General features: G+C 38.5%; 2 protein-coding genes across 2 annotated transcripts; both read right to left on the bottom strand.

Annotated features, from left to right (window-relative positions):
- Positions 1-36,141: 36,141 nt before the first annotated feature.
- On the bottom strand, positions 36,142-131,179 carry OTOGL (otogelin like). Its single transcript, XM_059816155.1, has 59 exons — positions 131,101-131,179; positions 130,086-130,125; positions 128,965-129,013; positions 126,719-126,779; positions 125,281-125,379; positions 124,432-124,586; positions 121,088-121,209; positions 119,249-119,454; positions 116,301-116,428; positions 115,588-115,694; positions 113,187-113,293; positions 112,617-112,742; positions 111,791-111,899; positions 111,477-111,523; positions 109,910-110,055; positions 108,225-108,348; positions 106,379-106,556; positions 105,315-105,439; positions 103,285-103,494; positions 102,329-102,494; positions 101,133-101,207; positions 99,933-99,985; positions 99,069-99,231; positions 95,620-95,727; positions 94,210-94,348; positions 82,251-82,385; positions 82,082-82,102; positions 81,612-81,740; positions 79,781-79,900; positions 77,649-77,765; positions 74,645-74,801; positions 74,066-74,092; positions 70,025-70,192; positions 68,146-68,424; positions 67,625-67,742; positions 66,325-66,404; positions 64,588-65,217; positions 62,345-63,252; positions 61,455-61,632; positions 60,437-60,579; positions 59,035-59,058; positions 58,812-58,904; positions 57,963-58,152; positions 55,469-55,683; positions 53,459-53,600; positions 52,934-53,119; positions 52,223-52,435; positions 51,232-51,336; positions 50,830-50,937; positions 50,196-50,297; positions 48,828-48,932; positions 48,697-48,737; positions 47,642-47,705; positions 46,500-46,678; positions 46,086-46,190; positions 45,137-45,256; positions 43,116-43,161; positions 38,910-38,989; positions 36,142-36,367 (listed from the first exon to the last, which is right to left on the bottom strand). The coding sequence occupies exons 1-59, from the start codon at positions 131,177-131,179 to the stop codon at positions 36,167-36,169; spliced, it is 8,451 nt and encodes a 2,816-aa protein (XP_059672138.1). The 3' UTR covers positions 36,142-36,166.
- A 5,496-nt stretch (positions 131,180-136,675) lies between these two features.
- On the bottom strand, positions 136,676-140,091 carry RPS16 (ribosomal protein S16). Its single transcript, XM_059816512.1, has 6 exons — positions 140,036-140,091; positions 139,893-139,948; positions 139,030-139,131; positions 138,166-138,262; positions 137,010-137,057; positions 136,676-136,878 (listed from the first exon to the last, which is right to left on the bottom strand). Exons 2-6 carry the CDS (start codon positions 139,938-139,940, stop codon positions 136,733-136,735), a joined length of 441 nt encoding a protein of 146 aa, XP_059672495.1. The 5' UTR covers positions 139,941-139,948; positions 140,036-140,091; the 3' UTR covers positions 136,676-136,732.
- Positions 140,092-213,318: the final 73,227 nt, after the last annotated feature.

The following is a 213,318-nucleotide window of genomic DNA, read 5'->3' as shown; positions in this document are numbered from 1 at the left end:
ATGAAGTCTAGTGAGTGAAGTCCCCCAAATTTGCACGTTTTACTCCTTTCACCCTACCCCTGTCAAACCATCTCACTTTCTTCTGCCCTTAAACACACCTTTAAATCTGTATCATCTACACAAAGCCTAATAATGAACCAAATTTTAGCTTCTTCAATAGCTTATTAAAACATTATCTACCTTTAATATTGTATAATTTATACACCTGTGCAATCCATAGCCACGTGCATCTGCCTCCTTTCTACTTTGGAAAGTACGCACAGCTAACAACTGTCCCTATGCTTACCTCTCAGAGCAAGCCCAGTCAGTGTTGCTATTCGTCACATTCGAGATTTGCCACTACCCTTGCACTGAGTCCTCTGTCTGCCTTACTAACATGGTTCTTGAGAATTCAGACTAAATCTTCTAGTACTGTTTATACACTAATATCATACTGTGCAGCCTGAATATCATATCACTTCTATCCTGAAAGAGTTCCACTCCTTTCTTGTTTACTCTAAATCTGCTTAGATTATATACCTTTCATGAACTCTTTATACTGACTATCCAAAGTTGCAGAATCATTTCAAACAGATTACTCTGGTTTTGCCATCAAATAATCTGAAATATTAATATATCCAAATATTATTTTTAGATTTTATATTCAGTCTGTATTTGTCTTATATGTATGATTTTAAACTTGTTGCTTTATTTTAATACTAACAGAACAACAACAACAAAAAATCTTTGTGGAGGTGTCCAAGTGTAACTGAGAGCATAATTTCTTCCTTTTAGTATACTTTTATAAATTTTAAGTCCTATTGTTATCCTCAGTACTATTATTTCGATGGATCTCAACTTCCTTTAAAGCTGGATTCTATGCTTATAGAGGTCTTTTTATACAGACCCATGATTAATCTCTGAATGTACAATTATCACAATACTTAACATCATTTGACCTCAGTTAAATTACAGTAGTAGAAGAGAGCATAAAAATGTCCTCATGGAAAGAGAAATTTAGTCCCATGAATCATAGAATGGTTTGAGTTGGAAGGGACCTTAAAGATCATCTAGTTCCAACCTCCTTGCCATGGGCAGGGACACCTTCCACTAGACCAGGTTGCTCAAAGCCCTGTCCAACCTGGCCTTGAACACTTCCAGGGATGGAGCATCCACAACTTCTCCGGGCAACCTGTTCCAGCGCCTCACCACCCTCATGCTGAAGAATTTCTTCCTAATATCTAATCTAAATCTACCCTTTTGCAGCTTAAAGCCATTACCCCTTGTCCTGTCACTACATGCCCTTGTAAAAAGTCCCTCTCCAGCTTTCTTGTAGGCCTCCTTCAGGTACTGGAAGGCTGCTAATAAGGTCTCCCCGAAGCCTTCTCTTTTCCAGGCTGAAGCTAATGCTTTTCCTTCTGTTACCCCGTGACTGTGAATTACCTTTCCCACTGACGCTGAAAAAGAGCCTCAGTTTTACCTTTCTGCAGGCTCAGCACTGCAGTGTAATCTCAATACATTTAAGTAAAAGGAAGCACAATTAGGTCAACCAAACTGACTTAAATCTTCCCTGCATTAGAAAAAAATATTAATTGCAATTAAGGTATCATAGTATTGCGGTCCTAGTTTAAACTTGAAAGGACATACAAGATTTTTTTCTTATTAATTTTACCCTCAAGACATTACCTCAAAACAAATGTAAGGATTTTCACCCCTACATCACTTTAAAAGAAAGGCTAGCTTTGACCTCTTGCTTCAGTCCCCCTGACTAAGGCAGAAGCACCAATGGTTTGTCAAGCACTGATCCCAAAAGCAGACATACAAATGTCGTGACATTTGGTCAAAGTAGTCAATCAATGACAACTTCCAACACTTCTCAGGTCTCTCTCATACCACCATGTCATTGCCACAAAACACCCTATAAAAAGTAGTATAAGAAAGTAGTAAGATAAATTGGCTGAGGTAGTTCTGGTGCATCTTTCTGCTCTTTAAATTTCATCTGTATTTTGCATTATTACATTACAGTAAACTGCAGACACGTGTCAAGATTGAGATTTTACCCCACTGAGTTTTAATCATAAATCTAATAAGAAACAGTCCTTGAATGGAGTAGTTTACAAGCAAAAGCCTTAACTCTACAAGCATTTGTAAACCTGTTTAATTTCACTCACTGCAAAACGCCTACTGAAATCAGATAAGGTAAAACAGCTCGTGCATAACTCTTCACAGTGTAAGACTTGAAAAATAATGAAAATACTAAAAATGGCCAAAAAAAATGTAGAATTGTAGCACAGCTAAAGAAAATATGTTTCTGGTAGCGTATCACTAGATGCAGGTTGAATAGGGTATAAGTAATGTATGTCCACAACCACAGCAAACTATTACATGCAAGGTCTCTTGACATTCCAATGTTACCCTACAAAGTGAGATGTACAAACCTAAATGTGCACTGTTATTGACAGCTACCATTCACTGGCAAGGAGAGAAAGCAAGCAACCGTACAGACCTGTTACAATTTCAATGAAAGCAGAAGCTCCTTCAATATTTCCTCTTAGTCTTCGCAGTGTGAAATTATAAATGCCCCCAGGAGTCAGGTCTGTAACACTGAAGTCAGTCAGTGCTCCTGGAATCCTGAACTTGTTTATAAAGGTGTTGTTTGATAAAGTCGCTTTATAAGAAGTGAAGTTAGTCTTGGTTGGATTCCACATTAAAGTTGCAGAGGAAGTGTTTACCATTTTTAATGCCAGACCGCATATCCCAGCTGGTTCTACAGTAAAAATTGTTCAGATTAATAAAGAAAAATTTAATGCATAGTCCTTAAAATATAAGAAAAGTACCATCTTTTAAAAATACATTGGTTTTATTTAAATTATTTGAGGGTTCACAGCATCATGAAATATTCATACAAATTTTAGAAGTATGTTTCTATGGGTATATAGTAAACAGTGCCATTATGCTGCACAGAGTAAAACCTGGGAATGTACCTCATGTATACACTATGTATTTATGGAAGAAAGTTCCAGACTTAACAGATCTTCTGTAAGAACAGTAACATTGCTCACTGGTGAAACAGAATGAGAATGGAACACTTTGTAAACAGAAGTAGAGATTTTATTAACTTAGAAGTTTTCTAAAATACATCATAGGCCATATAATTCTAGAAAACTCTTCATCTGTTCACTTAGGGATACAGTATATCACATAGTCTCAGTGATTATCCCTTTTTTCCTTTTTAAACATTCTTTTTGATTATATTAAGAATCCTAAAATCACAGACAATCATTTACAAATAACACCTCCATTAATCTGTGCAGCACAGCTACGGTTAGAAAAGAAAAATGTTTCCTTTCCTCCTAAAAAATGAATCTTCCAGATTATTGATTTATCTTGCTTGAAGCTTTCTGAAAAATACTGATTAGCATAATCCCATTAAGGGCTGGATTATTCAGCATGAAAAAAATCCTAAAGGTTTGCCATTAAAATGACAGAGTAAACTGTCCATAATCTAGCCATTTACTGGACTCATCCACAATACTCTTAAAAATATTTGCTTGAGGATAAAAAGCACCTTCAGGACCATGATGATGATTATTCTGATGCACTTTTCATTAACAAGAATCTGCAGGACTAGATCTGGGATTTTTTTCAGAGATTCACTGATCTTTGAATAACTAAGTGCAGAGCCTCCTTGACTATTACCTGTGTTAAGGAGTTATAGTCCAAACAAACCACAGAAAATCCATCAAAGAAAGGAGGAGGTCTATGACATGCATGTGTATAAAACTGGGAGATGATTTATTTTCTGATTACACTTAGCTGCTCTTTATCTGCTTTGGCAATCTAGAATCCAATATAAATCTATTCCTTCAACTCTCTGCCACAAACAAACTCTCCTCTTTTTATGCTGTATCACAGGAGCATTGGAAAATCCATGTTTGCTCGGAGACAGAAAATGAGTGCAAGATACAGGTTAATTTTCTGGACCTTGTTAAGCTATCTGAAGCACAGTTCCTCTTACTCTTTTAAGCATTCCGTGGCCTTCTACAGGAGCAATCCTCCAATCTTAGACTTGCAAGAATGGGCTTGCAAGAATTTAAGAGACGCAGAAACAACTGTAAACAAAATGCAAGGTCATTCTTAAAGTATAGGATGCTATTCTGGCAAGATCTTATTCTGCTAGAGCTGGAATAATTTTGTGAGTCCACCTCCTTTTTCAAACAAGTATCTGCAACTATGTCTAGACTCCTCAACTTCAATCCAGCGAGTTACATAGAAGGCTCCTGTTTAAATAACTATCACAAGAGGAAGCGGAACTTGCCCCCCAGAGTTAAAGTTTCGTTTTGGACTGTTGAGTCACTTACATACAATGATATAAATATCTCTGCACATTTACTGTTTTTTAAAAAGAAAAAAAAGACAAGTTATAAGGTATTTCCTTACTTGTGATGACTTTTTTCTCCACAGCCACAGAGGAATCCAAGCCTTTAACTGTCCTTAACTGAAAAAAGTATTCTGTCCCAGGGGCCAGGTTTTTCACTACAGCTCTGCTGTCATAAACAGTTCTGGTAAGCAGCTTTTCATTATTCATCAGACAATATGAAAGCTGTGGAAGAAAAATAATTTCTTAGAGTATTTCACTTCATAAAAGTAACGTGCAGAGATTCCATCTGTTTACATAAAAGTATTTACAATACTTTTCACATTTTAAAGATTAAAAAAAATCAAGAATATGGCCTAAGCTTTGTATTATGTTCCACAAGGTTGATCCACTACTTAGTCTAAGATTCCTTAATAGCCCCATGGTGAAAGCAGTGACTTTAATCTTTAAAAGTAGATAGAGGAAGTGAAGTTAAGTCATGGCGTACAGGTGATATGTTTTTGCTCTTGGAGGAAGGATAATAAAGTGTACTCTGACTGCTCAGTCACACAGCTGTACTGATGAACTGTACAATTAACTACAACATAGAGAGAATGAGAATAGCCAAGGGGTAGAAGAGCAGCCTAAGGATTAATCAACATGATGAGATAAACATTTTTTTATTCTAAAATGGAGACACTTCAGAAATCTCAGAACCTTTCTGGCAAAAAAACCCCCAAATAAAATCAAACAAAACCAACCAACCAACCAAAGAACACTCATGCACTGTTCAGAGCTGAGATTCTGAAAAAAGTCCCAAGGAATCAGCCACTCAACTCTGCTCACTGGTATACCTCGAAAACTCACTTGTTTAGAGCCATGGCAGAGAATAAAAGTGCTGTAATTGAAAAGTGCCAAGTAATTGAAATTTGGGCACTGAACTCCTAAAGGCTGTGAGGATTACTTCTGATTTCCCAGACAACTCTAAGGTGAGAAAAAAAATTCCTGTGATAGTCCATTCTGTGGACGTAGAAAACTGTTATTGCAGACTGTTTCATATCTGTCCTAGGGAAAGGCAAGATGCACACTGTGTCTGCCCTGCAGAAGTGGGCTCTAGACAAACATCTCCAGTACGCACACATGGGTTTCTCAGGCGTGGCAGTTAGTACTCAGAGATCAAGAAGGTCTGCAACTGCCTACATTAGTGTCTTCTGTCCTGCCACCCATTATTTCCTCCAACTGTAGAGGGGTATTCTACACATGGCAGTGATCTGAAAGCACTTTGGTTCAGCTGCTATTCATTCGGGGAGGAACGATCCAATTCCCCTCTGTATACTTTACCAGCACAGTACCTGTTAATACACACTAAATCTTGGAGACTGTCATCACCTTATTAGAATTACAGCGCTGCAAAGTGCTAGAAGCAAAGCTATAGATTAAAGATTTACATCTAGTATAAACAAGTTAGGAAGGTACCTTTTGTGCACTCTTTGCTCTACAAACTACAATAAATTGCATAGAAAGTTGGTGAGCTGGGATAATTAATTTTAAATGATTAGTAAAATGATCCCTTTTATGCAGGTGCACCTTACTAAGCAACCAGTCTACTGAAGCCTTTCTCATTAAAGATTTAAAGATAAGCTCATTTATTCAGACAAAGCTCTGTCTAATGTAGCTGCTTGCTCTATGAGATGCTGAACAATAATACTGTGCCATAAAGATCAATGTTACAGATGACAATTACTTTCCACAGGATGGTAAAAATAACCTGACCACATACAAAAGTATATCTGAACTGATTCAAAACATGAATGAGAGAATTGAATTTAATTTTAAAATTTGTAAGTATACTCCAGGCTACATCAGCAAATCGTGCTGTGGTAGGTTAACTGACTACTCTTATTCATTCAGATCAATGCAGCTTTACACTAATGAAGAGAGAAGAAATGTCAAGAAACTATACTAAGAATACTCAGATTTCAAGTTTTAGGTGAGGACATAATCGAAGTCATGGGGAAGGGGAAGAAAAAGAACTGGACACTGTAATAATGGGGTATAGACTGTGTAAGACCATTAAAGTAAAATAGTCTCATGGTAGTGCTACATATTAAAGAATATCCTAGTCAAGTAAGTTAACTGTACAAGACTATACCTTGAAATTGTTATTGATTCAAATGACATGTTTAAAGAACAGTTTACTATTGCAACGTTTTATTGGCCGCATGAACATGTTCACACAGTGACTGCAAAATGCAAAGGATAATACAAGACAGACTGCAAAAGACAAGATACAAAAGAGAGACCAGTTGAATGTCGTAGTGAAACATGATCCACAGATGAAGTATTTAGCTGTCATAGTGAATTTTTTCTGAGCAGAGAACTGAAAGAACAGAAATAACGCTAGATTTTCTGCTAAGCATTGCAAAGGATGTGGTTCAAACTACAAATGCTGAAAAGCTACTCTGTAATACCAACCATGAAATATTAGTACTCAGCTTCTTTGTAAGAATAAAAATAAAAAGTCCAGCATAGTGACATTTAATTAGAAAAGGAGAAATACTGAAAAATGATCAAGCAAATTACAACAAAATTATGAGGAGCACCCAAAAGTGTCATGGTATGAAAAACATTGAAATGCAACTTTAATACATAATACATCACTCAAAATGTTTGTAGAGGGAATGTAGAAATAGCAAAAGCATTTGAACTGTAAGGAGGATTATTACTTTAAGAAAAGATATCAGTACAGACAAGCCCATATGAGAAATATTAATTGATTATTTGTTTAAATGGTCAAGGATGTTCCCACACCAGAATCATTATTAATGAACTATGAATTTTGAGTCAAATTGAGTTGTGTCAAATTGAAATGTCCACAGAAGAGGTTTTTTTAAAAAGTCTGACAGTAGTCAGAAAGGTAGACAGCATGTCCTAGGAAAGGAAGAGGAAGCAAACCAGAAAACTCTATTAACCTTTTTATAACTCCATATGTACCCACATCCTAGGTGAACACCCAATCTCAAGAATGGTATCAAAGGCTTAGAAAAATTAAAGAAAAACATAATAAGAGATGTAGAACAGCTTCCACTTATGAATGCTGCTCAAAAGACAACTGAGAAATTGAAGCTTATAAAATCATGAAAGGTATGGGTATGGTGAATAGAGAAGTACTAGCTATTTCTAAGAACCTAAAGAATACCAGGTTTAAAATTTAAAAAAGTGTACTTTTTCAAACAGGGCATAACGAAATCGTGAACTATAAAGGATTAAACAAATTCAGGAAAAACAGCCACTGTTTTTCTTATGTATGTCCAGTTTCAACCTATCACTCAGGAAATCCCTAAACTACTTAGTGCCCAAGGCCAGGAGGGTATGAGAAGTATCAAATATTTGCAGTTTTGTCTTGTAAACTGCTACTTTAAAAAAAAAAAAAAGAAATCTGTATTCTGCAACTTTATCAACAAAACATTTAGATCCTTCTGTAGAGAATGAATTTTTTATTTTGCAGTTTAATTAAATTAATATGTATGACAAATTTGGAAAGCTAAGAAAAAATATTACATTGCAATTGCATTCAACCCTTGACCTGTAATCTTTTTTTTTATTGCACACTAGCTGAAAAATCAGTTTTTTGAAAGCTTTTAAAAGCATAATTTTATAATCTTTTAAAAAATTGTTATGTCATATGAAATATGTATTTAGCTGATCTTCTCCGATAGCAGTATTTCCCTCCCATACTTATGTGGGTTATAAAGACAAATATTTATAGTTGGGTTTGCAGCATATACAGGATGATAATTTCATTGAGAAATTAAAAAAAAAAATATGTAAAGGATTGCATTGGTTTCTTCCCATTCTTATCTCACCTGAAACATATCAAATCCTCCTCTTGGTAGTTTCCAAGAAAAATAGACGGCATTTTCTTCTTGCCCAAGCACCTGTAAATCTGATGGTGGGTCAGGATCTGAGGCAAAGACAGGATTCAAAATTTAATATAAAATAATCTATATTAATTTGAAGGAAACTAACATCTACAGAAGACACTGCTGTATTTCATTATTTTTTAGTTCAGAGTAGAAACAGATTTCATTTTGTACTTAAGTAGAATATAAAACAAATTAAATTCACCTCTATATATTATCAAATAGAATAAAATCAATGTTTGTAAATTTTTATGGAAAAGTTGTATCATCCTAATATTACTGCTGATTCAGTTACTGGCAGAATCCCATTAACTACAGAAGAAACTTGTTTGCGTTTTAAAAGCTTTTATTTACTTAGTAACTTTCAAGGATGTTTAGATTGAAAGGAAAGATATATATGCATTAATCCAGCCATTGTTAAGATGCACTGATTTAATAAGGAATAGCTTTTCTTAGACAATACCTTAAAATGTAACAACCCTAATTATCCAAAATCATGAAAAGTTATTAATAAACAGTGAACCTACAGGTACTAATCTTAAGGATGGTGAGGTGACTTCTTTTTAATCCATTGGTTGTCACAACACTGATTAAGAAATCAGTGCCTGGCAGAAGACTCTCAAATTTGTACATTCTGCAAAGATTAAAAAAAGAGATTGTGTTCTTTAGGATTTTAAAAATGCATGTATCTTCATATGTTAATTCTCTATAGTATTATGGATATTATTTACCCATGATGTGTATATACATGTGTATATGCTGTCAGTCAAAAACTATTTTAGTATGATAAAATCTTAAATAGGATGCATCACACTATGGTTCACAGCAAGTTCAAGCACTAGAAAGTCTTAAAAGATTAAAATAAACATCCAGAATGACACACAGGTTCTACTGGTGCTCACTCCAGTGCAGTATTTTGTTTGCTTTTCTTTGCACAAACACATCATATGAGATTTGTAATTTGTTAAAAAATGCAATTCTTAAAATGATCTTTTTTCACATGGGTATAGTAATGTATATCAAATAAAATATCAAATATATATACACATATAAGTAACACTGCAGGCTACCTATGTTAAATATACAGTGAGACATCTGGTTTGAGTTCATATCAGCTATTTTTTAAATGTAATCCTCATACCTTACACCAGAAGGTAACATTTTCTCCTTGTTGAAGACCTTACTGTTTATTGAAATAACATATCCATCAAACATATTTTGGGCTGGTGGCCAGGTAACAGTTATTGATTCAGAGTCTCGGCTATAGTTCAGATATTTGACTGCACTTGGTACTGTGCGATAATAAAAAAAAATGCATTAATTTAAAATACATTTTAAATACATTACTTTATGACAGGACTCATGTCATCAGAATGCAATGAAAAGTCCAGAAAAGTTATGTCATGTCCTTGCTTATCTCAAGGACACACAGACTAATACTGCTGCGGTAATGTTATAGGGACTTCCATTATCCATGAGATCGAGAGCCAAACTGCTTGCTGCTCTGTAATGCTACTTAGTGCAGTTCTGACATCACTGATGTGGAGTTCCTCAAAAATGGACAATTCCTCGAGAAAAGAAATGTCAGTATAAGAGGTAACATACTGGGCTGAGACCAAAGTCCTCACTAGTGCTGTATCTTGTATTCAACCAAAAGTTTATGTCTACAGAAAAGCAAGACTTGCATAGAGTGATAATTCCCTTCAGTAATCTCCCAGACTGCAGTTTGCAGCCCAAGGATTTCCTGAGCCAAAGGTGATTTCTGTGAATTTAGTAAACCTCAGCAGATTTCTCTTTTATGAATGTCTTCAGTCTCCACTTGAACCTATGACAATCATCACACAAAATATCATGTGGCCAGAAGTTACCTACAAATTTAATAAACAACCATTTCCTTTTGCTTGTTTTCCACTTGCTCTCTTCTAGTTTCAAGTCCCTAGTTCTTGTAAAGGAAATGTCAGTGAATTACCATTTCTTACTCACTCCATAATTACCTCTCCATGACTTACCCTCTCACAAATGATTTCACATTACATCATTGTTCCTATATCAGTTTTAGCTCAGTGGTTCCTTAAATGCAAAACATTACATATCTTAGATAACACTTGCTGCCCTCCTATGAACCTTTTTGATCACATTTACTGTACTTTAGTTTTTCACATTAGGGACCTGTTAGAGGAAAATATAACATGCCAGATCTGACAGTCTGAGAGAGGCAACGCTGCTGCCACTCCACGTCCCCAGGTCCAACCAGCAGCAAGGCTGAAGCTGTATTCCCAGCAGGCACACACACACAGAGCACACATACACACCTCATACATACACATATACATGGCTGGCCACACAGATCACAGACAGACACTCAGAGCACTCCCATGAACACAGACAGCACCAACGGCCTCACCCTGCTCCCCATTCTGGCTGAGAGAGTGGAGGTCCACTAGTAAGAATACTTATATACATATGTACAAGGTGGATCTCCCCAGCAGTTGGGCTGAGACACTCAGTCTGCCCAGTAGATGCCCCTGAATCCCAGTCTCCCCAGTTGCTGGCACTCGGACACACAAGCCTCTGAGGTCACATCCCCACTCCAGTTGCTGGACCATACCACACAAGCATAGAGTTGGCCAGGACTTCCCAGGTCCCAACAGGAAACCCCACTGTGCTCTCACCCGCAGAGACACACAGATGCTCTCACACCCAGAGCTGGCTCGCCCACCCACCCCCTTTCTCCCAGGCGACTTCACCTACCCACCAGCTCATCTGGCTGGATCTCACTAGCGGTCACACACTCACTTGCACACCTGCACTCGCTCTAGATGCTGCACCACAGACACATGGGCCTCTGACTCATGGTCTGACTCCAGTTGGTGCACTCATGCTTCAGTACACACACACGCACACAGAATAGGAAAGAGTTAGAAACTGATTTAATAAGATAGGACAGACCGTGCTGATCACGTGCAGGGCACAGCCAGACAAGCAAATCATTTACATGTGATGACTCATTTTTATTCCCTTTGCCCTCTATTTTCCCACACTTGTTCTTCCCCAAATCACCTAAAGCCCTCTCTTTTCCTGCCTTTGGTTCCTCCCTTAAGCATCCCATAATAAGTCCTGTGCAATCCCAAACTGCTTTTCCCTGGGATCCTGTTAACGTGTCCTACATCCCGAGGCAGCAACCCCTCCTAGTCTGAAAGGTGATCCAGAGACCTCCTCCTGATGACCTGTCTTGATGTGCTCCACACCTGGACACAGGGGCTGAGGCTCTTCTGAGAGCCCTGGGAAGGACCTGGACAGGGTGTTCATTCCTCAGGAGTCTGTAATTTGGGTTTCTGCCTGCCACTGTGTTCCTCTGGGCTTGTGGTGATTGGCCTTTGATGGGCTGATGGCTCCTGTGACGGGCCTGGGAGTAGCCTGGCAGGGTATCATTTGGGGTCCCCTTCCTGCCATTGCCTCCCTGGGCTCCTCTGTGGATGTGCAGGTGAACTGTTATCACACAATCTACAGGGCCAGAACTGCATGCTGTATTCAAGAGGCAAGAGTAGCTGCATTTCTATAGACAGACAATGCAGCGATGTTTTCTGTTTTGTCCTATAAACTCTCTTAACATCCCAGATGCTTTTTACTCTGCTGCTGAGCTATGTGCTGATTTTTTCAAGGAACTACCCATCATATTGTCAAGATACCGCTCCAGAGATGTAACAGTCAGCTTAGAGCTGACCATATATGTGTGAGGTTTGGGTTATTTTTGCCTTGTCTATCACTTTAGGCTTATCTACACTGAATTGCATCTGACATTTTAACATCCAACCACTGCAGCACATATGGTCTTTCCACAGTTACTCTTTGCTAGTTCTTAGCCTTACTGTCCTGAGTAACTTTACATCAGCAAACTCTGTCACCTCTGTCTTTGTTGACTTTTCTAGATCATTTATGAATGTGTTGGACAGAACAGGTCCCAGAAGTCATATGACAACTTCTCTCCATTGTGAAAACTACTTTTATCTTCTATTCCTTGTTGTTAGGTCAGTTTAAAAGACTGGCTGCTTTTTTAAAAGCCATGGTGACAGAATCTCACTGACAAGTTTTTTTGAAATCCACACAGCATCTATCAGTTGCATCTCCCTTAGCACGTGTTTGATGACTCCCTGAAAGAATCCAAAGATGTTTTGAGGCATACTTTCCCTATACTAGCAAGATCCTTCCTTGTTCTACCTCTACACTGTAAGTTACTATGTAGTTTATTATTAACTATAACTTTTCAATCAAAAAGCAATGCAATAGCGGATGTACCCCTAGAGTGAAGACAGCATCAGAACCACTGCTGAGTTACTCTGCTAGCCAAGAACAGTGACACTGTTAGTCTGGTCCAGGTTTTATCTAGAGCTAATGACCAAAACTGTTTTCTCGCTGTACCATGAATCCCTACACCCAAGATGAAGGTACATTTTCCCACTGGAGCAGGATATCTCAGTATCTATGGCACTGTACATTCCTGTAGACAGAGAGCAGCTAAGACACTCTGAACTCTCTTTTAATGTGGTTTCACTGGAATAAGAACATCATGCTTATTGAAAAAAGAAGCAACAGTGAACTGATACGACTCTGAAATTATTATCTCAAGACAGTATGTGAAGGTTACTGGCCAGAGTGCTCATTTTTTGGTGATATCTGAATAGACTTATTCACAGTGCTATCAAAAAGAAGCAACAAAATTGTGTTACAAGTGAAAGCCTGGTATGGAAAGAAAGGAGAAACATCATTCAAAAAATGAGAGAACCCTTCAGAATGAACATACTTGCTGCAGTGAGAAAAAGAAGCAGAAAAATCTGACTTCAAGGGATCTTTATTTAGAAAGGAAAAAAGTGACAATGAAAGAATGTTTTTTAAATGTATAATGTAAAGAAGCTACTAGCAGCTAGGAGAAGAACTAGAATAGAACAGAACTAGGCTGCTGAGAATAAAATGGCCTAACCCCAAATTTAGTCCTGATGTAAGGAGAGGTCAATGAGAGAACATCATAAAACTAATTTAGTTCTTAACAACAAAGCATGTTCAAACTCAGCACTTTAGTCAGAAATCAAACATTAAAGAGACGTCTAAGAAAAAAGATTTTGTCTTCTGTAAAGTTGGTAGCCAGACAGTGTGCAAGTGTCGCTTGACTGGAATGTACACCTGTTTGAGTCATTATGAACTTAACATTGGTAGTTCATTGTACACTGTAATAATATTCAAAGTCACACTTTTAAAGGACACAAGCAGTCAAAGAATAAGGAAAAGAACAATGAAAGAGAATAAGGAGAAAATTATGATGATTGAATTACTTTTTTCTATTTGAGACAAAAATAAAATTCAAGAAACAGTAGAAGAAAGCAAGACATATAGATGGAGCAAAACAAATGCTGAATTTGACATTTAGTCTCACCTGTCTCTATTTCCTTCGTCACAAAAATGCTGTCTCTGAAACCTTCCTTTTCTGTTCGAATTGTAAAGTTGTACAGCTTACCAGGAGTAAGGTTAGAAAATGTTGCTGTTTCTTGCTTGACCTTCTGGACCTAGAAACCCAAATCCAGCTTTCACAGAACTGCTTGCAAAATTTACTTATATTATGTAAATGGTACCTCCATCTAGTCTAATAGGAGACATAGCTTTTAATTTAACCTGTGATTACTGAATAGAAGACTTCAAAAAATAACTGCATTACCTATACACAAGTGGCCTTCTAAAAAACATACCCTGAAAGCACTTGCACAATTTATACATGTGACTTCGTATTGATGAAAATCTCCATCAGCACGGTCCCAAACAATCTGTATTGAAGTGTCTGTAATGTTACCTTCTCGTACATTGAGTGGAGCTGCCAGACCTACAGAAGAACATAAAACACATTACTGTTCAATCCAAGACTTTGTTCAATCCAACACTTTTTATATCTCCTGTGGAGACATGAAAGTGAAGACAATCAGTCACAGATTCAAACAAATAGAGGGCAAAATCTCATCTCAGGCATGCAAACACAGGGACATTCCAAAATAGGAAAATGGAGAAAGAACAAATAGATAATATTGCCACTATTCAAAGAAAATTGCTTGCTTGCTTGCTTATCTTAAAATCACATGGGGCTGAACATACATTTTTCCCTGAGGATCGAGCTGGCACTCCTAGGAAGAAAAGTCCTCCAGAATGAAGTTAATCCCTCCAATACCACCACCACAGTGCTCAGAATGTACCTAAATTTTGTCAAACAGCTCAGCAAAACTGGGTAGACCAGGCAAGACAAATACACTTTATCCCTAATTAGTATAGCCTTGTATGATACAATTCAGATCACATTACAAAGGACCTTCCATTCTTCTCTGCATCTCTTTCATCCCCACTACAGCTGTTTCTGGCTGGAATGTACCAAGATCTACACTTTTTCTAAGAAAAATTGTATACATGTGAGGGGTCAGTATTTATTTTTTTCCCCTCAAGTTTTTGGGGCCCCAGGAGAGACAGACTAAAACAAAGTTGTCTAAGGCAGTTTCATGCTAAATTTAGAAAATGCTTTCATAAGATCGATCAAAACCCAAGTTTTTATTAAAACTATATTTTAAGAAAAATCAGCTTTCAAGGTTTTCACTATTTGGGGAAGAATTTTTCTGTCTTGCCCTCATGCTCTTCTTTCTTCCTTGCTTCTTTTTATTCTTTCTTAATTTTTCCTTTTATAACATTTCTACTCTGAAGGAAACAAAGTAGAAAAGAATTTCAAAGGGAAATGATAAAACAGGAAAATAAAAATTTCTGGAAGTATAATTATCATAAAAAATAGGAAAGTGAAAACATTGAATTTCAGCAGGTATTTTTAAACAGTTTTTAAGTTCTTGCTAAAATTCCTTTTTTAAAGGCCTTGCTAGAAGGAGTCCCCCTCCTGTACTACTTTTTTTAACGTCTTTGTTATTGAATTTATTATCTTGAAAAATGGGAACCTCAAGGCTTTTATTATTTGCTTAAAGATACACGGTGAGGAATAAACTTACTAATTTCAAGACACAGAAATAATTCCATTGATACTCATTTTCTTGACTAAAATAAATGGTAAAGATATGTTTTGTTTCCCACAAGGACAAAAATTTAATACAGCCTAAATTCATGAAATACTTGCTAGACTTTTTTATAGGCTTCATATAAAAAACCCACAGTTTACAAAGTTTAGAAATTATAAGGGATAGTTATACTCTTGTTTAAAAACCAGCTAGTGTTAGTATAATTATTAATTGCTTACACAGATATATCAAGGTGATTTTTAAATAGCCTGTCTTTTCTACTGCACTGAAATAAAAACAAAGTTAAAAGATTTTACAAACCAAAATTTAATATGGTGCAATTTTATAGGAATAAACTTAAACTACTCACATGTTTTTACACCAGATAAATGGTAAAAGGAGCTCAAAATTTTTCCACTTTTTGTGGAGATGCAGAAATCATATTCTGTTCCTGCAGTAAGGTTTTCAATTGTTATTTTACCATCACTTTTTAATATGAATGTTGCATTAGGACCTCCTTTACTTGCAACATATATGCCATCAAATACTCCAATATCGGGCACGCGAACAAATAATACCACAGCATTGCTATAAAGCATATAAGGAACTACAATTTGAACAGGCTTGGGTTCTAAAAGAAGAAAAAAAAAAATGCCACATGTGAAATCAGTTGAAAATAAATTCAGTGAAAACCACACAATAAAGCTGAAGAAACTGCCCTGAGAAATATGCTTGCTAACATAACAAAACATATCATTGCTCAGAAACAAGAAACAACCTGATCTTTTTAGGTGTTTAGTACTGGAATCCTAAAAGCATTTGACAAATGATTTAGGAATCAAAGCAAGTTAGCCTTCCAAAGGTATCAGTGAATTACCTTTTCAACCACAACTGCACCAAGAAGGTAAGTCAGGATAGCTGTAAAAATATACAGAAAGGTACATGTGGACAGGGAGATGAGCAGGAGAATGAGATACATTTGATGGATGCACTATTGATTTGTTTCGTTTTCTTCCCTTACAGCTGGCTCTGACAGCTGTGAAAAATCCCATCTAAAACTTTCTGTCATCTGTGTCTTGAATAAGGTATAAAATCTAATCCTATACAAAAAATTCTGAAAAAGACTAAGCATGCTACCCTCTAAAATAGTGTAATAATTCAGAAAAAAATGACAATGCAGTATTTCATGTATCTATAACCTGACAGCTGCAGCCTATATATAACCACATGTATAAGTGAATCATGCCCATTCCTTTCACATATGCAAAAAATGTATGTTGTGCCAAAAGCATTTCAACATCTTGGTAAACTATGACTAACAGGAAAGACCCTTCGATAAACAATGTAAAGCTTTTACCTTTCAGCTACTACTACTTCTAACTCTTAAAATCTTTTCCCAGCACCCTCTCACCAATAGCAGGGTAATTTCTCTCTCATGGTTCACAGAACACCTAATGCATCTCCAGAAATAAAGTCTCTTTCAACCATTCCAATATTTTGTTATTTCACTGAAAATCAATGATTCACTCGATTTCTTCTGTCAGTGGGAACAGGATTCCCTGTTATGGTCCTCATCACAGTTAAACAACATTCAGTGCTACCAATGTGTTACCCAAGGCTGCACCTCTTTGAAAGTTAACAGCATCTGCTTTGCTGTTAACAATTAGGATTGGATCATTACATTTCACATTCTAGTTTTGATCCTTGGCTATGAAGCAACTCAGCTTGATCTATCAAATGTTAGGTGATAGTAATGATAATGAGACTGATGTTGTGTGTATTATATAATATGTAGTTTCCACTGTTAAAAGATATCTTACTTAAAGTGCATTGAATGGTCTTCAGTTCACTCATATTTCCATTATTCACACTTGCCACTGCTATTTCATAAGCCATTCCAGGAATTAGGAGATCAATCTTAAATTCTTCTGTATTGTTTACTAAAAACTTCATAGTGTCACCTATGTCTGCATTAGGTTTCACTTGAATGTAGGATTCCTGACCCTCTTGTGGCAGCTTCCAGTGAAGGATTACACTCTCTTCTTGCACATCCTCTGGGTGAATATAAACAGCTGTAGGTGGACTGACAGCTTGATCAAAGAAAAAGATGTCAGTATAAAACCACAGATCAAACTTACTATCAATTTACAATCACTTCCCAATGATGCCTTTTGGTTTATTTTTTCTTCTGAAAATTTCATGATTTTAAAACTACTGATTCATTTAATTATTTCTTAAAATAGTTTGTAGACAACTATCTGTTACAGGCAGTTTCTGCTTTCTGTTTTCTCATAACAAATAGGGAGTTATTTTACAAGCATACTCCGTTCCATTGGATATATACAGAGTAACAAAGATGACACAATCTGAGTATCTGTGATTAGAAAAATAAATTAATCTGTCTTCACCTACATAATTTGAGACATCATGGTACTGTTTCTACTTTGCTAAAATTAAATATACAAACCATAAATATTTATGATTATGAATATTTATTCCCTTCTTTAGCACGTATTAATGTGCTGTAAGTAAGTGAATAAATAAATAATGGGATAGGTACATTCACTCTTTCAGAAGGTTCTGAAAGTTAGAATTAGTAAACAGAGAATATAGAAAAGAATTCCCCGACTTTCCCCCAATATATCCCAACAAACCGCAACTGTACATAGCCTTAAAAATACTTTTGTGCCTTGTATTTTCAATTTAAACTCTGTCTAGTGAAATAAAATCTCCAGAAAATGGATACATCACCTGTTGTGACTAATACAGGCTTCTCATGGCAGCTTAGAGTTCCTTTTTCTGCTACATTCTGTAAATATACCTGATACTGATGATAAGGTTTTATATTTCCTATTACTATTGAAGCCTTGCTTTTTTCAACTAGTAACTGTTCCCAGATGTTGGTTTCAGTATCCAAAATATTGACGAGGTAGTAATGAAAAGCAGTGCTAGATGAATGCTGTGGAGGCTTCCACTTTAAATGTATTTCTGCAGATGAAACATATGTAGCTTCTAACTTCTGGGAGTGCAGTGGTCCTATTGAATAAGATTAGGAATAGAAATAAGATAATAGCTTCTGATAGCTTTTACCAATAACTAATTTTTTTTCAAATACAGCCTGAAAAGCTAACACTACACACTTACTTACATAAATGCTAAATAGTATTAAAGCAAATCAAACAAAGCAACTTTGACTGTATATCTAATATTGATAACGCAGGGGAATATTCTCACTAATTGAGGTTTTCTGAATCACCCAGCTCTTTACGTAGAACTCAGTCTCCTCACTTAGGTCCTCTCCCTTAAGTCAGATCAGAAACATCATCTAAGACAAATGGTATGAATTACCCATGTTGGTTAAAACCTGGTCCTAATGAATTAAATGGCAAAATCTACAGAATTTCAGAAAATGTAAGTGTTCAATGCACGCTGTTTTTATCAGTAATTTTAAAACAGTTCTTCATTATGTCTCCTACACCTCTTCCAACAATTCAGTCACCAGTCTAATAATTAGTAAATCGTCCTATTTTTCCTTGCCTAGACAATCATGTTTCTGTAGATAGCAATGTTGCAGCGGAAAAGCTGATTCCTGAGGAAAAACACATATATACTTCTCATAGGAGAAAGCAGGAATATCTTTCCTCCATTATAGAGGTAACTTGCATTACAAGGTCTTACATGTGGAAAACAAACCATCAGATTAGGGAGCAGAGAAGCTGGTAAGCGCAGGAGATGGGAGGACTTTCAAGTGCACTGAAGCAGCACAGGGGAAAAAGTGAACTGTACAAAACCTACTTGCTGGGGAAAAGGAACAGTTCTTTCCCCTAAAGAAAACTCTGTATTTTGTTCTGACTTTAAGAACATGGATCTCTGTCTCATATTTGGACTGCCTTGCCAGAATTGGTAAAAATGTTAGGGCAGTATGTTTTCTTTAACTTTTGCAAATCTGAATATTTTCCCAGTACCACAGAAACAGTAACCTGAAGAAAATCTGTACCTAAAATTGTGTCCATCAAGTAATTTTTCCTTGAGGACATGTCCATTTGATTACCTTTAGATGCAAAGGTATTTTTCATCTCTAGCAACTGGTAGGATTCATTTGGCTTCATTCAGCTAGATTTTACTAGAACACAAGTTAGTAGTTTCATGAATTTTTCTTATGCCATACTGCATCATGAAGTGGGTGAAAACACAATGTATTTTTAAACCATGAAGATTGTCTTAATTTTTACTGCAGATATATAGGGATATCTCTGTTAATTCCAACAAAATCTTTTACTTCAGATTGGAATGTATGCTTTTGCATTTCATCAGCATGGCCAAAAAATCCTACTGCTACTCTGACATCCGGCTTTCCCTTTGGACATCAGTAGGAATTCTGTGAGTAAAATTATGGTAAGAATAAGCTTTTAAAATATACTTCACAGAAACAGAATTTATAGCTGGCTTTCTGTTTGTGGCTACTGAAAACTCCTGAGTTTTTCCTCATCAATCTCAATAAAGCATTTTAGCAGAAAAGCAAAATGAAGACGTTGGAATCCACTATACCAACCGGTCAATGCTGGATTCAGAATTCATGTTCAGAGTTATTTATATTTTCAGACAAAATATCAACAAAAGGAATAGCTTAATTAAAGGAAAAAAAAAAGTGTATGATTATCTGGTTATTACTGCTATTTATTTTTGTAACTTACTTGTTTCTACCTTCAGAATTGGACTTAAGATAGCCTGTGCCCCTTCTGGGTTCCTTGCTGCTAATAAAAAACTATAGCAAAGGCCAGGAGACAAGTGCGTAATTTTTGTTTGAGTTGTATTCACAGGCAAGCTCAGAATGTATGGTTTCCACTGATCAAAATAGTACTTAATTATAAGTACAAAGCCTGACTTAAGCCATATGTCCATATCACTCCACATGAATACGGCTTCAGTTGTCTTGACATCAAGCACACTAAATGTGAAGTTTTCTGGTACCAGGGGTACTGAAAAAGAATACCAAAAATGAAAAAATCATTGAAAATCGTGAACATTTTTTTCTTCTTATATATGTATCTTCAAAGATAAACATAATCGGGGGAAGGCTTTTAAAAATAAATACAAAAGGTTGGAAGAAATATAGTTACATTCATATTCACAAATATATGGGAGCTGTATATAGCAGAAAAATCCTGTGAGGAAATAGTCTGGACCAGTGGGATCTCTCTGAAGGGCATAGCAGTCAGTTTCATTTTCTGGTATCATTGACAAAGTTGAGATACCAGCCTTTAGAAGATAAGGAGATCCATCTGTCCACGAGAGCTGACCTTCTTCCTACATTGAAAAAAATAAAACAAAAACTCCATGTATTTTTACATTATATTGAGGAATTATTAAGGCTCTTGTCATTGCAAGCATATCTCCTAAACATCCCAAATTTACATACTTCATTTATACAAATTCATTATATAGGAATGTTTTGAATGAAATCAATATTTCAGTGTAAAATTCTATCTCTCTACTACAATAGGTTACAAGATAATAATATAATATAATAAAAGCCACGTAAGACTAATGTAGAGTGTTTGTTCATTACGAACAAGCCTTTAAATATCACTATTAATCAAATAATCTAATAATCATGGATGGATAATTTCCTAAAAATGTTATTCACTTAAAAAAAAATCATTCAGTCAAAAATATTCATAAATTCAGTCTGAAACCAAAAATAGTTTAGCTGAAAAAAATCCAGGGCCAGATTCACAATTAGATGAGGAAATGCTATCTTTTCCCCTTCCTCCTATTTGCCAGTAGCTCAGCAGTTAGGACACTCACTCACACCTGCTTCTCGAACCACAAACCTAGACAGGTTTGTGTTTCCTCAGTTTGCATGTTATCTCACTCTGACTTGTTTATGTAGCCCCATTAAGTTATTTAACAGCATCTGCAAAAAAGAAATTTTCTGTCTATGACATGTTTACCACTTACCTCCTGCCCTTACGAATAAAATTAAATTTCAGAGTGTAGATTTTCCAAACTGAAAAACAGTGGCTTCCTCCCAACCTTCTGATACCACAAAAGAAGTTTTCATTAAGCCTAATCACAGGAAAACTGGATCCCACATTTCTGGCAGAGTGCCTCCATCTTTCTGAAAGCTTTCCCAATATTTTTATTTATCTCCGTAGCTGTTCCCGAATCACATACCACACCACAGTGAGTCATTTAATAACAGCAGAGCTGGCATTAAGAACACTCATATCCCAAATATGAAGAAGAGGAAACTTTTTACAGGAAATAGCTTGCTCCAATCCCTTCTTCCACTGGCCTATGCAGCATTCATCCATACTGGACAGACCTTGCTAAGCTCAACACTCAACATTCCAGACCTGCATCAAAACCGAGAAAGCCAACCCCAGACTTTGATATCCATAGAAAATAACACACACATAGAATGAGATTTAAAATCTGGTAATGCAGCACCACCTACAGGCGAAACAATATCCCTGTGAAGTACACACAAAAAAAGAAAAATAGATTATGTATAAATTAGCCTTTCTTTCCCTGCTATGGTCTGCTAAATATTTTCAGTATTTCTAAATAGGAAGAAATAATGATTCCTCTTATAACTACTAATAACTATACAACCAACCAATTTACTGTGTAGCATATTTTTATTCCAAAGAATTGGGATCTATATATCAAAATTTTCCTGCTTCCATATACGTAATAGCAAAGAAAATAAAGTAGACTGACCTTTAGATCATTAAGACCTGTCCACAACATGATTATTTGACTAATTGTCTGGAGATAAGACAAAAGAAAACCATGTTCTTCTTCACTCCCTATGTCAAGAAGATGCGCTCCTCGTGAAGATGTTTCACAGATTCGTTGTGCCACCTTCCATGGCTTGCTCTCCTTACCCATTCGATAGCAGCTGCTTTGGAATGCCACCCACCCTCGGGAACAGGTGCCTATAGGTGAACAAGGACAGGATTTTAAAGATATTCTGTACCATTTATGGCAGTGGTACACTTTAAGATTTTTTATGATTACACAGACATTTTGATGATGATAGCATTTAATTCATGATTGCAAACCCCCTAAAATTCAGTATTTATGAATCAACCCTCCTTCAAAATCCTGAGTGTCTTAAAAAATCTGATTGACTGAATTAAAAGAGTACCAACTACAACCCACTGAAGCAAAAAAAAGATATCCATTAATTTTTATCCTACTCAAGGAAAAAAATAATTCTTTAAGCTTAGTTTCTGATGGTTCCTTTTTTAAATTTTAAATTTGAAGTTAACAGATGGTTTGTTTTTAATAGTTTCCTGAGTTTAGGAGAATTATTATTTCATTAAATTTGAGCTTATATCAACCCTTCTTTTGTGTTCGTAATTTTAAAGATTTTAAGTTGCATTATCAGAGTAGCACATTTAAAGGAATGAAGTTACACAATCAAGACATAACTTTCTCAGAATCCGGCCTCCTTCAAAGCACTTCTAACAAAACAGCATAGCTAGGTTAGCCACTCAGCAGTACAAAACCATCACTTTAAACACTCGCAAAAAGTGTTCCAAATCCTTACCAAATTCAGGATTTTCCCTGCCTTTTCATTGAAACTATATAGCAAATTCAATCCATATACTCAAATAATTACAATGCCAAACCTCAATGTTCACTTGACTCTATTTTAGACTGCAAAAAATGTAGTTAGCTTAAAATATTTGCACATACAAATCTGAATCCTTGCTCCCCACAATATTAAGAAATATTAATTAGGAATTAATTAATTAGAAACCTTCCTATGTCATTAACATTCCATTTCTTTCAGCTTTCTAGAAATGAAACAATCCACATTTTTTAAGAACTGTAAAATGGAATACAGGCTTTTTATAATTTACTCTTAACTCTTCTAGAAAATATGCAGTGCTTCCTCGCATTCACTGTGACTACAACAAACTCTAATATATACCTGTTTCAGCTTGAACATCCAGTGATTGAGACACATTTATAAAATCCAGATGTAATTGTTTAAATATAAACTTAAATGTATATAAGGTGGCAGGTGTCAAATTACTCCATACAAAGAATCCACTGGGTCTTTTTACAATCTGAGAAGTATCATTCAGTGAAACGGAAACTGAAAATTCTTTGGTCATTGTACTCCAATTAAAAGACACAGTAGTAGCTGTCACAAATGTTTTGATGTCATTTTCTGAAATTCCACCTAGTAGACCAAAAAAAAAAAAAAAAACCACAACTGTCTTTACCACAACAGAATAATTAGCTCATCATTTTATTGCATTAATTTTTTTTTTTTTTCTTTTAAAAGTGATGAGGGACACACACAGCAGGGAAAGAAAGGTAGTGTGAAAACAGAAAATATCTTACTGAGCAATTAAGAAAGTCATGCTCTTTTTTATCGTCATGGTATATAAACTTACGTCTAAAGCAACCAGAAATAAAAGTTAAGTGCACAGTTTAAGGAGTGTTTAACTGTAAAAGCACACACTTTGCTAGAATATCAGTTAAGTAATAGATGTCAAGTACAGTAACACATTAGTAGCATAACCATGAATTATTTCCTGTAGCTTGCTAAATGTACTAACTTTCAGCAGAGTCAATGGCTGCTGCAATATTTTCAACTTACTACATATTTTTCCCAATTACGTTGTTTGTGTTCAGATCCTAGACTGTATTCCAAAGCAAGTATGAGCTTGTAATGTGCACAATGGTAATGCTACACACTATTTTAAAGCAATTAGCAAAAATAAGATTAGAAAGCCCTTTCATTCTAGTAATCGGTGGGACTTGTGATCCTGAACAAATTTACAGCTATAAATGACATTTTTGTAAGTTCAGTGGCTAGACTCACAAATTCTTATACTAAAAGTCTGCCCCATTTACTCACAATCTTCAAGCTACTCATTAACCCTTTTTAAAGTGTTGTCATGAAGCGGTAACAAAAATATTTAACTAATATATTTAATTTATAGAAGACAAACAATCACAACCCCACGTTGATATGAAATTGCCAGGCTTTAAGTAACTTTCTCAGTGGTCCTCTTCTCCTAGAATTACTGTAGTACAGCAAAGCCTGTAACATTTAAAAATCTCCCAAACTTTTACATCAGTCCCATACTGCAGAATTGTTACACTAACCAAACCAGTTATATAAAATTATTCCTTCTACTCTTCATGGTTGAAAACATACATTGATGCAAAGTTTCTAAATACATGAGTAAGCTCAGGATTTCAACCCCTACTTCTTTAATCTTCAGTATTAGACTAACTGTAATAATACCAAAATATTTTTGTGCTACACTACTTACGTGTCTTAAATGATTTTACACTCATGATTCGGCCATTTTTTAGGGATTCTATTGTAATATCATACTTCTTATTTTCCTCAAGCAGAACTGTAGTACTGACAGGTTTCTGGTCAACTTTAGAAATGTTTCTTACATTCTGCAAGTTAAAAGAATTTCTGGATATAGTGAAAGTAATAAAAATACAATTCATAGATGACCTATGAAGTTTTTAAAAGTGTAACTTGTATTGCAGCATGCCAAACTTAAGGCTGCACTTAAACTGCAAAATACCCAATGCATTTTAAACAAAACCTTTTAGAAATCAAACTATTAACAAACACCTTCATATTAAAATCCCCATATTGTCTTTAAGTTCTAGAATATCCTGTGCTAAAAACAAGAACAATGCCCTCCCACAAAGATCTGGAGGTAGTGTCTGTGCCTCTCCTGGAGAAGTTAGACGACTCCTTCAAACCACAGCACTTTGAAGAACTTGCAGTCTTAACTTTGAACATATGCCTATCTATCCTTATTCAAGCAGGATACCCAAGGGTCTTTCAAGTCCCAGTGCACTCTGTAAGACTGCACAGAAATGACACGAATTACAGAATTCAGTATAATTTTCCCAAACTTTCCCTTTATTTGCTATTTTACATTATTGGGTTTTTTAAACAAACAAACACACAATGTTATTAACTACTGGTATGTACAGCTTAAATACGTTTGGAATTACTTATCGCTTAGATTGATGAAATTTACTTTTTGACTGAAAGCATCTGCACACTGGTATGTTACAAGATAATAGTCTGGATCCTCTCCTTTGGGCAGTTCAGTCCACTCCATCAAAACTACTCTAGCAGGCTTTTTCACTTGGTCACAGTCTAGACTCTCCGAACCCTGTAACAGAAACATACATGAATGCAACTTAGTAGGAAATGCAGAAAATGTACCTCTAACTAAGTAATTAAATTCTGTCAATTTTAACTACTTTTACCTAGAACTTGTCAGCTAGCAACAGTTTTTATATGGACCAGTGTTACCAGCCCTACTGCATGACACACAGAGGCATCATAATGTTTTTACAAGTTCTGCAGGTACAGGATCTATTTTTCTTTCTTTCTCCAGAGGTGACCAAACCATGTCAGCTGACCCAAACATGCCCGACTAGGAAAAGAGAAATCTGCCATCATTTTAGAAACGAGGTCAGAGATTTCACTTGCAAGGTACATATTGCGATCACAGTTAGCAGTCAGTCAGGAATTGGAGATCTCAGTCCTATTCTCACATTACTTGGTAAAGCCTTTAGTGGCATCGGTTTTACAACTTCCGAATATCTCAGAATAAGAAACAGCAATGTTCAAGAGGTAAAGAAATACTTTATTAAACACCTCCCTACCAATCCAATTTAGACATGGCAGTACAAACTTCGTTCAGTGTTTCAACTTCTTACAAAGGTTAACTTATTCTAGACACAAGTCTTCTGTATTTTTGACACTACCTTTTTAATAACTGTACCTGCTTTTGAGGCACTTCGGCTTAGCTGTTTAGAGAAGCAGGTTCTCTCTATGTTTGAATTTCATTTGGAACCAGACACTTACGGGTTGCTTCTGTTTAACAAGATATAAACCTGAATCACACCTCTAAAATTCAGAGAAATTTGGGCATGTGATGCCAATCCCTATCACATAACATTTATTAAAAGATTGCAGTTCTGGCTTTTAAGTTCCATTTTTATTTTCTTTATTAATTGGGATGACAAATAAATGTCATCACGTAGCAACGAACTCAAAATGTAGTTCAAAAAACAAACCAAAACAAAAATGAAGGCAGGAATAGAAACCCTAGTACACTAAAATAAAAGTTAGAATTTTTATTATTGTATTACATTGCGTTGTCCTGTAGAGCAATCTATTGCACACACACACTCAAAAAAAGAGAAAACACTCAGCTCTTTCCTATTTGTTAACACAACATACTCTTGGACTCAGTTTGGTTTAAGGTAAACTAATGACAAACTAACATAACTATAAATCTATCAAGATCTTAATGTTCAGAGTTTAGATCACACTTTCTAAAGTATAAACTTTATGAAGTTTATAAAGCCTTTAATCTATATAAACATTTTATAAGATGGTACATACCCCCTCTTGGAAGATCCTGAATTGACCTACTAGACTAAAATTGATGGCATACACAAAAGTGTTTAAGGGTATTAGAAGTTTCCAGTAAAAGTAGCAGGCTTTTAATTGATGGGTGCATAGCTGGCTTGTGTTCCCTGAAAACAACCTAGTCGAAACAATACAAAGGGTAGGGAAATTTGCTTTTAAAGATAATAAAAAATGTGTATATGCCAATAATAGAATTTAAAAATTTTAATAATTTTCTACTGTCAGCAATATCGTATGCCATTTTACTGTACATACATACTCCTAGACCTAAAAAAAGACCAAAATGCAAGCATACACAGAAATTTTACCATACTTATATCTAATGAGAGGGATTTAGAATCTCCCTTTTTGTTGTCAGCGCCTTGCCACTACTTTTTAGGCCCTTACCCAAAAACTGCAGAAATTTAAAAAAAAAAAAAAAATTAATTGACCACAAAGAGCTATGGTTCAAAGCTATCTTCAGGCTAGCTGCACACCAGCCAGGAGACCTAAACAACAAACAATTATTGACTTCTGCTATCGACTACTTTTCAACATATGACTCAAGCAAGCTTCTCAATCTGAAAAAGAGGCACTTGAGGGGAAGAACAACAGAGATCTATAAAATCTTAAGTAGCTAGAAGAAGTGAGCAGAGATTGATTTTTCGTTTTCTCTTCAAGTGCAAGAATTCTGAAGGATGTAACGTAGCTGGTATGCTCCAGATTCAAAGCAAACAAAAAGAGGCCGTTCTTCACAAAATAAATAGTTTCTGACAAAGCTTAAAATGAGTACTAAAAATTTCTATGGGCTTCGGGGGAGGCCAGACAAGTTCATAGAAGAGAATTACACTGAAGCTCACAAAATGAACTGCAACTACACCTGTCTCAAGAAGTCCTTAAGCTGCAAATGCTGCTAAACTAACATAGTATAAGTAATTCTCATATTATGCTATTCTTACACTCCTCCCCAAGGATCTGCTTTTTGCCACGGCTTGCGGTATGCCACTGAACTCACTGAAGTTTTTATTTCACCCCATACCACCACCCTTAAGAGCCAGGCAGTCTCAGCTACTCTGCAACTGCCAGGAAACTTCCCTGACTGGGGTGGCTCACAGACTGCTGCATGATGGCTTCCACAAAAAACATTTGTTCTGAAGCTCAAAGCTGGCCAATGCAACCAGACACTATCTGAATATCCTCAAGGAATATACCAGGAGGCTGGGTACCACAGCAGCATTTCATCACCCCAAATACACAGCTCTCTTCTCCAAAGAAATGGAGTGATATTTCTACCGGTATTTGACAGAGCTTTGAAATCACCTTTGCTGCAAAGCACATTAAGCTAAATGTAAAATAAAGACTACATATACAAAAATTAAAGATCGATAAATATGGACAAGGCTACTGCAAAGTGTACTAGAAAAGTAAGCAGAAAAGATACATGTGGTTCTTTCAGTAACAGTCAAATTAAACACAAAGGGCTAACCCACAAATGGCGGTTTTGGATCAGAAAGTAAAATACTTCTTGCAGAAGTACAATTCCTAAAGGTGTAGCCAGAGTATACCTCTGGGTCCCAGAATAACCTTGAATTTCCAGCATCACCATGCATGTCTCTGCAGTGTCCGAAATGTGACAATTTACACAGCAATACAAGCTAGCTTAGGACTTAAAGATGCTGGGGTCTGTTACTTCTTCTGGGGAACAACATTAAAGCAGAAGCAGCAGGCAATAAAACAGATTAAGGATCTCAAAAGAGCTTCCAACAATTTAAATAGAAGGACGACTGGGAATGCCCAGTAGCAATAACCGAGAGCTCCCTGTAACTGCTAGAATGACGAAAAAGCAGTCCAAATCACGAAACAACAATTTGCAACATTCAATTAGAATATCTATCCACCTTCAAAAAAGGGAATATTTTTCTTACCTTAAATAAATATTTTAATAAAATCAGGAGAAGAATTGCTTGATCCATAGAGAAAGAAACGTTATAGTCCCAGTGTCTCTTACGCGTTTGAATCACAACAGCTTCAAAACATAATTAGGTTTAAAATTTTAAGACATAAGAAAAACTAATACATGTATTTATGCTTCACAAAGATACAGCAGCAGCCAATGGTGCACCCAAGATCTGCGTCTTTGCCCTGGCCCTGCCTCTTCCCAGGCCTGATACAAAGTTTCCTGACATCAGCAAAAGGCTGTCCTTTAACTTCACCGAACTAGGGATGTGCCTGTTGTTCATTAGTCAGTTAAAACCCCCTCAGTGTAAAAAATGTCATGTTTTTTTAAGTTTTACTAGCGATTACTGGATGGAAATCCATTGAAATCTGTGTATCCCCTCGCCCTTTCCTCAAGAGACTCAGGCTGTGTTCCGCAGTACACATTTCTAGCAAGCAGCCCCTTTGTCAGTGTTCAAAAAACCAGTTTTCTGTGGTTTCTAAGCACACTCGCAGAACCCATTGATATGTCTTGCTAGGCTATCCAAGAGGCATAAATAAAACAGTGCAAGTTTGTGATGATTTCTGTTAAAATTGCTCATCAAAAGACAGGTGCACACCAGTGTAGCACAGGAACTGCGTGAGCAAGTCTAAAACTGCTTACGGAAAATACAAAATCCCCCTTCTCAATACAAAAGCAGAGCCTATAAATTTCCTAACTCGCACACAATCTACTTATGGGAGGAGTTCTTAGTAATTACAACACGCAATTCCCGGGAGAAATCCTTACAGCACCAGGACGACCCGGGCACGAACAACAGAATGAAGAACCGCCGCCGCTTTCTCCACAGCGCCCCACCGCGGCAGACCCAGACCCTGACGGCCGCCGCAGACACTTTAAAGCACCCCCCCCCGGCGATGGCCGGCCAGCCGGGCGGCGCTGGGGAGGCGCGGGGGACAAGGCTCGCCGCGGGGCCCAGAGCCGGGCAGGCGGCCGCGGGGCAGCCGCCACTTGCTCCCGCCCCACGGGCCCTCCCCGTGAGCGGAGACGACGCCCCCTTCCCCGTAGGAGGGTGGGGGCGAGGCGGCTGCCGCCGCACAGACACTGAGCTGCGGTCGGGCACGCCCTCAGCTCCGGCCGCCTTCCTCTCCCTCTCCTCGCTTTCCCTGTCTCCGCCCTGCACCAGCCGTTTGTTCTGGGCTTTCCCGCCCTTTCCCCTGCTGCCGGGCGGCGGAGGGAGGGGCGGGGAGCGAGGTCCGCTGGGCTGCGGGCAGCGTTGTGTGGCGGGGCTGGAGATGCTGGCTCTCGGGTCCCCTCCGGCCCAGCGGAGCCGTCGCGGGGTTTCAAGCCCGAAGCTTCTCACTTATTTCCCGCTCCCTGAGGAGAAGCAGCTCCGCTCCCGGGGGTCGCCAGGCCGGCGTGAGGGGAAGGGTCGGCGGTGCAGCGCGGCCTGGCCGCCCGCCCGCCCGCTGCCCGCAGTGAGGCCGCGCAGCGGAGCCGCCGAGAGCCCAGCACCGCAAAGACTTCCTTAAAATTAAAAATTGCTGGAATGCTGAGGTAGATGTATATGTATATAGGAAGTCACAGTCAAACTATTCCTGGAAAACTGCCGGGCTGAAAGGAAACACTGGAAGGCAAATGGGGCGTTGAGGGGCTCGGTGCTTTAGGCCGAGTGTGTGAAGAGCTGTTGTGCTTTGTAATGCACAGCTGATCAGCTCCGTTACCCGATTAAAGTGATTTGTTATCCAGCTGGACTGGAATATGGACCCGTCTCAAATTCACTACAGGCAGATGTTCCTGGACTCTTTTTACATGTAATAGCTATGTCTTTGGGGCTTTGTAAATAAGTGCGTGCAAAGCATTAAAGTTGCTCCCAGGGGTAATGGCTTTAATTTGCTGTGAGAAAATGCTTTCCAGCTGGGCATTACAGCGTTTCAGAGTATGTTTGTGGGACGTATTAGTAACAAATACAATCAAATCAACTAGCATGAGGTACTGTGTTGTATCCTTTTAACAGGCATTTTTGCGTTCAAGATTTTACATGAAAAGGATTAAATCAGACTGCTTAGGAATAAAGCTGGTCTCAGAAATAAAGTTGGTCTCAGAACCCATACAGTTGTAGCTCAGTGTGACACCAGTTTCCTCACCCGTGAGTATCCCTACTGTAAAACATGGAGATTAGCCCCAGAGGAGAAATAGACACTGACATTGCCTCACTGTGGAATCACTGTAAAGATCTTCATTTATTTCCTTGGGGCAGCATTCCTCCTTGAGGCAGAATTGCTGATTCTCCTTAGCAAGCTGTTGGCCTCTGTACAGAGGTCACACACAAAGTTACTAGTGCAAGCATCTACAAACAAAGAATACACAAGAATACGTAGCAGTAGGACCACCGATTTTTTTTCCCAAAGGCTACTGAACAAGAATTCGGCTCAGACAAAAACTTTGGGTGACATCCGCCTTTGGCCAGATTTGAAGCAGTGAATTCAGAGGTAAACTTACCTCACTGTAATTCCCAGTGTCTTAACATTCCCCAAATTAACCTTTTAATAGAAAACTAGTTTTCCACCATGCGCTGTGAAATGAAATCAGCTGATAAAAATTGTTTACAATTATTTCCAAAGTAATGATAGAATAAATAAAAATTAGTGCCACTGTAGATACGTACCATAAAAATGAGCAACACCCATTATTTACTGTGTATTTTCTTGGGTGCTATCATCACATATTATTTCTGTCTTGAGATAGTTTCCTGTTCTTCAGTGGGTTGTTCCTCATTTTTCCTAAAACCTGTATCCAGCTGAACTTTGAATTGTGAAATAAGGAATACAGTTTTTAATTAGAGCTTTATTAAGAACTTCTAGTAAACAAGGCAGGCTTAGTTTCACCAGAAAAATACCATTTCAGAGTTTTTATGCTACCCAGGCTCAAAGACAGCTGTAGTAAATCAAAAGCTGCTGCAACCCCTGATCCCAAAACACTGAATCGGTCTCTCTCTGAGAAACACACACACATACAGAGCATACATGGGTGTATCACCTGAATGCTATTTTAGCTATAAATGCCACAAGTTAGCTGCTGCCTATTCAGCTGTTTTACAAAGCAGACGTACTCATTTTGTTTCCAGAGCTCTTTGTAATCACCGAGCACAAAGGGAGGCTTCATTAATGGGGCAATTTTCAAGACAACAGCAGGAGCCCTCTCTTTCTTAACCTTATTAGGCACATTCCACCTTCATTAAACAAACACTCCCCAAAACATAACCACTTTCCTTTTGTTCAGCATTTCTAGTGATTAAGTTTTAACATCACTCGCTATTGGTTTTCTCCAGAATGCAGCATTGGTACAGAAGATCTGTAAGTTCCACCATTCTTCATACAAAAACTACTTGTAAAAGTAGAAACTTTATGTGGAATTATTTTTCAAAATAGGCAAAAAAGGCAGTTCTAAAATGGTCAGTATGTGGCTGCCAAGAACTAGTCAATGAATTGTATTTGCAATTTCTCAAGTTCATTGTTCTTCATCTCTGAATGTGCCCTTCTCCCCTAAACTGTGAGGACTTGTTAATGATAATGGATAGATAATTTTTCAAGTTTCCTTGTTCTATAGGCAGCTTGCATATTCCACTTGATATTTAAAGAATGGTTAGAGAAACAGAAAATTTAGTACACAATGTTACATATAGACCCTCTACATAACCTTTCCTCAATAAAAGCCTTTTTTTCATTTGCATGAATGTTAAGTGCAGAAGTCTATCCTTGAAAGATTATTTACATTCACCTCATGAATGTTATTTGAAAATATATTCCCCAGAATGCTTGGGAGTGTAAAATCCAACCTAATCTAGAGAATACAGTACCCTTATCCCACTGTAACTATAAAAACTTTCTGTTCGTGTTCTGGCCTTCCTGCTGCCCCTCTACAATCACTGTATTGCTATGGTTATGTGTTAGAATTCATTTATGTTTTGTCTCCTGTTCCAGAAGACACATCTGTGGGATTTTTCCGTAGGACATACACCTTTTGGACTCGATGCAACCTAAATGATTCTATGATTACATACATTATTACACCAGCAGCATAACATTAAGGTAACCTGTGGAACAGGATTTGATGGGGCAGAACTTGAAAAAATTAGTTCAAGTCAGTATTTTCCACTGCCACAGTATTCCTGATGGGTACCTACACATTTATTTGGCAGTAAGTTTTTGCACAAAGGTGAACCTCTGTAGTATTTGGAAATTGGATTTGTCCTTTAAATTCTTATAAAAGGAGAGATGGAAGAAGAAGAGATGGAAAGAGCTATGCAGAACCAATGCATAATGAAAAAAAAAAAAATTCCAGGCTCTGTTAGCTGAGTTTATCAGCAGTGCAGAAGGTCAAGAGAAGAAAATTTAATTTCTGTTGGGAAAACAGTGCGAAAGTAAGGTGTGCACTCGGCCCTGCACGCAGATTCTCCCTGGTTCCTCACATTTGCCAGTGGCAGCGTGGGAGTTTGAGAGAGGCATGCATTCCCAGCCTTTCCTTTAGGGGAGTAGAAATTATTTGAGTCTTAGTTGCAGAGGGGGTAGAAAGGAGGGAACTCTGTGGGTATTAAAGCTCCTTTAGTCAATAATGAACAAACTAATTAATTTTGGTATTTAACTAGGTTAGGTTTGAGTTGGAGCAGCTTTCCAAACCAGCTCACAAGATGCCTGTGCAAACAGGGTTCCGCACAATTCGAGGCAGGGGGTTGAGGCAGGAATGAGGAGTTGAAGAGATGAGGAAACCGAGACAGAACCATGAACTGCATCTGCGTTTATATTACAGATGGAGGAAATATTTGGAGCAGAACAGTCCTGCCACTCTGCAGGCTCATTGAAACCTTCTATCCATTGCAAGGCCTGCGGGGTCTAGTTCACATTATGTAAAGCGTACCACATTATGCCACTGTCACCTTCATGGAGGTAATGGGGGTGGGATGGCTGTCCAGAAAATGGTTCACAAGTTTTAATAGATGTTCACTTCTGACCAGGCCAAAGCAGCCTGAATTTGAAGTTTAATTGTAGAATGAAAGGCAATCTTAGGCCATAGCCAGCTCCACTGACGATGTAAGATTTTGCTGTAGGCTTCAGGGAGGATCCTGACACAGTTCCTGTTGATTGTTGCACTTAAAAAACACAAATGGGTAAGTGGGAAAAAGATCTTTTAATACCATTTTTTCTATTACAGGTTATCATTAAGTTAATTTTAACCATAACTGCTTTTAATTTCCAGGTTTGTCTAAGATTTTGCATTATCATTTATCTTTAGTGGCACAGGTAAATTAATTGCATCAATGCTGATTCATTAGCATTCTGCAAAACAATGTTTATTAATTTCTCTTTAATTACAAATACAGTTCTAAATCTTACAAAAGCACATTGCTTATAAAAAGCACAGCTGTTCAATCAAAACACATGAAGTGTTTGGTCATTATATGGAAAAATGCTATCTTGTAGGAGCTTCCTTAAGTAATTTATCAAATGCTAAATTCATTAAGAAGTTTTGGGCCAAACTCTCTTCATGCAAATATAGTACTCCTGTCTCTATGTTAATAAATCAAAAGGCCCTAAGGATGTATTTTTCTTTCAAAAGTTGTCCTTTTAATTTGCTGTATGAGTACACGAACTTTACGGCTATGACTATGATTTAATTTCCATTACTGGCCTGCATGAAAAGTTTCTGTATGCAAATTTCAACAGCTATATCAGGGAATATTTTGGTACTAGGCCCTAGTATTTAACACAAGTTGAAATATCTGCCATACAAATCATAAAAATGTGCAAACAAAGCATATGCTTTCTCAGAACAGCACTGTATTTTGTTCACTAAATGATCACTATTTCTTTATAATGGTTAAATATTTTACTGATGATACAATGGATTGTTCTTTAATTTTCAAACCAATTTACTATTTTTAAGGAGACGGATGAGTAGATGACGTTGTTGTTAGTAAAGACAGATTTCACTGTATATGCTATTTTTCTTTATAAGCCATCAAACTGAATACAGCAAAAGTTTAAAGACTTGTCACACAAAGTAAGTAGCAAAATAGCCTTGGATTTTAAGTTTTTTGAATTTTATATTGCCTATTTTTCATTGTATAAGCCAATGTGATAATCCAGCCTTTTTGTAATTAAATTATGATAGCTTGAAATAAAAACCGTTTGTCAAAAAGTTTTCAGACTTTTAGACAAGATTTTTAATTCTGAAATAATTTCCATGATAAGGAAAATACTGGCCACACTGAGGTCAATGGGAAAACTCCCACTGTCATAATTTAAACCAGTTTCATTCAGCAAGTTTATAAAGCAAAGTAATCTTCTAAAAACAAGCCTAAAATTGTATCCTTAGTTTTTAAGATAAGATTGTGTAGTATGTTTAATAAAAGAGAGAACATATTCAGCTTAAGGTGCTGAATCACGGACATTCACAGCCTGATTGAACATGAATAGCTCACCTAAGCCCTTTGAAACATGTATTTTATCTGGGTGGTTTTTATCCTGGACTCAAAAATTATTAGTCCTAAATTCAGTCAAGAGTCCAAATCTCAATATTTTTTAAAAAAACCAACAATTTTTATGTCATTTATAAAAATATACTGAACACAAATCTTCAATCTGGAAAACAAAGGAAAAAACCCATTATGAATAGTTAAAATGCACAGTATTCTGTTTTTTTAATAAAAATATATATACATATAGAATCTTATTCTACAGCCAGTAGACAGCCAATTTCTTATTTGTGAAAACTAAAAAATGCATATAAAATAGAATCCTTCATATCACAAACAGCTTTTAGATATGTTTAATAAAGGCGCAGAAGCTACAAAAATCAAAAGTACAAAAGCAGATTTACTACAGGTAGTTGCAGAGCACAGTCATGGTGTTTCTCAGTGACTTACAGCGTAAGCAGAGTCCAGTCATTGACAACAGCTTAATCGACAAAAGATAGACCTTTTAGCAAGATAAAAAATGTTTCAGTTGAACCCACTGGTTTTTTAATAAATTAATTCAGTCATTCTCAAAACCCTAATATGCTTCTTTCCCATTTAAACGTGGGGCCAGTGGTGGTTCTTAACTGCAAGTTTCTAAGTAAAAGGAAAAGAACCACTGAGAAATTCTGAACTTTGATAGGTAGCCACAATCCAAAATTTTAAAACACTGGAAACACAGACGTTAACCAGCTTTCAACAGCTCATTGGAAAGCCACTGGGTAGAAATAAATTATGGCTAAATTATACCTTGTTCAAAAGCATTTATATTTTTTTTTCTATACATGCCAATATTTAAAAAGAAAATTTGAAGAACAATGAACAACATAATATTTACTAAATTCGTGAAAAGTTACATTATAAAGCATAATTCAGGACATTTTATTGTTTTTTTTTCCCTGCAGAGTACTATAGCCATCCAAGGTCAAAAAAGAGAGTCTGGTGAAAGGAAACTCATTTTTATTCTTCAGATTAAATTGTATCCACAGTAATGTTCAGTTCCATTGGCATGAGCAGTCTATAGGTTCTTGAATGACATACATAATTTCAGTGCCATTTCCTGAGCAGTGTAGTGGCACAGTCAGATTACGTGTTCCATTTTCTCGACAACATTTACAGAATCTTAAATGGCTGTCAATATTGACATTGAAAATTGTTGCAGATGGGCATTTTCCATCACAAGAAGCCACATTTATCTGTGAGTAAAAGAAGTACTGAAGTTAGATGTCTTAGATTTTGTTATAAAGATACTACATTTCAAATGTCTTTGTGATTAAAACCCATTTTTACATTTGAAAAGGTCTCTGGTCTTAAAAATTATTTTATCTTTGGAAATTATTTCATTCTAAGTATAGACACATTTTTAATAATTTTTTAAATTAAATTTTATTTTTGGTTGTTTAATCATGTATTGTGTCTTAACCTTGAGCAAAACGTTGTGCCGTGGATACCAAAATCGAATCCCTAGTTTACAAATTAGTAACTTCAAAACAGCATAGATAAATTCATGTTCTTTTCATGTTCACTGCTGAAAAGTTAAATTCTTCTAAGCAAAATGAAGGAAAGTCTATCCTTCTGCTTGCAGGTTCAAGAGGAAAAGCATATCAGTGCAAAAGCTTTTCCCTTATTCATACTGCTTGTGACTGAGGGCACACCAATATTAGCTGTGTTATCACTGTAACAAATATATCCAAAAAGTAAATGCAGTAACAAACCAGCAAGGGCAGAGACTGGCTATAAAATTATTTGTGCTCTAGACTTCAGCAGAGCAAAGTTTTCTCTCAGTGTTACATTATGTTAAGAGTCTTCTTAGCTGATACTCTGACAGAAAAGAAATTGATCCTTTTTAATTAAAACTTAAGCAAAGCTGATATGCTGGGAAATTGAGAATGGCCATACTAGATCTAGTTCTTTTTCTGGTAGTTTTAAATCTGATTTCTTATGCAAGTGAGGCATATGAAAGATGCTTTGATCCACTTGCTTGCAAACAGCCTGTGAACAAATGGGCCATATCCAAACAAATTAGACCAAAAGGTTACTCTTACAGCTTTCCTGAAATTTGACAGGGGAAAAAAAAGACCTTGTCCTAAGCACTAATAATCTCAGTTATTAATTAATTAAATGTAGTCATACTCAGCCCTATCCAAAGTCTGACAGCATTAATGTGGCCAAAGAATATTTATGTAGTTCCAAACCAGCCAGAGCAGATACCGCCATTTGACGGGCCAAAATTACGTGATTGAAATAGAGTGCCACGGGTTTTGCAGCGCGGGAGCTGGAGAGGAAAGGAAGTGGAGCTAAGGATATGAATATCTGGAGGTACTTCTGGGTGAAGGGTAAGGGAATCTGGACTGTGGGAAGGGTGGGCAACCATCAAAGAAATGGGGAACAAGAAGATACTGGGGAAGATAAGTAATACGGATGGAGGTGGGATGGGGGTAGGTCTTTTTGGAAGCTGGGTAGAAGGGGAAGGAAAGATAAAGAATCTACAATAGAAAGTCATAAAAAGGAAGGCTTCATTTGTTGTGCCATTTGTGGAATGACCTGGCCAACATTCTCATTGCTGTTCTCTGAACTCTCCCTAGTTCTGCAGCAATGTGGAGGGACCATAACTCCACAGAGCACCCTCGATAGTACTACACCATTGCCTCGTAAGAGACACTAGAATGAGGGTTTTTTTCCACTCCCTATCCTATTCCCTGAATGTCATAACTCTTAGTTAACCTTTCTGTCTGCAGGAGAGCATTTAACAGAGGTTTTCACAGAGCTGGATGCAAGAACAAGGTCCTTTTCAGCTAGCTTAAAAACCTATGAGGTTTGACTAAATCTTTCTTTTTAATAGTCAGTACCATGTCTTTATTTTGTCATATTGCTGTCCCTTAACCTAGGTTGTTGAAGTAACTGTGAAACTCTCCACAGTCTTCTCTCAACTATGGCAAATAACTGTAATTTCATCTACATATTTATACTCCCTTATTACCAACCCTTCTTCTAAAAATAAATAAATACACCACACACTCTTAGTTCTACTATTAAACTTTGGGCATGTCACTGTTGACCTTCTATCAGGGTGGAAATTAACCTGCTCAGCTTTCAATCTGTGATGATATTTTCATTCTTCCCTTATGACTGTTTAGGTTCTTCAACAGAATCCTACCAGAGGCCTTTTGGAAGTCTCGAGATACTGCGTCGTTTGCTTGTCCTTTAAGTGCTACATGAAAAGCACATTTGCTGCTCAGACATGTCCTGGGTTTTGCAGATGAGGCTACACCAAAGCTGAGAAATAAGTTGTCTTAAGCAGACCCATAAATAAATAGGATCATGAATTTATGATACGGAGACACATGGTATGTGGAGGAGAAGACAAGAGAGTAAAGGTCTTCAAAGAGGAATGCAGTAGTGTTTCTGTCACACCCTAAGTGGAAGCGTTTCTACTCCTCTTGTAGAGGGGGATGTTATTTCATGGTGAAGGGTTCAATGCCTTTGTTAGCTAAAAGCAATTATGCTGTGTACCTTTCATTTGAACCCAGATGTTTTTCCAGGTAGGAGGGCTCAGTCTTTCAGCCATAGGAACAGCTAATTTTACTCCATTTATGAGTAGGGTGACATTCCTAGGGTCAAAGGTTTGCTTTTGAGAAGATAGCATTTTTGTTGCTTTTTGATAGCTATAACCCACTTCTTAATACCTAATTTGGTATGCCATAGGCCCAGCATCAAACATAGGCCTTTTATGCTTACCGGGCTTTGACTTATACAGTCGTTTTTTCTTATGGTTGTCCTGATTGTCATTTTCTGGCAAATCCTTTCTTCCTTTTTGCCTGATAAAATACAGAAAATGCATACTGAATCAATACACTTTTTGTACTGTATTTGTTACTAAAAATTGAAACTATTAAAATAATTTTAATAATTATACTTTGTTTTCATTAATGTACACACTGAAACTATTACTTCCATAATTAAATAATTTTTTAGAAAAAAAAATCTCACATATTAATGAATACTTCCTCTGCAGAATTCTCGATTTTATAGCTGGCACATATGAAGCATCAATTGGACCATTAAGCTATACAGATTTTATAAATATTAAAATATTAATATGATTTTAAATTGCACATATGGCAAGACAAATATAAGGAATTAGAAATAAGATGTTTCAAGTAATTTTGAATAGTATTAGAATTCATTCTGTTTTAATAGGAATACAGAATGCAAATAAGATTTTGATTCTGCATTTTAGAAAATTTTGAGTTTGAGAAGGTAAAGCTGTGAATGTGATTACAAACTTGATGCTATTTTGAATGTTTAAAATTTAAATAGAACTATATAATTTCAATATATTTTTGAGAAAGATGTTCTTCAAGGAATCTTTTGAAAGAGAGAGATGTATATATTTGCTCAATATGGTGCAGTTTTTACCACCAGAACTGAAGCATGAGTCAGCATATGGATCTAGGATTAGGGAAATACTGCATTTTTAAGTACATTCTGGGAGATATTGATAGGAGGTTTTTTCTTTCATTGGAAAAATAAAGCCGTACAGTGCAAAGCCATTTTTAACATAATAAAAATCATAACGTAGTACTGAAATAATTTAACATCCAATTTTTCATGCTGCACTCCGTAACTCCTGTTATTACTATCTGTGTAACAGCAGTTATTTACATCTCCTATTTCACTACCCATCAAAATAATCTATTAGTTTTGCTACTCAGCCATTCCAGATATCCAGCATATAAAATAATAAGCACTATTCAGCATAGTTTCTCCACCTTCAGCACATGCCTTCAGGGTTGGGTGTTCACAAAAAGAAGAACTTTTTCTGTTCCCCAGAAGCTTGTGAGCACTTTTGTAAGATAAATGAGCTGTGAGTAACCAAGATATTCTGCAACCACAGCTCCAGTAGATATTTAAAAATTAGGCTAGCTGCAGAGTACTGCTAGATTTTAATCTGCACATTGCAGGATCAAACAAGATTCTGTTGCTGAACTAGCAGATCACTGTACAATCGAAGCTGTTAGCCTACAGCATCTTGGTTTTCCTTTCTCGGCAACACTTAAGAAAAAGAAGTCCTGGGATATTTCCATACGAAAGCACTTGCCAGCATGAATATGTGTAGACAACGCAATCTTTGTACTTCTATAAGTCATATAGAGAGACCTATGACATTTCAGTGTGTAAGGTGCTGATGTCTAATGGAAAGTCTGCTGCTCTACTTTTCTCTCTCCCACCTTCAACTGTCAAGAAGATCTGCATTCAGTATCAGGTGTGCTTTTTTTACTCACTCCTTGTTTGAGTAAGGAGTTTCTGTGACTTACCTATCCTTAAAAGCAAAGAATTATGATCATAATGCAACAGTTCTGCAACATTCTGTAATTTCTGGTGTAAAGAGTATTTATTAAAGCATGATTGTAATTGTGTGTTTCCCCCTCCCCTCAACATTTTCTGAACTTTGTAAAACATGTTATTTGTGACAAAGAAGAAATATAGCATAAATCCATATCTGCAAAGGTGAGACCGGGCAGTAATGCACACTCTTGCTCTATTTTAAGGCAAAAGCAGTTCAGCCATTAAATTCAGAGACCTGGGATCAGATTTAGAATCTCTTGGTAACAGTATTCAGGATGATGATATTTTTTAAAGTAACATTTGTTATTACAACTTCCCTGTACGGTAAGTTCACGTATTAAAACCAATTTCAGAAATGAACAGGAGGAAGAACCATCAGCAGCATGCACCTTAAATGGATGAACCTAATTCTGACAGGTGCTGAGCAGTGAACTGTAACCAGGCTTTAGAAAACCACTGATCTGGGGGGCCAACAGGGGATCAGCATCTCTCAGTATCAGGTCCAATACCATTAACTGCATGGTAACATTTAATTGTGGTAACAGCTATAGACATATATCAAGCAGTGCTTACACTATTATTAAAAAAAAGGAAATACATTAATAAAAATAATACCTGGTTCACAATTAATACTATCAGTAGGCACTACTGGACTAATGGCAAAGGGTAATAGACCCAATCCAGAACCTGGCAGAATCATTAGGAATATAAGTTTCTCATGAAATAAAAACATTTTTATATAAATGACATTTCATTAATTCTTACACTGCCAACTGCAATTTTTCTTTTGGCAACAGATGATGAGCTTTCCTGTTAGTCTTCCAAATTTAGAAACTCTGCAGCTACTTCAAGTGTCACTGAAGATGGCCTAAACTTTATTACTCTCCTGGTTAACACAAAACTGGAATGATGCTTCCTTTTAAACCAAACTTTTGCAATAAGTCTCTCTATGGCAAGGTAAGAATTAAATATATGCACTCACTTTGCATGCATTGAATCAAGCTCTTTCAGAAAGATTATTTGTTCCCATTAAAACCCCAAGGTGTTGCAAGCTCTATTTATAAGTATTCTTTTTAACTGCTTCACCACGTGGCACATGCTTTTAGTTAAAGATAAAATAAAGATGAAAATAAAATAGCATATCATTGTATGAATTATATCTGGTTTTTTAGCAGCCACCTCAGCAAGTATTTCTGAAGTATAACGATGCCTTTCCTGAGGCCACAGAATACAGCCAAAATTATAAATCTTCCTGGTCAACAGAAAACCAGTAGTGATTAATTCTTTAGACTAATTTTCTAAATAAAGCCAACCTAATTTGGGGGGATTTATTAAATATCTTTTAACATAGCTTATGTCATTAGAGAAAGAATATTGATTAATAAGATTTTAGCACAATTCTGGTGTGTTACTTTTCTCTGCTGATGCTCATTCAAAAAAAAAAAAGTTCTGTTGTATTAAAATATCTTTTATTTTCTGTGTTTTGGATACAATAGAACAAAAATACTTGCAGTTCACTTTCAAAGCTTTACATAACTTGGAAACTTGAGTGTTGTTCGGTATTTGATAAATATGAATATTCCCCCTTACATGACCAAATTATTTACAATACATTGCACTTCTGAATTTTATTTAATAACTGTGCAATATATGGTTATAAGTCTGTGACTTCCTATTCAATATTATTAAGTAAAAATAATAAATTCCAAAGACTAATTTGCTGATATATTTTAACTCTAGTGTTGAACACAAAAAAGGCCAAAAAAGAGGGGGGAGAATTTTCTGTGGCATTCAACAAGTTCTTGCTCTACACAATTAGTTTTACACAACAGTGTTTTATTTTTATGTATACATAATTATATACCTTGATAATAAAACCTTTCCTAGTCAAAACTGCGGAGAAAATGAGTTTGTTCTCAATTGATTGTTCTCAGTTGTTCTCAATTGTTCTTGATTGTTCTCAATCTCAACCTTTCTATAAGCTTGCATCACAATTCATCATATTTTAAAGTTACACACTCAGAAAATGTGAATGTATTCCCAGCTATTAAAAAGTAAATTTTATATAAGGGTTGCTAACATCACTATTACTATAACTTTTCCTCATTTGGGATTTTTTTAAAAAAAAAAAAATTCCAGTATTTTGGCCCTAGAAAATACATACTAGTGTTACCGAATAAATTGGTACGTTTGGAGACATATTTCAAAATGTCATCAAATTAGGAATCAATTTTAGGGGGGAAAATCCTTATCTTTCATGGTGAAAATCATATAGGCAATATTTTAGAGTCAGCATAGCAATAAAGAGAATGTTTTCATTATTTTAATCGAGATAACTTTTCATCTTCCACAGGTTATATTTGGAGAGATTTGGTTATACTCCAGAACAATAATGTTAAAAATCACCAAGTCAGCAGCCAAATGAAGCAAGACCTTTTAATAGGAGTAGTTAGGTAACTCTAACAAATTTTATGTATGTGATTTGTGGGGGGACTGCATGCTTTTTCTTTCTTCATGTCCCAGCAACTGAGGTGAAAAAACAAGCCCTCCAAACCCAAAGCCAAACTAGCACATATTGCAGCCTTCATCACTTACAGGTCTTGCAGCAGCCATCATTATATGTCTGCACAATTCCTCCATTCTAGGAAAATAAAAGGAGAATATATCAAAAAAGACTGTGCCCAATGCAAAGGTAAATTGTTTCTCAAGACATTCCATGTTTTAAAGACGTCCAAGTAATAAAAAATAGTATCACTGAAATCAAGAGAGTTGCACAAATATGATCAGCTGAAGGTTTGGTTCACAAATTCTTTACAGCTTTTGACATTGAAAATGAACTTGTCACTGCTTATCTGATCTGATCTAGTTGCCTTTGAATAACCCACTTAGTTTCTATGAGCATCTTTTTATGTCATCCACTACCATCTATTTCCCCACCATGGGGATTTATTAGGATAGTTTAAAAAATTAATGTATGCAACTTTGCTGATGATGTAAAAGGATTTACACTGATCGTATGCCAAGGAGAAAATTAATATCTAACAAGTAGCTCTTTACAACGTTAAATATATATATGTATATATACACATTTTTGAAAGAGAACATTAACTGCAGAATTTCAGAACCATTGGTGTGTTCAATTCTTTTTCTCAATTATAGTCTTTGTTATTGATTTCTTCTAAAGTTGCTTGTTAGCTAGAAAGTAAAAATGTATGAAAGTGAAGAAAATGTCTTTCTGAAATTAAAAGAGAGCATGAGAGGGAGAGAGAGACAGAGTGGCTGTCAGATGCTGTCAGAATGGGTGCAAGCAAGAAACATGCAACCACAATGTTAGTGCATAGCCCAGAACTGCATATTAAGCAGACAACTGAACATAAATAGCACACTTAAAATAACAACAGACAGAAGAAGTTTTTAAGCTTCCATCTTTTCACGGTAGCATGCATTTTTTATCTCATTACAGAAAAAATACAGAATAAGTTGTTCAAGAGCTTCTTAAATGAGCACTTAAACTCAGCCTTTTAAATCCATATTCCTAAATTATCCTGAGCTGCCTGTCAGAAGAGCTTTCTCCTTGGCTACTGGCTCAAGTCTGTGCTCAGTATCTTTGAAAAACAGGTCAGACTGACTCAGGAAGTTAATTTTAGGGCTACATTCTTTAAAATCTTGACCATTATTACTAAGGAAAGATCCTAATAGACAGTAACATAAGGGTTCCAAGGAAGAAACTCAAGCATAAAGTCAAAGTAGAACAAACATTAATTTTAGATGAAATGCCTTCTTCAGGATTGGAAGAAATAAGGACTTTTTTAAACAAATGCAATGGATAAGTAGGACTTGTGCTAACTTTATAATCTGTAGTCAAGGCAGCAATGGTACTTACCCTCTCTTCATGTATATTTATTTTATTATTATTTGTATCTTAAATATATGGTATACTGCAAGTGCAAGAATTATAAGAAGTAGTATAAAGTTAGAGAAGTATTAAATTAGAAATTAAAATAGTAAACAAATATGTAATGTATATGAAGCATCCACATTCTTCAAACCAATTTATATGGGTATGCCAAATTTACAGTTTTAGATACATGATGTAGGTAGATACCATTTCTTGTATGATAGCTACTTTTTGTTATGTTATACAAAGTTTACTTTAAGAGATAATAAAGTTTATATATACTCTGTCATCTTTCTAATATTTGCTCAGCTTAAGGAATTTTTAATATAGCCCACTTTTATATGCAGCATTTCTGAATTGCTTGATCCAATTTGTTTACTGTATGTGTACTACAAACTTGGCAAAGTGTTATTCCAAACTAAAGTAAGACATAGTGATTAGCACTTTATGTAGTGGTATCTCAAGCATGATTCCAATTCCATAATACTTTAAAATCAGTCATCATTAAGACCCAAAACAAACTTTCATACTCCTCACAGATATTTTGTCAGTCAAAAGCAAACAGGAATATAGAAGACAAGACTGTAAATTGCTCGCTTACATGTTTTTACTTACCACTTTTTCAGTTTAAAGAAAGTACATGAGGTATGCATGTGTTGTCAAGTGTAAGGCAAACTCCAGATCAGTTATTGTCACTTACCTCACCCAAAGTACAAACCTTTGTACACTCAGTGTCATTAAAAGGTGGGCAGACAACACTTGATCCCAGTATGATAGCCCCCACAGGAGTCTTCGCACACTTGTAGTTGGTGCAGTTGGAACTCCAGGTGCTTCCTTCCTGAATATATAAAAAAAAAACATCATCAGGAAAAATGAAACATTTCAGCTTTATCTCCAACCCCAAATGTCTGTAAAAGTGGTGCCCTCATGCTGTAGTACCTACTGGAGTGGAAAACTTGTTGCAGACTACCCATAGACGGCAAAGGGAAAGACCATCCTCTAACTACCAGTGGCGACTCCTCCCTGGATCTATGGCTCTAGTCTCCAGCATGCTGTTCAGCACAGCTGTCCTAGTGCAGAACGAAAGGGCTCTCTGCCAGAAAGAAAGTCCAATAGTTTCTTTTGCTCCAAAAGCAATGGGAAGCATGAACCAAGTCAAGGCCACATCTAAATTTTCTCGTATGTGGATGCTGGGGCACACCATCAGGATCCTGAACCCCAGTGCTTCTGTTTGCACATTTCCTTTCTGTAGAAACCAGAGTGAAGAAAAGAGTGGCCCTGGAAAGAGGGGGACATAGGAGTCCTGACGTGGACTCAGAAGCTTCCAACTCATCTAAATCACAGTATATGACTTAGAGTTACAATTTGGACCTGACCCTGCACTTAGAGCATATCCAACCTTAAGTAAATTATGAGAGTTGCATAACTTTGTAGAAAATATTGCAACCAATAAAATTAAATAAGGTGTTCACCTAGCATGAAATGTCAGGTCTTTAAATAAACACACTTTTTTCCTATCATATACCCTAAATAGTCCCTAAACACGTAACCACCAGTAAGGAGGTATGAAGCAAGACTCACAGCATGAGTTAACTAAGAAGTGACTGTCAGACACCTGTTTATCATACCATTGTAGTTCTTTTCTATTTCTGTCCAGAGGCACTTACCTCATACACAATCAGTGTTCCATTCTCAGTATGAAAAGAGCAGGACATGTTTTGACACGTACCACAACAAGTATGGTGACTGGAGGAAGGAATATATATTTGATGCTGGAAAGAAAGGAAAGCAAAAAAAGAAAAAAACAAGTATTTTTTAAACATACAGTATATGAAAATTCATTGATGTCTGAAACTAAAAATACCAAGAGAAACAATATACGGATGGATGGGTGGATGAATAAGTTTACATATGCTGCTAGAAATTGCCTCTCAAAATAATCCTGGAGACACAAGATACACATCATCACTGTTAAATTCTCAAGTTTTTGCTGAGCAAACTGGACTAGCAAAAGTCTTCACTTTGACTTTTATCCTAATTGTGTAGTTGTGCTCACATTCCTGTATTTTGAGAATACTCACAGCTTCACATTGCTGGGAACAGTTCACCATTGTAAAATGCATGGCATTGTATCCTGTGTTCTGATCTTTTTCTTGTAAACACTGGACAGTGTAACAAAGGTCTCCATCCAAGTACTGAATCACTGACTGTCCAGGATTCAGTACCGTGACCTCCTGGAAGATGCACACATCATCCTTCTCTAACACCAAAAGAAATAAATGTTACCAGAGGGGAAAAAAAAGTCATCAAGCAAATTAACAGAAACACTGTGAAGACAAAAGTAGGGGAAAGTCCTATGCTCTGTAAAAGTATTCTAACTTTTAGGCTTGGTAGGTTTGTGGTTTTAATTACCAAACAACGGGGTGAGGAGGTATACTTCAGCTTAAGAAAATGCTACAAAAATGCAAAACTGCCTAAAATTTATAGTGTTCCTACTATGGAAGCAAAAAAAAAATCTATTGTTCTTATTTTTGAAGAGTTCTAATATTTATCATGGGACTAAGTACACTTTATGACTTATTCTGCACATCACAAAATGTAGCCTTTCTGTCAATTAAACTAGTATGTTTACAATTACCTGTGGGGTGGTAACATGCTCAAGCTGTACTGTGTGTGCTTTGCTCCCAGAGGCAGTTTAACCTTGGCTGCAGTCAGGATTGCAGCATACCTCAAAGATCCCTGTGCACAGTACAGCTGAAATCTAGGCTACATGGGGTAGCTGAGTGAGGGAAGGGAGCAAAGGTCTGATCTTAAGACTGCGTACCTACCCTTGTGCTGGCTGGACAGGTCTGTTGCTCTGGTGTGAGACGTCTGATTTGTGCTCCACAGCGAACTAGGAGCAGTCGCACCGCTCACACTCATCTAAGGTTCACAACCTGCTTCCTATCTGCCTCTCACCAGAGAGACAGTAACCTGACTGAAAGCATGGACAGTTTTACGACACTCCTACACCCCACCAGAACAGACACAAAGTGGATGGGTTAGCAGACGAAGCATCGTATTCAGAAAAGAGAGCATAATTGCATAACTAGGTAGACACCCATAAAATCAAGATAAAAGAGCATTTACATTTGAGAAGGTTTTATGGTCCTATTTCTGCTTTCTTTGCATGCCCTTTTTACTAAAAACTAAAATAAAACAGATAGGAATATGAAAAATTTACCACAAATGTAGGGAGTGCATCCACAAGCACTGGAAACACTACTATCTATTTTTTTAACTTCTCCCTGAGTATAAAAAGATAAGAGTTTGCAAAGTCATGCACAATTAAATGTAGTGCTAAACAGACAGTTTTTCTCTAAAAATATAAAATATTACTTTCATAACTTCTATCCCTGCTTTCATAAAAGAGAAAAATTGCAGTGTACTCAAGAAACAGTAGCATGTTCAGAGTTATTGAAAGTATTTATCTCTTTAAACAGGAGCAAAGCACGTCATTTTCTCTAGGAATGCATATAAACAGCAGCATGGCTAAACAGCAATTTTTCCTGAGATAACGAAGTTATTTCAATAATAAACATATTAGCAAAAGACTGCCTTCTATGAATTTTCTTCCAAAAGACAGATGAAAACTACTCAAATTTGCAACTCCTGTTTAGACTTTACATCATGCAGTCTTCACAGAAGGGGAAGAGAAGGACAAGGTACAGGCATTTGATAGGGAAAATATCTCTGTCACTATAGTAATAATGGGAGTTTGAACATTCACTCATAATTCTTTTCCAGATCACAGTCCTTGTTACGAGAAAGTATGTGAGGAGCAAAATATTTATGACTTCTCATATGAGCTAAATTCAATAATGTTAAATGATTTTAATTAAAAGCATAAATGATTAACAAAATAACACATTTCTCCAGATGATACATATGATCATAAAGCTCATCCCTCATTAATTATTAAAAACAATTAGGAATTATTTATGTGGAAAAACTTCCCAGCATATTGTTTCGAGTCAACATTGAACAGAATAATATTACAGTTGCTTTTCTTCTTTTGACATGTTAAAATACACAAAGCGAAATTTCCCCGAGGAATAGTTGACAACACTGTGCAGAAATTTGATGGAGTTACACGCTCAAGCTGGGGACTGAGAAGCAGTCCCAGCTTGTCCCTGTTCAGCCTCATCACCCTTCACAACTAATTGAAACAAGGAATGTAAAGGGAGGAGTAAGAGGGCTGAACACTATTAATAAAAATATCTAAAGGACAGTGCTTACCAATTTACAGGTCAGCATAGTAGCATTTTCACAGCTACATTCTGAGAAGAAAACAAGAAAAGCATGTTAGTCAGTTAGCTTATTGTTAGCTTTTGTTAACAGCAGTGACTAAGAAATAAAGTAACAATTACCACAGTGCCATTCTGGACAACACTGCCCAGGTATTTTTTTCTTCACAAGTGTCGTGTCACCTGTGCAATTCATAGGAGGCTCAGAACAAAGATTTTCATCGCAAACTAAATGAGGGGAAAAGACAGGTATGAGAATTCACTCAAATTCCCTTTGAATTTTCCAGCTTGTATTTCTCTTCATAAACTATTCTAAAAATAATGACATTTTAAATAAATTTTTATCGTATTTCTTAACCATCTCTATGGAATTGAAAAATAAACCAAGATTTTCAAAATTGCTTTTAGTTGCCTTAGAACAAGTTTAAATTTTCAGAAAACATCACTCAGCAATCATTTAATATTCTTCCTACTTTGGAGTGTCTCAAGCTGATAACCAGAAACAAAGACAACTAAAATCACAGCTCTTGGAAAAACATGGGTGTTTTTTCATCTCTGCTTTGTTGTAAAGCACATATATGTAAGATAACAGGGAGCAACTCCTCTCCTGGAATAACTCTAATAAGAAAATACTTGCCCGTCTTATTAGAGGAGGCTTACTGGAACTCTGAAAAAAGACCACATACTAACTTTCCAGCTGCTAGAAGTTGGCAAAAACAGTGACAAAAGCCTTTGCAGAAACTTTCACCTGGGTGCAAGAACTAGGAAAAGACCAAAATGTGGAACCACCTGAAGTAAAAATCACTAGGCTCCAAACTTACTGGAAGACAATTTAATTAATTGAAAATACCCAAAGGCTGTAATAGGACGAGTTAATGCAGGAATACTTCATTGATCTAAATTAAGCAGTTACGCTTATAGACATTAGCTAAGAACATACAGCACAATTTCTGTGTTTTATAAGGCTAGCGAAGTGACTACATTACACTACAAATATTTTTCTTCTGGCTACTCATTGTTTGAATAGTAGTCAACCCAGCAGTATTTGAAACCCTTGGCCTACTCCTTCCCCTAAAAGCTAACAGTGCAAAGAAAGTGCCCAAACACTAATGAATGGTACAACAGAGGAACAGCAAGGAAGTTGTTTTATTACAGGTGATTTAGTACATGAACAATCGTATATTTATACACCAAGGATGGGGTTCAGTTCCAGATTAATATATCAATATTTAGATCATCCTGAAAGTAGCTATATACTGTTTGGTGAACTAAAGAGGCTCCCCCCACTCCATTGACTGTGTTGGTTAGAACACCATTGAGTACATACCAAGAACTTTGAACCTACCTCAAAGGTAGACACGCTCATTTAGATCTCTTAATCTCTAGCTGAAGACCACCCTAAATCTTGAATCAAAAAAATCTCCACACAGACACTTCCTGTCATTTTTACTAAATTTGGTAATATATTGAACTGATAACAGTTACACTCACCACAGTAGTAATGAGGACAACAGTAATGTATGGTATTAAGGTCTACAGTGAGAATTTCCCCTTCATTACACAAGGGAACAGGTTCAATACAGGATTCACAAACTAAAATTAAAAAAATAATCAGACATTTACAAAGTTTTAAATACTAGAAAGTTAGCACATGTGAATTTTATTTAATATTACAAGTCATATTATGTTTGTTAGTTGGATAACAGAGCTTTTATGGATTGATGTTCAAATATAAAAACATAACAAAGCAGTAGTGCATGCACCTAGATGTCAGGACTTACACGAAGTAAAAGCCAGTTTGGTGGTAAAGAAGTACTGAGGCTGAGCTGTGATCCATGACACAACACACCGAGGGCATAGATCATATATATAACTCAGCTGTGGAGGTCAGTGTCTGTTAACAATATTGTTCTGCAGTTCAAGTATGATGTTCAAAATTATGTTGCAAATAAAAGATTCCAAAACCCAAGAATAATTCGTGCTCCAGTCAGTCTGACCTGTGTGAAGTCCCACTGACCTCTCCAAGAATTTTTGGATTAAATTATTAGGTTTAGAACTATAGACTATTTTTTGTAAATACTTAACTATTCCTTAGTTATTCACAAAAATATTAGAGGCTTCTTACCACAGAGATAAGAGAAACAACAGGGATCGTCCTGTTTTGCTTCAACAATAAATTGATCTTCTCTGCAGTTCAGCTGGGAAGCATTGAAACATACTGAAGGATCGCATTCTGTAGGATATGAAATAATCAGTATTTTTAAAAGAGTCAAGATAAAGAAAATATATTCTTCATCTCCTTAGTAAAACAAAAACCCCAAATTGACTGTGGGTAAATCAGAAGTGACACAAAACACAAACACAAAAAATATTGGAGAGTGTGAAAAAAAAATACTTCATTCCTTGGTGCTATTTACTATTCCCCATTCTGTTAACAATCAAAACAACTTGTAAGGCAAACTTTCTTACAACACCTAATACAAGTGTGGAAAATGTGCCAGTAACTGCATTTTTTTATTTCCCTTACCACATCGGTACTGTGGACAGCAGGACAGGGGGTGGTAGCCTACAACCAATTTTTCATTGGTTTTGCATGTTGGAATAACGGTATCACACAATGACATGTTACATTCTGTGGGATAAAAAACAATCAATTTTGACATATTTGAACAGATACAAGTGCAAGTCCTATACCTCAAGGTATTTATGCCATCTAGCATAGAGATGCACAACCTAACAGGCCAAGTCAGCTTACAGTGCACGCCACACCATCATGTAGACCTCCCAGCTCAACCCAGGGCTGGGAAAGCTCCATTCATGTGGCACTGTGCAAGCACAGTTATACCCCTCCTAAAGCAGGTATTTACCTGCCCTGCTTCCTACAGATGAAGCTAGTAAAACTATTCCCTAAACAAATGAACAACACAGTGTTGGTTACCAATAGCTAACTAATGAGCAAAACCACCAGATCAGCTGGACCATTTGTTCTCTTTTTCCCCTGAAGTTGTTATGAAAAAATAACTATCTTTTGCTTAACATTTTAGGAGCAATAAACATATTCCTTTTTCTAAGGAACATGGCTAGACAGAATATTAGTATTCAGTGATCAGCTCACAGAATACTGCTTCTGAGAAACAGCAGTAGGTCAAAGGATACTGCACTTGACACCAAAACACTAGTAAGAAAAGCAAATAGGCTCTGATGACTGCCCCAGTTACCAAGCTACTTCTATCATCAAGTATTTCTCAATTTCTTTTGAAATTCCAAACAAGAGCTTAAACATTCATTTTTAACAGAAGTTTTGTTTCACTAGTGTCTTCTAAGAAAAAAAATTTAATTTCAGTGAGTCAGTTCTTACAAACAAAAGAAGTCTGCTTTGCTGGCCCAACCAGTCACAAGTACCTAAAAACCAATTCTGCAAAACAATACTTTGAACCCTGTCTAAAGATGATAATCTGCTGATGAATGTCAAGCACTTACCTTATACTTCTGTTACTGAAAACAAGTGTGGTACATACCACAAACTTTCTTTGGACAGCAAGCCCTCTCTTCAATGACATGGACGATAACTTCTTCTTCTCTTTCACAGACTGGTGGTGGATCCTCTTTGCATTCAGGTTCTACGGCAACAACGCTTCCATTTTCTAAACAGTTGTACATGCAACAGCCTTTCATGGACCCATTCCAGATCTCCCCAGCAGAGCGGGGTTGCCCTTTGTTATCTGTACATGCTGAGAGAAAAACATTATATCTCTTCAACAAGTAGAGAGTGCAGATTTCCTGTGAGCAACTATGAATTAGTTTGGCATCTGGGTAGCCTTATTACATAAAATAAGAACACTGTGGAGCATTATGATCAAGGAATCCAAAAAAAGATGATGACCTTAAAATCCTTAAATAAACAAATGCTTTGCTATGGGTAAAAATAATCAGTGAGTGCAGGGGAAAGAACCTGCCTATGCTATTCCTTCCTGAGTACTCCAGGAAAGAAAGCCTGTGAGCTACAGAAAAATGACCATCATTTTTCCCCCACAGAAGTACATCAGCATTGGGTCTTGAATCCAAATGAAGTGAAAGCACAAACTGCTGTAGCTTGAGATAAAGCTAGGCTCTGTTGAAGGGAGCTGTACCAGATACACACCTGAGGACTGACAAATATTTAAACATTACTTACACTGAGCTGCAGTTAATATTAGCATATTTGCAAAACTACTCTGTCTTGCACTTACTACATTTTTCTTCTGGTATACAGAGGTCAGAATCTGTTCTATGAAGAACAGTGCCATTTTTACACACACAGTCTTCCCTTAAATAGGAACAGGGAGAATCTTCATAGAACCACTTATTCAAGCATGTCTTGGCTTCACAGGGTTGCACACAAGGCTGGTACTCCTTGCTCTCGGGACAGCTCAATGCTGCAAGTCATAAAAACAGGAAATTGAGTGCTGCTGTTATTCTTTCAGCATTTCATTGGATAAACAGGTAGTACAAACAAGTGAGTGTTTCACAGAAAGCATACATTTATATTTTTAACAGTGCTTTAGGTAAGCAGCTAATTCAATCAAGATTAAAACTGATTTATCACACTTTAACTAAAACAATACATCTTAATAACTTGTACCCTGACTTACTAATGCTGTGACAGAATGAGACAGTACTTCTAATAATAATAGAAAGAAATATATTTAAGTCATCACTAAACACTGCAGCAGTACAAAGCCACACTGGGATACAGAACATGGCTCTCTGCTTACAACAGTAATCAGATGTCCTCCATTTAATGCAGATGTTGTGCTTGTTGCATAAAGCCACATATGCAGAAAGTGCATCACACTCATAATTCCAAAAATAAGTACTGTTGATCCACATCTTCTCACAAAACTCCTGTGGTGACACCTAGGAGCATATTGTAATTAAGAATTAACAAGTAGAAGAGTTTTCTGTAATTAAAATAATTAATTAATTACAAGAATTAATATAGCTGCAGGGGAAAATTCACAAGCAGTGTCTAAAGTAAAAAACACCATTTTTTTCAGAACACTCATTCTGCAAAACTTAAACTGCCAGAAATTTTTATGCTCATTACTAGGCACAGAACGCAGTTGTAATGAGATTGTCACACTACTGACAAGAACTTTTGCAGTACATTCCTGTCAGCTAAAAGTCAACAATCTCAGCTAAGCATTGCTGCTCTACCTTCCATAAATTCCTGCTGTGAATTAATTATTACTCAGTGCTCTGTTTCTGTGTCTATAGGGCCCAATAGCCTGTGGGTCTAAATGCATTTAGTCCAACCTAACTTATTTCTGTTTTTTTTTATTTGCATAAACTTATAACAAGGTGGAGAAAGTCAGATTTTGTTTTATTCTGCCTGTTCACTACTGTGCTGCAGCCCAGCTTTCCCTGTGGTTTCAGGAAACCTTCAAGCAGTCGCTCACTTCTGCTGTAAAGTTCATTACACCGATGACTCTGTTACCTATCCTTGTCCAGTTGCTTCATGCCTCTGAAGCACACAATACGCTCCCTCCACTCTGGCTCTGCCACCATCACGTATATGAAAGAAAACAAATTTCATAATGGATGAACCAAGTGCTTGGCAATTTTGATGCTATGTCAGGTTTTGTTGTAAACCAGGAAAAGATGCAATTGCATTGTATCTGAGGCTATGAGAGTGCTCCTGGAAACATATATGAAGTAGGAATTCTGACTATTCAGATTCCCTTTAATTATTGTAAAATGAAATATGTTAAAACAATTACGAGAAGCATCCTGCTACCCACTGGTGCTACACTCCCTTCTTGGTTCCCAACTGCTTACCACTGCTCCCTCCCATTAAGTTTCTGTGGCAAAGATCTATTAAACTTTTTTTTTTTAAAAAAAAATCTCTTTAACCCCTTCCTTTCAGAAGAACTCCCTCCATCTTTTTTCTACCTGGGGAAAGTGAGGTAAGGTCTTGGGAGTTTGAAGGAAGGGGCTCAGCTGCCTACAATACCTTTAACAGGATTTGTCTGTGATGAAAACTGCAGAGTAACACAATGCAAACCAGGGGTGAAAGGCAGAACAGCAAGAAGTGAATCAGGAATCTGGACACGTCTATCTCTGAGAAAGAAAGGGCCATTTCAATAATCCTTTTTATTTTGAATTCAGTGGGAAAAGTATGTCAGACCTCAGAGATTTGGCGCTTCCTCATTTTCCATTCCAGGAAGCAGCTGCACTGCACTACCTACCTCTAGTGGTAGTATGCATGCTACAGCTATATCCTGGTTAGAAAGTACAGTGTCCAGAAACAAATTATAATCTTTATGTAAGAAACGCTACCAAATTGTCAATGCAATAGTGACTATGTCAAAATTTGTTTAACTGGAAATTTCTTTAGTCCAATCAGTCTCAGAATGCATGAGTTGCTTTGTGTGCAGCAGAAGCATGAGGCTTTCAGTTCTAGTGACCTGTGTCAAGCATTTATTAAAAATAACTCTTTTGGAATGCATTTGAGTTGAGATGATGATCTGGTGTCTCTCCTTTGAGCTTTGCCTACTTAAGAAACAGCATAATAGCATAGGGATCCATATAAATGTGTGTTTACAATGGACAACATGACAAAAGTATTAAAGCCAACATGACAGAGGTATTAAAGCCACCCATCCAGTTGTCAACTCATGAAAATAAGCAAAACATGAAAAATGTGTGTTTCTCTCTCACTCTTTTCTTAACTATACAGCTTTTATTTACTTTGCACCTGGAATTTCTCTGATCTTTGTACTCACTTTCTTGTGACAGGGGATGAAAATGCTTCTGTTTAACAGTTCCATACAGTATGTGCAGTTATCTTCAGTACAGTTTCTTACTGGCCTCCTGGTTGTTACATCAAGTGATTTCTCAATTTCCCAACTCTTAATGAACACTTCAGTTTCCTCCATATTTGTAATTATGGTCCTGTTTTGCATTTTCAGGTCATCAGTAGGGTCTCCATTACACACCCCTGGAGACAGAGCATCACATTCAAAGCACAAACAAACATGCCATAATACTTCTTTTGGGAAAGAAAAGTGCACTTGATAAGGTAAGACTAACATTGCATCAGGCTCCCCTGTGAGACAGTCATCTGAATTTATACATGAAAGCAGCTATATGTCCACTCTAGTTCCAAATTTCTACTGTGATTTTAGTTGTCAGCTCAATGGCTTAGCAAAACAAGCAGATCATACAACACAAGTAATGATACTTTTTCCAACAATTAATTAACTTTCGAGAAAAACTGTTTTGAAAATATGCTCTTGAGTGTAGAAAATTCACTGACACGGCACCAGATTCTGATCTCATTCTACTGAATAGCAGTCAACTCCATGGGAGTAAGTGTCAATGGCTTTCAAATTAACTGCCCATCACTGACGGTCTGACACTGTATTGAAACTTAATTGAACATTCTAAATGCAAGAAGTTATGAATCTTCTGATGAACAAATTGCTTTCTCTACTGAAAATATCTTTCTTACACAATTTATTAATACAAAAGCACTGAAAAAAGTGCCCTACCCAAACTCCTGACATCCGTTGGCTACCTGAATTCGTTGTTGTATGTATTCAGTTAATTCATCAATGAAAACATATACTTCCTATAAGCACATAACAAGTAATTAATGCCAAAATTTTAATCTTCATAATAGTGTTTTACATCCCAGGGACTGATCAGCCAAAGTTCCTGTATCCTTTTTTCACTTCCCTTCCACATTGCTAACCACACCCTAAGACCTTGCCTTCATGCTTCCAGCCCTGCCTCCTGATACTCTCCAGGGTCCCTTGTTAGAACTGGGCTAGCCTGTTGTCACAGGTTCTGTTATTCTCTCAGACAGCATAGAGAAATACAGAAGATGGTATTTGCATGATAAGAAGCATTTGGCAGTAGCACCACATTCCAGCATTCTTAACACTTCTGCTTTTTGTTGCTGTCCCAATGCTACCCCACAAACCGTACTTGCATTAGAATTTGTAGGGCCATACTACAGGATTGCAGAATCAGTACAGCTTTAAAAATAAAGCCAATTTACCACATAGTCCCACAAGTTTTTCATTGTGAGAGGGAGAGGATAGGAGAATCCCAGACAGGAACAAACAACAGAGAATAGGAAAGAGGCACTAAAGGAGGCTTCAGACTTCACTGCAAAATATCAGGTAGAGCAACACTTTACAGCAGAGGTTGGAGCTGTCTGCACAGTCTTCCTCTTTCTGTCTTTTCATGGCACAAAGTGTAGCTATTCTATAATCCTACCTACCTTTGACCTCATTTCATCCCAATCTTTTTCAGTGTGCATAGAGAAGATGGCATGATAGTGGGAAAAGATGCAGTACGTGCCAGGGCCAGCATTCGCCTTCTCTCACTAAGTCTAGGAGAACTTCTCTTTTGTTCAAGCAGAAGATAGTAATTGATTTTAAACACATAATTTGTTTATATGTATATTTAAACCATATCCGAGTTGTTTGCTTTTAAAACTAAAAACAGTTTAAAAGATTATAAAAGTTCATTTTTCTGTTCAATATGGGGTAGATTCTGTAAAATTACAATACACCAGAAAATTAACATTTATGATAGAGTTAAAGTTACTTTAAAATACCTGCTTACACTTTTCCATAAAATTAATACTGTCAGAGTTATAAAAAGGCTATTAGGGAAGCCTAAAACATGCTAAATTTACTATCATCATAATCTAAGTCTGAGACACCTCAGGCACAGTTTTGGACTCTAGATCCAACCTTAAGAGATCTGAATTTAGATTCACCATCCTCAGGGGACCCTTCCCAAGATATACCTTTTATCACTATTTGCATAGCAATAGCTGCCACTGCTAACATCCAACAGTTATTATTTTCTCTCATAATCATTGAGATACACTGTCACTACCTGAACTTCTTCAGCAGCCACTTCTCCATTGAAAATTTTCCCCTTTTCTTTATTTGACTTCAACAGTATTCTTAAACACAGGCAGAAGATGAGTACATTTTTTAAAAGTTAATTAAGTACAATGTACTGATAATTACTTGCTCTGAGAACTACTTTATTAGCAAGCAGTGCTTTGAAAGAGAATTATTGATTTATTATTGTTAATTAACAGAATTTCACAAGCTGACCTCAAATAGGATTGTCAGTGTAGTTAATCGGGGTCACAGGAGAGCTATAGGGACAAAGGTGACAGACACAAAAGGGAGGTGTAAATTTTAAATGAGAAATTATTAAGTAAGAAAAAAATTTCCACCGTAGCCTCACCACAAAGTCCTTCTGTCTTCATTGATGTGTTAGAGTGTAATCCATACAGTATATCTATGATGCCTGTAACATGAGTCCACTTGATGCTAATACCAGCTGGGGTATTAACGACATACATTGCACCAGTATCCTGAATACTTAGTCCTTCTTTTGAAAATGGTAATGATTGAATTACAGAATCCACTACTACCTAAAACAAACCAAATACATTTTACAAACAAAAACAGATTGCAAAGATGTATTTTATGTCTTTACATCTTATAACAAAAGATATTTTTTACAGCCTCTGCCACATACAATAACAGTCATAGTGCGTAAATCACAGAGCTTCCCATCACTGCTATTTCCTATAACTGCAAATGAAGCAGGCATGAGAAAAAATAATGACAGAGAAATCTTTTCTAATTAAGGAAGCAGTAAATCTTATTTATCACATATCATATGATGACACAAAAAAACCCCCTCAGCCCAATTATTCAAAGTTATCTGTTCTGACCTGTTACTGACTAGCAGGAAAGGCAGCTTAAGTAATTATCACGTCTTGGAACATTTCTGTCTGGTTCTAGGTTATCCGGAAATATAGTCTCAAGTATAAATGCCTTTTGCAGCTTTAAAATCTCAAAAGAATTTTGAAGTGTCATTTTGGAGAAATGACATGCAAGTGAAACATGCTATCAGAAATGTATATTTTTTGCTTCTAGCATACCGTGAATTACTGGAAACCTGAACTTGTAAAAGTAATCCTAATCCACATTCATTATAAATCTGATCTATTGCATTCTACAACAGAATAGCTCTCCAGCTATCTTTTAAGTGTACACATGTTATATATTGGTGATATATACTTACTTTTCTTGCTAAACGATTGATAAGTAATTTATATGTGCGTGTTGTTACATTTAATTTCTTAAAACAGAGCCCTGAAGTGCTTGCAGGGGGAACCTTGAAAGAAAAGTGACAAACAAATTTAGTTACTATTGTTTTTCTAATTCTGTACCAGTGCTACAGGGAATTTTTTCAATATGTGTAATATTAACATATTTTATAATTAGTAAAATAAAAAAGTACTCACTAGTTTTCTTATTGAATTTGCACTCTGGAAAACATTTAAAAATAGATTAGAATTGCAATGATAATCAGCAGCATTCTTATTTGGCAAAAATAAGTTAACTGTTTTCTTTGTGTTTGAAGTTCTTCTACCATCAGCTTCATAATTAAATTAATTTAATATATTCCTTATAACTAATAAAAAATACACATTTCGCAGCTAATGTAGTGCACCTTTCCATCAACTGTTTTTAGAAACTTGATTTGCATGTTAAAGTTTTAAATCAAAGGAGTTTGTATGGAAAAATATACAGAAAAGCTAACACAATGACCCAGACAACAAGTTAAATTAAAAAATACATGGAAATACAATGGTCATGCCAATGTAATTCTCTGTCTTAACCTTGATAAAACTACTATTTTACCAAGGCATCTTTCTGCACAAGATTGCAGCTCATCTATACCATACCTCAGCTGACTTTTAACTAACCTGTTTTAACTCTGAGAGCAACTCATTCACCAGCATCACGAGAGTCAGCTATGCTGCAAAGCCCTTTCAGAAATTATTTCTTAAAGAACTACAGCTGCAGACTTCTAAAGCTCATCTGCCTATGTGAGCTGCATTCACACCTTTAGACTGCAACCAAAAAAACACCAAACAGAGCAATTTAAAAGAAAAACTCTAAAACAGCGTAAGACTCGGGACTTAAAAATCAAGTGAACAGTTGCCCCGTAAGAGTAGATAAGAGACCAAATAGGCATGAGAAGGAAAGAAGTATGATGATGTTCCTCATCAGGAATGTTTATCCACAAAACAAAGATGGAAATACAAGCCAGTTGTTCAAGGGCTGCATAAATTAGGACTATGGACAATGAAGGGAAATGTATGTACAGACTCTAAGGATGAAACTGACCTGACCTAAACTGGCAGTCTAAAAATAAAGTGGCTGGATCCCCTCTGTAGGCAAAGCAAAGAGTTAGACAGCTACAAAGGACAACTTATCACACTAACTCATTAATACCTTCCTAAAATAACTACAAAAGATATTTGTGACTGTTCAAAATATTTTATTATTTTGACCATATTGTAAAGTATAAATTCAAGGCCTCCAGAAGATTTGTGGATGGAGAGCCTGAAAGGAGACAGGCAGGTTCAGAAGTTATGTCACCCCTGGTAATTTAAAAGAAACCTACCTTTGAATTTCCTTATAACATAATACAACAATTACTATTAAACCTGAGATAAAATTCTTTTATCTAGACAGCATGATTAAGCATGCTGCTTGAAAATTAAATAACTTGCCCTTTTTCAATGGGTATGGCTTTTATCTGAAAGTTTTAAGTGATACATTTTTTCAGAATTTCATACCTATAACACAAAAATTCAAGAATCTATTACAATTATTGCAGAAATGCAAGAATCTTACCTGATTAGCAGGACATTTTTCAATATGAGCAACAATAATTTCTCCTGGTAACTTGACTAAAATGTAGGAAGCCATATTACAGAGGGCTATGTTGTTTCCATCAAATGTAATAACACTCAGTTCAGACAGTACAGAACATTGACCTAAAAAAGAATGGTCATATAATGAGATTACCACAGAAGTGAATACAAGGCATTTCTAAAAACTTTCAGTTTTAGCGATATTTGCTTTCATATACACTTTCATATATATATTGATTACCTTGTTCTGTGGACAGCATACTGAGCCATAAGCAGAAGCAAGTATCTTACGTTATTCAGTGGAAATACCTTAACCTACTGCTATGTGTCCAGGGTAGGGGAGAAAGTTTAAATTGGTGAAAATTTTCACCTAAGTCAATGTTTTACGGGCAAGGTCAATGAATCTGTATATAGTCAGATAAAATATATGCATTAAGGTATACATATATTTGAGATACTGATAACAAAGGAGTGATCCGTCCTATCTTGAGACAAATATTTAAAAATGCAATATTGATTTTAGTAATGCTGCAGGATTTTAAATATGACTCCTCTTTGGCCTTTTTGTTCCCTTGGCAGACAGTCATATGCCAGTTTCTGCAGATTCTAAATATGAGCAAAAACTGCTAACTGATATTTGGGGGTTCTGTCTTTCAGAAAATGCCAGCATTTGATTTGTTTTCTTCAAAAAATGTTGAAATCTCAACATTTCTACTGATAGAAATTCTGAAAAGTCTTAGCTGGAAAATGTTGATGTTCACGTTGCAGATTTCATTTCAATGTTTTCATTCAAAACAAAATATTTTGACTCTCTTGAATGTTAATTCAAAGATACCAAAACATTCACTATATTTCATTCTGTTTTGCTGATGAACAGCTCTTTTAAATTCATTCCAGTATTCGACCTCATATTCCCACTGTAATAAACCCTTAATTTATTACTTGAAACTTACAGATCAAGGCTCTATGTTGTATTTAAAAATAAAACAGTGACTTACAGGGACATTCCCATTCTGGGCAACAACTATCAGTGTTAACTTGAACTGGCATTCCTCGAAAACCACAGTCTGGCTTCTGCACATCCTTAGGACAGTTCTTTGAAAGGTTGTATAACATCCAACCCATATTAACACATACATACTGGCTACATTTGTCAACAGGTTCAAGGTATCTTGGCTGTCAGATAGATAAGGAAAAAACAAGAAGAGATAAGGAAAAAACAGGAAGAATCAACTTTACATTCATTGCCCTTATGAAGTCCAAGTGATTGCTTGTTCATCGCCCTGCTCTGAGATAAAATCAGCATATCTACATGACTCATGATCAGTTATTTTGGAATGAATTGCTTTTGTGTAGTTGTAACAGGTGACAATGATGCACGTCCATTCACCCACACCCTTCCTGTTCCATCCAGCTTTGGTGGAATACTCTATGTAAAGCATTGTGCCTTGAGGCTACATGTTATATTCAATAATTAACTGAAGCATTTTAAGAAATACAGAATCTTTCATTCCCATCATTTTAAACCCTATGACAAAGAAATAAATGGAAAAAAGAAAGACAGGGTGAGATGATGCAGAAACCCAAAAATTCCATGGATTATGGCTTTTTCTGCACCTCAGAAATATATTTTGCTATCTAGAATGAGCACATAGCTTTAAAAGTAATTTTTTTCCAGAGCAATACATCCAAGTTGCAGAATATATCAGGGCAGTATAAGAGCACGGATACAACAATCCTCTAAGAATAATTGAGTATTTTAAAATATACAAATAAAAACAAAAATAGGAGATACTTAAGATCTCTGGTATTACACGCATAGCATAACAGAATGGACTGAAAAGCAATATATATTTTGACACATAGGGGCAAGTAAAACTGCTCCTACCACACATTCGGAAGATGTAGACATCAGTGTATGCATCATTGTACCAAAGGAAGTCTTGTCAGCTATAGCTGTTTCTGTGCTTGCCAGAAAAGTTTGTGTTTCCACAGGCTCTGAAGCGGAAGGCAGAGCCGTTTCACCACTAGAATGAGATATATCTATTATAGTTCTGTTCTGCAGCTCTGTGGGCTCTGTTAAACTGAAATAAGGTTTAATGGTTCTCTGCTTTGGGATTTTGGACCAATCTGATGTTGTTACATCTGAAACTCCAGAAAGAGAGAGTTTTTTTACTGAGGTTGTATTTCTTGAAAAAGGTGAACTCTGAACTGCAGATACTGTCAAATAAGGCAGGGAATATTTCTCAGTTGTGGTTGACTTTGTCTTGGTAACATTTCTTTGTGCATGTGAAGTCTGACTGCTTTCTAAAATATCCACAGTTCTTTCAAATGAGGTTGCGTATGTAACTTCTGAAGCTGTAAGTGAGGTACTCTTTGTCTGTGATAATGGACTTGTAGTACGAGTTGTTTTCATGATTGTCATTTTTGGAGTTTCTTTAGTGCTCTGTGAAGCTTGAGTCACTGCAGATGTAAATAAAGATTTTTGTGACACATGCATGGGTGTTTCTGTGGTGGTAGGAACTGAAGCTGAAGCCATATAAAACTCCAAATTGGCAACAAAAGAATCAGTGGTTTTTGTAGTAATCCTAGAGGCTGCAGCGGTGCCAGAAGCAACTAATAAGCTGGCTGAAGAGCTAGGTGGTATTTTTGCAAAAATATAAGGTGCTTTTAAGGATGCAGCATTCACTGTTGTGTTCGTGATCATTGGTGTAGTGGATTGAGTGATGATTCCAGCTGATACGGCTGATACTGTTCCATCTTCTTCTGAAGATCTTACCGAAGAACTCTGTTTTCCTAGAGAAACAGTAGAGATACAAGTGGTCTTAGGATGAGGTGAAGACATAGAGACCCTACTAGACTGGCTTTCTAAAGTGGCTTCAGGAGTTGGAGGCATTAGTAAAGATGGCATTATAATGGATGTTTTTAGTGCTGCTGAAAGGCTGGTAGAAGGGCTTATGTTTAAAGTGAATGTAGAAAAATCTACAGAAGTTGCAATGTCTGTAACTGGACTTTTTGAGGTTCCTTGTGTATCTAGAGATGAAACTGATGTTTGGATAGCAGTTATGTTTTGTGTTAATGATGATGTCCTACTGAATATCAGAATCAATGAAGAACTTGTAGTATGAGATGTTACATAAGATGGTACTGATGTTGATAACAAGATTGTAAATAAAGATGGTGACCTTGTAAGAGAAGGACCTTTAGGAATGAAAGTGCCTGAACTTCATGCCATATGGTCAGTTTTCAGTTCTGTATGTGAACTGCTTGGGTACTCTGTAATTTCTTAAGTGGTTATTAATGTAGCATTTTGAAGTAATACCAATGTTCTAAGAGGGACTGTAGATGTAATGGATTCCTTTGGCTTCTTAGAAATTGATGACACTGAAAAGGAATCAGTGTGCATTATGCATTTATTTTCTGTTGAGGCTTTACTTGCTATAGACATATCAGAGATTGTTGGATTGACTAGAAGAGTAGAAGCAGTGGAAGGTACTTTATAAAGACTTTTGGAGGCAACAGTGACATCTGCCATAGCTTTGGGCTTCGGGGAGGTAATCAGAGAACGCACTGGTATAGATACAGTGTGTGTTAACAGAAGAACTCGAAGAAGTGTTTATAGGGATTTGAGAAGCAACTTGAGGTGAAGATACAGTCATTATGGGCAGAGCAGCAGAAATACTGCTCTTTATTAATGGAGATGTCTGCTGGGGAACAGTCACTGAAATTTCCACTGAAGATAAATAGGCTTTGGAGAAAAACTAGCTAAAGAACTTGCATTTAATGGTATCAGAGAAGTTTTAAACAAGGAGGTTGCTGTTTCAAAATACGAAGCTGTGATTAATTGAGGAAAACTTGTCTCAAAGCTAGCAAATCTAGTAGTCATAGGAATTTGAGGAGCAGTAGAAGTCAGTGCAGAAATGGGTGTTGAGCGAACTGCAGTTTGACCAATGCCAGACCTCGTTCTAACAGACAAAGTAGATACAGGAGAAGTAGATGTGCTTAGTGTCAACTGTGAACCTAGAAGAAATACAGGCCTTGTGAAAGTTGCTCTGCTAGCCAGCAAAGCAGACAAAGACACTTCAGAGGATACTGCTGCTCCCTTCAAATGACTTACTGAAGGACTCCTACTCTTTCCAATCCCTGCAGGCAGCTCAGAAGTGACAAAAGATGGCTTGGAGGTTAAAGTTGTTAATGCTGAAGTAGGAGGAACAGTTCCTAGCTGAGTGGTTGATGTTTCAAGTGGAAATGGAACTACCACTAGGGAAGTGGGTGTTAATAACACAGAACGTGTTGGAATAGGACTTGCACTGAGCAGAGTTGTTGGAGTTGCTATTGTAATGGGTAAAGTTATAGATGCAGTAGAACTGACAGTACGTGATGTGGCTGCTGAGGCTTGAAGAGCAGTTGGAAAATCTGTTGAAGACATGAGTCTGGAAAGGACAGTAGGGCTGGCTGTGCTGTGAAGTACATCAGAAGGCTCTACTGTACTTGGTAATGAAAATGTTGAATAGGTGGCTGCATTAGATGATTCCAATGAATAAAAGTCTGTGATGGACTGTGCTGACATATTCATTCCCCTTGAAGTTGTGTTTGCCTTCGTGGTTATTTTGTCTGTCACACCAGTATGAGTTGACTCAGTCCCTGAAGTAACAAATAAAGGAGGTGTCTGAGGAAATCTCTCCATGGTAGCACCCATGTGAGAGATTAGCAATGAAGGTTTTGTTCCAGTTGCTGATTCTGTAGGTGTCACAGGTATGCCTAAAAGGAAAAAAGTATGTTTCACTGTTTTTTATGGATTATTGTTAAAGCAAAATAGCAATATCTATCTCTACTCAAGTCCATTTAAATATTAGCAAATCAGAGCATCATTTTGCTGAGATGATAACTCGCCAGTGGTTCCAGGTTGCCTGATAACTTTGAGGAACTCAACTGAGTCAAGAAATTTTATTATTTTCTTTGCAAATGGAGTAGCTAATTTTTTGTTATTAGTGCAAACCTTGATTTTGCAGAGCAGTTTTGAAGCAACAAGGGAATTTCATGAAAAATTCAGTAAATCCAAAACGGTAAAATATTTGGAATAAATATATTATTTATATATTATAAATATAATATATTATATAAATATATTATATAAATACATATTATATATTATATAAATATGATATATTATTTATAAATATATTTTAGGTTGGACTTGATGATCTTACAGGTCTTTTCCAACCTTAGTGATTCTGTGATTCTGTGATTATAGAATATGTTATCTTCCTTTATATCTTTGGAAGGTAGTATACTATGAGATAACTTTGTACTAGCAAAACTATCAAACATAATGTTTTTAATTCAAAACTTGCAAAATAAAATAAAAGACAGTATTAAAATTTAACTGTTATGTTAAAAGAATAGAGTATCCCCAAAATAAGCAAATAATATGCTATCTTCACACACCAGAAATTATGAAATAGATGCACTGAATTTGTTAATGGTGGCTCACCAGCTGAAATATCTGAACTTTTCGCCACAGCAGTATTTCTTCCATTTGGGATCTTTCTCTTATATACATATGATACACTAGCAGCATATAGTCAAATATAGTTGCAATGAGATTAACACCATCACAAAAGGTTAAATTTAACCCACTATTAGAGAAATTAAAGAATTCAACTTTAGATATGGCTTATTTGGATGTAGGAGATGTATTTTGGATGGCTGGGAATGGAGTCTATGTCCCAGAGAGATGTTCTTCAACAGAAAGATGTTCTGGTAAAGCATTTTATTAAAAAACAACAATGTACATTTGATTAAAACCTTTCCCAGGACCTCTAGAGTGATTTACAAGATTAGACCAATATAATAAAACATACTTACAGTCTTCTGGATAAACACATTTAAGTGTGACCTCATCAAGGATCATGTTTTTGGGGCAGTATGGCAAGCATCCTTCAACCCTTTAAAATATTATATAGTTACTTCTAAAGCCACAGTAGAAATAGAAAATAATTTATTATTATTTCACTTTGGCAAAATGAAACATTTTAATATCTTCCCCATCAGAGTTCTGAGAACTTTCCAGTGTAATGGCGAACACAGTATTTTGAGGCATTTTAAGGTCAGTAAGACACTGAACAGCACAATTCTGTTTCTAAATTGTTAATAATCAATTCTTTGCATAGGCTGATGAACATGATAGCTTTAGACCATTCTGCTTCCACAACCAGGTGTAAATTCGTATCCCTAAGCAGAAAGGTTTCCCATAGGACAAAGAACTTCACTACAAGACCACAGTTTTACCCAGATATGTTCATTTGAGACATTAAAATATTCTTGTGCACTTTCAGCATAGGAGAGTGGAGACAAGTCCATATATTCCCTTACTTTTTCATTTTTGGGGGATTTTTAATAAGAATATCATGACATTAACAACCAGTGTGCCTATGTGGACAAAGCTAAGAATACCAACAGCGAAAATTAGTAATATTAGTAATATTCCTAATCATAAACTGCATATGCCTAAGGAGGTAGTCTGAAATTCAAAATATCATTTCTTTTCCACCAGATTTTGTGCCTTGAGTTTTTAGGCATTTTTCCTTTCAGCTTGTTGTGGTTCCATAGATGCTAGGGGAGATCCCTGGAGACAGGAAATCTTGTTACTAAGTAACAACATCAGCTGTGTGAAATCCTTCACATTATGCCAATAAGCATCTCTTAGTATAGAGTTCCCTCCTCTTACAGGAGAGGGCGTAGTCCACCTTTACCATTCCTGCAGTTTTTTACCTCTGTCACATAAACACCGGAAAGATGTAGTCATTTACAGCATCATGGGATGCTGGTTTAAGATGTGAATATAAATCCATAGAAGGGAACAACCTTCATTTAATTTAATAGATTTCTACTTAACCACTACCAGAAGCTAATGCCCTGGGCTAAATACAAACCCTCTTATTCTTGTGTTGAAAGAGCACATGTAAACAAGAATATATACTGTTGGAAATGAGAGGCTTGTTACAAATGTTTTCACATGACTTGTTAGCGTTGCTCACAAGAGTGATACTGAAATCTGGATGAGTGAAAATGAATGGATATTGCAGCTGCAGTGATTTTCAGAAAGCATATGGTACTCATATCACAAAAAACAATACGGTAGCAACACGAGCTTAGTTTTACTTACGGAGGAAGGAATTTACATGCTCTTCCTTCAGGATCACTACACGTTTTAACACAAGGATTAGCACAAGATTCATACCGCCATTCACACATCCTTCTATAAGGCACAGACGCACTGAGTTCTGAGAAAGAAGGAAAAGTATTATTTATTGATTGTTTAGTCAAATCAAAAATAAATTTCTAGTCTTTTCTATAATGTACATTGGGATTTTCAGAAAAAATAAAAAATTAAAACCAAGTAGAGAAAATCTTGAGAACTTTCAAATAGGTGAGATTTTGTTCCTTTTCAGTTTCAAGTATTTTAAAATCAATGAAGCTGAAAGACACAGAAGCTTCAAAGATGCAAACAGCTACTCGATTTTACAATATAGTCTGATTAAAAACCTCAAAAATCAGTTAAACATAGTAAAAGTACTGTTGGTTACAGAAGCAATACAGTTACCCCATTCATTTAAAAGAATAGACATCTATAGCTCACAAACAAGACATTAACATACTTATCCCTGGGGATTATGCAAAATGTACCTTCAATACTAAAGCTACTCAGACGTTTGAATTCTTCTGAATCATCGTACTTTGCCACTTTAACAACAGATGAAGTGAGAATGATGAAAAAGCCTTTTTTACTGTGCAGTTCGAAGGCGCTGAACCCTGGACTCCAGAGGCCCTGGTGGTGGAAGAAGGTGGCTCGTCTCCAAAAGGAGGCACTTGCCTGCCACTGTTCCAACCCAACGGTTTCATTGTCATGTACGTACAGAAAGTAGTTTGGTCTTTCAGCAGATTCAAGGGAAACAAGAGAGAGCGCTTCCACAAAAGAAAAAATGAAAAAAAAAATAGTACAGTTTTCACAGAAAACAATCTAAAAGTGAGATTACAATCTATATATTGGCTGTTAAGTGGCTCCTTTTAAACAACTGCTTTTCACAAAAAATATTTCAGTTTTATGTAGCACAAATAAAAGTTTAAAATGCCGGTTCTAAAGGAGACTTCAAATAATCACATAATCCAGAGCCACAAGAGACCTAATCAGTTAGATCAAAATTACATTCAGCCTACTGCTGCCAGCCTTTGAAATGATTCATAAGCAGTCTCAAATTGGGACTTGCTCAAATTGGGATAGTTTTTTCTCAAATTCGGACAAATGCCTGACAGTTCAGCTGTACCAAAATTTCATTAGTAAATAACATCACACAAATATTGTAGGAACATGCTTGACTCTACTTTGAGGTCAGGCTTTTTTTTACATTCGGTCATATCCAGCAATACAGTAAGAAAATCTGCAGCCAAATAAAAGACTCGACCCTCCATTTGCTCTATCCATGCCAGAAATCAAAAGTGAAGAAAGTTCACTGACTATTTAAGAACTTGGAGGAACACTGACTTCAGATTTGGTTGTCAACTTGAATAAAATCTTGAGGTGTCTTTAATCTATACAAATACTGTCTCATTCCTCACAGATATGAAAACTACCTGTGTACTGCACAGATATAATCAATATTTTTCTTACAATTTGGTTGGAGATGTACAAGACTGAATTAATTCTTCTAGTCTATGTACTTTCTCATTTCAAAATCATATCTAAAAATCTAATTTCTCCACTGCAAAGTTGTCAGCTCTTTGTGAATATAGTTTCAAATTTTACTGTGAAAACAGCCCTTTTCTATGTTGGTTTTTGAAAGTTTTGGATTTTCTCAACAAATCAATTTCTGTGAGAAAGCAATGACAAAATCTGTATTGACTTAATTGGCACAAACCCAATATATGTGAAGAAAGGAAAATATATGCAGAAGGAATAATATTTAAATGTATTTATTTATGGTTGTATAGTTTGGATCAGTCTCTGATAAGTGAAAAATAGAGCTTAGGAATAGCTGTTCACCTAACTTCTACATTGTATGGAGATGCTGCTCGCTAACAATGCAGGAGGCAGTTTCGTTGTTCTAAGTTGCACATTTTATAGTCCACTGAAAGTCACAAAACAGAAGAAAAGATAAAGCAGAAGTGATTTTACTGGAGACAACAGTATCCTGCATTCGCCTTCAGTGTTGATACTTGCTAGATATATGTGCAAAATTTTCTAGTTTCCAGTTATACAAACTGATTAATTTTTTTTCACAGAGAAATTCTATTCACTTGTACATTGCAACATGTCTAAAACAGTCTTTGAAAAGTCAGCTTTAAAGCTGGCAGCAAGGTTTTTCAATACTTTTTTTTAATTGAAAAAAATCAGTATTACTCCTCAAAAGTAGAACACTCAGTTTTGAAACTGGCTGCTTCATCCTCATTTGTTCCAATAACTAAAAATATCTAGACTATTTTAGGAGATGCAGAAGATGTGGCAAAAATAATTCATATAGTTTGAAAAATATGTATTGCCATTAGCAAAATTGTTGAGAACACTTACATAAATCTTTATCTTTGAAAAGACCTGGAGTTATCATGAAACTGAAAAATACATTTCCATATGCTCCAGTTCTAGGCAGGGGAAATATCCTTCTACTGGACACGTTAGCTCCTACAATTGTGTCATTCTCTCCATAACTTGCCAAAATATAGGGTCCTTCACCAAGACCTAAGGGAAGAAACATCAAATAGAAAAAAAAAATCCTGCTTGCATAACATACGATACTTAAATCTTAGTTGGCATAACATATTGCCTTCAATATTTCACCATACCTGGAATCAAATAGATTTGGAACTACAGCTCAGTGCCTCAAGGTATTATGCTGGAGTAGGTCTGTATCTATCTGTTTGATGTACTCCCTTATTCTTTGCTTGCTGCCCAGAATACAACAGATACAAAGTGAGCACAAAAAAGTGTGGCTGGCTATCCTCACAAAATGACCTGTACAAGAAAGCAATCTGGGCTGCTTTTTTATGGTATTTAGTCTTTTACATGTCCTTATTTCTAGACCTTGAAAGATCAACAGAGCAACTTTAATATTATTTCCAAAGTAGACACTGAACCTACTCTAGGATCTACAAGGCAATTCCCCCCAAAAAACCACATTTCAAACAATAAGGCTGTAATTCAACTTTTGGCAGCAATATTGCTTAAGCAGTTGCCTACTTCATCCTCTCCCAGAAACCACTTGCTTCTGCCCCCCTACTGCTCCATTTATTATGCCATCTGAAGTGGTTCAGCAGTGAAGTGATCCATCTGAAAAATAAACAGCTAATTTTTCCAGTCTGGTTCACCACATTGTCATTCAAAAGTTCATGCCAATATAACAGTGACAACAACTTCAGCTGGTACCACTGCCAAAATAGTGCTGGCCTAACCATGCCCCACAGCAGAACCCTGGAGCTATTTCTGCTGGGCTGGAAAGGCTCACAGGGATACATCCAGATACAACAGCATCCGTCTCTGTCACTATATCCCACTGAAAGAACCAAGAGCAGCATACTTCTAAAACTTCACCTTGTGAGTAATAAACAAAATGTGTAAGTTTTGTGAAAGCTTTTAATCCTTACAGTGAAAAGACTGAACCCCTTCCCAGCCTAAGACAGCTCCTTTCAAATATGACGCTTCCAAGAGGGAAGGAATTCTCATAATAATGAGATTTGGCTCAGCCAAAAGTTAAACACCAATTTCTGAAGAAAATCGCATGAAAATAAATACTGGGTTTATATGCAAACTATGTTGGAGCTCATATGCACATGAAGCCCGCAAGCTTGCCACAAAATGACCACTTTTAAAGAAGCAGCAAGACAATTTATCTTAAAAAGACTCTTTATTCTAAATCATTGAATGTTTATCCCTACCTTTTAACAGACATTTTGCCTGTGACTTAGGCAAAAGCAGGAGTAAGCTATAATTGATAAAGTTCCCATAAAGATTCAACAGCTTGACACCATGCAGAACAAAAAAGAATCAGAGGAGGAGCCATCCTACATCCCAAAAGCTGTTTTGCTGGCACTTGGTGGTGGAAAGATGCATAACACCATCCTTGATTTTAATGCTGGTAGGCAGCTAAGCACCACACAGCTGCTCGCTCACTCCCCCCACTCCAAAAGAATCGGAGGGGAAGAACTGAAAAAAACTTGTGGGTTGAGATAAAGACAGTTTAATAAGTTGAAAAAAAGAAAAAAAGGAAAGAAAAGTAAAGAAAAAGAAACAAAGGAAAACAAAACCAAGAAAAGTGATGCAAAAAAACCCAATTGCTCACCACCAGCTGACCGATGCCCAGCTGGACCCCGAGCGACGCCAGCCCCAGCAAACCTCCCCCCTGGATTTTATTGCTGAGCACGACATCATGTGTTCTGCAATATCCCTTTGGTCAGTTGGCGTCATCTGTCCCGGCTGTGTCCCCTCCCAACACCTTGTGCATCCCCAGCGTACTCGCTGGTGGGGCAGCGTGAGAACCAGGAAAGGCCTTGACGCTGCATAAGCAGTAGCTAAAACATGGGTGTGTTATCAACACTGTTTTTATCACAAATCCAAAATATATCACCATACTAACTATATGAAGAAAATTAACTCTATCCGAGCCAAAACCAGTACACCTTACTACTTTTAAAATAAGGCAAAATTCCATGTTGCAAAGAAATTATGGCAAATCAGCTATACCTAACAAGATCTACATGCTGCTACTGTATTGGGCCAGACTCCCTGGAGGAGAAAAAAAGTCATCTGCTATATGATGCTCATTATAGGATGCAAGTTGCTAAAAAAGATGTAGCAAAAGTCACATTTGTATCATTGCATTTAGTCAAGTTTCCCTTCCTCCCCACAAAGCACATGCACAGTATCCAGCTATGAGGGATGCCACAGGAGTTAGGTTTGTTAAATGAATACCACTCTATTTCTAAGGAACTGTTCTTTATAGTACAATACTTGTGAGACATAAAATCCTGTAACCTATCAATTTCAAAATATAATAGGTCCCAGTTCTGAAATTTACAGTACAAGCACAAGCTAACGTCCTTCTAGAGCTTCTCCCTGGCTACCAACATATGCTGCATGGTGCATTAATCCACCCCAACATTGAATACGATGAGATTATTAATTCAGACATTAGGGATTACTAAGATCATTCAACACAGCTAGGCCACTGACCTTCACCCATTAAAAACAGAAGCAATGTTAAAACTACATACACCAAGTCAAAGAAAAAGCCTATCAATTAATTCAACTGAGTTTTTAATTGAACCAGAACAATCTCTTTTATATGTCAATGAAAGAAGGAGAAATAAAACAAAACAAGCCACTTCGAATGAAAACCTAGAAGATAATTGCATAGTGTGACAAATGGTCATAAAATTTATGAGGCTTTTTTATTTTTTTCAAAAAATCATACCAAATTAATTATTATTCTGATTAATCTTAACTCAGTATCGTCAGAGATGCTTTATATCCACACCATTTGTTTTTGGAGAAAAGAACTTGAATTTCCCTGTGCCAAAGGCAATTAGTTCAGTGAGGTGAAAATTCAAATGGTAATAACCATGTATAACCTTCTAAGATGCACACTAATGTCTCAGTATTTGAATTCCTTACTAATGTAAGATTGTCTGTTTGTGTTTATAAAGGACAAATCTCAAGTAATACATGAGATATTGCACAGAAAAACGGTATTTTAGATATCCATAGCAGAACAGGAGGGAAGAAAAAGTCAGTATCATGACATAATGATATTAAATAGACAAGGAATATGTTGCAAAATGACATACAATACTCCAGGCTGCTCATACAAGTCACCTCTCCTTTCTAATGGATTTGAAGGTCCAGTGAGCTCGGGGGATTGTGACTCTGCAATCCTACCCTAGGGGAGAATGGAAAAGAGATAACCTCCGACACTGCTGCAGCTGACAGAGATTCTTCTCAGCACAAGCTACAAAGGGTTTTATTTGCAGTGTGCGCTATATTATGTTTCATCTGAGATGCCCCAGATGTGTTGTTTTGCTTACAACTACAATGTTTGTTTCCATGCCACCACTGTCCCTGGACGTAGAGCAGAAAGGCCCATGGGGACTTGCTTTGCTAACTTGCTGAGCTCATTAAACTCACATACCCAAATCAGGAGCACCAAAAAAAAAAAAAATCTAACCTATGAAAGAGAGAAATTACCAAACTCTATTTTCTTCCAGGGTTAGTCTGAATGAACTGATATAAGAAAAGTGTCTCTTGGGTATTTGTTTTTAAAAGAGAAACAAAATAAGTGAGGGGGGAGAGCGATAAATATCTCAAAATAGCATCATGCAGAAAGAAAGAGGATAGAATAGTATGTCAAAGACGCCTTCCATATTCTAGAGTGGTCGATGTGGGAAATTATCTGCAACTAAAGGCTTTATAAGAATGGATTCCATTTTGGAACCAGGGAGTACAGATTTGTTTCTAGCACATAGCCAGCTGGTATGCTAGAAAACATGAAGAGTAAGTGTATTCAGCAAGGTATATAAAGATGAGGATGAATCAAAGACAGTAATATCAAATACTACATACCTTGATTGTAATATTCACAGTCATAAGCTAAAAGAAAAGGAAAATAAGCACATTATTATTACAAAGTAACAGCAGAATCTATGCATATCTGCATCCTAAAAATGTAAAATTGACTTTCATCAAATGAAGTTTTATTTCCCATAATGTGTTTCAGTCAGTGACTATTTCCTTAGGCTTTTATGCAGTGACGTACAGCTGTATTTAAATAGATTTGCCAGGACAACAGACCTGAAGCATGAATTATTCTACAGCCAAGAACCCTTCTCGCTGTCAATGAAAAGTAGAATGGACTGAATCTCTTTGCAGCCCTACACAGAACACTGCATGTATCCCAGATCTGGTATACCGGTGCCTTTCCAACAGTCTCTGTGCTGGCACACCCTGAGCACAGCCAGTCCTCTTCAGTAAGACAGCAAATTTGGGTGTATAAGACTAACAACTAGCACACAGATGACTAGAAAAATGTGAAGAACTACATTTATTATCCACCTGCTTCTGTCATATTTGTATTATTGGGCAGCAAAATGCCAAAGATGCCTCAAAGATGAACTCCTGTGCGAGGCCAGCCCAGGTACATACCACAGAGCGATGGAGATCGCCAGTGAATCGCTGCTCCTTGCTGGCAGCACTTGTGGGCATAAGCTGCAATACTGGTACACAAGCACTCACAGTCCCCACCAAGATTGCAGTTGCACGTATCTGTGTGGCAATTTTTGACAAAAGAAGTCACATCAATCTGTGAGGAAAAAAAAAATAAAAGAGGGCTGGTAATTTAATTGCATGACCTGTACAAATTCCTGTTGCACCATTTTCAGCAGGAGTGCTACCTCTGGATTGACTGAGAGAATTTAACACAAAAATAAGGTATTTTCTAAAGTTTAGGTATATTCCTGTACAAAAAGTACACTTTGAATGATCAGCTTGTACATACGTTACAGGCCAAGAGAAAATTTCAATCAGTGATTATTAACAAATATGTCTGTCCATGCACTTGCTGTTCATTGATTTTGGAGAGTATATTGAAGCTGGCAGTTCTGCTTTTATAAGGCAAATACTGCCATCTATAGTCATCTGGCCAGTTTCGCATGAACAACAACTAAGTCAGAGCTGCAGCTCTGATTATCAAGTAATTAAAGTAATAATTTGTAGAGTGGGTTTTGGTCAGGGAAAGAAAGCTTGAGCATGCTGGTGACATTTTGCAGAAAAATATTTCTCCACTTACCAAGTGGATTTGGGCAATATACTTTGCCCACAAACCTTCATTAGATCAGAAACCCATGTCCTCACTCTCAAGTCCTGTCACATTATTTCGTGGTTTTACATGATACATTGTTTCTTCGGTTTTAATCACCTTTTTTGTAGTGTTGAGCAACGTTTCCAAAACAGTGTTCTTACTGAACACATGGAATGTTTAAAGCAATGCTTGTTTTCGGTTTAGACTCTGGTCTAGCTCAGTTGTAGAGCACTCAAATGGCACATGTCAGATTACAGAAATACCATCACAGTAACAAAGCAGCACTTATCTGACACGGAGACAGCTTCTCAGCTGGCAGTTGCTAGAAGCTGGCAGGGATATGAAGACTGTTTTTCTGCCTTCAGTGGAGAGAGATGCCATTTTTCTTTCATTCTTTTTCTTATTTTGAAAAAAGGGATACCACTGGGGTGGGGGCATGAGAGTTAGCTCCATTGAAAATGGCTGTAATAGCTTCACAGGAACCACCAAACAGCAGATTGGCTCCAAAGAGATCAACCTGTCTCTCATGTCTGCAGGACAGCATCTCTCCATGGGTCAGCAACATCCTGCTGTTGTGACAAATTGGGAGCCTCAGGTCAATGCTCCTGCTGAGTTCAGGAGTTATGACGAAGACTTTTTTCTGCGAGTGTTGAGACTCTTCAGCCCCTGATGAGTTTAGCACTTAGCTGGGCAACTACAATCCGTCAGTTGCTGCCAGCCAGAGATGCAAGTTTTTGTCTCCCTGAAAATGGGGTTTTCCAACCTCAGCTGAACTCTGAGGCCGTCTGTCCCACGGGCAGGAGGTTGCCTCCATGCACAGCAGGATCCTCCACCACCCACACAGCAGGAGCTCATGCTCCAAGCACGTCCTGAAACCCACATCTACACTTTCTGTTCCTTCCGTGCCCCCAGTGTCAGTCTCTGCTTGGACTTTTTTCCTTGGCACCCAGTTCCCCACCTGTACAGCCAGCCATCAGCTGCAGATATCCTTGATAGGAGGTCACTTTACACTACATTTGGAAGAGCTGTATTTTCACATGCTGATGAACAGGTTGTAAAAACACCTGAAAGATATTTGCTTTACAGGCTGTCCTATACAAGATGGATATGTGCATGTGAAAATGCTTGACTACTAATTAAATGACATGTTTTGCACCTGACATGCATTTTTTTAACATAATTATGCTAAATTTTTGGCATAATGTTTGCAAATTTTAATCACAACATGGATAAGATCTAGAGAATGCATGTTCAAGAGAAAACATCTTTCTTTATGAGTTGTAATAATACAGCTCCTTAAAAACTCTCAAAAGTTCCGGTTTTATTTATTACTTTCCACTTTGAAAATACACTTATCACTGTGTTCTCAGGCACATGCTCAAAAAATTTTTTACATAGTAACTAAAGTCAACATTAATAAATTTCTCGGGTTAAGCTACTGCAGCCTCCTCCTCAGGCAAATTCCTAACCATGTTGATATCAAACTTCAGCCCTGAAAGTCAGGAGGTTCAGCTGGGACATCTAATGACCTCATTTAGTATTAATAGTCATAAAGAAAATAAGAGACTGAGATGAAATGTCGTAGTGGTTCTTGCTTGCACAGGTGTAAGAAAGCACCTTCGATAACTAAATACCTTTGAGGGGCTAGAATCAAAAATAGGGAAAAATGTATAGATCATGTCATGTGTTGATAAAGGGTGGACTAAAATGGAATAAAAGATTTCCACACAAGCTATTTTGTCCCCATCTTTTCCAGACTGAACTTAAGGACATTCTTGTAACTCAAGTCTCAGGCTCAGCCAGGTATTGGGAAAAACAAGGACACCAAACCTCAGAATTTTTATAAAAAAGCAGGTGATAAGCTGTCAGCCAATTAAAAATACCAGTAGTTCTGATGCTGAAGTCTCATTCCCTCATATTTCTTTCTATATTGAGCAGGACAGTTAACAAAATAAAACCATTTGAGATAAGCTGTAGGCACACTACACAAACACTTATTTTAGAATCCTGCCATATATACAAAAGCCTTCGTTTTTATATAGGTATAAACTAAAAATTTAGTTACCTATATAAACAAAATATATAAATAAAGCCTAAAGAGAACAAAACCTTGATTATCCAGTCTACTAACTCATGGCTCCCAATTATCACTATTATGTTTAGGCTCCAGTCTTGAAAGGAACAAGGAGCTCTGCATAAACATAGCCCACCCACATAGAGTTACTTGCAGAGCTCTACTCTGTATCCTCCACAGCATTCAGACTAAGGGGAATGCCAGCAAGAAATTAATTACTGGAATTTTAATATTTTCCTACATGACAGCACATCTTGGATATTTAATAAACTTACCACATTGCGACAAGGTGCAAAAACATCACTGTATAAAATTGAGCATTCCTTTTTGGCATAAGGGAACTTGCTCTGATGTACCTCACATGGTCTTAGTGTTTCATTTGGGCTCTTGCACTTAAAAACAAGCAAAAACACCACAAATATTTTATACAAAGTTGTGTTTACCATGGACTCAAGTACACTACAGTATCATATAATTCAACACCTGCATACTCAGAAAACAACGATAAAGTTTAAATGCTGTCTTCTTTATCTTCCCCTTTCCCTGATTTGTTGTTATAATTGAAAACATTTGCACAAAAAAGAATCTTTGTGTTTTGTTCTGAAGTACTAAAATGTTCCTGCTGTCTGCTCAGCACATAAAGACAAAATGTTTTCTTTGTGACACATTATAATCATTACCAGAGCAACCAACTGTAACATCACAAACAAATACATGGTCCAAATCCATCCCTTGTGGTTTTGCAGTGACTTTAAATGGAGTCACACTACAGATAGATAGCTTTAGCCCTGTAAGTTCAAATAAAGAAGCAGCAGTAGGAAGAGAGCAACCCATAAAAAAAATAGAGTCAAAGATCATTGTGATAACTCAAAAATGGCTGAGATACAACTCCCTCTCTTAAAGTCTCTCTTCAAGAAGAAAAACAAATGAACAGCAATATATAACAAAACGACACTCAGCTCAGAAAACCCAGGTTCATCCAAAGCCATACTCTCTTGGTGCAGCAGGAAAGCCCAGGAGGGGGTAATGATGGATCGTAGGCAGCATTGGGGTGTCCTGACGCAGCCACAGCTGCAGTGCAGTCACCCACCTACGCTGCCCTCCTGTGCGGATGCTTGGACAGCGCCGTGGGGGGACATGCTGCCACTCCCAGGAGGGAGAAACCCTGGAAGCATCCCAGCTTTGCGGTGCCGATGCAAGCACGTTTGCCAGTAGCAGAGTTAGGTTCTAGGCCTCCAGCTATCAAATACTCCTTTACAGTATTTAGATTTTGCAGAAAAGATGACCAGGATACAACTCTACGAAGGCCAAAGGTCATAACATCCTAGAACTTAATGTGCTATGCAAACACTACACACTTTTTTAAAGCAGCCACTGAACTGAGAAATTGGAAAAGAAAAATTCAAACACTTCATACAAAGTATTTAAACATTTCTTTATGTACCACCTTGTAGATAAGCAGTATAACCACCAACACTACACATTTGCTTTGCTTGCTTACACAATTTAAACATTTTATGTAGAGTAAAATAGATCCAAAGGGAGATATTGAGGGAGAGAAGCCTCAAAATCTTTACTCCAAAGCAGAACCGGTATCATATTCTTTCATGAGGTGAGAGATTTTCGTTCAATTTCCTGCTGTGAGTCAAGGAGACAACAGATTAAAAATTGGTTCTCACAGACATCCTAAGGGAGTGCTTTACAAATACTGATTTTTCAGGAGGTTCACAAGGCTGTAAAACCTTACATCTTCTCAGCACAAATTAATAAAATAATTATTATCCTGGGTTATAAAACACAGTTGCAGTCATCCACTCTCTACAGCCTCTTCCCGTCTCCTCAGAAACCAAGTTTCCATACTGGGTTGTGCCTGTTGCTGTCTGAGCCTTTTCTGTCTCACTACTGCTGCTTCGTCAGTTTGTTCTTTGTTTACAAACTGCAACTAAAAAAAAAAAATCACCGATTTTTTTTTCAGTGTTCAGAAAGAAACTTTTTTTCAGACCTTTTTTTCCAGCGTTCAAGGTTCTATTTACTTTCAATATCCTGATTCCTCCAACACCAGCAGAATTACAATTGTTTTTAAAATCAGACTGAATCCAAAATATCAGAAGCAATGTATCTAACTTCATAGAAAATTGAAATCCAGACAGCTGTGATAATTATCTTATGTAGGGAAAAAGTATATTCTTCCCTTAAAGAGATTGTTTCATTTCATTTAAATTCAGTATATGTTTGCTATGACATAAGACATTATTAACACATTTCACATCTACAGACATAAAAATAAAAATGCCCTCTCTGACCATGAGTTTAGAAAATCCTTGTACATTATGTGCTTAAATGTGTTCATTTGTAAATTAAAATTCTTACCCTTTTTTTCTAAATTTTTACTGGACATGGGACTTACCTGTCCTAACACCCAGCTGTCTCCAAACACCTGTGCATTTCTCACCTCCATGTTGTTTGATGTAGTCAGATCATTTGAAGTGTATTTGTCAAAATTTCCACATAAACCTGCCAGTTTACCCTAAAAGAGAATAAGGATTTTTTTTTTTTTTTTACATATACTGACAGACAATATTCTGTACAAATGACATACGTGGAATAAATAATTCTTAAACTGAAAAAGGTGAATGCAACTCTGACTTATACTTTGAAAATATCTGACAGTCTGCTATGCTTACAGTTCCATACTGCAAATAACTTTTGATAGAAATTTATGTTTTCCTTTTTTCTTCCTGTTTTCCAGCACTTGTTCTTACTATCTGCCTGTGAAAAGCGACTGGAATCTAGTAGTATTTTTTTCTGAAAGCTTAGTAGTGCATCCAGTCCAAAAGTCAAAAGTTCAGGTGAATTACCTCATGATTGTGAAGCCTGACTAGTTGTTGTCATCAAAACTTGGTGCCTCTAATTTTAGCTCACAATAGCAAGAACATTTGTAATAGCAGTTACGAAAGAGACAGCTGCAACTTTCTTGTGTTGGGGCATGTGCTGCTGATGGAAAAAGTATATGTACATGCATACACTTATACATACACAGAGAAAAAGCCATTTCTGCACAACAGTAAAATGTAGAGTTGGATTTCTAAGGTGTTGTGGCTCACTCTAATGAATTCTTTTTCCTTAAGGTCTGCTGCAGACATTTTCTTACTGAACTGGAGCCTCTGGAAGAAACAGTCATTGGAAGCAGAAAGAGCTTGAAGTATTTGTGTCCCTGCATACAACCTGTAGAACTCAGCTCCTTGCTAGCTTACTCAAAAACAGAAGAATTTTTTTTCACTACGTGCATTGATGGCTGATAAGTCAGCTTGCATGTGAAGTAAGCATTTTATGGCTATTGGACAAAAGCCTGTAATAATGTTGCTTTAAAACCAGATTAGATGGTTATTGTAACTTTGAATTACATTTCAAAAATCTGGTATTGTATTCTAGCAGAGTGCTTTCTTTTCTTTTACTGGAAAGAGCACCCTCTCAATACCTGTGTTCATGGTTGAGACACAGCAGGAATGTAATTATCGAATGTGTGGATAAGGTTACTCTGCCAGGACCCAAAGACTGAGTTGCAGAAACACCAAGGCAGATGATGATGTAGAAATGGAACAGAGAAGAGCAACTGGCAAGAGAAGGAGCTTCATATTCTTCCCTGCATCATGCCTGAACCCTGTCACGGTATACTTATTAGGTTTAAATGTCAGTTTTTGTCTAGATCCTTTCCTGTATCTTGTGTTCTTAATTAAACCCAAGATGGGACTCCATCTGTTCATCTCAGCAGCCTGTACTACATCTCAGAGCACAGTTCCATCATCAGCCTAATCCAATCTGTGCCACAAACCTGCCACCTTCCATGTCACTAGATATGGAAGCTTCTTTTCCATTGGCTTCAGCAATTATGAAAACATGCAGTGAACTGGGTAACTCAAAACTAACCCTCTCTTCCCCTCCCCCCCAAGTAACTTTGAGTCAGAGCTGAATCAGTGCATATTTGCAAGGTTGCAGTGTGTGGAGCAACAACGTAAACATGCATGTACGAACCACCCCTTCTCTTCAGGAGTCCAGGCATTAAATCACATTCTCTCTCCCTTCATACCTGGGAAATGCTAGCAGCTGAACACCATGATAAACAGCTATATCACTGGGAAAGTCAGTAATGAATAAAAGACAATCACAATTATTCAATAAGACATTACATTAGCAACACAGAGAGCTACATAAAATCTCAGGTTTTTATTTTGGCTCACCTTCCATCGAGGTCCAACTTTAACATGCATCATTGTCTTTTTATCCCACAGGATTGTAATGTCCTGTTCTGGAAAGTGTATCACACTATAATATCCAGCCTTCCAAAGCTGATAATTAGGTTTGTTCTCCTGTCCCCTTAAGGTCTTCTGACAGAAATGAATATTTATTAAGATCTAATAAAGTAATTCTACCAAGGTATGCAGCCAATTAATAACAAAGTGTATACTGAAGAATATTTTATCTTTAGGATATAGCTGTATCGATAATATTACTAGAAATGTTGTTTATGTTAATGAAATGTTAATACTTCGATATTTTGTCTTTTCAATCATTCAGGTTTGCTTTGATTTTGTACTTTGGTTTCCCTTTCAAAACCAAGTGGAAAGAAACAAATAAATGCCAATGAGCATCTACTGCTTGAGGCTTTTGAGCAGTCATCTTTGTAGGACAAATAAAACTTGAAAAAAACAATGAAAAAATAAGATTTTTCCTGGGACCTGCTGCTTTATCCAGACCTAGGCACTTGTACTATGTTAACTCAGACTGAGAGACATTTTCCAAAAACATGCTCCTTTAGATTTGTAACTTTACAATGCTTATCTTAAAGGGCAACCTGAAAAGGGAAGAAAATAACTAACCTGCTTCTCAGAAGGTTCACTAAAATAAATCTCAGTGTCTCCAACAGTGATGAAAACATTCTTCGAGCAAACAATATCATTGTCAAAGCACTTTTTGTTCTGAGCAATTATAGATATATTTGAGTTATCTGTGCTCTACAATATGAAGAAGAAATCATTTTACTTATAGATTCAATTGCATTTCACTCCTGCAGATTTATTCCAGGCTTACCATCACAAAAAGATGGATAACTTAGTATTTACACATCTTTGAAATTAAATTTAAGCTACCAAACAAGGAAATGCATTTTTAAATTCAAAGCTGAACCCACAACCAACTCAAACTTCGGAGTTAAACACAAAAAGCCATTATGTTCAGCTGTGAGTCCTCTCTCTGAGGACTTCACAAACTCAGAGGATCAGCCTACCCCTAAAATAAGAGTCTGGTTTATGCTTTTAAAATGTGCTCATACATGGTATTCAGTATTTACTGCACAGTAAGGCTGTCAAAATCAAGACATGCTATAAAAAAAAGCTTTATTTTTAAACCAAGGTACATGAGATCAAGCTGTTTTCATATTTTTAAAACCAAGAAACCTACCATCTGTCAGTAGTAGATAGAACAATTTTTGTACTACCACCCATCAAAATTCACAAAACCGTGAGTCATACTCAATGTTATTGGAGGGGGCAAAGGTTTCTGCTGATATTTTTGTTTGGTTTTTTTTTTCTTTAACATTTAGAATCTTTGTCAACTGTGTCGTCTTTTGATTTGCTGCTATTTTAGTACCCAAAATTCAAATTTACTGCCTTCCCAATCCCATACCTGTTGGCTCTCCAGCCTGTAAATTAATTTTGTATTCTAGGCACATAAAATCACTTTTGCACCTTGGCTCAACAGGTCTTTTTATTCACCTACAGCTTCTGTGGTTCTTCTGTACCCTGAGGGAAACACACATGCACCTTGTAATTACCCATGCTAGGACTGGTACTGGCACAAAGACGACCAGCTGTATTTTCAGAATTGATAACACTACCACTAACAAAAATAATGTTGAGTTACTCTTATTATATCTTATTTTAATTTGCCTTTCAATTAATTTCTGTACCAATCTTTGCGAGTCAACAAGAAGCCATAACTATAGAAAAGATGTGAGAGAGTTAACTTTGTAACATTAATATAAGCCAACAACAGTGCTTCTGAATCCAGTTTAATTTTTGATCAAATTCAGTCCTACAGTCATTACAAACCTGAGACAGATATGAAATAGAAATCTTGGAGGTAGCAAGATATGTATCTCACCCACTGAGTCATCCAGTGTTATATGAGACACTAGGGTAGTGCTGGAAACAAAGAGATGTTTAAACTTCTCTCCTTACTCCCACCCTCCTTTAAACACTCTCTGAGACCATGACTAGCTGAGACTAATTGCAGGTGCTAATGGGCACAGTGGGCAAGATGGGAATGGTGGCTTTCAGCAGTTCCCCAGTCCTGGGAACTCCTCTTGGCTCCCAGCAGTGCTCTTGGAGACCCCCGCTTGGCCACAATGGGAGGGTTCGCTTGCCTTGGTTTGTACCCACAGCATCTCCGCCCAGAGCTTTGCTCCCTCCCTTGGTCGGTGTACCCCTGAAAGGTGCTGGGTATGTACTCCTAACTACTCCTTGCCTGTCTCACATTTGTACCCTTATTTGTTCTTTGCTCATCAGAATTCAAGAATAAAAAACCATATCAGCAATTTTCCCTCACCAGTGAGAAACATTGCATACAGAAAATATGGGTGCTACAGGAAGCAGCTTTTTTTTTCCTTAATAAAAGTCATAGTTTAAAGAAAACTTTCAATCTAAAAAACCAAAAACCCCAACCCTAGATTATGGGAAGCGTAGAGGTATTTTCGTTGCCACACAGAGGAGGTGCTACAGCTTTGCTGCCCTTAGTCTAGCATGGCCTACAAGCCAGAGGATGCTGCTACTTGTCACAGAGAACACATGAGCGAATGCAATGAACATAAGGTGTGGGAGACTGCCTGCAAGCTTTACCTTACCCTAATGACAGGGCTTAAGAAACAGGTGGTATGTGTTAGCAATTAGCTTGGAAGACAACAGTTAAGGTGGGTAAAGTTAGCCACTAGCTGCTAGAGGTAAGGGGGTGTAGGAAATCAGCTCTTCACGGTTTAGCAGTGGAAGTCAGGTTAAAAGTACTGAAAGCTTCAGGGTAAAGCAAAGTTCATCTGTGCCATTCTGTTGTAAAGTTGTTTTAGGTTGCACTCAGAATAAAATTGGCCACTACCTTTTTGGGAAATAACGTTTTAATTAAGCCAGGCTTGCTGCTGGAATCAGTCCAGTAATTATTCCCCTCCAAGTCAGATAACAGCTCAGAGCATTTTTGGATTTATTGGAGGTGGTGTGGTAAATTAAAAAGGAGACAAACTCATTAGTTTGGTAGATAGGATGCAAGCTGATACATTCTGTGCTGGCCAAATGAAAAGTGAGCAAGGAAGCTACCTCCCCACCATGAGTCAGTTCAGAAAAGGACTTTGCTTGCAGTCTATGGGTCTATTTGATGCCTAGGACATTGTGGGCTGTTTTCATTGTAGAGTTCATTCCTCTTCAGTTAGTTTAGCCTCAGCAAAAGGGGACACTCTGAGTTAATAGGGGAGCAATGCCTTCACTGTAAGAAAAGAGTTGGAGAGCTTTATTTGAAATAAAGATAGTTAATTCAGGCTAATTATCCCACAGTAAAAATACACCTTTTTTGGCAATGAAGACAAGTTCTTGGAGCAGCAGCGGCTAGCTGTATTAGCTATGCTAATTGAAGCTGCTGCCTGTGCCTTCTGACAGTCCAGGCCAATCCCTTCAGCTGAACAGCATCAACATACTCAAGTCAGAAGGTTTTGTGTATGGTTGGGATTTGAGCCAAGGGCAAAAGTTGAGTTATATTTCAAGTTAACTCTGCAGCAGAGAGAAGCCTGGAGACAGGGAGTGTTTTGCTGACCAAAGCCAGAACAGGGAGTCCTGAAGACATGCGAAGTACTGCCATACTTGTAGGACTGCATGTTGGTGTCAAATTACTAGAAATGATGCAGGATGGAAATGCAGAGAGACAGTGACGGTGGTTCAGTAGAGATATGAGTAAACCAGACATTTAAGAAAAAGGGCTTTGCATTAAATCCTGAGTCATCTGTGCTTTCTGTCTTTCTAATTAAATCTTAGACCTAGACCCAAATATAAAAACACCAGTATGGATTACGTATATCTTGTGGCTCAAAGCTTTCGTGATAAGATTTGCTTTACATACATACTCTTGCCATTCTCTCCATACACCTCAATAAAAATTGAGTCCTTTCCTAGCCATACAGTACCAGCCAAATTCAAAGTTGAATGACAGTTTCTATCATGGTCTTCAAATTATCCTGTAACTGCTACATGTGCAGCCTCTTCTTTCAGCAGGGAAGAAATAAAGTGCAATTGAAACTTAGGACTTAACTATTACCAAGGCGAAAGAAAGAACAGGGACTATTTAGATAAAGTGAGGATCATTTTTAATGTCTGTGTAAGACACTGACGTCTTGGGCAAATCTCAACAGCTCTTAGGGACTGTGATAGTATAAATGATTATGATCGAGTTCCATCCCTCTAATCCGCACTGGATCCACACAGGTATGAAAACAAGCTTTTGTCACTGCTGCTGGAAGAAATATCTGAGTAGGCATTAGGAGCAGGTCTAATGAATAAGGTGGGGTTTTATGTTGGTTTTCTTTTTTTTTCCCCTGCGCAGTCTTTTTCCAAGGCAGAGTCGCTCTTTACCTTTTTAGGTAAAATGCACCCAACAGGGGATGTACTACAGTTCATCATGTGAAACCTACTTATGCTGACAGAAACTAGAAATAAAATGGTTTTCCCACTGCAAGAGTATCTTCCCACGTAAATTACCATATCCAGCCTGTTCCAACTTAATATCAGTTTCTTTGTGATAACATGGAGTTGCCAAGCAACAGGGAAGACAGAGGCACAGCTCCGGGCAGTCAGTCAAAAGCTTATTGTCAGTCCTGCTTCTCAGGACATTCTTTTTCTAGACTTCACTGCACTTTTTTTCCATATTTCTTCCTAGCCGAAAGAGCAAAGCACTGCTTTCCTTTTTTTTTTTTTTTTAAAAGTAGAGCTTGGGAATGCTAGGGTTTATTTTTGTTAGAAACTTTCTATTTCAATATCCCGTTAGAAATTTTCTATCGCTATCAACTAATAACAACACTGCGCAGTGTGCTTACACAGTCAAAATGCAGCCTGGGAGAAGACAATTTAAAAGTGGCTATATTTATCTTCTTCTTTGAAAGTTTCATTAAAATCTCTCTAACTGTTCAGTGTAAGGACTTTTCCATTCTTAATACCCTGATTTCCCCGTTTTTTTTTGTTTTGTTCCCTACAATACGCTAACTTGCAAACTAGAGTGGCCATTAAAGCATCTAGGGACATACTGGGAACTGGATGGAGATAGATTAGTCCTATTTTCCTTTTGTTTTCACCACTCTTTACAGGTTTTCACATATAGACACACACACAAACAAATGCAAAAATCTCTACAAATACTGAAAAAATATACAGTAGTTTAAAAAATAGAATTTGGTTTCTCCTTCCTACATATTTTCAGAGAGATAGCATTAGCTCTGTTCAGACTTAACCTTTCAGGAAATTTTATGGAAACTCAGAATTAGTTTGGTTGTTGTTTATTGGGCTCTGAGTTTCTTCTGAAGGAACTTAGCATTTGAAACTATTACTTCTAGTGAGCTTGATCCTGGGAGAAGTAAAGCATCTCAGCCCAGACTTAGTGAGCATTTAGGCATAAATCTTCAAGTGTTTTTGGAGAGCAGACAAATGCCTTGGCACCTGACATGATCTTGCTCTGTTAGTTTCTTGTGCCACTTTACAGGGGGGTTGATCTGCAGATAATCAGTGAAAACACATTAATTATGCAAAACTCATTCACAACTTAAACCAAGAAGCATCTCCTATTGGAAGACTTCTTTCATTTTGCTGGTGTGATAATTTCTTCTGTATAATTTCAAAATTATATATACACATTCTGTGTAACTTTTTTTAATCCCTGCTTTTGCATCCTGTACAAGTTTCTATTGTCAAATGCTTTTCCCCATAGCTATTCAAACATCGGAGCAATATTGCTTGGAGTCAGCAGGTGGCACTGATACACACTGTTGCAGTTTGGGAAGACATCCACATGAAAGTTGGGAAACGATATTATAGGAAACACAGTAAGTGATCCTTTTCCAGGAGAGAGTAAAGGAGTAGTAATAGTACTTATTTTTCCACTGATGTTACGTATTTCTATACAAGTATTTTAAAAAAAACCCCAAATTTAGGAACTAAGAACCTAAGAGCTAAATTGCTCATGGACACATACATGCACATAAATTCTTTTTTCCTCAGCATGTTCTACAGATTTTGTGATTATTTTCACTTAAAATGTGGCAAAGAAACTTGCAATACACCTGTGAGATATGACATATTTCTAGCATTGTAGCACAGTTGAGTAGAAATGGAGGAGAGCACCATGATTGAGTAGATTCACTGGTGCAAGTTCAAAGGGAGTGAGATTATTTTAGCTACTGACTCACCCTCAAACAACTTCCAGATGTCTGCTAATGCATCCATGATAACTCTTTCCTATTTCTTTAATAGTGACTTCCCAAAAGGATACACCTCAGGCAGAATAAACTCTCAACAACTCTTGAGAAAGACATTACAAGTATCTGTGTGTATATATACAAGCAATAAGAAAAATAAATCATTATATCATATTTTCTTTATTATACATAGGTTTTTGTAATAGATTTTATGGCAATATAGATTTGTTGGGTGTTCTGAGGTTTTGTCAACAATATTTTTAAAATCCAAATAATTTTTTAAAATCTACTGCTAATAATGAAGAGTACATGACAGGGAATATTTTACTTGATATACTTCAAAATCTTGTTCTAAGTCAATGTTTCTTAGTTTTGAAAAAGTTGATTAATCAGATAGAGATCACTGGACAGGTTTTGGTTTTTATATTTTAAAAGAACTATATTAAAAGGTTTGAGAAAAGATCATTTAAACCAGATTTTCATTTGTTTCATTTGCTTAGCTTTGCCTGCTTGTGTATCAGATTTGGCATTTGCACAGGTCACATTCCTGCAATCCCTTTCTAATTAAAAATGAGATATTCTGAAGATTAAGGATTTGGGAACATTAAAATATTTGTTTCCAAGTGACACATTCTGTAACATGAGCTATTCTGAATCACAAATCAGCAGCACAGTTGGTGGTGTTAGTTTTAAATATCTAAACAGGTATTTATATGAGACCTATTAGTGTTGTTTTATTAATAAGTGCATGACAAATGTCAATATTTTATCATTGTTGGTTGCAATGATAAAGCACAACATAGCACAGAAAAAAAAGTCAAGACATAGTTGTGATAAATTTGCCTTGTCTGAGCTCCAGCAAATGATGGCAGGAGCTAGAAAGCTGGAACTTGCACAAAGTGTTTATTTTTTTAAATATAACGAATGTTAAATGTGTTCATTTACACTGCTGAAGTTTACTTTCTATGCATTCAGAAACAAAAATACTCATATCCTGACCTAAACCACAGTAAATTTAATTCACAGTTCTCGTAGGTCACCAACAACACCCAGAGTCAGAGGCCATAAACTGCTAAGCAGTTGTTCTTACAGTGAACTGCCTTTCCAGGCAGCCATCAGTTTATAACATTTTAGAGTCAGTATACCCAAAGGGCTGTTGGATGCTGAACATTAACCCAAAAGCAGAAATTCAAGGTGAAAAGGTCACTTTCTTCTAGCTGTGTGGTCGCTAAATGGCAAGGTCCTCAGAAAGAGAATCCAACTTCTGAGTTACACCATGCACACACCACCTCCAAACTGCCATTCTCATGGCAAGAAACTTTTCCCCAAGCCTTTCCTGGAAGCCTTCCATGCTAATCTGCACAAATTGAAAGAAATCTTTCCTTTGTTGGAGAATAAAAGTGATTCATTCATTGCATAATTTAATGGTCTGGAGAATCAGGTGGTGGAGACAGAAAGGCGTGTAGAGGTAATTGAGTCTGAAATCATTGATCTGGAGAAAATGGAACCAGAGCATAAATCCACTGCCAACGGTAATCAAATCTTTTGCTCACAAACGGGGTTGAACAAATGGAAAAACAGGTACAAGCCAACGTTATCTGAGCACTGTGCTTCCCAGCTGAAGACAAGGATGGAAAGGGATGTCTCCCACAGGGAGCTTGCTACTGACCCTTACAGGACTTCCAGAGATGCAGAAAAAAGAGGGCATCCAGAAAGGCCTCCTCTGAAATCATGGGACTGATGAAAAGCAAACTGTTGGTATTCTTTGCAACTAGAGCAGGGCAAACTATTCACAGTAAACAATATTTTCACTGAAATGTAGGCTCTCTTTTTTTGGACACAAATTTGCATGCAAATTGTCAAGAAACACATCATTATTTCTACACAGTTACTGTTGCTATAAATTATTTGACAACTGTTTTAGGTGGACATATTTTGGCACATCACTTACTCATGGAACTATTTGCTGGAATGTGGCTTTGAGGATTAGATATGTTAATTAAAAATTGAAGGCATTCTGATTGGAACCCCATGTTAGAGTTTTATTCCCTGAGTAGATGAAAATTACTTTTAGAGTCAGGTTTCCAATTTAAAACATTTGTAATTTCAAATTCAACATCAATTACTTTCCCATTAAAATCTTCAGAGTCTATTAAAAGAAAATATTTGTCTTGACTATGAACAGTCAGCTTGACAATGTTGGTTAGCCATGAACCTGCAGCTTTAGTCCTTCCTAGGGTGACTAACAGCAAACAGAACATATTAATTTTATGAACAGACTACAAGAGAGACCATGCAAAATACTATTCATTCTGTATGTTAGCCAAATTCATGGATCTACAGACTGGGTACCTGGCACAAATGATGTTGAAAAAAGCTGCACAAAAAATTACAGATATTCAATAAGGGGAAATGGTATAAAGGCTACTTCTGCCTCCTCAGATGTGACAAAGAGTAATTGAAGAATTGTTGCTTTGTGTGTGATTGCTCCAGCTTATGCCCAGTCATCATTTAATAAATTTACCAATCAAGATAAATATATCAGCACGTAACAGGTAAAAGATTGTCAGTGCATCAACTAATTTCTGTATTAAGCACTCTAATAAAAGCATCATAAACTAAGATTTTTGAACTTGCCTCAAGTTACGAAAGAAGGGGTATGCAATAAAAGAACTCTCTTGCTGTATTCCCCAGGGCAGACCAGATATCTAACACTGGGGACTGCTCATCAATAGGAAAATCTTTTGGGAAACTGTAGTACTGGTTCACTAGATCATACATGTGTTGTTAAATGAACCTCTGCCTTAACAAATGGGTTCTCATGTGGTGTCTCCTGACCCAAAAGAGTTACATCTACACTTCTAATTGGCATAACAGTTCAATTATTTGATCAAATGTCTGGTTGTTGCCTTCATAATCCTCCAACACACTAAATCTGGTGATAACTTTGGCTTTAAAAGAGCCTTCATGCTTGCATCAAGAAGATTAAAAAGGTGACTTTAAAGTGGCCAAATCCCCAATGTCAGATGAAAAGAAGTGAAAATATTTTTATCATATATTTTAAAATTAGGACTAATCCATAAAATGTGAATACTTGTGGATGAGGGCTTAGTTCTGCTGACCTCCATCTTTCAGGATACAGGAATAAAACAGTCCTTCCTTTTCTTGGCTTTGGGACCTTATCGACAACCTACTAAAGTTAACGGAAAGTTTTCAGTGCGTTGTTGTGGGTTTTTTTAAAAGGCAGATAAGCATTACAACAGAGCTCCCCCGCATTGGAGGATATTCTGACAGGTAGACTATCCTTCTAAACTCTTGCTTGGAGACTCCCCCAAATCAGAGAAAATATAATTCTGCTTCTCAGAAAACAACAAGTCTAAGGGGCTCCAAGGGCATTAACCCTACAAGCCTTAATAAACACACTGAACTGCAGGACTGAAAACCACCACAAAGCTAGAAAAAAGCCAACACATGTGATAGAAAGACACCAATTTTACTATAAAAGCAGAAGTCTATGAAAAAGGCAAGTGGATGAAATAGACTGCAAGTACAAATAACATGCAGTAAAAGTTTGCTAGAAAAATAACACCATTTTGTTAGGGAAAGAATGTAGCATTGTCAAAGACAAAAGATAAGCTAAGAAAATGGAAACAAGCTAGCTGTTTAAATCTTTTTAATTAAAAAATTGGTTGGCTTAAATTCATCAATATTCAGATTAGCTAAAATGAAGTGTTTACATGATCTACACTGATAAAAGAGTTGGTCTGCTAAGATTTTTCTTTTTTTCCTTTTAAATTACTGAGGTTTTTAAATGTTAAAAGCAAATATTGTTGTCTTCTCTGTGAATGTCATTTATCCATACAGGGACTTTACTTCTCAGTGTGTAACGTAACTCCCAGTTCCTTGAAAAAGATGAAGTTATCATTTCATGAGACATTACTGCCCCAGTTTTCTTAATTGCTGCATTATATCTTTTGGGTCATTTTCTGATGGATATATCTGTTGAACTAGTTATAAAGGGCTTTTTCATACACCTCCTGTCACCTTAAACAAAAAGGGCTGACAGATGATACTGATGTTGAAAACAAAGTTCGAATTTTCATAATTGGCTGAAAGTTGATACTTAATTTTTCTCCCATAAGAGCACAAAAGCTCCTTATTAAAAACATAGTAAAAGGTAAGGATGACTTCTTTGTTTGGTACAGTGCAATACTGTGACAAATTAAAGAGCTGTTCAAACAGATCACATTTAGGGAGCCTAACAGCCAAATGAAACAGTGAGGGCTGGTTACATGGATGGGAACAGTGCATTATCATGCCACTGGGGACATGGGATTCAGGTTCTAATTCCTGGACTCAGTTCTACGTCTGGGAAGAACTGGTATGTTAACAAATTTACTGTAAGTTCACACATATTGACCTGATCATCCGCATCCATATGTTTATTGTCTTCACGGAATAACTAAGAAGATTCATCATCCAAGAATTTCTTTTACAAAAAGAAAGAGTTCAACTCTTCCCCAACTGTCATTTCTTTCTCTTTATTATAATTTCTATTAATTTCCTTCATATGTAAATCAGACATATTGGTCTGTTCCTGCCAAATTCAGCCATGGAGTCCTTTTAAAATACTTGGTTATACTGCCATCTTCCATTCCTGATTCCAGGATTGCACATCACATAGTTCATTAGTTCTGTGTTTTAGTTCCCTCAAAGCTCTTGGGCATCTGCCATATGATCCCATCCTTTGTTTCCTTCTTTTTTCCCTAAAACTTCTCCAAACATTTCACAGTCAAAAATGAGCCCACAGATACATCATCTGTTCCAGACATAATTATGCAGTGCCTAATTTGTAGTAAACAGTCCTTCAATATAGATCGTGAAAGTTTTCCATATACTAAAAAGGAAAGAAAAATTATGAACAAATTAGGCCATACTTTCTCACATTAGCTAAGTTTGGGGGAAAAAACCAGCCGTAAGTCGAAAAAAGTAAGTCAGTCAAAAAAGTCTGAAAAGCAGATCTACGTAGGCAGCATTTTTGTCATTTGTGTCATCATGTTCACCTGAAGAAAGGCCTGTTGGCAGTGTGCTACATGCCTTAATTATGTGGCTGCCAACTTTATTCTCGAACTCCAAATGCTCCCCATCATTTGTTTCCTGATAGGTACTTTCTTACACAGGAGAGTGGCAGGTGACATTTGATTGTCAAAATAAAACATTCCAGTATCATACTAAAGTTTGAAAAAGCAGGATAGATTTGGCTTACACACCTCTCTGGCTGGATGGCATAAGAACTAAGAAATGACAACCCACCTTTCCACTTCATCATACAGGCAAGATGATTTTACAGGTAAAGTAACCCCTATTTTTTGCATCTTAAAGGAGGAAGGTTTGTGCAAAGGTTCATATACCTCTAAGTGTAAGAGCTCTTTTATGAGACAATATGATACATGCCAGGAGTTTGCTATGAGGTATTCTTATTATCTTTACCAAACCTCGCTCTTTTTTTATTTTTTTTTTTTAACAAAGGAAAAAAATCTGGAACCAATCCTGTGAATAGTTTACTAAAGTGTACATGAAATAAACTATTTGCAAGTCCTTGTTGAGAAACCATGCTTTTTCTTAAGGTTAGACAGTCAGGGTTGACATAAAATGAATATTCTTCTGACCACATTGCTATAACTCAGAAGACAGATTCTTAGCTTTAATAATAGCAACAATGATAATAAACAATAGTGTTGTTAGTAATAGAATATATTTCTAAATGTCAGTAATGGTATTTTTAAACAAAAAAGGCTAGCAATGTACTGTAAATGTGTGCTATGAGGAACATTAGCATGTAGCTGCCAGACAATCTCAATGAAGGATTTCATTGTTGAATTATGAAATCATTGTGTTTGATATTATTATACACATACGCTCCAGATCTGATGCAGATCACATTCAAGAGGATTCCAAGCAGCCTCAGAGGTCGTCATTAACCCTCTGCCAAGCAGAGTTTATGGATAATTATTAAATAAATCTATAGATTATACCTAGTTCTAGAACAGTTTCTATAATGTTACTCTTCGCTCATTGTGATGAAAGCATGGTTAAGGTAGAACAGAAAACATTGTTTTCTATTTTTCTCTAGACCACATAGGTACATAAGCACACACCCACATACCAGTTTCAAATGGCTAAGGGCGAAATGTCATTTACAGATTCTTCCTTTCAGACACATCTGTTCTGCACCTGCCTTCTTAATGTTTGTTTCTATAGATCATCTCCCGACATTCAAAATACTTGCCCTGTCATGGAAACTTTCACTTGGACACATGAAAATGTATCAAATATCCTCCTACCTTTAGCAGGTAAGCTTGGCAGTCACTGACATAATCATACTCCAATCCATCAAAGGTATAATAATGTCGATCTCCATAAATAGTGCATACAGCAGGACAGGGGTAACTAGTGCAATTGAATATCCCTCTCCGACAAACACTGTAAGGAAAATTAACAATCAGTATCTCCTCATAGCAGGGTCATTTTCTTGTCATTTTCAAGAAAAAGCTTTCTTGGGTTCTTTCTTTCTCATCACACAGAAATTCATGAAAGGAAGAAAATTCTCAGACCTTGAAACACAGAGCTATAATCTGGATTGCTTCTGAAGTTATTGGCGATGCCATGGCAGATCAGTGTTGAGCATTTTGCCATCAGCACATATGTACAATAAAAATGTATATGAAATGAAGGCAAAATCTTAAAATTTTTATGGCTTATACAAATATTTCTATCACTGCCTCCAGTATAGATAAGACACCATGCCACAACACGCTCATTCATAAAACTTCAATATTAGATTTTTTCTCAAGAATTTTTGATAAAAATTTGCACATATTCAATGCAAAATACCTCCAGTTGCTACCTGTAAGATTTCAGGGTATCAGACAAGTACGGAATGAGTTTAAGAAATAAATGCTGATATTTTGCGGGATTACTTCTCCTGTCAGCTACATTCGGTGACTTAGGTGAATTTGTATTAAGGTAGTACTGACAGCCTCTAGTTTTGCTTGTGCAAGTGTATAAGCTCAGTTGATTTGCCAATGAAGTTTTTAACTGATTAGAAGCTGTCGTGCCAAACTTTTTTTTCATTATTAAATATATACTTAACTGAAGACAGATATTTTGGCTAGCAAATTATAATGGATGAAAAACTCTTTTGCATCAGTATGAGTCAGGTAAGGATCCTTAAAAAAGACTCTGGGCACTAGCTCATTTTCCAATTCTAATGCTTTTTTATTTCCTTTTTTTCTTTGTTACCCATCTTCTTCCTATACAGTCGCTCATGCTGACTGGTAACTCACACTGCAAACAGTCCAGTTCCCAAATGACCAGACTATTTACCAATGTCATACATTTGATTTCTCTTGTTTTCTCCTTGGCTGTCTTTCATAATATTCTATTCTCCAAAATGCCAAATCTCTTTTCTTTCAGAGATTAACTGATATGTGTGGAATCAAGCATTTGTTCTTGACTGCTTTTTAACTTGGATATCTTCTGCTTCCTTTTCAGACCTGAAGAAGCACTCACACAAAAGTCTGCCTACTCTTCCAAGTCTATTAGTGAGCCCAACAGAAGATATATCCTGTACCTGTCTATAAACAAGCATATACATTTTTGATTTTCAATGTACTCAACACGTTTTCTGTACCAGTTTCACTTTGTGGCTAGACCCAGATGATTTGGAAGTATGCAAAATGCATGTCACTCACCAGGTGTAACATGGTGTAGCTATCACTTCCCCTGACAGAAATTCCCTGTCTTTCCAGGTGCATGGACAGCTGTCAGGAATATAACATTTCCCTCTATGCTCAGCCATCCTTGAAAATAAAAGAATTATTAAGAAGAAAGCATAAGTTCACAAGTAGATCAACATAACTGAATGTGTAGTGTATTGTCTAAACCCTGCCAAGGGCAACTGGTCTTCCGTCCAGCCAAGCACGATTGTTTCAGCAGCAAAAGCTGTCCAAATCAAATAATCTCCACTGTACACAGCTAGAGACCTCTCAAAGCTCACAGCTGCAGCTCTCCTACTTCGAAAGCGCTATGTTGGGGTGGGGCAGCAGCTCCTCTATGCAAGAGTGCAGGTAGTGTAGGTACTCCTCGCTGCAAACTGCAGAGCATCTGTGTGTTATGCACGCTGCTGAGGCTGCAGCCAGGCTGCCCTTCCCTCTCTCCTGCTCCCTTGTCCTCCTGTCCCAGGGAAGCAGCCTGACTGATGTGCCTGCTCCTCTGCGCAGAGTGGCAGCCGTCCTGTTCTGAGCACAGGATAGTGAGCTGGGCTATGGCAGCTGTTGCAGTTAGCAGGACAAAAGAAACACAGTTTACAAAGAGCAGCGGTGGAGGTTACCTGCCTACCATGGGGAAGTGGAAACAACTAACAAGGTTAAGACAAAACAGTGGCATTTAATGCAAAAAGCATCAAATCTAATTAGATCATGAATAAGTGACCCAGAGATGTGATTAACCACTTTTTGCTCTCTCCTCATTTCCATCTGCTTAGCAACATTTAACTTTTAAAACAAAAAATGTTACTGACACTCCCAATGCTGCCCTTCAGGGGAGTAATTCCTGCAGTTGTCATTGTAACACACAGGTGAGAGTAGAGAGAGATGTGTTTTCAAAATACGATCTTGAGATTGCTTCACTTGAAGTTGAATGCAGAGATAAGAGTTTTTTTCTCCCCATAATTACTGGTTCATTAGAGATTAACTGGTTTTAAGTAAAAGAGTCAAGTGTTCAGAAAAATGATTAAGGATAGGAAAGCACTAAAACCGGTGGCTTGGGAAGGTCATTTAGAGTCTCTGTCAATGGAAGTTAAATATCTGCCAAGAATAACATAGGTATTGCTGATGCTACCTAAGGGCAAGAGAATAACTTAGCCCCATGAGGTCCCTTTTCCATATTACTCTTCTGTACTGCTGTAATTCAACATACTCTTATATCTCCATCTCAGTGTTAGGGTGACGTTCAGTGTATCGTTGGGTGATGAATTTACTGTCATTATCAGCTCATTTCCTCATGAAGTTTTGAGCTATTCTATTCAATTCTTACAGCATACCAGAGACTTTCAGGGTTTCTTATTCTTTGTCACCTCTTAACTACTGACTGAAAGAACCACAAGCTGTCATGCAAGAACTTTAACAATAGGAAATGTAAAACATTTTTACTTTAAGAGGATCATTTTTTGCATACTAGAGTCCATCCTGTCAAGGGTTTCCAAAGGAAAGGGTTTCAAGGCCACGCACAAGCTGCTTTACTTTGTGAGCACCATAAATACCCGGGATGCTAGAATAAGGTGCCAGTCTCCAGAAGAATACAAGATTCCACCCTAAAGGGTTAGGTCATTGGGTGAAACAATGGGTAGTGGTAGAAATAAGGTGGTAAAGGAGAAACAAAGAGAAGAACAGCATCTTAAGAGAATAAAAAAATTACATAACAGAAAAACTTCTCATAACAAGGCTTTCATGACTTGTCCATATAGATTTAATATCATGAGGTATATGCTTAACATTTTCTTGTATAAAAAAAGAGAACTTCTGGACCCAATTTTTAAGATAACCCTGCTGGTCTCATCATAGCTAAAAGTCATACTCACTTCTTGGAACCATAAGCCTGAAAGGCATAATGGCTCCAGAAATACAATTTAACATCGATGATGGTACTAACTGCACTAAATGTTGCACTGACTTTTCTATCTAACAGCAAAATAAGTGTTTATTCTCCTACTTAACAAAGTTATTCATGTGTTTGACTTCATTATTTGACAGAAACTTGGGATTTGGCTTGTCTGTACCCCTTTTATAGTTTACCATTCAGAAAATAATCAAGTAACATATTCAATTTGAAATGGTATCATACTGCTTGACTGTGAGCGCAGGGCTTTAGCTCTGTTTTTTAACTTATATTTTAGTTATTTCAACTTTTCAAATGAACTTTCGTAACAATGCTGCTAGTTTAAATTCATGCAAATATCATGGTGATGTTTCAGTAAAAATTTACTAGTTTTTATATGATGCCTTGTAGAGATTCAAGCATTTTTGTGTTAAAAATAATTGTTTATTCCTATAATACTAATGGTCTTGAAAGCTAACTTCTCAGTTGAGGCATAGGTTGTAGAGCACTACAGAATACCAGGCAAGAACAACCAGTGAAATCTTAAATACCTGTCCCTGAAATCTGTCCTTCACCAGTGCTTAGTCATCTATGAACATCACAAGTTGCTGGAACGGTTATTCTGGCAGTCTCATTACACTCTGATCTGTGCACAACTGATACAGTGTCAGGAGACCATTGGCTACAGATACAGTGAAATAAAATCAAATGTTGAGAAAAAACACGGAGCAATCCACCTGAGGTCAAATTGCACCAATTTGTGCCGCATATTTGACATTTCAAATCTGAAAGTGCACACAGCAGGTATCAGGGGAGGGAATGGAAGCAGATGGAGGGGTGGTGGTTGATCCTGACAGAAACTTCACAACAAGTGCTTTTAACTTTTGTACTTTGATTTGACCCCTGCAAAGCTCAGCAGGCTGCTTCTGGGCACCAAATCCAAATACATGAACTGAGAAAACAAAAACTTTGTCTGAGTTCAGAAGGGAAGAGAGAATGAAGGGGAAGAGAGCAGGATCCAGCCTGCACTGCCCTCCCTTTTCCAGGTTCGGCATCAATACTGTAAGCCTGAGTAGAAGAGGAGGTGAGACAATTACTTGGGCAGTAAGCAGGAACACAGGTGGTTTACATTATGATTTTTTGTCATGTTTGCTTCTACACTCAAATAAACTATACTGTGCAAGTGGTAGGAGTCATGTCCTGTCCAGAGAGTCCCAAATGCCAGCCAATCGGACTGGTAGCAAGCTGGATATCTCATGGAATAGTGGAATCATGGTCTCAGGATGGAGAAACTGTGGGACTCCAACTGAAGAAGCATTATAGCATTGGAGCTTCACACCAGCAGGAAGGAGAAAAAGGCTTTCAGAGACAAAAGAAAGAGCTGGCGTTTTAACTGTGACTGCATATCTGCAAAAATTTATAGAACAATAGCTTCAAAATTAGATGTGTGATACCACTGGAATTTAAAAAGCAAAAAAATATGCAGAGTTAAACTGTGAAAAATATGTATATGGCTTGTGCTCCAGGTTGTTCTGCCAAAGCTTACCCAGGGGGGCAAATGCAGCCACTTGCACAAGGTGGTGAGGGGACACAGGAGAAGTTCATGGCAAGGTTTGCACAAGAGAGCCCGCAATTCACACCCGCTGCTGGTAATCCAGGCACAGGAGATCTGCAGTCATAGTAGATTTTTCCTTCAGGGCATATGTGAACTTGAAATGCAAAATGCAGGTTAAATGAGATCAACTGCTCTTCTACACTGAAGGTTTTCTATTTGTTTTTGTTCACAGTCTAGTTATTTTAATGCACAGTTAGCCTACATTACAGTACACATAAGAATACAATCTGAATAAAAGTCTATAACTTCATTTGTATTACAGAGATATAAAATTAATATAAGTTTTTACGTAAAAAAAAAAGACCAAAACTTAATATTAAGCACCTGGATCTAGGCACCCCGGAACTGACACACAGCCTATTCTTAAAGATGGAGTAATTAAGCCTTACGTAGACAGAATCTTTAGAAGTGGCATAATTTTCAGCGTACTGAAATCCCTTCTAAATCCATTAGAAATTCATAGAAAATTTACTTTCTGGAAACCAAGATCTTAAGGCTTCCTAGACATGGATAGTGAGCCTAATTTTAGGTATTCCCATGAGAAGATACTGACCTACACCTCACGTGTAATTATTTATTTTTTAATTTCCCAAGTGACTTAGTAGTACAATTTGTGCTACAGAGAAAGGAAAAAGAAAAAACCAAGACAACTTGTGCTCCTAAGCTCCTATTTTAAATATGTCATGTCATTAAGCATCTCATAATGAAAATACATATGAGGAGAAAACCAAATGACTATTCAATGTCAAAAACTTTCTCTGTGCAACTGTAATATGAGACAAGACTGTAAATTACCTGTATTTTCTGTAGTGGCTTCAATACATTTCACTGTTCCATTCAAACACTGACTGGAAAAGAAGAGCAAACCCATCTTTATTCAGGGGGAAAGCGTTTTGCAGCCACCATATTAAAAAAGATAATACAAGTTAACCCAATTAACCCAATTTAAACAGCAGAAATCAGGAGGAGAATGAGGATTAAAATCCAAAAGCATGAGTTCTGACCAACATTTTGTTGGTGTTTTCTAACCACTGATCTGTAATGAGGGCCCAGACTCACAAAGATGTTTGTGTACTATTTAATTGCCTAACTTTCACTGAAATAAAAAAGAGGCTTGGTATGCCAGCCTCTGTGGGAACATAGGGCCAGGTGATTCAGGACGCTGGCAGTGTAACACAAAACCTTATCTGCCTTGTTGAATATGGAAGGATACAGTACGCAAATTTCCTGTTGCACAGATGTTAGGATACACAACTTGATTCTGTTTATGATAAAATACAGAATTGCAGAAAAACATATTCGACAATAAACCTAGTCCTCATTTTTTCCTTAAAAAAAAAAACTGAAAAAAACAGAGCATTGCAGAGGCATAGCAATGGCAGAAAAATGAAGCCCCAACTCTGACCTCTTGAACTACATGATTACCAAGCTTCAGTTTTAACCACTATAATATATAAGACCTCAGCAAGAATCAACCTTGACACTCAAGTCACAGACACGATTTTAAATCAGCAGGTTGACAGAATTTCTTGTAAAATGAACAAGTTTGACCAGGAAACCTGGGAGGTTTCCCCACTTGTTTCAGTGAGGTCAGGATTTCATCATGAATTAATAATACAAAATGACACAAATATAGCTTCCTGCAAGCCTTTGTTCGAAAGACTTTCCAAAATAGAATCACATTGTGTGTTCTTCCGAAACCAGCCTCATATTGCTATCATAATGCACCCAGGTCTAAGAACAGGACTGCGACCTCTATGTGTGTGTTTTGAGATACTCTTTAGTCCCTGGCTTACAGAATTTTCCAGGTATCCTGTTGATAAAATAAGTAGGTACGTAATCCAATTTATATTAGGCTCCCTTTTACTAAGTATGTAACAAAAATGAAATCTTGATACAATAGACCTTCATTCTATGTGAAAAAATTCTCAAGGCTCTTGAGTAGCACCCAAGCTGTGATACATGCAAGATAAAACTCTTGGCGCTCACACCTACCAGGAGCCTGTTGGCGTAGGGAGGATTTCTCCAGGCTGGAGGGCTTTGCCCTTGTAATGACAATGACAGGCAGATCTGTTAAAAGGACATTTATGTGTGTAGATACAAAAGCAAGATGAAATGGGATTTAAGCGCAATCCATTTATCAAGCTATTATGATAAGCAGGCCTTATATTCATTAACTCAATCTTTATGTTTACAATATACTTCTAAACACAAAAACTGGAGGATGACACTCGGACTGTATTGAAGTCAGTGGCAAAACTCATACTGTCTTCAACAAAGCCAGGATTTTCCTCAATCTCCATATCGTTTATTTGCTGTTTCTGTGCATTAGTCTCATAGAAAGGAGCTTTTCTTCCCAGTTATGGGACTAGTATGGCAATATGCAGCTCCCATTCAAAAGTACTGTCAAAATCACAGGACAGAGGAATTATCATAGCAAAATTCATTAACTCTGTCTGTGATAAGAGCCAGATGGGATAGAAGTAGCAACAGAATTCCACAGAAACCATGCAAAAATATGGGAATACCAAGTTACTTCACACTCTGTAATAGTTTGAAACAGTCTCTATCCCTACAGTATGAACTTTACTGTTTTTTCCAAAATATATGTCACAATGAACAGCAATAACTCCATATAATCTTTAAATTTATATAAATACTCATTCCAGTTTTTAATTCAGTACCCAAACTCAGTAACTCCCCATAGTGGTAAGCTGTAGAATTTTGGTACACAGTCTACAAAACCTATTTCCTTTCATTGACCATTTCCTTCCATTTAACTGAAGGGGTGTGCTTTGTGAGATAGAAAAAAGACACTCCTAGCCACTCTCTCCATACTATCCCTGACTTTATGGATTGCTACTACGTAGATTCCTTCTCATTTTTTCTTAAGTGTTAAAAACAAGGTTTTCATGTGAAAATGTTTTCCCATGAATTAAAAAAATTTCATCACCCTTCTCTAAAGCAGTGTGACATATCGTCTCTGAAGTGCAGTAGATGGCTGTACACACAGTAGAAGAAGATGAGGCCCCACTATTGATTAGTACAAAAGAATATGAAATCTTCACATATTGCTTGCTATCCTGTTTAGGCAGTCTACATCTTGAGGGAAACAGCAGAAAAACTACTTTAAATCTTGCTCGAAAGAGGAAAATGTGCCTATGCATATATTCTATTTTCTTATGACTTACATTGATACACAAAAGTTGACCGACTCTTCAAAATATTTCCCCTCAGGACAATTACATCCTTCTGCACAGTCATCACCACAGATATTTGCCATAGAAAGTGAAGCACAGGAGTGTTTACAAAAAGAAGAGCACTGATGATAAAGCATACCACTGTGACACATCACAGCTGGAGTAGAGAGAGGGAGAGAGAAGGGAGAACAACATACTCTTAAAATGTGAAAAATAGAAAACAAAGCAGTATATCATGGGAGTGCAAAACAGCAAAGCAAAATGGTCTCTTGCTGCACTGGGGTGAGAAAAATATGCTATTTTACTGATTTCTTACGTTAGAAATGTTTAGATTCAGTTGGGTTTATGTTAGACAATTCCTTGGCTGGAATTGTCTATTTTGTAAGCAGTAGGTGTCTATTCTTTACATATGTTAAGTGTGTGTGTGTGTGTGTGTGATGGGTGTGTCTATCTAGTAACTCAGGCTTCCGAGAGAGGAAGACTGGTCCAGTTAAGGTTAAGGCATTACTCTGTGGTTTAGAAATGCCTTGTTTTAAATCATTGCTATATCCTAACTTGGCAAATCACTGCCCACGCTGCCCTGCCCACCCTGTGGAGCCCCGGCGACCCCAGCTTGCCTTCCCTTAGGGAACAGCCCTGCTCCTGTCACTCCCTGACTACTTTAGCCTAATAGGGGCTTCCAGATGACTTAGGCATTCAAAGTCAGAAATTCAAATTCTCTCTGTAGACAACGGAAAGGGACAGGCACCCTGTAAGGCAGCTCAGGGTCCCTGACTCAGATGCCTAACGTAAAGGCTATTAGCATTCTCCCCTGAGTATGTCATTAGCCCATGGCACAATTCTAGTTTCCAGCAAAAAAGGTCAATCCCTGTATTTTGTGGAGTGAATGATATTTGTAGAATTGTACACATTTCTAAAAGATACTCTGTTCTGCAAATGTTACTCACCACAGTAAGAAATATGAGATCTGAAGTCAACAATGATCCCGTGCTTGCCACAGACGTAAGCATAGTGTGCCAAAGCATTACACAAACAGCTGCTTCCGCATTTGCATGCGTCGAAGCGGCATAGCTGGTAGTATAATCCTGGACTGATGTAGTCATGGCAGGGAGCAAAAACTTCTTGATTGATGATCTCACAGTGAGATGCATACCCAGCTAAGAGAAGGTGACATTGTTTTAGCCAGATCCATTTTAATATAACAGTTAGTCAAATGAATAGCACAGAATATTAAAACCAAACATAGCCAGTTGTGCAGCAAAAACTTATGTACGATGTCTTTCTGCAAAGTTCTAGAGTTTAAAACTGATATTGTAAGCAACTCCCTCAACAATAAACTCCACTTAAGATAAAAATAACTATGTAAAAAGTTATGCCTTCCCTTAGTAGTGCAGGAAACTTAAATGGCAAAATAATATCTTTCCAAAGAGTGAGTTAGAAGAGTCCTCCAAAGCTTGGAATACGTTTTTTCCTACTTGATGTTTCATTTAGCTTTGAAATCAGCAATGGCCATATACTTCTTGGCATGTGGACTTGGGAAGCATTACAAAATGGAGCTCAAGGGCATGCAAGTCCCAAGCTGGCCATGTATCTTTTAGCACCAACAGACCCTCCTCCTACCACTAAAGCGTGCGACCACCACAAGTGGTGGAATTTCTCAGGAACACCATAATGTGGGTCATATTTAAGCCAATTTTGCTGCTAAAAAGAGTGTCCCTACCCTTCATCCTCCGTGTTCATTCCCACATACACATACTGATACGAGGATTTCTGGAGTCTCTCAGTAAACTAGATTCTAGGAGTGAGCTTGACTTGGTTGAAAAGCTACCTGACAAAATAAGTAAACAAACAAACAATCATTTCTTTTTCAGTTTCATCAGATTAAGATCATCACAGACCTGGAAAAATGCTTGTGCTGGCTCAGCACAGGTGGTAGCGTGGGGCAGGACCACTTACTCAGGGACTACTTTTTCCAGCGATGATTAGAGGATCACAGGAAAATTCAGGCTGGAAGGGACCTCAGAAGGTCGTGTAGCCCACCCTCCTGCTCTAAGCAGCCTACATTTATGTCAAACCCCACTTTCACTGAGGAAGCACAGAACTGAAAGTGAGGCATGAAATAGCTTGGAGAGAGCTTCCTGGCTGAGATGTACTGCTTTAGAATACAGCCAATGCTAAAGGCATAAAAAGTCTTAGAATGCCCCAGATGCTTAAAGGTTTATGGTTATTCTAGGCTTGCTCCCACAAGCTCTAAATATGGCCAAATCCCACATCTTTAGTGAGGCCTTATGTCTGAAACATTAAAAACATTACACTAAATTCTGTAAGAATTGGCAACTACTGTCTGCCCATTGTCTTCATTAATTGAAAAGAACAGCAACATGGAACGGAGGAGACAGTGAAAGTTCAACGCAAAACATAGGCATGTCAACCAGCCAAAACTAAATCTTTAGTCAGGAATTTGAACAAATCCATGGATCTCAGATCGTTTGCATCAGTTTGTGTCAGAAAGCATAGATGGAGGATAAGGAAACTTTTAATGCAACAAGGATGGAGAAGCCACAGACAGGACTTTTGATCTGAACACTGTCTTGGCAAGACACTGTCTCCTGTACTTTCTTTGTCAATCTACAAATGTGCATGACATCATTCCTCTTGACTGGCATAATTTACAGGACTAGAGACAGTGTTCTGCCTAGCACTCTGCATGTATATTAGACAGCAAAATTTAGGACTCATGGCCAGTACACCCAGCATTAAATTATCAACTAGCTTGTATTTACAAAGGACTTACTTCATTTTACGTGCTAAATGTACGGAAAGAACGGTCTTTGCCAAAAAAGAAAAAGGAAAGAAAGAGTGCACATCTAAAACTGAAGTTGAAATACATGTATGTGCAACTCATTCACAGAGAAAACAAAAAATGTCCCTTAATAATAAGATACAGGTAATTCCAGACTCCCTTGTGAAAACATACCATTTTGCTGATTAATGTTGCAGGGATCAACCACAGGAATATTGATAGGCACAGAACAAGCTGAGGAAACCTTCCATGCATTGGCATGAAGTTGTGGGGTCCCTTCTATCATCCCTGCTGGAGAACTGAAAAGGAAAAGATCAACACTGCAAGTGTCCTGCTGACCTTATGAACTACATGGGTGAGAACGAAAGTACATCAAAAAGCCTTAGATGCATAGTCACACTGAACATTCAATGTATCAAAAGAATTTCCATCTGTGAGGTATAAAAGAAGAGAGAGCATGTGAAGCTTTTTGCTCAACATTTTACTCATGCAAAATATTCTTACGCTCAAAGTCTGCCCTCATGGTTAATTCAAGTACTCTGAAATCAGCTGAAGGAGGCATTAACAAGAGGAGAATTTGGCCTTTATTCAAGTACATACATTCAGTGAAATGTCAAAAATTTGACCTGTTAGCTAATTTCAGTGTTCTAGAGGGGGGCTGTTCGCATTTTGAGGCTGTTTTTCCACCAAGTATTTCAAAAGCATTTATTATTGCTAGAAAAGTTTTGTGATATTATAGCTTGATGGAGGAAATTATGTAAAAGAGTAAGGAAAGTATGCCCTTCCAATTGAACTATTCCTGTGGTTCAGAATTACATTTTTTTTCCGTTAAAACTTGATGTGGGAGAAAAAAAATCAAGCAGTAGTAAGTGTTAATCAGGTGAGGATGACACTGGTATTATCATGCACTCTTTTTGTCACTGTTCACGTATTTGCTCTGATGATAAGGGAGCAGCAGGGAGGAAAAAAGTGCATTCAAGCAATATCATTGTCCAATAACTTCTATAAATAATATGGTAGTTTTCTAGAATTACTTAGCTAAACATCTCAGAATGACTTAGCTAAATTTATGAGTTTCATACTTTAAAAAGTGACTAACATTTTAATTACGAGCTTTTACATTGGTTAGTTTAATAAAGTATGAGCACGTTAATGAAATGAAATAATCAGATGATTACATTCAACAAAACTTTTCACTTGTTATTAAACACAATCTAAATGTACAATATGCAACTTACAGAAAATCATCTCTTAAATTCCCATTGTATGTTCCACATAGTCCTAAAGTTCTTTTCTTCCAGCCAACATCAACTTGAACGTAGATCCTCTCTCCATCTTTAGCAAACAGTATCTTCAAACCAAAACTAGTTTTCAGTTGAACAAAGAAAGAAGATACATTCTGAATTTCAATAGCCCCTGCACATAGCAAAAGAAAAAGAAAAACAAAGTCACTGACATCCAACTTCCAGGTTGCATTGGTTTATGCCTTAAACAAAATAGATTTTGAAAACTCAGAAATAAAATGAGGAACTATGTACAACCTCACCTGCAGCCAAATAACTTCACCCATTCTCCATCTGAACTTATGAGTCTACATATCTTTTTCATTAGCAATACAAATCAGGAATTGCAACTACTGTTGACAGTAAAAAATCTCTCACCTTTCTGTACCTGTGAGTTATCCAGAAACCACTCTCAGATTTCTTTTTTTTAAGAAGAAAGCAATGCAACAGCATGCCTCTGGCAATGAGAAGATGAGACAAGAACCCACTGGTTTCTCAGTCTCCAGGGATGTTATAAGATTAACAGATGTCTGTAAAGTGTATTGCAATCTTTAGATAGAAGGTTCTCTCTTACTACTATTGATATTACATCAGTATAGCTCCTTCCTTAGACTGTACGTGAACTAAGGCCCTATCAAATTCCCAGCTTTCCTTCCCAGCAAACCCATTATGCAAGGAAATGGAAATTTCACAGTCACAGCATTCATTTGCTGCACATTGTTGGGCTACTTGCAGCTGCAGGCTTAAAGCAGATCTACCTTCACAAGCAGCCTCTACATGTGCACACACACACTTAGGTGTATAAACTGAGAAGAGGCGGATAAAATGCTAATATGAGCTTAAAGATATTCTTAGCTGATAAGACTTACTAGATACACCCAATTATCAAGAATGTGACACCAAAATATCTGTCATAGATTATATTTGTCACGGACTATGGAAAGAGCCAAGAAAGTGAATAGGGACTGATTCAAAAGATATAAAATGAAATTTTATATCAAAGAAACTATGAAGCAGAACTGTCAACATAACTGAAAGTATAACTGAGCTATGAAACTCATTGCCATAGGAAACTGTGAGTGCCAAAAGCAGAACTGTGACTGGACAAATTCAATTAAGAAAAGACATAGCTGTAACCAGCAGCATAGAACTCCCTAAACTCTGTTTTGCTGGAGGCTGGGAAATGAAAGGGGAACTCCCACTTTACTCTTTCAGAAAGAGACTGAAAATCTAGTAAGAATTTACTACTGATCACTGTAAGACATGAAAATTAGCAATATCATTTCTACCTTCAGTGCTTAATTTTATAACATCCTTTCAAGGCTGATTTATCTTACCATCCTTTCCAAAAAGTTGAAGTAACCTGCCTAAAATCACAACATAAGTCAGTGCTGAAAGCAACGTAGATCCTGTAGAGCCCATGGATCCTATTCCATATCATTTATTCCAAAAAGCTTTCATCAAGCTAGACCTTAACATCAGCATCAAAATGATTTCCAACCTCTCTTCTCTTCTTTTTCTTACCTCATCCCCCTAAACACAAACAAAATGAGTGGAATTTCTAGGTACGCTGCAAGAAAAGAAATGCAAAGAAATGAGGGCATAATGAAGGACTATTTCACAGGCTGAAAAAGTACATTTCTAGAACCTTTACTAAGGTTATAAGAAGTAAGTGATTGTACATTTCATAAGTTATGATTGAAGAAATTCCTTTTTCATAAGACATACTATTAAAAAACTTTGGAGCATATAAAAGAAAGAATGTGAACTCTGGTAAAATTCTACTCCATACACTTCTTACCATGAAGGTTAAAAACTTGGTTAGGGCCAGTTTGGACTTGACCATATCTCGTGAGAGTTACTTGCTTACTCACATCATCTTCAAGAACTAATGTTATAGACTCAATGCAGGCGTGGTCAAAGTTCTAAGTAGAAACAAGTTTCACCATCAGAAACAGGCAAAGACATTAATATTACCATGGAAAGCAAAAACAAACAAACAGGGGAAAACCCAGTTGTATAGAAAGGAAATACCAGAACTGTCATCAGGTAAATCAGTTGTAAACTATCACTCAAAGCATTAAACAGAGCACCCAAAATTGTATGTAGGACTTAATAAAACATTGCATATGCATATAAGAGCAAGAAGAACGCATTTTAGCTATTATGGCAGTCTAGTAGTAAGTGGACAGAGGTCTCCAAGTACTGATACTGGGTTCAAAAGGCCATACTTTCATGGCCACCCTGGGTACTCCTCATTGTTGGGTTAACCAGTATTGGAGAAAGAGTCTGATCCCGTCTATATCAAGCTGGTGCAACCAGAGCCCAAATGCAGCAATGCAGGAGAAAGAAACGATTGCACATATGAAGGTGCTTCTCACCTTGAAACGTAGTCATGATCTCTGACTACAGACCAAAAGGATATAATTTCTCCAGAATTATACTACAATAATTTAGAAATATCTGACTATCAAAAAATGGTGACTTATAAACTAACTCACACCCATCATTTTAGAGTGCTATCCAGGCAGAATTTATGAACCTAAGTACAGGACAAAAGGTGACACATAACCAGCTTAAACCAAGCATCTTACGCTCCCCAGGGCCCCTATGTTTTTACCCAGAAACTTTCCAAGGTGCCTAGGGTTGTGCTAAGGATTATTTCCAGTAGCATCCTTGTCTCCCAGTGGCTACCTAACCAACCATTTCCTGTTTGAGGCCACCTAAAATGCAGAAACAGGAGTCTCAACACCTATGCAGGAGAAGGAAGTGCTTACAAAAAAAGCAGAGTCACCAGCTTATAGTCTAGCTTTTGAAGGGACGTGAGAGACAGTCCCATAGTAGGGCAGCTTCAGTGCATCACTCCCTGCTGATAAGTTCAGGCATCCCAGCCCTCAGCACATGGCCACTGTGAGTCACAGTGTCAGAGCCCCTTCTGAGAGCCTACGTGACTAATAACATCATTAAATCCAGTCTCGCAGAGAAGTACTTTTTATAAGCACTTCTATTCATAAAGCTGGTTGTTGGATACCTGCCAAAATACTTTCAAACAAATATGTGTGGTGGCTAGTCTCTTCAATAGTTTTCTAAAAGGCATTGTTCCAACAAATTGAATATGCTATAACATATCAAATAAAAATCTAAAGCTACCTAACTGGCAGTGTATTAAATCTGTTCAGTGCTGCCAGCAAGAGCCTTTCTAAAGCCTAAAGACGTCTCTTTGTACCATAACCAAAGAAATACATACTTGTTTAATGTGCATAAATGAATAACTCTTTAGACTTTGTCACTCTAAAGATGCAATTGATTTTACAAAGGGCAATACAACATGTAGCAATACAACTGCCTACAAAAAAGCTGTAAAATGGTTTCAATTTATATTTTCTGTTAAACATAACCTGGTAGTTTCAAGTACAACCTATACAAGATTGCCTGAAATATGGATGGACACATTTGTTGTGAATGTTCAACAAAAATGTGACTTACCTGTCCACAAGGTGCTTTCTGTAAAGTGATTGTGAATTTGTTTTTCCCGGTGCCTTTTACCAAAATGTACTGGCAAATCCCAAGAAAGGTAAAATGACGTCCATCAAATGTTGTGAAATGAGAGCTACCTGTGATGGAGCACTCAGCTTGAGAGAAAAAGGATAAACAAGAATGTTCGCTTGCATGAGAATGTATCATTATTCTGTAAATGATGGAAGAGAGATAAATAAGAAACTTTCTCCTTATTTCTAAGCACATAATCCAGGCTAACTTTAATATATCTAGTTATTATGGCATTTGGAGATAAAATATATTATATACATGTATTTCCATCAGATACCATCTCATATTGCACACACCAATGTGCAGCATCTTTTGGTTCTAACTGGATGAGATGCTTTTGGGTCACAAGTTCTCTAAAATACAAAAGAGTTTTCTCTTTCTTACAACTCTGAAGTTTCCTAGAATCTTCTTCCTCATAATCTTTTGGCATGACTGAGTGTGAAAGAGGACAAGCTTCTTTCTCCTTCCTTCTAGGTACTATGGCACTACTTGTTACCGCAGGTATGAAGAGGCTGCAGGTGTCTGTTCTCAGGGCACATCTATAATCGTGTTTCAGTTCAGATCAAGGAGTGCACTGTTGAAGCAAGTCTCCAGTGCATCCCCACTTACTGCACTTTCATTCACACCATGGGGCAGTGTCAGAGCACACGAACTAGATTCATTTTGGCTGCAACTACTGCAGGAGGTGCTCTGTGGGAGCACATCTAACCGGCTCGCGATACTAACAGGCATTCAGTCCCTAGAACCATACTAGAGTAGTCATAATTAACCCCGAGTAGTCATAATTAACCCCTCACATGCACACACAACACACACAAGACATATGGAGTGGTTCTCAGTGTCAGCTGTTTTACATTACAGATCCATCCTGTCAAGCCTTGCTTAGTAACTGTTAAGCGTTGTTTATTACCTCATTCAGAGAGGGGTCCTTAATTTCTAAAAAATTCTCTCTTTCACAAGTTTCGTGGTATAATCTTGTCTAAGATGCAGAACTTTCAAGGGAATTTCACTGCCCAACTACTGCATATTCCTCTGAGTAACTCATTGCAGAGACATGTAATCTTTAAAGATAAGGATCATTATCCAAACGTGAACTGCTGTTACAAGGGAGAAAATACAGCACGCTGAGCATCAGAATGATGCTTTTCTTATTATTTGCATTACAATTGCACCTAGAAGTGATGAGATCCTTATACCTCGTGTAGGTACTGCACAGGCAGTAGAAATAAGCCACCTGCCCCAAAGAACACAGAGCATAAACAGGAGATCAAAAACAAGAGGTGAATGTAATGCACTGAGCTAGGGAAGCAAATGGAAAAAGGTAAGATGAGTATGGTCAGGCAGTTAACAGCTTCACCCCAGCTGGCCCACTGCTAATCTCAACATCCGCCTGCTTAATCTTTCTTCTTAAATTAGCATTGGATCATATTTGGTTCTGTTGTATTCTGAGAAGTTTATCCCTTATGTTCACTGAGGAGAGAAAAGAATAATGAAATACAGATACCTGCGCAATCATGATCAGTGCAGTTCCAAATGCCACCAATACAAATACTAAAAAAAAAAAAAAAAAAAAAAAAAATCACAAACCACAGAAATTAAGTGTTCTGATCTTGAGCAAAAAGAGCAGCTTTGAGCTAATTAATGTCTTGAATTCACCCTTTCCACAGAATAGCCTGCATATTTTAGTGCTACATAGGGCCCAGACTGTAAAACATAGATACTAAATATTCTTTAAAATGTAAGTGTGACTATGATGTTAAACTAATTATGGCCAGCAGTCACAGAGAGAGGAAACACAGACGTGAGACTTTCACGTACCAGTTGCTGCATTCTTGTTCAATTTTTGAGCCTACAGGGAAGGCAGTTCCATGATAAATACAAGGACAATTCGACACAGATATACAAGTTCCATTTTCCATAATGAGACCTATTGGGAGGGAAGTTAATAAATGAGATAAAAAACAAATTAACGAACTGCAGGTCACTACTCTTCCCCCATCTGACTCAAACATTCAAATCTGCCAGAAGGTGATCTTACCAGTCTTAACCGGGGACCAGCAAAAAGGGTCGCCCAGTGAGTGCTGAGAACTCAGAATCATGAACTGTGAAGCTCTCTCAGAGCAGCTGTCACTCTGTATAGTTGCTTTATGAAAAATGTCTGCCTTAAGCATGTAAAACTGTACAGACTCAAAAACAAGAAGATTCTGAGATCACATCATCTTTAGACCTTCTAGAACAGGACTGTTCATAGTCCAATCCCTGATTTTTATTGAGTACAGGCCTCAGGAAGTTTGTTTTCTTGTACAGAGCATAAGACACATTCTGTTTAAACAATACCTCAATAGATTTTGCAATAATTCAGATAAAGTGGATTGAATCTATGCAATATCTTATTGTAGCAAGCATTAGTGATGGCTCCAGATTTTAACTGATATTTCATTCTGAGCCACCTTTGTATTCTAGAGAAATGTTTAGAACACAATAAAAGGAAGAATCACAGTGAGAATAACAACAGCTAGAGCAGAATTTACAATATTTGTATTTTCAGGCTTTAACTTTAAGCACGGTCTATTTAGACAACTTTATTATGATGTTGGATATTAGCTTTACACATATTTTTTCACATAAAATTGACAGTACTTACCATCTGGACAGTAACAGCCATCTAAACAGTGTAGGTTGCTGCCAAGACAATCTTTTTCAAATGTGCAGGTTGGTGGACAACAACTGATGCAGTCACGGTGTACAAAGCTGTCTTCACACTTCTCAGCTAGAAAAAATACATGGTACATTGAGCATTAGTGTAATTTCTCTTTCCATACTGGAGAACTAGAACTGGTAACTAGGAGCTGGATTAACTGTATTCATTCTCTTGTAGGGCCATTAGAGGCTGAAAGGTCATCTGGGAAAAGGAGCAACACCAGATCTCTACAGATGTTGGTTCTTTGTCCTAGAATATGATCAGCATACATGATGTTTCAGGCAATCTGCAGAAACGTGAATTTTGTATGGACCTAGATCAGATCACAATGGAATTAAAATATTCCTCTAGTAAGTCATTGACTTCATTGTTCACCAGCAATAGTGAAGCTGGCTGATCTACTTCAGTATCAGGTTTAAGTCCTGTAGTGACAAATGTCAAGATGGAATTATTTGAAGTTAATACATGCAGTATCTCAAAGGTCACATAGTATACTTTAATTAAGAGTCTTACTACAGGCAGGAAAGTCATCCCTCCAGTCCCGCACCGGGGACCCAGCGTGAGAGCATGCTCTAGCGTACTCTGTCACCGCCCTGCAGTATGTTTCATCATCATCCACTCTGAAATGATAAAACAAGAGGGTAATCAAGGAACTCAAATCCCATCTACAAATCTCTGCCACGGGACACTGCACAGGATACTTCACACATAGCTGACACCACTCAATCATAACAGCACACAGTGAAAATATTATGAATAGGAATGAGCTATACTGAATACAATGTTGTGTTTTTACCATTTGATCTCACAAAAAGTTATTTCATTTTAATACTATCACAATGAAAAAACCAACTAATTTATTACAGAAAAGATAAATTCTTCTTATGGTGAAAGAGAAACTTGACCTTGTCTTGAAGACAACAGACAACTCAACAGTCTCAACACCCACGTCCCAGACCATCTCCCTCCTGCATGACATGGAAACTCTGACCTACACTATTAAAAGACATTTTGCTCCAAGTAACAAGTTCAAGTTTACAATTGCCTGTCAGTCCTTGAACGTAGGTGAGAAGAACCCTGTTGGTGAACTCCCGACCTTGTGCTGAAGTGCTCAGCGCCAGAAGCATTATCCACCAAATATTGTACACAGGCTCAGGGATTTAGAGCACGACCTTGGGCAAAGACATTATCTCTGCCTTACTCTAGACAGAAGAAGCTGTACAGTGCACTTTTGCCAGGATCAAGTAAAGAAACATTCACGGGTGTTTAGATTTGAATAAAATTTGAGCTTACCTAAGTCACATAAGGCAGGATACCACTGGCCTTTTGTTACTATGAAAGTCCAACAACTCCCATCACTCACTGTGGAGGACTTGATGCCAAAATTAACTAGTCATAATGCAACATTTCTATTACAAGCATGACTGTGACAGATCAGCTGAGTTTGGCTTTCAGCACACAAGATCATGCTTCCAAAATTAATGGTCTTAAGAATATATTATGTTGTGTTTGTATTCTGCTTTCAACACATCTGTTATCAAATCAAAGACCACTATACTCTTTGTTACAGTGATCAGAGTCTCTCCAGCTCTCCTTATCTAATCCAATTAAATGGGTTTTAATAGAAAGAATACTTGGCATATACTATGGCCCCACAAAAAACTTCATAAACTGACACTAAGCCACAAGAAGAGAGGTCTCTTTTATAAACAAAATAAGCCTACATTAATGAGGTTCTGAGACACAGAAACCTCCCTTAAGGTTTTTAACGTTCACACAATTCACATCAACACACATATGCATGTTGACAAAAATCAAATCCACCTTAACACCATGACACTGATTCAATATCCCATTTGAAAATTTGCTTTTCATTATTTTGCTTTTGCTAAGAAAAAGTCACAATAAACTCCTGAGTTACAAAGAGACCCTACAGAGGCAGCTCATCTCTTCTCTGAGCAAAATCAATGTACAGATCATAAACTTCAGGAAAAATACTTTGGAGATTTGCCTACAAACACAAATTCTTCCATCTTGACTTTATGGTAAAGCATAAAACTAAAATTTCATCAAAAATGAACTGACAAGTGGTAATGGATTATACTGAGTGATTTTTACTTTTAGTCTTGTGATCCTTTCTGTAAGTTTTTGATTAAATTGATGATACTCTGAGAATGCCACAATAGTATCTGGTAAAAATCCTGCTGTTAATGACAATTGCTTCTTAATTTAAAAACCCTGCTAAAAAGGAAGTCGTACACTGCTCAGTCATCTCTTCAATTATACTCTGGAGCACCAGTTTAACTTGAATGACAAGAACTGAACAGGATTCTGGAGAACTAATGAAAAAATACCAGGTTACATATAATGCCAGCAGCTGAGGCGGTGTAACTCCCACGAAAGCCAATGAGAGCTGAATTTCTTTTGACAACTCTGAACTTTACATAAATAAAACAATTCTGAAAAATACTACTGCTTTGAACCATAGTGGTTGCTCATAAAAACAGTCCAACTGTGTCAGACAAATGGTTCAGCTCCTCCAGTATCATTGATATTTCTCCCCAGTATCATCTTCATGTGCTTTTGATTCAGGACTTCCAGATACAGGTTTCAGGTTTTTTGTGATTAGCAGCTCCTCTTTTGTCGTTAGGGATTCTCCACAGATTTCTCTTCCATGTACTTGTCTAGTATTTCCTTGAATCCATGTAAACCTTCAGCAATCAAAATATCCCTTGGCAGGTTGGTTCTGTGCCCTTTGTTTCCACACTAAATCACCCACTGAGAAAACCCATCTCTTTTGCTTTGAACTTGGTTCCTTCTAACTCCCTCAATGCTGCTCAGTTCTGGTCTCAAATGAAAGAGTGAGCATTCATTTCATGCATCAAAAATAAATACACAAGAACTCCAGTCTTACCTGCAAAGATCATTCATACAGCTAGAAATATAAGAATATGGATCTATGCTTTCATGACAGCTGAGAAAAGGAAACTGTAGGAATATTTGGCACTTGAAGAATATGTCCTGCACATTAAGGAGAACGAGTAAACAACAGTTAGCAAATACTTTCTGAACAAGAATAATTCTTTTTAGCTTTGTCTTCCTAATCTAGGGTCCTTTATATCCCCATTAGAATTTGAGAATCTCACAGTCTCGATTTATTATTGTCTCCTTTATTTTTCTTCCTAAAAGTTTTCCTCTGCCCAGGCTAGCTAAATTGCATGATGCTGCTAAATCAGCTGGGATGAAAGAGTGTGGAATGACAAAAAAAAGCATTTTGTGTCAATGCAGGAGCTGAGCATGTTACTTCTGCAGTATTTCACAATTTCCAAAATAATGAGGTGTAAGACGCCAGGACTAGAAACTGAACCCAAGTTTAATGCAGCAATGAAGAGCTCTGCCAGCAGAATTGTGCCACTTGGCACATCCTATCTGAGCCTTTGTACTTTTAAGCTAAACATCTGAAGACCTTCAGACATTCTCTAGCAACAGTCCTGATCTCAATCTTCTTTCTCAAAGCCTCAATGCATTTAAGGCTTTTTTCAATATGGTGTATATTGCTAGATTCACTAGGCAGTGAAGATTAAAAATATATATGTAATATATATATATATTACATGATTAATTTACCTCAGTGGATTCTGCATCAGCTGAGCAAGGACTGGAAAAATCTGAGGCAGTAGGTACACAAGCAACATCATCTGAGGTTTGCACAGCCCAGCTATTTGCAAATTCAGCAATGTCTTCTGTATATTCACCTACTTCATGAAAACATTGGAAGACCATCCAGGAAAAAAAAAAAATGTCAACACAAGCACAAAAGACAGCTTGGAAATTTCTGGTAGTTTTTCAATATGTTCATTACCTCAGTTACAGTTATGTTCAGAGTACAGGTGGTATAGAAAAATGTTATTTTTAATTTCAGGTAGTATTTTATACTACATTTAAATGAAAAGATTAAAAAAATATATGACAAGGTGTTAGTTGGGGTTTTTTTAAGTGCAATCACTGACAATTTTATAACAAATATACAAATAAAGACAAGCATAATGCATTGAATACTTAAGAAAAAATGCATTTCTTTAAAAATTTTAAGGCTTTCATCATGTTTCACAAAGGTCAGTTAGCACTATTATCACACTCCTTTTCCCTTGCTGCAGAAAAGCCCTATAATAAACACACCATTTCATGCCCAGCTCTCCTCACAGCATGAGCATGGGAGAATTAATAAACGAGATGCATGACTGGAAGTCATGGCAACAGCCTGAGGAAGATACACGAACATACAAGAAGGTTGGCAGTAAAGAAACAGACCCAAAATTTCCATATTTTTGCAGCAAGAATGTAATATTGCATTTTCTCTATGTTCTTAAGTATGTTAAAAAGGGTATATTGCCTCCACCTTGAAGAACCTTACAGTAATTAATATCTATGCTACAGTTATCTATATCTATGCATGGTTAGGAGATAGGGTATTGAAATGAAATCAGCTACAGTTTTTCTCACAGAGCTGTAGTATCCAAAACTTAATCTAACTTCTTCCAGCACAAGATGTACAAAGTTTGACACTCTGCAAAGATTAGTGCCCCAAAGCACACTAATCAGATATTTTTACTTGGATCTCCACAAATAAACAAACATAAGATCCTAACCACCAGCCTATTTTACTTAATAGCCAGGGAGACTTAAAACATTTCTCCCTCTCTGACAGAGTAGTTCTTTATGCAGAAAACCCTTCCCAAACGTAAAAAGCTGGGTTTTGATCTAGAGGTAAACCTATTGACATAACTCTGATTCTGCAAAAACATTAAAAATATTTTATTTACATTTTGACATGGCTTGAAAAAATATTATAAGTCCTCAAAAAATGCCACAAAATGAAATCACTGTCCTTGAAACAGTTCTATACACAGATACAGCCTTGTATATTAAAGCAATACATGATGCCATTAAAGATGAAGATAAGGAAACAGAAAAGAAGTTTGTTTTTAAACTGTGCTTTGAAATGGAGTATTACATGCCTCTCAGCAACTTATTTATTTGGGCCCCTGGAAATAGAGAGCATTCAGACTCTGGAAGACTCAGGATAGGTGTAAGGGCTTCCTTTACACTACTGGGGGAAGTAGTTTAGCTGGGGAAGATAAATCATCATCCCAGATGATTTATAAGATTTGGAAACACTTAGAAAAATGTTGCAGCTTAGAAGTAATTTGAATTAGCAGTCTATTCTTGTGATGATATCAGAACTTCATACATTTGCACAGAGTCAGGGCACCATGTTATAAAACTGGTTCAAAGTTAAAATGATTCATAGTGCTCTCAATTGTACACTACAATAGTACTGTCATTTCTGATAAAGAAAAATGCTAGAAGAAATGATGATGGTGAAGAAATGTAGCTCTGGAAATGAAGAAAGCTAAGAGCTGGAAGTCTTTTGTAACAGATAATACATTTAAAGATACTGAAATTACTATTTTTTTAGAGATTATGTGAGTTCATTATCTCCTCCAAACTCCATTTTTCTCCATTATTACAGATTACCAGTTTTAACTAGTTATTAAACATACTATACTCTGGTGTGCAGAAGTTAATGCCTGAAACAGGGAACTTAACTGCTGTCATGGCAGAAGAGGTATGAGAAAGTTATATTGGTCAGATTTTTAAAGACTATACAAAGACAGGTACACTGCATCTTCCTTCACTTAGAAAGTCAAAAAGCTCTGCTATCAACCATAAAAAATGTGGAAAAACAGAGGAAGGGAAAAAAGTTACAGTGAGGTAACTTTTGTGACTTAAGAATATGCAGGGCCATGGGACTAGATTCTCTCAGCAATTAATGGTAACAGTAAAACAGTCCTATTTTTGTTTTTATCAGAGACTGAGAAAAATATTCCTCATATTCTCAAGCTTGGGGTTTCGTTTTGTTTTTTTGTTTTTTGGTTTTTTTTTTTTTTACATTAGTTGCAAGTAGGACAAAAGTCCCTAAAGAGTATTCCCTACATAGACTACAGAATATTCTACCAGCTTAACAAGTCATCTCTGCCTCAGACACAGCACTGGGCAACTCCTCATCCTACAAGGTAGTTGGAGGCCCATAATACACCATACCAACACAGAGATACAAGAGAGATACAAGGAAATCCCTCGCAACAGCTTTGAATTTTACATATTTCAACTAGCTTTTTTATGATGCTCATATAAACAAATGACTCAAGATGGTACTTTTTCCAAATATTAATACTTTGGCTCTTCTCTCCTTCTCCCTCCATCTTTAAACACAGAGAAAACCACAAGCATTTGTTAGTTTATTTATTATTTGAAGGCACTTTCATCAGCTAAGATAAACATACCCCAAGTGCTTTGCTGAGCAAGAAAAGGCTTAAATATACATACAAATACTTTCTTGTACTAGGAGCTTTTCCCTTAGCATCTTTAATGATGAGGAAGAGTAGAGCAGATACTCTATTTTCTACTGAAATAACTGAAACAGGACTCTGCCTTTTTACAGTATTATATTAAAAGTGAGCATGGAAGCTGTTCACACAAGGTAAGGGTGTATTTCTAAGCTATTTACTTACTATTTTGCAGTATCAGGTCATCATATTTATTGCCATTAAAATTTCCACAGAGGCCACAAGGTTTTCCCTTATGATCTTCTGTCAGCTTAATATAAATACCGGAGTTTCCATCCCAAGCAAGAGAAAAACCAAAGGTAGTCTTCACTAGAATATAGTCAGCCAGTCTCTCAAGGAAAGCATTTCCAACTGTCTGAGGCAATATTAACCTGGAAAAATAAACAGCCTGCTTCAAAGATCTCAGATGAGATGAGGTTAGTGCTAGAAAAATACCACATAAAACATCACCTTCTAACTCACTAAGCTCTTTTTCCCAGATGTATACAGTCTGGATGTTTATACAAAGTAGGGATAGGTAATCACAGAATCACAGAATGATAGGGGTTGGAAGGGACCTCTGGAGATCATCTAGTCCAAACCCCCCCGCCAGAGCAGGTTCACCTAGAGCAGATTGCACAGGAATGCGTCCAGGTGAGTTTTGAACATCTCCAGAGAAGGAGACTCCACAACCTCCCTGGGCAGCCTGTTCCAGTGCTCTGCCACCCTCAAAGTAAAGAAGTTCCTCCTCATGTTTAGATGGAACTTCCTCTGACCAAGTTAGTGCCCATTACCTCTCATCCTGTCACTAGGCACCACTGAAAAAAGACTGGCCCCATCCTCCTGGCATCCACCCCTCAAGTATTTATAAGCATTAATAAGATCCCCCATCAGTCTTCTCTTCTCCAGACTAAAAAGACCCAAGCCCCTCAGCCTTTCCTCATAAGAAAGATGTTCCAGTCCCCTAATCATCTTCATAGCCCTTTGCTGTACCCTCCCCAGCAGCTCCCTGTCCTTCTTGAACCGGGGAGCCCAGAACTGGACACAGTACTCCAGACACTGCCTCACCAGGGCAGAGTAGAGGGGGAGGATAACCTCCCTCCACCTGCTAGCCACCCTCTTCTTGATGCACCCCAGGATGCCATTGGCCTTCTTGGCCACAAGGGCACATTGCTGGCTCATGGTCATCCTGTTGTCCCCCAGGACTCCCAGGTCCCTTTCCACAGAGCGGCTCTCCAGCAGGTCAGCCCCTGACCTGTACTGATGCATGGGGTTATTCCGCCCCAGGTGCAGTACCCTACACTTGCCTTTGTTGGATTTCATAAGGTTCCTCTCTGCCCAACTCTCCAGCCTATCCAGGTCACGCTGAATGGCAGCGCAGCCTTCCCGTGTGCCCACCACTCCTCCCAGTTTTGTGTCATCAGCAAACTTGCTGAGGGCACACTCTATCCCTTCATCCAGGTCATTGATGGATATATTGAACAGGACTGGACCCAGTCCTGACCCCTGGAGAACACCACTTGTTACAGACCTCCAGCTAGACTCTGTGCCACTAATCACAATCCTCTGAGCTCTATCTATCAGCCAGTTTTCAATCCACCCCACTGTCCGTTCATCTAACCCGCACTTCCTAAGCTTGTCTATGAGGATGATGTGGGAGACGGTGTCAAAAGCCTTGCTGAAGTCAAGGTAGACAACATCCACTGCCCTCCCCTCATCTATCCATCCAGTCATGCCATCGTAGAAGGCTATCAGATTGGTCGGACATGACTTCCCCTTAGGTTACAGCTGAGAAGTTAACACAAGGTTCATGCAGGGAGTGTATGTTATCCTCACTCAGATATTACATCAGCACGTTACATCTGCTCACACTAGAGCTCTATCAGCCCCGACACAGAACAGCAAGGGATCAATAAAGATATATATCGAATCATTTTCTCTGGCTGGTGTAAAAAGCATCAATTTCCCAAACTCCAGACTAACTTTTTGCTATAAAATGTTAAAACCCACCATTAGAACACTTACCTAATTCCATCTTTTCTTACTTCATGTCCTGAAATAATTATTTCTCCTTGGTTTGGAAAAAATAAGCTGACAGACCTCTGACAAGTATACACCGAACTGTAACAGTGAGGACTGTTATGAACCTTAGAGGGGAAAAATATACACACAATAAGAATAAATGTTTGTTCTCAATAATTTCATGCAATTTTTCATAAACTCATACATGATATTTTACATATCTATGCACCACTCACTGAAAGAGCTTTACAAATAAATACTGAGAATGTAAAAAAATCACAATTACAAAGATATGCAAAACGAGAAGTTCATGCTACCCAATACTACTCAGAAATACAGCAACTGTTTAATAGCACAAAGCATCACAAGACAGTGCTTTAAATACTGGATGACATACTCAGGTATTTTATGTAGATGAACTTCAGAGACACTGTAGTGAGCTAGCTTATAACTGCCAAAGTAGGAGCTTGTTATTTGCACTGAGGAGACGCCCCTCTTTCCAGAGGTCTGATCTGTAAGAGGGAACTACAAACCAATACAAAACCTCAGCGTAATACCAGTGTTCTCCATGCCAGCTGAGACTGGCACCAGCTGAACTACAACATGCCCTCCTGAACCACTCAGGATTTGTTGAGATTTTGGAGTGCTCCCACATATTACTGCAGGCATCTAAGTTAAGTGGATCTGTTAAAACCCATTTTGTGTTGGCTTTCCAACCCTGCTAATGGAGAAGGGCACGCTTTTCTGAAGTCTGCCTCTCCCCGTTATACATATATAGTATAGTGAGCCAGGGTATTGGTTTGAATGACATATCAGCTTCCCTAGTTTGAACACAACAATGGAAATACAAGTTTCAGTCGGTCAGAGAGAGATTTGCAAAACTGCGTGTCTCAAATATTGGCAATGACGTGAGATTTCCATGACTGCCCACTACTAGAGAGAAGTGTTAAACAGATCTCAGATGCATGCTTCCAGAAACGAAAACCATGCAACTCCTATCTCAGCATGTCTACAGTTTTATGGCAGTGAAGTAGATCTCACAGAAAAAAATGTGTAATCAGACCTTGGAACAGGCATGATAAGCTAGCACTCTTCCTTTTTATAGTTTGGCAAAAAGGAGGCTACCCCTGAAGTCAGACTTCCTTTGCATTCCCGTCCTTCAGCATAGCAGAGCACAACTCCCGCAGGAAGGTCCTTGTCACCAGAGACCACACAGCTTTCTTTGGCCAGGGCATGCTCTCAGGACTTGAAAACTGTGTGTTCAAATTGACTGATGATAGGGATATAGGTCTCCAACTTTGTGTGCATATGCTCTAACCAATTAACTACTACACAGTTTTGAATTACACTCACATAGTCTAAGTGAGTTTTGAGCACATACCTGCTCGAAGGGCTTGAGCAAAACCTCAACAGCTTTCATTAATCTCAGTGGGGCTGAGCCATCCAAACCTGTGGGATGCCCTAGACTACGGTGCTTCAAAAGCCTGTGAGCTGATTTAGACACCACTGAGGAGACAGGGGAATGCTTTGTGAATCTTGGATACCTATCATTACGTAAATTAAAATGTAGACAGAGTTTAGATAGCTCAAATATGACTCCTATGTCTATGTTTGTCACCATTCTCTGAGAAGGATGGAAGTTGCATTACCAGTTTTCTTGACGGTGCTGTGAAGCTAAATAGATCGGTAGTTGGAAAACATTTTGCCAACATAGTAATGGAGGCCGTAAAAGTAACTAAAGCTATCGTTTTTGTAGAAAAGATCTGTTGGTAAACACATACAGTGCTAACACATACTTGAATTAATCTTCCTAAACTGACAATCCTGGAAGTAAAAACCAGTTACTGTTTGTTTGAGTGAAATAAACCAAACCAGGAAAAGCATTAGAGTTTTTACATGTATAAAGATAATCATAATTAAAGACATCATAAATGTTACTAGTATTGACAGATGGTTTCTATGTAAACCTGGCCCAAGACAGAAACACAAGCAAGGAAAATCAAAATAATTCTTGTGTTTTCTTCTCCTCTAGAGAGGTGGATTATTAAAGCCAGAAAGACCATAATGTGAGGATTTGGCAAGGTTCTTGGCTCTCCATTGCCCAGCCTGTAGTGACTGCAGTGCTTCAACATTACTTATGACTTTTCTGACTAAGCATTTTTAGTTTTTAGCAAAACATGACATTTGTTGCAGCAAAGGAATGGTAGTTTCTCTCTTTCCAGACCAACAGGAACCCACTGAAATATTAATTCTAGATTTTAATATAATCTTGGGCTTTGCTACAGCATTTTCTGAAAACTCCTAAAAGATCATAGCTGTACACAGAATCCAAAGAATTAAAATGAAATCATGGAAGGCAGACGTAGCAGCATACGTCTATAACCTGGGTGAATAGAAACAGCAGTTTTAATGGCAGATTTATCTTCACTAGATGCTATTATCTGGGGGGAGAGGAGGTCATGTGTTTATAAATGAAAGCTAGTTCTTGGAGCAGAAATCAGCATCTAGGTCTGCCCTTGCCCCTGTGAGCACTGTGACCACCAGCGCTCATAATTAGGACCCCTCTTGTCCCCTCTCCCCTGCGCAAACAGCACCAAATCTCAACCATTGTGTAAAAAGTAACACAATGAACTCGTATCCTCTCCCCACAGTTACCAACAGCCTGATAAATAGGGCATCTTCCTTCAAAGAGGGTATAGGTTTGAACTCTCCCTGACCCAAAGTCATTAACCATGGATATTCAGCAATTGGAGGAAATTACTAAAAACAGTGCCTTCCATACATAGGTCAAGATGAAGGCTTTTGAGCTGTTAATCTTCTCTGCATGACATAGAGGTAATCCAAAATTAGAATGCAGTTCACCAGGGCGGACAGAGGTTTCCATGGGCTTGGGAGGCAGCTCCCTATAGCCTGTCGATGGCTGTGAATTGGGGCCTAGTACACTCAGGTGCCCAGCTATCAGGCAGGTGATAGCTGTTTGCACTTTACTCAGCAACTCAATTTTTTTTTTACAACCTGATAGCTAAAGTTTATTGACATTTCCAAGGTCTGCTTTAAGACCCACTTTTGCTCCCAGCAAGGAGAGATCAGAGATCCTTTTTAGGATAGAGGGAGTAAGAAATACTATTTTTTATATACTGACTCTGTTGATTATCATTTTGTCAATGTTTTGAGTCACTGCATATAGGCTTAGACATTTCCCAGCAGTATAGTTTTATATTTAAGAAAGCAATGCAACAGTTTGATCCATTTATTGTCTCTCTACTTATTTTACTTGTGATGAAAAATAAGTCCTGTAACACAGGAATATTCAGTGTGTTATTTCTAGCGTATGCTCACGTACTTACCCAAACAGTGTAGTGGGGTTCTGGAGCACTGCAGTCTTTTGCAAAAATGTAGGAGCAATTTCCTGGGAAGTAGTAGTAGATGCCATCAAATGTTTCAAAATGATACTGTCCCCACGATTTGCAAATCCCATCTCGGTCCTTACCAGCGTTAGGTACTGGAGAGAACACACTGAGTTTACAACAGGCAACCAAAAATTGGCAGGTGTCACAGACATCTACAAAAGTAAGAGCTCAGAAAGGAACTAAGACCTTATAAAGGAAATACATAGCAAGGACAAAAGATAACCTCATTTCTTCAACTTTAAATAAAGCCAGTACACTTTTTTTAATCTTTAGGGTGCAGTTTTAGTCACGTGCGATCATCGTAAGTTTTTAATTTGCTTCAGTGGAGACATTTTAATTATAAGTAGAGGCATGGGATTTAGATCTACTGCAGATCCTGGAAGACAATTCTTGTTGATCCCTACACACAGCAGATTCCAGAAACCAGTGCACTGAAGTAGTTGGTAATTTTATTTGCGATAAGTCACTGTTTGTTAGAAAAAGGCTGTGACTTTTTGATTGTTCAGCTAACTATAAAAAAGCTGGCTAGCTACCGATGTACTAGACAGTGATCTATCTGTTATGGTATCTATGTATCATTACACCCCAACTGCTAAAATATAGACATTCCTGATGTTGCTCTACATATACCCCTAATGCATATCATTTTAATCCTCTTAGCTACTAGTGGAATGACAGTCCTACTACAGAGGAATCACAAATATGCTGTTAACAGTATTGTTTTAAAAACCTGCACCTTAAATCCCACTTGAAGCTGAAACTTGACTCTTTTGGCCCAAAACTTACCTATTTGGCACCTGCTTCCTTGAGCCTGAAATAACTGACAGTCACAGTCACCTGCCTCTGTGCAGGCTGCTCCATTAAGGCACTCCTGAGGACATGAACCTGTAAGCAAGCATAGCAGCCTTTTAGTAGCTACAGTATTTTGCAAACAGGCTGAGATATCCACGTTAAATCTGTTTATTGTTAAATCATAAGCAGCTATATTAGCTAAGAAAATTGACCAACAACAATCTCCAGTTTTTAACATTTACTTAATTTTATCCTTTGTGTTCCTTGGTTAAAAGAGAAGCAAGGTTCTCTCTAGTTTGGTTTGAGACTTGTAAACTAACAAAGGAGCAAAAGGTCAACCTCCTCCCAGCAAACAAAAGGTCAAGTTCCCATGTAAAGAAACCAAATCCCAGTCCTGCTGATCTCAAAATACACAGGACACAGATTATTCTAATTGACTAAATTCAGCACAATTTATACATATGTTCAGCTCCTCCCTCCTAAGCCTTACAGCAAAGGGTACATTCAGCTTATGAACAGTCCAGAATATATAAAGTCAAAACCAATTATAAATAACCTTCCCCCCATGCTAAAAAAAGTCAGTTAAAAGGTTATTTCTGCTTAAGAGGTGACTGGAGTCAGAGACTTAAGATTCCATAGGAATGGCTTGGTTTATGTTATAATTAGTAATTGTTTCCAAAAGCAGTTTCATTAAAGGGTTTTGTAGTCTGTTTGGAAGCTAAGACCTCACTGTCACCTACTAACTGTTCACTGAGGTGGATCTAAATCATAGTTCCCCAAAAGTGGAGAAGAAAGGTAGTCCCAAAGCAAAATTTCATCAGGTTTTGCAGATAGTTGCTTTCCTTCTTGAGGGACGATTAAAACCCGAGATACAAACGCTTACAATCTTGCTGATGGAGATTAAAAAAGCATTGCAAAAAGCAGGAAGTAAATGAAATAAACAGGCCCTTCCACTCCCAGTGAAGCCATGGTAAAGTTGCTAGTGACATTAAATAGGAACAAAATGGGACCTTTAGCGTAAAGCACACACAGAAGTTACCAATGTTTCAGAACATCAGCCTTCACTGTGAAAACTCCTTTCCATGCTTAGTTTTGAATTTTTCCCGTTTAAGAATTGCTTTCCTAATACACACAAGGCCAGAAAAAGTGGCAGAAAAGAAAAATTGCGGTGGAACTAAAGTTTAAAAAAATCAAATGGTTGGCTTAGTTAGCTGTTCAGATTTGGTTATAAGGCATTATTTTGAAAGCACAATTTTAACAAAAATGTTCCATGATTTAACATGGATAAAACAAGAAAATGAGACAGGGAAAGGTTTTGTAGGGGACATAATGAGGAGGGCTTCTACAACCCACAGTAATGCAGGAGAGCTGGTAGGAAGGCAGCATTTTCAGGACCATCTCTCCTCCTGTGGGTGAGGAACATGGCACTGACCTCCTCGTGGACTCCGCGTCAAGGCCCCATGAAGGTGTGACTGAGGAGAGGCAGCTTGAATCTGTCAGAGAAACATAAAAGCAAAATCAGAGTGTTTGTGCTTTACAAATGAGCCAATATGAGCCTTGCAGCTTAACGTTGGTTTGGGACTTTTAATACAGAAGAGTAATGTGCAGCTTGGCAACAACCACGGGCACTGCAGGAGGGATCAGCAGCCCTGGCCGGTGAGGAAGGCAGTGACTGCAGCAACCAGCACCGTGGGGAGGGGAAGCACAGCTTTTGTGGGGATGGGGAGGGATACAGCTGCGCTGTGGAATGAATCACTTCTGGCCTCCTCTCCATGCCCTCCAGTGCCAATGAACCAGAGGGGCTACACCTGGGGAGTTTTGCATTTACGTTCGGAAGGAAGAGTGAGGGGATGGAGAGCACTTGTGCGCTTTTCACTTTGGTCAAATACCAATAGTTGGAGAGCTTGGAGATGCGATATCCCTCCATTTCCTCCTCTCCCCTGACTTATAGTCTGTGCCGCACCCCAATCATCCTGCTGTGGCCACTCCAGATGCAATGGATTTCATGTCCTCCTTGAGATCCTTCAGAACTGCATTTCAGTTCATCCCAAACAAAAGAGGAGATGGATCTGCCCAATCTGCTTCCTGTCTTGTTTAGGAACCAGAGAGCATTAGACTATAGGGAAGCCCTGGATCTGACCCAGTGCTCTGCTACTGCAGTTTGTCACGTCACATCGTCCCTTCCAAGAGCTGATCCCATTCCAGGCAGAAAGCACTCTGGGGTTTTTGCCCCCACTAGTCTGATTGGAAAGATTACCAGGGTGAAGTGCTGGGTAGTTAGATATTTCCCTCTTGCATTTATTCATGGCCAGTTTAAATGTTTTTGTTTTATAAAGCTTGGCCCTTTTGCTTAAATAGCTCTTCTTCCCTGGGGTTTATTCCCTCTCTGATGTACTATGAGAAAACTGTTACCCTTCTGTGTTCCCCATGGATGTATACGGCAGCCTTCGGCTGTACAACTAAGCAAGACAAATTGTTTAAGTCTTCACTTTTAAGCTAATTTCTTTCTTCCCTCCTGCCACCAGTCATTCTCCATGTCAGGAGCTTGAGCTAACTGATCTCAAAGTGAACAACACTGTGCAAGGAACAGGCCAGGTTGAGTCTCACTAGTGCCTCATACAGCGACATAAATGCTTCCCTTTTCCAACTGGAAATACTTTGTGGGTGCATCCAAGTAGCACAATCTGTCTAAAACCAATCTGAAATGGACTTCACCAAGTCACCACCTGGAAGGGACCCCACACCAAAACTATTCCTGGTCCCCATGGCCCATTGCTAGCCAGAGAGGATCCTTTCCCTCCCTGCACAACAAGATCTGTTTCCATTTCCCCTGATAGTTACTCTGAGGTAGGCCTCCTCAGGAAAGCGGCTTTTGGCCTTATTTCGGGGAGGTGGAGCATCCTTGCTGCTACAGCCCTTTCCTGCTGAAGGCCCTCTTGGGACGCCATCAGTCCCAAGGGCCCATTTCCCTCAGAGGCTTGATTCACCTTAGAGCAGCGGTTCACACCAGCTACCTTCTGACTCAGTCAGGTGGCACACAGATCTCAAAGAGACTCAGAGAAAATCATCCGTAGTTCGGCTGCAGGATCCCCCCAAGACCGTGAGGAGGGACTGCCTTGGGCTTCCCGCCTGCCCCCATCGAACAGGGTTGTAACCCTTACTTGGGCTTCGTAGCCTGAGATGTGTACTAGTAGGGGGACGAGACTCCCCCATTTACTATTGAATTTCAGCACATTGGTGGGATGCAGCGTTGAGGCAGCAGTGGGCCGGGATGGTGCAAATCAGGGCCAGGCTGGAGCCACCACCACACCATGTGCGGGAGGGAGCCTGGCCGGTGGCACCGCCATTGTGCCTCTCACCAAACACTAACAGCTTTCTGGGGCTCTCTGTTTGCCCTCACAAAAGACAGAGGCATCGCAGTTTTATTTCCCATGGTGTGCGTCAGTCTGCTCGTCAGGGTGGGTCACCTACCAGGCGCTTTGCTGAGAGTGAGTGAAGGCATGAGGCCACGGGCTCAGGCCGGGGGCCAGCAGGTAGGGAATAGCTGCTCCTCCTCACTGTCCTCCTCTTCCTGCGGCCCTTCTCCCCACAAAGGCTCCTTTGTGAGGTTGGCAAAGGCCCAGAGCAGAAAAGGGGGGAGGGTTTCCCCTCCCTCCCGCTTTTGGAGGTATAACCTACCTCAGCTGTTACGAGATCTCTTTTCTGTTGAGTTGCATTAAACTCATTTCTGGAAGAAAACAAAAAGGATCTTGTATCATCAAAGGTTCCTGGAGCAACCTGAATAAGCAGCTCCCCAGAGAGAAGTGTTTCTCTCCGATTACCATCACTTTATCAAAGACGTCTTTCTTGGGTTAACATTTAAAAAGGTGGATTTTTTTCTTTTTTTTTTTTTTTTCATTTTCATGGTCTCATTTTACAGAATTGGGCAGCACTCCTATGTCTGCTTGGACAGGGAGGTACCTGCAGCTTGTGAGGGAGACATAAATAGGCAAAATAGGCTTACATGACAGGCTACAAAATTGTAAAGCGGCTTCATATTTATTTGACTGCATGTGAGTGGCTGCAAGTTCCCCCAAGTGTTATTTGAATATACCGTGATCGTACTTTTAATAGCAAGAGATGACTCTCCAGCTGTAGCTGACTTAAATTAGTGATTAAGTTTAGAAACAAGGGTATCAAACTATAAAACAGACCAAGATTGCATATGATTTGACGTGCATGTGTGTTCACTAGATATATTAGAGGTCATTAGATATCCAAAGCTACATCCGACTGGATGCTTCCACTGAAATTGATGGCATAGTTCCCATTTAATTGAATGGGATCAGGAACATTCCCTAGTTTGGGTTTTGTTTGGATTTCAGCTTCTACATGAAAACCTGTATTGAAAGTGTTTATTTTAAGGCTGTATAGCACTTAACTTTCTGTGCTTCAAATAGCAGCTAGGATTTTATCATGCAATTAAAACTGTAGGATACTCATTTAATGTATTTTTAGTCATGAAATCATGATCTCATCCTGGTCTCATTCCATTATTCCTCTAAGCTGTCTTGAAACCATAGAAGTATCATTTTTCATAAGGACCTCCATTTTTCAAACAGAGGAGCCATGTTCTTCATGTAAATTCTTTGAAAAGAGTTGCAAACACTCTGAAAGTGGGGTTTGCATCTAACGCGTATGTACATGACATTTTACATGTTGAATTCAAGGCTATATTTTGCTTTCTAACTTGCACTGTGTCACGCTTATTCATTCTTGTTCTGTTTGTAGGACTTGACAAATAAGTAATAAAAACTTACCTTGAAGAAGTTCTCAAAAGAGAGAGCTTGCAATAAGATCCTGTAGATTAAAAAGACATCAAGTTAAATGTTTTTTCTACAGCCTCACTCTGCATTTGGCAAAAAACAGTTTGTTAAATTTAAAACAACACTACTGATTTTTTTTTCTTTAATGTTCCTAAGTTTTCCAGAGCATCTTTACACAAACGTTTTCTGTTCCCAAGGGATGTAGCACTACATGCTTTCCTTCCTGAGAGTTTGATTCTCTCAAGTGCTCATCACCAGCAAGTTTCCCTGGTCTCAGTGCTGGTACATGCTACCATCAAAAAGTTCATAGTTCTTCAGAGACTCAGAGCAAAACTGATAAAATACAAGAGGTGCTCCAAGCTTTCAAGAATCAAACTTCTAGGGTGGTTACCTATAATCATTTTCTGAATGTTACTTGTAAAACTCAATTGCAACCCACTTGAAGTGCTTTAAAAAAAAACAAATGATGCAAACAAAAAAACCCCCTTCTTTCTCATATAGCATTACAAATCTTTATAGTTGCTGCAAGAAAACTATCTACAAGATCCATTTGCCTTACATAGAAAATAGGGCTGTTTCTATAACCAGAAGAGTGATTATTTACACCAGCATTCTAAAAATGCTTAAACAAACTGCAGGTACAGTCTGATCAAACAAAATCATACCCCACTGAAATTCATTAATGCTTACTCATCTGGCAATAATGGCAAGAAAGCCAAGAAACTTAAATTTAATTCCTAAATATTTGTTTTGTAACAAATTCAGACATAAAAATGTATTTTTTTAAAGAAAAATAAGAGCTATGTTTTAGTTTCTACACCTGTGAGGGAGAATGGTGATACATAGTTTTTTAACCTGTGTTAAAAAACTTTTTTATTTATGAATTCCAACAAGGGTCAAAAAATTGCTTTCTAATGATAGAAAAGTAAGGAGCCATATTACTAAAATATTCAGAAAAAATCTTTTTAAAAGATTTATTATTACTGCAAAAATGGAATAAAGCTCTTACCTTGCAAAGAGGACAGCAGTGAGTGAAGCAAGAATATTCTCCACGGTATCATTAAATTGAGCTTTCCCACAATGTTCATTTCAGTATAACTTAGCAACAGGAAATTTATCCAAATTAATGGCTTTGATTACGATGGCATCTTAGAAACACATATTTCTACAGTGTGTTTATATCCTTTAAAAGTTAGATAGTTGGATGCATTATTTAAAATAATGCAATGCAAACAAGGAAAAGAAAAAGAGACATCAAGCTGGGTAGCTACATACAGCTTCAGGAGCTTTGCAAGCCTTGCAAGCAACTTTCTGGCTGCATGTCTCTCATTAGCAATGCATGGTAACTCCTCAGCAGAGTCTGTATTAGTTACACTTTCACTAGACCTGCGAGTATTACTCCTCTGTTGAATTGAATCAGCCCTTTATAACAGAGCAGACAATGACACAGAAATGTTGCCATGTCATGAGTTTGAGAGTTCCTTCAGTCGTCACACACCTTTGTTTGCTCCAAGGCTTGCGCTGAGCGCTGCCCTTCACTGCTTATTACAATGAAATACTTTTGCAAGACCCTGCAGTGATGCTACTGTATAAATTATAACCAGATTGTTTTAGAGATTAACATATTAATGTTCCTTCTCTGTTCTAAAAGGAGAGACATGAACTCCATTAAATAATACACCTGGATTTTTAAGACTATTTTTAGATACATTTTTGTGTATAGTTTGCTTATATCACAAAAGGCAGCTTCCCAGAGGATAATTATATTTCATTTTTAATAAAACACATTATGAAAATTTCACATTAGCGAATAGGAGAAAGTCGTCAACAGGGCCAATGGGGTTTATTTCTTATTTTCATTAAAATTTTATCCTTTTATAAAATACAATTTTCATTAAAATATAATTTCACCAAAATTAAAAATTATCGTATTTTAAAATAGAAAAATCTTACCTGCTTTACCCTAACATTAACAGAATCATGAAAAAACACAGTTTTAAAGATGCATATAATGCTAATTGAAACTGCTACTACTCCTTTTATTTAGCAAAGCCTATCTTTTGCCTAACCCTCCACTCTTCCTAGGATGTGTTTGTGAGATCCTTTGAGCATGCTACAGAAGGTAGGTTTGGACCAAAATAAAATTCAGAGGTAAAAAGTTCTCCCATTATTTCTCCTAGCCCTTTCTCTTCCCCACTCCCCAGCTGGACTGGAAGAGAAGGCAAAGGAAAACACTCAACCTCTCCAACCACATACAAAGACAAAACCCTGTGTCCACACAGCAGCAAACAGTACTCATGCAGGTTCAGGATCTCTGGCAGCCCAAGGATACTTACTGCGAACTGATGTACATTATAACACTACACTGTGTTTGGGGTATTTCTTAAGAATTCTTTTTATTACTGTTGGATCTGAGAAGCTGACATTCACATAATTGGCATTTCAAGAGGTTTTTTGCTTTGTTTTTACAAAGTTGTTGTTTTCACAGTTGTTTAACTTCTCATATTTAAAAAGTAGGCCAAGCCTCACCAACTGCAAAGGGACTTTGTAAGAGTTAGAGCAATATGTTTCATTAGGTCTGGGTATCTCTGCTCAAGGCAGAGTAGGAAACAGCACAGTCCCAAGCCCATGAACAATGTTAGCTAATAAGGAAAAAGAATTATTCAGCCAAGTACACTGAACTGTAACTCAGAGGACTATATTAAGAGATTAAAAAAAATACATTGAGGCAACGATACACATTGTCTACACAAGTAGTAAAATCGGGGTTTCTGAAAAATTTGAAAAGCAAATATACATTAGAAAATAATCACTTTGTAAGAAAACTAACACAATACAGAATATACTAGTCCATACTTAAAAAATGCTAGGGTTACTTTAAGTTACAGATTTTTCTTTAAAAATAAAATTTAAAAAATTTAATGTATTTGTATATTACAGTTGAAATGAATTCACCCCAAATTTTCCAACATAACATTTGAGAGGACTTAATTTTATATACAGGTTGCACAGTTTATCAGGATTATAATCAATGGGTGAGAAAATAACCACCTTCAGTGCCATAGCTACAAGCTTGCCCTGGTTTGGAACTGGATCCACTGTCATCATTAATGAAATATGGTACTTTTTAGAGCTCATGCTCCAGACTTCATTGAACTGGTATTTTCAATGAAGAATTCAAGTGAGACCACATTTTGATGTACACGCCTCATCTTTCTAAGGATTAGCATCAGTGAAACTAATGAAAGAGGTGGACAATAGGAGGTTAGGGGCATTTCTTTTTCAAGAACCACCTCCACAGCTGCTCAAGAACCTCGCTAGGGGCTTGAAGATCAAACTGTTACTATTTCTCTGTGGAAGCGTGTCTCTGGCCTGAGCAGATGCTCAATGACAAGAGCTGGATTGCCATTCCTGCAGAATCAGGACATGAGGAAAGGAAATGACCAGGTTATGACCAGGTTTTCTCCTTACACCTTCAAACTTCACCGTAGTTATGCTTCCCCAATGAAGTTAAGCCCTCTAGTGGGTGATCAGTAAGTAACCATTTAGAATAAAAATCTTCAGCCACCCAGGCAGACACCAACCCGATTCCATGAACATGTCTCATTTAGAAAGCAAGTCTGAGGGGATGACATCACTCTACAGGATTAATGGGGCATTTTTACAGGATCAGAGTTCAGTTCAGAAAGCATTTTTATTATGCTAAGAGCCTTTTGGTTGAAGAAATGACATGCAGATATCATCCCTGGATATATTAGTAGCAATGCGAGTTTTATTTTCAGCCTTTCTATGAAAGAACAGCAAAACAAAAATCCCCAGTTGTTACAAGCTGTTCTGTGGGCAGAAAAATCGATATATCAGGTTTCCCTGTGAAATCCACCCCTGAGGTTACTGTCATCAGGTGTTGCACCACCCCTGCCTCCCTGAGTTTCACACCACAGTATGTCCTCTCTTTTTCCCTGTATCCGACTGCTCTAACAGCTAGGCAAGAATCAGTTTTGGACAAGCCATGGCATAGGGTACGTGTGTGCCAACTGGCAGGCTAGTACACATTTCCTAAGCAATGAGAGAGCCATTGCTTTTCAATCACCACACAAGCCAAACAACGAAAAAGCCTTATTTTTCCTCAGCTGAAGCTAATTAACATCTATCAAGATGCCAGTTTTCGTAACACTCACAGGACTTCAAGTAATCAGATTTAAAGTTAGCCCTGCATAGCATCTTTTCCTTAGAAAGCCAGGCTAGGAGGCAGAACATCACAGTTTTCAGCAGCCCAAGATCTAGAATAGTTTGTGAGCAATTCTACTACAAAGTAGAAACCTTGAGGAACTCACTGGACAAGAAATGGGTCAGATCTGAGGGTCCTGAAACAGGGGACTGAGGAAAGCAAACCACGCACCTTGCCAAAGAGACAGCAAGTATCCGAAATAGAGTATCTCCTTCACTTACTGTAAGACAAAAAATCCTGGTATGCAAATTGGTGATAGAATATACAACAGTCCCCTCCAATGGGAGTGTGAGGGATTTGAGTAAGAGTGTTCTACTTCTATTCAGGTCATGTAATGCAGTATTTCATTGCAGATGCTGACAGCTAAAATGGGAGATGGATAGAGAATTCCTTTTCAGATGGAATTTGTTCAAGTTACACATTTAACTCTTGAATAACTACACTTCAGTGAAGATGCCTTAAATGCCTTTCTACAGAAAAAGCAAAGGGAGATCGTCACAAATATTGACATTTATAAAAAGCCACGAGCACCTGTTTTCCTAAACCAGAGCAAAAGGGCAAAATTGTGCTATGCTTTCCAATTCCCCAACCCAACTCACAAAGGAAGCTGGTTTAACTTTGTGTTGACTGAGTACACCGAAATGACTCACCGTTAAACAACTGAGAGAATAAGTACCACAGTTATAGAAAGCCCAATAAAAATCTCAAGTATCAAGGTGCTCCTGTAACAATTTCAGTATTGGCATACAAGTGTACAACAGACACAAAAATACCGGGCTTAGAAAGCAATACAGCAGAAGCTAGGCTCTCAGTTGCTTCGTCCCCAATGTTTCTTCCAGTTCTTCTCCAGACTCATTTTCAATCATAGGAAACAGCAGTCCAGGGCTGTGACCATGCCTGTTGGGCCAGCTCATACCCAAGGCCTCACTCAATTACTTGCAACTCTTCCAAGGGAGAGAATCAGCCATTCCAACAGCCTTTTGTTGGCACATCCCATGTCTTACTCAGAACTCTACTGTTTTTCTTTGTCCCTGGGAGATCACTTCCAGAATGAGAATCTGCAGTTTCAATGGATGAGAAACTGGAACTTCTCCGTTTCTTTTCAATGTTTGATACACACACCCCCTAGCTAGATCTTTGAAAATTACTGTCATATTTTCAACTCTGGGTTTTTCCCCACTTAATTCCCTAAGGCCTTCAAATTGCCCCACCTAGCTCGTGACATAAGCAACTGTCTGGCTTCCAAAGGGATTTTTTTTTTATTAAATCATTTAACATTGTTCTCTAGGTCTGCATCCTTCTGTGGTTGTACTGTGTGGACACGTGGTTGAAAGATGAGTCATTTAGACCCAATCTTATTTGTAACACAAAATCCTATGTTTTACGTTTACAAAATATTATTTTGAAACAGAATATATGGGGTTTGTTATTTAAAAAAAAAAATTTCCTACATTTAGACATACTAATCCAGAAAACTCTGCTTCTGTATTATCTGGTATGCCAAGAGTCCAATAAACCTCGCTCTTCTGCCCCCATACTTACTTTGTTTTTGACAATGTAAACTTTAAATACATAAACTTTAGAACAGATGCCCACTTTAGCAAGCAGGACATTAAGAAAGTTACCCTCAAGGGGGTAAATTCCTTGTCACTAACCACTACGCAAGCACAAACAAAAGCAGTTCACAGACAGACAATACTCCTTGCCATAGAATATTCCATGGCAGTGTTTGGAACGACACTCTCAACGTGGTATTTCAGGTGAATATACAAGAAAAACAGAAGTCCTTTGCAAGAACACGAACTGCCAGCGCTGAAGGGCATGCGGGAAGATGCTTAATGTGCTGCATTACGCCACGGTAGCATACTAAAACAAGTCACATAACACACAATATAGAACTTACCAGATAGGAATCAGATCCCTACTCGTGCAGTATGGACTGTCTGTAACCAGGGTAAGACAGGCATTTTCACATGGGAAGAACATGGGCTACTCATGTTGGTTCAGAACACCATAAAGCGTGGCCATCCAGATACTGGAAAAGGTCCATGTTTGTTTAGATTTACCAAAAAGGCGAAGATTGAACTTGGTTTAACAAACTGCTGCACTGTTGCATGTACCCACAAAAAACAGGATGTAAGCCTTCTTCATGTTCTGATAACCATTCATCAACAGGATAAAGTTTTTTCTTTATCCTCAAGACCCTATCTATCTATTTACTTACTATGAAGTAAGGGATAAAAGAAAACTGCTAACAGCCCTCTGATTTTACTTTAATACTGATCAATTTGCGTATCAATCTTAACACACAGTGAAAAATCTATTTATCGACACAGAAAACCACAATTTAGAAACATGAAATTTAACAAATTCTCTTCACGTTTATTGACTGTCACACGACTGTAGAACAATTTTAACGGTAAGACTTCTGGTAGCGTGCACGAGCACCAGGTCCTCCAAATTTCTTGGATTCACAACGGCGAGGATCTGCAACCAGCAGAGTCCTATCATACTGGATTAGAATATCCTTGATCTCTTTCTTGGATGCTTCATCAACATCTGTTTTTTTAAAAAAGAAAAAAGACAGTTTAAGAAGTGGAAGAAATCCATATTAACATTTTTTTTGCACCAAAACTACCAGAAACCATACATTTCCACTTAAGGCTAATACAACAATCAAAACAACTTACATTTTTGATAGTAAGCCACCAATGCTTTGGAAATAGCCTGACGGATAGCTGTTAAAAAAAAGATAATGGATCAGTAAGGATTGCAAATGTATTTAAAACTTAAACACAAAGTGCTAGTTATCTGAGAAACTTGCTGTCTTGTTTTCTGCCAAATTGTCCTTTCCCTCCTTCATCTCCCCACCCACATACTCCACGTGACCTTTACTTTGGCAAATCTGAAAAAATCTGTGCCAAGAGGCCACCCACAGTTCATTTGTTGATTTGGCAACTGCCAGCTAGTCAAGGAATTGTACAAGGGCAGTCCTGATCACCTTCTCTCCTGAGTACTAACACAGGTTCATCTTCTACCTAATCCTCTGAAATGTCTATACTTTTCAGCAAGGATAAAATTGATCAGTATTCAAAGACTAAGGACGCAAAAGGGACAATAGGACGGTACGAGCAGTTCTTCTAGCATACCTCAATAAAACAAGCCTGTAGCATAGTAACACAGTAATCAGAACTTAAACCAGGAGCATGGGCATAACTGCAAAGATGTTGTTAGGCTGTTATCTGTCAGAACATCAAGATCAGAACTTTGGTGAAAATCTGAATTTTCTTAAAAAAATGAATGCAATCCATTTTGAGACTGAAACATGTCGCTGCTCTTCACGCAGCTTCAGCTCCACTTCACTAATACCCAAACTGAAACAGCAGAACAGATCTATCATTTGTAAAAAGCAACTCTATCAACAGCTAATGCAAGTAAGTTCTCCATCTGCTCTGCAAAGGAAAAAAATACCTAGCTTTGCAGGTCAGCTGAAAGATGCTTCTGAACAACATGGAAATTTACAATTAAAGGTGAAATTTCTAATGGCAAATCCCCTTTTCCTCTCCCAAAATCCTTCTGCTCAGCTGCGCTTCAACTGTCCTGTCACACTGCAAGACGCAAAGATCGTTTCCTCACATTTCCTCAGTTTCATTTATTTATTTAATTCAACTTACTCTAGATGTTACAGCTCTGCACATAAAATATATAACCAATAAGCCCTTAATAATAAGCAGAAAAAACCCCAGAACATCGAGATGCGCAATTTACTATTCTAAACTCAAGCCTCTTAAATACATGGCTTGACTCGTTCTAGCCCACACCGAAGATCCCACAAAAAAATCATACCATAGATTTGCGCTACATGACCACCACCCTTTACACGGACTCTGATGTCAACACCAGCAAACCGTTCCTTCCCCAGGAGGAGGACAGGTTCAAGCAGCTGAGAATCAAAACACAGTAAGAATTCATTTGTGATCACAGACAACAAGGATTAGAGCTTGTAGTAGGTTTACTAAATGCGAAGTTATTAAACGTTCTGAAAAATGGAGCCTTGATTTTACAAGCATACACCCAAGTACCCAAGAGTACCACTCTTGCAGAGTTCTTAGACATCTGTTAGTTCTGTTGTAAAATAAACTTACTGAAATCTTGACTTTTTTTTTTAAAGTTTCAAAAGTCTTAATGTATACGGGAATTAAGAACAAAGGAATAGTTTAAGTAGAATGCCATAATTACATCAGCGTTAGAAAAATAAATCAAGATATTAAAATTGAAGATCTCAAGTAATTTGTGGGTGGTTTTCTTCACTATTTATTACACTTCATATTTACCTAGTTTCAGACTCTCTCAGCAGTGTTCAAACAGCTACTGTATAAAGTCCTAACGAATCTTTTAAAAAGGAGGGGTTTAAGTCACCCACTTCAATTTAAAAAATGGATGTGAAGTACTGAAAATACATCAGATTACATTAATATACATTACTCCAATTAAGCAAAAAAACCCCACCCCTCCCAACAAGACCATCATAAAAAGACAGCGTTCTGAATTTTCGTAAATGCATCTACATTTCAAGTGATCAGGTAACACACAACCAAAAAATTAGTACTGTCAATAAGGCAAGCAATTCTCCACCGCCAAGCAATTACGTGTATAATAAATAGTATTTTAATATCCAAGGGTGGTGGGGGAGGCTGGGAGGATGCTTACTTTATACTGCAGAGTTCTGGGCTCAATCATTTCCAGAGGTCTTCCATTCACTTTAATGAGGCCATTTCCTCTCTTGCAGTGGGCAACAGCAGTTGCTGTTTTCTAAAAATCCAAACGTGTATTAATGCAGCATTTCATTTTTGCACTAGTGAATTTCTATTTAATTTTAAAAAACTAAATGTCTTAGTTTTATCCCAAGATTAGCATCTCACACTAAACAAAACGGTACCACTCTACATTCCCAGGTATTCACTCAAAATATTAAGGCACCATCTTAACAAAATTATATTTAGTTTATAGTAATACATGCCATATATTTATAGGACTTTTATAAATGAGGGAAACATACCGTCTCTGTTCTGCAACACAGTGTTTTTGTGGCTCATTTCCTCACAAGACGCTGTTACCTACAATTTTTCAAGCCACCGGATCCCAGCAGCGCAAAGTTTATTTTACCACGGCCACCTCCTCATAGCTGTCTGTCGGACACAGGCAACGATAAGCCAGGCCCCTATGGCCTGGGGACGACAGCAGCGGCCGCTCCCGAGTACTCCCGAGAGGGCAGAGCTCCAACCCAGAGGACCCGAGCCCACTCTGTAGGAAAGCAATCTCTCCCCCCGCTTCCGCACGGCCCCGGGGACATGGCGCACTCCAGCACCTACGTAGCGAGGCACGTGGGCTGCCAAGCAGGCCTCACCACCGTTGGCCTTCTTGCGCGCCAGCCCCGCCACACGGCCCTGGCGAGGAGCCGGCGCCGCTGCTTCCGAGCTGGGGCCGAGGGACCCCGAGCGCTAAGACCGAAGGGCGCTGCCCAGACCGAGAGCAAGAAGAAGTTGGAGCGGGCCGCGGCGCCCCGGCCTCACCTTCCGCCCGAAGACCTGGACGCTCTGCAGGGGGCCCTTAGCCGGCATGACTACTCCTGCAAGAGAGAGGGAGGCAGCGTTAGCGCTGCCGCGGGAGAGGGCACGAGCAGGGCGGCGGAGGACGGAGCCCCCCCGACACTCACCCTTCCTTCAGCGGCGGCACCGGGAAAAGGACGAACAGGGTTTCCCAGCCTTTTCTCAGGGGCAGCCAGGCCGCAAAGCACGACGCCGTCTTCCGGCAGTGCGACAGAACTCCCGTCCGCCCCTCCCCCGCCTGGCGGCGCTTTGCGGCAGCCCAGAGCTAGGCGGGCGGGGGGCGGATCGCGCCTTTGCTCTACCGCCGTCCGTCGGCCTCTGGGGGCCGGAGGCTCCGCGCGGCGGCCCGCGGAGGGGAGGGGAGGGGAGGAAAAGGAAAGGGAAAGGGAGAGGGAGAGGGAGGGAGGGAGAGAGCGGCCGGGTCGCGCTGCGGCACTGCGGAGAGGCTGCACCTCTGTCTCTCCGGCTCTTCCTGGAGGGGCTGCGTCCGCCGCCTCCCGCTGGCGGAGAGGGGCGGCTCCCGGGCCCTGCGGCCGGCCGGAGAGGCGGGTAGTCACTGGGGAGGGTTAAACGGGGTGGAGGCCGGGCCTTTCGTAAGGCTGCCACTTTCGTAAGGCTCTCCACCTCGGCGCGGTGGTGTAGGGTCACCCCGTGTTTTCCCCCTCCCCGATTTTTCTCCTTTTGGTGTAAAGAGACGGGGTGATTCTGTGAGTGCCGTCAGCGCTGGGTAGGCGTTGTTCCCCCTCCAGCAGCCAGCTTCCGTCACCTGAAGCTTGTATACCGGCTTGAGGCTGCTGCTTTTGAATCCGCCCGTACAGGACTTCTCGCCGCTCCGCGGGAGGAACGCGGCTGCCTCTCCCCGGGAGGGAGCCCGGACGCCGCCCGAGGGAGGCCGAGAGCCGGCACGCCTTCTCCAGGTGGCCGGCGCAGCACCCGGGGAGAAGCCCAGCCCGTGCTCAAGCGGGGCGGCGGGGAGGTCACGCACTGCCCGAGCTCCGACATGGATTACAGCAGCTTGAAGGACTTCTGGAGAGGGATAGGGAGGATGCACAGCCTGCGGAGAGGCTTCTTGAATTGCTCATGGAACATCTAGTGTTGACACCATAGCATACCATCTCTTAGGTATCCTAGTCACAAGCGGAAGCCAGCTGGGCTTCTGGTATAAAGAGAACAAAATGATGCCTTCCCCGAAAAGCTTACAGTCACTCTTTGTACCTCCTTGAGAAGCAGCAGTACAAGCCACATAGCTTCTTCAGTTTTAAAGTTTTGTAAACTGCTGGAGAAGATGAAGCGTTAAACCTTGTATTCTACTCTAGCATCGTACACTGAGGCATATTCAGGAAATTCTTTATAGTCACTTAAATAATCAGGGACCGTTATGTTTAAGATCAATCCAAGGAGTTCTTAGATTCAGGGCATCGATGAAGCACTATCAAATTGAGCTTTTCTGTTTTCCTTGTGTAATACCTGTCACAAAACATGGAATTTAGGTCACTTTCAGACTGAAAATACTTTACTTCTAAGGCTTGGTATTTAGAACGCAAAGTTTTCCAGAAGAACAAAAGCAGAGTCTTATCGATGAAGCAAGGTCGTGCTTGTTAGATATTTTAAACGATAGGGATTTAAATTACTGTGATTAATTAGAAAGTTGACTGCTCAAATGAAACAATCAGTTCCTTTGTCTTTGGACAGGATTTTAAATACTGAACATTAGTCATCAGTCATGTGAGGATTTAAACAAGCACTTAGCTTTATGCAATTTGAATAGAACTAATCACTCAAGTGCATAGTACTGTGCAGAGCACGTAAGCTTTAGCACATCTCAAACCCCCAGTTGTACAAAGCTTTAACATGTGACCTGAAAAGTGATATTTTTTTAAGGCAGTTTCCTAAGGAACAGTGTTTATGTGGTCGCACGGGTCTCTCATCCACTCTTTCCCAATCATCAGGGAAAGGGGAATGGTCACCGGCTTGTTGGCTAATTTCAGTTATTTTTTCACAGAAGAATGGAAATTTGAAAAAACAATTTAGCTTGTACATACTTCATGAAAACAGAGGTGGCTCTGTATAAGAGAGATCTTTTACTTGCATAATGAAAGCAGCTGCAAGAGCTGAAATACTAGACATTACAAAACCTTCATTTAGATGAAAAAGAGAAAAAAATAATACCTAATTAACCCACTTAAACAAAAAGGTTCAACTAAGACTTATGATCAACCCAAAGGTGAGCCATTAGTAACTGAGTTTTGTTGGGTGTTCAGGGTGCTTTCAAAGGAAAAGAAAACACATCTAAATCTGTTCCTCTTGTGGACATTATCTGAGGTCTGCTAATGAAGACTTATGTTGTAATACCAAGTACACGATTAAACGAGGGGGGTTTTCAAACGTCTGCTTGTATAAAGCTTACCGTTTGGGAGCATACTTGCTTAGGTCCTGCAAAAATTCATCCTCATTTGGGTGTTCATCGGCTGCATGCTCTTCCTGGAACTGAAAACATTCATCCTAGAATGAACCTGTCTATAAAACCAGTGATATGCCTACACATATGTATCTCTGTTTTCTGTCAGCAAAATAAGAAGATAACCAACATCTATAGATAGTGTTGCCTGGAAGATAAGGTTAAAGGCTTTGTGCTGCTTGTTTCCTTTGCTTTCTAGCATAAAAATGGGAATAGGAGCTAAAAGGCATTTAGAGACCACCTACCACAGAAATCAGGCTGTAACATGGGAAGAGACGATTAGATCATAAATATCACCATACACAAAAGAAACAAAAAGAAAGATACCAGAATGGGTGAAAAAACCCCTCAGGTAAGATACTACACTTCTAAGAAAAGTCCAACCACTAACAATATCCCTACTTAGTTTTACTGAGCACAAAATACTTTAAAATGGTAATGTATCTCTGATTTCAAAAAGAATAACATACATAGCAAAAATTTTCAAGCACCACCTAGAGCCTTTTGTCTTCACTTCCTTTTTATTTGGAAAGTAATTGCACCTGTGGAATGTAAGGCACTTGTTTGGCAGCCTTTTTTTTTAACCTTACTTTGCACTGGTGTGAAGAGTTACACAGCATGCAAAACATTGAATAATCAGGCCCAGAGAAATTAAGGCGAATTTGCTGGTAAACCACTCTTACCAGAAAGAACATTTCAAGAGAAAGCTGGCAGGTTTGAACCTGTCTTGGCAGGGCATTTTTATTATTTCCTAACAGGAAGGAAAGTATTTGGATTTGACTCAAGTCTAAGTCCTTGATTTCACAGTGATTCTGTATTGTACTAACAGATGACCTCTTGTGTATCTTTGTATCAACAAGTATCTTAGGACTACTAAATTTTTACATGGGCATTTAGTGAGGCTTTAAGGGATTGAGAGTCTCTCACTGACTGACCTCCTCCACGGGAGCTGCTCTGAGCTCATTGCAGGCTGTGGTGTAAGATGCTGCTGTGACCTACTCTCCTCCCAGACCAGGCACGTGCACTTCAGCTCTGTCAGTTTTCTGGAAAAAGCTAGGGTATGCAGCAGGGTATAGCGCTATAGGGGAATGTCTCCAACGATGTCTCCAATTGTTTCTTCATTTTGCGGTAGGAGCACAAACCCTCTGTAGGTAACATGGCTTCTTGGGGAGGAGGGCAGGAAGGGAATGGCAGGAGGTGGGCAAAGGTGGACCAAGCAGAGTCAGTGAGCTGGGCTGAGCAGAGCAGCACTGTGTCTGTTCATTTGGAAATTTGCCAGTGTGGAGCATATGGAAAACTGCAGTACAAAACCTGGGGTGTCAGTCCACTGCCCGCTGATACTGTCAGGCTGATGTAGTGCAACCAATGAATTTCAAATGTGTACTTATTTGTTACTTGAGTGCTAACAGAGATTTTATTTGGTATCCCTATGCAGGAGTCAAATCTATTGAAGATTTTTGCTATTTATGTGTTTGTGTGGGGTTTTTTTCCTGGGATTTTATGTAGTTTGAGTTTAGGAATTTAGTAGTAGGAATTTAAAATAGCAAGTGACTGGACATCCATGTGAAATCATGATGTTGGTTCTCCACTTGGACCTTGTAATCTTTCAGATCAAATTCACATGTAAGTTCAAAAGGTAAACATTCCAAGAGGGCGGCATTTTAGCTTCCACTTAACATAGAATTATGTAGCTACTGAGAGTGTAAGGCAAGAAAGAGTCAAGGTCAATATGTTAACAAGGCCAGCTGTAATGTGACTTTAAATTTCCTCCTATTTAAAGGAGAGAAAACACTCTCCATGGAAAAATAGTGTGAGAATTAGTGCGATTATCTTCTTCATGTGTTACCTGAAACATTAATAGAAAGATGAGAGCTATGGCAAAATATGGTCAGTTACTTCTATGTACGTTGTCATAGAAAATAAAAAAAATCGTTGTAAAAGTAAAGGGGCATTTAGGGGAAATACAAAGAAACATTTCTTCTACATAGTCCATAATCACATTAAAAAAAATCTATGCCTTCTACCAAAATGTCCCAATTTGCAATTGAATTATACATTGTAGGATTTTGGTTTAGTAGAGTGGGTAATTTTAACCAGGGAAAAGATTCGTTCATATTTCATTCATGATAAACAAAGCATATTCCTTGAAGTTTTTACTTCAGACAGCAAAATCATCTCTATACACTTCGGAAGGCTTCTGTCTTGTACAGATTTATACCTTTTGAAAATCAGTGGGTTCCTTCACTGAGAAGTATGAAGTGTTTCAGGAAAGAAGATACTGATGTGCTTTTTTTATGGCAGATCTGGGATACCAGAATATAGTTCTCGTATTATATTTTGCAACTGATGTGTGTTTGATGATAAAGTGTAATTAGCTAATGGATCCCATTATTTCTGATGCTTGCTTTTCACAGATCATATTCATCCAGGCAGCAGCTGAAGAGTTTTCTAAATTCAATTAGTGCAAGAATGCTGTGACCAATGGAAAAATGTTTGATGCATGCCAGAAAACAAATCTTCCCAGCTCTTGGAAATATGTTCTGAAAACAAATAAGGATCACACAAGATTTTCATATTAATAAATATTTTTTTCCTAAGAAAATATTTAAAATCTAAAGCAAAATTTTTGGTTTAATTATCCTTTTCTAGGGAAGCTCTATAACAACAGCTCTGGAACATAAGGATATGGATTATCCTGACTGGTGTGAATACTGACTCCTATTTGCAGATTATAAATGTTAATGTCACACTGAGATTGAAAACACAAGCCAATTTGTAATGTAGAAATTCACACAGTGATAGGCATATTCACACTGAAATTTATTGCATGTAAATAATTAGCAATACACTAGGTCACTCAGGACCCTCTCTTGGCGTGGCTACTTGGGAAAAATCACAATTAATGATTGTCTTGAATTAATAGGATAGTTCTTTCAGTACAATAAACAAAAGAAATACAAAGCCCATCTTGGATCTGAACATATAGACAGACATTTAGGCTCATTGTTCTAGCTCTATTACCTGACTTGTTGCTGGAATCTGATAAAATGTTGGCACTTAAATTTGCAGCATGCATCCTATTTACAATAGGCTGGAAATGCATATATTCTGTTAACATAGTTTAGCTGGAAAGTGATAGTGTATTATCTGCTCATTTTAGAATCTATCCATATAGTAAAGGATAAAAATCTAAAAATCTAAGACTTAAATTTGGAATATGACTTCATCTGTGTTCAACCTCTCTTGCAGTATACAAGGCTTTAGTGAAATTTATTGACGGTAAATTAGAATTACTTAAAACTCTTCTGTACGTCCACAGTATATGTGTGTGAGCTCATACACTCGCACTTTTATGTGTCAACAGGAATCAAGGTTGTAAGAAGCTGATAGGACAACAACCCAGTACCCCAAGCTACACAAGTAAATAGAGTCACGTACATGAAACAATTTATTTTTTTAGAACAGAACGGCATCTCCAAGCTTCCTGCTGTATTTTGCTGCTCCTGAAGGCTGCTGCTCAGTGTAGTTCCCTTTTTTAGAACCTAAACACAGCAGGGTCCAGTGGGATCCAGCTGCCCTCTCTCAACTCTTCTGCAGAGAGAGGAGTTGTCCTGGGTCTTAGCTTCCGCAGGCCTGTTGGGATTCTTTCTGCTTTTCCATGTTAAAAAAAATTGGGGAAGAGTGACCACAGAAATGGACACCTATTTTGCACATCTTTACAATACAGGCTTCTTGCCCCAATTGGTTTAGTTATGTTCAGATTACAAATACAATATTGCACTCCGTGATCTGTAGGTCTACATTTCTCTTTAAATCTCACTTTTGACGTAGTGCATACAGAAGGTTGCTATCTTCTGGGTAAATGAAAAGGTGTGATTATTGTTATTGACTGCAGAAACAGACTACTAGTTATACACGCACTTAATTTGCTGAAACATCAGTCGTGATTTAGAGCAGAAAGAGGTAGGTTTCTGTGAAGTTATATTAATCTCCACTGAGGTAATTTCTATTTCTGATTTTGAATCTGTTTGTTGTTTCAAGTGAAACATTTTCCATTGCCTGTGGTGAAAGGGCAGATAAGGCAGAAGTATCAGAGCTCGTGAACTGTTGTGTACTTACTGACTTACCAGAGAACTGAGACATTTTCTCCAGAAACTGGAGCAGTTGAACTCTGAAGGAGAATGAACTCTTTTGGCAAGGCTTTGTGAGGGCTCCAGATGGAAAATCTTGTGTTTATGAAGCAGAGAGAGCGAGCAGAAACATAGTGACTGTCCAGCTTGTAGCATTAAGGAAAAATAATAATGCATTTTATTCACACAGGGCTGAATACGGCTAGGTTCTCTGGATGCTGCATGCTGCCAGGAATCGTGGAGCCGTCGAACCCAGCAGAGTCTTCATCTGGTGTAGGGTTGACAAAGTGGTTGTTACCTGTTACCAGCTATAGCTCTTGAACTGAGACAGAGGTCAGTTCTCAGTGCCTTGTTACATGTTAATAGCTGATGTATTTTAAAGTAGTCTGTCCACCCTCACCTAGCCCTTTGTTCAGGGACAGGGGTGAAGAAGTCGTAGGATCTGTTATCTCCAAATGGCTCTTTTGTAGTTCTTTCCTCCACTGTTCCCAAGAGAATCTAGCCCGTAATATCTACCCACTGAATATCTACAAGCAGTTTAAAGAAACACAAACACATGCAGTATTACAACACACGTATTAAAATGACTTTTTTTTTTACAAGATCAAAAACAGATAGAAAAAATAAAGTGCTGTGGGAAAGCTTTTACCAAATAAAAACGTCTGTGGAGGCTTGATCATATGTGGGCCTGTGAATAACACTCAGGAGACTATAAACTTTAGACAAACCAGATGGTTAGACAGCAAAACAGATGGTTTTATTTATGCAGACAAAGTTCACATTTAGTGAGGTACTTTGTTCTTCTAGAGAAGGTTTCACACTCAAAGTAGAATTATATATGTGTCCTATGATGATGGACTGTAAAATTCATGGAAATGTAAGTCACATCAAGTAGTCCATTGTTCTTTCGATAGAAATATCCTTACAATGACATAGTTGGAATACTCGTTGGCTGCTGTTGTACATGGTGTAGCTTCTTTTTACTCCAGTAGCATCCAAAGGCTTTAGTGAGGATTATGACCAGCTTTTGTTACATGTTATAAATTTGCATAAGAAGGTACCCTTGTTTAGAAGAATTTAGAGTCTAAGGAAGAAAAAATGTAATACAGGAAGAAAATATGTAATACAGCTGTTGACCAATGATAGAGGAAAGTATTTTTAAAAATAAAAATTACTTATTTAAATTTATGGCAATCAAAATCAAGGAAAATGTACAATATCTCAATTTGAGAAAAAAATGAACTGGAAAAAAAACCCCAAACCACTGAGCACATCAACACAGAAGTGATAGTTCCCCTACAGAAAAGGACACGCATATGCATTTCAGACTGTAAAAAAAACAAAGTAGGATTTTCCTCTAGGTATTGAATGCAGAGATTGAATGGACACTGATTGGAGCAATGATAATACCCTTGCCATAGCAAGACACCTCTCACAGTGTGAGATATGCATGCTTTGTACATGGCCCTTAATGCTCGAACAGGCACCCTGGATGTTGTTTCACTTCTGTAGGTCAGATGCTGCTCCGGGCTCCATGGGAATCCCTCAGTTTGGCATTTTTGCTTCACACAGAATAGAAATATGGTGTATCAACCATACAGCATCAAAGAAAAATATTACTCAGAACAATGAGCAATAATCCTCCCACACCGATCATTGTTGCCTGTAGTCTTACACAGTGGAAGATACTGTTGATGCAAGCTTGCAAAGTCTTGTCAAATGAAGGAGTTTGGAGAGTAACGTAAGTATGGAAATACAGGCTCCAGTGATTTCATACCACACAGAAATCAGTAGTTCGATGGGAAATGAACCCCAGGTTTCAAAAATGTTTCAAATGTGTATGGCATTTAGATGCCTAACTCCCAAAGGAATACAAAACCCCTGCCTTTAAGTAACTTAAGAGCCTGAGTTCTGTTTGCAGAATGACATAGATTCATAGTCCATATCTAATTGAAAGTTAATTAGATCAGACTTTTTAAAGTATCTGTAACTTTTGAAAACAGGACTTTTGTTCATTATCACTAGAAGCCTTTGGAACATTTTTTTCTATCCAGCATGCTCTCTGTATTGAGTGGAGTAGCCCTCTCTGTTCTAGAAAATCCATTATTTGGTACAGGCTGAAAGCAAACAGGTCAAGTATCTCACAGACAGGCCAGGTTTGTGCTTGGTACAAATGCAGAAAAGTATTAAGGACTGAAAGAATGTATTCCATTGGATTTAAATGTAATGTGAACTGTTATTCTTATAGAAACACTTTTCCTTTTTTTTTTTTTTTTAAGATTGGAGTTGAAAGCTCTTCAAGTCTGTTTATTGTGCATTCTGGACTCAGTTGCTAGTCATTTATTTTAAGAGTTAAAGTATTTTGACAAAAAAGTCCCATATAATCTCTACCATGTAATTCCATTCCATGGTGAGTGAAATTTTAGATGGATAAGCCATCAACATAACTTTTCACAATCTTCCATCATCCCAAAATCAGTTTAATGACAATTATGTATTTTTGCCACATCATATGGAGCTGATATCAGTAGATTTTTTTTAATCCATAGACAGCATCATGTTTCAAACCTGTTGGAGTTTGATTTTAATGTAGTTGGTGTTTCTACCTTTCTAATTAAGATAACAGAATACTTGAAATTTTCCAAACTGTATTGATTTTTAAAACATCATTCATACAGTTCACATTTTATAGAAATAATTTTAAGCATGCTTCAATAAAATATTAAAATGCAATATACTGATTTATCATTTTGAACAGAATTTTTTGCAGTTAGTTGTATCTCATATGAGCTTGACAGGATACTTGCCTTTCAACAGCACAAAGGGTTGAACCATCATTTGAGGAAAAAAAAAAAAGAGACCACCTTGCTGGTGTGATCTCAGCCTGTGCATGCATGAATTTCCTCTTTGCAATTATCAAACCCTCTGAATACAAAGACTTAAACAAACTAACTAGTAGTTCTGACTGAACATGCACAGAGCCCTTGCCTTCAGCATCAGAAGCTGCACAATTGCCGTCAGTCTTCCTGATTTAATTTTAATTCAGTGCCTTGCTCACAAGATCTGGCCATTTGGAAACAGTAGCAACTGAAATCTTGCTTTCTGTAAAGCAGTGTCAGTGCAGGCTTCTCTGCTTAGAGTTTCAGATGCATGTTTTATCTAAAGTCTCTAGGTTCCTGTTAGTATCTGCGTCTTTGGATTTCAAATTTTGTTGGCATATGTCCCTAAGCATCAATGTGACAACTGTTCAATAGGTAGCTCTGGTCCAAAGTATATAACTCTGGTCTAAGGAATGTATGTAGTTATTCTTTCCCAAACATACAAAAGAAACAACCACTTTGTGGGCTGTTCTGAGAATGAGAAAGTAATCTCAAAATGCACTTTCTTTCTGCTATTCCTGAACTCTCCAGAGGAAAGACTGGGCAGAGGGTTTAGGTCAGGCAGAGGGTTTACATCTTTTATGATGCCAGCTCATACAGACTCACAGAATCACTAAGGTTGGAAAAGACCTGTAAGGTCATCAAGTCCAACCATCAACCAACACCACCATGCCCACTAAACCATGTCCCACAATGCCTCGTCCACACGTTCCTTGAACACCTCCAGGGATGGTGACTCCACCACTTCCCTTGGCAGCTTATTCCAGTGTCTCACCACTCTCTCAGTAAACAAATTTTTCCTAATATCCAGCCTGAATCCCCTGGCGCAACTTCAGGCCATTTCCTCTTGTCCTGTCGCGAGTCTTGAACTAGACTGTAAGAACCAGCTGATGGTTTCACATGTGACTGTTGCATAACCATCTAGCGATCAGACCTCCAGCCCTTCTAATTTGAGCTAGAATTTAAATCAGTTTACTTAAAGTGACCTTTGCCACTTCTGTCATCTGTTCAGGGTCCTGTAGAAGTTCTTATTACTGAAGGCCTTCTCAAACACAACTGAAAACCACAGTAGGATGGTTTTTTTCAGCCAATGGTCTATTCGTCCATTTCCCACTCCACATATGTATTCTTTCCATCTCTCCCCTCCTTGCTAATTCGCTCCTTATCTTTTACCCCTTTGTCTCTCTTTACTTTGTCAGAGGATTGTGACAAGCCTGGAAAAGACTTAGTGCTGATCTAAGTGCATGTGGGTGGTAGGGGATGGGGAGAGCGAAACTAGGCTAGCGTGCAGCCCTACATAGCTGTGAGTGCCCGTGGGACACGGAAGGGGGGATCACACTGGGTTGGCATTACTGCTGGCTGCAATGGAGTAAATGCTAAAGCTTCCTTAGCTTTTCCATCACACCTAGAAAGAACCATGTCTCAAACCCCATCTTTACACAGTGGACGAGCTAAACTGAAGTGGGTTCGCACGAACTCAAATACATCTCTACTATTCCCCACTAAAGAACAACTAGAAATCAGCTTTAGTTTCACTAATTCAAAATTAATGCTTTAAAAAAAGTTGTAATAAACTTTGATGCAGATCCAAAAAACAACACTTTTCAGGCTGACTTTGTCACGGAGCAGAAGGAGTGGGGCTGCTCCTCGAGGTGGGATGAGCTGGGAGCTGAGGGTGACCCCAGTGCAGGCAGTGCCTCACCACAGGGGCATCATCCCACGGGGGCTGAGCTGGGGGGTGGTAGCAGGGTCCGTTTCACAATGTTTTGTTATTTTGGTTTTGCAAGCATGGCTTTCTTTTTGATTTGTCTGTTTCCGTGAAAATCTTGCAAGCCCTGGATACCACCTACTTATCAAGAGAAATACTTACTGCCTTAAATTGTTGGCGTTTTAGTATAAAAATGTGAATTGATTAACTTTTTGTGAGCTTCAGTCCTTTTGAACTCTCCCATGGCTCCTCTGGTAGCTGCAGCTGGCAGTCTGAGACAATAGTTTATATTGTCAGCAAACTGCCTTGTTAAATAAAAAAAAAAATATTAACCTGGAAGTCATCAGGCAGCTTTCTTGAACATGAAGCCACTTTTACTGAGTTGCCTGCTGGTGTTTAGATAACCGTAGTATTTATTTGTAGTTAAATTGTCTCTAGAGGCCTCCACCACCCTAAAGAGTTTGCTGTTCTCCTCTCCTTAGGCACGTGCATCCGGCGTCACCCCACAACCAAGAGGCTTGAAAAGAAACAGGAACCCGCCAACAGTGGGTGGGGAGAAGAACTGCAGGGCCGTGGAAGGGACCTGCTGAAGGACGAGCAGGCAGTGAGAGGCAGAGCTGTGGGCTCAGGTCCTCTGAGCCGTCACCTACCGCCGCCTTCACTCAACTCCACTCCGCGTTAAAGTTTAGACTCCTCCATTGCAAATTGTCATTGATGCTTAAATGCTTTCTTTTTTTCTTTTTTTTTCCTTTTCCCTTGGTCTGTTCTCACAAGGTTGTTCTGCTGCCCCAGGAGAGCGGCAGGCAGCCCCAGCTGCTCTGTGTTTCCCCCTCCATCTCACAGCCCCGAGAGAGCCCTGCCTGTGCCAGCTTTACTTGCACACCCAGGACTCCCTCTCTGCCATCTTGTAATGAGAATAGGAGGGGTTAGGGATCTTGCTTGCAAGTCGTTCCACAACACTGCAATACAGAGCTTCCTGTACAAGCTATACCCACCTCTGTATTTAGGTTACTTCAGCCCACGTATTCGTATTTTTCTGACAAAAAAATTATGGGCCAGATTCACTAGTTTATTCAATGTGTGTTGTGGCACTCCAGCAATGCAAAGCCACTGTAAACCCTGCTTAATTGGGCAATTAAACTTTATGACTGCTCTGCATCCCTGACGCGGTAAAAGGCAGCCAGAATGCACCAGGAAATCTCGCCCATCAGCGGGAAAACCTGAGGATGCACACGCACCTCCTCAGACCATCCCCCAGCCCATGCAGGGAGGCTGAACATCGTCTCTGGCCCAGCTGGGCCGTGCAGGCCGCAGGATGTCCGGAGGACGGGCATACACAGTTTAGGCACAGTTTACCTTTGCAGGAATGCAGGCATAGCCCCTTCTTCTTTAAAATGTACTTCTCATTGTTTATAATGGAGGTCCACTGAAGGTAACGGAGCTTGAGGCATGAAAATTGGACCCTGATCTCGTCAAACCCTTAGGCTGTGTGTGAGCAGAAAAAACCCCTTAAATCTGTGGGGATATTTTTAGGATCAAGTCTTACTTTTCAGGAGCACTGCTGATGTAAAATTTTGTCTTCGCTTCTAGTAACCCATCCGGAAATAGAAGAATAACTTTACTGCTAACAGTCTCATGGCCATTTTGTTAGCCTTTCATGGAGACTGTTGCGATCACTAGCACTGTTCGTTCAAAAAACCAAAATAACCAAAGTGGTCTGAGCGCAGGAGGCAGGTCTGGGAGCAATGCTGGTCCTGGTCTGCGCTCTGAGTCTGCTCCTGACCCCCCGGGTGACCTTGAACCGAAGTCCTAGGTCTGAGCACTACCTGCTTTGGGAAAGCTGAGGTCTGGGTTTGAAGCTCGCATCATAAACCTACCTCTTCAAATGTTTTCTGTAACTATCTGGCAGTATTTGCTTGCAACGCCTCTTCCAGAGGCGAGGTGTTAAATTTGCCAGGAAGGGGTTAAGTGGGTCTGGCTGTTTCATAAAGGCAGGCGTTTTGTTATTCCCTAAGGAAATGGGAGCTACTTTCTAGAGAAAGAGGGGACATGGGCTGTGGAGGCTTCTGAACTACCCACAGAAAGGCTCAAGACGAATTCTGTAGAGATTGTAACAGGAATTTGCAGTTGTTGCTAATATCCTTGTCAGTGAAAACTGTAAACTGGGTCTAGGAAGAAAAAGAGTTTTTATTCTAAGGCAGGAAGATTTAGTTTAAGATTATGTAAGTAAAGCACCCACACAAAACCTGCTATTCCTTTTCCTCACTTCATTCACATTAAGAAACTTGTTCTGTTATAAAGGACTTGTTTTGCACTTACTCTTAGCAGTGCAAGTAGCTGGGAAATGTCCTTTTTAGATTCTGTGGCTGCTTAGTTACCACAGCTTCTTGCTATCCAAATAGACTCGATCTGTCAAGGCTGCAAGATGGGGAGAGATAAACACAGGGAGCAATTGTGGCTTCCTGCCACCAGCCCTGCTCAGAAAGCAAGAAGGCAACAGCAGATGAACCGTTTCTGCAGCGGTGGTGGGAAGCTGTGGCCTCACAGGAATAGGGCAACTGAAAAACACAACCCAATATCCTGAGAGCAGGATAAGTAACATCAAATAATGTGCTCTCTTCTAGTTCCACTTCGCTTGTGCAATAGTTTTGAGGCAGCCGTTATTCTGCCAAGAAATAGTCCGTGTAGATATGCATAGAAAGTGTTGGGTTTGAGGTAATGCAGTGGGATATGCAAAACCTACGATGGTGGCAGCCAAATTAAAAATGATGTGATATAGTCATTTATCAGCTGGGATCGTTGCATCAGTGTTGCCTAAAAGTAACTGTCAGGTGTTGAGTTTTGTCACCTGATCATACGTTTTCCTTGTTTATTCAGTTTTGAAAACTGTGACTGGAAAGGAGTAAAAAGAAAATCAGCTGATGGGAGAGAAAATAAGAGAAATTAAACAAACCCAATAAAGTTGAAATTAGAGAAGCACCAGTGGTGTGAAAGAGGCAAGATCCAAAACACAAAGAGCTCTCAAGGAAACCAGCCTTTCCATTCACTTCAGTGGGATGTGGAACAGGCAGTTTTCCTATCAGAAACTGCAGGACTTGTTTCTGCTATCATAGGGCTTTGTAACAGTAGTTTAATCAGGCCCACTTTTGCAGAGGGAGGGAAATAACATCATCTGTCTGTTGTTTTTTTTAACTTTCAGCGAGGTTGCATGGGGTGCAATTAAGTGGTGCTAACAGTAGCTAAGCCCAACCGTGTTTCATGCTAAAGGAAAGTTACACAATGCTGTGGGTGGCAGAGTATTTCTGGGAGGCACACTTCGCTGCGGACTTTGCTTGCATCACTTCCTGAAATAGAGATTGACTGATGTGATATAGTTTTATTTTTATTCGGCTTTTTTCTCAAACCACAGGTTACACTTGCATGTTGTTTGCAGAGTTAGCTTTTGAAGAGAAGACCATAAATGCTCAAACCAAGGTGCACTGTATTTTAATGTAAGCGCTCCCTGACCTTTCCATTTTTTTTCTGTTTCTCTGGCATCTCAGAATGGAAACTCTGCTAAAGCACTGAATAAAAAGGGAATGGCTTTACTGAATTAAAATTATATTCCTTGCAATATTTATCATCATTTTAATTTGCTTTACTTTGGGCTGTCCTCAACGTGTGCTTTCTTAATGTGCTGCAGATTTCTGAGTTGACAGCGGGTAACTGTGAGGAGCCAAGAGCTGGTCAGGATGCATTTGGAGTTTTAACTCACAGGAAAGTGTAGGAGGTAGTTTAGAATTTAAGGGTTTTTTTTCCATGGGAAAGAGATACCTCTTCTCTGTCCCCTGTGCATGGGAGACATGTGAAAGAAGGGAGGTCTGGTGATTTCCTGCTTTCCTACTTAGCAAACCCATGACAGCAACTGCCAGCATCCTACCCTTTAGCCTACTATTTACCACTGACTGAGTATTTTTGATGAAATGATTAACAGAAATGGATTTAATTATGATATGTTACACACTCACATTCAATCTCTACCAGGACTAGAGGGGAATGCAACTCTGGGAAATAGCATTTCCATTTGTCTGGTGTTTCTGCATGACATTATTTAATCAAAACCCATTTGTTTCATTGCACCTCGAATACTGTGTTCAGTTTTGGGCCCCTCACTACAAGAAGGACATTGAGGTGCTGGAGTGTGTCCAGAGAAGGGCGACGAAGCTGGTGAGGGGTCTGGAGAACAAGTCTTATGAGGAGCAGCTGAGGGAACTGGGGTTGTTCAGTCTGGAGAAGAGGAGGCTGAGGGGAGACCTCATTGCTCTGTACAACTACCTGAAAGGGGGTTGCAGAGAGGTGGGTGTTGGTCTCTTCTCCCAAGTGACGAGCAACAGGACAAGAGGAAATGGCCTCAAGTTGTGCCAGGGGAGGTTTAGGATGGATATTAGGAAAAATTTCTTTACTGAGAGAGTGGTGAGACACTGGAACAGGCTGCCCAGGGAGGTGGTGGAGTCACCATCCCTGGAGGTGTTCAAGGAACGTGTGGACGTGGCATTGTGGGACATGGTTTAATGGGAATCGTGGTGTTAGTTGATGGTTGGACTTGATGATCTTACAGGTCTTTTCCAACCTTAGTGATTCTGTGATTCTGTGATTCTGTAATTAGTCTTGATTATGTTTTTACTATTAATGTGGACTAGGCAACAAGTTTAGCTTTGAGAACTAAAATTTATTCTTTCTTGTACTACAACAGTGAAGGATATGGGATGACAATCAAAAGTACACATGGTTCATCACTCAAAAATGACAGTTCGTCAGCTGCGCTATGCGAGCACTCTTAACTGTAATGAAAATACAAATGTGCTTTTTCTCTAGTGGTTTAAATCCATATATTTAACTTCTTATTTTCAACTCATGTATAGCTAATGAAACAGCTCAGAATCCTGTTTCCAACAATGGTTGCTTGAGGAAAAAAAAGTTGGAAGAAAAGGCATGAACCAACAAATTTCCTCCCTTTCCTGACCTATCCAGTGAACAGCTAGCAATTAGCTCTTCTTCCAAAACTGCACATGGATTATCCTGTTCAATAGGCAGCTTTGGACCTACACTCCATGAATTTATCTATCATCTCACCTATTTTTCTTAACTCATTTGTACCTTTAATTCCAAATTCTGCAGTTCAGTTACTTCTGCATTAAGTAAAAAAAAAAAGAAAATAATTTTGTTTTCAGTTTGATGTCTACCAATTTCATTGGATGTCCCTTATCATAAGAAATAATGAGTCGTAATTCTATTCACCTTCTTCATCCCAGCCATGGTTTTTTGTAGGTCCCTAGCATGTCTTTTTCATATGCACCTTTCCCAAGGTGAAAATCCATACTGTGTTCTCACACAGGAGCTGGCCAGTATCTGTTGTTTACCTCTAAGACATTTGTACCACTCCTTACCCAAACTGATTACAGTATTCACATTTGGATCGTGGTGGCACCGTCATCTTTTTAAATTTTATATGGCTTTTCGCCATTGCTGACCACTGCGGGCATTTCTACGTGAGTATCTGCTAGGTATTTTTTAGATTACCTTTAGAGATGCATGCATCTCCCTGTGTCCTAAAGTGGAAGCCTATATTCCAGGCATGGTTTTCTATTGCATTCTGGTGTCCAGGTCCCTAATCTTATGTTGTCTGCTCTGAAATCAGTATGTATTCAGAAGATGGAATAGTGATCTTCAGTTTAGGAAACAGTGGATCATTAGAGATCTTTTTGACAGCAGAAAACCAGTTTGCATTAAAAATTAACCTGCTTTAAGGCTTTTGCTCCTCTGCTCAATAATGTGGGGAAAAAATAACCAGTAGGCTATGATACTTATTAATCAGAATTATATCCTTAAACTTAATTATTATGGTCTTTTATATCACCATTGAGGCGTAATATTAAAATCTTTACTTTAATGTAATGAAAATACCAGATCTATAACAAGGCATACTAAACTGCATTCCATTTTTTCCTGCTTGGTGGTGGTCCTCATTGATGCCTACTTAACTTACTGCCTCTGAAAAGAAATTCTAAATGAGCAGCACCTGGGAAGGTCAAAGAACGATGCTTTGAAAACTCTTGTTCAAATATGCCAACAAGAAGTGGAGGGAAGTTACTGTAGCACTAGCACAGGAATTTGTAAGCAGTAGGGAAGGCTGGCTGTAGCCATATAAGGGCTTTGGAAACAGCATGATTTGGCTTCTTCAGTATTGATTGTATCTGAAAGATCCTGTTTCCCTTCTTCTCCTGCACATGTCTTCTACAGATTAGATGGCTATCTGTTTACGCTGAAAAGGGGTTTTGCCCCTATCTTAGCTCTCTGTCTATCCTGCATAATAACAGCTTCTAAAGAAAAACATACATTTCTTGCTTCTCTGCTCCGTAATTGTTGATGGAATCTGTCTTATTCCGATTAAAATGATAAATCATGGGGCCGTGGCAAATTTCCCATGCTTTAATACAGCCTCGCTTGAGACAGTTGTGTTCAGTTTGTTGTGTTGTGCGGAGGCTTGTTACTCAATACCTCCCAGTTTAAATGAAAGCTCCTTTTGTCTGGGAGCAAGAGCTGGAATGCCAACACACGGCACTGCTGCAGCACACAGCTCCCCTCGCTGCCATGGGGAATAGGTGCCGGGCTGCTCAGCCACCAGCTTCTCCCTGCTTTAAAGCAAGATCTGCTGAAATAAGCACACCTCCCTCAGACACTTCATCGCTCTGGGATTTCTGAGCTAAATCCTTATCAACCTCTTACGTTGCCTTTTATCAATACTGAGTGTCTCTCTCCAATGATGGATGAAACAGTTTGTGGGGCACCCCAAGACCATACTTTGCCTCATCTTTGCCTGGAACGGCACTAGTTCCATTTGCAAAGTATTCCCCAAAATAAACAAGCAAAAATCTGGAAATACTTAATGCTGCCATTGTATATCCACAGATGCAAACAGTTTATGTCATATTAGAAATTATTTTGGTTCTGGTCAGTATTTTAATTTCAAAGATCTTATTTTCATAAAAATACTGATATAGTTTCATTTTCATCACAATATTGATTTTGAAAAGCATGCTTTTGCACTTAGAAATATTCACCCAAATTTTGCGCTGAGTTTTGGGGATGTCAGTCCAGATTTTGCATGTAATTCTTTTTCAACTGAGAAAATGAAGAGCAGGAGATAAAAATATTCTTTTGTCTTCTCTTCTAAACATATTTGTGGTTTTCCACCTTGCCCATAAAGAGAGGAAAATAAATAAGACATAATAGTCCTCTACTTCTTCCATTGTTTTTTATCTTTTCCTAGCTGTGAACTATGCTTGTACAGAATTGCAGCAATAGTTTGGTAATTTGTTGTTTATCATAAGTTTCTATTTGTTTGTTAAGCTTTTAAAGCAGTATGAATTACTCAGACAGTGAAGCTAAAGCTAATGCTAAACCACTATTACCTGTGTTTTAGAGGGATATTTTAGACAGTCTACATTTTACAAGATCCCTGCACACAATCATTAATAATGGGGTTTTTAAGAACATTCTCTGCTTCTTATAAAGCCAACAAAATAAGAAACGGTAATCATAAACATAATAATATTATGGATATAAACGAACAATTAAAATTATCCCTCCCAATTTTGATTATTGAGATTTAACGTAAAATAGTGAACATCTTATTTTGCTCCATACTTTGTCATAGCTAAAAACCACCAATGAGTACAAGAAATTCTCCATTGGTTTCATTGCAATGTGGATGAGATCCTATAGATATAAATTATTGTGCAGTTTTGAAGACCACAGAATCACAGAATGACAGAATGAATCACAGAATGATAGGGGTTGGAAGGGACCTCTGGACTGGCCCCATCCTCCTGGCACCCACCCCTTAAGTATTTATAAGCATTAATAAGATCGCCCCTCAGTCTTCTCTTCTCCAGACTAAAAAGACCCAAGTCCCTCAGTCTTTCCTCATAAGAAAGATGTTCCAGTCCCCTAATCATCTTCATAGCCCTTTGCTGTACCCTCTCCAGCAGCTCCCTGTCCTTCTTGAACCGGGGAGCCCAGAACTGGACACAGTACTCCAGACACGGCCTCACCAGGGCAGAGTAGAGGGGGAGGATAACCTCCCTCCACCTGCTAGCCACCCTCTTCTTGATGCACCCCAGGATGCCGTTGGCCTTCTTGGCCACAAGGGCACATTGGTGGCTCATGGTCATCCCGTTGTCCCCCAGGACTCCCAGGTCCCTTTCCACAGAGCGGCTCTCCAGCAGGTCAGCCCCTGACCTGTACTGATGCATGGGGTTATTCCGCCCCAGGTGCAGTACCCTACACTTGCCTTTGTTGGATTTCATGAGGTTCCTCTCTGCCCAACTCTCCAGCCTGTCCAGGTCACGCTGAATGGCAGCGCAGCCTTCCCGTGTGCCCACCACTCCTCCCAGTTTTGTGTCATCAGCAAACTTGCTGAGGGCACACTCTATCCCTTCATCCAGGTCATTGATGGATATATTGAACAGGACTGGACCCAGTCCTGACCCCTGGGGAACACCACAGATAATCCAAATGAAAGTACAAACAACTTCTTTAAAAGCTGTCTGCAGTTTTCATGTTTCCAACAGATTGCTCAATTAGAATGCAAGACCTGAGAGTTGTATTTATCTTTATCTTTGAACTGTAAGTCTATGGTACCAAGGGTGACTTATATTTTTAAAAAATAAAAGAAATTTTTCTTTTCTTTTGATATGCTAACACATCAGTGAGCAACTGTTTCAGCACACAAAAGCAAGAGACGTGAAGTTTATTTTGATTTCTGAGTGCTTTTACATTTCTACATCTAAAGGATGGGAGTGGTAATGAAGTGCTTTAAGTAGTTGGAAAAATAATACACCAGGATTAACTATTCAGCAAGTTTAGAGATCACGACGGGGACAGCCTGGGCCGTTTCTGAAGTTGTGGAGTTCCCTATTTTCTGAAAAGAGGAACAGTATGAGGCAATAGATAGTCAAAATAAGCAGATTTCACCAGCCTCAGAGGGTGATAGGTAAAGTCAGAGGAAAACAAATAAGCTGGGAGACCGGAGGATGGGAGAGCAAGCCACCACTGCAGAAGGCTGCGTTACCCACACGGGTGCAGAAGAATGCTAAAAGCATGGCTGCAACAATAAGAGAGCAACACGCTATTAGGGAGGAGAAAAGCAGAAAGGCTGTGGCTGTAAGGAGTAACAGGAAATCCTTCTGTAATTGCACTAATAGTAAGAGGAAGCTGAGAAAGCTTTGGTCTGCTGCTCCGATGGGAGGAAAGATATAAACAGGCGATGCCCAAAAGGCCAGTGTTTAATGCCTTTTTGCTGCAGAACTCTCTACGAAGGACATCTGCTACCAGATGGCTGGCACAAATCACCCAAGTGACAAAGGGCCAGGGTAAAGAAAACACAAACACTTAAGTAAGTTTAAGATTTCCAAATCAGCTAGTGAGAACGTCGCCTGATAAAATTCATCCTGAAGCATTAGACAGAGTAAGCCTAGACCTGCTATTGGGGATTAACCTAATTTAAACGTAGCCAAATGAAAGTTTAGCATCCAGTGCGAACTGTTTCTTTTTTTTAGGGTTCCCTGACCCCTCCCCAGCGCTTTTCCCACCCTGCCCACAGCCCAGGACCCCATTTCTGCCCCCTGGGACCATCAGTCTCTGCTCCAGTGGTGCTACAGCAGGGCTGGTCTCCAGCTCCCCCCAGCCCTGCCCTGCAGGAATACTTAAGCTTAAAAATATATTACCAGGTGGTCTCACTCCCTTTTCAGTAAATACGTCTGAACAGGGAAGGGAAATATCCACCAACCCCTATAACAATGCAGCCTAAATCTTTTCCCTTGCATGCTCCAAAATATGGAAGAACCATTCCAAAATATCTGCGTCTGCCACCTGTTCCCTCCATATCCTGATGTCCATGCAAAATGACTTTGTTTTCCCAGCGTGTCATTTAAATGAAGGTATTCGCTCCACACATATCTGTAATACTTGTGCAGCTCTTAGAAACTGCAAGTATTTTGCACCTGGCAGATTGCATAATCTGGCCCGATGAAAGAGAAATATGGTCAATAAGTCCTTAACATAACCCTTTCATCTCTCTTCTTGCCAGCAGCTTGTCTCTCTGCAGTTTCCTTTTACAGGGTGATTTGGAAGTTCCTTTTGAGTAGCTTACGTTTTATCTCTGGTTGGACATGAAATAACGCCACACGCTGTACTGGAGGGAACATGTTGTTCTGCTGTCACAGGCACAGCTGCCTGGGCAGAGGAGATTATTAACAGTGAGGCATCCAGATAAAGTGAGTAGATACCCGCAAAAAAAAATTGCTACCTCATTAGAGATATCCTACCTTGCAGCACAGCTCTTTTGAGAACCCATTTGGCTAGTGAAATATGAAATGAAAGGACAAACACACAGATGATCCTTTTTAATCAGTTTAATTGAAAAGGAAGGCTAGTACTTTCTTTTACTTCCTTTCATTTTAATCAAGTAAAAAATGTAATATAATTTGTGTACCACAGGTAGCCAAAATAGTAGCAAAAAACTGCTGCACAGTTTTATCAGCTTAATCTTTTTCTTCTGAATGTCATTTGGCATTTGCGCTCAGAACTCATATGGACAAAATCCTTAGGAAAATATTCAAAGGGAAGACTGCCAGATTTGGTGGCTGTGTCCTAGTTAAGTTCTCTTTCCTCTTTTAGCTTTGTGTTGCCAATGAAAGATACCCAAATAAGACTATCCATCTGCGGAAAGGTTGATTACAGAGGTGCCCGATTGCTGTGTCAATAGAGAGGGAACTGTGATTTTTTTTTTTTTTTTAATGGAAAAGTACCAATCCCTCATCAAATGCACTTCTTGTTCAGCAGATGTGACTGCAGTGGCAACTGCAGAAGAACCACTGCAATCTCAGTCTCCCGTTACCCCCGAGTCAGGAAAGGAGCCACTAGCACCAGTTCAGCTGCTTCCCAAGTCCTCTAAGTCTGCAGCTGAGTGTTTCTGCTAAAGAGGCACAAGCTGGAAGGATCGAGGATATTTATATTTCTTTAGCTGTTCTGAAGGGACTTCTCTCACTTCCTTACCACATTCCTTTCATGTGATTTTTGACTGACAGTCTTTCCAGATCCAGATTGTCACTGCTCAAAATGTGTCTATTCTAGAGCCTCTTGCCCTCGAAATAACTCAAAAATGTTAGTGTTTGAGTAACTTTTCTTCAACTTTTTTTAAAAGTTACTGAATATAGACAGGCCTTCTCATTTAGGTAAATTTGAATCCCAAGTGAAAATTGATGTGACAGTCTACTTGTCTTTGAAACTGTCTCCAATAGGATGACTAGAGAAGTCCAGGAGAGAGAGAGAGAGATCGCACGTGAGAAAACGTGGCTACCTCATGTCTAGGTTTACTAACAGAAAAAGGTGACTCTGCAGTAGTATTTGGGTAGTCTTCCTGTTACTAGTGGTTGCTCCAGGAAAGATGACAAAGCAACTGTGTAGGCTTTCCTCCTTTGCAATGCCTCTTGCCCCTGTCTTTTTGATTATCATCTTTCACTGTTCATTTCCGAGTGTGTACAACCACCTTTTGGTTGTATTTTTTTCTCTGTCTTCTCCTATTTATTTTCTGAGATTTACTGTGTGTGTTGATAGCCTTCAGTATGACAAGGCAGAGGTCCAGCAATTGAAAACTGCTTATGTCTAGTGTCTTCATAGAAAAAAAACCTGTGAGCAGTTCTGGACAGAGGTGCATTAGCAAAGTTATATGGGCAGGTTTACCCATCTGAAACCAGTCTTGCTTAAGAAGGCAGTACAAGAGCACATTGCAAAATAGTTTGGGTTTGCAGAATGTCATAGCATAGTGCTTCCCTGCCTGCCCTGGTTTCAGGGTGCTGATGCTCTTCAATCGTTTCCATGGGGGTTTATGTTCCCTTCTATCACTGTGTTTGCATTTGAGTGGCTCTTCCAGTTCTGCTCAGAACTGTTGGGTTCCTGCATGGTTCACTCCTCGTGGAAGGACCCTTCCTCCCATGGGGCTTCATCATGTCCTTGGAGATGATTAGCACATTGTGGAATCAGGAGCTCTTTGCAGAGTGGTCTGGGAAATGTTTAGCCAGAAGGTACATCTTATCAAGCTCATTATTTGCTGACATTTATAAAATTGCCTATAAAATGTCTACACTCATATTGATCTAATTTTAGAAAACAATTATAAAGCATTCCTTAGGTTCAGTGTCAGGAATGAAGTATTCAAAACCTTGTGAAGTTAACCTTTTTCTTGACCTTATACGCAATCTTTAAATGTTTTCTTATTCACTACAGTGTTATTGAGAACCTTATGTGTTGAAACCAAACTTGTTCACCACTCTAGCACAAAGATTTTATTTTTTAAGTCAAATTATAACTTTATAAAAGAGGCTGCTGAAGAGCAAATTCATGGAAGTCAGCAAAGAAGATGAAATTGCCTTTGAAAAATTCTGCAGTGCTTTTGTAATATGAACTCCAAACAATCTGGATTTGCAGGCCACTGGATGTCACTTTTGCTTTACACTTCTAAAACAAAACCTTGATTTTTAAGGTCTTTTGCTTTTTACATATAGATACATTTCTGATGCGGTGTTTGTGATAGTATAGGATGGCACTTGGTATCTTCTACTTCTTGATTTCCAGACAAATCTTTCTGAGGATTACCCATTCCTCTGTGTGGTATCACGGCAACTGAGGACAGTAGTGGTAAAACAGCTTGTAAGAAAAATATCCAAAAGCAGGGAAGGTTCTGTGAGAGACCTTAATCCAGGCCCCTTCCTGTGGGATAGTCAGTGAAGAATGGTATGTACATGGCCTCTTTGATCACAGCGGAGGTGACTGTAGGCTCCCACTCAGGATCAGGTCGGAGGCCAGACAGAAGCACAGCTTGAAATATCATTTTAAGGACCCCAGTGATGCAAGATGATGGATTGTTCTGTTGCTTTCTTATATTTGCATTATATTAAGAAAAGATGGTCATAGGAGAAAGCCTGAAAGACCCTGTTGATGGTGAATTCTTCAGTGGCTGAGAAAGAAGAACACTAGCAAGTAACTATTACCTTAAAATCATTGCATCACGAAGTTCGTTGCATGGATATTAATTTTTGCTGACAAGACTCTTGCCTGTATTTCCCAGGAAGAATTTGAATGTTAAATTTTAGTAGTTGGCTATTGAGGTGGAAACAGCCTGGAACAAGGGACCAACTGAAGCATAAGAGAAACTATTTTTTTTCAACTTGCATGAATTATAAAGGCTTGGTGCACAGAAAAGCTAAAGATGCAGAGCAAAGACCTATTGTGTCACAAAACAGCAAGTCTCATGAGAGCACAGAGGGAAATACACTTCTGGAGATGGATTAATGTGGAAAATTCCCTTCACCTGACCCGTAAGACAAGTGCCTCTCACTGAGCGTGCCGCCGGATGGTTCACACGGAGTGAGCCAGTGGGATCTGGACAGACAGCAGTATGGCTGGACCATGGGGCTGTAGTCAAATACCCTTGTTAGTTGGAACAGGCTCAAACTTGCAGGCTAGCAGTGCGCAGGCACTGGTGATGCATCTACAGGAAAGCCATACGCATGTGGGTGCTGCCACAATTGCTGCTGCTAAGACTCCAGCTATCACTGGAGCAAGGACTGATCACCTTCAGCCTGGATCATCCCTATGGTTTGTCATATCGCTATTTTTCTGTGTGTTTAAGTGCTGTGTACACAAGGAGGTGTGTTAGTGAAGGAAGAGGTTACCTCATAGCAAAGAGAACTGCTGATTACCGTGCTCTCGCTGCGTTGTCCCTTCTGCACCAGATAGGACCCACAAGCAGGACCAGGCTGCACCCTGGTATCAGGGCTGTGCAGGACCTTGAAGCCAGCCCCAGGCAGAGGGGGTGAGCTCGTCCGGACATATGCCAGGCATAAGTGGCAAACCTTAAGTTTCACATCAGGCTCCTGGACCAGACCAGGACTTTCTAATCTATTGCAATGACTGTTTCAGAAAGTGGAGGCAACTCACATGGGAAAATACGTACAAGGTTAATTTTTTAACTAGATTTATATACTTATAAAGCTGTTAAGAAAAATAAAGGAGGTTTGTAATTCTAGGAGCTTACATTTCATTAAAAAAATTAAGTTATTAAGATAACATACTTGAATATGTATGACTAACATCTCCTTCTTTTAATATTAACATGATTTGATTTTGTAAATCCAGTAGTAACGTAGCATGGCAATTGACATTCTAAAAGCATAATTAAGTAATGAATTAGTCATGATATCAAAAGAAGTATGTTCCTAAAAATACATTTTCATGTATGTCTAGGAAGTTTAACAGAAAAAAATGGTATAATACAATATTTTTACAATGATCAGCATTTGCAAAAATGCCATGTTTGATAACTACATGAGGTTTCATATATGTTCTAGTGCTTCTGTAGGTCTCAGTTGCCATAGGAACAGCTTTGAGGTGCTAATTATTTTTCTAGCATCTGTACTTTATGATCTGTTTCTGCTTGCAAACTTCATTCTCAGCAGCAGCCAAGGAGGGTATGTAGCAAGCAATGAAAGACGGTAGAACGATAAAGTAGGAACACAATAAATGAAAGCATCTACTCATAAGGTGAACAGAGTCACCAAGGAAAGCAATTTTTTTAAGTGCAATGAAATAGTACCACAATTGAACCATTGCTTCAGTTTTAATATGAAATGCTAAAATATGAGGTACCTGATAACGCTTTTTAAGTTATATACTGTATTTGACATAAAATTAGATTGGAAGCAATTGCGCATGAAATACAATACAGGACTGCAGATTCAGGAATTGTTTTCAAGATCAGTAAGCAAAAAAGGAAATAAGTGATGCCATTTTTAGTGTTCTTCAGTTTCTATGGCTACTAAAACCAAGCTTTGAAACTCAATGATGCACATGTTTAATATGGCAGATGTGTAAATGTGTAAATAACAGTTTATTTCTGAATGTTATTCTAGCTTCCTGTACTTGAGGTTCCTTTACATGAGCTAGAGATGAAGCAGAGCATGATTACTTGGTAATTGCTTTTCAGAGAATAGACTGCAAGAAGAGATGTACAGTACCAGGAAAAGTTAACAGGCATGAAAATATTGGTTATATTTAAGCTGAACCTTCCACAGTAATATGTTTATGATCAGCTGTAGAGGCTTAATCCAGCTACCCACATGTAGGCATCTTGTGTAACTTCATAGGAACCAAAGGTCACCTGCCTTCATCTCTACCTGCCACTTGACAAGGGTGTAGGTCTCCCATGGATCTTGTGTATCAGCTCTGATGGGTGGCTTAGATACCCCAGAGCATCTCAAATAGCATCAGGCACCCAAGTTAGGCAACTGAATTGCTCTCTTTGTGACTGAAATAGCCTTCAGGCTACTAGAACGACAGCTAAACAAATTCCGGGGTTATGCTCAGGCAGCAGATCATGAACTAAAGGAATTATGCTAGGACATGCAGATTGCATAGAGGAATTAGCAGGCAATGAATGGAAAAGTTCATTTGGGAAGGGAACACAAGAAAAATAGTTTGGGAAATGATGCATTGAACACAAAAAAAAGAGACACAGGTTTTGTGTTCTGATAAGATCAAGACGACTGATGTAACCTGCTTGCCTCCTGACGTATCAGATCATAGTGGTACAACTTACATGCACCGGAATGATTATCTGGCACAGGATACTGGAAATGATTCAGTATTTAAGTACTGTAGCAGGCAAAGCTCCTTTTTCCTCACAGGCCGTACACTTTTGCTCTTTGAGTATTCTTCTTGTAAACACAGGCTTTGTTTTTTAAGATGCTATGCAAGCCATGCTAAGACTTTGTTAAACATGTACATTTTGTAGTTCATAGGAACACATACAGTTTCTTCACTGACAAAAAACCCCACCCCAATATATAATTAATTGCTTGTTAAAATCAAGGCAATTTGATCTCTTCTGGTTTGGCCCTGCTCTTCGCTACTGCTGCTTTTCTCCCTGCGAGGCCACCACCCACTTTTTCATTCCCAGAGGTATCCCCCTCCTCAGCTCCATCTTCCAGTTCCCACATGCTTTGCCTGGAAGGGCCTCATCTCCGCTGGCCTTGTGCCTTCATCAGCCCTGAAAAGGCAACCACGCCAGCATCACACAGACACACCTGTGGGTTTCTTCCAGTTACAGTCTGTTTTCTCCTAGATAGCATGTTTTGCTTTTTAGTAATCGCAAAGTTTCTCTTTTAGATCACACCTATAAGTAGAAATCAAAAGATGTTGCTTAATCTGAAATTATGAACTTGCAACAATTTATGCTTTAGGAAAAGACTCTTACATCCAGTAGTGCTTTGGATCTCCTCTTTTTGTGATTTTCACCTTCCTGAAAACTTGGTATAAATCCAGCAGCTCATTTACATGAGTATTCAACTAAGGTGGTGTAAATGGCACTAACTCTGTTTCTTTTTTCCATGTAGGAAATGGAGAGGACTTTGTGTCAGATGAATTAATTCAATTAAGACATTGTGTGGACACCAGAATCAACTTCATCACACATCAGTGTAAAAAATAAGTTAAGAGTGATAGGCAGCGTAGTGCCCTGCCAAATGAAGGTATCCTGAGAGTCTGAAATGTAACAGGGTCCAAACACAATGCATCGCATTTGTTCAATTTGCCAGATTGATATCTCCTTTCATTTTCTTTTTGAATCTTCATCAGTTTGATTCTCTTCTTCTTTTGAAGCCATGTAAAGTTGTCCCAGGTTCTATCATCTGATTTCTTTTGATTTGCTTTCTTTTGCTTTGTTTTGTTTTGTTGTATGTACAGTATGTGAGGATGGATGCTAAGTTTTATCAAGATTACTTCAGTCATGACAGAAAAGAAGCATGCCTTCATTGGAGGCTTTACTGTAAAGTATGAGTTCACAGGAGAGTTTTCATTTTTAAACAAGTGATACTTTAATTGACTCATTCATGGAGGTATCCAGCTGCATGAGCATATAGCTCATACTGTCTTGTGAGCTGTCCTGTGAGCTTCTGGCTGTAATAATGGGATCAGTTTTATTGCTGTAGATAGAAGACACTTCTTTGACACTTGGATTCACGCTTCTTTCCTCCAAAATATTCCAGAATGCTAATTAACAGGGATAGCAGTAGCAAGCAAATATGGTGGAGGAAAAAGCAGAAGATGTAAAGCAACACATTTTGTCCAGTTGATTTTGTTTGGGACATGTTTAAATAAAGAAATGCACACTGTTCAGCGAGACATGTACACAGCTTGGCAGAGGTTTTATATCTGAAATCAAACTACTCCCCAGCTACAAAGAAGATTCCCAAACAAATCTCTTAAAAGCTCTTTTTGCACTTCTTTGCATCAACATAAATTTACAGGAGTGCATCTAAGACAGCCATTGGATTAACATTTTTGCCAGTATTTACTGTGAGAATTAACTAATTCTGTCACATGGTGTGAACTACGGTGTTCTGCTTTTTAAACTGTTTTATTATTATTATTTTCCAAGAGTATAATTACGCTGTCCTCCAAAAAGAGATTGGGCAATTTTCCCTGTTTAAAGGGAATGACGAAACGTTGGAAGTATTTGAAGCCCAAGGAGCTTCTGAAAAGATTTATAGAAGTTGCTGCTATAACTGTCCAGGCCTGGAAAGCTGCCACTTGGAAGGGCCCGGCTAAGACTTTGAACTTAATTTGTCAGCATCACGTCTTTAAAATGTAATCTGCAGCACTTCAGCTATCTCCCCAAAACTATAACACCAGTGCACTGGTAAATCAGGGCAGATCTGCATGAGTCCAGGATCCCAGAGGAGTCGGTCACAAAGACATTCCCCGAGAACAGCAAAAACCTCATATGCTATAAGCGTCTTCTGTCACTCCCTCGCTGCGTGCTATTGGCACAAGGCAGTCAGAGAGCAAGGGCTTTGTGGTTCCTTTATGCCCCAATAATCCTGGCTACTAAAATAGCCCTTTTGAGACTGCTGGCATCTACACTAGCCTTTAAACTCTCTGCTATACACCAGCCCCAACAGGGCTCCACAACCAGGAGAAAATAAAGTTGGCTTAAAGCTGGTTTTGCACAGCCTGGGTGCTGCACTGAACACTCTCTTCACCACTCCGATGATCTGAGCTTGCTTTTGTGTTGAAAAGTTTACGCAGAAATAGAAAGACTGTATTTTTATGTAGTGAGCTTGTACTGTTTTCTTCCTGCTCCAATTGAAAGCCTAATGGTAAGGAGGATAGCATCTGTGAAATGTTGTGTATTATTGTGTAGTACACATAGGCTATAGTATTATTGATGTAAGCTCCAAATTCAAAATGCTGTTGTTGAGTGTATTAAGAAGTTACTAAACTTCATGCTGTCAAGTGGCAATTGAATTTCTTTAGCTAAAGAGCACTACTGATCAGCTGTCACTGAAGCAACACATTGCTTTTTAAGACAGAAATCCCTGGCTAATGTGTTCATCTGTTTTGTCAGGAAAAATATCTGCGTGTTGTGCTGTCCACAGAACCTTATGCACAATTATGCATAACTTCATGCATAACCTTCCAGCACAATTAGAAGGGCTTCTAAGACAACCAGACTTTGACATTGGCAGCTTAAGCCATCTACTCTAGACTGATGCATGGTCTAAAATAAATCATAGCTATGTCACAAGCTAAATATCTGGAATCTGTTTTTCTCTTAGTAAAAACAAAATCTATTCTAGATTAATTGCTGAATTTTTAGCAGCAAGAAAAAGCTCTAACCAGCCTTAATTTAACTGTCTCTGGGTGTTGACCAAGTCATTTTACATTAGGATAGAAATTAATGCCTTACATACTTGCAAGTTGAGAGTTCTCTCATTTGATTTTTAACACAGTATTTAAGATCTTCTCCAAGAAATACTCATTGAGTGAAATCCTGGTCCTGATTAATGTAATGGCAAACCTCCCCTTGACATTTGTGGGGCTGAGATTTAACTCATAGCCTGAAAGCTGAGTGTAAGTCTTGAATTCATTGGACAGAAACCTGAGATCCAGCAGGAAGGGCATATATTAAATAGATAATAAGTTTATTTCTAGCCTGTATGCCAACAGGCAAGTAATAACATGTTTATATCATTTGCAATGACACAAGGAAAGCAACTACTCCCTACAAGTAACACAAGATGCAGCAAATATTTGTCCCACCCAATTTTTTCTATATTCAGAAAGATAGTCTATATTCTGAAGTATTTACTTCCTGAACCAAGATAATAGTCACTGCTTTTAAGAAAAAGAAATCCCTAGATTATATCTTTAGATAATGCCATTCATATTTAACGTGCAGAATTTTAAACCACACAAAATTAAGTAGGAGTTTTGATTTTGTTTATTATATATATACATACACACACTACTTAAAAAGATTCATCTGCTTTTATGAATACTTTGCAGATTGATCTTTGAGTGCAAATTATAGAATAATTCATCTGTTGCCAGCTAATAATTAAATGAAACACAAAACAAGAAGATTTCTAAACAGTTTTAAAATCGACTGTAAAGATCTTGGGAGACACTTCATTATCTTTTTGAGTATTACATGTGCCTTTCTCATGACATGGTCTGTCAAAGCAGCAAGGAGACAAATGATTTCAAGAGTTTTCCCCAGATTCCCAGTGCAATAAGCAGCATAAAAGTAAATAGCCAGACACCTACAAATACTTACAGACAAAATTACCTGCAGTGAACTCAGAGGGAAGAGCCCATGTTGCAGGAAGGCAGAGCTTGGAGGCAGCAGAGCCAGGCAAGTCGTGTGTATCTGATTTGCTAGCTCAGTGTCCCGCTAAATGAGGCTGTTAATAAAGAGACAGTTCCATTTTAGAAACAGGGAGTCCTCTCGTGCTGCTGTGCAGCATGCAGTACATGAAGCAGGGCAGTCCGAGGAATGTTTCCAGTGTCCATTAGTTTCTTCACTGGATAAGCTTGGCAAGAGGAGCTGGTGGACACAGCAGACAGAGGGGCTGCCTGATTATGAAGAAGCTATATGCTCTGAAGCTAAGAAAAGTTAAGTTCTTCAGAGGCATTTCATCCAGAAAGGGGGGTCCAAGGAAGAGTTAGTTCTGCCTACCTTTCGAGTGAGACATTGTCTCGTTTCCTGTTAACGTTTTTCTCCCCGAGAGCTCTGTTCCTATGAATAAGTCATATTTTGCTTGGGAGAAGCCTTTCTCAGTCGCGGTGCTTACCTTCTTGGGCCTGACTGCTGAAGGGCAGTCTCTGGCAGACGTCAGATCCAGTCGGACCTGCTGTGGAGTGGTGGCTGAGTTCTGGAGGAGCTGGGGCCATGGGTGGGAGAACACTGCATCTCCACCTGGGGAGGGAGGGAGGGACGGAGGGCACAGCCCGCCAGAGAAAGGGTGGGTGTGGGACAGGCCGGCGAGGCATCGCAGGGGTGGTTTAGCTCGTAGGTATGGAAATTGCTGCTCTTGCATGCTCCGTTCCTCTGAAGCCAGGCTAAGCAGGCAGTGGTCATCCTGAAAGAAAAAAAAAAAAGCTCCAGATATGTAAGCTGTACCAGAACAACTAACCATTCTGTAATGAGCATACACTAGTTCTCAGCTGATAACCATAGCAAACAGGACAGCGAGTGTTTAGATAGTCCTGGTCTCTTTCTTCAACATTATGCTATAAATCAGATTTCCAAGGAAAGGAGCTTTTCAAGTAGTACAACACTTCCTCGTTTAATCTTAAGATTAAAATTAGCCGTAGAAATTTGAATTATGTCAAAACTTACTCCAACTTCCATCCTTGCATGAAAAGGGAAAATTAAGTTTTATTGCTGTTTAAACATCACAAATGAAATGGCTACCAAAGATGTTCAAAGATCTGTGGTCAAATAAGACATTTAAAGAGCAAGTCCCAGTAGGTGCTTTAATTAATGTACATGTCTTGACCCACTGACGATAACAGTAAGATTGCCATTTGCATGAATGGAAAAGACATCACTCAATTTGCCATGCAATTTCCTGGTCTAGGGCTGGACTGAGAACTGGTCTAGGGCTATTCAATCTGGTTACCTTAGCAGATTTGCATTCAGTAGGTCTTGTCCTACTGGAGCAACAGATAAAGCTTTACCAGGGAGAAGCCAGTTTAGGAAGCTTCCCAGTCTCCTACACCACTGGTCCCCACCTGACCCTCCTTGCTCCCCCATCTCTTAACAGCTTCGTGGCACATACTCCCACTTCACTTCCCTGCAAAGCCCCTTCCAAATAAATCTGGCATGTATTCAGCTGGATTTGAATGGAAAGGTAGGCCACTGGTTATTGGTTATCACTGGACAAAATATTTTATTTGGAATTACTTGTTTTCAGGGGGAAAAAGCACCCCCTGTAGCTACAAGAAACAGTCTCTGCACTTGCTTGTCTTTTCTAAGGCTGGAAGATGAAAAAGGTTATTTTTCTGCTCTCGGGGATTCCCACAGCATGTACGTGTGCTTTTGTGTTCACTTCCAAAAGATGTCACCATTTTCTCTCCACCTCATCATTAACCAGTGACTTCTAATCATTCTGTCTTCCTCTGAGCTCACAAACATGGTGAATCAGTGGTTTAATTTCAGGATGGAGCCTCCTGTTTCTGAAAGGATTGCATAGAAAACAACTCATGTTATGTTCCTTTTCTGTTTAACTTTCCAATAACTTCCTCTTAAGGAAGATCTTAGGTTCCCTTACCATTTAGTCACAAGCACACATAACGACGTATTACTATCTTTAGAATATTACGTCTCCGCTACCTGTTGCTTTAATGACACACACATAATTGTTCTCAGTCAGGATCATCGACTACTACAATCTCAGAACTATTACAAATTCATTTGTTACTCATATGAAATCGAAGAAGCAAAATACATACGCCAGGTTTCAGGGATGATGTGAATGTAGGTATAGTCTTTGGGGTTGGGTAAGAAAGCCCCAAGTGTGATTCTGTTTGGGCCACACACAGAGGGTGCATCGATTTTCTAACATGGCACTGGAAAGCTGTCCCAGCTGAGCTTGAAATTGTGGCCTAAGCTGTAAAGAAAAGAGCTTCTTAAATATCCTTTACACTATTTAATTAACTCAAATAAATCAGTTAAATAGCATCATATAGGGGAAATGCCACCTTCATATATAAGGTGAGTTTCTTCAGCTTGCATTACAATAACATTTGTGATTTCATGTGAATAACTGGTGTAATAGAAAAAAATGTGCCAGACTGAGTTTATAGAATGTAAAGCAGATAAAACCTTTATGTTAGCTTTTAAATAAAAACATGTGATTCCAGCAGTACTGTTGATGTTAACAGATTCAAGGTTATGAACAACAAAGGATAGAATGAGTAAAATAGGTTTATGGTATGAATCACGCCTCTGAGTTAACACTAAGAGGAAGCAGAGATGATATATTTATCATCGCAATGTGCACTTCATGACTCACCCAAATGCAAAAAAATAAAGTATGTGAATGATTAGGCAATGAAGATAGGTGTTAAGGAGGGAGGGACAATGGAAAATATTATGAAGTCCATAAAAACAACTTGACCTATTCATTAATTTGAAGATAATCTGTTGCTTTTCCAATTATCCTAAAAATAAACAGATTTTTTTTCTGTATGAAAGACAATTCCAACAATTTGGATGACAGTCAAATATGTTTGAATGACAGGCTGCATAAAATGATTTAAGGCTTTATTTGGTGCATACTTTTCATGTGAATCAGCGTGCTTATTTTTCTTGATTCTTCACCTCCATGCTTGTAGGGCCATAAATCCAATTTTTAGTGTTCAGAAACTGGGTGAAGAGTGGCAGCATCAAGCATCAAGCCAAACTTGTAGTGTAAAAGTTTTTTCTACCAGATCATTGTGGGGATTACAATCTCTGTTGATTTGGGTTTTGTTGAAACTTTGTTTTATGTATAACATACAAATTGCCAATTTAAAAAGGTCAACTGCATGAAAAACATGCAACAGTAGATAGTTGTTTGGTACCGCCAGCTCTAAATTGTTTTTTTTCTGTTTAGAGCTAGAATTGTGGTTTTCACCATCTCCCTATGTCAAACTCCCTTTGCCTTCCTCCAGTCTACATGGGGTATGACAATTAAAGATCTATCTGACAAAATCTAAGTATCTCAAATGGGCTATCAGCTGTTGAGCTAGTTATCTGGGCTACCCTTCTAGTCAGTGGAAAGAAAGAGGGTCTTCCACAATTCAAGTAGTTTCATTCAAAGTTAGGAATCAAATGCATGAGATGAATCATGTCTCCAAGCACCTATTTCTTTCCACTGTAAAGCAGGATGACAGGAGGTTGGCTCAGGGGTTCATGTCTGAAGTCAGGAGAGATAAGTTCCACGCTGAAAGTCTGATCTGAGGCTGAGTAACTGGGGAAAAGGTACAGAGGGACGACACAGTAAACGCATCTGATGATTACAGGGCATGACTATGCAATATGCGTGGATTTGACAGGTCTAATTCACTTACCTGTTTCTTTCAATGCTTGAAAAACAAAGATACTATGAGAGAGAGTGGCAGGAAGCAGGGAGCTGATAGCAACTGACATTTGGAAATGCAAAGGAAAAGATATGTGAGAGGTAGGCTGGGAGAGAAGGTGATGAGGGATGGAAGATGTAAGGGAAGATCCTATTTGGGTGTTATCATACAGGGGCTGATAGTTTCCTGGGGTCTTGTTACCCCAGTCACTTCAACAGATGTGCACAGGCATAGCTGAGGGAATCACATTGCTAAGTGTGGATAAGGAAAAGTTGAATGAATCCATGCAGATAAAATCAGAGCTTCTCTGAACCAAAATTCCAAGTCTTGCTTTTAGCGTTTCTCTCTTGCACATCTCTACTTACTTACAGAGCCTGAGAATGGTAAAACTGAAGCTCCCAGGACCAGTGCTGCAAGAAATTTTTCTGATTTCTTCATAACCAAGAGGAAACAGAAATCACTCCTAAATATAGAAACACGATTTTGGGAGATTTCTAAAGCAGTAACACCAAGATGCATGTCTTGGAAATGTTTTTATCACTAGCTTGGAGATTCTTACCATAAGGTTTCCAAATGGATTTTCAGGATACTTCTCTTTCTTGCACTTTGCTATGACAGACAATAGGCAGAACTGAATGAGAATGTGGTGACTTGGCTTGACTTGGGTTTGGTGTTGTTCATGGGCATGGAAATAAATGTCTTCTCTGTGCATCAGCGTGCATATTGATGTACGTGAGCAATAATCAAGAATGCATTAAACTGTAGCTTCCATCTCCTTTGTAAACGATGAGCTTTATTTATACTTATACTGTCTTAAGTTGACATGCTTATAAATCTCCAGCCTGCTGGTGAATTCAACAGACCACAAATGCTTTTGTAATCCAGATATAAACTGGATTATATCATCTGGATTCAGTAGAAAGTTACCACAAAAAAATGAACCTAGCTGTATTCTGCAATGCTAATCATGCAGAATAACACCATGTCATTAGAACATTTCCACTGCTTTTTCAAGGATTAGTATTTGCGTAAGTAAAGGTAGGAGAATAGGGCCAAGAATAAATATAATTTTTAACAGCAATCTGGAATATCTTTACCTAAAAACCTTACCTGGATAGTATGAAAAAAGTCACAATCCTGGGATATTGGGCATATAAATATTCAAACTGAATTGCTTTTTTAAACATTAAACTCTCCTATGTATTTCAGTTTTTTAAAAACGTAATTGAAAACAGAAATGGCAACACTTTAGGTCATGAGAGGAAAGGAATAAGTCATATGTAAAGTTTCGCCTGAGAGATCTGATTAGCATAAACCAGTGATGAACTCAGCTGAAAACCTTTGATAAACTGCTGGGTTCTCCATTTAATACCACAATATTTGTATCATGTACTAACTTTTGTTCACTAAAGTGAGAATAATTAATCGTTCCAGAGAAAAAACATTAATTAGGTGCAGCTGGATTAATAAACCAGTAGGGAACAGGGATGAGCTAGACAGAAGTACTTTCTATGCTTCTTTTAGGAAAATACTAATACTAATCAGTAGCATTAGCAGGAATGATGATTACTCTGTTAATTCTCTGGACTGAGAGCTAGGGGTTTGGGTTTAGTTCTGGGCTGTGTCCCAAACATCACATGTAATCTTGTGCAAATCTTTTTGAAAGTGGCCTTTCATTCCTAATTCCTTGATTTCAGAGTAGCTGGCCCGAATTTCAGACCTGCTAGGTGCATACAGATCCTGTTGACTTTAATTGAAACAAGTGCATAGCAGTCTTGAAAATGAGTTTCCAAGATGTGTTAATTTGGTTAATCAGAAGTTAAACAACTCAAAGCTAATGATTGCTTGGAAACATGGTCTTAGTGATGCTGCCTCAGTTTCTTCTTTTGCAAAATGGACACCACATTTTCCATTAATTACTCAACAAGAAGCCTTTCATAAAATTACTTCATCTTACATATTTTAATGTAAATATGTCAGCTAAAAGCGTGGATGAGGAGTGACTTATAAACATTTTACGTAGGCAACTGTACATTGATTCCTGCATATGGAAACTTATTCCTTCCAGATTTTGGTAATGAAAACAAAGTATGTGTGAAAAACGACTGTGGGGCTCCACTAAATCATTTACCCACAGTGTTTGAATGCTGCTTCCCATAAAGGAGCAGAAACATTGTTAGTCTTGTGACTACAGTACTGAGGAAGGTGAAAGATAGCATCTTTGGAATGAAACTGGAGGAATATGACTCATCCTTTTTTCTCACTTGCCAAGCTTACCTTGACGTTTATGTCTTTGCTGGAGTGCAGAACATGTTTACAGAAGTTTACTCCATGCAAATGCATCTGGATTTCCTCCGAACTGTCAGCAGCTTGCACAACGAGAAGAGAGATTCAGCTTGCCACCTCATGGAATATTCTTTGTTCATGACAGTAAATTAAATGGTACTGTGGGTCTGAACATTGACGGCATACATGGGCAGCCTTGTATTTTGGAAACTTCATATCCCAGTGAGAACTCTGTAACCTCCCCCTGTCTTTAGAGGATGAAAACAAAACTTAGATGTGAGCTGGCTCAGACCTATTTGGGTAGCAGCTTTACATATTAGGCCATGTTTCCAAATGACAAACACTGCAGAATTCCTCCGAAGACTGTGACTAATTAACATGGTTTATAGGGTTTTTATTATTTAGGCCATGTCTGCATGAGAAGAGTTGAAGCCACGTATTCCTGATCCATTTCAATGCAAAGCAAAATGCATTTGTTTAAGCAAATCATTAGTGATTTACTCTGTACATGGAATACACACGCAGTTAGGGATCACCACCCTGGTGAGGGAGGGTAATTTTCTTAATTTCTCTTTTATTGGAGTGGATATGATGGTACAACCAAACCAAAACTTAGTTTAGTTTATTATGGTAATGTACTGATACAAGCATAACCGGCTTTTGCATGGTTTATGCCTTCTGAACACATGTTCATAAGGGTTTTACATTTCTAACTTAGCAAACATCTTAAATGTAGTCAGATTCGTGCAGTTTTTAGTCTAGACAAACCATCTTGGTGCCATACAAATCAAGGCAATTCTGTTTACCTTTATAGGCATTCAATGTGATTGTTGTGCAGTCACAAATAGTCACCAGCGTAAAATTAAAGAAGAGTGTTCATAATCTAAAGGATCCGGAGCTCTAAAATGCATTCCCATTTAGACATTTACCAGTATTCGCAGGTGTGTTTTTTACTTCTTCATCAAGTATTTTTGTCTTGTAACAACACTGTCAAACCAAAACCTTTTATATTATTGCGTATGTTATAGAAGAAATAGCATAGGTAATATTTCTGTCATTTAAGCAGAATATGGTTCTCATGGAGAAGCATCTAGGCATTAAGCAACATACTTTGCATAATAACATTTACTTGTTACTATGTTATGATGACATGAGAAAAGTAACCCAATTTTTTTCCACAGACTCCGTATTACTTAGAGAAATTATTTACTCCTGCCTATTTCACATTTATAAAATGAAAGAGAGGAAAAAGTAAGAATCGTGTTATTGCAAGAGCAATCTTCAGTGACAGCAGCTTCACAGACATATTATATCATGACCTTTGTAATTAGTTTAAAGAAATTTGAAGCTGCTATAATACATCATTTAACTGAGCCAGATAATTGTAGCCTGGATTGTATCTCCTGTTATTTGTTGTGTTTGATAAAGATGATTATATATAAAATTTGTCTATTTTGTATACATATGTTTGATTTTAATGTTGTATATAATTGACTACATGAGTTGCTCTTTATTTAATGGTTTTGCTGCGTGGCCGTACGCCGAACTACCCAAATCAGTAAACAAATGAGCCCAGAGGGTTGCATGAATATATGATATCTGACAGGCCTCAGGGACCCATACTCCAAATCGGAGATGTTTTTTCATCTGTGTAGAGTGGTGCCAGGCTTCTTGATTTTGAACAGCACCACCCTCTTTGAAGAAAATTATATGCATAATTTGGGTTATTTTTTAAATATTTGTCCAATATTTCAACTTTGAGAAAGTTAATGGAGAATGATAAGGAGCTACTTTAAGGTTTATCACTTCATTGCAGTAGTACCAAATAGTTTTTAGGTAAAGTTTGCTCCTATCTGTTTCTATGCTATCCTTCTCCAGGAATGTATGGACACTTTCAGCCTGGCGATCAGAAGAGCTGTACTGCTGAGGAACCAAACAGATTAAGGACTAATTCTCAATTACATCTCCTTCTGCTAGTCAGGATCAAACTTCCGCTATGAGCTATGAACCTGCTCACTTAATGGAGCTGAAGAGTCGTATCTCCTCACACCACTGCTTGTAATCACCAATTTCCCAGAAACTTTAAGAGCAACTTTGGGAACAGTATCTGACCTGAATATTCTCTGACCTCTGTACACTTTCAAAATGTTCTGTACAAACATAGCAACTGCAGGAACTTACTGATGTACAACGTGGTATTGATGTTCCTTTATATTTTGGGAGTCTTGTGCCCTCATGCCATTTATTCGATTAACCAGCAGAGGACTAAGACCTAGTTTTGATCCCTGCATGATTAGACCAGCTGAAAGTTTCCCACTATGAACCAGAACCAACCTTAAGACCTCATTTCTCTGACCTGAGTGTGCTGTCACCAAACATGCCTCCAACGTTGGCTCAAGAACTTACATCTTCAGTAATGTCCTCTTTCCTTTTCAAGATTTGACCTAGCAGACACCGAAACACTAGTGCCCATTTCAGAAGGCACGAGTGCAATGACAGGAACAGTGTAGCTAAATCTACCTTTTGGCGTTTCCATTAGCCATCATGAAGCCCTATTTTTTGGTTCCCTGTAATCTAGGTGGAGGGTCCTGACTTAGGATGTCACCATAGAGGGCATTTCCAGGCTAGAAACACTTTTCATCTGGGTAGGACAATCATAAAAGACAAGGAAGCCCCACTGTACTCTCCCTACCTGTTACGGAATTGCCTTTTCCCAGCATTTAGCAGCAGAACCTTTCTTTAAAGGTGTCATCAGATCTTAGCACTGCCACTGTGCCTGGCACAGGTCACCATGCCATCAACCTGGGCAGCTTTACTCTGTCCCCCAACACCATTCACCTAGGGCATCAGAGAGCAGGTAATAGACATTATCTCTTCAGCAGACCCCCATCTCCTCCTTTGGTTCAAGTAGATGATTTCACTCAAAGAGATAAAAAAGCCATTGGTCTGCCCTAGATCAGAAACTGTATGTAAAAAATAGTTAATACTTGTGAGATGGTTTAAGGTCTTAGTTGGGAACAATCTACTTTGGAAAACTATAAGGATTTATTTAGAACAGATGCAGCATGTTTCTCTAGCCAGATGTGGGCTAGTGATCAGGCTACAACTGCTGGCTAGTCTTAAGAATCAGCCTCTTCTGGGGAGTGTAAAACCTCCATCTTAACTTCCAAGTTTCTCTTTAACAGGAAGTCTAAAAGGACTTCAAATCAAGATAATGGTATAACTTAAAAGAAACTCAGGTGAAACACTCCAGAGAAGCGGACTGGTTAGAAACTAAGCCACCAGAGTCCTACAAGGTTAACAGCAATAAGTTGTTAAAACAGTTGTTACAAATTATTTTTAGTATGGGAGATGATATTAAATACTAACATGTATACAGTCATTCATAACATAAGTCACGTAAGCCTAAATAATTACAAATACACAATGAGCAGTGAATGTACTAGAGCTCCAGATCACTAAACTCTGATTTCTCTATGACTACCTGGACTGAATCTGTGGTAAACCACCTTTACAGCATTCCTTATGTCTATTGCAGTTCTAGATCAGGTAATTATATCAAAGCCTTATTATTCTGGTAGTTGACTAACATCTGCTCGCTTGTCATGACAAACAAGCTACATGATAACAATGTAATTTCTTTTGAGATGGCTTAGTTTGTGCCTCCCTTGGGACCAGAAAACTGCATCTCAAACTCTATAATTTCTTGCTAGAAGGAAAATGTTGAGAGGGGTGTTTATTAGATTCCTATTATCCATTTGATTGACTCATTTTTAGAAATTAATAGAGGGCCATACCAGTGTGGATTTACACACCCCATGAACTGTATTGCTCCACAAACAGTCTCATTGAAGTGACTGACATACTAGCGATATGGAAACCCTTGTTATGAGGAGGGGTGTTACAATACATGGTCCAGCTTTTGCCTTTTCAGTTGCTAAGAAGACTCTAATCAAAGGAGAATCATTGCAGTTGCTTTGGGGTGAAAAGACACAGAAAGTCAAATGAAAATTTCCAGTTGTACTGTGGATTTGAAAATTGGACTGTATTTCACAGATCTCCCAAGTACTCGCTTCTCAATAAGGCTGTGAACTACAGATGCTTTACCAATTTTTAGGTTTGGGTCTATAAAGAATGTAGAATCGTAAATGAGGTTCCAGTGCAGCACATAATTCTTGCTTTATCACTGGTACAAGGCATAGACACATTTTAAAAATAAAGAACTGTATTTATTATCATATTTTAAAGTTTCCTATTTGATAATATTTACTGTATTCATTCTTTATGCAGTGAAAAGAACTGCTGATAGGACTCATCACCTCCCTATTTAAATGCTGTTATGGCATCTATGGTTCTAAAATTCTAGTGATGTGTATAAAATTTGAACCAAATGCAAGCACGTGAAAGACGTGTAGGAACAGGTAATTAAAAATCTAGGCCATAGCCATTCTGTATCTTTTGTGTACCAAAAGCATTGAAAACAATGGTGTCATGATGAAATCCTCTGATTTTTAGTATATAATAGCAACTACTTTTAGAAATCTTTTTCTTTCTAAACTGTCAAATGGCTTAGTATCTATCATTAATTGTCTCCTACAAGCCATCGACCTTACTAATGTAACAGAGTAAGAATATATTCTATCAGTTCTTGGCTTTAGTCAAGGTGGAGATAGAAAGCATCAGTAGTGTTGCCATTCCACTGAGGTAAACAGCACACAAAGGTATTATATTTTCATAAATTTATCCTGAAGCGATACCATAATGACCTAAGCCGCCTTTGCAGTTCCCAAGCTGAGCAAGGTTGAGCTAAGTCTGTACTTGACTGGGAACCCTCCAAGAAAATATACAGTGCCGTGGAAAGCAGTGTTGGTGTATATTGGATCCTTCCTTCTGACTCATTATGAAACACATTCCCCAGCCAGTTGCTAGGAGGCAGTGTGCAGTTCAAGATGTCTCTTCTAATGGACCTGCTATGTATTTCCTACTCTATTTTTTGTGTAGCCTGTTAACTACTTGCCAGCTATTATCCCAGAACTGGGAGAGCAAAGTGATGCCTAATTAGGAAAAGTACTGCTTTAACTATGACTGTAGGCATCATGAAGTCTTAAAAGATGTAGATGCAGATATAATCATGGAGAGAACACAGGATCAGGCAGTCTTACCCATCTAACAGCAATTATTAGGAATTCCATGAAACTTGCCATATCCTCTATGTGTTATATGATCACTTGTGATCATGCCAGAATAAAACTTCAGCTTTAAGAGTCTCTAGTCCCCTGAAAACAGAAACCCTCTGCTGCTGTTGAATTTTATGTTAGTGGAAGCCATTTGTGTAATTGAAGTCTATGGTGTTTCCATTCAAAACACAGACTGAGGCATCCAGATCCAAATCTATCCTAGTGTAGCCAGTGTAATGTACCTTATTCTTTGGATTAATTGGTTCAAAACCTGTTGAATTTAATGGCAGTCTCTCCATTGACCTCAGGGATTTCTGAGCTGCACTTTGCATTTGGAGACTTGTTTGCTAATAAGCCCATAGGGAGTAAGTGCATGCTTGCCAGCAGCTCACCTCAGCAAGTCTAACTTCTCTGGAAAGAAAAAAAAAGTAATCCTAGCATGGACTCCCTAAAAAAGGGGTTTTGAATAGAGCATTAAGGGAATATTGTTTACCTTTTCATAAACGAAAGCTTTAAGATTCAGTCAGCTGTGTCTTCTTTAATTACTTTTCTTAGCAACTATTTATGAGAATAGTAGAAACATGAATACACTGTAATTCAGATAATGAGGCATTGCTTGATAATGTTTAAAGATATTTTGCACAATCTAGTAGCCAAAGAAATTATAGGCAAATGTACCTTTGGGAAATTAAATTTTGCCATATTGCACAGTTTCAGACAACAATGGAAGAGGAGCAGCTGAATTTGTCATCTATTTTTTCATGATTATTTGTATTGAAAATAGATTACTAACCATAATTAGCTCTCCATCAGCACACAGCCTCTTCCTTTAAATAAACTGTTCAATGTCAGAAAAGTGAAACACGTCAAATAATGTTCTGGCATGACTCTCCGTCACATCACTAAAATTTTATATTGAGATGGAGTTTTTTGTATGAAATAGCTGTGTGTACTGATGTACCTTGATTTTTAAGTATGTGACAAAAGCAGCTATTACATAACTCTCTGGGATGGCTTTGTCCTTAGGAAAACAGGACAAAACAAGTGGAGCTGGTACATGCTGTGAGTAAGACTCTCACGCCCATGTGCGGCACCGTGCTCCCTCTGGGAGTGCCGTCCGCTGAAGCCAGCTAGAGCCCATCTGGGCGGAGGGGTCAGCACCCAGGCCAGACAAGCAGTAACAACAAAAAAATCATTCATACACATTTGTGGTGGGTTGTTTTGTTCATATGCGTTAAGTAAACACACCCTTACACCAAAGGAAGGCTACCATTTAAAATTATGCCTGTGTATCCACGGAAGAGAGAACCAAGTGTGATGGGGAGGAAGGACCTATTCCAGAGAGCACTGCTGTGAGCCCGGGCAAGGGATCTTCTTTATGGCAAGGGTGCTAGGCCAGGGTATATATTACGTCACACGTGAGATTCTCTGATTTTGAGTCAGCTTGTTCAGACAGAAGTAAGTCAGAGCACTGTGCAGCAATAATTGCTAACTGAGGCACTAATTGGAACTAATTGCCCTTAAGGGGGAAATTAAAAACAAAAGGATACAGCTTCCCATGATCTTTGCACTGCTGAATCCTTTTACAGCAGTGAGTTCTCCATCCCCATGGGCAGGGGCAGTGGTGGGCTCTGAACCAGCACTGAAATCTAATGGCTCTCAGAAGGTGCCACGAGGCCACTCTTCAGGAGGGAGAGAATAAGACAGGCTTGAAGACTTGTATTGTTTCTAGGGTTATATGGCTGGAGAGAAAAAATTAAACCTTTAACTTTCTCATTGAGTATAGAGATGATAAACAACGTGCCATAATGATAGGACCTTTCCTGTGCAAGGAACATACTGTAGTAAAGGAAGAAACATTGTTTGGTTCCTTATGTTCCCTGCAGTAACTTGTAAAAAATACTTTTTGCACATTCTGCTCATACCATTTCCACTCCTAAAATGATGATCACTGAGACCAACAAATTGCATCTTCTTCTGGCATGGTCCTAAGGTTCAGAAGTGAGCAGGGTCTTGGGGGCCTAAACTGTTCTCTGGGAACTCTAGGCATATTCAGCCTGCTACATTTCCATTTCAGTCATTTTCAAAATGTGTTTGAAAAATCTCACTGGGAGATTTTCTCCACTGGATTGCCTGTGGACAATACACACTGTGCCATTCTATATTTCTGAGAATGAAGTAATTTTTTATGGCTTATTTTCCATGTTCTTTCTTGAATATATGCAAGCTTCTAATGACACTAGATAACTTAGCCAATGCTGAGCTCCATCATACTGTACGTATGCAGCAATAGGTCCCATCCTATTTGTTTATCCTACCCTCAACAGCAAAGTGTCAGCTACTGAAATCAGTCTGGTAGCGTCTGAAAGAGTAAGTTCAAGTAGCAGCAGTGTCAGGGACAGTGTATTTGAACTGTAAAGCACATCCAGACTGATGGATCCACTGATTTGGGAATTTATGGATCTTTTCCTTGGGAGGTTGAAGGGTGCTCCTTTTTTTTAAAGAGGCTATATAAAGCAACACTTCAACACTCCTCTGAAGTTAGAAGTTAATATATTCTGTTTTTTCTGATGGCTGAGTATACAGCTCTAGGACAGAAAATCTTTTTGAATAGCTATACCCCTCTCCCAAGATAGGATCAGATCTATGTATGTCACTTCTGGCAGATGTTTGTCCAACCATTTCTAAAAGGCTTTCTATTGTAACAATACTGCAACCTCCCTAGCAACCCATTCTAGTCCTCTATTCATGTTTGAAAACATTAGGTATTTTTCGAATATCTAACCTGAATTTTTCTTGTTAACTACCTTTTTTCTTATGCATTGGATTTATCTCCTCTTTAGCAACTTTTTATGTACTGAAGACTGTTACCAGCAGCTTCTTACATCTTCTTAGATTAACAATATCAACAGATTCAGTTTTACCCCTAGACTATGATCTTTTGGAAATCTAAAAAGATTTTGTTGCTGTAACTCCAATTCTCTAAGGGTATAAAAACTGAACACAGAGTCAACACACTGAATGCAGAGCTCTAGCTGAGGCCATGTCTCTGCTGAGCAGAACATGGCCATAGGTTTTATTTTGTGTTTATCCATCTTAGTTCGCTATTTTCCTTTGTTTCTGTAATAGCCAGGCATTGTTCAGTCTCTAACTCACTATAATTTCTAGTTCCTCTCCTAGGAAATTGCTACCTAAACAGTTGTTCACCATTCACAAAAATATAAATTGGTAAATAATCAATGGCTGAAATGGCTCCAGAATGGATAGGGACAAGGAGCCATAGACTTTTATGTCTCATTCCTGAACTGCACAAACGTGAAAAGGCAATAGTTAGAATCAAGTCAATAGGCATATGGGCAAATATAACAACTTTTTTCAGAGGGAATTTATACCTCAGAAGTCTCTCAGCATTCGCTGGAGGCCTCACTCAATGTGTGTCCAGGAGGGGCTTTAATTTGTTACAAAAGGTATTAACAATGTTCCTCACAAAAACTCTTAAAGACACTAAACTCTCTATTCCCATATGTTAATAATAGGTTAAAAGATAGGAAACAGTAATTAGAAATAAATGACCAGGTTTTACAACAGAGAGAGTTCATTACTGGTTTTCCACAGGGATCTGTGCTAAGACTTCTGTTGTGAAAAATATTTATATATGACCTTGAAAAGGGAAGAGAATAAGGTGACAAAGTTTACTGACTAAAATTATTCAGGGTAGTAAAAGAAAAACTATCCACAAGAGTTGCAGAGGATCTAGTGATACTGTGTTCTTGCAGAAAAAAATGGTAGATTATGTTGTTAAAGGCAAAATGATGCACAGGAGGAAAACCAAGCAGTTTATATGCACAGTGACTCAATATTATGGCCTAATAATCTCTAGGGCTCTTGGGGTTATATTAGATGGTACTATAAAAACATCAGTTCAGTGGCAGTCAAGCAAATGACTGCAAAAAAGCAAATTGAGGAAAGCAAGCCAAAAACAAATCAAGAAAATGCTGTTATGTCATAGTTTAAACTCATGGTGTACCCACCTCTTGAATCATCCCCTTCTTCTATCTCAGGAAGAATATTTTAGAACTGGAACAGTTACATGGTGACCAAAAAGAGAGATGAAAGGTACGGCTCAGTTCCCATACAAGAAGAGATCGAAGAGTTGGGTTTGGAAAAAAGATGCCGGGGGTGAATACAATAATCTATATAATCATGAGTGGTGTGGAGAAGGTGAGCAGAGATTTGTCATTCATCATAATGTGAGAAATAGGGGGGACTCAAATCATGAGACAGAAAGAAGACAAAAGGAAATAATTTTTCACACAATCTACAACAGGATGTTGCTGGTGCCAAAAGATTAGGTGGGTTTAAAAAACAATTAGATGCATTTCTGGAAGAAAGAAATCACTAAGGAAGAGGAGATAAAGTTATCACCTCTTGCTCATGTAATTCCTGAGCCATGGAGTGCTGGGAAAATTAAGACTATTCCAAGGACACATCACTATGTGTTTGCCCTGTTTTTATATTCTTCCATAAACAACTGCTTTGGCCATTGCCAGAGACAGGATACTGGGCTAAGTGGAATCTTTGATCTGACCTAGCCTTGTTATTCCTCTTCTCTTATGTTCTTCTGATGAATTTATTTTCTGCTTCATTGATTCAATCTTCAGTCTGCAGGGCCCATTACCTTGTTATAAAGGAACTTAGATGATAGACAACTTATTCCTGACAATTCCTCAGGGGCTGCTACTCCTTGCTCCTTGCTTTGCTATCCTCTCAGGATGCACAGAGACAGACTGGGATATCTCTTATTTCGGCTTGCTTTTGCCAAAACCTCATTTTTTTCCTACGGCAAAAGCATAATCAAATTTTACTTTACAGCAATATGGACTATTCTATACTTCCTCTAATTTTTATTTTCAAGCCAGCAGTCTTTTCTTTGCAATAATTATTTTTTAGCCTCTAGAAAAAAAGTGCTAAATTACTGATTAAATAGTTGCTAAGTTCAGTAAAGATAGATATGGTGCCTTAATGTTTAGTGTCCTGGTTAGATTGCCTATCTGAAAATGGTGTATGAGTTACATTGGAACCTAAATAATATAGCTGAAAAGCAATATGAATAGTATCTTTATATGTTAATCACCAGCGTGAGGAACTGAATGTGGTTTGATCATCATCATAATCACATTTGTTTCATACTGGCAAGATAAAAACTGGAATGCATTGTTCTGTCTGTAATAAATATATTCTTTGGTTTACAAAAACAGGATGATCTTTAGTAGCATCAGCTATGGCTTTTTGTATGTAAAAAAAAGACGCTGTAGAAAACTGTTGGAACACAACAAATTTGTAAAATTGGAAACATCCACATGATCCAACTCTTAATTGTCTCAGATGCTTTGCATTTGTTAGTGATGCTAGTTGGTTGCAGCAGCATGAAATAAGTTATTAATTTTGATCATAATGTACCAGGGCAGACTGTGTTGTTTGCTTCAGCAGAGAAAGGAAGTTACTTACATTGCTACTACATCTTTTAGTCCATCCTTTGACCTCCATTTCGCAGTTCAGTTGCAGCACGCTGAAAAATAATGCTTTCAGCAACCGTCCTAGCAGTTACAGAATAGGCAAATTGGGAGTCTCAAGACATAGGGTAAACAGTACAATAGTCATGGATTTAGTTCTGACTGAAGGGCGTTGTATGGGGATACCAAATCCCACACCTCAAGTACCAATGATACAACAAATTACTCCATTCACCAGTTACTTCTGACACAGCCTTCTTGCAACTCAATCACTTTCATAGCTCAAATCTATTTCTCATTCAAAGACAATGTCAGGTCTTCAAAGTCCTCCTGTTTACTGTTGTTTAGATAGTTACAAGATTTTTAAACATCTGTTACTGCTGTTTCAGATAAGGCATCAGTAACATTCTTAATTGGCTGGGTACAATTTGCTAATTTTGTTTCTTTTAATATGGTGATTACACAGCTGCTAACAACACCTTGACTGACAAAGAATTTTTAAAAAGTCATGGTCAATGAGAGTCTCTGCATTGTCTCAGGAGCTTTCTGCAATTCAGCAATGCCCAAGATCCAGCTCTGTGTGTTCACACCATCCTCAGAGGCCTGAGTGTGGCCTGCCGAGCAAGCCCACCTGATGCTGCAGCAGTCAATGCATGTTGGGACCATACTAGCTGTCAACCTTAACCATCCTTTCTGTCCAGTAGTGACCACTGCAATGGCAGACAGGTGCTTGGAGGGGGCTGAGCCAAGCACAAGTAGAGCTTCTCTATATTGCAGAAAAGAACATGCTTGAGTATAATTTAAGGCACGGGTCATAGCTGATGGTTTCCTTCAAACATAATATATAGGTATCTCCAGGAGCATGCCAGTGAGTGAGCAGTGCAGACCTGTCACTACGCTTAGCCGTTGAGCTCAGCCTTAGCACTTTCCTTTTAATAGTATGGCTATAACCACCACTGGCTTCAGTGGATCTTAACTGATCCTTGCATTTTTCAACATAGTTATTTTCTCCCTTCTTTCATTATTGTTTTTTCTATTTATATCTTGCAAAGTTAAATGTGGAACTTGTTTATGTCAACATTGTTATTAATAGCTTGTTTGTGCCATTTAGCATATTATCATGACATAAATTGTATATTTCTATACAAATACTAAGTTTTGCAGAAAACCACATAACTCATCAGGATATCCCTGATTCCGGGATGACTAATTTTCATAGTGCAGCTTAGATAAAATTCAAAAGTTAAAGTCTTTTCATTTGAGAGCAAAAATTGGCTGAAGGAGAAAATAATGGATGTTTGTTCTGGAAGTTAATGATTAAATTTAAAAGACTGAATTATAAAGTTAAATATCCTTAGAAGAACTTAATAAATCTCAGATGCTTTTGAAATTGAAAAAAAACCCCTCAACATTTGGACTGACCCAGAGCCCTGGTATCAATTCACTGTTGGGAGTGATTTGCCAGTTTATTTTAACTTGTTTGTTGTTTTAGTTTTACTGAGCTTACCTGAAGGTAGAATTATACAGTATCAAAAGCAGAATTATCACTCTGTTTCTCTTTTGTTTGTGTCTGTTTTCTTTGTTGCTAGACAGCACGTAATTTTTTAGTTGCTTTCCCATAATTTAGAAAATACCACTATAGTAGATAATATTAGAGAAAGCAAAATAACGTACTGTCTCCTTTGTCCTAATAATGGGAAGGTATTTGTCTGGATAAGGTCACAGTTGCTTCTAAATATAAATTACTTAATTGCTTTCAGTAGGGCTGTTGTGAGCTCCAGGACTAGGCAATCTAATCTAAAGCAGAACTCTCCGTCTTTGAAAGAATGTTTCTGGGGATAATCTTTGCAGGATATAGGGACTGCTAAGTCACCAGGGGCTGAACAGCTTGGGTTTTGTTAATGCTTTTTATGCTGTTTTTGAAGAGAACATGGATAATAATGAAACACCATTTTACTGACATTGTTTTCTATGACCATATAATTTTAATTCTTTGTATTGTTTAGGCAGAGAAGAGGCCACTACCAAAACAAAGGTGGTTTTCATAATAACTGGATAAATCAGTTGCAAGCATAGTTTGTGATATGTTTAATAACAGCCTGTTTTATAAAACAAGACCTTATGCTATTTATGTTATCCAAGTGATAGCAAATATCGGTAAATTTATTAGGCATACATTGCAATGGTGCATTTTCAATGGAAGCAGGGGGAGAGTTGCTCCCCATTAGTACCACCTGCACATGTGCCTGATGCAGCTGGAACCGTGTTGCCTTGCAGTCACTGGGCAGCTCTGTCTTCCCAGATAAAAATAAATTTAATTCCATCTAAGTTTGTATATGCCCTGAATATGGATGGCTAAGCCTGTGTGCACGGCTTTGCAAAGAACTCTCCCTCTGCATAAACACTCTCTCGCAAAGCCAAAGCTGGAGGCCAGCTCAGTCAAGATATGTACCAGTTTAACAACAAATTGTACTCAAGATGTTTTTTTAATTGACATATCTGTGGGCAGTCTAACCCCTATTTTAATCTGGCTTGTATCAACTAACAAACCCACAACTTTTGTGGGAAAACAAGCCCTGGCCCTACCCTCATCTTGTGCCTGTGCACAGAGTTTATAGAAAACTATGCAGCAGGCTGCATTAGTTACAGTGCAATCAAGGATTCACTGGGAGGGAAAAAAGGACTTGTCCTTATGTGAACTGTGCATAAGATGACTTTAATTCCTTGGGGGGGCTTTTGTGGTGACATAAACTGAGGGAATGTTCGAGACAGAATTACAACATAAGTTTATGTAAGTTTTAGGAGCACATTTGAAATTATTAATTAATCAATTTTTTAAATATCTCTTTTATTAGCCAAACGCACGCAACAGTTCTAAGATGGGCAAATGCCAACACTGGAAGAATAAATTTAGTGTGCACCACTATGCTAATAAACAGTTATCCAAAACACAAGGCACAAGGGGGGCTAGATTTCAGGATGGGTTGGTTTTTGGGCTTTTTTTTCAGATTTTCCTCTGGAAAGCTAGAGTAACTTTCTTGGGAGAAAAGAGGGCTTGCTTAGGAGCTATTTCCAGGGCAAGCAGTACACATACACAAACCTACACCTGCAAACACACAGGGCTGCATACCCTACATCACCTCAGCACCATTATGTCCAGCTCCAGCGGAAGAAGGCCTGTGGAACAGTCTCTCACATGTAAGGAAAGCAGGAATAGAAATAAATATTTGAATAAATATTCCAAGTCCCACTGCTTAGCACGGATTTTCAAGTAGCTTACTTCCAAAGGCTTGTTACATGTTTGCATTATGATGTTTGACTTTCTTTTCTTGCCTCTGTCTTGAATCATGTTCTGTCTTTTCCCCCTGCCTCAATTTATTTGGTGCTTACATTCCTCCAGCTTGGAGCTTTTTTTGTAAACATCATAGTAAACTTAAATGTGGGAGCATCGATTCACTTTATTATGCTTTTGGTGCTCAGCAATAACGATATAAACATCTCTGGTTTTTTACATTTTGATCTCAATTGTTTAATCTTCTGTGTGTTTAAATTGGACATCAGCACGGCTGCAATCCTTAGCAGGCAATCCCATTCCTTCAGTGAAGACGCCTATTTTGTATAAAACATATCATGTTAGAAAGGTTTGTTAGTGTATACAATGAGACAGCTAGGATGCCATCTATGGTTTTTGCTGTAGCCGATTATCTTATACAGTAGCTACAATCTGATAAATGTTGTTTAAATGCCTCAAAGTGCATCTTTAGCATGGTACAAGGAATTTATATATATCCAGCTTCTGTTATCAGCAGCATACACATCTACTGCGTGCTTCACTCTTAGCATGATAGATTAACTATGGGTTTATAGCTGCACTCTAAAAGAGCAAGGATTTCTGTATAGGTACTGCTGAATGTATACAGGGGTATCTTTTTTTACTATGTTCCACAGAAGAAAAGTTTGCTAATATCCTGTATATCTTGATGTAGAGCTTCAAGAGCAAAAAAGGAATAATGTATAGCTGAAAAGCCTCACCAACACTGAAAGGCTCTGGAAAGCTGCAGCAGCACGTAAATAAAGAGCAGCCCACCTCTCTGTGCCAGCTACTACTTAGTTGGGAAACTATGCAATGATTAAACAATGAAATTAAACACATAGGACCTGGTACATTTAAATATTTAAATGCCACTTTTCATAACAAATCATACTAATACGTAACTGTGAGTCTGACCTTGCTCTAGGACGGCCTGTAACACTGCAAGCAAGACAGCTAACTGTGTGCATTCCTCTACATCTTCAGTTAAGATCTGTGCTCTCACATAAAGGCAGGGCTACCTACATGTGACCTTTATTATGAAACATCTTTGTTCATATATATTTATCAGGGATATGACTGTCATTTTTAAGTGAAAGGAGTCTGCTTTCATGTAAGCATAAATCTGAAGCAAATCCATTGACCTCAATAGTGCTACGGGAAAATACAAGTCTGGTGTCTTGATAGCTGTTACTTAAAAGTTTCCTCATAGCATTTTACCTACTTACATTACCTTGTTGAATAACTAACTCCATAGCTTTCTTCATTGGAGTTACCTCCCCACTTCATCTGCCATTCAGGTAAACTTCATGGTGGAAGGGCCACTCAGATGTCCTTCAGGAAAGAGGGTTACAGGTAGGAAGAAACCTCCAGCAGGAGGAAACCTCTGGGGCAGCCATGTAACGAAGAAAAATATTGCTATGTGTTTTCAACAGAAGTTTATACTCCAAAATGGGAGGGTCTATAGGAGTCCATTCAGTGGCATACTGAGCAGCAGTTCTCAATTTTTTAGTGATTTTATTTATGTCAGCAAAGACCTGGTTATAAGATGTTGGCTCCTCCTTATTTCCATGTCAAAACTGTATTATAAGATGCATGTAAATACATTAAGTGCTTTCCTAAAATTAATTTCCGTTGAAAGCAATTGCATGACTGTAACAGTATTGTACAGTCATTGAGAGGGTAACTTGCTACTCTCTGTTTACAGCATGTCTACCGGGGAAAAAGAAATGCCTTGTAAACAGCGAAGCTCACTTAACTAACAGGTTAAAACAGCAGGAAAAACAAGGTTACTTGTGGTCTAACTCTGGATAATAGCTCGAGTTCAGATCAGTGTTTTCCACAGATCTCAACTGCAGGTGCCAAGCAGAGCTGAACCAGACTTGGACTGTCACTGTCTTAGCCAGGGCTTTGTGTAGCAGAAGGGGGTGGGAAACAGCGCAGTCTGGGACTATGCTGCTCTAAAGGTCACTCTGCCTTGCACAGGCAGCCTGCAGCGATGTGAATTCCTGAGTCAAGATGGTCAGGAAATGTTTTTTAGCTGAAACTACCTTTGAAACCATGTTTAAAAAAAAAAAATCAATAAAAATGGATCATTCTCACAGAAGTCTCTTATCATGGGGGCATTTTCTCTTGGATGGAATTTACCTTGACGGAAGTTTTCTGACCAGCTTTAATCCCAAAAACATAGTATTTGTGGAACAGACACGCAGTGGCCCTCGGGGGTTATTATTGTAACCCCACCCTGACACCTGCACATCTTCTGTTTGTTCAGGTTTTGCCCCAGGGAAAACATTTGCCCCTACATGCAAACCTGAGAGTTTAAAAGGATTTTCTGTCAGGGATGTTCTGTCTCACAGTTCCAACTCATATTGTTGAAATCGGTCAAAGTACATACTAAGCGTACGCTAAGGCCTACTGACACATCCAGCTTCAGCTCCATCATTCGTTCTTTTTCAGTTATTTTTGTGGGGTGCTTGTGTGTGTGTATCTAGCCCACCATCCATCCATCCATCCATCCATCCATGCCATCCATCCATCCATTCTATCTACCTGCCTGTATCTTTTCCCTTTTATAACAGAAATACATACATAGATCGAACAATCTTTTCACTGTCTGTTCACATCCACATAGGTGGATAATATGGCTCTAGAGATGGCTAAAATTAAAATTTTCAATCATAAATGACTGGTCTATGTTATACAAAATTTCTTTAGGACCTTTTTATAATATGAAAGGCAAGTTCTTTTTAGCCACCAATATAAAAGATTCTTTATTGCTTTTGTTTCCTGAAGTCTGTCTGTCTAATCATATACCAAAACATTGCTCATCCATTCAGCAATTAATTTATTTTCTGGTTTCTGATTTTAAAATAGCAAAGACTTCTTTGCCTTTATCCATACCCACTATAAAATTGATTTCTTCCCTTTGATTAATTCTGATTTATTTATCCATTTCACCAGTTCTTAACAGTGGGCTTAGAGCAGTGTGCTACCTTTAACCTTTTAAAAAGCTGTTCTTGTAATGGTATAGAAAAAGAAGGGACAGACTTAGTTCATAAAGAGCGGGACTAAGTGCTACATGATGGAGATCACACGATGGCACGGACAGTGGAGGCAGGGCAGCAAGAGCGGTGGGGGCATGTGTCAGCGTGGCTCAGGCTGCGGCCCTTTCGCCCCAAGGCTGGGAGATCATGTTCAAATCTCATTTTCTGATGCTTTGGACAGAAGTCTGAACAATGAGTGGCTTCATCTCTCAAATAAGATATAATAGATAGTAAGGATAGATAGATAATAAGGATTTCTGGCAGTTGAAGATTTCAGGGCATATTTTGGAAAGAAAAAGGGGAATAACCCCAATGCCTAGGCCAACATCCTGGACTTCAGCCCAACTAGTATCAAAACAGTGTGACTAATGCTAAGTGCATCGTGGCTGCCACATTTGCCTCTGCAAGCAGAAAGTCTCCTGCAACGTGGCTTTTCATTCTTTCTTTCAGGTTCAGGTTAAAAGTCACAAACTTTCCTTAACTGCAGGACAAGCATTGAAAAATGTGTTGGTGCTCTAATGTTTTACAAAGATTAGCTTGACTTATGAATATGTTTTCACTGCCAATTTTAAATTGATGTAATTTAAATACTGGCAGAAGATTTCCATTCCTCATAAACACAACAGTCTGTGGCCTGAACTTATTCTCTTCAAACTCAACACTACTGCTCTGATAATCTCTGTAAAGACAGAATGGTACTTACTGTTCAAAGACGGCAATTTTGAGTGAAATAAAAAGCTTTTCTCATTCCCATTACTCTTGAAATTTGATGTAGCTAATGCTGGAGAAGCTTACATGGCCAAGTTTAGTTTAATTTTCAGAATTATACTCTCCCCCAAAATATGAGTTTAGAAAATCACTATGTTTTTGCTAAGATGTTCTTAAGCACATAGGAGCTCACACTGTGGCTCGGACAGTTTCCATGCTGATCACATATGCTTCGAACTTAGCACATAGAGAAACTGCACTAGAAGCAAATATAACGATAAAAAATTGTCTTAAGCCATATAAAAATTCACTTTTCTAAGTGGTGAAGTTGGACTGCGGTACCCATTTGGGGCAGTCAGCAGCAGCTGTACAGCTCCTGGCTGGGGAGAGGCTACCTACCAGCCTTGGCCTTGCAGGAATTACATCTCTAAAAAGTGGGAAATGAATCATTAAAATGGCAGAAACTTGCACTCCTAAAATGTAGGAAGTACAGAGGTGAAAAACATCCACTTCTGAAGCACGGCCTTAACTCTGCCCTGAGGCCTGCGAGGCCAACACTGCATATATCAGCAAGGTGCAGTTGCACATGCACTTTGGAGAGAAACCATATGAATATTGTAGTAAACCGCTTGCTATAACACCTTCTCTGCTATGGCAGAGCTCAGCTTCTCAGACACAGCGAACAGGAGCTACATATAGTTGGCTGATTTTCAAATACTCATGGGGGTCATGTTGGCACGAGGACGTTTACCCGCCGGGGTTACTTCTGGCACGCAATTGTCAGCATCGCAGTTTGGACAGACCGGGTGAACAGCCAGTGCTTTTGCCTGTGGTGGCCCTCCCCAGGGAACCCCGCAGGGTGATATGCCCCAGCATCCCTCACCATACCGCCTGCTGTGGTGCTGCCCGGGGGGCAGCTTAGTGCTGTGCTGTGAGTCCAAAATCCCTTTTTTAGGTTTATGATGGGACTTATGGGGAAAAGTCCTTACATACCAGCCTACATATCCTATAATCTTCTCTTCTCCTGTCTTTTATTTTGCATTTCCTCTGTAACATCCATATTCTTTTTTCTGTCATGGTTCATTCTCTTCATTAATTTGCATAGAAATACAGATGGTATGCAGGTCAGTAGATGCTTTCATATTAGAAACATACAGCATCAGTTTGTTTTGTTTTGCTTTGTTTTGTTATTATTTGCAGAATTTCAACAATTACTAAAAGGACTGGTTGTAAAGCAGTGATAATAACTGGAGTGGGCAATAAAGTAGTTCCTGATTGTTACTGGCATTTAAATAACACCTACACTTGGTAAGGTAAAGCTACAGGGATTGCAAAACAAGTAATGAGAAGCGAGGCTGAACTGTTGTATAAACCTTGATGATCACCAGGAGAAGAGAGGCTATGGAAGACAACTCTCTTGGAGAGTTCAGCCCCAGCCCTCCCATTTGGCATCCACTGAATGATGAGAGCTTTGATGGAGGAAAAAGAGATGACACTTACACTGCTGAAGACTATTATTCAGTTTTTCAGCAACTATGTGGAAGCTGGAAGATCTAAGGCATTTAATCCAAAACTGCAAAGCTACCAAGTCTGCATGGTACTGTGACCATGGGCAATATAGGGAAAGTAACAGAGGAACGCAATGCAATTTGCCTCCCAAACTGTGCTTTAGAGGGAAGTAATGTCACAAGTTTGCCACCCACAGCCTCCTCTCTAGTTTGCCAATGAAAGAAAAAGAGCTAATTTGCCAGGGTTGTTATTGGATCATTGGGGACATATCATTACTGTGAACACAACTGGTTGGGGAAATTCATGACAAGTCTTCAGAATGAAAGGACTTTTTAAAGCTTTTTGAAAGTCCTAAGGGGGGACATCTTCCTAGACTGGCACATTCACATTGGTATTGTTGCCAGAATAATAACTTCCTGAGGAACCACCTACTTTCCTTATTCATCATGGAGCCACTGGGATGCAAAGAAGGGTGTGAGCATAGCTTGAACATTTTGCATTGCCATGCAAAATGACTATTTAATGTGTATTTGTAGACTGATGCTGGAAACACCTCATAAGTAGACTGTGTCTAAGTAAGCCAAAATATTTTTGTTGTGATATTTGAACATTGCATTTTACAGAATATTTGTAAAACAAAAAGGAAAATGTTACCAGAAAAGGGGGTAGGGACAGAAATACCTCTGCTGATTTTGAACTGCCAGACACAAAGGCAATTATCAGAGCAGACTGTGGAGATGTGCACCTGAAGGAGGTCTTAAGGACATGCTTTGACAGTATGTCAGAATCATAGGAATATCTGCTTTGTGCTAATTTGTGTCATTGTAGTTGGCTTGCATATAAACTTTAAATGAACTGCTGATTTTAAATGAATGTCAGTTTGAAAGCCAAAGTAAATTATGATCTACATAAGAAATCACAGCAAACAGAGACAGTTCTATGAAGATTTAAGCTATTCAAGGTACTGACCATTCTTACATGAATCACAGATTAAAGTATCATTCCCTTTAGTGCACACTGTGGTCAAGTGAAAAGACCTGATTTGGTCATAATTATGTTATCATGTGGCAGAAGATGTCTGTAACCTAGATCACAAAACCATCCATCCAGTACAGTAGCTCCCGGCTAGTAAGCTGTAGGTTCTTCTGTGTCCTAATGCTTTGTAATTCATTCTTTTGGTATTTGAAGGGCTGCAAAACACCTTGTATGCTTCCTGAACCACCTTCTGGTTCTTCTGCCCTCTCTTGAAAAGGTACTCCCTTCACTTTTTAGCTTCTGCACACTCTTGACCAAGTTAGAGATCACGTCCTCCTTTTTTCTATTTCTTCTTTCTTCTGGTTAAGTTTCTATACTTGCTTTTCAAGTATAGCACAGGAAGGCCACTGAGACGTACCTGATGAGCAAGGAGAAAACCGTAAATGAGAAAACTCTTTAAAGCTTTCCATAAGGATATTCTTTTAAGTATTTAATTTGCTTTAGATGGCTCATTCAGGACAGTTCAGCAAATCCCAATATAATGAATACGTGGAGGACATGACCAGTGGACTGCTGGATGTCAACAGTGATGAGATAACTGACTAGACTTGTGTTTCTGACTGATATTTGGCTTGTCAGGGTGCCAAAGGGTCAGCGGAACAAACTGAAATGGATCAAGGACCTGTGCTATGGGATATTTCAGAGTGATAATTCTGCCAGACTTTCGTGGTTATTCCTGGGGTTGTTCTGCAGCCAAGCTTATCACTGATTCTTCTTCACAGGGATTGAGGAAGTTCAGGGCTTCTTTTCTGAGAAAGCTGAGGAGCTAGACTTCGAACAGCATTTTTTTCTTTAGATCTGCGCCAAGTCACACCTTTATGCTTTAGAGGTGGAAGTACTGGGAAAGAGGCATTTTAAAAACACACTGGGAATTACAATGGAGGGAAAGGAGGGCTTTGAGACGTAATCACTGTGACTTTGGGCCATGGAGTTCAAGTCAATAACATGAACAGTCCCAGCTGGAGAAACATAGGCATCATTGGTGAAGGACTGCTTTCACTGAGGATAAATGCAGCATCCAGACATGCACTAATGGAAAAGGATCGAAAGGGAATACATGTCAGCTAGTTTTATTTAATCAGCAAACATTTGAGATTTTACCAACCAGACTTCAGATTGTAACATGGAAGTAAATGCCAAACTAGGGGTAGTTCTACTGGTAAAATCATGGTGGCTAGACCTTTCCTACCTATATCCAACAGCAGCCACATCAGATTTGCTAAATGTTAGCAGTCTTCATCATTATTCTGATGATGTCTTGTAAAACATGCCAATCTTTACTCATCACCATACCATAGAAACTATAGTTATGCATGCAACCAGGCTGCCGACAATCAAATTGACAAGATATCTTTCTGCTTCTACTGCTTGCACTCTACAGCCCACAGACTCTGGTACATTAATTCCATCTATGAGGAAACCTGTCTTCATATCTCAGTTTATATAGCCACTGCTCAGGATCAGCCTTAAGGATCTCCTTCAACAGTACAACTCAGAGACAATTTTTTCCCTGCCTTTCTTTAGGTCCCTGAATTCCTGAGTGCCAAAGGACTGGTTTATGAAACAAGAAAAGGCAGAGTGTTTCTCATGTCCCAGTTCAACAGTGTGGCTAGGCTGGAAGGCATCAGAGGGCTGAGTTGGAAGTGTGATTATGTCTGGCTTTCAGGGCAAATACAAAGTCCACACTAATTATCGGCAAAGACATAACAACATAATAGCAATTCTTGCAACCTTCTCTAATTTGGGTCTTCATCATTCAATAAAGACACACTTAATTCCACAAACCCATCTGTAATAGTTGCTAAAATTTGAATCTGTGGAAGCCAGCTCAAATAATGACCCTTTAAAAAAAAAAAATTATTCTTTGTCTCTTATTATGAAACAGCAATTGCTGAATCATTTTGAGCCACTATCGTCATAACTCCATGGAAGCAATTGACACTTCACTGTGCTAATTACATACATAATACCTCCTCAATAGTTTCTTTTTAAGAAATTGGTTTTTACCCAAAGACTTTTTTTTACCCTTAACTTTTTCCTCTCTGTTCTGAGCTGGAAGAATCTATTTAAAGTGAGCTGGAGATTAAATGCTGTCATTGTCAGACTGAAAAGTTCATGCCTTTGGACAGCAGCAAATTGTTCTGAAACACTACAAAGGTAAGAAGACTAAGGGTGATTTATTAGGAGCATATTTAATGAAATAGAAGTTTTTAGTTTATCATCATTCACATATCCACAGTAACTTCTGTAACGTCTTATTTGGTTCTAAAAAATGAAAACAAGAATCTATCTTCAGTTCTTTAAAAGAAAACTGAGTTCTTCTTCCTGCATGTAAGACCCAGGATAGCTGGTTTGTATCCACAACACACAAATGAATGTCACATAACAAAATAAAGTGAAAAACTGCAATTCTCCGATTGTTTTCTATTGTTCTAAATACAAGCTTTAGCAGGGTTGAAATAGCGGAGTGATGTAGTTCATCGCCCAGATGTGCAGTAATATTATGAGCATTTTCCTTAAAGGCAGTGGTCCTGATCCTGCTGCGGGTTTGGTCATTGATTTACAGTGGAGCAGTCTCAGTAAGCAGTCTTCAGTACCTAAAAGCTGCACCTCCAGAAAAGTTTCTGTTCAGACTAGTAGTGAGGTTTTGAAGTGAATTCTTTGATCATCCCTACTCACTGTGTGTTGTCTTGGTTTGCAGAGTGCGTTTGGTGCATACAAAAGCTATTCTTCCTGGGGGAAATGAAACTGTAACTTTCACTCCAAAAGTGCAGCTACTGTGCTCCAAGCCTAACTGGGGCAGAATGATTTTGAACCACGTGTGGTAGGACCATCCACAACATCATAAACCTAGAAATAGCTCATGAATCACAGTCATCTGATCTAAGGTAAAATGCCCATGTGGACAGAATATAAATGTAGGACTCTATGCCAGCCATTTCCAGCTGCTGATCTGCTCCTATTGCATTGAATTACTTGTTGATGCAGATGTGACCATGGTGCTAACATACAGTAGCATGCAACTGACTACTGAGTACTGAATAGGGAGTCAGGTTCTGTAATATCACATATTTCCAAAACAGATCTTCAAAGCATGGGATCAACAGTGAAAGCTGTGGAAATCCAAGAGCTGTACCTAAAGTTGTGAATAATAGTTTCTTATAGTTGGTTGCTCTGCGTGGTAAGTCTCGTTTTGGATTCTGCTTCCTTTGCTCATACCAGTTGCACAATGATACTATGCAGGCTGAGATGTCATTGAAAGAGCTTGATTCACTGTCCAGCCATTTACAGGTGTGCAAAGATGATGTAACAGGAATGTTTAAAATTATCACATCAGAAGCCCAGTCCTTTCATTCCACTTTGCACTTGCGTTTTGTTGGTTTACATGAGTGTGACGTGGGGGATATTAATGCTGCCTGACTTTAGGCACCCATCTTAGGAGAGCAGTCTCCTTGGACCCCACAGCCAATGGAAAGAGGAAGACCTTTCCAGAGGTAAACTCTGATCACCTAACATTGATGACTGAACTCAGATTGTGGAAATACTCTCTAATACATAGCAATAGAGAATCAAGCCTACTGTCAATAGAATTAGGACCTCTATAATGTAAGAATGCATTAAAGTAGTGAATTAATGCATTTTAATGCATTAAAAGTGATGGAAAGTAAATTATTTTTGTACAGCATGGAATTTAAAACAAACATGGTTATTTCATGAGAAACACATGCGTTTCTTAAATCTGATGCAATGGATTTTTAGGTTATAGAACCAGAGGAAAATAATCCTGAAGATTTGTAAAATTTTCCTTTTTAAACTACTTCATAAACAGCAAACAGAAAAGCACCTGCTTCAAAAAAGAAAGACCTGCCAAACCTTCTAGCCAGAGCAAGGTTAACACATGATTATGATCTGTTTACTGGGACATGATAAAGTCATCTGAAAAACACAAAGCTCTGGAGACCTCACATTTGCTTTGGATACATAGCCTAAACATTATGTAAGAGATGATATTACCTTTTTCATTTCCTTATTTAATGTGCAAGAATATGAAAATTATTTTAAATTGTTGCTCTTTTTTTTTCCTGGGATAAACGAAGATCACTGTCAACAAATCCAGAAGATAAGTTACTGTGAGTGCATTTTACAATCTTAATTATGTCACTGGAAGAAGAAAATTCTGTTTGAGGAACGTATCTGACAGAAACAAGCAAATGTGCGTAATTCAGCATGCAGGCTAATTCCCTTTACTTAGACTTTCTCATGTACATTTATAGTTATGTAAGAACATCCCATCCTGAAAAACCCATCTCATTGCTGGCAGTAATTATTTTTACTAATAGTTTGTAAGTCTAAAGGGAAGCTGGGAATGAACTGGTGCACTGCCTAAATGGCAAAGGCCAAAAGCTTTTTGGTTTTGAAGGACCAAAAGCTGGCATAGTGTCAAATGGCACTTTGGCAGAAGCCCAGCTTCTCGCATGTATAGATAAGCTTCCCAGCTTTCCAGCTAGAAGCAGATGCACCAAGGGAAAAAGACTCGTATCCAGTTCTGTTGCACTGCACCAGAGCAATGGGTGCTACAGACATAATTGTTATTGTATCTCTTTGGTTAGATTAACATAAATATCATAATTTATATAACATTAATCTCCTGGCAGTTATTTCACAGGCACTGTGCAAAAACGATGTACACACCTCTGCAGCAAAATGTTTTTTTATCATGACTGACACACATGCCAGAAAGCTAACCCATCCTCTTGCACCACCTTCAGCCCTACGGGTACTGAAATGCCTAGTTCCACTGTTTATTACATCCTTTCATCCCCTTACAAATTAAGGCTCTTGCTTCTATTGAAGTAGAGGCCTTAATAAGTATATGCTTACTTAATAAGCGTACATGTAAGCATATGCATACCTACTAGGCCTTATAGGTTTCAGTGGGACCGGTTACATGATTGCACCTCATTATATTGATTAATATTGTGGGGAAACAGATGTTCCACAGACTTCTTTACAGTCCTGCTTTAACTTCATTAAAATTAATAAATGCAGCCCCTTCTAGGTATGACTATGCAACGACTAGCCAAGGAAGACGACTCTTCCCTCAAGCAGCCAGTCATGGGGTGCCGTGGCCTCAGGAAGTGCACCCGACTTCCAAAGCAGGTGTTATAGCCAGCAGACAGATGTCATTAGATGTTGGTAGATAGGTGTGTGCCCAAAAGATGTCCTGAGAACAAGTACAGTGGCTTGAAGTCTGTTCTCTGCCTTGCCTCTAGGCCTGGTCTCTGTTGTTGTCTTTGGTGTCACCGTTCAGGATCCAGCTCGCATCTGCCGCCTGTTCGGTCACAGTTCTGGCCCCGGCCATCCGTGCTGGCTGCTGCTCTGTCTGCTCCTTCTCCTGGACCCACCTCACGAATTGCACTCCCGGGCTTCCTGGCTCCACCTGAAGTCCAGCTACACTCTCGTCAAGGTGTGTGCAAGCTCCCTGGCTTCTTGGTGCCAAACCCTACCTCCAACCATGTGCTTGCCCTGCTCTGTTAGGCTAATGAGTATTGTATGTCTCTGGTTCTTGATTTCAGATTGCCTTAATTACATCACCTGGCTCCTGCCTCCACCCAGACTCCCGCCCGGGGCCTCACTACGAGGCCTGCAACACCCATGTCCCGTCATAACAGCCTATGCCGACAGGTGCAGACAGACAGCAGCTTGTTTTGCCAGTGCTCCAAGCTGGGCAGAAACAAGCTAGCTTTGCTCTAGGAGACGTACACCTACATGACCTGAAAGGAAGAGCTCTTTTATTTCCAGACAAGATACACAGCCAGCTGGGAGCACAGACAAACTGAATCCACCTCTCTCTATACTTGCTCGCTTAGACATACTGTGTAAACCTATACTAACTTCTAGGGTACAGAGTACATTCAAATGCTAAATAGAGACAGAATGTGTAGATGTCTCAAGTGTTTGCCCAGATGCTGAGCAGCATCCCTCGTGACACACAGGTCATGAAATCTCCCGCGTGGGTCAGAGGGGACCAAGGCAGAAAGATTTCTACTACACTTTCTAGAAGTTGGGTTTAGCTTACCTGAGAACATTATGTTCATGGCGTGGTGATTTATGTTCACCATGCCACTCAGGTGAAGCATAGCGACTGTATTTCATTACATCTGGGTATCAACCAAATTCCAGTCTCAAGCACACTTTTGTGAATTAGGTGTCTCTATTTGTTTCAGTAGAATTAGTCTGGACTTTCTCAAAATATGCATTACTATAAGTGAAACCCAATTCTTAGACCTAAAGTACTAAAATTTGAAGTACAGGCCTTCATCCAGTGTAGTTACAATAAGTTTACACCAGCTGATGATTTGATCCTGTGTAACTTCCATGCCTGCAGATGAAACATAAACAGATACAGAAGATGCCACAAAGATGTCCTTGAGCTGCCTTAAAACTACTTTGGCTACTGGTAGTAGTGTACCCAGAGCTGCATAAAGCTCAAGTGTAAACTAAGTTAGGCTAGATTGAATTTAGACTACCAGAATTTTGCAGCTTAGGCTGAGCTCGGTGCTTGCATAGCTTGTACCCAAGCCAGGTAACACAAACCTAACAAAGCCACTGTATACTGTAATAATTAAAGCAAATATTGAATCTAAATGGTGCCTCTTTTGTGGCAGTTTTAAAAGCAAATGAAGCATTTATTAACTTCCAAATTGCTTCTAATACCCGAGTACCTCAATGGGACCGCTCACAAGTACTGTACAATGTGAGCAACAGTGGCAGGATCTGACCATAAACGCTTTCAGGCATGTGATACAGACAGGGACTTTTGTGCTTTTGTTTCTAGGTAACTGCCTGGTTTTGTTTAACTATGTTTTGATTATGGTATGGAGCTCATTTAACACTGTATGGGCAAATGGCATGCTCTATGTTATATTTAGCTTTATCTCTGTACGTATGAAGACTGCGTGGGGTAATTGCTTCTTTGAGGCCTGATCTTCAACTCCTTACTAAAGCTGAAGTGTGAATCTGTGGGAACGTTATAGAACAGGGGAATGCGATTCCAGATCTGCTATAATATGTTTAACCTGAATAAATAGTTGGGCTGGAAATTGTGTGTTGTATAACCCCATCATAAGTTAACACATAATTAAATTTCAGATTTTGGAACTTATACTGGAAATCATTTACTTGCGTAAGTAACTCCAGTGGGATTCAGTGGGATATTAGTGGGAGCTAATACAAACTCACTAAAACAAGTAGGAGTTCCTAAACTGAGTCTTGACTGTTTTAAATACAAATAAATTAATGCATCTAGACATTCTCTAGACAGACCAAGTGTCTAATGTGACCTGTGTATGTATCACCTATACAATTATTATTCTTCTAGAGGAAATTGTAATTGAAACTACTGCATATATTTTGGGTATAAAATATTAAGAAATGTGTTTTCCTTTGTGGTTACTGCTGCTGCAGAGCAGCGTGAGTGTTACATGACAGTGACTGTATGCAGGATATGGTTGCATGATATTCCTGTTTTGTGCGAGGAACTACCTGGTGTCTCTTTGGAAGCAAGGATCTTCTGAAATACGCAATGCAGAAAAGCAGTGACATAGATTTTTAATTTTAAGTATGGATTAGCTATTTTTTACAGAAGATAACATCAGAATGGAACTTCAAGCTGTTAATTTTTTACACTGTTTCCTTTTCTATAGTAGTTAGGCCTCTTCTCCAATCTTATCTAAATGCAAAGTGAAGAGAGAGTAGGGCCAGATCCTTCTCCTTTGGAAGTAATCGTTTGCCACTTATTTTCCCGGGAGTAATACTGTGATTTTGTCAAGATGGTAAGATTTAATATTATGCACAATTTCAAAATTATATAAAATTTAAGTTTTTTAAATATAGGAGGCCACAGAACTGTAATGCAGACATTTTAGCACAGAAATCTCTTTAGTGTTTTCTAACACACAAGACTGTTTGTGTTTTTTCAGAGCACTCCTTGCTCAATCAAAATTCCCACTGCAGAAGAAGCTGCAGCATTGGGTGCTTTATCTCCAGCAGACTTTTATATCTTTATTAAGGCTTTAATGTAAATCTTTTAAATCTTAAATTGTGAACACTGGGAGTAGAAAGATTCTAATTGGTGTGATCAAAATTCTTTATTCAGCTCTTGAGGTTTAAATAGAAACCGAGGTCAGACATGCAAAATTAAGAACTTTGAGCTATTTATCCCATGTAAAATCAGGATTCAGATGCAGAGCCAGAAATGTTCCAACTTCCCGCTAGTTATTCTACTTATCAGCCCACAGTCCTAAATAAGTAATCAAAACATTAATAATCAAAATAATCAAAACAATTTCAAAATTGTATCTTTCAACTATGATTATATACACAAGTAGAAAGTTAATTTTACTGTTACTGATCTAGTTGAAATAATGTCATTTCGCATCTCTCTATCTAGCCACCCATTTGTCTTTTCTAGGACTAGCCTTTACTTTCTTCAGCCAGTTCTACTACAGGGAGAGAGCAACAAAATGCACATAAATAAAAATACAAATCAAAGAATGCTTAATGCAACCTGGAGCCAAGTGTCTGATCTTGACAAAACCAGTGTTTTAGATCTGTTAGTGCTTGAAGTAAAAGTATACCGTAACTGTTTCATAGTCATAAAGAAGCAGCTATTCCAGCGTTGCACCCAGGGAAGTGACCACAACCCAAACATGCCTGGGAGGAAAGGGCAGGCAGACATGGGAGATGAATGTCAGCATTGCCTGGTTGTGACTGGGGGGTGAGTTTCAGGTGGGGTCCTGGCTTGCTTCATGCCGCTGTTGCTGTACTCCCAGGACTGAGTGTGTCCTCTCAACGACTGTCACTTTTTAAAATGAAGACTGCCAAGAATGAGAAAGTTTTTTTTTTTATTTAATATGAAAATGATCTAGCCCTCCACTCACAAATGTGGTTGCACAGAATCCTATTTGCTAGCTGCCACGTGGACACAAACAGAAAGTGAAACGAAGACAGATACATTACCTGCACGGAGAAAACAAAATGGGGGGTAAAGGAGCACTGGGAATTAACTTGGCAGTGCTCGCTTGCCTTACTCTAGTTACCAGATTTATTTTCCACAAGCCAGAATCCAGGTCCAAAGGACACCAAACCATTAAAGAAACCTTCCCAGAGAGGAAAACTAATGACTTAATGGTCACAGCTGGAACTACAGGTGAGATTTCGTGTGATGGTTGAGCCTCCGAAATGTCTCCCTGCTTCTGAGGAGAGTGACTCTGTCCTTCCTCAGGCCTGGCCACACACTCCCATCTCTTTTGGAAGCCTCCTGTCATCCTTTGATGAGTCGGCTCAGTTTGCTAGACCAGCAGAAAACTAGCCAAGCAAAGAAGTAAATAGTCTGCCAGTGTAGACGATTTGCTCAGGTGTCAAATGAACAAAGCCTGGGGGAAAGTTGGGAACGATGCCTGTGCGTTCAGGCGTAGGGAATGGGCAGTACAAAGAAAGGAGGACTGGCTCCTTCTGTGGCAGTAACCTCCCTGAATGTCTCCGTTATCTAGTGAAACTCTCTGTTATCTAGTGAAACCTCAGCCCAGGTCTCTGAGAAAATGCTGGAAGAGATGCCTTTCAGGCAAAGAGAATACTGTGTTATAAAATCAAATGTTTAGGGAAAGAAAAAATTTTGGCTAAGATCTAGAGGTTACAGCCTTTTCCTCATCTTACACTAAGTGACTAAACAATGCTTTGGTGGGAAGAAGCTGGTTTTGAGTTACTTTAAGCATCTGCTAAGGGAAAAGGATTTTTATGGGTCCCTTCTCAATGGGGCCTTTTGAGTTATCGTGATGACTGAACGGCGGAATTGCAGGCCAGCAAGCCAATTTAGGAATGGTTAGGAAATGCAGTTTCATCAGATGAGGGTTGAAAGTTGTAAGTCTGTCAAACCAGAAGCCATTTAAGAAGATTCTGAAGCGTATATCTCTGTGCATTCATAATATAGACATTAAAGCTTCTGGAGTACCTTAGTGTTACATTAGTGGTTGCTGCAGATTAATGTTGCCTCAGATTAATTGTCTCAATTAAGTCACTCTTCTTTTGAACTGACAGGATGAAGCAATTCAATTTCTTTATGGCATTATGCTACGGAACAATAGGAGGCCACCAAAGGAGTCACTTGATGGTTTGGGATGAAGTCTAATCAGTTAAGTGGTTGCCGGAGGAGTTACCTACAGAAGAAGTAACTTTCCATAGCAAACACAGGACTAGTAAGAAATACAGGGGACAGAAAAGCAATAGTGGAAGCATTTATTAGGACACCGAACTACTAAAAAAAATTATTTCTGAGCAAGGAAACTGCTTTGAGTTGCCTGTTTCTGTTGTATTCAGGGCAACAGGTCTTTATGAATATTCTTATAAATAAGAATCACTATACTCTATCAGACCGTTCTCTTTTTTAAAAAAATATGTGGTTTTCCTTTTAATGGCTGTCTGAATAGGCTAAAGGATGACGTTATTTTTGTCAGTGATATAGGTGTGTTACTTATGTTACTACATTGCTAAGAGTAAAAATGATGTGAGTGTGCAGTTATGTCATATGCTCTGCTGGCTCATAAAAACAGAGCCTGTAGGCATCATGAGCAGCAGGGCATACTTTGAGGTGCCCAAAATCCAAGCCAAGCCAATTGTTCAGCCACACAGAGATTTTAGTATTTTTAAACCCCAAGTTAGAGAAAGGACGCTTTCATATACCAAAATAAATATTTTAAAAGCAAATTCTTACACTTTCTGGTAGCAGAAAGGCAGAAATCTAAGTGTCACAGCTGCCAATAACCCTTGAGTGTATGTATATTTGCATTGTGAGTGAGAAGCTAGAACAGGATGTCTTTCATTTCTCTTTGTCCAAATTGTCCTCCTGCAGCCCTGGAAGTATGCTTCTCAGCTGTGATATGTTCAGAATGCAGCTCACAGGGAACATCTTGCATGCATTTCAGAGGGACAGGTCATTCCCTTCCCCTCAGTATTTAAATCGTGTGTTTCAACAGTACACTCCTTGACTCGAGCCACACACAATAGTGGAAAAGAAACACTTTACCTGCAGAAATGCTGAACAGAGGTTCCTAAAAGCTACTGTAAGATTATGTGGCCTTTTGGACATCAGAATAAAGCAAAGATACTTGTTCTCAACAGCAGGAGGCCAAAATGGACAACTGTCAAGTGTCTAACACCATGTCTACATCCTTATACATGCAGCATTCCCAGGACTGTGGAGACTGAATAGAAACGGAGCACCTATATTTCTGTTACACAACATACGGCTCAGTTCTGTTTTTTCATGAAGTGACTAGGCGAAACTTAAATTTAATTGAAAGTAAGAATGGGTTTATAAAGTCAATTTTATAAATAAGTGTATTTCCCTATTTCTAAAGGACATGGTGTTACTTTTTCCTAGCCAAGACAACTATTTTTAGCTTAACCAATGCACTATTGAAATTGTCAGTACACCGAATGCTGGTTTAACAGATGGGTACACGTAGAAGTATCTGAGAGCATCTCTGTGTGAACCAAGTTTAAATGTTATCTTGCTTTGCCATCCAAGAATACGGAGACAGCAATCTGTGTAAAGCTTGTGAAAGATGCTGGGAGAATACACCGTTGCAAATCTGATTCAGAACTGCATAGTTTATAAATATGTGCCCTGGTTGCTATGGTAGTTTTAGGTTTGATTTTGGTGACTCAGGATTATGCAGCACCAAAAAGTAACCCACCTTGAAATGTGGGTTTTCCATGTAAGAATCTTACTCAGAATTGACAAAATGAAAGAGCGAGAAGTCTGCTTCTTACATAATTTACTTTAAAATTTTGATAGCACTTTGTGCATAGTCTTCTTATCTCTTTTTTCTGGATAAGGAATGTACCAGAGTTTTCACTGTTACTCGTGTGGGTTTATCACACAATCAGAGTACAGAATACACCAGATTTAAAAATAGAAAGGACTATGACTATCAAATAAAAAAAATTAAATAAATGCCTTATTCTTATGATAAATATCTCTGTCATGGCCTTTTCATGTTGAAAAAGGCTTTTATATTTTCTTATCCCATCTCTCCTTTTACAATCCATGATTCTTTATAAAAATCTGGAAGATTTATTAGAAAGTTTTGTGTCAATATACACAGTATTTGTCACTGTCTCTTCAAATTATCCATTTTTCCCAGAGCTGGAGTTGATGAAATTAACTTTGATATATTAGTTTTCTTCTCTGTCGAGAGAAAAATGTTAGGACAAAATTTTTAGAAGCCACGCTGCGTCTGTTGCTGTTCAAGATGAAAGACAAGACAATTATCCTTAGGAGGTCAGAATAAAAATTCTACATCCCAGAAGCTGACTATTTTGCGTAGTGCAAAAGCTTCATCTGTGTACTTCTGCGGTCCAGAAGCCTGTATGAAATAGCTTTGAATGATGGTTGTAATGCTTTTAAGAAAAAATGGAAAACCAGAAAGCACCCTGATAACAATCTCATTGCTAAATCATTTTATTGATCACTTGAAGCCTGCCATTAAATTAACTGACAATATACACACGTGTAGATGCTATCTCTGCAAATGTTTACATGGTTACCTCTAGAGAAAAGTAGTCCTACTGAATTCAGTGATAGTATTTGTATGTGGAAAATTACATATTCAATCACCTTTAGTGCTACGTATATACATGCAAACAAAGGATTTTACAGCACGTCTAGTGTGTTGGGTAGTCTGGTAGAGATACATCAAAACAGCCTGGTAAAACTAGGTCTACTTAGTGTGTCCTCAGGTTGCACACATCAGGTACCTAAACCAATGTGTCTCTTGTTAGCATGCCATTATTATTGTAAACACACATGCACACTTATGCAGTTATCTAATTAAATCTTGTGATACTGTGGTGCAGTAATGACTGCTTCAGAACAAATTTTATACTCACTTTCAATATGGTCTTCAAAGAGAGCCTTAATATATAGGGTTTGGTCTAACCCTCTGCACAGATGAACTTCACCCTCCATGCTTAGGTAGATAATTAGAAAAGAATATCAGATTTCTGCAGCAAATATTATTGGTAGTTGTATATGTTTATCTCAATTAGTACTGAATTAGAAGCTGTAGACGGTCTCATCTCCTCTCAGCTACACTGATTTTGCAATGAAATTCAATGACATCAAACTTGTAGGATGGGGTAAAGAATATGGCCCAGTATGCCTTTGCTATTGAAGTTATAAACTTTTATGTGAGATACGAGATAGGAAAAATACAGAAATTAAAAACAACTTTTAAGAATGATTATTACTTTTATCATCATTCCCTTCTTGTTCTGAATTTTGTTGAACACAGAAAATGTGAACAATCGCAGAGATTAACCAGTTTACATGAATGACAGCTCTACTTTTTGCCTAAGGAAGACCATATGCTTTGCTAGATAACATTCAAGGACCACATATAATTTACTGTAGAGCACACAGCTATCTATCTGGGAAAGGCATATATACTCCATATATATGGAATAGCTGAATTTCAGCTGGCTGCACAAATGAATTATACGTTGCCTGTGGAGTCTGTAAAAAGCCTCAAACATAACATAACTCCAAAATGAGGTGCAACCCAAAAAAATGAAAAAGTCAAGGGATTCTGTGATTCTGTGAAAAATAAAGTCAAGAATGTAGAACATACCAATAGCTGCAGTGTGTAAGGAAAGATATTTGCTGAAGTTCTCAGAAAAGCTGGAGCTGAATTAGTGAAAGATGCCCCAGAGAAAGGAACACAAGGAAAGTATTAGATCTGATCTTTAAAACCAGACTGTATGATACTGAAGAACAGAAAGGGGCTTGCTTTCTGAGCTGTAGAACCTCTGCATTTCACTAACAAGCCAAGGAGAGTGAGCTGAAGGAGTTAAAGGAGGATCCATGACCAGAAAGAAAAAGCTAAGCTGGAGGAATGAAGTCAAGGAGAGGGGATGGGAGCTCTGATGGAAACCTAAAAACATGCTCCATGACAATGACATTCCTAAGAGAGTGCATTTTGAATAAGTACCTATCAATTTGCCTAGAATTACTTTGCTGCTAATAAAGCACTTGATTTAAATATTGCTTGCTGAAATCAGTGTATTACATTCTTCAGCTATGTGGTTTCTTTGAAGAGTCAAATTCTCAGACAGCCAACTGAGAAAGAGAGAAGCAGCACGTTGGGGAGGGTACATGTAAAATATCAGAGACATCCAGGGAAGGAGGACTCAGCTTTTATCTTGCGTTACCTTTTTCTGGGTTATAGTTTTCAGCTCCTTAGGAAATGGCACTGGATTGAGAGTCTGTCCCCAAGGAAGTTTGCCCACAAGGACAAGTCCACAACAGCTGGCTGGAGCCTGCGCAAATGCCCTCCCTAGATGTGAGCTGGTCGATGCAGCCAAGCTCACGACTGGTAACTGTCCATGCTGGGCTAATGGTACCAGCGCTATGCCAAAGCACAACACAATCATCCGTGTCAGTAATAAATACTGCAAAGACTGCTTCTGAAGTGCATTATGCAGAGTCAGCCATACTTTCAAACCCAGGAGCCTAAACTGTACCTCAGTCACACAGGCTGTCAAAGGGAAGGTATAAATTAGGTGCCAGGTAGTTGTTCATCCACCTACTTAGGCTGCAAATCTGTCTCTGGCAAATCTTTCATCTTCACTACAAGATGTCATCTTTCGTTCACAATCACATTGCGCCTGCAAATTGTCAGTGCATTATATCTCATGCATTGCTGCATGAGTAAATCTGATGGATACTATGCAAATATCTCCAGATGAAAATCTGTTCTGAAAGACATTAAGAACAACACATTCCTGCAGGTATGTTACAACTACTTCTTCTTGCGAAACGTCGCTGACATTTTTATCAATAAAAATGGAAATAATAAGCCTGAGTAGGCTGTGAGACTGCCCACCGTGAAGAAGGAGGCATTATAATTAGAAAAGAACAAACCATGCAAAATTTGAAGTGTATGAGGTTTGGCGACCCTCTCAAACTATACTTTGTTTCCTATAATTACTTGAAAATAAAACTTTTTTCCAGTAAGTTTAAAACCACATTTTATCCCCAGAGATGATTCAATTTGAAACAAAATAAATATCACTTTTAGCTAAAGAAAACATGCTACGCATGGAAAAAAAAAATTACTACGTGTAATAGCTTGATTCCTAGAAGTTGCAACTCCAAACGAATATATTTTGATCTTTGTATGTTCAAATGCTGTATGCTTTGTAACAACTTGTTTTCTCCCAACAGAAAAGATGGGCTTGCTACCCCAGGTTTTCAGATAATGGAAGTGAACTTTACATAACATGAACGATAAGCACAGGGATTTGTCCACTGCCATGCAGAAGTGTCAGGGCAAATGGGAGATGGTTCTTTTGTACAGCAAGCTGCCCTAACACGGACACGTCTAACCTCCCACGTACGTCGCCCCATTTCTTCTCTTCTTTCCTCCAGGCGGCTGCATTTGCCCTGTTTGCCAGTGCAGGCAGAAACGCCGATGTTGTTGCAGGTGACAGAGAGGTCGCTGGCAGGGACAGGCAGCGCCTTAAGCTGCCCCACAGAGGCGGAGGAGCACCGTGCTTCCAGCCACAGAAGCCCCTGGGAGCCGCATGCCTCCAGTCCGGCTTAGGTTTTCCGGTGTAAGGCCTACACCAGGAGCCCCGGTAAACCGTACTGTTCCCTCTTCTCACACACTTCGTTTTGGGGCAGTACGGCCCCGGCCACCCTTCGGTGCGGCCGTTTCATTGGCCAGGCCCTCATCGCTTTCTGAGTGTACTTTTTCAGCCTTGACAGCAGACCCAGGCCGCAGCGGGAGAAGGCCGGTGCCGCGGCCACCCCCGAGGCGAGGCCCGGGCAGGCCGTGGGCGCCGTGCGGGGCCGTGCCGCCGCAGGCCTCTGGCCCCGGCTCTTCCCCTGCGGTCGCGGGGATTTCCGCCCCGGTGACCCTTCGGCTGAACTCTTGAACTCACGGGCCCGGGATGAAGCAAACCGAGCCGGCCTCGCCCCAGTCACAACACGGGCGGCGGCGGCGGCGGCACTCCCCCGCCCGGCCCGCCGAGCACTTCACCGCCCGCCCCCCGCTCGCC

The sequence above is a fragment of the Gavia stellata genome, chromosome 4, assembly GCF_030936135.1.
Source record: "Gavia stellata isolate bGavSte3 chromosome 4, bGavSte3.hap2, whole genome shotgun sequence".
Classification (NCBI taxonomy): Eukaryota; Metazoa; Chordata; class Aves; order Gaviiformes; family Gaviidae; genus Gavia; species Gavia stellata.
Note: the sequence above shows the minus strand (reverse complement) of the source record. Positions and strands in the feature narration are given on the sequence as shown.

What these genes read in the sequence shown, in the direction of transcription:
- OTOGL (XM_059816155.1), bottom strand. Translation starts at nt 131,179, where the DNA reads ATGAACATTGTGGGAAAGCTCAATTTAATGATACCGTGGAGAATATTC. An exon ending in ACTGCTGTCCTCTTTGCAAG is followed by an intron (nt 130,126 to 131,100) that starts GTAAGAGCTTTA and finishes TTTAATCTACAG; the next exon opens with GATCTTATTGCAAGCTCTCT. An exon ending in CTATGCTGACCTGTAAATTG is followed by an intron (nt 47,706 to 48,696) that starts GTAAGCACTGTC and finishes TTTTATACTCAG; the next exon opens with GGAGAAGTTAAAAAAATAGA.
- RPS16 (XM_059816512.1), bottom strand. Translation starts at nt 139,940, where the DNA reads ATGCCGGCTAAGGGCCCCCTGCAGAGCGTCCAGGTCTTCGGGCGGAAG. An exon ending in TCATGTAGCGCAAATCTATG is followed by an intron (nt 137,058 to 138,165) that starts GTATGATTTTTT and finishes TTTTTTTAACAG; the next exon opens with CTATCCGTCAGGCTATTTCC. An exon ending in GGTGGCTTACTATCAAAAAT is followed by an intron (nt 136,879 to 137,009) that starts GTAAGTTGTTTT and finishes TTAAAAAAACAG; the next exon opens with ATGTTGATGAAGCATCCAAG.